General features: G+C 46.2%; 1 protein-coding gene and 4 long non-coding RNA genes across 6 annotated transcripts; 2 read left to right on the top strand and 3 right to left on the bottom strand.

The window, feature by feature from the left end:
• Window positions 1–28,344: 28,344 nt before the first annotated feature.
• On the bottom strand, window positions 28,345–31,986 carry LOC135906013 (uncharacterized). The gene is made up of 3 exons (XR_010565594.2): window positions 31,620–31,986; window positions 30,871–30,964; window positions 28,345–30,780 (listed from the first exon to the last, which is right to left on the bottom strand). It is a non-coding gene; the product is annotated as an uncharacterized lncRNA (long non-coding RNA).
• Window positions 31,987–49,597: 17,611 nt separating this feature from the next.
• On the top strand, window positions 49,598–52,970 carry LOC135905993 (uncharacterized). The gene is made up of 2 exons (XR_010565579.2): window positions 49,598–50,622; window positions 51,165–52,970. It is a non-coding gene; the product is annotated as an uncharacterized lncRNA (long non-coding RNA).
• Window positions 52,971–55,291: 2,321 nt separating this feature from the next.
• Gcat (Glycine C-acetyltransferase) lies at window positions 55,292–176,656 on the top strand. 2 transcript variants are annotated; one of them, XM_065437153.2, is made up of 12 exons: window positions 55,292–55,545; window positions 73,335–73,546; window positions 87,353–87,442; window positions 104,602–104,821; window positions 105,140–105,239; window positions 109,984–110,070; window positions 149,604–149,686; window positions 159,567–159,778; window positions 162,774–162,849; window positions 171,830–171,877; window positions 172,380–172,423; window positions 176,124–176,656. In XM_065437153.2, the coding sequence occupies exons 1-12, from the start codon at window positions 55,521–55,523 to the stop codon at window positions 176,175–176,177; spliced, it is 1,251 nt and encodes a 416-aa protein (XP_065293225.1). In that variant the 5' UTR covers window positions 55,292–55,520; the 3' UTR covers window positions 176,178–176,656. The 2 variants fall into 2 exon arrangements, with proteins under 2 accessions (XP_065293225.1, XP_065293224.1); XM_065437152.2 differs by lacking the exon at window positions 172,380–172,423 and having other exon boundaries at window positions 55,295–55,545; window positions 176,124–176,333.
• Window positions 154,809–158,047, bottom strand: LOC135905995 (uncharacterized). Its single transcript, XR_010565580.1, has 3 exons — window positions 157,762–158,047; window positions 157,064–157,126; window positions 154,809–155,034 (listed from the first exon to the last, which is right to left on the bottom strand). It is a non-coding gene; the product is annotated as an uncharacterized lncRNA (long non-coding RNA).
• Window positions 176,657–238,052: 61,396 nt separating the features above from the next.
• LOC135905997 (uncharacterized) lies at window positions 238,053–242,460 on the bottom strand. Its single transcript, XR_010565582.2, has 3 exons — window positions 241,938–242,460; window positions 240,629–240,793; window positions 238,053–238,184 (listed from the first exon to the last, which is right to left on the bottom strand). It is a non-coding gene; the product is annotated as an uncharacterized lncRNA (long non-coding RNA).
• Between the last annotated feature and the right edge of the window lie 12,711 nt (window positions 242,461–255,171).

Below are 255,171 nucleotides of genomic sequence, written 5' to 3'. Positions count from 1 at the left end.
CCGCAGACCGTCGAGGAGTTTCTTCGCGAAGCCACCAGCATCGAGAAGACACTGGAAATGCGGAACCGGCCATTCAACCGCCGCTCTAACTCGACAAACTACGCCGGAGTTCAGTCACTGGCCACCGACGACCTGCGCGAGACTATCCGAGTGATCGTGCGGGAGGAGCTGCACAAGCTGTTCCCGTCATCACAGCCTCAAGTGGCGTCGATTGCCAATGCCGTACGTGAGGAGGTCCAACAACAACTCGGAGTAGCCCCTGAATTGCCGCAACCTCAGCCGCAAGCGATGACATACGCCGCTGTAGCCCGCAGTCACGTCCTCCGCGTCCACGCCAGGGCCCGACGACACAGTTCCGTCGTCCACCACCACCCCCGCCTCCAGCACGCCAAGCCGTCCCCTCACGCGGCGTTCCAAGGAAGACTGACGTTTGGCGCGCCCCCGGCCACCGTCCGCTTTGCTATCACTGCGGAGAAGCCGGGCACATCTACCGCCGATGCCCATACCGGGATATATGACTCCGAGGGTTCGCCATCAACGCGCCGCGACCACAAATTGGCGAACGACCTCGCGATATCGCCGACTACCTCGCCGCCACTCAGTGGAACCCTCGACGACCATCCCGTTCGCCGTCACCAGGGCGCTACCTGTCACCGCAGCGCCGACCATACACCGGTCCAGCCCGGGGCCGCTCTGCGAGCCCATATCCGGGAAACTAAAAGCAGCAACCGATGTAGGTGCGGTTGCTGTTCGTCGAACTGACGAAGATCCTCCGCCGACGACGAAGACGACGAAGAGACCATCTCGACGACATAATAACGGCACGCCGCCGTCCCGATGAAGTCAGGAAGCCAAGTCTACACCGACGAAAGACGACTTGACGACGCACCGTTCCAGCTTTAGTTCAACACGACGCAGCCGTGATCCGACGCCAAGACGTAACTGCAACGCCAGACAAAGAACCACCGACCTCGAAGTGCTTCTCGATGGCCACGCAGTTACCGCCTTAGTGGACACAGGGGCCGATTACTCCGTAATGAGTGGACACATCGCCGCCCATTTGAAGAAAGTTAAAACTCCATGGGAAGGCCCTCAAATTCGAACCGCTGGAGGACACCTCATTACGCCGACTGGAGTCTGCACGGCAAGAATTACCGTTCATGACCAGACTTACCCTGCCACCTTCGTTATCCTCCAACAGTGCTCAAGAGACGTCATTCTCGGCATGGACTTCCTGAACCAACACGGCGCAATCATCGACCTGAAGTGGAAGTCAATAACGCTGTCGGAAGATCAAGCGATACCGCCGGAGAGCCCTCGTAATTACCACGCCTTGAGGGTGCTCGAAGATCAAGTGAGCATCCTGCCTCGCTCCAGCATTGTCATTTCGGTCGGCACCGAAACACCCGCTGACGTAGAAGGCGTCGTCGAAGGCGACCAACGTCTACTGCTCGACCGTGAAATTTGCGTCGCAAGAGGGATCGCTCGACTGCCCGGAGGAAACACGAAGGTGTTGCTGACAAACTTCAGCCAGGAGTTCAAGCACATCAACAAGGGCACGACGATCGCATACATCGAGGAAATTCAGGAAACCAGCGATGCGTTTGTCCTCTCGGATTCTGTCGCATCCAGCCCGACGACTGTAGTTCCCGAGCCAGACTTCGACATAAATCCAAGTCTCCCCATGATTAAGAAGCAACAGCTCAGAAGTCTGCTTCGACGATACAAAGACTGCTTTTCGACGTCATTGAGGATTCAACAAACCCCAGTCGCAATGCATCGCATAATAACCGAAGAGTGCGCTCGACCACTCCGCCAGAGCCCTTACAGAGTTTCGATGCGAGAACGCGAAGCTATAAGACACCAAGTCGACGAAATGCTGCGCGAAGACATCATGCAGCAGTCGAAAAGCCCGTGGGCCTCTCCAGTAGTTTTAGTTAAGAAAAAGGACGGAACCCTACGTTTCTGCGTCGATTATCGTCGATTGAACAAAATCACGAAGAAAGACGTATACCCCCTCCCACGGATAGACGGCGCATTGGATCGGCTCTGCAATGCTAAATACTTCTCATCGATGGACCTCAAGCCTGGCTACTGGCAAATAGAAGTCGACGAAAGGGATCGCGAAAAGACCGCCTTCATCACGCCAGACGGCCTCTACGAGTTCAAGGTTATGCCATTCGGACTGTGCTCGGCGCCTGCAACGTTCCAGCGCGTCATGGACACGGTATTAGCAGGATTGAAGTGGCAGACCTGTCTCGTTTACTTGGATGACGTCGTCGTCTTCGCCGGAAATTTCGACGATCACCTCAAGCGGCTTGCCACAGTACTAGAAGCCATCAAGTCGTCAGGGCTTACTCTGAAGCCGGAAAAATGCCGCTTCGCTTACGATGAGCTTCTGTTCCTAGGCCACGTAATCAGCAAATCTGGTGTCCGTCCAGACCCGCAAAAGACAGCTGCAATCGCACAGTTCCCGCAAACCATCAACAAGAAGGCAGTGCGTAGATTCCTTGGCATGTGTGCCTACTACAGGCGCTTTGTCAAGGACTTTTCACGCATCGCCGAGCTGTTGACACGTCTAACTAAATGTGACGTCGAGTTCAAGTGGGAAACGCCGCAGGCCGACGCATTCGAAGAACTCAAACGACGCATGCAGTCGCCGCCGGTACTTGCGCACTTCGACGAGTATACGCTGATACAGAAATCCATACTGACGCCAGTAGCCTAGGCCTCGGTGCCGTTGTAGTCCAGAGGAGAAACAGAGTCGAACAGGTGATAGCTTACGCTAGCCTGTCGCTGTCAAAAGCTGAAGGCAACTATTCTACGACCGAAAAGGAATGCCTCGCCATCGTTTGGGCTACAAATAAATTTAGCCCTTATCTTTATGGCAGGCCATTCAAAGTCATCAGTGACCATCACGCGTTGTGTTGGCTAGCGAATATAAAGGATCCTTCAGGACGACTAGCGCGGTGGAGCCTCAGACTACAAGAATACGACATCACTGTAACCTACAAGTCCGGACGAAAACACTCCGATGCCGATTGCCTATCACGCGCCCCCATTGACCCGCCGCCGCAAGACGACGAGAATGACGACGCCTTCCTTGGAATGATAAGCGCGGAAGACTTCGCTGCACAGCAACGGGCAGACGCGGAGCTAAAAGGCCTCGTCGAATATTTGGAAGGGCACACCCACGTTGACCCCAGGGCATTTAAGCGCGGATTATCTTCCTTCACGCTTTAAAACAATCTACTTGTGAAGAAGAACTTCTCACCAGTCCGCGCCAATTACCTTCTTGTTGTCCCGTCAGGACTTCGTCCAGAAGTATTGCACGCCCTACATGACGATCCGACCGCTGGACACCTCGGATTTTCCCGGACACTATCGAGGATACAAGAAAAGTATTATTGGCCGCACCTGACCGCCGACGTCGCCCGTTATGTCAGAACATGCCGAGACTGTCAGCGACGCAAGACACCGCCGACGAGGCCAGCCGGATTACTACAGCCAATCGAGCCTCCTTACCGACCATTCCAGCAGATCGGGATGGACTTGCTGGGACCCTTTCCGACGTCAACAACCGGAAATAAGTGGATCGTCGTGGCGATCCACTTATTCGATCCACGATCCACGATCCAGCGAAGCGGGCGACCTCACCCGCTTCGCTGAAACTAAAGCACTGCCGAAAGGTAGCGCAGCCGAAGTGGCGAAATTCTTTGTCCAAAACATCCTGCTGCGACATGGCGCCCCAGAAGTCCTCATCACCGACAGAGGAACGGCCTTTACAGCGGAGCTCACTCAAGCCATTCTGAACTACAGTCAGACAAGGCACAGGAGGACAACGGCCTACCACACGCAGACGAATGGTCTTACGGAGCGGCTGAATAAGACCCTCGCCGACATGCTAGCGATGTACGTCGACGTCGAACACAAGACCTGGGATGCCGTGCTGCCGTACGTAACATTCGCTTACAAACACGGCGGTGCAAGAAACAACACAGATCACGCCGTTCAAGTTGGTTTACGGCAGGAACCCGACGACGACGCTCGACGCCATGTTGCCGCACGTCACTGACGAAGAGAATCTTGTCGTCGCTACCTATCTCCAGCGCGTCGAAGAAGCCCGACAACTCGCCCGCCTACGGATCAAAAACCAGCAGCGTACCGACAGCCGACACTACAACCTCCGACGACGCTTCGTCGAGTACCAGCCCGGCGACCGTGTTTGGGTATGGACCCCGATACGCCGACGAGGATTGAGTGAGAAACTACTGCGCCGCTACTTCGGACCCTACAAGGTCATCCGACGTATTGGCGCACTGGACTATGACGTCGTGCCAGACGGCATTTCGCATTCACAGCGGCGCCGCGCACGACCTGAAGTGGTCCACGTGGTGCGTCTTAAACCGTTTTACGGACGCTAACGAACTTCCCTTATTTTGTTGTTTTCTTTGCTACGAGTGCTTATTTATTACTTTCGTTTGTTTGCAGCATCGGGTCGATGCTTTTTAAGAGGGGGGTAATGACACGTGTACTTATCTTTATCGGGCGACCACGTTTTGCCGCCTAACAAATGTTATCGCACAGCGCGGGAGGCGCCTGCATGTATCCGAAGTTTCTGGAAAGTTATCGATGCTTCTATCCGCTGTCTGTTGTCGCCGAACCTTGTGTTATCTGATTTCATCGCGTGCCGCGAATGGTGTAGAACTTTGTGGAAGACACGCGGGTCCCAACGATTAGTCTGGAATATTCGACGACTGCTGTATAAAAGCCGACGCGCTAGACCCGCTGATCAGATTTTCGACGATCGCCGACCGTGTTCGCCGCTATCATTGTGCTATAAGTGTAGCTTGTTTTGTGGGCACAGGTTCGCCCAATAAAAGTTAGTTTTGTCTTTCACAGTATTTCTACTGTGTTCTTAACGTCACCACCACGTGACAATAGTTACTCATATGGCAGGTTTCTTTTCCATTGCCGCCACCCATGAGATTAACTCAGCCTCTCTGAGTTTCCGCTTGACCTTCTTTGTTGCTGTGTTGCCCACCCTACAGGCTGCATACTTACTGGTAAGCTTCCTAGTTCTTTTCCTCCACTGTGAATCAATGTTTTTCCTGTACAGATACCTGAACACTCTCCCAGCCCATTTACTTTCTTCTATATTCCTCAGCCGTTCTTCATACTCAATTTTACTGCGAGCATTCCCTCACTTCAAAACGAGTCCAGCCCATATCACCCTGCACAACTTCATTTGTAGTCTTCCCGTGAGCGCCCAATGCGAGGCGGCCCACTGACCTTTGGTTCCCGTCGAGTCCTGATTGTACCCCTGATTTAAAGCAAACAACCGTATTTCCAAAAGTCCTGGAACCATTACACCTTTCCACATACCTCGGAGGACCTCGTACCTATTGTATCATCATAGCGCTCTGTGCTTCATTATGGCTGCATCTTCCCCTTTACTGTTATGTTTTTTTCCTGTGTTTCCATATATCCATTGCCTTCGTTTATCCTTATACCAAGGTATTTATATTCTGTTACCCCAGGTATTTCTTGGCCCTGTATCTCCACTGTCTGTTCAATGTTTTCATTGAATACCATAACACCTGATTTTCTAACATTAAATTTCAAGCCTAAATTTTTGTCTTCCTGTCCACAGATATTAGCCAGACGTTACAAATCACTTTGCTTGTTAGCTAGCAACACAATGTCTTCCGCATAAAATAAACCTGGGATTTGCTGCTCTATTACCGTACCCGCCTGTTTGTATGAGAGATTAAACCCGATATTACTTCCTTCTAGCGCCCTCTCCATCCTCACCATGTACATAATAAACAGCAGCGAGGATAAAGGGCACCCCTGCCTCAGTACCTTGTTGATATGAACTTTCTCCTCGCTCCTCATCCCTTCCCATTCAACGCAAATGGTATTTTATAGGTAAATCTCTCTCAAAAGCTGTATACAATGGTTACCTAAGCCTTCCCCTTCCAGGATATCCCACAATATGTTGCGGTCCACGTTGTCGTAGGCTCCTGTAATGTCTAAAAAGGCCACATACAACGGTCTGCTTTCTGCTTTTGATATTTCAATACACTGAGGAAGAACAAACAAGTTATCATCCAAACGCCTACCCATTCTGAAGGCATTCTGAACCTCTCCCAAAATGCCATTATTATCTGCCCATGCTTGAAGCTTTAATTTGATTGCCTGCATTACTAGCCTGTATATTACCGATGTAATGGTCAACGGTCTATACGAGTGAATTCTGTCTTTCTCCCCCTTACCTTTATAAATAAAATTCATTCTACTTTGTCGCCAACTGTCTGGTATTCGTCTATCTTTCAAAGTTTTTTTCACTGCTTTCACCAGAGCTTCCTTACTTTTTGGTCCTAGTTCATTAATCAGCCTAACGGGAACCTCGTCTAGCCCTCCCAATGGACCACAATAATCCACAGTACATCCGATGGACGTTTATTGCCGGTCGTTTGGGCATCCACCGGATATCCCCACAAATCCAGATGACATACGACGGATATCTGAGGCACCGTCCCGTGCAAAAAAAAAAAAAAGGCGTTCAATCGGACGTCCCGTTTATGCCCTTCTCGGACATTCGGACATCCGTCGGACCTTAAAAAATGGACGCTTTTTAAACTAAATATCCAAACAATGTCCGCTAGATAAAACAATCTGGACATGGGCATCCCGGGGACATTTGTGGGATTTTAAATGTGGACACTGATTACAGAAACGTCCACGAGATGTACAGAGGACATCCATGATAAATCCGGGACTTATCCATTGTTCGGTTTTGTTGGGGTGTCACCTTGCTGGTACTGCGGCTTTTTCAATGCTTTAGAAGCTGTACTATACCCAAGAGCCAATGTACCAGCTACAGGCACCATATGCTGCACTTCTTTTACTGTGAAAATTACATCCACAAATAATTAAGTGCCGCGAAAGGAACTGGGACCATCTTACTGGTGCAGGTTGCAAAGGTGAAAATGTACATGGACACAACATCCACGGCAGAAGCACATGTTGCAAACTGGCACATTCAACATATTTAATGTAAGTTCCATTGGTACACAGGCATCAGAAATGTATATGTGCAGCTTCCAAATGCACAGAATAAGCCAGAATATGCATTATGTATCAACTCCAATAGTCATTAAATTTGTTGATATTAAGCAGCATGAATGTGAAACCAAATGATGTAATAAGCCTTTTAATAAAGCTTGCTCAGCTCTTTAGGATGGCCTAACTGAGGCATAGACTTGCACATAAACGGCAGAAACATCGGATCTTTATTTAAAAAGCACACTGTAAGAACATGTCTGTGTGCTTGGCACAGCAAAACATATCCTGTGCCTGAACATGTTAAAGAAATGCCCATAAGGACCTACAAGAAATTGAAAATCGCAAGATGCCAGCAGGAGTATATGTTAATGACAAGATCAGTACAGGGGCACAGAAGAGAACTAAAGATGCTTCTTGAAGTGACCTTAACACAGAAAAATTCTAATTGTCAACTTAATGCGGCTATGTACATACACTTTATGAAGGAAAAAGACTAGAATAAACTGACTGCATTGGTACCTGAAATGTGATATAACAAATATAACTAAACAAACAGTACAAGAGAACAAAAAATATCTGGCACAATGACCTATGCACACATTTTCTATCAAAAGAGCACATAATGGCATCTTTGCAACAACAGCAATGCACATGATGCAAAAACAAACTGGCTGTCTCATTGGCTCAATGACTAGATGCTAAACTTGCATACAGACTGTGGTAGCACTTCTACCTTGTAAAACTGTAGACGTACCCATCAGAGACTTCACAGAAAAACTTTTCTGTAGAAAGAACAATGACACTTCACTGGAAGCAACTTACATATGCACGAAAGTGACTAGAATCCTCCCATAATATAAAATATATCTTAAAGGTATCTTGCACAAATGTTCTGTACTAAAACACATTAATGGCACTTCAATAAAGCGCATCCTTGCTTTTATAAGCAAGATGCTCGTAGTATAGGACACAGATGACCAAAACATTCAAAAAAATTTTAGTCTTGCTAAAAGTATTTCGCACAAAAGTCTATACATATGCGCAACGATACTCTCACAAGTATGGCTTCACAGTAGCAGCATTATAAAACTAATCTTCCATTACATAAACATTATATAAAGTAAAAAGCTCTGACAAGTTATTTTACACAGGCACAATATTGGTCTCACGAAGGGGTAGCTTTGCAGAGGCAGCAACATGCATAATAAAGGCAGAGGTTAGAAAAACCCTCAAGATCCAGTGATAAAAAGTGCTTTGGACAAAGGAAAAATAATAGCATCTTACAAAAGCATGTCTTTGCAATGGAGGCGATTCTCAGCCCATCAAGCACACAAAAAGGCAAGGGAGAAAGGCCTGTCCAGCATTTTCTGCGATGAGTGGCTGGCCTTTACTATTTCCAGTAAGGGCCAAGGGTTAGCCCACTGGTAGCATGAACACACCAGCATGTGTTTCCACAATGGCACACCACAGTGACGTTATCACACAATAAGCCACAATGTGTTCATTTCACAGATAGAGCACGGCAGAACACGGCACTAGCATAATGAAACAGGAGCAGCTTGTTTGCTGTATTTATGCACAGCATGCTTCACTGATGCCCGTATATGTCGGAGTCAGTCCAAGCCGCAATTGCAGGCTAAAAAAGGTAACATATTTATTTGGTCTTTTTATGGGTTCCTCTGAATTGCCACTAATAAGGCATGCGTCGCCGTCTTTTCATTCCTTGTGATCAAAAACAGGAAATGGCTGGGATTCCCACAGGCATGCAAAGATGACAGATTGTGGATACTTCACAGCAGGGCTACAGTAAGCATGGTATTTATGCAACAGTGAATGTGCCACTTACGACGGTGGCCTACAGATACAAGCAAAAGGATTCAGGATCCTCCTTGCGAGCATAGGTCTCAGGCAGATGAGCAAGACTGCAAAACAGTCGAATTTATTCCTGGCAAGCCAACCGCTTCTGTGCAGAGAAATCTGGGCAACGCTCCCACGGAATGCACTGCCTTAGCGTTTCACACATTGCACGTGGTTTTTGCCGCTTGTGCACTGCATTGTGCACAAATCATGCACTGGTGTGTTATGCTAACAATGGGTGGACATGTAGATGCACCTTACAGAACAAATAGAAATACTCTCAAATATTGAGGTAAAAAACATCTTGCGTCTAATGTAAGTATTTCACACGCAAGTTTTGTACAGTAGCAGAACAACAGCATTTCAGAAAACCATGGCTTTGCAATGGTAGCAATTTCACCAACACAGAAGACTGCCATGACATTTAAAAAAAAAGTTATCGCACACAAATGCTGTACAAAACCATATTGATGGAGCCTAGCAAGAACGTGACTTTGCAAGTGATTTGACAATGCAGACGACAGGCAAAATCCTTCCAACGCATGAAAAAAAATTCTGCTTTTGCGCTATGCGAAGTTAAAAATAAAAACTGAGTAGCTGCCTCTAGTCCACGAAACATGCCTTGGCGTTGCACAGCAGATTACCAAAGTTCCACCTGATGCACACGCTCACAACCAAGCAGCCTCCAATGCCTGTGCAGTCTCCAGGTCACAGCTGCAGTGCTTTACAATGGAATGGCCTCCACTTATTCTGCATGAAAGTAAAAGAGCAGAATGATAAAAAAATGTGAGGTTTGGGGAAACAAACCAGTACAAGCCTGCTTTGTGGATAATGATCAAGCCATTGCAAAATCAACATCCTGCTCATATGAGTGGCGACCTGAAAGGGCCAGCCATGCTGTAGACAGCTGGTTTTAGCTTTCAAAGGGCACTTTTGCAGTCAAACCAGATGCAAAAATGCAGTGGCACTCATAGGAAACGTGCATGCATACAGCATTATAGTGCATCGCACTGGTCTCCCACTCCGTTCTAATCTAGTGTACGTCTCTACATTCACTTTATTCAGGTACGTCTGTGCTATGAAGATTGTTACTTATGGGAGAGCTTCCTGTTTAAAGAACATTTTTTCGTAGGCGCCGCCATATTGTGAATGCAGTGGCACCGCCTATGAGCAGCGCCATACTGGCTTGGGTGAAAGCGGCAGGTTCTGGCGTTTGTTATTTTCGCGGTCGTGCGGTTTGTTTAGTATAACGTGCGTCTTCTACGCGGTAAACGGTTCTGTGAGACGTGCTGAAGTGGTTTAAGGCGTCATGGCCGGAATTTCTGCTGGCGTTGAGGTGGACGGAGCATGTAGCGCGATATGTGCGCGCAGGCATATTCGTGCCTACAATCAGCCTCGGAGATCACTTGTGTATTTCTGAATGTTCCACTCACTAATGTGACCTTATTGCAGTGTTATCCTCAATTTCTGAGCTGCGTTTTAGAATCCATGAAACATACGCGACGATCGTAACAGCGTGAGTGTGGGTACCGTTCTGCTACGATAGGAGCTGTGATGTTATACTTTGACAAGCGTTCAAACTGTTCGCTGCAGGTTACATTACGTGACTACTTGGTTCGATGGATGAGGTTTCCGCCCCTGAATAAAATAGTTTTGGTAAGTGATAGCAGCATACCTTACAGCCTGAATTACGCTTGTCCGGCAAAGGGACTGTTTACGAACTGCGCGAGCGTCCTAAGCAGTGGTAGGTGCTGGATTATATATATCTTTGCCCTATATACACCGCATGGTCCAAGCATACCGCATCAGCGGTTATATATTTATAAACGTTGTGTGGCATGACCATGCGAGGCCCTATTACAGCGTTAGCCCGTTTTCTCTTGCTTTTTCGAGGAGGATGATAACCGAATTTCTTTTTCGGTTGTGTTCATTCCGTTCTCTACGACGCACACACACGTATTACGGAAATTTGGTCCTCAAAAATAGGCATCGAAATCTTTTTATGCGATCTCCCATATATATTTTGGCTGTATGCAGGCAAAAAATGCAATGCCGAAGCGCACAGCTTACATATGTACCGTGTTGGTTCACCAACCGCAGTGATCGCTGTGTTGAGCAGCGCCATCGGCCTCATGCTGGAAGGCTACCGTAGACATATGGTAACTTGAAGCCTAATAGACTTGAAATGCGCGAGAACGATGCCGGTGCATCACAAATATTTGATTGCGCCTGCCGCTTAGATGTTTCGTGGTATCCTTAGGTTGGCCGTGCACGAGCATGCGCTCTTAATTGTGCTTTATGTTTTACTCCCTACGCCAAGCGATCAGATATTGAGCAGATTTGCCATTTCATGCTGCTAATACAGAGACACCAGTTTTCTTTGTTGAATTAAAACTGATAAAAGCAAAATAGTTCACAACACATACACACACCGCGACTGATAATGTGCGTACACCGCGGCTGATAAAACGCGTCACATTTTAGCGCCCCCAAAAGATATTTCCGCCTACTGTAGTTACCGATGCACCGAAAGGCTTCCGTTACGACCTTATATGAACGGACATGGCGTAAGTTTCCCGAAGTACCATCTAAAACATCTCAAAATCGTTCCGCAGCATGCGACAGCAATACTTTCAAGCAGCGCCGCGCCGGATCGCCCAAGCCAGAGAGGAGGAAAGTCTCTCCGCGCGCCCTATCCTCCTCGCCCGATGAAACGGTCTGAAGTGGTACCCATATTTATGGAGATCAAACCTGCATGCCAAACCTCTGTGGTGCGTCATCTAAGCTGCTGCATTCACGTACACTTCGGATGGCAGTTGGCAAGGGCACATTTCAGAAGTATGGTCAACAAAATCCCTCTCCCAATCCCTTTTTGATAAACCTGTTAGTGCTGTGAGTGTTTGTCCCACCCACACAGCAAGTTAGGCTTATGTGCTACGAGTATGACTGCAGCATGATCCTAGGTAATACGCAACTATTAGGTCTTTTTTCTTTTCATCCTTAATGCTAAAAATGCACAGGCTCGACTTTAATACACCATTTATCACTTCTAACCTAAAATCGCAGCTGATGCGTGCTGAACTAGAGCTGTCTTTTATGCCAGCTACATTCATGGAAGGCTCCTCTAAAAGCGCAGACTAAACTATGTACACATACATAAATAAAATACAGGCAACAGTGAATTTTTAATTCAGAAAACCAGTTAACTACTAGAAGTGTAGTCATACTGGCCTACATTTAGGCTGCTTTAAAATGTCAGTCTTGATCACAATGCAGAAGCTTGAGCTAAGTATATTAAACAGCGCCAACTAAGCCATGCAACTCAGTTGGAGAAACCCATGTCCATTTCTAGTGGAAAGCCACGGTGGCCACTATTATGATGTGAATTCATGCTGCTAAGTGGTAATTTAATTTACTATTTCATTTCTTAAATTTTTTTCTTAAAGTGCCCAAGAACAGCTATTATGCCTTAATATTGTTGCATTGCTGTTACACAAAGAACATAAAACCAAAAAACAAAACATCTCAAACAACAGCGGTACAAAGTGCAACAAAAAATTTAATTAATCAAATACACGAGCCAGATAATGAGCAAATAGTAGAGCTAATATATCAAGATCACGATGCAAGGTACTTTGTTGTGTTACAAGACATTGTTATAACGTTAGAGGTGCAAGAAGAATATAGAATGCTAGGATTACGCAATTTAGGGCGAGGCACACAGAACGTTACAGCTGACAGTAACTGCGGACAGGAGAAGTGTTTGTGAATTAGTTTATAGAATAATAAGTAATGACGGTATTTCCGCCTTATTTCTCGGGGTCTAATATTAAACGTGCGCAGCTAGTACACACTCATAGGCATAAGATACGCGGCGTCCAAGAAATGGATTGTACAGGACACAAATGAAACACAGTATAAAAAATAAATAGTTTGGCTGTGTCTGCATGAATGATACACTGCGATAAATTCGCAGCACATTAGTGCAAGTGTACTTCCGGTGATACAGTTGGATTAATATCATTTGATACATAATAAAATTACTGTGTTTATTACCTAGTAGCTGACAAAAATTTAATTGAGGCTTCACAAAGCACAGCCCGCACAAGGACACCATTGAAAGGAATGCACACTCAAAACAGTGTTGTGTATTTTCTGTCATGGAGCGTTTTGTGCACTGTTCTTAGTCATGCATGAATTACAAACTCACCCACGCTTCCACCATAGTAACTGAGGCATTCTTCTTTTGCCTCCAGCCTCCAAGATGCTGCTCATATTTGATCACCACTTTGGACTCTATTGTCTCTGGACGTACAAGTCACCAGTGAATGACACCACAGAGGCAGAATCCTCGCAAGGTATGTTTATGAACACTTCAACTAAATCTCTGATTTATTCATTAATTGGAGAAACTTTTGTTTCACCATTCTTTGCTTGCATGTTTGTCATGGCTTCACGATTTCTCTTTTCAGGAAGAAGGACAAAAGAGAGATTATTGGTTTGCAAGCTGCCTATGCCAAGCCATAAGAAGCTCAGCGGTCACCATAATGACAACAGGTCCTCTTAAACTACATGCCTCACCATGAAATGTTTGCAAGTTTACCAGATAGAGGGCTGTGAGCGCTATCAGGAAAGCAATATAGCGGGAATGCTAAAATTTGACATACAAGCTTGCTTGGTTTTAAGGGCATTTTGTGACAATCGGAGAAGTAACAAGTTGAGTCCCAACTTGTTTCTTTTCTCGTCATGTAGCAAGCTCCTACTTGGTAATGCACAAATTCTGTCATTTGCTATCTGAAAATCAGATTGACGGGCATTACCAACAAGTATCACATGCTCCATCATTGCGTTAATTTGTTACATGAAACTGCAAAGAATTTTAAAGCCTTCAGAACCGCTCAGTGCAATTTTGAGGAAATAATGCTTCATGTTCACTGAAACACTGGCAGTCACTCTGCACGTTATTATTCTAGTTTTTATTTAAAGTATGCTCAGGGCCCTATGCCATTAAAGAGGGGAGTGGTTACAAAGCAGTAGAGTAAAACAAACAAACAAGAGTAGTGAGTTTTGGTAATACAATGATTATCCTGATTATACAATGTTAGCTAATGTTTTGCAAAAAAAAAAAGGTTTGTTATCGGTGATGGCTACGATACTTGAGGGAAGGTGGTTCCATTCCTGAGATGTACAGGGGATGAAAGATTGAAAGAAAGACTTCGTATAGCAAGAATCAATCCCTGCATTACTGCGATGATCGATGCAGTTTGAAATGTACTTGAGGCCGCGATATGAAGTCGTCGTGAAGTGTGGTATGACGGAAAATTTTATGAAATAGCGAAACATGGCGACTAGCTAGGGGAATAAGTGCTGGTTAGCTTCATTAATGTTATACTCGCGGTACAGTTATAATTAGAAAGAATGAAACGAGCAGAGTTATTTTGCACTAGTTCAAGTGACGTAGTAAGACTAACGCGACTGGGATCCCATATTGCAGATGCATATTCAAGTTTTGAGCGTATTAGCGCCTTGTAAAGGTGTAGTTTTAGAGCAGACAGCGCTTTGGAAAAGTTGCACTGTAAGTTCCCGAGCAGGTGAATTGCATTGCTAATGACATGCTCTATATTGGCCCAACCTAAATTATTTGTAATGTGTACACCAATATATTTATAGGACATGATGAAATCTAAGGGATCATTGTTAAGATGGTAAGCGATAGGGTTAGAATTAGATCTGGATATTGAATTTTTCATTTGTGAAAATCAGTAACTAGGCTAGCCCTGCACCGTAAGGAATGGCTAGAACAGGCAACTTCACACAACTGGCCTACTCCACACTGCTCAAACATGGCGAACCAATAAAATAAATTTTTATTTCTCTTCAAACAGCAGATGACATACCTGAGGACAGTGTGTTCACAAAAAGTTTTTGAAATATACTCCAAGTTTGGCTCAACATTCAGCCGTGGATGAGCAGTGGATGAGCAAGGGAAGCCTTAGCGTGGGAACTTATCTTCGTCGCCGCCCAGACAAATATGTTTGATTTTTGAAACGTTGGCTACGTACAGGCTTAGGCTTCCCTTGCTCACCTCTTACTCAACTGACATGTTCATCTCCTTGTAACCTTTTTGCATTGTTTGAACACGCAAACCGAGATGTTTTTTCAACATGAAACCGTAAATTGCATTTTACAAGGATCCGTAAGCATTATTTTGGAATACTTTTATGTTTATTTATTGTCCTTGTTTACATACAATATTTTCAGATGTCCTTGTAAGCACTGTCGTCTCCATAACGTTCCTCGTCTTCCTACGAGTATTCAACTTGTGTCAAAGCCGTTACTGCTGCAACTGAACACTAAATGTGCAGTAGAAATATCAAGAACACGCAATATGTGATCTAAAATTTAGCATAACGTTTTTTTCCCCCCTAGACTTCGCGCCTATCACCAATATGTTATGACAGCAGTGCGACATTGCAGTTCGAGCTTGTCTTACTGACAGTACATGTTTGCTGAGCGCTTCTTATGTTGTTTTTTTATACTAGCTGAAATTGTCGAAGGCAGACAGCATACATATAATATGGAACTCGTCAAACAGCACTGTATGCAACACAAGTACTAGTGTAGGCGAGCACAAAATATCGTTGTCCTTGCTTTAGCGGCACGCCAAACGCGTTGAGAAAACTTCGCTCGATTTCAGCTTTCAATTCCGTTAAATAGATTACTATCTGTGTTTTTGTTAGTTGTAAACTCAGTAATTGACAGCATTAGTTCCACCTGACCTGTACGAAAATTGTAGTCATGTACTGCTTCATTCACGATTGACAATAAACAATGTAAGCTTACTTGTCTGACGTGTTTTTTTTTGCCAGTTCAGGCCTCTCGGTCTTCTGGCGATATAATAAAGGTATCGGTAGTCATTTTAAAGTATCGTACACACGAACACCGCTCCGAAAGCGGTGGCAAAACACCCAAAACCAGCGTGTGAAAACCACAACAATCCCCACCGGCCGCTACCGCAGCGGCCATATTAATATTGCTCACTACGTAATGATGATGATAATAGTGCCAGCACCACCTCTCGGTCGCATACTTTAGTTCGCAACGCCACCGCTACTTCTATTTCTGTTATACTGTGGATTTGTAGGAAACTCTATGCTGTGGAAGGTACAGTTTCCCATACAGTTTCTTATCACTATACCTAGAGGAAAATCTGGCGCTGCGATTGTTCAACCATCATGGGTATGATACATGGAATGATGGAAAGTACAGGCTTCGGATTGGCATTCTATTGGCTGGCGAACTAGTCTCCAAGTATTTTTTTGGCAGTTTTGGTTTCGCTCCAAGCGCAAATGCTGTAACCTGACAATGCAAAGCTCTCTGCCTTTGTTATGTAGCTCGAAGTGGAGATAGCGCGCTGGGCCAGCGACTGGAACGATGTTTGTGTCACGGTGTGGCATCGAAGCCCCGACGAGAAAGCGACGGTATCTTAAACGTTGAAAGAACATGATTTGACCGTTTGGGCCTTGGTTTGTTAAGTGTGTTAGGTTGGCGCTGTAGCGTTACGTGCTTCATGAAACTTCAGAATACGAAAAAGACGGCACTACTGATACAAGACATACAGTTGTACTTCTAGTGGCTTGACAATCAAATTTTGTTGAGGGCTTCATTATGCATTGCTCGTTTATGTGCTGATTGAAATGCGTGTTTTAGGACTTTGAGAACGCAAACTTGTGGTAGGAAAGGTTGCTGCTTTCTGGCTGTAGTCTAGTGTCGCAAAATGGGTAAGTGCGAAGGCACGCCATAACGCTTCGGAAGCGGTACGCCAATATAAAATATGATGAAGCATACTCGTAGGAGGCCACTAGCGTCCTAGCTAGCACTGCAGCAGATGGGCTTAAAAGTACTTGAAGACGTTCAGCAATCGTGACAGCTGACGCAACCTTTCGAAAGAGCGAGAGAGTTCGCAAATGCCTGTCGTCTGCGAGAAAAGTCTCGCGTTTGCAGCGAGCAGGCGTCGTAGCAGACGACACTTGTAGCATTCCGCTCACGGGCGCAACGCTTTGTCACAATACAACATTTTTATTTCCAGAAATACTTGATGAGTATTCTTATATAAGTACATGCACGGTTGTTTTACTCTTGAAAAAATGAATAAATAATTATTTTTTGGCGTTAAATTGGGAACAGAATCGCACAAGTATGCATACCCTGGTGTGTCCTGGTGACAAACCATAGTAAACCATGCTTCCGTCTCAAAGTCATACAAAGTTTATGTAGCGTATTGTACATTACATAACATACTGTAGAAATAGAATTAGATTTTACGCGATAATATTTGAGTATAGCTTTGTTTACTGCGCCAGAAGCAAACGCCACTAGTTTAAAGACCGAAGTCAATCCCAAGCCTGTACTTCCCATCATTCCCATGCAGGTTGAGGCAACGCTCATGAGAACCCCCGTAGACACTAGCGCCACATTTCCCTCTAGGGTATTTATTTAGAAACTCTATGGTCAATGGTTTGTGTAACGTAAAAAAATTCAGCATGTTCAGCGCCCCTAGCAGAAAAAGCACCAATTAAAGTATTTGACCAAATTACAGTAGCTCCACTTGCGCGCTTACGCTGAAACACGCCTCGATTGATTTTTCACCCTCTGTGGCCATTTGTTGAACTTGAGAGTGTGCGGGGCCGGTGCAATCCCAGCAAGCACTGCGGGATGCGCGCGCGCACTGCCGACTGCAGAACCATACAGAAAGAAATTCAACAAGAGGGGACACTCTTCAAAAACTGGCAACAGGAAACACGTCACGCCTAGTTTCAACAACATCCGTTAGTTGACACGAGCATCCGAAAAAAAGAATGTGAAAGGAACTTCCAGACAACGTTTCATTTTTTTCATTCCTTCCCTCTAAATGTGAAAAAGTTTTGTGTGTAAATGGACTTATGCTTTGCAACTTTTTGTTGCGTTGCCTAGCAACAAGCTAGCGGCACGCCAGACGCGCGTGTATACATCATGCGTCACACAAGCCGCAGGAGTGGCAGACGTGCGTTCGATGGGCTCCGTCGACAACGGCTGCTCGAGCACAAGTTGGATTCGACGGTCTTGGTTTCTAGCTGGAATCAACAGCACTCGATGAACGGACACCGAGGATATCAATTTTTCCAAGGTGGGCCCTCGTTTTCCCACGATATCGAGACTTTGAAGCGTTCTACGCGCTGCATGGCGAGCTAAGCCTAAGGCTCGACATAGCGACGAGAAGCCACCGGCGGCGGCGGCGGCGGAGGCCCAGCTCGAAGACTATGATGGAGACCGTAGAAGATACGGAGATCGATCCGGAAGAATTGAACGTGCCAGGGCAATGGTAGGTACATTAGAAAGAAGAAAGGAAAAGCGGCCCCCCTAGTGAACAACGAGGCACGCCATATGGAACGGCAGCGAGCCGCCGAGAAGCTCGCATGGAGGAAGATGGCGGCTAAGTCGGTTGAAAGGCAATTTGCCCGACTTCCGGACGGCGCCGAGAAAGTAGTCATGTGGCCGCACGGTGGTCTCGTACGTCTAATGAAATACGGAAGTGCGTATTTGGCAGACGTAATACTTAAAGGGAAGCTGAAAGGTTTTCCAGAAAAAATGAGTGGACATCTGTACATAATGGTTTTCAACCCTCCGAATTCGAATATCGTATCGAAATTGAGCGAAAGAAAGCGCAAATATATTTTATTTCGACGAAAAGTGCAGCAGCGGACACGCCCAGCTCGCGCGTCTCGTTCCCGCCTGTGATTGGTCGGGCGCCTCGTGACGTCAACTCTAGTAACCGACCCGTTGCCGCTACACATGAAGCGTGGTGCCAGGTAGTTTGGTGCTGTTTTTCTTAGACGGTAATGGAAAATGTAGAGAGTCTGCGCTTTTCTGAGGAGTTCGGCTTTACCCCCTACATGTACGAGCCGATTGCGAAGAGCCGGCCTCTCGAAGAAGCAAACGATGCTGGTGCGGCAGTGCTTTCGACGCGAACGATAGCAAAGTCTTGGGATCTCCTCGTGTTGGAAATGCTCTTTGGTGAGTATTTTTTTGCAAAGCGATCTAGTGATCTCGCCGATCTTTCGCCGATCTAGTGAGCTCGTTTCCGGTCAAACAACTGTAGTGTTGTGTTCCTGCATGCCTCCTCGTGGAACGTATGCGGGGATGCGATCATTGGCATTTGTGTGCTCTCCAAAGCTGTCGGCAATCTACAAAGACGGTTTAAACGCGTGAAAAGCTTCCCGGTTCATGCAGTACGTGTAGTGACCTTCATCTGTTGACTACCACGTTGACTACCACTCACGTTGATTACCACTCACGTTGACTACCACGCACGTTGACTTCCACTCTACATACACGCAGACGCGCCAACAAAGGAATGCAGGGTCGATCGAAGCAGATTACGATGGCACGCACGCAGAAACAAGCGCGGTCAGGCACGGTCGCGGATGCTGCGAAGGAACGAAACACTAGAGTTGACGTCACAACACCGCGGTTTCCGGTCTCCGCTCGCATCGTCAGCGTCAGCAGCAGCGCGCGGCATTCGACGGGGGGCGGAGCTACAGCGCAATTTCAAGCGACGATTACGTCGCTCCTAATTGAAAAACAACCCCCAAATTTTACCTACATGGTTTATAAGGTTCCCGCATCCGTATATGAGCGTCTTATTGAATTCGACAGACTCTTCAGCTTCCCTTTAAGGCGGCTGGCGTCACTCCAGACGCCGCCGGAGAGGACGTCATCTTGATGAATGTGAAGCAACATTCCATTCTCGTCGCCACCGTCAGCGCGGAAAGGAAGAGAAAATACGCGGACTTGAAGCTCCTCGTGTTCGAAGGGAAAAAAATTGAAATGACTACGTACGTCGCTATGCCGGAGGACTGCGGAAAAGGCGTCGTGTATGAAGTCCCTTTGTCCTTCTCCGACGCAGAGATCTTGAAAAGGCTGCAAATCTGCGGGAATCCCCCGGTCCTGGGAGTACGACGACTCGGAAGAACGTCGAGGACAGTTCTAATACTGTTCGAAGACAAAGAGGTGCCGTGGTGGGTGAGACTTCCGCCCGTGGCGCAACGCTGCGTAATCTACCTCAAGGAGTGCGAAGTTTGTAACGCCTGCGGGCGGCTCGGACACCGCGAGGACGTCTGCCCGGACCCCGCGAATGTGAAGTGTCGTGGCTGTGGCATGGAGCAACCACCACAAGACCATTTATGTGAACACAAGTGCCAACGGTGTGGGAAAGGACACCCGCTCGGTGACAGAAAATGTAGAGAACTCTACCGTGTTCCTTACGAGGTGAAGAAGAGGCAGTGGGAACGGAAGACCAACATGCTACAGCAGCGGCAACTTCAAAAGCAGCAGCAAGCCGGAGCGACTGCAGAGGTGAATCCCAGGGGTCGTTCCAAGGTCAGGCGCGGAAACGAGGACTTTCGTGCCAGAACCGACTCCTTTCCGAGGCTGGAGGAGACCACCGGAGGGCACCAGCAGCGTGGCCGTTCGCGGTCCCGCACCAGGGGCCGCTCCGGATCCAGACAAAGGGGGAGATCAAGCTCCAGGGACTCGGCGAACCCATGGACTAAGAAGCGGAAGCAGAGCAGGGACCGTAACAATGTAAGCTTTGGCAGTGGGGTTTCCCAGGCAACAGATAAGAAAGATGAGGAGATCGATAAATTACGGAAAGAGGTTGGGGAGCTTAAAGAGATCATTAATAAGCTCACTCAAGAGTTGCATAGACCAAAATCACAAGCGTGTACGGGGTCCCCCTCCAACCACAACACGCAACCAAAATTTGTATCGAAACCAACCCGCCCGGTCCCTATGGCTGCGACTCCCATGCAGCCTGCGGCACCGGAGGAGGAAAACATGATTATCGAATCGGCTAGACCACCCCCAATGAAACGCAAAGGGGAAGACGTTGATCCGTTGGTGGCACTAGAGAAAAGATTAGAAGCCAAAATCGAAGCTAAATTTGATTCTTTCATGGCCCAAATTATGGGAGCAATACAGCAGACTCGAAGCCAGATCCAAGCCCTTACGGGTGAAGTACAAAAGCAAAGGCAGAATTAGTAGCCATCGGAGAATGGCAACTAAAAGCAGAGGAACAACTCGACCACCTCCAACATGGCCGGAGGCGCACAAAGTGAGTCTTTAATCTGGCAGTGCAACTGTCGCGGCTTCCAACGCAAGCGAGCGTTAAAAAAAAAACAGTACTTGACGCTATTACATGAGAAACCGCTAGCTATAGCCCTGCAGGAGACGGGCAAAGCAGCACAACTCCCAGGATACCAAGCTTTTTCAAGTGACAGGGGTGAGAAATCTCGCGTCACTACGTTCATTAAGAGGAATATTGCGGCAATCGTGCACGAAATCAACTCGAGAGACATTGAGGCAGTGCTCCTGGTAATTATTACGGGACGAAAAGAGGAACCGAGCGTGTTCCTATTAAACTTGTACAGCACTCCACAGCAGAGAAAGGTGCGATTCAGGGCCCTCTTCCGCAAAGCTATTCAGGCAGCCGGGATTAATCCCTTACTAATAGTAGGTGACTTTAACGCAGCGCATCCGGAATGGGGTTACGCTAAACAAGATCCAAAGGTAGGCAGCTATGGGAGGACGCGCACGAGCTAGGACTCACCCTACACACGGACCCTAGCTGTCCGACCAGGGTGGGTAACAGCGTGTGCGCAGACACCTCCCCTGACCTGACCTTCTCAAAAAATATGACAGATCTGAATTGGAAAAACTTGGAGCGGAAGTGATCATTTCATTCTGGCCTCGATCCTTAAAAAAGGGGTGAAGACGCGTCGTGTGCGTCAACCGAGGATCACCGAATGGGGATTATTTAGGGAGAAACGAGAGAAAGCTGCCAGAGGGAAAATCACAAACATAGAGAAATGGACGGAGGTCATCGCGCGTCACGTTGAAGAGGCAACCAAGACGATTGAAGGGGACGATGCCCCGGAAATAATCGATAGCAAACTGCTTCACATGTGGGAGGCAAAACGCGGTATGGAGCGCAGACTAAAGAAGCAAAAATGGAACCGAAATCTTAGAAGACGGATTGCTAGACATAACAAAGAAATTGAAAATTATGCGACCAGAATTGGTGCAGCAGATGCGACGAGATGGAGAGGGGCATGAGCCTTTCCAAAACGTGGGGTCTGCTGAGACACCTATTAGATCCGACCAATTCGAAAACCCTATCGGGAATTAGATTATCAAAAGCCAGGCACGCGTATGAGGGTACAGACGCGGAATTTATGGACAAACTAATCACCATGTACATTGGCGATACGCATGGCACCCCCCTCCCGGAATACGACGGAGCTCCCAATGAGGAGCTCGACGCACCCATCACGGAGGCGGAGGTCAGGGCAGTAATACTGGGACTAAAAACCAAATCAGCCCCGGGCCCTGACGGGATAACAAACAAAATTCTAAGAAATCTGGACGATGCCTCCATCTGCGCTCTGACGGAGTACATGCAAGAAATTTGGACTAAGGGCCACCTGCCACGCCAGTGGAAGATGGCAAACGTGATCCTAATTCCAAAGCCGGGCAAACCCCCTAAACTAGAAAATCTAAGACCCATTTCCCTAACCTCATGCATGGGGAAATTGATGGAGCGCGTAGTCCAGACCAGACTGACGCACTTTATGGAGCAGAACGACCTGTGGCCGCACGAGATCATCGGCTTCCGACCGGGCTTGTGTACGCAGGAGGTGATGCTCCGACTAAAACATGACATAATTGACTCACGTTCTAGAGACGCCAAGGTAATCCTCGGCCTGGACTTGACAAAGGCTTTTGATAATGTTAAACACGAAGCGATACTCCGCGGTCTCCAAGAAATCGGGGTAGGCGCGCGAACATTCGACTATGTAAAGGACTTTCTGTCAGACAGAACTGCCTGCATGAAGTTCCAAGATATTGAATCCCCAACACTGAAATTAGGAAGCAGGGGCACGCCGCAGGGCTCGGTTCTTTCCCCGTTCCTCTTCAACGTGGCGATGAGGGGCCTCCCCGAAGCTCTGAGAAACATACAGGGGCTAAATTTCAGTATTTATGCGGATGACATCACCCTCTGGACCAATCAGGGGAGCGATGCGAGCATCGAGGAGCGCCTGCAGGCGGCGGCGGATACAGTCGTGCACTATGCTGCCGGTAGGGGTCTGTCGTGCTCACCGCAAAAATCGGGGTTATTCGTCTACACCCCAAAGTCGCTCCGGTGCAAGCGTAGCTAGGAATTTGACATTAAAATAGAGGGGAAACCAGTCCCAAAGGTTAACCAAATCAGAATCCTAGGACTTTTCATACAGGAAAACGGATATAATGATGGGACAATCAAAAATCTAGAGAGCTTTGCCACGCAAGCACTTGGCATATTTAGAAGGGTCGCGCTGAAAGGCCGAGGCCTGAAGGAAAGAAGCTTGCTTAAGCTAACCCAAGCATACGTAATAAGCCGCGTGTGCTATGCCACGCCTTTCTTAAACATCAGGTCAGAGGAGAGGAGGAAACTCGACTCGCTCATTCGACGGTGCATAAAGAGGGCCTTAGGCTTACCAATTACCACCTCCACAGAAAAGCTCCTCTCTATGGGAGTGCACAATACCTGGGATGAAATAGCGGAGGCTGTCAGAATTTCGCAGCTTGAAAGATTAAGCCGAACGACCACGGGCAGAGCTATCCTCGATATGGTAGGCCTGCAAACAGACAGGGGACTACGAGGCAAGACAAACATCGCGCTGGACTGCCGAGAAAATATAATCATTCCCCCCCTCCCTCGTAACATGCATCCCATATTCAACACGGAGAGGAGAGAAAAAAGAGCAGAAGCACTAATCAAACGCTTTGATTCAATGAACAGCAAGTCGGTTGCGTACGTGGACGCGGCAAGTGGCAAGTCGGGTGCGACGGTCGCCTCGGGGGTCGACGGCCGAGGTGCCCCCGTATCGGCCGCCACCATTAGAAGCCGCAACTCGGAAACGGCCGAAGAAGTTGCGATAGCGCTCGCTTGCGTGGGAACGGAAGCAAATTTCATAATTAGCGATAGCAAAACGGCCATCTGGAATTTTGGAAAGGGCAGGATCTCGCCGGAAGCGGCAAGGGTTCTGGCCAGTAGACGGCTGAACAGAAAAATCAGCCTAATTTGGACCCCTGCACACACGTCCGTTCCTGGCAGCCCTCTACTTCCGGGTGGCTGTGGAACCGCCCGACTGCCGGAACATGGACGAGCGTCTGCAAAATTATACGGAGATTGTCGAAAATTATCGGCTACGCAGGAGACTGGTGCCACCACCGGATAAAAGTCTAAACAATAGAGAGGCAGTCGCATGGCGGCGCCTGCAAGCTGGGAACTTCGTAAACCCGGTCTGGGCATACCATGTTATGCATGACAGAGAAACCGATAAGTGCAAACACTGTGGGGCGAGAGGGACCCTCGATCACATAATCTGGGAATGCGCTAGCTCACCAGGGGCTAAAGCAAACATAAATTGTAGAGGCCTGGGAAGCCCTGCTGCGGAGCGAGGACCCTACTCCACAGCAACACGCCATCCGCCTGGCGGAAGAAGCCGCGAAGAGTCAAGACCTCTTTGCTTGCTTATAATCGCGGAGGTTCCGGCCCCCGTCCCCAAGGCCTGTGTGCCGGGGACGGGGAGTAGGGGCCTCCTTATCCGGCGGTACAATAAAGTTGCTATCATCATCATCAAGCCGCAGGAGTGAGCGTGGACGGTCGTACGTGCGAAGCTCACGTGCTCGGCGACCCGTCTGTTTTGGATATAGCCCATTTTATTGGGCTCCCGGCCTTCTCTATGCTTCTCTTGCGTGTCGTCTGCATTTCCACTCGGCACCACTGCACTACTGGACTACGGCAAGGTGGGACATTGTGTTTCACAGTGTGCGGCTCATTTTAATCCCATTTAGGCTTAGTTCTAGTGGCGCAGTTAGCGAAAAACAGCACCGCCGTCCTGGCGCAGTTAATTTGAGTTAATGCCTCGTCCTGGGAGATGTTTGCGACGCTTTCTATGAGCCCCAACATTACTGTAACTTATTTCGGTAGTTTTTGGGCACGCTTGCCGCGCCCGGCTCGGCCGTGTGACGCATTTGCGCGTGTACATGCGTGTACTACGTCGTAGTGCCTCAGACATGTTTTCGCACATTCTGTGGCCCCTAACATTATTGTAACTAACGTCATTACATTTGGGGTAGTTTAGAAGCACGGTTGCCGCGCCCGGCTTATTAACGCAGTTAGCGAAAAGCAGCTCGGCTGTGTGCCGCAGTTTCGCGTGTACTGAATCTTACTGGTAGAAGTTCGCGACGCATTCTCTGACCAGAAAAAGTATTGTAATTTATTTGGTAACTTTTTGGCATATCTTGAGGCTTGCTCGCCGCGCCTGGGGTTGTGAAGCTGTTAGCAAAAAAGCAAGCCGGCCATAGTGAGTTACTTTTGCGTGTACTGAAATTTAGTGGGACAAGTTTGTGACGCATTTTATAGCCCTGCAACAACATATATCTTATTTCGGTACTCACGCTTCTCGAAAACGCGACGAGCGATTGCCGAGAGTGATAACACAGGAGTGTTGCATGCGCCGGCAGGACGCGTAAAAGGTAACCCGGAGGAGCTCAAGAACATGACATTTATGTATTCTGAGCAACTGAAAACAGGCTTTGCACCCACGAGTCTGACTTGAGTGCGATTAGAAGGCATTCTGCGAGCGTGTAACATGGTCTGGCTGAGCCTGTGTGTGTACTTGGCGTACCATCGTGTCGATTGACGCCGAGTTGTTTTGGAAACGCGGAGTCACCCGTTTATTTGTTCACTTAAAGTGCAGGAAATAATGCCCGCGAAAGGAGGGTTGCTTGAAAGTCTGATGTTCAGATTTTATGGCATTGTTTGGGAGGAGTCTTTGCTGCGAAATGTACTTAAAGTGAATTTATCTGTAATGCCGCTCATTCACCACTTACGCACGTTTCGCCTCTACACGCAATACTCCTGTCAGGTCAATATACCGAAATTATACATGCTTGTAATTTACTTTCAGCTGATGGAATCCAGTGGAGCATCGTACGGCAACGACTGCTGCTTACCTGGTGCCACAACTTTGGACAAATGCAGAAGCCCGGAACGAGCATTTATATAGAGCAAAATAAACATTTCATCATTTCAGAAGACGTCTTTCGTTTTCTTTATGAAATTGCAGCTGACAGATTCGGCGCAGTCTTGTTGGTTGACAGATTCGGCGCAGTCTTACTTTGGTTGTAAAGGTCAATCGCAATCATTTCTACTTAATAATGAAACGATTCCACGCCAAGGCCACGCGAGGTTCAGCAGAAGCGAAAAAAAAAAATGAATGCCGCGCCGAGCAGCGGAGCCGGCGCGGCGTGTACCAACTGGTGTTCAAAACGCGCGTGCCCAAAACCGAAACCGGAAGGAGTCAACAACATCCGCTTGGTGCGCTACAGTCAATTCGGCCGCTGGGCTCTATGGGAGTGTCCGCTCTTGTTTCAGAACCGTGAATGCTCTGGCCCGACAGCTGCGGTTGCAACGGAGTTGCAACGCAGCTATCGGGCCACTATCGGTTGCAACGGCAATGAGAAAGGAAGCGCTGCTAATTGCCGCAGTCGATGAGCTTTTTTCAAGTTCGTTTGACAGCGAAGACGACATGCTGATTGACCTCGTCCAAAAACAATGTCGTGAAGAGCGGCCGAAAGTGGACAGGTACGTTGAAAGGGTCGTCAGGATTAATTATAAGATCCATTGGTGTTTGCTTGCAACCAGGTATGTCGGAGCACGCAGTTTGAGAAGGTTCGAGCGCTTGCCGCAGATGCTCAGCAGCTGCAAACAACAAAATGTGCGCGCGCGCGTGTTCGCGCACGTCTTGCGCGCCAGGGGCAAAGTTGCGCTGCATGCAAGCACCCTGCAATGGGTGAAGTTTTGTCCTCGACATTGACCTAGTGTTCCTGTATACGCTCCCTGCGGGAGCTTATACAGGAACACTATTAGCGTCCTCGATCACTCGCACCGGTCCGCACCGGGGCGCCTTGGTGCGCACTTTCATCCTCGACCAACCGCACCGGTGCGCACCGACCATCCTCGATCACCGGAAGCGCACCCTGTTGGAGCGGTTTTCCGTTGCCCCGTCTCGCACCGAGAAAATCGGCGGTGCGCCGGGGTGCAATCCCAGCAATCAATGCGGGACGCGCGCGCACACTGCCAACTGCAGAACCGCGGACGCTCTGGCCGGATAGCTGCGGTTTTAGCGGTGCGGAGTCCCGATAGCTGCGGTTTTAGCGGTGATGACGGAGTTAGATGTCGGCAATGAGAAAGGAAGCGCTGCTAATTGCCGCAGTCGATGAGCTTTTTTCAAGTTCGTTTGACAGCGAAGACGACATGCTGATTGACCTCGTCCATAAACAATGTCGTGAAGAGCGGCCGAAAGTGAACAGGTACGTTGAAAGGGTCGTCAGGATTAATTGTAAGATCCATTGGTGTTTGCTTGCAACCAGGTATGTCGGAGCACGCAGTTTGACAAGGTTCGAGCGCTTGCCGCGGATGCTCAGCACCTGCAAACAATAAAATGTTCGCGCACGTCTTGCGCGCCAGGGGCACTGCATGCGAGCACATGCACGGGGTGCAGTTTTGTCCTCGATGTTGACCTAGGGTGCCTCGATGTGCGCCCGCTCTAAACGGAGCGCGGGCGTGCATCGAGGCACCCTAGTTGACCCTCCGCAGTGCGCCACCACCGCGGTGCAAGGCGCACCATTCTGGTTTCGGGGCAACCCCGGGGCAAGGTGATCGAGGACGCTATATGTTGACCTAGGGTGCCTCGATGCCTGCCCGCCGCGCCGCCGTTCAGGGTGGTGACAGCCCCGCGGCGCCGCCATATTGGTTTGAAGAAGCGCCTCGCGCGCCCGCCGAGCTATCGTTGCAGAGGGCAGGATTCTCACCAATCGCATCGGAAGCTGACAATTTCTGGCATGTGTGGAATTATGCTTTCGTGCTGAAATACAGAGCTCATATTCTGTTGTAAAAAAGCACAGTAGTCATGTTGGCAGAGCGCTGCGGTGTTACAAGGAGAGGCGATTGGCGAGTCGGAATGTTAAGTCGCAATATTATTTCGTTTGGACGGTGGAAAATTTTTTGACAAAACCGTTTGAGAAATTACACAACGCTTATCTGTTCACGTGTTGGTAGGCTCCCTCGAAACTTTGAAGCACATATGTTTCGTTTGCTGCGTTTAACAGCAGTTCACGGCCTTATATCACAGAGTTCCAGCCGTATTTTTATTTCACAGTGATCCTGTACACGATGAGTCTAGATTACACATGAGCTACAATTTTGAGCTTCCAATTAGGGTATTGGTGGCATAATAGCACTCTGCATAAGCATATCTCTAAAGCAAATGCGGAGGTTTAAATGTGTTTTTAATGACAGCGGTCGTTTCATGCACTCAGTGAGGTTTACAGAAAACAGGTAGCTTGCGAAAATGTATATAGACTTTGCAACATAAATTTTATTCAAGGTTAGCACCAGCGACTGTCTTGCTGCCATATCCGTCACATGAATCATCAGGCTGCATCAGCCAACGCAAATAGATGCGTAGCCTCAGCGTTACAAAGCGCTCAAGTAGTCTTTTGTTCAGAGTGGGGTGGTCACTGCAGTGCACCGAAAAAGGAGGTACACATTCTTCCAGGATGCGCCTCAAAGTTTTCATGGGGCTTTTCAATCGGCATATGTCACTTTCCTCAGAAAACTTTTTGAAGGCACTCTCCCAGCTTTCAACGAGGCTCAGTACTCCTCGACTAACGTAAGTAAGGTTCCTTCCACCACTCACATATTCCTTCATTTGTACAAGAGCATGTTCCTCTCCTACTTCTTCTGCAGTAAGCGCATTTGTGCACACAGCACAAGAAGTTACAGATGACAGCAGTGGCCTCACCAGAAACCCTGCTAGATGGGCCACAATGTTGCTTTCAATATGAGAAAGAGGCTCAAGATCTTCAAAATCAAAATCATTTACGTCAACTGGGACTTCTTGCTGTACGTGCCTAATTTCCGCAGAAAAAATGTCTACGAGGTACTCACTGTCATCAATGTCATAACTGGTGGATTTTGGCACTTTCAAGAACTGGCTCACGGAAAGAATCTTTATGGCATTTTTCACGTCATATGGACTCGGGACTGGTTTCAGCATTCTTATAACAGAGAATAAGTTCTCCAGGCAGTCCTGTGCAAACCGTCCTGCTAATACAAACTTGTATCCACATTCCTTCAGGAGAAAAATGTGCAGCTGCAAAATAACATTCGTCGACATAACAACACCTGCCTGGCATGGCTTCCATACCTTCTTCACACCAATGCTTAGGCTATTAATGACCTCAACAGTGAGGTTTAGCACTGAAATTGCTTCCCTGTATTTCTCTTCATTCATGAAGCTAAGAGCCACAACTGGGTGGCGAGCTGTCATCAGGGAGTACCACTTTGAGATCAGTTCAAGGAACCACGCAGTTGTCTCAGCTTCAGGTGGTAGTAGCCGCTGCTCGACATAATACCGAATAGCTGCAGGCGACTCTCTAAATAATTGTACAGCTATTCCTACTTTCATTTTTGTAAAGTGCCCAGTGGACACATGCACATGGGTTAAATTAGGTGCAACTTGTAGCTGATCGCTATCTAAGTTCAAAAGAGCCTCAACGTGTTCGACTGTTATTTCAGTTGTCGGTAAGTTGAACCGTGAAACTATCTCGCTACTCAGGTGCATCGGATCTTTCCGAACAAAATGTCCCCTCACGTTCTTCAGCACATGGGCAGGGTCTGGCATAAAATGTAGTGTCTCGTTGCTTATGAAGGGATGCGGCACACTGGACACTGTAACACCGTTGCGAGAGCTGTTTAAGTTCAGTGACCTCCACATCGCGCGGTTGGAGCTTCCCATGTCAGAAGTGACACACCGCACACGAAGGCCAATGTCTGTGCAGAGCTTGATAAGGTGGAATACGAAGTCCTTGAGCACATCTCCACTGACGTAAGCACCTGTGTAATGAAAAGCAATTACTTGTTTCCAACGGGTATTTGTGCCACCCACCATAAAGACAAGCGCATGCTTTGCTGGCTGGTCAGATGAAGGCAATGTTATCATTCCAAGCAGAGTATCGTTGCCACGGTCAAGTTCTATCCCACTCCGGATTTCCATCTCATCAAGAAATAGTATGCAATCTTTTTCAATATCTTTCATTGAAGATATTTTTGTTTGCATTGCAGACAATATTTCATGCAGCACGCCAGGCTTGAAAGACAGATGCTGCAATCTTCTACATAGTGTGCGCCGTGATGGCAGGGGGTAGCCTTGCTCTATGAGGAGGTCATAACCTGTACTTCCACAGGCGAACTTGAGTTGCAGTGCCTTTTTTACTGTGTCGGCACTCCACGTGCGACATGTTCTATCCTGCCTTTCTAGAGCTGTCTTCTGGTCTTCGTTCAGATAGTTCAAGTTGGCAGTCAACATTGTGACCTTTGTTTCCAGCTTGGCTGCTTGCCTCGTAGCAGTCCTCATCTTCTTTTTAGCGACAGACAGACTTTCCTTAAGCTGAGAGTTTTTCTTCTGCATGTCCCGGAGAGCTTTCCGCATTTCGCTTGTTGACAGTGAGTCAACATCCAGGATGTCACAGTGCTCCTCCTGTTTCTCTTCTTGCAGAGTTCACCTGTGTCTAGCTCCTGATTGTTGGGAGATGAAGGTCCGGGTGAGGCAATATCTGTCGACTGAAATGATTCGGTAGCTGAAGTTGCAGAATCAGCTAAACTTCTTCGCCTCACAGGAGGTTTCCTGCATTTCGGTTGCGCTGCATGGAGAAATAAAGGCATTCATATTCAATACGCATAACGCTTGTAATTGGAAGCAACACAGTGACTCACAATAAATCATTACTCACGGCTAAAATCAAAGAGAGTCGGAACTGCAGTAGACTTCAGCAGCCGCCGCCCGTCTTGTCTGGCATTTTCGTACTGGTCAGGCTCAAAGTGACGCTAGAAAATGTTAACACGGAAGCAATCTTAGAGACAAGCAGACCACACATGCAAGCACACAGAGTAAGCGGGACAGGCTCTTCATGCAGAGGCACTTATATTCACGAAAGTGTCATATTGACACCACCGAGCTGATCACTGCTAACATTTTGGTTATTTACTGGGATGCTGAAACAAATTCGCATCATCGAACTTTCGGCTTATTCACGTACCGCTATCAGGATCGCAGTGAAGGTGCACTGAGTCGCGACATGTTGCGCGCACTAAGTAGAGCGACATAAGCATGCGCACCTGCAGCTGCAGACAAACAAGACAGAACAGTAGAGGGAAAACTACCGAAGGCACCTAAGTCTCCCTACATAGGCTTTCCAAAAATATATGACTAAATAATGCAGCGTAATCAGCAATTTAATTACAATTAACTAACAGTAATTAATTGAAACCTCTAATGATCGCAGCGTAGTTATACTGGACATAAGCTATCCAACGATATAACACTTGCGGCTGTATACTAAACATAGGCTGCACAGCCACCGCAGACACCTTCTGTACACGTCACGTATGAAGAGGAAATGCTACGCGTTAAACGACGGCCGACCAACTTAGACAACTTCCCTATCAAACTCCGAGGCACAAGCAAGCTTCGATCACATACCTCGCATATCTTAGATGTGTCAGTCGCTTGCCACTTCTCCCGCTTCACTTGAGCCTCCCACTTCTTTCTTCTCTCAGGGTCTCGGGGAAACCGAAAAGTCCGCAGTCCTTTTTTCCATGAGCCGGTGCACAGCGGAACGCAGCAACCCGTCATTCTCTTATCTTGTTCACCCACCCACGGGTGAACGATAAGAATACTGTTACACTGCAAGAGCGTGTGCGAAAATGTTTTCAATGTCGGTTGCTCACGAGAGCACGAAAATGCCGCCTCACCAACTCGTCGACCGCACGGGAGACACGAGCAGCGGGCAGCAACGTCGAACCAATATGGCGGCGCGTCTGCCGAACGGCGGCGCGGAGCGGTACAAAGGCTGTCACCACCCTGGAACGGCGGCGCGGCGGGAAGGCATCGAGGCACCCTATGTTGACCTTCCGCAGTGCGCCACCACGGCGGTGCAAGGCGCACCATTCTGGTTTCGGGGCAACCTCGGGGCAAGGTGGTCGAGGACGCTAACATATACGAGAGTGTACTAGAATGGGGGAGTGGGTCCAGCGGAGGCCCCGACAAGCGGTGAGAGTGAAACAAAAACATTTAAATTTGCGGCGGCGCTGCAGTCGCCTTCTTCTGACGTTCCGGCCAATCCGGTGCCTCGACGGCACGGCGGAACCACGCCTACCGACGGTTGTTACGGCGGCGCCCAGCTGTCGTCTGCTCGACGCGCCGCCGTCTCCTGAACACGCCGTCGTGCTTGTGTTTATTTCATGATTTTCTCTCTAATTGATTTTTGTACCAGGTATGTAAAAAAAATGGCTGTGGCTTAGCTAAGGTTAAGCCCAGGATGCGAAGCATACTAGCCTTTATTTTAACGCGACAGCGTTAAGGAGCTCGTGTCGCAGAAAAGCCGGTGTCGTCGGCGTCGGCTCAGGCGTGCGGCGCTTGCTCAGGCGCACATTTCGTTGTCGCGCCGAACGCTGCGTTGCTCGACGCGCACCGCGTCCGATGCGGGGCGCGACGCCGCGAGCGACGGCGGGAGTTGGAGCGCCGGTTCTCCTCTGTCGTGACGTCACGGTGTCACGTGATTTCATGGTCACCGCCGCGCCTGAGGAGCTGGGTTGAGCCCTCGTAATATGCTTCGCATAAAAGAATACAATTACTGCTTTGCCATGAATTGAGGTTCCTCGCTTCCGTCAAACGATGCCGTCTGCACGATATCTAAGCGTGCAGACGGCCGTCGCATATGTGTTATGGTTTGTCTCGTAACTCGGCGACTTGGCACAGTGTTCGAAGAATGAGAGGATGAGCACACTTCCGCGAAAGAACTACTGTTGTGTAGCAGGTTGCATAACCGTATATTCTTCACCGCACCGACTCCATTCGTGAGCTGCACTTTGATGCAAAGTACATACTGAGGCATTATGTGAATATCATTGAAAGCCAGGAAGTATCTACACAGCGTGGAAAGCCTGCGCTTCGGTCTGTTGCGGTACCCACAATCCTTTGCCGTATTTTCAGGATTATCTCTAAGAGCAGCCTACACCCGAGCAGCCCACGCGAAAGAGAACGACCTCATATATGCAACAGATGAAGGCCGGTCAACAAAGAGAACGCTCCCGCTCTCAGTTGAACGGTCATTCAGATTGGAGGCATGTGTCAATGGAAACCTGCGTGAGCTCGAAGACATAGACAACCGATAACATGCTTCCTATATAAACAATGTGTTTTGCTTTATTCACCCAGGGGGTCTGGAAAACCAACTACATTTCAGGCGTATATGACGCACAAAAATTGGGAAGAAAAAGGCTATTCCGTAAATATTTTCAAAACCCACAATTAACCTACAAAAAAAATGTGCTGCACGTAAAGAATAATGTGACCCATATAGGCTCCCTAAATCTCAAATTGCTGCCGTTATTGGGCACCGGGGAAATTTTGTTAGCATTCAATATATCGCCTTGAGAAAGGAAGAAAACAAAGGTTTACCAATATTTATTTAACACCTAATTATGCGACACAGTTCATTAATTCCTGTAACTCATCTCATTACGGCACATGGTCCCCATTTCTTCGGAATATCAGCTATGAATTTCTTTTTCTCATGACACAGTGAAACACGCACATAAGGTGAGGAAAGCAAACTGCAAACGCGATCCATCTGACTGCGTGACTCCAACTAACCCAGGCACGGTGATCCTCGAACGCAACTCAAACGCTGCGCTCGACCGCGGCCGTGCTTTTTGTTTTGTTGGGCACGCTCTCCGACCGGCGCGCCGCCGCGAGCGGGGCGCGGCGGCGGAGGCCGCGTTTCCGCTCCGCCAGTGGCGCGTAGATTCAGTGGCTTTAGTTGGGCTCACTCTCTGAATCTAGTACACTCTACATATATACCGTCATTCCCATGACGGCACGGTGCCCCCTCAAGAAACTCCCATAGACGGTGGCGCCAGATTTGCCTCTAGGTGTTATAGTGAGAAACTTTATGGCGCCCAGCGTGAGCTTCGCCGGCGGCCTAAATGTGTGTAGTGGCCGGCTTCCACTGACTTCAATGGGCGAGGCTTTCTCCTACTTTCTCCCTCGCTGGCGCTCGCTGGCTTGCCAGCAGTGTAGCCGCTATATATAGCCAAATTGTGCTACAGAAAAATATTTTTCGCGTCGACTTTGGCAAGTTGGCTACGTGGCTATATTTGGGCTACTGAAAATTTGCGACTTGGGTTTGTTTGCGCTATTTAATCCACGCTCCAGAGGTGACTCTCATAGAGTAGAAACAAATCTTGAAGGCTATGTTTTTGCCGGCTGAGCCAGCAGCGCGGCTGTGCGCGTGTGCGCGAAATGCCCCCGTCCCCCTCATTGCATCGTTCTTTGAGCCGATGATTTTATCCTTGACGCACTTAAATTTACACCGCGCTTCACCGTGCTAACATTTACTCCAGCAATGTCGTCTCATCTTTGTCTTATCCTGACACGTCCCAATCACCGCGCATCAGGATGATCCCGGGAGAGTGTTTCACAGCTACACTGTACTAACATGGCTATTAGCGGCGAGAATTAGGAGTGGCGCCCTCTCGCGTGTGACGTCACGGCCAGGACGCCGCTTGCTCCGTCTCGCTCGGCGCCGCGTGCGCTCGTTCCCTTCGTGTATGCTTGGGGTATGGGTGGCTCGTGCCGCACTTATTGAAGGCTATGTCGGCTTCTTTCTGCTTCCATGCCTGAACCACAGCTCCTTCTCCTAAAGCACGTGAGTCAATAATATTTGGGGCATGGATATCGCAAGCTATGTAGCGTTGAACGGGGCTACTGGTTTTACAATGTATATATGCGCCGTGTCTGTCCATAAGTATTGCGTAAAAAGAATGTCCGCAAATTCAATACGCGAAGTTGTGTACGATGCTTGGCTAAACACTTAACATTCCCTTAGAATTTAGCTATGAGCGACATTACATTTTACATGAAAGAAAAATCTTGGTAATTGGCGTCAGCATGTTACCCGTGTTGAAAGACATTGCTCAGCGAAGCTGTCATCATGATTCTTATTACTCTGGTGAGTTGTTCTAGCCAAATATGCCCATTTATTAATACGTAAAAGAAAGAGTTAGGCGTCCATCTTTTATGAAAAAGTTTGCTGCTAGTTTCACCCCTCTCCGAAACAGGCCTCCAAAAAACGAATCGCTCTTGGCTGCTAACACGAAGGCGCGTCATGTAGAGTATTTACATAGTTAATTCACAAATATCATAGTAGCAATCACCTGAGAGAAAAGTTTCCTTGTTAAGATCGAGAGCCAATCAATTGCAAGCGATGAAATGTTTCATAGTGGCCCTCAGTAGCCTTTATCGACAGTATGGCACACCCATCACGCAACGGTAGCAACCGACTGTCGGTATGGCGAGGCACGCTTTGTTCGTGAAACCCATCAGTTCACTACAATTTCGAATTGAAACCATAAAGCATGTTTTTACAGCTTCAATTGGAATGGCTAAAATATTCTCGAGCTACTACAGCGCAGCTTAGATTGCCCAGATCTGCAAAATTCAAGCACTTTCTGTCTCACCATGTCTCGATCCAGCGTTGTTTAATTGTGCAAACGGAGAACTATTCGCTTCGTCGGTACATAAAAGAGAACCTCGCCCAACTGCAGGCAAAATAAAGTTTGCTCCAATCCAATCGCAAGCATTCATAAAGAAAACACCACAAGACTTACATATATATTCACTTGATTTTTGACCCTCCACAGGGGAATTATATCTTCAATATGTCCCATACTACTAATGATTGACGCTTCGACTTCTTTCGGACTGCAGTATGCGGTCCAACAGGCATATTTCACTAAAAAATTTAGGCCGAGCAGCCTGTCAGTTAGCCAAACGAATTCGTCATGTATATTCCTCAAATAACAAGCACCAGTAAATTTCTCAAGTGAGTTGAACGTGTAGCACAGAAAAGGGAATATATATTGGTACATTCCATGTTGTATTCTGTGAATAGACGTAAGCCTTCATTAGCTTTACTTCAAATTGCCGCCGCTTAAAATAAACACGTGAACAACCGCCTAGTTTTGAGAAGCAGTCAAAGAAGCAAGTTGTACTTGTAGAACCTAACTGCAGTATTAGTTAAGTCCCCGTGTTACCGCTGAGCGTTTCTGTGAAGAAACGCAAAAATTCGATATTACACCATGAACTACTCGTCGTGAGCAAACCCGTTTTAGCGGATTGTAACTGTTGTAGAAGTCATATATAGCCAGCGTCTGTGATATACATGATGCACGGCTGCAGGTATGGTATCATAACTGGATTCTTATTTTCTATATTTTTGCGGTTGTCGATTGAAAAACCCGCAATGGGCTAGTCTGCGCTCCTTTGGCTGGCACTGTAGCGTTGCCTTTGAGAGCTGCATTGTCGTCTAAGAAATAAGCTCTTTGAATAAATTTTCGCAAATGAGGACGTCGTAAAAATATATATGAGACGACCGCCATAAGTCTACAAGCAAAGATAACGAGGGCGCGCAAACGAAAACACGGCCGAAAGCGCCCGGACACCGCCCGAACTGTAGCAGACGACAGGCGCGAGTCCTTGCCCTGACGTAACGCGAGCGGCGCTGGCAGCGCCCCTGCACTTCGTTCTCGGGGCTAATGCTGATGAACGGAGAGCAATATGGTTGGGCGATCGTGGCGCCGAGATGAAAGAAGGGAAGCACGGGTAGATGACACGTTCCAGTGTGTCCAAGGCGAAGGCATCTGTTTGAAGTATCGCGCTGGGCACAGTTTTCGACCTAGTCCGTGTTTCTCTCTGTAAGCTTTTTACTGCCAGTTTCCTTTGTGTGCGAAATGAAATTTAACGCGACGGGCATTAAGGGCTCCTTGTCGCAGAAAATCTGGCATCGATGCCGTTGTCTGTGTGAGAAAAATAATCCCGTACCGTGTAGGCCCTTCGGCTGGCGCATATACTGAAGTAATTGATTTTCTCATAGTAAAACTCGTCAGAAAGTTCTTAAAGTACGGCTTATACTCAACCTACAGACATGGTAGCGTCGAATTATAATCTGAATATACAAGAAAACATGTTTCTTAAGCGGAACCTCGAACACTAACCCCTTTTCCAGCTGTCATTCGACGTCTTATAGGGGGGGGGGGGGGGGCGATGGTTTGGGCTAGTTAGTTTTCCATGAGACTGAGTGGTGTAGCGCGAAGCAGGACAGGGCACACAGGAAAAAACGAGGACAAGCGGTTACTGCCAAGCAGGAGCGGCGAGCCCCGCTCGGTTCCATGCAGCACCATCCGGATGGCACTCGCCTCCGCGGCGGCGCCTGCCGCGCGAGTGGAACGAAAAAAAAAAGAACCATAAAGCTCGCCTTCGTGCATATCGTTCGCATCCAGCGTTTGCAGGTAAACATTATGGTTGCATACGCTGCAGTTGCCGGGAAGCGTGAGAAGCAGTCAGGGATCTTTGAATGCTATCCCATTACACTCTTCAATGTGAAGATTGAAGAGCTCAGAAGCAATTTTCATGGTAGCTATTTTTTAATGCAATGGAAAGTTTACCGGTCAGAATGCGTAAGCAAGAAATGGTACCGCGGAAAACGCCGTGGAACATTTTTTATCAGAATTTTTTTATCTGCAGTGAGGATGTAGTCTTTCACTGGCAGCGTGCTGAAAGCGGTGGTAGGTGAGCGCGATAGGGATTATACGCCGGCATTAGTGGGAGGCAGACGACAAGTGCAGCCGTAATTGTGACAAAGTATTTTGTCTAGCAATTCGACGTTCCTGCGATTCATGTTTGCCGAAGTGCTAAGTACTTTTGCGGTAACAGCTACATCTTTTAATTTTTTGCTGCCCAACTGCTTTGGTATTTAAACAGTCAAAGCGAAACCAATCGTATTGAAAATGAAACGACGTTACGCGTGATACGCAACGTGTTTTTATTTTCGAGTGATACGCAGCGTGTTGCCGTAGCCCTGCGTGCGCTTTTGATTTCTTAAGCATAGAATAAAGCGCAAGTGTCTAATATTATAGCAACTGCAATTTTAAGCTATAGCTATGTTGTACTTAATAAGAGCCGACTTACTTACAGTAATCTCATAGACTACATCCAAAGTACCAAGATTTAATTGCCAGGGCTCGCTACTTACTGGCCTTAGAGATTTTCTTTGCCAATCTAAAATTATAATGCCTACTTCAATCCCGAACAGCGTGCCTGTTTCTATCACCATAAATCATGATCAGTTCATTTCCATCAACGTCTCACAACACTTTCTGGCCAGTTGTCCTCCAAGCGTCCTCCAAGTTTTTTTGTTCGCGCTTCCATGCAACATTCATTTCGATAAGGTCTCCCTCAGCAGCGATTCGCTGGAACTTGAGTCTCCGGGGCCAACAAAAAAGTGTTCTGTGTGCAAGCATCATATATATATATACACACACACATATACATATATATATGTATATATATATATATATATATATATATATATATATATATATATAGTTATATCATAAGAAGCCAACAAACACTGACACCAAGGACAACATAGGGGAAATTACTTGTGCTTAATAAATGAAATAAAGAAACATAAATTAATGGAAAGATTGGATGGAAAGAAGTGGATGAAAAAAACAACTTGCCGCAGGTGGGAACCGAACCCACAACCTTAGCATTTCGCGTGCGATGCTCTACCAATTGAGCTACCGCGGCGCTGTTTCCCCATCCACTTTCTTGGGTATTTATGTGTCCTAGTAGAACCCTGGGAGTGTTAGCCAGCGCCACCACTCACAGACCTTGGCGGCGGACGTGGAAAGTCCTTCTTGCAGCAGGCGTCACGAGAACGTGATCTTTTTGGGTGAAGGCAACTGGTCAATAAACCCACATATGGATGGATGGATGGATGGATGGCGGCTATACCCTTTGTAACGTGCGGCGGCTGGAGCCACCTAGCGTTTTGCTCCCCCTCCTATTTTATTATTATTCTTTTTTTTCCTATCTTTATATCCTCTTTTTTTCAACCTAGTTTTTACTCCCCTCCTCCCCCCAAGATAACTATCTAAAACAGTAGAGGAAACATTATGTCCCCGATTTATGTTATTATCTATCCCTTGACTTCCTCCACCAATCCTCTAGCCTCCCCTTCGTTACTGCCACTCTTTTCTCGTCTATTTGCCCTCGGTCCCTGGGAAAACCTAATGCCCCTTGCATATCTGCCACTGTTCCCTCTGCCATGGTCGGGCGAAGGGCTGTGCATCTCAGCACTATATGCTCAGTGGTCTCTATTTCGGCTCCGCAAGCTGTGCACCGAAGGTCCACGTCTTCAAATTTAGCCCTGTATGTTTTCGTTCTAAAAACCCCCGTCCTAGCCTCGAATAATAGTGAGCTGCCCCGCGAGTTATCAAATAAGAGCTCTCTCTTAATCTCCTGTTTTTGTGACCTATACATTGATAGCGATGGCTTTCCGAGCATTCTTTCTTCCCACATTTTTCTTTCCGTCTCCTTCACCTCCTTTCCCACACTAGAACCACTTTGGACCCCCTCCCTCGGCTGTAGGTATCTATTCCTCAGCTTCCTCGTTCTGAGTGTCCACTTTGTGTTCAAACTGTTCATGTACAGATATTTGTACACTTTTCCTGCCCACCTTTTTTCCGCCAGTGCTGGGAGTCTCCGTTCAATTTTTAGTTTACTTATTGCCTCTCTACCTTCAAATGACGTCCATCCCATGTCCCCCTGCACTCCCTCATTAGGGGTGTTCCCGTGTGCTCCTAAGGCCAACCTGCCTACACTTCTCTGTCTCGTTTCCATGCATGCCTGAACTTCCGATTTCATGCACAGTACTGAATTTCCGAATGTGAGGCCAGGTACCATAACCCCTTTCCATACGCCCCTAACCACCTCGTACCTATTATAGTTCCAAAGTGCCTTGTGTTTCATTACGGCCGAGTTCCTTTTCACTTTTTCAATCATAGTTTTTTCCTGTTCTTCCTAGTACTTTTTGCCCTGGTTTAGCCATATGCCCAAATACTTGTATTTTTCAACATGATCAATCTTAGTGCTTTGTATTTCCAATGGTTCCCCCCTTTCTTCATTGTATACTATTATCCCAGACTTCTCTCTACTGAGTGCAGTCCCAATTTTTCTCTCTCCTCTCCACATATGCTCATTAGTTCCTGTAGCCCTACTCGGGTGTCAGCAAGCAATACAATATCATCTGCATACATCAGTCCGGCTAGTACTTGAACTACCTTCTGCCCTTCCAGCATATAGCTTATGTCGGTTCCTATTGTGCTCTGTTCTAGTCTCTTTTCCATTTGGCTCATGTAGATCATAAAAAGCAGAGGTGACAATGGACAGCCCTGCCTGAGACCTCTTCTTATTTTAGCTGGCTTTGTAGTTTCCCCCTCCCATGTTATCTCTACCTCATTATCTGTATAAACTTGTTGTAGGAACTCAATCATCTTTCTCTCTATACCATATTCCCTCAACTGGCTCCATAACTTTTCTCGGTTTACATTATCATAAGCTCCTCTAATGTCTAAAAAGGCTATCCATAGCGGTTTCTGCCTGGCTGTTGCTATCTCTATGCACTGTGTTATAACAAATAAATTATCATATAACCTTCTGTTCCTTCTAAATCCATTCTGCAGTTCTCCCAAGATCTCTTCACTTTCTGCCTATTCCTCCATTCTCTCCTTCACCATCTGCATTGCTACTCTGTATATGACTGATGTGATAGTTATTGGCCTGTAGGATTTAATGTTGTCCTTGCTTCCCTTACCTTTGTAAACTAATATCATTCTGCTTGATTTCCAGTCCTGTGGAACATCTCCCCCTACTACTATTTGTTCAATAAGTTGTCGTAGTTTTAATTTACTTTTCTGGCCTAATATGCTTAACAATTTCATAGGTATGCCGTCAAGTCCTGTCGCTGTTCCCACGGGGACCTTGTGTTCAATTCTGTCCCATTCCTTACTTGTCATCCTTCTGTACTCCTCCTCTAATTCTGTCCTGATGTTGTCATTATTCTCCATTTCGCTACCCACTGGCTCTGCAAATGCTGCCTCTATTGTTACCCTAATATATTCCTGAGCTTCCTCTCCCTCTACCTTTGTTCCTGCTGGTGTGGTCAGTGAGTGCTGAACCACCTCTGTCTTCTTACTCTGTTGCCTAATGTGTTCCCAAAATTTCTTAGAGGCATTTCTGTCTTTTTTTCGTATCTCTAACATCCACTGTACCCCAACTTTTGCTATCTTGGCTTGAATTAATGTCATTGCTTCTCTTTTCATTGCAAGGTAATCCTCCCATTTTGTCTCCACCTCTTCTGGTGTGGCTCCCCTTTTCTTCGCTGCTCTGTGTTTTCTGCACGCATCTTAGCGTTGCTCTATGGCCTCCTTAACTTCTCGGTCCCACCAGCTTTTCGGTTTATATTTTCCCTGCTTACTTCCTAGTTTCCTAATCTGTCCCTTCTCTAGCTCTCGTTTAAAAATACCTATTAACTCGTCGTATGTCCATGCCCTTTGTGGTTGCTTGGATACCATGCTTTCAATGTTTTTCGCCACTTCTTGTAGCTGCCTCTCATTCAATTTGCTCATTCCTTTCCTTTCTTTAGTTTCTACCAGTGGTACTGTCCTTCCAAAACTGATTTTGATTCGTTTGTGATCACTCCCCAGGCTTTTTGTACCTTCCTCATCAATTTCCATACATCCCAACCGTTCATACAGCTTGTGGGACATTAGGCAGTAGTCGATTGTCGAGTGGGTGTTATTTCTTTCCCATGTTATTTTCCCATCGCATTTAATTTCAGTATTAACTATCACAAAATCATGAGCCTCACAAAAATCTACTAACATCTGCCCTGTTGCATCTGTCGCCCCGTCTAAGTATTCCAAATGTGCATTCATGTCCCCTAGGATGATTATCTCCCGTTTCATAGCTAACTACCTGATGTCCTTGGCCATACATTTGAAATGTTTTGCATTCTCCTCTTTCGACCCATTCCCCGTTTTCAGATACACAACTCCCAGGATTGTCTCAACATTCCCTACGGTGCCCTTGAGCCACATGTGCTCACTGCAGCTCTCCCTTACCTTTTCCCAGTCCTGTCCCTTCACTAGCGCCCCAAGGCCTCCTCCTCTGCATTCTTCCCTTTTTCTGTTGCACCCAACCCAGGTGTATCCCGCAATGAATGGTGGCTCTTCCTCATCTCTTAAATGGGTTTCGGCAACTCCATATACCTGAAAATTTTCCGTTTGTAACTGTTCTGCTATTTCGTCCCACTTAATGCGATTTCTTCCCCCCTGCATGTTGATGAACCCCACATTTACTGCCTTCTTCCTCTTCCTCCTCCATGCTCCTGTCCTGCCCCCCCCCTCCCCTGTCCTTCATCGCTTACGTTTTGGCTTGCAGGGTCGCCCTGCGCGCCTGCAAAAAAGCCTGAGCCCTACGACCCTCCCTCGTTCCTACCTGCCATCCCGCTGGTGTAGTGTAGTGAATGCCATCCGGGCCGAAAGGGGGGAAGTTTTCCCCCCCAATCATTCTGTTCACCTCCACCACATCACACTTCAGGGCTCGCCCCAACTCCCTAATCACTACATTTGCCGCCACTACCTCCTCTTCAATGAAAGGGCCCTGTCCCCTGACCTCTGGGACAGGGCAATGTGCACCACCTCAGAGGTCGCCCTTAATTTCGCCACTCCCTCTTGAATCTGCCTGCCCAGCATTCGCCCCCTATTCTGCAGGACGTCATTCACCCCAGCGTGCAAAATTACCAGGTTTCTTCCCTCTCTGTTTTCATACAGTTTGCTTTTGGCTCTCTCCGCCACAGCTTCGAAACGAGCCCCCGGCATGCATTCGACCTTCACTCGTCTGTCATACTGCACTGTTCTGAGGAGTGCTGTTTGCATTCGCGATACGTTGGAGCTTCCAACGACCCAGACCTTTCTGTCTTCAAGCAAATCCTGCCTCCCTCCTGTCTCTGTCGGCTGGGTCTTCCCTGCCTCCTGTCGTCTCATCCCTCTGCACCTGTCTCCCGCGGTCCCCACGTTAACGTGACCGCCCCCAATTCTGCTCCACTGGGTGATCCTCCTGCTTCCTTTTCCTTCAGTTCCTGCTGTCTCCCTCTCTGCTTCTCTCGCTCTCATCTCTTTCAATTGTTTTTCCAATTGCTGCCTTTTCTCTCGCTCCTCACTCCATTTCCGTTCTACAGCCTCCATTCTTGAGGCCCACTCCCTCTCGACCCTTTCCTCAAACTCTGCGCGTTTCGTTTTTTCTTTCTCGAGTTCTTCCTTTGTCCACGCCATTTCACTCTTTAGCTGCTTCTCCAAATTCTCGATCATCTCACACAGCCTGCACACGAAGCCGTTCCCTTCCGCCTCCGCCACGGTTTTGAATGTCGTTTCATCCAAATAACACCATCGTTCACACCTCTCACACTGGACGAGGTCCCCACCTTCCTCCTTGGCTTTTCTAGCCGGCCGTCCCATGAATTCTCTTGTCCTACTGTTATTTAACAGCGTAAAAACGAGGGAAAAAATTAACTATAATAAAGACCACTGGGAATCTCTAGAAAAATAAAGAGAGCTATAGTCGTATACAACCTTAGAAAAAAGGGGAGGCCCCACCCAGATGACCGAAGCGCGACAGCCGATTGCCTCCGCGACTAAAATAGTCCCGCTCGAGAAATCATGTTCCTGAAACGCGTAATTCTCGGTATAAATAAAGACTTTTGTATTTTGATGACTGGTTTAGTAGAGCTCTCATGGGCTACAGCACACGCCGGATAGCGGCAGAAAAATAACCCCGTGCCTTCTACAACGCTGCCCGTCGTCTGCTCTTTAGCTTCATTGCTAGTGACAAAAGTAGAAAGAGCAGCGCTGCATGGCTTTTGCGCTTGTTTACATGTACACGGCGTGTCTACTACTCGTTTTCTCAGCTTAAAATGAATCAGTTGCCATTGTAAAAGGACTTATATAAAACAATGCATTTATCGCAACCATTACAAACTTGGGGCGAGAATACGGTCGAGGCAGGAAGGTACAAAAATGCTTCATTCATCGTTTTAAATAAATACGCTAGGTTTTGAATAGCGTAGAAATTATATTTTTTGGTTTTGTGTTTTCACAATTTCACAGCACGCATTCTACAGCTTGCGCGTGCAGTGAGCACTGGCGGACAGCAATAAATCGACGGCGCTACACAACGCTCGAACACAGTCGCTAGACGCTCGGCTATCTCACTGCTGACAATGATCGTTCACGCTAAGTTGACAGCGACAAATCTTTGCATTGAAGGCTTCTTCCGCAAATATTTTCTGTTGAGACACTCGTACGTGTGTTTCATGCGCGTACACTTTTCTGATTTCTCCTGAGAATGGTTCTGCTCCATCACTTCACCCCGTCCGACGAAAAACGCAGCGACACAGTACACGAACACACACGCCCCTGACAGTAGGCACCAGTCTTTCGAAAACTTTTCTCATCGTAACGTCACTCGGGTGCGAAATAAAACAACATGGAACAAACACGCAGGATGTGTGTTCGTAGCGGTCGCCGCGGAATCCTGTTTTCAGGCAAAGCGTAGCGCTGCGCCAGCGATGCTCGCTGCAATGTTCCTTCGCCGGATCACGGCTCAGAATAAACGCACGTGGCACAAATGCGGCATTGTAAGCTCGCAGTAATATTTCCGGCATGATAGACAATGACAAACAGTTCTGGAATTCACTCTGACGAGGGGCTGAAGCACACAGCTGACGCGACCTCGCCTAGTTCGAAGCGCGGGCGGCCATCTTCTCCGTCGGCGGGCTCACCGGCCGTCCGGCTGATGACGTTAGTCCAGAGTGCGCGCCCATTGGTGGGTGCTCATGTGCCTCCGCCTCGGAGAAGTAAACGCTCCCTTTTTTCTAAAGTTAAAATAACAAAACCATTAACCAGGGGAAAAAAGAAAAAAAAGGAAAAAAAGGACAACACACACAAAAAAAAACACACACACACTATTAGCCCTAACTATTAAACCTTTAGTCCTAACTGTTATGTGTTGGCCACAACCTACTTTATCGCCCTACTTTGGCTAATTGTTCTCCTGGCTTCGCAGTGCTCCAATTCTCTGCAACCTACGTTACTATGCTGGCCCTATCTCCATTTAGATTTGCCGCCGCTGCAATTAGAAATAAAAATAGAAATAGAACTTAGCTGTCGGCACGGAGGAAGGAAACTAAAGAGAGGCCCTGACGTCACTCTTTGTGAAGCAAAAGTGAAGCCGGAAGTTGGCGTTGCTCATGGCGATGCTCCGCCTTTTGTGCCACCCTCCTCTCTTGTTTACATCTTTCGCGAAACCACGCCGCGCTGCGCGTGGTTTCGCGCGCGCTCGCGCAACATCCGGCAGAGCACGGTGCAGTAACACAGCGCAACAAGACACGGTGACTAACGCAAACCCGCCCGCACAGCGCCTTTGCCACGGCACGAAACCTACCAGAGCAACACGTGTGAGCGCTCAAAAAATCACAACAACGCCGCCATTGTGGCCCAAAAGGCGTATCCATACAGCAAAAAAAAATAAAAAAGCAGCAAAAAAATGAAAACCTACTACGTCATTTCCGCCACACTTTTCTCCTAGCGCGCGGAGGGCGTAGGGCCTCTTCCTCCGTGGCTGTCGGCAACCGTCCGTCTCGGCTCCTGAATATATGCTACCTGAATGCATCAATGTTGCCGGATTCGAGACCCTCGTTATTTAAGAACACTTGCTCAAAGAGCTCAAGCTCCTGGAGAAACATGCACCATATACATAGAGGAAATCCTCAAGCTGTGCAAAATCGTAAATCCGCAGATGACCGAGGAAGACCGAGTCGGACATCTCCTCAAAGGAATTGCAGATGATGTATACAATTTCCTCATAAGTCGGGAACACCTTGATTCCGTCTCAGATGTCGTGCGTCATTGCCGTACGTTTGAGACGTTGAAAACACGTCGCATTGTGCCAAAGTTTGGACGCCTGGCGAATGTGACAACCGTTGCCAGTGTCGATGAGAGCCCGTCCGCCGAGCTTTCGTCTACTATACGGCAGATCGTGCGTGAAGAACTGATGCGGCACCAGGAACTTGCGCGCGACGTCATACGACAACGACGCTTATTACCCGCAACACATGGCGCCTGCCGCACCCTGCGCTTCCTGGCGGTATGTGTCACAGACGTCACATTCCTGGCGCATTCCTGGCGCATTCCTGACACATTCCTGGCGGTATGTGTAACAGACGTCAACCACAGAGCTGCTCCATGGCCACGTGAGGACACATTTACGCCCGAACACCGACCTGCAGAACACCCTCGCCCCAGCAGGCTTGCACGCAGACTGACCGTTCCTCCTGTGCAGCAGGCTCAGCCGCTTCGCTCTGCTACACGACCCCCCACGGCTGAGCGCTTCGAAGGGCACTTCATCGATCGTCGTTTACCTGTGTGTTTTAGCTGTGGCGACTTGGGTCACATTGCCAGGTACTGCAATCGCCGCCAACCACCGAGGTTCGACCGATCGACGATGCCTAGGCGGTACCGCGCTCCTCTGGGCGAAACATACTCGCCCTCGCACACATATTTAGGAAGCTTGCCTCACCAGCACCCGGAGCCGCTGCGGAACCGTTCTCCAGCATCCAATCGCAGCTTGACACCACCACCCGCTCCTCGTGTCGCCCTCTCCGCGGCGTCGATACCCGTCGCCACCTCCGGAAAACTAGCCAGCGCGGCCGTTGGAGGTGAGGTCGCTGGACAATCTTCGATGTCGAGATACCGCCGACCATTTGTATGTTTAAGAATAAGGTGTTTGTATTAATTGACGGGGTTTCATCCATGGCCTTAGTGGACACGGGAGCAACGTACCGTTTCAGTGACGAGTCTTACGTTTAAAAGCCTCCTAGGACGAAAGGGGATGTTTCGCTGGGACCGTGCCGATACGTTTCGCGGAGTGAGTGGGGAGTTGTTGTATCCTGTGGGCGTGTGTAACGTAGACGTTACCTTGGGTGGTCAAATATTTAACGCGGAGTTCGCTGTTCTACCTCATTCTACGCATGACGTAATCCTGGGCCTTGATTGTTTGAAACTGTGTGGTGCCACCGTCGACTACAAAACGGGTGAAATCAGTGTAGGTACGAGCTTTTCTGCTGCGTTTATGGAAGGCCCACCGTATCGTGAAAGTGTGCTTTAATTGTGTATCCCGGGATACAGTTGTGCCTCCGTTATCCGCAACGTGTGTTTCAGTCGCCTGTTTCCCCACCACCGACGGAACGTTTGACGCTACCGTGGAGCTCGTTCATCTGAGTTGCATCAAGAGGAATGTACTGATACCGTATTGCACGCTGTCAGTTGTTCAGGGACGCACCAACTTATGGGTCGTAAACTGTTCGAGTGAACCTGCAATACTACCACAGGGTCTGAAACTTGCCGCCTACCATGAAGATCAAGTGCTATCGCTCGCCATACTGAAAGAGGCCCTTGATTCTGCGGATGAGCGCTATTTCGTTAATGTCTGCCCTGCGGCGCACTCCTCACTTCTGACTATGGTAAACAAGTCGCTCAGCACTAAGCAGCGTCACGAAGTGGCGAATATTCTGCTAAAACATGCCCGACTGTTTGACTTCTTCCAGCAAGATGGACCACCATTTTTTCCTCCTTCTCGTATACACCATCGCATAGATACGGGATCTGCCCAACCACTGCGACAGAAACCATACAGAGTCTCACCATCGGAACGCAAGGTGATCAATGACTAAGTCCACGAAATGCTAAATAAGAATGTAATCCAAGAATCCTGTAGTCCGTGGGCAGCGCCAGTGATTTTGGTTAGAAAGAAAGATATGGTACATGGCGATTTTGTGTTGACTACCGCCGCCTCAATACCACCACTAAAAAGGACGTATATCCTCTTCCGCGTATTGATGATGCTATCGACTGCCTCTCACCAGCGTCTTACTTTTCGTCTGTTGACTTGAGGTCGGGGTACTGGCAGATTATAATGCACGAGGCAGACAAGGAGAAAACGGCATTTGTAGCACCAGATGGACTCTTTGAATTTAATGCGATGCCGTTAGGGCTCTGTAATGCACTTGCAAGTTTCGAGCGCTTCATGGACAACATCCTGCGTGGTTTGAAGTGGGAAGTATGCATGTGCTATATCTAGATGATGTAGTGATTTTCGGGCGCACGTTCAGTGAGCACAACGCACGTCTCGATCTTGTGCTAGACTGTTTGGACAAAGCGGGTTTGGTGCTGAACTCGAAGAAGTGTCATTTTGGAGAGCGCCAAACACTCGTTCTGGGACACCTAGTGGATAAGGACGGTATACGACCTGATCCAGCGAAGATTGCTACGGTGGAAGCCTTCAATCAACCTCGCCATATAAAAGAGCTACGCAGTTTCCTAGGGCTTTGCTCGTACTTCCGCCGGTTTATTCGTGGATTTGCCAACATCGCGTATCCGCTGACATGCCTCCTCCAGAAGGACGTTCCCTTTGAATGGACTCCTCAATGTGAAGCTAGTTTTCGTGAGCTGAAGTCTCGTCTGACGTCTCATCCCATTCTCCGACACTTCGACTATGCGGCTCCCACAGAAGTTCATACGGACGCTAGCGGTATTGGCATCGGCGCTGTCCTTATTCAACGCGTCGACACCAAAGAACATGTCATCGCCTATGCGAGTCGTTCTTTAAGTAGGTCCGAGCGTAACTACACCGTTACAGAGCAAGAATGTCTTGCAGTTATTTTCGCAGTACGGCACTTCCGTTCGTACCTGTACGGGCGCCCCTTCACTGTGGTGACAGACCATCATTCTCTCTGCTGGCTGGTTAATCTCCGTGATCCGTCGGGCCGGCTTGCGCGTTGGACACTCCGTTTACAGGAATATATATATAACTTTACCGTTTCTTATAAAAGCGGCCGCCGACACGCCGACGCTGACTGCCTCTCGCGCATGCCGCTTCCAACGACGGACTGTGACGCGGACAACTTCGACTGCTATATCGCATCACTGGAGCCGGGATTTCCTGATATAAATACCTTCAAGGTCGAGCAACAAAAAGACAGAACTGTAGAACCACTGCTCATTACTGCAAGGCAATCAGCACCATCCACTCGTTTCTGTGTACGTGATGGGGTTCTTTACAAAAAGAACTATTCTACTACAGGCCCACGATATCTTCTGGTGGTCCCGGAGAGTCTCCGTGTCTTCGTCTTGCGCGCTATGCATGACGATCCAACATCTGGTCATTTGCCCAATGGGCATTGAAACTCCCTCGGACGTCCGGATAAGATCCCGACGTCCAAGTCCTACAGCAGTCGTCCTGGGGACATCCAGTGGATATCATTATCGGACTAACTTTAACATCCACTTCTTATCCTCCTGCGGACATCCTTAGGTCATTCGTGCTGGACATTTCGCCAATATCCTGAGCACGACTTTGTTCGGATTTGAGTGACGAACTGCTCCCTTGCTGAGCATTTCTACGCTTGCAAATACCAACGTAGAACCGACCTCGAGTTCATTCAAGCTATAGCCACAGCTAACTTTGTTGAATAGAGGCATCAACGTTTGTCGGCGAAATATCAACGAGTCTTCAAACATGCGGCATAAAATAAACCACATTCGATCTAATTCTACCCGCCCATGGGATTTCCTTCTTTTGGTGGAGAGCATACAGGTACCCACGGAGGCAGGTTAGTGGACTGGTTCTAATTATAACGAACAGCGTGATCGTAAAAGGTACGTGCATGCACATGTGACCGCCTCACTATTATTACTTGCAGAGCCACAGAATGATTTCTGTGCTTACAGTGCTCACGCGTTATCACGCATATCCTTTGTGAGCCATCACGCTCGCCAGGCATCGATGTGACCAGAGATCAACTGCGCCATTGTATAGTTGACGTCCATTCACGACGCTTTTCAAATAATAATAATTAACAGCAGCCACACATTTGGAAACTTCATAAATATTTCGATCTTCTCTAAAGATGCAGAAAACGCGCCGCAAGCATACCCAATACTACCAGCACAATCTTTTCTGAAGCTTCGCATACCCTGCATTTTTTTTCTTTTTTTTTTGCGGGAGGCTATTTCTTTTTATCGTGCGGGTTCTTTCCGGCAATATTTTTGGAAGTGTGCATCGGCAGAATTTCACTGGTGGCATTAACCCTTTCGTGTTTACATTGATGTTGTGACAGTTAACAACACAATAATTTCCAGTCATTCGAAGAGGCGCCGTCGGAAACAAGAGACGTTTCGCGCGCAGCGCGAGCTAAGCGCGGGCGCGACCTTGACGGGAAGCGGCGAATACGTACACCTGTGGGAGGTGAAATCATTCCGCCGGGAGAGAAGCGAGCACCATGCGAGCGCTGGCCTCTAGGATGAAACTTGGCCTGCGAAAAAGGCGCGAAGGCGAGCGTTTCGCGCGCTTATTGTGAGTGCGGAGGCGCCATTTTCAGTTGTCACTACGGCTGCGCAAGGTGGTCAAGACTGTTGTTTCTTTCTCCTGAGCTCCTGGCCGGGTTGGCCCCGCAGTAAAGGTAAGATGAAGCGTGCCTGGACTTTATACTGTACCATGTGTTGTCGGTGTGGTCTACAGGCCACATATGCGCAGTAGTTCGCGTGAGCGCCTTTCTTTTAGTCGCATATATGCAAGGAGGTGCTGCTGTACGCGATTGCTTGCGGTCAGATATGTTGCTGGGAGCTGCTACTCACTATTAATACGGTGTAGTGCGCGTAAAGTATGCAGAAAGCTCGCAAGAGATTTGCTGAAGAGAAAGCGGCACGGGAGACGAAAAAATCCCTTCAACTTCTCCATTCTGCGTGCACCGGGCAGGAGTGTTCTTCGACCGAGCAGCCGAGCGCCAATACCACTGAACCACTGCTACGGGCTACAATACTTGTGACTTTAAAATTCCTTTTCTGGTGTATTGGCTGGAGTAGTGCCTTCATAGACTGCAGTTGATCATTTGATATTGTAACATTATTTGTGCACAATTTTGTGCTTAAATTCATTGTTTTCACAGTTTTCTTCTCCATTGAATGACTGATTTACAATGCTGATATTTATGTCACTTTTCAGATTCTGAGTGACAAAAGGGTGTGAAATAGAAGGCATCAAGGCATCAGTGGGCATTTTGTCTTCACTGAGTACTTCAATGAGTGAAGGGCAGCCAGTCCACTGCAGTCTTTCTTTCTCGCAAGTCATGGCTGCATGCTTCTGAACGGCCTTTTTTGTGTGTATCGATCTTAATAGATTTGCTGCTGACATGTCTCCTTTCTTGTAGTCCTCTCACTATATTTCTATTATTTTGTAATCGATTCCATTGCAGTATTTTTGTCAGTCTCATGCGGCTACTTCCGTTGCAGTTTGTGTTACCACTAAAGAAAGCTGAACTAGCTGGTAAATGTTCACACTTTTGCATACAGCACAACATGCATAAATGCACAGTACCACTTGTGTGTACTTCCTGTTGTCCATTGTCATGTTACGTGGTATTGTAGGAACCATGCTAAAGTGTAAGCTTACTACTATCTCAATTCAAGTGATGGCTAAGTTCTAGTGTGTTGCAAGGTGAGGCTACGAAACAGTTTGATTACATTTTATTATGCCTCTTTTGTGTTACGATGTGGCCGTGAGTCGGAAAGGCTGCACTATATTGAGCAGTACTGCATGAGGACTCCAGTTTCAGTATATATCAACCGTTCCGTTCATTGCTATTTACTTCTTTTCCTCAGGAAGAGGTGGCAGGGCTACTAGCATGTAGCAAGTCAATGCTACACATATTTCACATTTAACCATTCTGTGTCACTTCCAGATTTATGTTTATTTGTTACAAACAATAATTTCCTTGATAGTTATTTCACTGTGAAGTATTTATCATTTATGCTGGTCTTTGCTGGCGGCAAAAAGTCTGCTCTCTTCTAGTCGTTTTACTTTTATGCGTAGCGTTGTATTTGTTTTCTTGCTGTTAGCCCAGAGTTTTTATCTAGTACATAGCGAGAATCACTGTTTCAGTTCTTATTTGCATTTTGTTTTACTGTGACTTACTTTTTCGAGAAGAAACAGTATTTTATTTGTAGTGCATTGCAAGTTTGTAACATTTCAGCTACTGTTTGCATAGTTTTGTTCGTATGCATGTGTAAACCAAGGAGGGATCATTTGCCGTTTCCAAGGTATTGCTAGAATATGAAAAAAAAAAGGCGCAGTCCAGATAATTTATGTCTCAGCTGTGTGATATTTTAGGTGTGAGGATTGCTAGTACCTTTATGTTCCTTGTATACTCATTACTGAATGTAGTGAAACGCGATAGCGTACTGATCGCCAACTTTTTTTTCGGGGATAGGAGCCTCACCTCAAGACTCATTCACGCTAATGAAACAGTGAATGCCTGCGCTCTGTTGCTGTCTCGTATACCATGTGGCATTCTGAGCTTTTTTCTCATGCTCTCTGATGTCAAGGTGAAGAATAATCGTACTATAGTGAAAGAAGTGTACCATGCTTTTGAAGTACCCCGAGTGCTACACCTGGCCCTGCCCACCTTGATGTTTCTAAAGATATACTACCGATAGTGGTGCTTAGTAAACACTCTTATATTATGTGATCACATCTCACTCTTGTAGCCCTTGGGGGCTGGAAATTTTAATGTACTGCTGTAAAAGCTGTCACCTGCAGACTTTGTCTTAGTTTGTGCTAATAAGTTGTTGGCTTTTATTATAATGCAGGACTGTCACATATTCTTTCTCTGAATGTTACAGGTTTGCAGTATATCAATTGTCTCGTGACCAGTTCTGTGTTTGAGTACTTGTAACACTTGCATCACTATACCGGCTCTCCATGTATTAAATCGAGTTTTTGTAATGGAAATAAATAAAAATTTCTGTGAAAGTGATTGTCCATTTTATGTAAACTTAGCTTGCTTTGGAATCTTTGTTCCATGGGTGCAAGTTGTATTTTCATTGGTGCATGTCAGTATACTGCATCATCTTTGCAGCACAGATTCTACACAAAGCCAATGTTTACGCTAACTGTGCTATTCAGCCCATTTAAATAAAAATGAACATCCTGCAGACATCCCTTAATGGTCCACAGTTCGTCGTACGGATGTCTGACGGACGTTTAGCAATAAAAACCTAAACAAATTCTTGCGTCCGAGGAACATCCGTATATCCGTTCTAGACATCCACGGGACACCCCTCGGACTGCCAATTAGTATGCGCCTGCTAGTCCTGTGGATGTCCGCCGTACGCCCTTAGGCGATCTGCGGACGTCCTATGGATGACCAAGATATCCAGAAGTGGTAGTCCAGTAGACGTCCAGAGGAGTTCGAATGCCCATTGGGTGGGTTCTGCGCGAACTCTCTACCGCCTTCAAGAAAGGTTCTACTGGCCTAAAATGCGCCAGACGACCGCCCAGCATGTGTCCAGCTGCAGCGAGTGTCAACGTTATAAGCGTCCGACGAGTGCTCCTCCTGGTCAACTGCATCCAGTGCCACCCCCCAGCACTCCCTTTGAGCAAGTTGGCATCGACCTCCTCGGTCCTTTCCCGCGTTCATCCGATGTGAATCGCTGGATTATCGTGTGTGCCGATCACTTGACACGCCACTGTGGGATAGCTGCAATACCATTGGCTGTTGCAACCGAAGCGCGTGTATTTTTCTGCTGCGTTTTGTCATTCTCCGACATGGACCTCCCAGAGTCATCATCAGCGATCGTGGGCGGCAGTTCACTGCAGACGTGGTCGAAGAGATGCTTCGCCTATGTACTTCAAGGTTTCGACATTCCACCCCGTATCATCCCCAAACAAATGGCCTTACGGAATGCACGAACAGAACTCTTACTAACATGCTGTCCGTGTATGTCGAGTCAGATCATAAGAACTGGAACAGCGTGCTACCTTTCATTAGGTACGCATTTAACACCTCAAAGAATGAAGTTACGGGCTACAGTCAATCCCTCCTTTCTTCTTTACGCTCGTCCGCCTCGTTATACCCTAGACACTATCTTCCCGTTTTCCAGCCACGATAACCTTTGTATATCAGAGACAGTCTGTCTTGCTGAAGAAGCCCGACGACTTGCTTCGTTACGCACTGCACTCTTGTTTCACAAGACCGCTCGAAGGCACGCTGCGACCGCCGACGCCGATACGTGATATATGACCCTGGTGATTTAGTGTTGCTCTGGAAACCAACCAGGAAACGTGGATTATGTGAAAAACTGCTGGCCCACTATCTTGGACCCTATGTTATTACGGAGCGTATCAGCGAATTAACCTACCGCATAGCACGTCTCACATCAAATGGCCAACGGTCAGCAAAGACTGAACTTTCGCATGTCGCCCGTTTATTTCTCGACAACCTGTTTGATGAGGATACCTGTTTGACTTGCCCGCGGCGGGCTTCGTGACGCTCTTAGGTGCATAGTGGGTTCACGCCTCAACAAACAGTATGCGGGGGCACCAAAAAGTGGTGAACGAAGAAGACGACGTGTGTTTGTATAGGTGTTCTGTGGTGTGGCTGGCTGGCTGAATCTCGACAGGCGCTCAGCTGATAAAGGCCATCGCTTCTAACTCTACCCGGCTTCAAAGTAACGCCACAGAACACCTACACAACAGTTTACACCCTTTGGCTTGCCCCTTCTGCCACACAAAAATAATCGTCATCTGCCTTGATGCGTTTCCTTTCTTTATCGCTCCAAGCCCGGAACTTTCCAGTGACGAACGGCACGCGCGTTATCAGAAGAGGCACTCCAAAAAGTGTGCTCTATGCTGATAACGCGCGTGCCGTTCGTTACTGGAAAGTTCCGGGCTCACAGCGATAAAGAAGGGAAACGCATGAAGGCAGATGACGATTATTTTTGTGTGGCAGAAGGGGCAAGCCAAAGGGTGTAAACTGTTCTTAGAGTGTATGTAACGCCTTTTGTGGGCGTAAAAAAAAGTATATATATATATATATATATATATATATATATATATATATATATATATATATATATAACTGCTGTAGATGTCAAGGGTCGACCGTCACGGCATCACGGTCATTTTTTTTACGACGGGTTGAACAAAAAGGGACTACCGTAGTCGAATGTGAAAATGTATATACAGATAAAACTGAACATAACAATGGCTATATTTGGCTACAAATTTGTTTTGCTCTTTTTTGTGTTTGGCTACATTTGGGCTACAGTTTCTCTAGCTTTGGGCTACGCCGCGTTGTCCGACCTGGCTACGCTGCTTGCCAGCGCGCAACAGGTTGCGGCTCGTGTGTGCTGCGCCGGTGCGTACCAACGTTACTAGATTACGGTGGTGCGTACCGTAGGTTGCCGTGTGGCTGAGGTCGTTGATACGTCTCGTGCGTTTGTCCGGCTCATCACCGCAGACAGTCTTCGTTGGTGCGTTTAGAAGTTCCCGCCGTTCAAGATAAGATAAGCAGACGGTGACATGCTGTCTGCGGCCACCAAACAAGGTGCGTTGTCGGAGGCCTTTGCTGCGCTGCGTGCGCGGAGTTGGCCTCCCCATATGCGCGTGCTAAATGTGCCGCGTTTAACCTGCTTGAGTGGCATCTGCATGACCAATATAATTTTACCTCTGCTGACTGCGCTTCCGCACGTCAGTCATCTCGCGATTATTTAACTTGCTTTGCCTTGTTTCATTTATGGGATTCATGAAAGGTAATCGACACTAATGCGCATCTATAGACTGTGTAAAATAGCTAATAGAGTCAGGACTGAATACCAAACTTCCTTTTACACCGACATTTGACGGCCGTGTGGCGTTTTGGTTTCAGCGTAGATGTACCACGTGGTACCACATACTGTGTGGTTGCACGTATGACGACCAAGAAACCTCCAAACGGAACTCCCATATTTGCCGCTACAGTTCATGCCGTTCAGACCATTGTGCTGCACTCAGAAGGGGCTGAATTAATAAAGGTTAAACTTGCCTTTAGTGAAAGTTGAAGGAAATCCCTTGTAAATTGAGCCACCCAACAGTATGGGCTCAGGTTGTACGTGTTACTGAGTGTCACACACAATTTTAGGGAGAGAGCGCTAATGTTCAGCAGGCACTTGGAGGGAGGTAGAAATCCTGCTGTTGCGGTGTGCAGTGAAGTGCTGATGGAAAGGGCGTTTATTCTTATCTGAGTGCATGCGCTGTGGGTATGCCACTTGCATCCTCAGGCACTCGTTCTGTACAGCTCAAAAACTGGATACGGAGCTTGAGCCTTGTTTCTTTCAGAAACTGCACTGCAGGACAGGTTCAGAGAGGACAACCCACACGAGCACTGAATAAACTGCAATGTTTACTCCTAGTGAAAAGCAACATATACGCACGGATCACTGAATGAAGGAATAAGCAGATGTCCCCTAGGGATGGGCTTGCTGCTTTTGTGCATCAGGTTGCTATTTGGGCCTGTTGGTGCGCCATTAGTACAGATTATGCAATGTGGTTACGGCCAAGGACAACATCTGTGTATCATTTGCTTCTTTCTGTTGGCTATAACATGCTACGTAATGCTTTTCTATTGGTGGATTTTTTTCTGGAGCCCAGTTAATTTATTCGGAGGGCTGAACAGAAGCCTCGCAGCTTCAGTCTTTTTCAAATTGTGCGATACTTTATGAATGCGGGACAGAAGCAATGCTCTGGTTAGCCAATTTGCACTGCCTCTTTGTTGTAGCAGTTCAAATTTTCTCGCACAGGCCTTACACCCTGTTTTAAAGCGCTGTTTCTTCGCTTAAGTACGCATTGCCCATTGGACCACAGATCTCCATTTAATGTTCGAAGGACGTCCTACAACGAATATTTTTACGTCCTTCGGATATCCCTAGAAGTCTCAATGATGTACTATGGATGTCTATAGGATCGTCCGGAAAGAAAAAAAGTTCATTGTATATCAAAATCGGATATTCGAATGTCCACAGGATGTTTGAAAATAAGCTTTTTCTATAAAAAATGTCGAGTGTATGTGCGAAATAGTATACCCTCAAGACATATAAAAGGCAGGATGTCCGCTGTATGTTTAGATGTAAACATTTCCAAAGCAAAATATTCAGTGGATGTCCAAAGGACTATAGTTTCAATTGCAGGATTTACACTGGACATTCAGAAACACATTTTCCCAAGCAGAATGCCCACTAGATTTTCTAAACAGTATGTGCTTAAGCAGTACGTCAGCAGGAATGTTCCTTTTGAATCCTTGGTGAAGCTTTGTGTAAGCTAAACCTGCAGTTTATGAATCTTGGCTAAACTACAGAGGCTGCACTAATGTGAGTTGTGGGGCAAAATTTATTATCCTGCGCAGAAAGAACTGAAAAGCAAGGCTTCTCATCAGCAGGCCCCCCCGTTGGAAATGTACCACATGACTTAGCAAAGGACCAGGTTTAGGGAACTGCACTGGGAAAATAACTTTTGCCAAATGTTACAAGGCAGTATAAAAGAAACAAGCTACATCTGGTTGCCTGTGTATTTTGGGAAAGCTGCCACTTCGTTTGGTAGTATAAACACCTACTGAGCCAGCCATGCAAAAGTACAATTAAAATTGTAGTACTCCTCAAATCACAACAAGTAGTTTGTTCAATTGTGCCCCGGACACGAACAAAGCTCAGTGTATAATCAACAAGACAAATCTTGTTGAAATATTTTACTGCGACAAAATATCTAAATGTTTGATCGGAGTAGACTAACAGTAGTGAAAAATAGTTTGCAAATATTGTTGCAAAAGCTATATAAAATGACTAAAAATTCTAGTTCAAGCTGTCATTCCATAAACCTGGTGGAAGACATAAAAAGGTACAGCTTAAACAATGCAAGTGACCTGCAATCACTGCTTCTTATTAAGTCGCTATGTCATTTTTTTACATAAAGCATGACATAAACATTTGCAAACAAAATTTGTAACAAGGACAAAACTAGACAGCATAGAACACTTCTCAGGCTGAGAAGAGAATACATGGCAATAGCAATTAAAGGTATACTAAAATAAATTAGACACCACATCACAATAGTGTTAGTACTCTGCAAAATACGATTGAAAATGTCCAACAACAACGATAAAATTGCGATGGAAGTAACCAAAAAAAAGCAGATGTGATCACTCAGACAAAATTTAAAAAATGCTTAAAGGCAATTACCACAAGCACACCAATCCACACATGAGTAAAATGTGTGTTGAAAAATTGCTGAGGGAACTACTGAACATCAATAACAGCAGAGCACAAAAGAGCAAGAATTAACTAGGCTGAATGACCCAAGAATGAAATCTATATGAAGAGAATGAATGTGCTTGTTGATCAGTGAGCTCGCAGGTGAAAGACGAAGCTAAGAGCTTCCAGAAATTAACCCATTATGAAGAACATGAAAGCGTTTCCCGAATAATGAGCACTGGTGGGACACATTGCTTCACTTAACACAGAAAAAGAGAAAAACACAAATTGGTATCTTAATTTGCCCACTGCAAAATGATAGAGCTTTCTAGTGCAAACAAAATCACCTGTTGTGACTAGAACAGCTACAGATCAGAAATTAACCTACCATATGGGAATAATGAAGCTGAAAGCTCACAGAAATAAATGTTATCAAGCACATGAAAGTGCTTACTGGATAATGAGCATTGACCTGACGAATCGCATAGCGCATATAAAAAAAGAGAGAAACAAATTTGTACCTCAATTTGTAGCTTGTAGCATAAACAAAATAATGACCCGTTATGGCTAAAACCATTACTGACTAGCGCTTGTCACAGGTGAAAAAAGCAAGCTAATATCTCCAAGAAATGAATCGGTATCAAAAAAGTGAACGTATTTTCTGGATAATGAGCGCTGACTAGACACATTGCTTAAGACATGAAAGATTAAGCATACAAATCAGTACCTCAATTTGTCTGCTACTAACCACTAGAACTTTGAAGGAGGAAAAAGAAACAGTTGTCTGTTGTGGCAAGAACCACTAATCACAAAAACTTATGACGTGCATGCACTACAAGAAATCTGCAGAGTGATAGCAATGAAGCTGAGCTTTTTCCATAGCAAAGAATTGAGAGAATAACTCACAAATAACAGTGATAAGTCAACTGTGTGAACAGCACATACACAGCAATGCGAGATCGTTAGGGTCAATCCATAGCAATGCATCATTCTTTTAAGAAAATTGAGTTTTTACTAGGTCTAAGGAAATGTAGGAAACCTTGTAATGTAACCCTGAAGTACAAGTCCAGTAAAACTTCATTTGGGCCTAGTTGGTACATAATTCTGAACTTAACATTACAGTGCAAACACCTAAGATGAACCACAAGAAGGAAGAGACGACCCACACTGTCGCCAGTGTGTGTCGTCTCCTCCTTTTTGTGGTTTGTCTTGGGTGTTTGCGCTGTAATGTTAAGTTCAGAAGTAGAAGTCCTTTGATTAATTAATTTTGATGCGAAGTTCTGCCTTGGCTATGTTAAATTCGGCTATTTTAAGAGGATCACCGTTTCATTTTAAACGCTTTAACCTAGCAACGAGATGCAACAGATGAAGTATGTCACATGAAATCCAGAGATTATCACGATTTTTCTTTTTTGTTTTCATAGGGACAAAGCATTGGATGCAGCTTGCCACAATCTTTTCAAAAGAAGCCACCAACAAGTCGACATCCTTGAATTTGCAGAGACATTTGAAATCATCAAAAGAATTGCATAAAAGATCAATAATAGAGGCATCGTCAGCATGTGAAAAATCAGAGAAAGTAGAATAAACAAAAGGATTGTTATGAACTGGAGCAGAAAAAGATGTGAGAACAGCCTTGTGGTCTGAAATACCATCTGTAACTTTTTGACATACGAAACCATTATCTAAAAGGTGGGGACTCACAAAAACTAAGTCTGAAGGTGCAGCACCTCTTGTGTTGGATTCAACAATTTGCTTTAAACAAAAATATAATGAAAAATTTAACAGCGCTTTGCTATCTCCACATCATAGCCGGTGAGCCATAAAAATGGCCATAACATACCGGGGGCGTTAAAATCACCAAGACAGATAAATCTTGAAGAAAACAAGATATGCTCGTGCATGAATGTCATTAAAGCGAGCAGCTGAGCTATGTTTGATGATGGTGGGTGGTAGATAACACCAAGTACTATAGAAATGCTTCCGAAAAAGATCTTACACCACAGTGATTCAGTATCAGGTGGGCTGGGGACTGTGGAAAATTTAAGGTCAGACCGTAAAAATAATGCAATGCCACCTCCTCTTCCATGACGTCGATCAGTTCTAACAATTGTAAAACCTGCAGGTGTTGTTTCGCAGTCGTAAATGTCATCATGCAACCACGTTCTGTTACACCAACAATATGTGGCGAATGGACGGATATCAGTGAAAGAAAATTTGGAAACTTGTTACTTAAGCTTCTGGCATTAACATTTAAGATGCGTAGGTGTTCTTGTGGTTGGTCACCGAGGCATCAGGGGGGTAGTAGTGGAGATGTTGGAAAGAGCTTTTGTTGGGAGAAAAAGAACCTTAGTGAGGGTGTTAGTATCATTGTCCCAATTGTGCTTAGTTTTCTCAATAAATGCGGGGTCAAAGCTTAGATGAACGATGGAGCCATTACCCCAAAAGGGCTTAGATGCTTCCCATATCTTTATTCTAATTGATCGTATGCCCACAGAAAAATCCTTGGAAATACGGAAGTCAGAACCTTTAAGTTTGTGATAGTCTTTAAGGACGTTTATGTTTTCCTAATAATCGAGCAGTTTCATAATAATGGGGCGTGGGCGATTGGCATGCCTTCGACCAATCCTGTGGCACCTTTCAATACTCAGGCAGTCTATTTGAAGTTTTTCTTTGAACCATGCGGAAATTTTAGACAGCAGAAGATTGTGGGTTTCATCAGCTGTAGCAGTGAAGCCATGCACCAGCAAGTTGTTGCCGAGCACGTGCTGGTGGTGTTGTTGGTTATACATGATTACAAGAAGGCATCAAATAAAACAATGGACGAAGGAAGGCGACACGGGACAACCACATTGGCAGTTGTTGGTGCGCCTACGTGGTTGTCCTGTGTCGCCTTCCCTCGTCCATTGTTTTATTTGTCGCCTTCATAGTAATCAAATTGTTACGGCGAGATAGATTTTCTAAATCATTATTACGCAAGGCAAGTTGGTTGATTTCCATTTGTAGCTGGTGAAGTTCGCTATTCATGTTACCACTGCTTGCTGTAGAATGAAGTGTGTGTAGGGAAGATTCCATTGTGGAGACCAGCGTTTCTAAGGCATCAAACCTTGAATTAAAAACCTTTCAGAAGTCCCTGATGTCTACGATTTCTTATGATATACGTTTCTGACCCTTAATTCTGCAAGCATTTGAGTCACTGAAGGCAAATAAACATCCTTGCCATCCATGGTGCCCGCTTCATCGGCAGTGCACAAGCTTCGCAGATGAGTATCAGGCGCTGCACAATCTTTACCCTTATTAGACTTAGTAGGCCCCGGATTCGGTTCCACATCACCGCTCAAGAAGAGACTGCTCACGCAGGAAATAAGGTGAGAGCACAAAGATACAAAACTAAATGCACATATGGAATTATCGGGGCGAGAAAAGAGCAGCAGAAAGCCATTATCTGAATGAATGCAGTTGGGCATTTTTGAGGTAACCTACCTGTGCATAAAGCAGAAAGTGCTTAGATTTTCTAGGTATACTTTGTGGCGCAAAATACATTTCTGGAAAAGGGACAGAAGAAAGGGAGACAGTGAAGCGCCAAACTACCAACTGTTTAATGACAGCCTGAACAAACGTATAGAAGAAAATACAACTTCCACTCATGCGCAGGGAGCCAAGGTGTGACAGAACAACGTGGTCATGATAACATGCATTGGATGAAGCACATTTCTGCGGAATATAATACGATAGATGTATCGCTGACACAATCAGACCCTTTCTTTTTAATATAAAACGCTTCCAACAACTCCCTTGCAGTTTGGTCCCTACTTTTGCCAAGAATCAATACTCGTTCAAAGCATGGCCTACAACGACAGGCTTTACAGTGCGTAGGAAGATGCGCGTTCTCACTCTTGCCGATGCTATTAGCGTGCTCCCTCAGTCTGTCATTAATACAACGTCCCGTTTGTCCTACGTATGACTTGCCGCAATCTACGGGTATTTCGTAGACCACCCCTTCAACGCAGTCCCTGAAATGTTTGGCGTGCTGCTTCTGGCAGCCCCGCGGCCCCTCGCGTGTGATCCGGGGGCACAACTGAGCTAACTTGTTGGGAGCCGAAAAGACAACCGGAATGCCATATCTGGTAGCAACCTTCTTGAGGTTATGGCTCACACGGTGCACATAGGGTGCTACTTCTGGCTTTACTCGCTCCCTTTCCTTCGAGTGCGTTTTCCCACTCGCAGCGGTAGTTTTCAGCTTCTGTAGGAGGGACTCGACCACGGCATTTAAGACAGACTGAGGGTAGCCTGCTTTTTGAAGTCTCTCAAGTTGATGGAAAAAACTCGCCTGCATTACATGCACACATGACTTGCACAGAGCTGATTCGAGGCAAAGTAAGGCGATTCCACGCTTCACAGTCTTAGAGTGCGCTGAGTCATATTGTAGCAATTCTTTTTTACCTCGAGGGAGGTACGCACAGCAAACGTGATCTCTCTTAAGTGTTAAGTTAAGGTCTAAAAACTGCAACGAACTGTCCTTCGGAAGCTTGTAGCAAAAGTAAGTCCTTTTGCGTTTGCTCTAAAAACATCTAAAAGCTGCTCAACCATTTCATGGCATGGCAAGGGGCATCTAATGTCAATAACAACTAAAAAATCGTTAATGTATCTAAAAACTTTAAGAACATTAGGATGAGATGAAGTAAAAACACATTGTAGTGTGTGGTCAAAGTAGGATAAAAAGATGTAACATAAAATGGGTGCTACACGTGAGCAATGCAGATGCCCTCTTTCTGCAAAAATATGCCATGTTCAAAGGTTACAAAGGTGCGGTTGAGATAAGCTTCCAAGAGGGAAACAAAATTCGAAGCCGACATCTCCATTTTAGACACAAAATTAGCTTCACCACTTTTGTCAATGCACTGTTTAACGGCTTTAAGTAGTTCAATATGCGGAACCGAGTAAAAAAGGTCATTTACATCAACGGAGAACACATAGCCTATTTCTTGGCTGTCACGGAAATATTCAAAAACTTCATCCGAGTTGCTAGTCAAGAAAGGGTCATTGAGTTGAGGAAGCCGCAGGGATTTTAACAAAAAACTGCTGACTTGATATTGCCACGTGTCCCGTTCACTAATAATCGTTCGAAACGGGACATCAACCTTATGGGTCTTGGCACTGAAGAAAGAGAATCTTTTTTACTCTTTCTGATCTGTTTAACTAATCTTTCACAGCCAATTTCTTCACAGAACGAAGTCATGGTTTTCTTCACTTTTGATAAGCTGACTTTTACAGGCTTAAAATTCTTTTTGATTGCCTCTAATCTAAGCAGGCTACCCTCAGTCTGTCTTAAATGCTGTGGTCGAGTCCCTCCTACAGAAGCTGAAAACTACCGCTGCGAGTGGGAAAACGCACTCGAAGGAAAGGGAGCGAGTAAAGCCAGAAGTAGTACCTTATGTGCACCGTGTGAGCCATTACCTCAAGAAGGTTGCTACCAGATATGACATTCCGGTTGTCTTTTCGGCTCCCAACAAGTTAGCTCAATTGTGCCCCCGGATCACACGCGAGGGGCTGCGGGGCTGCCAGAAGCAGCACGCCAAACATTTCAGGGACTGCGTTGAAGGGGTGGTCTACGAAATACCCCTAGATTGCGGCAAGTCATACGTAGGACAAACGGGACGTTGTATTAATGACAGACTGAGGGAGCACGCTAATAGCATCGGCAAGAGTGAGAACGCGCATCTTCCTGCACACTGTAAAGCCTGTCGTTGTAGGCCATGCTTTGAACGAGTATTGATTCTTGGCAGAAGTAGGGACCAAACTGCAAGGGAGTTGTTGGAAGTGTTTTATATTAAAAAGAAAGGGTCTGATTGTGTCAGCGATACATCTATCGTATTATATTCCGCAGAAATGTGCTTTATCCAAAGCATGTTATCATGACCACGTTGTTCTGTCACACCTTGGCTCCCTGCGCATGAGCGGAAGTTGTATTTTCTTCTATACGTTTGTTCAGGCTGTTATTAAACAGTTGGTAGGTTGGCGCTTCACTGTCTCCCTTTCTTCTGTCCCTTTTCCAGAAATGTATTTTGCGCCACATGGTATACCGAGGAAATCTAAGCACCAACTTGCCCAAGAAGAATTCCTTTTGGAAGCAGAAAGTGGTTCAGCATCCCACTAGCGCTGCTGTGAACTTGCCCGCTGAAGAAGGCAGCTGTGGATGACGTTTTTATATGTCCTGCTGGGGAAGTCAGCACACCAGACTAGCCCATGATTGGAGGAGCCTGGATGACTTCACCGCGGATGATGGCATGGAGACTATCAACAGTCGAGGCGATGAACAGGCCAGGGATATCTTCAGCGAAGTAGACAAGGCCGTCCATGTCCCCATTAGCATCATTAGCATTAATCACTTTCTGAAACGCAGTCGAAGAAGGGTTGCTGGTGCCATTGGTATCGAGGCGAGGAAATTTGGTCGAGCTGGGGACAGGATCGGCAAAGCAGGCCGAAAACTGCGTAAAAAGCAGATAGCAGTTCAGCATCCCGCTAGCGCTGCTGTGAAATCGCCCACTCTCAACACAAACTATAAGAAAGCGTAGGAAGGCTAGAAAAGAATGGATGACAGGAGCACTTTTGAAAAGAATTGAACAAATGAATAAAATGTTTTCTTGCTTTTTGGAAACAAGAAATCTTGATGAGTTAATTGAGTTTAAGAAGTTCCGGAACAAATTAAACTCATTTACAGAAGACAAAGTCTATTCTCTATTAATATGTTTTCATCTATTTTCCACAACTCTAAAATACTTTGGCAAGGTATCAACTCAATGATAGGAGCAAGAAAAAAAACCTCCCCTCTGAATTAAGGATCAGTGGAGTAACTTATCCTGGGGTCTTACTTGCGAATAAACTTAATGATCACTTTATAGCAGCAGGAGCATACCATGCATCTGTTAACACTCATTTAACCAATCTATAGACTGACTCATACTTATCCTCCTGTAGTGCCAATTCTATATTTTTGTCATCTACATCAACAGATGAAGTTGTTAGGATCATTAATGTCTTTAGGAACGTGCTCACCTGGACAGGATGAAATCGCTGTCTTCCTGATTAAATGTGTTGTTAATATTATTGCTGGCCCATTTACACATTTTATGCAAAAGAATGCTGGTCACTGGAGTTATTCCCAGGCAAACTAAAAGGGGCACATGCCACTGTTTTGTTCAAAGGAGGCAGCAAACACGACCTGAATAATTATAATCCAATTTTGGTACTGCCAATTTTCTCAAAAGTAGCTGAGCGCATACTTTTTAATCAGCTAAACAATTTCATACAAGTTAAAAATTTAATTTGTAAACTTCAGTATGGTTCTCATTCTGGTAAATTGACTCAAACAGCATTGTTAGATATACAAAACTTTGTAGTTAACCATTTTGAAGATAGACTGTTGTCTGTTGGAATTTTTCTATATTTTTGTAAAGCCTTTGACTCTGTGAAGCATTCAATAATACTGAACAAATTAGACATTTACAGTATTTGTGGAGTGGCAAATGCACTTGTGAAGAGTTATATAACTGAACGGCCACAGTATACACAGGTGCATACCGTAAAATCTAATTTTGGTATGATGAATGTTGGTGTTCCACAGGGTTCAATTCTGGGACCTCTTTTTTTACTATATATATTAATGACATTCTCAACATTCCAATAACTACTAACATTGTGCTGTATGATGATGATACAAATGTATTTTTTTCTGGTTCTAATCCTAAAGTACTGGAGCAGCAGTGTAGTGCCTGGCTGGAGAAGCTATTCATATGGCTGTCTGTCAATGAGCTTCAGTTGAACGCCAAAAAACGAAGTTTATGCTCTTTCATCCAAAAAACAAACCATTAAGTCATCATATCAAATTAGAATTCAATAACTCGCATATTGAACAAGTGCATAATTACTGGTTTCTGGGTATATGCTTCCACAGTGACATAGGGTGGACAGATCATGCAATTATATTATATTGAAAATGGCCAGGTCTATTTGTGTAATCTATCGTATCACGTATCTTTCACAATAAGTAAAGAAACAATGATATTTTGATCTCGTTCATTCCCATCTTGTATACTGTAACTTAGTGTGGGGTATGTGCAGTAAGACTGATTCCTTTAAATTATTTTCACTTCAAAAAAGAGCCCCACGAGCATTGTGTGCAGGCCCAGCACTCGAAGCAAATGTTTTCTAGACTTATCACGTTCGCAACGTTTTTCATTCGTATAACTTGAGTTTGGCAGTTTACATTTTCTATAAAATTAAGCAGGATTTTGATACTTTCAGTAATACTTATCTGTCGAGGGATATAACATGATTTACGTGTTGTCGCATTGTCCAAGACTAGATCTAGAACCAATTATGGAAAACAATGTTGACATCGCCAAATCGCAACTTTGTGTAATACGTACCAATTGATTGTGGAAATAGCTGTAGAAAGTACTAGTGTATCGACGTTTAAAAAAAAAGTAAAAATGCTTTTTTCTTCTGTGTAACTTTGAATGATCACAGAAACATATAAAATGGCATCAATTGGTTTGTCCTGTTTTTACTGATTTACTAATGATGTTTTTTGTTTTTGCCGCAGCATTTTCTGTTGTTTACTGCTAAATATTTTGTGCAGTTCTTTATCATTAGTGTTGTTGTACATTTTGTTGTCTTTTTTGTGGTATTAATTTAGTGAGCAGCATTCCTGAGAATTGCGTGCTTTGCCTGTTCGCCACCGGTGCCACGACTTGTAATCCGGGGCGAAGGCCTTGTCATGAGGCAGGATTTCCTCTAGCCTCTCCTCGGGGACATATGGTACAATATGGCCGAAATCAATCAATCTTGCGATCTCGAATGATTGCATGGGAATGGATAAAGTGTTTTCCTGAATATCCAATGAATAGATTTTCATGGTTTCTTGAATTATAAAAAGAAAAAAAATTTGAGGCTTAACCTTAGCGTATCCTTAGCGTTTGGAGGCATCTTGACTGCATACATGCCCGGCGCAAAGACGCTGGCGCGGTTGCGGGCACAGAGACTGACGCGACGGCGGGCGCGCGCCGCTTCATCCCTGGCGTGACGTCACATATCACGTGATGCAGCGATGGTGGCGCCGCCGGCGCGTCGCGCGCCACAGCGCGAACCGAAGCGTGGAGGCCTCCGCCGGGCGACGTCCGACGGCGCGATATGAGGCCCCATCTGCAGCCGGTGTGACGTCATCACGTGACGTCACATCATGTGATCTCACTTCAGGGTCAATGGTGGCCACCGCCAGGAGGCGACCGACGGCGCGATATGAGGCCCCATCTGCAGCCGGTGTGACGTCATCACGTGACGTCATGTCACGTGACCTACTTGAAGGTCACTTGAAGGTCAATGGTGGCCACCGCCGGGAGGCGACCGACGGCGCGATATGAGGCCCCATCTGCAGCTTGTGTGACGTCATCACGCGACGTCATGTCACGTGGCCTCATTTCAGGGTCCATGGTGGCCACCGCCGGGCGTCGCGCGAAGGCCCGAAACCTACGTTAATATGCTTCGCATAAAACAACTCTGATGCATCGATTGTTGGGAGCAGATTTTGTATTTAAGCCATTAACTTACTTTACAATAATTGCAATACTGCAATACAATAATACTGCAATAAAGAGTGATGTTGCCATTCTGTAAACTGCATCTCTTGCAGCATGTAAAAGACACAAAATCGATGTTGTATTCACTGCTCTGAATTATACCAATAATTTGCACATGAAACTCGTATAAGTTAAAACTAATACATTATGTTTGTACATTTTAGACAGCATAACAGATACAGTTTACATAATTGTGGTATCAAAGTGCTTTTGGTGTAAAATTAGTGTGAAACATTTGGCTACTACTTCTCTAAAAGTTTCCTTTTCTACTGTTTTTCTAATCATTTTGACGCCCTGAATAAAAACTCTTCTTCTAGCAGTCAGTAGAAGTCTTCCCTACTTTGGGAAAAATGGCCGTGTTATGTGGCTTTTGTTTACATTCTTTGATGAGAATACTATAAAGTGTAGAATATTATGTGATGCATAAAGATGAAGCTAAATAAATGTTCTTTTGTATACGTTTTCAAATGGCCAAATAGTACTACAGTCGCTGACTAATTTTTCAGACTCAGAAAATTCAGACATGTTCGATTATTCGGTCTGCTTCGCTGCACCGCCATTCTCCCCATTTACCATAATGTATAACAACTCCCGAAAATTTGTACACCTTGCAACCTCTCGCCTGATTTTACGGACACTCCTTGAGCCAACTCGATCGAAAGCACCATGCACCATCTCTGACCGGTGCATGGTTCAGCTTGCTAAACGCCATTTTTGTTTGGAACGGAGCCTGTTCGCTGCACCATGAAGTGGCGCTACTGCAAATCCTTGTTCATCATCGTTTCTGCCTGGTTTGTGGCTACAGCAGTTCCGGTCTCAGTAAGCCATGTCAGGACAATGCAACAGCTAATTTGTCTGTTTCTTCGTGCACAACGCTGCGAGTAGGCCACGTTTTTCGTTTGTGCGACTGGTATCGGCGTGACGGCGCGGTGATGTTTGCTTTGTGTGCTGTGTTGAGGTTGCGGTGATGCAACGTGGCGTACGGAAACATAGCGTCAAGTGTCTAATGGCACCGACAGTGCCCGCGCAGACTGCGCTGGGAAATGCCGGCAAGCGGGTGCTGGGAGCCCAGGATTTGTCGCCTTCCGATGTGCACCCTACTGATGCCGAAAGTGTTCTGCCGAGACCTGTGCAGTAGTTCCGGACACCGTCTCATTTGACAGTTTCACAGGTGGTCACGCTGTTGTACAGACATGCGCAGAACTCGATGACGGCGAGATCATTCGTCAGGTTTCTGCTGCACCGCCGGACAATGACTCCGAGTCGGAAGATGACGCACTATGCTATGCTATGCTGCACTATGCTATGCTATGATGCACGTGCTATGCTGCCGTCGCATGTGGAGCGTGCACAAGATGTGACTGTGCGTTCAGCCGCTTATAAGCCCCGTTTACATGAATGCGACAGTGGCACATCGCATTTCCAAGCGCATTTGGGAAAGGCGATGCGACGCAGTTTACATGTAGCGCCTTAACTCTCGCGAGAACGTAGCGCCACATGGTGTCGTATAAGGGAAGTGCAACCGACTTCCGGTGTAACTGGTTTCCGGTAGTGGGCCGAGTGCACGTTGGTGGTCGAGGGCCGAGAAATAGACAGTTTTAGTTTAGCGTATGCAACTTATAGCGTACGCTATATGCTATAATGTAGCGGACGCGAAGCAGTACACGTTTTTTGCAGCTTTAGCTGGCCAGCGAGATCTTCAGATCTTGGAGGCCATATGCCGTCGTTGCGGCTATTTTCCAACTCTTGCGATAGGTAGCGCTGACATCTCGAATGTTTCTTTCGTTAGACTTCGACTCGTTCGAAACGAGAATTGATCTCGAAAACACCATAAGGTTATCCATAATACCCTGTCGTCGAAGTGGCCTGAGACTAAGCGGAAGCCGTTTACACAATCATTTGCTGCGAACGAAGTGCATTTTACAAAAGCAACGCAAATTCAATTCGAAGCGGGCAGCCGGGACCGCCGCCATGTTGGTGGCTAATTCCTTCCCATCATTCCTAATGTGACGATCCTGCGTTTACATGCTCCGCGAGAGTCAACTCGCGTCCGTAAATCTACTCTCGCCTGGCGCATTAATGCGATGCGCCTTTCTAGCGCATTACTGCTGTTTACATGAGTGTGATGCGCTAGAAATGCGATGCGATGCGACACTGTCGCATTCATGTAAACGCGGCTATAGTGACCATACGACCCTCTTCAAGATTCAGGCTTATCTAATTACGCGTAAACGAAACAGCGTGCAATTCACGATTTCTTCAAGCCTACTGCCGAGCCTGAATAAGTGTGTGGAAATAAAAGATTTCTTTTTTTTTTCTTAATCTGTTTTTTCGGACACCTGTTTATTTGGACATTTCCGCAGTCCTCGTGAGGTCCGAATAAACGGTCGGCGACTGTAATGTGAAATTTAGTTCTTGAAACAAATTTTCCAAAAAGCTTGCCCGACCAGATATTGAGTCAGTGTTTTAAAAGCAATAATAGGCCAAGAAAAATACGGAACATACATAATGTTGTACAATCTATCAATGCAAAGCGCTGCATAAAAGCTGTTAGAGTTATGATGAGTCAAGCCAACGTTTATGGCCGATGTGCCATTCGACAAAGTTCTGCAATTTGGTCAAGCATGTTCTTACACTTGGTCAGGTCAGAGCTAATACCACCCACACCAGCTTATTTTTCTTATATATTCCTTATTTACTCACAATCCATGCTTTACTAATTTATTGAAATACTCAATATATATATATATATCGTAATCATCATCAGCCCCCGGTTATACCCACTGCAGGGCAAAGGCCTCTCCCATACTTCTCCAACTACCCCGGTCATGTACTAATTGTGGCCATGTCTTCCCTGCAAACTTCTTAATCTCATCCGCCCACCTAACCTGCCGCCCCCTGCTACGCTTCCCGTCCCTTGGAATCCAGTCCGTAACCCTTGATGAACATCGGTTATCTTCCCTCCTCATTGCATGTCCTGCCCATGCCCATTTCTTTTTCTTGATTTCAACCAAGGTGTCATACACATACATACATACATACACACACACATACATACATACATACATACATACATACATACATACATACATACATACATACATACATACATACATACATACATACATACATACATACACATTTTGTCAATCTCTTTTCTCCTCCTCAGATTTAATGGGATGTGCATTTTTGCTTTCTGTTTCCATTTTTAATTTACACTCTTAATCAAACATAGACTGACAAAACTCAGTCTCTTGGCCCGATTTCCTACTTTAATTTTTCTTTTTCAAGTCTGAAACAATTATCTTCATGTCCCTGCTTTGTGGGAAAACTGGGCACACTGGATTGGCACCCGCTGGGCACACTGGATTACCTATTTGTATGCACAGTACTTTTTTCCACTTTCCTTCTCCACACTTGGAAGAAGTGGGAACAGCAAAGAAGTTAGCCCTAAGCTAAATATACCTGTTAAGGTAGATTTGTGATTATAGTAGCCATCACTCTGCTATTGTGTCACTCTTGCTGGCATCTCGTAGTGATTGTATGAGAGTAACATACATGCATTTTCTTTTTCTGCAGATGAGATGGTGGGGAAGGGAGGGAAGATTATGAAACCTCTTAGTCAAATTGAATACATAGATTTTGAAATAAAACAATACCCTTAAGTGTTGAATAAGATGTGGAGTGTTTGTAGTTTTCTGAAGGAAAAAGAAAAAAAACAAACATGCAAATTGGGCACATTGTTGGAATCCAAATGACGCGAACCTTGTTGTACCACAAGCATGGTCTCGTCACCTGTTGGATCACCTTGTGCTGAAGACGAAGACGATGGAGGGAAGAATGGCACCCTTGTGTCACACACAACCATTCTTGAAGACTGGCCAAGAATGGGTGCTTGCCCAGTGCTTGTTTAGTCAGCAAGATGGCAGCAGCCATTGATATTCAAAGAAACCATTTACTGTCATGTCCAGGTTCACTAAGAGGTCTGTATGCTTTAGAGTCGCCTATGAGCTAACCACACTGTTCAACTAAAATGAGTATATGTACAAGTCTTGGACTGTGACGCATTGTTTCATTACACAGAACAAGTGCATTCACTAGCACTACTTTGTTCGTCATTTCATGCTACACGCACTCTATTTGGAGAGAAACTTGTACCAAACTCCAAAGGGGCAGACAAAGAAAGTTCATTTTAAAGAATGTTTAAAGGCTATAAGGCTCGCTTATAGTTAGTATATGTGAAATACGGTTTATAGGGAAGGCAAGTGCATTAAATTGATTGAATTGGATAGCACGTATGTGCAAATAAACCTAAAGGTAACCAGGATGTCTTTGGTCACAATGATGGTAATGGTACAAAAAGACAGCATGAGCTTGAAACATAAGTGGCATGGTTGGAAGGAAAGTCTGTCAATTGATAGTGTGAGGTTGGACATCATAGCTGATAGTACAAAACAAAAGGGGACTCGTAACATCTAGGGAAAGCAAGGGAAAAAAATGTACATAAATCAAGGTAGAAATCTTTGCCCAGCCAAAAGATGAGGCTTCTCTATGTCAGAAAAATGTATCAGTAGAAAGAAAAATAACACTAATACTCACAGAGTAAACATGCTGCAAAGACTACCTTGTACTTTGAACAGTTTGCAAGAATGTATGCATATTTTTACTTTAGGTAATAGTAGTTACTTGAAGCAGCCACTACCTGTGCAACTATTAGCTGTGTGCATGCTTTGGACATTGTTGGCCTGTTCGATTACATTGCTGTATTTATCAATGAGTGAAAATTCCAGCAAAGCCTATCTCACAACGAATGTCAGCATTAATGCAATCTCCGTTAAAGCACTGTACTCAGCACCAGCACCGTTTTGGAACTGCAGACACACAAAGCGGTTACCTCACTGCCAATCACAATTCCAAATGATACCACGACACAGTGCACCTTGTTGTAATCACTGCAGCCCAATTGAGTAGTATTCTTAGCATCCTGGCTGCAGTTTCACTGCAGTGGCTTCATCAAGCGGCCACAATCAATGCGGAGGTGTCTGTGGTGGATGGGGCGCTATTGCCTTAAGATATATAAGGATAATGTCCCTTGTGTGACTTCGGTGTATCTATTCTTGAGGTTGGCCAAGAATGGGCACATACCACATGTGCAGTGCTGAAGTTGTGTGTTTGGGCCCTGTGACCCACGTGGTGCACTGGACAGCAGCGAGTTGTCACCACGTACGCCCAGTTGTCAGCTCGGCAAAGCAGCAGCCAGCACATGCCACAAAGTGAGTTCCTAAAGAATGCTAATCGCATTAAAATTTGACAAGGAGCAAATATGTCATGAGCTACTAATTGAATAAACAGGAGAATGAGCATGTATATTGAGTGTTTCTTACGCCCAACAGCCATGATGTCTCCGCACTGTTCGTGTTTGATGTTTTTGACATCACTGGGCATCCCTTGAGAGTTGTCTCCTTTCGTGGTTGCAGTTGCAGCTAGGCATGCTGCTGGTATGGTGCGTGCCTCTAGCGGATGGGCAGCCACGCAGGCTCTCCTGCAGGAGCAGCTGGCGGGCATCCGCGAAGCCGGCACATACAAGACTGAGCGGGTGCTCACCTCCCGCCAGGCAGCATCTGTGCGTGTGGCAGGGTGGGACATGCCCGTGCTCAACTTGTGCGCCAACAACTACCTCGGACTCTCGGTGGGTGTCCTCCTCTTTAAAGGGATGGCCGTTATTCTAGGGGGCTTTGTGTGTCACAAAGACGGCCACACTGAGTCAGCAGTGCCTGAACCAAAACAATGACATCCCCCTTTTCGTGCAGCCACGTATGTGCTACCTATGTAAAGCAACTACTGTGAAAAGTACAAGGAAGTGCTCCTCCAGCCTTATGGGTCTTGCATGTAAAGAAGGCTTCCAGGTAATTATTTTCTGCAGATTTTGCCCGCTTTTTTACAGAGTCCAACTGCATATCTTTCAACAGTTTGAGTGCTGCTTTATTTTGTTTTTCCGGGTTAAAGTCGGTCACCTTGAAGTTCTTGTCTATCCGGAGAAACAAAAGTTAACCCGGAGAAACAAAAGAAAGCAGCACTCAAACTGTTAAAAGATGTGCAGTTGGACTCTGTAAAAAAGTGGGCAAAATCTGCAGAAAATAATTACCTGGAAGCCTTCTTTACGTGCAAGACCCATAAGGCCGGATATCCTTTGCGCGTAATCGTCTCAGAGAAGGCATCGTGGCAGCTCCAAGTAGGACAGTTCCTGCAAGCGAACCTGAAGCGACTGCCAACCAAAGATCCCTTCATGGTGAGGTGTTCTGATGACGTTATCTTAGAACTGCAAGGTGGTATAGGATCTGTGGCCACAGCTTTCTCACTAGATGTTCAAGACTTATACTATTCTGTGACGCGAGAATTCATTTTACGTGCTGTTCATGAAAAAGTTGATGAAATGGGTGAAGTGAAATTCCAGAACTTAGTATGCATGAACTGCGACAATTTTTTGACCCTGTTAAAAGTTTTATGTGGATTTGACTGCTATTAGTCACAATGGCTGTTATTACATTCAACGCACAGGAATCTGTATTGGTTTCAGGTATCTGTAATAGCCCCAGTATTATATGATATTTTTTTAGCGTACTTTGACAGCCACGTTAATGCGGAACTAAGTGGAAAATCAATGATTCGTGTATTTAGGTAGGTATGTCAAAGACTATCTAATAATCCGTAACAATTCATCAGTCCAGTGTCGTGACGAAGCTGTAGCAGATTGTTTAAAAATGTTCATAAAATTTTCCCAGGGTCTCAAGTTTACTTTTGAACTGCCCAATGACAACTGTATTCAGTTTCTAGATCTTAAAATTTTATTTTCCTCAGATGACCACGTATGCTGGAGATGCAATCCAAGATCAAAGAAAAGTGTTTTGCCTTTCGATAGTGCATACTCGAAATTGATAAAGAGGGGCATAGCCACCAAATGCATTCAGTCTGCTTTGTAAAAGTCATGTGTTCACCAAATTGAGCATAGTATGTCTAGCCAAGTAGACAGATTGAAACTTGCTGGATTTCCAGTGTCTGTCATTTCATCTGTCTGTGAAACATTGCTTAAAAATTAAAATGGGGAAGAAAGTGCCCAACTAAAGATCACAACAAAAGACCTGTACATGTATCTCCATACCTCCGTAAAGTTTCATTAATTTGAAAAAGGTGGCTAACCGACACAATGTCAATCTAGTTTTTTCAGCGCATTGCAAATTGTCAGCAGTTTGTAACCTTCAAAACAAGAGGCACCAGAAACGTACGCAATCTCACACTAATCACCAGGACAATTACATTGAATGAACTTCAGATGTTGTGTGTCGAATACCGTTAGATTGTGGACGCATTTATATCGGACAAACTGGCCAGTGCTTCAATGACCGGGCTAGACAGCACAACAATGATGTCAGAAAAGGATACGGTAGTCACTTGGCTGAGCACTGCAAAAAGTGCACATGCACACCCATGTTTGGTGACACAACCTTCCTGAGGAAAGGAAACACAAAAACAGAAAGAGAAATAGTTGAGGCATATTTTATAAGAAAAGCAGGTGACAAGTGTGTCAGCTTACGTACATCTAAGTTTGCAAGAAAAAGAAGTGACGTTTTTGTCGAGATATCTAAAGACTGGAACTGATTGACCATACAATCCTATGGATGATATGATTCATTTCAATCTTTGTGTGTATGATAATGAGTACATGATGTACGTGATGTGCAGAGCACGAATAGATGACCGTTTGTAAGAAACGCTAGTTGGAAGTAGCGCCAGTCCTGTCATATATGCTCCTTTGACTTTGTCTTTGTCTTTAGCACTTTTTTATGAAAACCGTCGAGTCATTGACATTAGTTTGATGCTTATATATATTACGCATTTCAAAGCGACACATTTTTAGGCCTCTTTACAGTCGCATTACAACTACCATTTGCAACTCATTTTATCCTTTCATACAAAAAGCAAAGACAATTTATTACCATATGTCATGGCACTCTTTGGCCATAGCTGGCCACGCACTTCACCACGCATCATCACTGCTGCGAAAGGGGGCACACCATCCTGTGGCCTACCAGGTTTGAAGCTTTGCAGGTGACCTCTGCAAAGTAATCTTTAAAAGCGCTATCTTCATTTGCTTGGCAAGAGAAAGTTGGTTAATACTGCAGAAAACGAAAATAAAAATTGTTAAAATTTTGCACCAGAAATTTGATACCAGTACATATGTGTCTGCACCATGTGTCTCCACCTGTCCGGTAGCATCCCACCTCCAGCTTTCTCACGGTGCCCCACCATAGCTCTGGTGTCCAGTGGCGTCGGCGCTGGACCAACGGTGTTGGTTACCACTGTGGCCGCTCCTCGTGAAACTGTGATAACTCAGCAGCAATTACCCACCCTCTCCACAATTCACTGCCTCTTAGGCGAAAATTGGTACTGCACAGCCTGCCATGGGCTTGGCAGCAGTTCAAGCATGAGCACAGACGCTTACCTTCGATACCTGTTCATTTTGCTCGTAAACGACCAGTGTTCATTATTTATAGGACACCCTCGCCATGCTGGCCTGTTAGGAATGCCACGCTCATGGTGCTATGTTGTGATTGCTAGAGATTGCATGCATGTTGTTGAACAGCTGTTGATGTTATCAGTTGATAGTGAAGAAAGCCCTTGTCCAAATACGCAAGGAAGTGAAACGTCTAGTACATAATGGAAGCACTCAATGAAATCCGGTCAAGTGAGACGTGACTACTACATGAAGTTAAATCTATCAAGTTAATGCGGAGTGACAAGGCATTTTACAGTATTAAAAAGCAATTGGCTAAGATAGAGGAAGATTGTTCATCAGCTCTCACAGTGCAAAAAGAATGAGATCAGATCTGCTTACTGGCTAAACAAAGTGCAAATCACATGGTGTCCATTAAATCTAGGCTAGATTAATGGACGAGGATGCAGCGGTGGCGTAGAGGTAGAACACCCGCCTCGCGTGCAAGAGGTCCATGGTTCGAATCCGGGTGCCGCGCAATTTTCGACCGGATTAAAAAACATAAAAATCCGTGTGTTGATAAAATTGCATAAACAAGCCTGGAGTGTGGCCTGATCCCGGTGACCAGAACCGGTAACGCACTCCCTCACCAGAGCAGGATTGGCCACCCTGGTGCAGTACTTGGCCACGACCTCCTATATGAACACAACAATCAAACCCCGGCCTTCAGTCCCCAGCGGCTGCGAAGCAACTGACCATGGCGGCGGTCAGACCTGTGACGCAGCAGAGGGTGCTAAGAATACCTGGCTCCGGACAGGCCGCCATTGGAATATGAACCTGGCCACGTTTAACGCTAGAACGTTATCTAGTGAGGAGAGTCTAGCAGTGCTATTAGAGGAATTAGAGGGCAGTAAATGGGATATAATAGGGCTCAGTGAAGTCAGGAGGCCAAAAGAAGCATATACAGTGCTAAAAAGCGGGCACGTCCTGTGCTACCGGGGCTTAGCGGAGAGACGAGAACTAGGAGTCGGATTCCTGATTAATAAGAATATAGCTGGTAACATACAGGAATTCTATAGCATTAACGAGAGGGTGGCAGATCTTGTTGTGAAACTCAATAAGAGGTACAAAATGAAGGTTGTACAGGTCTATGCCCCTACATCCATTCATGACGACCAGGAAGTCGAAAACTTCTATGAAGACGTGGAATTGGTGATGGGTAGAGTGAAAACAAAATACTCTATACTGATGGATGACTTCAATGCCAAGGTAAGCAAGAAGCAGGCTGGAGATAAGGCAGTGGGGAAATATGGCATAGGCACTAGGAATAGCAGGGGAGAGTTATTAGTAGAGTTTGCGGAACAGAATAATGTGTGGATAATGAGTACATTCTTCCGCAAGCGGGATAGCCGAAAGTGGACATGGAGGAGCCCGAATGGCGAGACTAGAAATGAAATAGACTTCATACTCTGCGCTAACCCTGGCATCATACAAGATGTGGACAGGCTCAGCAAGGTGCACTGCAGTGACCATAGGATGGTAAGAACTCGAATTAGCCTAGACCTGAGGAGGGAACGGAAGAAGCTGGTACATAAGAAGCCGATCAATGAGTTAGCAGTAAGAGGGAAAATGGAGGAATTCCTGATCAAGCTATAGAACAGGTATTCGGCTTTAGCTCAGGAAGAGAACCTTAGTGTTGAAGCAATGAACGACAATCTTGTGGGCATTAAGGAGTGTGCAAGAGAAGTCGGTGGTAACTCCGTTAAACGGGATACCAGTAAGCTATTGCAGGACACGAAAGATCTGATCAAGAAACGTCAATGTATGAAAGCCTCTAACCCTACAGCTAGAACAGAACTGGCAGAACTTTCAAAGTTAATCAACAAGTGTAAGACAGCTGACATAAGGAAGTGTAATATGGATAGAATTGAAAATGCTCTCAGGAACGGAGGAAGCCTAAAAGCAGTGAAGAACAAACTAGGAATTAGCAAGAATCAGACGTATGCGTCAAGAGATAAAGCCGGCGATATCATTACTAATATGGATGACATAGTTCAAGTGGCTGAGGAGCTCCATAGAGATTTATATAGTACCAGTGGCACCCACGACGATAATGGAAGAGAGAACAGTCTAGAGGAATTCAAAATCCCACAGGTAACGGCGGAAGAAGTAAAGAAAGCCTTGGGAGCTATGCAAAGGGGAAGGCAGCTGGGGAGGATCAGATAACAGCAGATTTGTTGAAGGATGATGGGCAGATTGTTCTAGAGAAACTGGCCACCCTGTATACGCAATGCCTCATGACTTTGAGCGTACCGGAATCTTGGAAAAACGCTAACATAATTCTAATCCACAAGAAAGGGGACGCCAAAGACTTGAAAAATTATAGACCGATCAGCTTACTGTCCATTGCCTACAAAGTATTTACTAAGGTAATTGCAAATAGAATCAGGAACACCATAGACTTCCGTCAACCAAAGGACCAGGCAGGATTCCGTAAAGGCTACTCAACAATAGACCATATTCACACTATCAATCACGTGATAGAAAAATGTGTGGAATATAACAAACCTTTATATATAGCTTTCATTGATTACGAGAAAGTGTTTGATTCAATCGAAACCTCAGCAGTCATGAAGGCACTGCGAAATCAGGGTGTAGACAAGCCGTATGTAAAAATACTGAAAGATATCTATAGCGGCTCCACAGCCACCGTAGTCCTCCATAAAGAAAGCGACAAAATGCCAATAAAGAAAGGCGTCAGGCAGGGAGATACAATCTCTCCAATGCTATTCACAGCGTGCTTACAGGAGGTATTCAGAGACCTGGATTGGGAAGAATTAAGGATAAGGGTTAATGGAGAATACCTTAGTAACTTGCGATTCGCTGATGATATTGCCTTGCTTAGTAACTCAGGGGACCAACTGCAATGCATGCTCACTGACCTGGAGAGCGAAAGGCGAAGGGTGGGTCTAAAAATTAATCTGCAGAAAACTAAAGTAATGTTTAACAGTCTCGGAAGAGAACAGCAGTTTTTGGTAGGTAGCGAGGCACTGGAACTGGTAAGGGAATACATCTACTTAGGGCAGGTAGTGACCGCAGATCCGGATCATGAGACTGAAATAATCAGAAGAATTAGAATGGGCTGGGTTGCGTTTGGCAGGCATTCTCAGATCATAACAGCAGGTTGCCATTATCTCTCAAGAGTAAAGTTTATAACAGCTGTGTCTTACCAGTACTCACGTACGGGGCAGAAACCTGGAGGCTTACGAAAAAGGTCCTACTTAAATTGAGGACGACACAACAAGCTATGGAAAGAAGAATGGTAGGTGTAACATTAAGGGATAAGAAAAGAGCAGATTGGCTGAGGGAACAAACGTGAGTTAATGATATCTTAGTTGAAATCAAGAAAAAGAAATGGGCATGGGCAGGACACGTAATGAGGAGGGAAGATAACCGATGGTCATGAAGAGTTACGGAATGGATTCCAAGGGAAGGGAAACGTAGCAGAGGGCGGCAGAAAGTTAGGTGGGCGGATGAGATTAAGAAGTTTGCAGGGACAACATGGCCACAATTAGTACATGACCGGGGTAGTTGGTGAAGTATGGGAGAGGCCTTTGCCCTGCAGTGGGCGTAACCAGGCTGATGATGATGATGAGATTAATCTGAGAACAGGGCACGAAGATCAAATTTGGTATTTTTTGCTGTAAAAGTTGCTGAAAATGAAACGGGTTGAATTGGAACCCTCAGTTATACAACATTGCAGCACGCAACTTGGCACTACCATGGATTTCAGGGATATTGAAAGCACTCATAGTTTAGGCCACTTTAACTCCAGAGGAAACAGACCTGTAATCATAAAATGTGCACCCTTTAAAGTATAAGATTGGGTCTTCCGTGTACCACACCGTTGAAGTGATTGGATTTTAGGATATCAGAAGTTTACTCTCCAAACTTACTTAAGGCTAGACGGCATCTCGATCAATTTACAAAGACCCAACAAAAGGCATGCAAACTTTGGCACGGTAAACTTTTCATTGGTGACCATTTGTGCATGTTTTACCAATACACTGAAACTGTGCTCTCTTGGTCTTTGTCACCTCTAGTTCAGATATTAACTGTCACTGCAACATTTCATCTTTTTAACCAACATCCGAAGCATTTTACTTTAACTTGATGCACTCAGCAACCTAATACACACAACTGAGACGAATGGAATAGTCCTAGCTGAAAAATTGGGGACGCTTAAGCTTTGCCTTCAAGAGTGGAATGCGATAGCGTTATTGCATTCCCTTCGGACTGCCTACTCAAACGCGCTACGCCAGCCAAACGTCGCGATCGGCAGAAATAGCCTGGCCCCGACGTGCCATGAAGGCGGATGCGGTCATGGAGCGAGTGGCGCGCCACGTGTCGGGGCAGCGCCGTACATTGCGAGGAGGGGGTCTTCTGTGTTTGCCGCAAGATGGCGCTGCGTGTGCGCAGAACGCAGAAGAAATTTAGCGAAAACGTACTTCGCTACTCGTGAAACTGCGAATTCTGTAACTTACATGGTCATAATTACCGATATACACCGCAGTATAACTTTCTACGGCACGTTTCTAAGGCAACACCGCATTCACTAGAGGCGATTTTGTTCCATTTTGAAGGAACGAACTCGTAGTATTTACGAGTCGTGTACAAACAGAAGGAAGAAAAGCCAGATTGGTGTGTTTATCTGGACGAACTCCTTACCGTAAAGCGTTTTTTAACCCACTTATGCTAGCCAGACACAAGCTAGCATTTTTAATGTGATGTTATGATGTTGTTTTTCACTGTATTGTGCTAAGTTGGCAATAAAGAAAAAAAAAACTCGTGGCTGAGTGGTAGCGTCTCTGTCTCACACTCCGGAGACCCTGGTTCGATTCCCACCAGCCCATCTTGCAAGATGTTTTTTATTTATGAAGTGCCTTCTGGGATTTATCGCTCACGGCCAACGCCGCTGACGCTGACGCCGACGACACCGGCTTTTCTGCGACACGAGCTCCTTAATGCTGTCGCGTTAATATGGTTAAACCCAACAATTAGTGACACTGAGATCCTTTTGTTTTTTCATGATATGGGTGTCTTTCACTGTGACTGAGCTAACATGCTTCATGCTCCATTTAATTGTCGGTTCCCTGCCCTCACGAAAGAAAAAGAGATATTACACTTTGTCATCACAGAAATTATGTATATTGAACTCGAGAAATATTCCACAAGGCTGCTTTCTGGCTTCTTGGAACTCTCCGTAGATGTTAACTGGCTTATTTTCTGAAACAAGAGGCAAGATTGCGCAAGCATTTCGCTTTCCTAACATTCGCATGTGCACTCATGATGAGGCGGTAGTGCGCTTTTATCAGTGGTTGTCGACACGGTGAGGCAGGAGTAGGAACAGAATGCCATCTACTCAGTGGCACAGGGCGCGAAGCGACCGTTCAGAAAGTGGGGTGCTTGCGCGATCTCGCCCAAGTCGCATGATTTAATACTTATGTGCTTACAATAACTAACAGAAAAGCAATCATCCCCAGCTTAACTTAATGCTTAAATGCCTGAATAACAAAAAGAAGACTGATCTATGCCTCTAAATGCTCTAACACTGGAAGTGCTTGTCAGAAATATTGCACTGTAGAAGAAACCTTTGAGTCACTTAACTTGCCTTTTTCTCGACAGCTCTTCCAAACATGCTACATACTAACCTGAAATGGTTATGGAAAGTTTTGAATCCTAATCAAGTGCAACCACTTGCCCGATCCGACAACCCTGACCAGCGCATTTCTGACTGAAACTTCTGAGGCACCTAATTGCTAATTGCTTGTTCACATGTTTTTTACTAACGAACCTGATGACGATCTGTCTAATTTTCCATCATATGACTATCACGCTATGCCTGACATCACCTTTAGTCCTACAGGCATCACAAATGTAATTTACTTCGTCAGGTTAGCATCTTCATCAGGCATTGATGGCATTGATGGTTCCTGGACAGAAGATATCAAAGATAGTTGGTGGGCGACCTCCGCGCGAACGAATTCCTGAATTTTTACGAAGAGAGCAGCATGGTTGTCGTCGACTCCAAGGCTTGACAGTGAGTCGGTGGGCAGGGTGGGACGTCGGGTGTGAAGCCGTTGCCTGCGCAACTCGTCATAACTCTGGCACAATTCTATCACTTCAGCGACAGTGTGAGGACTCTTCGATAATAACATTTGAAACGCGTCGTCCTGAATACCCTTCATAATATGTTTGATCTTCTCCTCCTCTGACACCGACACATTCACCCGTTTGCAGAGGTCGTCAATGTCCTCAATGTAGCTCGTGAAGTTCTCTCCGGCCTCTTGGGATCGTTAGCGCAAACGCTGTTCTGCACGAAGCTTTCTTACTGCAGGCCAACCGAAAACTTGGGTAAAGTTGGTCTTGAAGACCAACCACGAAGTTAGGTCGGCATCATGGTTTAGAAACCATAGTTTCGCAACGTCCATAAGATAGAATGCGACGTTTCTTAACTTGGTAACGTCGTCCCACTGGTTATGGGCACTCACTCGCTCATAAGACGAGATCCAATCGTCAACGTCTTTGTCATCTGTGCCGGAGAAGATAGGGGGATCTTGCAGACGCAAGCCACCGGCACAAACCAAGGTGGCCAGCGCCGTTGGAGGAGCTGGAGGAGTGCGTGTGTCGTCAGGCATGATGGGGGGTAGAGTGCGACTCCGAAGTTCCAGGGTGGTCGAAACCCCGCACCTCCACCACTTGCCATGAGATTTATTAGCAACGGGCACGAACGGGTAGCCGTCACAAGGGTTTGGTGAAAGACAGCAACCACGAGCTCAAGCCGGTAGCGATGGTGCTGTGGCGCAGGCAGGCTACTCTTCTTCATTACAAGAAATAAATATTACATCACACATTTCAACATACTTTCTTGTTTGTGGGCTATACGGGAAACAGTCTCAAACTTTGCTAATTGAGTGCTTGGTCACTTGAAAATTTATTGCTCTCCACATAGTGTTACCATGGTAAAAATCATGTACTTTAGTATGACGTTCTGGCGGGCTCGTTTGAAAGCAAGAAAGGCAAAAAAAAAAGAAAAACATAACAAACAGGGAATATCACATCAATAAAAAAAATGTTGAAATGATGTCATGAAAGCATGAAGGCTCAAAATACGGCTTAATGAAAACAACGATGGAAAGTGGGGGTGACGGCGACTATGGAAGTTACAAATGTGACTATGGAAAGAGTGAAGTCTGGTGAAAAAACTAATGCTCGGTGGCATTCACAGCACAAAACACCTACAACAAACAGAACCAAAAGACACCTTAAACCGCCAAAAGGAATTTTTTTTTAAGCGGTATACTCCAGAAAATTGACTTCTTCTGGAAGCAATGAGATATGCCATGCCGATACATTTCTCGCCATTTTTTAGTATGTAGAACGTTTCGACAATCTCCCTCTCAGTTTGATCCCTCGAATAGAACAGGAACCTTGTGCTATTCAAAATTGGTTTACAAGCGTTTCTTCTGCCTTCTTTTCCTCTGCATCTGTCATAGTGCAGGGCCAAAGTGCCGCCTGCCTTGTTTTTTATATGCCGTTGGTATTCCTGTGCTCTTTCATCGAAACACCTGCCCATTTGTAGGGAATCGAATACACTACCCCACAAACACGGTCTGTGTAGTGCGTTTCGTGCATGGTTGAATGCTGTGGCCTACTCTTTCTCTTGCTTGTCACCATGGAGCACACTCTACTGAGCTTGCATGGAGCTGAAAAAACGACCTTGATCCCTAGTGGCTTGCTACTTTTTTTATGTGTGAAACTCGATGAATAAAGGGGATGACCTGCAATTTTTCTTTCTTAATACCCTCTTTCTGGTGCTTTTTACCTTTAAGTTTTTGCAAAACACTTTCACAGGCACCTGTGATTAAACTCTGAGGGTAACCAGTCGAGAGAAGTGCCTAACTTGCTGATTGAAACTGGTTTCTAACTTGTGCTTGCATGATTTTTCCAGGGTGGACTTACAAGCTAGGGTTATGTTGGCTCTCTTAACTAGTTTGGAATGTGCACTTTCAAATGGCCATTGGGTCTTCTTTGTCCTTGTCCTGGGTTTGTAATACCAACAGATGTGTTTTGGGTCAAAATGAAGGGAGTTATTCCTGGCTAACTTGTGGATGAATGTGAGCCCCCCCCCACTGCCGAAGCTGATTGGAATATCTTTAAACTGGTGATCTACGGCATTATTAAGCTTATCTTGTGTGGACACGGGGAGTATGACTAAGTAGTCATCAACCTTACGAAAGATGCGCACGACATGATGCCCAGAAATTAATTGTTGAACTCGTTGATCGAACACCAACAAATATATATTGCAAAAGATAGGTGCAACTGAAAAACCTATACATATTCCAGCCTTCTGCACTCTAATTAGATATTCCAATCAGCTTTGGGGAAGGGGAGCTCACATCCACCCATTAGCGGGTGAATGTGACCTCGACCTTGCCTGTTACAGTAAAAGCTCGTTTCAGTTCAAATTAATGAAAGTTCGAACTAACAAAAGTGAAGGAAACACAATTTGGAAGCAGTAGGGCATGTCACAAATTTAATGCTTGAGAAAGTCCGTGATCGTAGTCTGCCTTTTTTCCTTGAAGGCGACAGCCAGCACTTTTTGCTCTAACGAGCAAATGTGGAGGAACATCTCCTGTTCGCCTTCTTCAAAACTGAAGAGACGGGCAGCATTCAATCCAGCCATGACCTCCGCAGTGGAGGGCCGCACTGGTGCTTCATCTTCCTCCTCCTCCTCGTCACTGGCAGCGACAGGTTCAGCACTTCTGACCTGAGAAATATCCTCATCTGTCAGCGCACCACACACCACTGCACTCTCGTCCACGTTGACACAGTCAGCAAAGGAGATGTCGTCCAAAATGTCCGCCATGGGAGCGGTGACACCATCTTCGAGTGCAGGTGGCTGGTTTCCTTCTTACAGAGCTTACGCGCCGCAGCCGCAGTGGCGATACCAGATTGCTATCGTAACCACAGTTACTTGCTCCCAAGCATGTACAAGCATGTGTAATGCACTTAGGATCGTCACCTGATAATTATTACACAAAATAATTCGCTCCAACTGATGGCGCTGGTAAAACGATTAAAAATTTTTAATGATAGCTTGGTCCATGGGCTGCAGCGCCGCTGTAGTGTTAAGTGGAAGGAAGGCTAGCTCAATAGCCTTCATCTCAACATTGACCTTATGAGCCGAACAGTTGTCAACGAGCAGGAGGACTTTCCGTCCATAACGCTCAAACTTTTTGTCCATCTCAGCTAGCCACTGTCCGAACAGTTCCCCTGTCATCCATGCCTTTCCATTCGCTGCGTAGTCCACTGGGAGGGACCGGATGTTCTTGAAGCAACGCAGACTTTTCGATTTGTTGATCACTAAAAGCGGCAGCTTTTCAGTTCCTGCCATGTTCGCAGCAACCAATACAGTTATTCTCTCCTTGCTTCTTTTCCCTCCAGTGCACTTGTCACCTTTATATGTGATTGTTTTGGCAGGCAGCAATTTGAAAAATTAAGCAGTTTCGTCCGCATTAAAGATGTCCTTTGGAGAATACTTCTCCATGTGGCCTTGCAACACCTCGGAGCACCAAGCTTCACACGTTTAAACGTTTACGGCCTTTGCTTCTCCTGACACAGCACGGAAAGCAAGGTGGTAATGCTCGCGGAAACGGTGCAGTGACCCATCTGAAGCAGCAAAGTCGTTGCAACCCAGCTACAGGGCGAAGTCCGCTGCCTTCGCCAGTATCACAGGGCCGCTCAGTGGAATATCCTGAGCGCGCATGTCTTTTATCCAAAGCAGTAGCGCTTTTTCGAGGTTGGGATACTTTGCGGGCCGCAACCACTTCCTTTCGTTGGCAACTTCTGCCGCCAAGGCATCTTCAGTAGCTCTCTTATTCTTTATGTAAGTAGATAGCGTGCTTTTCGGTATTGCATGCTTCTTTGCAATTTCTTGCTTAGACAAGAGTCCGGCATCCACTTCCCGCAGGATATCACTCTTCTCTTGCAGTGTTTTGGCGTGGTATTTGCTGCGGGCACATGCCATCTTCAAGTCGCAGCTCTGGGTCCGACTGTGCCACACCACCGATGTCCACCGAAACAAACATTAGCGGAGACTTAACACCATTGCAAAGAATCACGACGGCTGGTACCTCCTAAGCTGAAAACAGACGTGCACAACCGATGAAGACTGCCGAGATAAAGGCGCTGAACAACATTTGCAAAGCCTCCGAGATTCGCGATGGGCAGGAAGTCTTGGAGGTCTCGTAGAATGGAGAGGAGGCAGCCGCCGTGGCCTTCTGGCCGACCCTGCGCCGGTTAGATTTTCCCCCATTTTGCCTTCTATCACCGTTTTCTCCGTTCCAGAGGCGATGAAGCCTTATGTGTAGGCAGTAGGTGTGTTTCTCTGGCCATGTGCCTGGTGCCAAGCCGCCGGCACAGTGGCACGTAGTTCAAATTAACCATGGTGGAACCTTCTCGCGTTCGAATAAACAGGCTTTTCTATACATAGACTTATGTGAAGCTTGGCCGGACCAAATCGTACAGTTCGAAATATCCGTAAATTTGAATTATTTAAGTTCGAATTAACGAGCTTTCACTGTACTATCCTCATTCGTTGCTTTACTCTTGACTTGTTCCAGAGATGTGGAGACTAACCCTGGTCCCAAGATTGATTATGTTCTCTCCCTTGTCAATTAATGCTACGCTGAAACTATAGAAATGCTAAATAAAATTCAAAAAGTCATCACTGGAATTGAAACTGCGGTAACAGCCATTGAGGGCACATTGGGTGGTAAAGCTCAAATGGAAACCAACTGCGAAGGCAGGAGTGAATCAGTGAAACCTGACCAACTTTTGGCTTTGTTTCACACTTGGATGTCTTCAAATAATGAAGGAAAGCTGAGATGTTACTTATGTGTGATATGAATGATGTGCTTGATGCACCAACACCTGCAGAGTCACCCGGATGTGATCGAGGCTGGCAAGAAGGCCCTGGACACTCATGGTGCAGGGCTGAGCTCAGTGCGCTTCATCTGTGGAACACAGGTGAGTTGTGTTTGTGCATTTTCGGTGTAACTGCACCTTTCCTAGTGTGTGGTGCAGCAACATGTGACTAGACAGACAGGCGGATGGTGTTTGTGATAGTGTACTTTCATTGTGTCATGGGTTAAAGTCCCAGCCTCGTTAGCAGCATTCTAATGTACGGAGATTGCTCCAAAATCGGTGCACAGCCCTTCAATGTAAATCCTGTCAGGATTGTGGCATGATTTTGTGGCTGCTCCTCTTCCCTTTCCACCTGGGTGATCAGACTCAGCTCCTGGTTCAGCTGAGAAAAAATTCAGTGGGCCGCTTGAATTGAACCTTCATCGATGGAGAGTGGAGCCCTTGCTGTTTTCTTTGGTCACACAGGGGGCACAGGAGGCATGGGTGCCTGTGGCCAGGGCAACTACACAGAACGCTGGGCACCACTAGCATGTTGCTGCTGGGGAAAAGCTATACTGCACACTCTAGTGGTGACCAAAGGGCCTGGTTGCAAGAGTGCAAGGCAGTCTCTGTCAGCCCCTGACGAGTGTGGCTCCCAGCTTAGTAAGACTGTGCAGAAACCCTATGCACCACACTTTGGCTTATTGTTTCGATAGAGGCAACACAAATTACTCTAGCTGTAGTTGTTCTGATAGGGGCAACACAAATTACTCTAGCTGTAGGTGCAAGGCACAGGATGAGCTCAGGTCTGAGAAATCCCCAAATTTGGAGGATGAGAGAAGAGTGGGCACGGACCTTGCACTCTCCCACAACCTGAAGAGCAAGGGTACGATTCCCATGAACAAAAGCTCAATGAAAGCTGCCCATTGCACCTTCTGGATGGAGCTACAGCTGAATGCCAGCCCAAGTGTTGGAATAGAAGCAGAAGAATATAGGCAAACAACTGCTCATAGGCAGTGCAGAGTGTTTAAAACTATGCTTTCCTTGCCTCTGCCCTCTCCTTAGAGGGTGCTGGCTGCTGCTGTTTTGCGCATTTGATCACTTCTGAGTGATCAATACCAATACCACTGAGCAATAATTTAGACTCGACTGGGACGGCCAAGAAGTCGGAAGAATTGCGAGTTCTAAATACAGAATTTACAAGACTTCATTCCACAAGTGGCCAAAACAGAATATACCGTACTGTCAGATTGTCACTTTCGAGGATACCATCAATTTCGCCCAACTTGCACGAGACGCACTGGCGTCTACGAGTGACAGCAATCTTGTCACAGTGCGGAAGCACGGTTGCCCATTGATGCGTGCGGTTCTAGTCATGCGCATAGGTCGGCAAACACACTTGTGAGTCATGTCACTCAGGCTCAGACTGACCCGCGTGTCTGAGTGAGTCTGCCTCAGTATAATTTTGGTGATCGTGAGTGAGCCTTAAGCTAAAAATAAATTTTGTGAGAGCCAGAGTGAGTTCTGATTATTTTGCCGTACGGTCAATTCAGAAAAAAAAGCCATCGCTAAAATTATGGCGGTGGCAGCAACGTGAAAAGTTTGTCGAAGTGGCGTACCATACTTTGAACGCCTGTATTGAGAGAAAGAGAATAAAAAAGAAAACACTCAACACGGAACTGCGCCGCTTCTGCACTATTGCCAGCACAGTGCTTGCACCTATGCTGCACTTCCATATTCCCTTGCACACACTCACGTGCAAGCTTTGCGTGCGTGCCTGCTTGACACCCACTCCCTGCCCGGTGCTTATCGTTGCGCTCCCAAAACTGTGTCTACTCCTTGCACCTCCACAACATGATGGAAAGAGTTTGAAAGGGAAATGTGAGAAGCATCGCAGGCGTATGCAAAGCATGGGGTGCCTTGCTAACATAGCTTTCACTTTCGCCTTTACCTTTGCGAGGAGGGTAAGGCATTATCAGGTGTTACGGCACTGGCGTGAGAAGCAAGCGTGATCACATTGCGAATGCTTAGTGTGGCTGGTTCTGTTGTAGCCAGGAAGGAAGAGCGAGATGGCCAGACGAGGAGTCACATACACACACGTTTAATGGTCTCTCAGACGTATTCTATCTCAAGAAGAAAAGCACGCGCTGCCAGATCGCCAACCACGCGCAGTCACGGGGAACTGTGTCTCCCCGCTTTCACTAGATGGCAGCATATACAATATCTCCCCAACAGAGCAAGCGAAGTTCACTGCAGCAGGCGGCTTCACGCACTTCCCAGTTCTAGTATGCATGTGGGAAGTGTCTTGGCAACATGAACAGGCATCTGCTACAATTCGCTGATACAAACACTTTCTGCGTTGGTTTTAGCAGGGGAATAGCGAACTAGCTGGGTCCTGTTCCTGTATACAGCATCAGTGTCGGTGTTAACCCAGTAGGATCGAGGCTTATCGGCTGGGGCTTGCGCTGTCACTTTGCACTTGAGGTCTATCAACCAGACGTTGTCTCCGTAGAATAGCTCAGGAAGGTCGCGGACTCCATGACGTCTGTCAAAGTCTTTCCTTTGACATTTCCAGTACTGTTTCTCGAACTTCCAAAAGCTCTCTTGATCCGGCAATTGGGGTGTCAGCTTGGTGGAACTAAGATGAAGCTTGGTTCTTAGCCAAGGACCCATCAGTAGTTCCGCAGGGCTATACCCATTCTTCAAAGGAGTCGGCCTGTAAGCTAGAAGCATCAAGTAAGGGTCTTTCACCTTTGTCATGGAAGTCTTGATGATTTTTGCCGCAGCCTCAGCAAGTCCATTGCTCTGAGGATAGTGAGGGCTAGAGGTAATGTGCTTGAAGGCGTAGTCCTGAGCGAAGAGTGAAAACTCAGTCGACGAAAACTGTGTGCCGTTGTTGGAAACCACTTCCTCAGGAATCCCGTGGCGGGCAAAAAATGACTTGCAGTGGTTGACTACAGCTGCGGACGTAAGCTTCTCGAGCCAAGCCAGTTCAGGGTATCTTGAATAATAATCTGTTGTTATCAACCACCACTTGCTGTTACAGTGAAACAAGTCCATTGCAATGCGTTTCCAGGGTCTTTCTGGAAATTCGGAACTATTTAGTGGCATTTTTCTGTTACTTGTTGTTCTCTCTGCAGCTCGGTCCTGTTTCTTGGGCTCTCCATTTTCATAATGGCTTCAACTTTCCTTTTGTTGGGTCGTGTTGCATCTTGGTCTAGCCAGCGTCCAAGGAATGTGAGGCGCTGGACAATAAACAAGCATTTGGTTTCATTCAATGTCACTGCAGCCTTGACGAGTAGCTGCAGCACATTTCTGAGTGTCTCATTGTGCCCATGCTCATTCGAACTCCAGATAAGGATGTCGTCCATGTGACAGACAACCCTACTGACGCCTTCTAAAATGCATGACATCTGTTTCTGGAAGTGTTCAGGAGCAGGCGCAATTCCAAATGGTAACCGGTTGAAACAGAAGCGCCCAAAAGGTGAGATGAATGTGGTGAGCTTTTTAGAACCTTCACAACATGGAATTTGCCAAAATCCAGAGTTAGCATCCAGTTTAGAGTACATTTTAGCTCCGTGAAGAAGTCCGAGAGTGTACTCCACGGAAGGGATAGGATGCCATTCTCTCAGAACGTGGCGGTTCACTTCTGTGAAGTTCACGCAGATTCTCACGTCTCCGGAGGGCTTTGGGATGATTAACGTTGGTGCACACCACTCAGTTGGCTCGTCAACAGGTGATATGATGCCGAGATTCTGCATTCTTTGTAGTTCCAACTTTGTGCTTTCGTATAAAGGAATTGGGATGCGCCTCGGGGTGCTTAGCGCAAAAGGTTTCGTTCCTGCTTGCATTTGAATTTGGTGTTCCCTGTGCAGCTTGCCGAGTCCCTGGAATAATGCTGGAAATTCTTCTTTCGGATTCACTTTCTCAGCAATGGCGTTTACAAATGTCAACATCTGGAGTTCTTTGATCGCTGGCTTGCCTAGCAACGGAGTGCGGACCTCATCTAAGATGTAGACATCCTGAGTAGTCGTATGGTCGCGGTAGATGAGCTTGACTTGTGCCACTCCTATGGCTGGATGAAGCTTTCAATCTGGACCATGTAGCTGGCGAGGAGGAGCCGAGTGAAAAGGTCTGTCCTTGAGCGTCTGGAATATTTGCTTCGGGAGGACTGTTTCGTCGGCGCCAGTGTCGATGTAGAAATATACTGGCTGACCTTGAACCAAAACTGTTGCCTCCCACGTTCCAGCATCCAACGTCTTGATTACTCCGAGGAATCCTGCTTCTAAATTGACTTGTTGCATTTCAACACGATTGAGGCGCCGCAACATGCATACAGAGGTGTAATGGCCCCTTTTCCGGCAATTCCTGCAGACTTCTGAGCATTGTTGATTCTGAGCATTACCTGGCGTCCGGACACTGGACGTGAACTTGGACGAGCCTGACGAACGTGCGCGCCTGGCATCCGAGCCACGTGGAGGCAGCTCGTCTTTCCTGCGCCTTATCTGATGGCGGGGATGCTGTTGTGCCATTACCACCAGCCCAGAATCTGAATCTACAAGATGCAGAATTTATCCTGCGAATGCCCTTTGGACAAACCCGGGGCTGTGCCGAAAGGCACAGTGCCCTAAATTCTCCTTGACAAGTCAAGATGCTGAGCCATCAGGCAGCAGAGTCCTGAGGAGAAGCATCTGCAAGCAGCATGTCCAAACGTGCAACAAAGTGCTAGACAGCCCGGCGCCGTATTTCCTTTTCCCTGGAGGTCACCGCGCACGGCAACGTTGAAGCGGGTGGCCAGCGCAGTTGCTGGTTGGACCTCTCAGACGGCCGTCGAGTGCTAGCTTTGTATTGGGCCGTTTGAGTAACAATTGTTTCTCGGGGCTTTATAAGCCCCGCCGCCGCCGCCTGGAGAACCGGATCGACCGACCCAGCAGGAGCCGAGTGCCGCTCTCGAGCGGAGTGAGATGTGTCACGCGTTGGAGTCTCACCGGACGTCGCTGTGCTGGAACAGTCGCGTTTGCTGTGAGCTCTCGGCCCCCGAGCCGATCCGATCTTGTCCTGTATGATGACCTGTATATAGTGTATAAAGTCCCTTTCGTTATTCATATCGACGCCTTACTCGGAGTCTTCGCTACCAACGCTCTGTCACGAAACGGGTGACGAGCGCTACGGGACCACCTCAAAGTCGTAACAGCATGCTGGGCACAGAGTACGAGAGTGACACTCTTGACTGCATCAATGGCATGGTTTCTGCATGCTGCTTTTACTGGAGGATGAAGATTACTTGTTTGCCTCACGTGAATAGCTGCCGTTTCTGTCCTGTTTCAAAGTACCCCAAGTGGATTGGGGAGCGGACGCAACTTTGTTCACATGTGGCACTTCCTGGCAGAGCTCGACTTGTTGCTGACGGACGCTCTCGATCTCACGGACGGACTCAAGAGCCTTCTGAAGAGTGAGGTCTGCGTCGAGCTGTAGCCTGGTGGATAGCTGCTTATCTTTTATCCCAACTACAAGGCGGTGGCGCGTGAACTCTTCTTGAAGACTGCCGAACTCGCAGTCTTTCGAAAGTGTGTGAAGCGCAGTAATGAAATCTTTGGCCGACTCACCGTCTTGTTGCACTCTGGTGTTGAATCGGGCTCATTCAAAGATTACGTTGCGTCATGGGATAAAGTATTTGTCGAACTGCTCCAAGACGGCGTTGAATTTCTTAGAGTTCTCTTCAGAGAGCGCAATAGGGGTGTAGATTACCTCAGCTCGCTCGCCCATGATGTAGAGTAGCATGTCTACTTGATGCTTCTCAGGCTGAACACACAACCCTGAAGAGGTTCGGAAACGTTCAAATCTTTGTTTCCACTTCAGCCACTCGTTTGGTGTCAAAAAGTTGAAGACGTCCGGCAGTTGAATTACGAATGATGCCATGGCCTTTAACGTTAAGGGGTCAGTTGCTTGAGTACCGACATGTGCGTATAGAGAGCAGCTTACCGGCGTTTCGTTGCTGGCATCGTCCTTCGCACGAAGGAGGTCTAGGAGCCGATGTCCGCTGGTAGAACCTCTTCTGACACCATGTTGTAGCCAGGAAGGAAGTGCGAGATGGCCAGACGAGGAGTCACATACGCACACATTTAATGGTCTCTCAGATGTGTTCTATCTCAAGAAGAAGAGCATGTGCTGTCAGATCGTCGACCACGTGCAGTCACAGGGAACTATGTCTCCCCACTTTCACTAGATGACAGCATATACAACAGGTTCAGTTAGCATTCCTTTTCAGCATGTGCTTGACCTTCTGTGTTACGCGTGCATGCTGCTTAAATTGTGTGTTGGCACCGTTGGCTTGTGCGGATGTGGCGCTGGCATTCTGCACAATTAATGTTGATGTCACAGCCGTCTGCTGGCTGTGCTGTATGCATATCTAAGCTTATGAGCAATTTTTGTCTGGCATCTGTGAAACATATGGCATATGGCATCTGTGAAACAACTGGGGGGACCTTCGAAAAGTTCAGTTCCCAGCCGTGTATTCCAGTATGGTGAGGTGACACAAACTTTCAAGTGTGCTCATGTATCCTAGTTAGGTTAGGCGTCATGTTACTTAGGCTTTTTTTTATACTGAATTTCATGGTGCATACTGTTTCTCCTACGATGCAATCTTGGCGAGCATGCCTGCCAAAAAGTTAATTGAGCATGCCAAAAAGTTAATTGAGGGTACAGCTAGTATTTTAATGGTGTTACTTATGTTACTTCCTGGATCTATTCAGTTAAATTTTTCTTTCCATGACATAGTTTCAGCTGCACTTAAAGTGATTGCGCTGTGCATGCTCATTATATATGCTCACTTTTTGTAATGGATTTCTGGACATTGTGATGTATCGAAAATATGGTGCTTTGTTGTATGAACAATACTGCATCATTTTTCTTCGTGATTTGTCACTTGCCATCTCTGTGGATGTGCTCTTATCAGAATCAGACTAATAATGTCTTACTTCTTTATTTTCGTACACATTTACAATTTTTGACATGTTTGCAATATCATGTAGCTAAATTATAATGCATCATTTATGAAGAAAAACCGTATAATTCGATTATGACCATCGAGACTTTCCCTTGACATACATCTAAATCAGCACGCTCATACATTTAAGAAGGCAATTTTGTACCGTTTGCATGCACTCAGTACGAATGACAATAAAAGCAAACGGGAGCGTGATAAAAGCAAGTGGGAGCGCAAAGATGGAAACATCGAGCTAATGCACCGCAAGCCGCACACTCTAGATCTAGCGGCACCACTGCCTGTTAAGATGGCTGCCTTTATGTGTAAGCCTGTTGTGGCTGGGTAACATTATGCTTCATTAATTGGCATTCATGTAAAAACATCAATTGCTTTCTCCCATTTGCAAGGTAGTTCATTTCTGCCTCCTTCTGACATAACTTGTGCATACACTATGTCGACAAGTCGGTAGCGCTGGGCAGTGTGTCGTCATGAGGCTAGGTAAAGTGGACTATGCTGAACCAGTTTGCAAACTGTTATATTTTTTCATTGCGTAAGCATTAGAAGTGTCAAAGTGGAAAAAAGTGTATGTGCGTGAAGTGTGGGAAGCCAGACATGTGGTAGAAGTGTGTGTGTACATGCACGAAACTCACCATAGTTGACTCCACACCATCGTCAGTTGCACTTAGCTCTTCGAAGAGGCAGGATGTGTGTCAAGTGAGCTGAAGAGCACTTTGCAATGTGGTGAACGCAGTTTGTCACCTACCAAAGGCCTCAAAGAGGTGTGACATGATGCTGACGCATTTTTCTCACATTTACAGCTGAATCGCCGCTGCATTTTTTATTTGTAGAAACAGGAATTTAACCAGAAAGAAATCAGAGCGCGTCAAACCCAAACTGAACTGGTATTTCTTTTTCGGTTTGACACTCTGGTTTGTTTGTCGGTAAACACTGGTGAGTGGGAATGCATGTCATTATGAGCATAAACGAGTATGTGTGATTTTGAGGGGAAGAGTCTACAAGTGAGCGCGTGGCAGTGCATGTTTGTAAACATGAGTGTGAATTTGACTTTGAAGCAAGCTCTGATCTTGCTTTCTATCAGTGATCCTTTTAGTGAATTAGTAATTCACATGAGTTATAAGCCTGTGAGTTCAAATCAAATGAGTAAGCGTGCCCTTTCATGAGATTTAGTAGAGTCTGGTCCGATGATTCCATTAGTTTGATTATGTCCATAATTACATCGACCCAAAAGAGTCAGAGTGAATGTAAGTCCATGATTCTAAGTAGGCCTGCCTGAGTTTGCTTCTTGTGAGTCTGAGCACGAGTGAACCTGGCTTGGTGTGTCTAAGTCCGAGTCAGTTCCGCTTAGTAGAATATTGGTGAGTTTGAGTCCAAGTGGCCCAGCTGAGTAGAATATTGGTGAGTCTGGGTTTAAGTGAGTTCCATTAATTTTGCTGACCTATTGTCATGCAAATATAGCAAAAGTATCTTCAAAATTGATCATCCAGTAGTACGGTCTAAGTTTGTCGACGTGTTTCTGCATGCATGTACACCATTCGCCTAGACAGTGAGATAATAAACAACTCACGCAGACGGTGAGTTGTAGTGATTTTATGGCAATGCCTTTTATGTTATTCCTTTTCACGCTTTTGTGCTTTGTCAGCAGTCAGAGTGACGTTCCACTGGCGTCATCAGCAGGATCAGCCGACCATGAACGGTGGATGATAAGAGCAAAATGGAACTTGCATGACAAAATGCGCAAATTTCAAATGCAGCTTTTAACGAGTTACTGGATTGGCTTGTACTGTGTTTTGGGCACATTTGACAACTTCTAGATCGACTAGGCTTCAATTGTTCCAGTATAGAGGAAATGCTGGCAACATATCAACATGAAATCATCTATATTTATACTGGACTCAGTGGCCAAATTAGCATACGGTCATGCAGTTGGAGTCTGAGTTATCACACGACAGGCTGCAAGGTGTCAGAAATTAACCCGCCACGGTGGCTTAACAGCTGTGGTGTTGCACTGCTAAGCACGTGGTCGCGTGATCAAATACTGGCTGCGGCAGCTGCATTTCGACGGGGACGAAATCCAACAACGGCCATATCCTGTGCATGAGGGGCATGTTAAAGATCCCCTGGTGGTTGAAATTAATCTAGAGTCGCCTACTATGGCATGCCTCATAATCAGATCATGGTTTTGGCATGGGAAACTGCAGAATTCATTAATTCAAAGTGACAGAAATTTCGGTTGTCCTTGTGCATTGTTTGTGAAACCAGTGGTGGTTCTGCAGAGCTGTCGAAGTTATCCAAAGATGTCCAAGTTATCCAAGATGTTCAAGCATGCCCAAATTATCGGCCGGCGACTGTAGTGCGAACCAAGGCGGCTGGTGCAGCCGGTGATCTGTGCAACTGTAGGCATTAGTTCCATCACAAAGACATCTTCGTTTTCCTGCCATCCTCCTCATTCCTTTATTGTAATGCCGTCATCATTTTATTGTCGTCAGTTTTTTGTTTTTTTCATTTAAGAACACTTTACTGGCCTGTAGGAATGCATGGGGTAAGAGGGGACTACACTTACATAAATTCAAAACAAATGTTATTATAAGCAACAAAAATGGCATCAGTGTAACAAAAGCACTATTCGTACTATGCTCTAGCACACAATGTCAAGATAGTCAATACAAAAATTCAATTAAAATGAAAACTAAAAACAGGAACAAAAACACGTAGAAAGGTACATGTAACTATTACATGAAGATCATTGTATTACAGAGTAAGCACATAGACACAAGGGAAGACATAAATAATGAACCACCGTAATGCAAAGTGAGAGAAAACGAACATGCAGACAACAACAAACTCTGTCATCCACACTTGGCTCCAGGTTCACGGAGTTTGAAACGTGTGTGAACTCACGTGGGATTTCTTCAGAAAAATAAATAATCAATATAAGATATGCACAAAATTTATAAACTACGGATCAGTGAAAATGCTTGATATAGAAAGCTACAGGTAAAGTATAAAGGCTCAGAAAAATGAAGACACAGCAGGACTAGAGACGATAGTGTTCAATCAGTTGACTGCGAAAAGTGTCATGGTTAGATTGGGAAGTGACGTTATCCCGGAGAGTGTTCCATAGACAGATAGCACAAGGCAGAGGTGAAAAATTGAAAGCATGTGTAGTGCCGGAAATGCGGGTGCAGCTCAACTGATTGTGCAGTCTTTCTGACGTCTAACATGCTTCTTTCAGATTTGGTATGGATGCAGCAGCTGTGTGAATGAATCGACGAAAAAGTGATAAAATGGCAATGTCTTGATGCGTGCTTAATGGTTACAATGAAAGGTCAAGATTTATTTGGATTACACTTGAATGATAAGTATAAATGCTTGAAACGGAATGGAATCGTATTTTTGTCATGATGTCGCCGTCACTCCCCTATCATCATGCAGTTTTTAATCCATCATTTTTATTCTATTGTCAGTCTGGTGCCTCCTCGTTGTCATTCCTTTGTTACCATGCTTTCGTCAGTGTTCTCTCATCATTATTCAATCGTTGTCATCATTATGCCATCATTGCATTGTGGTCATGCAGTCATTGTCAATCCATTGCCATCATTCCACCATTGTCATGCCTCCATCATTATGCCGTCATCGTCATTTGCCTTCGTCATTTTTTCTTTTTCATGCGATAATGAATGTTCTGTTGTCATCAATCTGGCATCGTCAAATCATCATTGTCATACCTTTATCATTCTGCCAGTGTCACACAGTTTTTGTCAGTCCATAATCACCATGCCTTCGTCATTATGCCATTGTCCTTACGACATCATTGTCATACTGCGTGGGATCTCAAATATGCTCTTGGGACAATGCCTGCTAACCAAATCACAACACATAGAACATTCTGATAGGTGCGCAACAAATCGAGCATGTGTGACTCACCGCAACTGGATAGCGAGCGAATATGTTCGCCCACATGCTAGACAACAAGGCCTAGTCATTCACATGTATGATAATGCAAACGGTGGCACATTCGAATGATCATGTTCACCCATTCCAGTGTCTCGCTCTCAAGCCTTTCTCGGTTTCTCGGATGGTCCCACGAAGCATGGATCGGTGCACGTGTGGAAGGTTCAGGCCACTGGCCAAGACAGGGAGAGCCTACTCCCTGTTGCACCCGAGTAACGCCGCCGTTAGGTGGTGCTAGCAGTGCAACGCTCACACCATATCTCGTGACCACACCGACCACCGCTGCCACTTAGCTACAGGGAGAAGCCAGATTACAGGAAATGCGAGCCATGTCGGAAAACAATATCAGGGGAAGCGTGAAAGTCGAGCATCCCCACAACCGTTAGCTTCATTCCTTCCTTACCAAACTGTGTCATCGTTCCACTGTCATGCCTTTATCATTATGGGGTCGTCGTCATGCCGTCAACATCAGGCAGTCGTCGTCATTCGATCGTTATCGTGCTGTCATCATCATTCTATAATTGTCACACAGTCTTGGTAAGGCCATTATTGTCATGTCATCATGGTCACTCCTCTGTCATCATGTGTGAGATTTTCATTTTGAAGTATCACAAGTTTACATTGAGGGAGGCATATCCTGGTAAAAGCGCGTCTGTTCTGGTCGTGTGCTTTGCACTTGCAGATGGTTAAAGAAGGGCTGCATTCCTTGCAAACACCAATGAAAGCATTGTCTTAATCGATTCCTACAGCACATGGGATCCACATACAGTAAGCACTCATTAACTCGAACCAGTATCTTGAAACATTAGTTGTTGGAATTTTTTTTTTCCAGCCAGGTAACCCATGTGTTTCTCACCCCTTATCTTGAAATGTTCTTGCATTGGACTCTGCAATCATGAAATTAATTTGTTTCATTTAGAATGCTTTCATTTACAATGCTCTCAGGGATGCATCAGTGTGGTTCATCATCATCATCATCACCATCAGCCTGGTTACACCCACTGCAGGGCAAAGGCCTCTCGCATACTTCTCCAACTACCCCATTCATGTACTAATTGTGGCCATGTCCCTGCGAACTTCTTAATCTCATCTGCCCACCTAACTTTCTGCCGCCCCCTGCTACGCTTCTCTCTCTTGGAATCCAGTCCGTAATCTTTAATGACCATCGGTTATCTTCCCTCCTCGTTACATGTCCTGCCCATGCCCATTTCTTTTTCTTGATTTCAAGTAAGATGTCACTAACTCGCGTTTGTTCCCTCACTCAATCTGCTCTTTTCTTATCCCTTAACGTTACACGCATCATTCTTCTTTCCATAGCTCGTTGCATCATCCTCAATTTAAGTAGAACCCTTTTCGTAAGCCTCCAGGTTTCTGCCCCATATGTGAGCACTGGTAAGACACAGCTGTTATACACTTTTAACACGACAGCGTTAAGCAACTCGTGTCGCAGAAAAGCCGTGTCATTGGCGTCGGCGGTGTTGGCCGTGAACGAAAAATCGTGGAAGGCAATCCATAAATAAAAACAACTTGCAAGATCGGCTGGGTGGGAATCGAATCAGGGTCTCCGGAGTGTGAGACGGAGACGCTACCACTCAGCCATGACTTAGATGGTTCAAGTGGGACAAAAGCACCTCTAGTGAATGCGGTGTTGCCTTAGAAACATGCCGTAGAATGTCATACTGCGGTGTATGTCGGTAATTATGAGCATGTAAATTACAGAAGTCGCAGTTAAATGCGTAGCGAACTATGTTTCCGCTACATTTCTTCTGCGCGTGGCGCACACGCAGAGCCATCTTGCGGCAAACACAGAAAACCCCCTCCTCGCAATGTACGGCGCTGCCCCAACAGGTGGCGCACCACTCACCTGCTTCTCCCCTTCGTCTCGTTTGAGCGCATTGGGGCCGTGCGGACATCGGTGCGAGGATGCCCCAATACCCTTGCGTTTAATAAGTTTTCTCACTCTTTCTCCCCTTCCAACTTCCAGCGTGTGTCACTCGAACCCTCGTGTTTAGGCGACGGGGCTCCTCTTTCCGCTCACAGCGCGATTCCTATGTGCAGCGTCCGATGCGGGACACCTCTGACGTGATCGCTGCACCGTAGCGCGTCTGGTCGGAAAGCGTCCCCTGCGATGTATGCCGTGCTGCTGGCGAGGAGTCATGCGTCTGCATAGTGCTCCCAAGCGAGATAGAGGATGATCCCGTCGAGGTGCCAGCGCCATGATTGCGTCCGCCTTCATGGCGCGTCACGGCCCGGTTGACCGTGCCGATCACGACGTTTGGCTCGCGTAGATCGTTTTTCCCTCCAAGGCATCGAGTTCTTTGCTCGTTTCACTTTTATCTTTGTGTGACTCAAAAGCATGCCGAGCGAATGAGTGGGCGGTGCGAATGGGGTGCGATAACGCTATTGCGTTCCACTCTTGAAGACGAAGCTTAAGCGTCCTTCAAGTTTTTCTCTTGAGGTTTAATGGCAGCCTGCTGTTCATGATCTGAGAATGCCTGCCAAATGCACCCCAGCCAACTCTTATTCTTCTGATTATTTCAGTCTCATGATCCGGATCTGCGGTCACTACCTGCCCTAAGTAGATGTATTCCCTTACCACTTCCAGTGCCTTGCTACCTATCGTAAACTGCTGTTCTCTTCGAGACTGTTAAACATTACTTTAGTTTTCTGCAGATTAATTTTTAGACCCACCCTTCTGCTTTACCTCTCCAGGTCAGGGAGCAGGCATTGCAGTTGATCCCCTGAGTTACTAAGGTATTCTCCATTAGCTCTTATCCCCAATTCTTCCCAATCCAGGTCTCTGAATACCTCCTGTAAACAGGCTGTGAATAGCATTGGAGAGATCGTATCTCCCTGCCTGATGCCTTTCTTTATTGGGATTTTGTTGCTTTCTTTATGGAGAATTACGGTGGCTGTGGAGCCGTTATAGTTATCTTTCAGCATTTTTACACATAGCTCTTCTACACTCTGATTCCATAATGCCTCCATGACTGCTGAGGTTTCGACTGAATCAAACACTTTCTCGTAATCAATGAAAGCCATATATAAAGGTTGGTTATATTCCGCACATTTCTCTATCACCTGATTGATAGAGTGAATATGGTCTATTGTTGAGCAGCCTTTACGGAATCCTGCCTGGTCCTTTGGTTGACAGAAGTCTAAAGTGTTTCCAATTCTATTTGCGATTACCTTAGTAAATACTTTGTAGGCAACGGACAATAAGCTGATTGGTCTATAATTTTTTGAGTATTTGGCGTCCCCTTTCTTATGGATTAGGATTATGTTAGCGTTCTTCCAAGATTCCGGTATGCTCGAGGTCATGAAGCATTGCGTATACAGGGTGGCCAGTTTTTCTAGAACAACCTGCCCACCATCCTTTAACAAATCTGCTGTTACCTGATCCTCCCCAGCTGCCTTCCCCCTTTGCATATCTCCTAAGGCTTTCTTTACTTCTTCCGGCGTTACCTTTGGGATTTCGAATTCCTCAAGACTATTCTCTCTTCCATTAACGTCGTGGGTGCCACTGGTACTGTATAAATCTCTATAGAACTCCTCAGCCACTTGCATGACCTCATCCATATTAGTAATGATATTGACGGCTTTGTCTCTTAATGCATACATCTGATTCTTGCCTATTCCTAGTTTTTTCTTCACTACTTTTAGGCTTCCTCCATTCCTGAGAGCATGTTCAATTCTATCCATATTATACTTCCTTTTGTCAGCTGTCTTACGCTTGTTGAATAACTTGGAAAGTTCTGCTAGTTCTATTCTAGCTGTAAGGTTAGAGGCTTTTATACAAGATCAGATCTTTCGCCTCCTGCGATAGATTACTGGTATCCTGTCTAACGGAGTTACCACCGACTTCTATTGCACTCTCATTAATGATGCCCATAAGATTGTCGTTCATTGCTTCAACACTAAGGTCCTCTTCCTGAGTGGTTACAGCATATTAATTGTGACCTTGAGCAAGATGATTGCAACTTTTGAGCAGGCATGATCAGACCACATGCTGCGCCTAAATGAAACCGGCATGCGAGCCCACAGTGTTTCAGAGAGATGCAGCTTGATAAGGATGCTCACTTCAGGCTCACATTATAGTGATGTGCAAATAGCGCTTCACTCGGGGGCAGCTGCTAAAGGCTTGACAGTTGTAGTCTTCCGCAGTTCTGTTTCGGTTTTCGAAGTGAAAGTGTTTGGAATTCGTTGCCGTGCAGAAAGTAGCAGTGTCAGCTTTTGTATCTCTGTAACTAGTCATATTTGGATGACTTGCCTCAAATATTTCATTAGGATCAATTCTCTTGACTCTGTGACAAGCACAATGTCTTAGCCCAGGGCCAGTAGTGCTGTTACTCATAGACACCGTGTCCCGTGCCGATGTACGCAAAAGTGATCAGGAATAGTATTACTGGCACCATTTGGAAAGGCTCTATGCAGTATATGTACGACCAGCGGGCTTCGATTGTCGTGATTTCACTTCTCTCAAAGCTCTGCTTATCTCAAAAACATGTTCCCACTGTTTATAGGTTTGAGTTAATGAGAGTTACCGTATTTCCATTTTTTCTTTTTTTAAATTGAAAGGAAAATAAGAGAAAAGGATTTAGCCATATTGCAATACTGACAGCTACTGATTTTCACATATCATTAAAGAGAAGTTGTAAGAAATGTATCAGATTCGGAGAGTAAGCTAAAGAGAGTAAAGAAAACCTGCATACAGTCCTAGACACACTGGAACACACAGGGACAAAGGCGAGAACAAGTTTCACCACACACTATAATGAGTCCCGACACATACATGTAATAAGAAGTTATGAACAGGTATATGAAGCGGCAATGTCACCCAAGACGAGCAGGGCCACAGATGAGGAATCTGCTTATTTTCCTCGTCTTTGCTCTTGGTTCCAGCATTCTCTCTGTAATTTATTCCGAGTAACAGTCCTAGGGGGGCTTCACTGATGGATGTCTTCTCCATACACTTTATATCTCTGAAAAAGAAAAAAAAAGCAAGGTATGCCTCATATAGAATAACAGATGTACCATCGTTTTGATCTCACTAACACTGAACAATTCAACATCACATAGATTTTTTTTTTTTTAGCGTTTAGAACTTTGTGACTGGCTGAGCCCAATACAACATAATTGTGCAGGCACATTTTTTAGCCACTCTTCTTGAACATTTTGCTGTGTTATTGAAATTGATGTATAGTGCATGGAGCAGAAACATTCATTGCCATTGCAGCACAGTCACCAGCACAGACCTGATAGGGTGAAGCTTCTGCTATGTGTGATGGCTGTGGCGAGTGCAAGGACAGGGTTGCTGCTCGCTTTCATCAAGAGCAGTGGAGAGCAACGCTTTAAAAAGACTGAGAATGTTACAGGTGGCATTTTGTAAAGACTGTGCAGAACATGCAAATATTCGTATATTCTGTGCAGAATTGCGTATATTCTGCAGAATATGCAGATTATACCGGCCAAAACAGTAAATCAGTGTACACTGATAAAGTTGTGAATGAAACCGCTGCAGACACAGGATGGAGGGAAATTACAACACAGGACGGTTCATCTTTGTTCATCTTTACCGATGAACAACCGCCTTGTGCTGTCGTCTCCCTCCGTCTTGTCTATGTAGCGGTTTTATTCACAATGTCTCACCAACTGGCCTACAACTTTACCCTGCTAAGCTGATTAAGTGTTCTTTCAAAACCATATATTCATTAATTTTGCGGTAATAGGTTGGTTATTAAAAGATCAATTAAATATTAAAGTACCATTTTTTTTATTTCGTGCCGAAATCCTAGCACTGGTATGTCAGTGTCACATCATGCATTTTGTGTACTTAGACCATTGTGGCCCAGTAAAAGTTCGTGAACCTTTCCAAGTTCTGTCTGGCTCTTCTGGTATAACGCAATGCCAGTTCATCTTTACCGATGAAACGTTAACTAGGTCTGAGCAGATGCCACCAAAATTCATCACATCATGGCAACCCAGTGCAGAAACTTCAAGGCACTGTCGCTGCCCATCTTTACCTTCTGCATCTTTTCTAAAGGCTTGCCTAGCTTCTCCTCATGGCAAGAATGGCTTTTTTAGTGTTGTAGGAGGGTAGCTTACTGAAAGAGCTTAAAAATTCTTTATTTAGTGTCCCCTAAGACAGCTATTTTAGTGGCATCAGGCAAAGTACTTACTGTCATGGCACATCATTGTATGAGATTGAATGATGGCAAACAAGTGTACGATGTGAGATACATTGGGCATGGCAGTTGTTTCCAGTGTGTGTACTGTTGAGGTATGGTGGTCCACAACATGTCAAAGTGAGGACTGGCCAATGCAGGACATCCACAAGGACCTGGAACAGAAGATTTCACGCTTCCACGGCCGGGAGGATGCCATCTTGTATGCCAGCTGCTTTGATGCCAATGCAGGCATCTTCGAGGTTCTTTTGAGCCCAGAGGATGCGGTGCTGTCGGACGAGCTGAACCATGCCTCTATCATTGATGGAATCCGGCTTTGCAAGGCACAAAAGTACCGCTTCAAGCACCGAGACATGAATGGTACACACCAAATCGCAAAGTTAGCTCTCGGACTCTGCATCACATTTATTCCAGCGGCAGGCATTCCATCCCAAACTTTGCGCAGAACACATGCACATTGTCACTTCAACATATGCACATTGTCATTTTGTCTGCTTCTTGCCTGACGGTCTTCGCATTGAGCTTCATTGCCAAAGTCCGCTTTGTGTCTTTTAATGCGTCATTTTGTCTTGCTGACTCATAAATGCTTTGCTTACACTGATTTCCCCGGTGCGCAATACCTGGATGATTTTGTCTTGTGAGCATGCAACTTGTGAAAATGTGTCATCCGTGTTTCAGACCTGGAGGAGAAACTGCAGGACGCTGTTGGAAAGAGTCGCCAGAGGCTCATAGTCACCGATGGAGTCTTCAGCATGGATGGCAATGTGGCGCCTCTGAGGTGCGTGCTGCCCTGCATCTTTCTAAGGCATCTTTCAAGCTGAGATGGCAGCCTAATCAGGGGAGAGCTAATTTTTTGTGTGCTTGCCTGAATTTTCATCCAGGACTGCCAAGTTAGAAATGGAAGAAATGCACAACTTTTAAAGGGCTCTGCAACATGCCTTGAGTTGCCCACTTTCCTGCACATAACATGCAATTTGAAGGTGAACAGCCAAGACATTTTAAAAATGGCGTAATGGACTGGACAATGTCACCTTTTCTTTGCACGACCTTATTAGTTTAGGTGCACATAACTAAATGTCTGGTAATGGCAGATTAGCCCACTTTATTAAAGCTTATTAATGATTGTTTTGAAAAATTGCTTTACGGAGATTATCATAATTGCAGAATTGAAGCTTGTCAGTGCTCAAGCCATGACCGATTCTCTGCAAATACTCTCTAAACATAGGAACGCTTATAAAGGGGCACATTTCAAGGAAACTCGGTAAGTTAAATTAAGGTAAAGGCTTGAAGGCAGCACCAGTATTACTAAAGTGCACAGAGGCAATGCACCGGGTGATCTATCTTTATGGAAAGAGATATAAAAGAAAAAGGATTGTACAGATGCAAAGAAGCTTTCTTCACTATTCATCGCTTCAGTATGGCGAGCTCTTGATGGACATGTGGTTTGGAATTGGAGGGGAAAAGGTCCAGTTTTGTTGAAGAATAACCCAACAATAGATGGCATGTTTAAAATTGCCGAATTTGCTCTACCCATCCCACAATAAGCGTGCCATTCTGGGATGAGCCTTGAAACAGGTGCTAAGTGATTTTAATTCATTAGCGATCAAACTGCAATGGCTGCTTAGCATAACTTATGTCTGCTTTGCTGAAGGTTGAGTAGTAGAGAAAGCATCCCTTCATTGGTTTAATAATATATTTTTTAAATGTCTGTTTAAATAAAAAGAAAACTGGTATACACTGTGCCAGTGTCACAGTTGCATATGTGTTCCTCCTACAAGTATTACTCCTATCAATTTTAGGCCTGATAAAAAAAAAGAAATACTTAAAACGTTCTAGACTTGGTGCAAGTAGAGTACGCTGTAGCCAGTTGGCCTTTAAAACACAAAAGCATCATCATCACCAGCAGCAGCCCATTTTATGTCCACTGCAGGACCAAGGCCTCTCCTTGCGGTCTCAAATTACCCCTGTCCTGTGCCAACCGATTCCAACTAGCGCTCACGAGTTTCCTAATTTCATCGCCCCACCTAGCCTTCTGCCGTCTTTGACTGCACTTCCCTTCTCTTCGTACTGATTCTGTAACCCTAATGGTGCAACGGTTATCTAACCTGCGCATTACATCATGTGCCCAGCTCCATTTCTTTCTCTTAATATGAATTAGAATGTCGGCTATACTCGTTTGCTCTCTGATCCAAACCGCTCTCTTTCTGTCTCTTAACGGTATGCCTAGCAATCTTCATTCCATCACTCTTTGCGCAGTCCTTAACTTGTTCTCAAGCTTCTTTGTCAGTATCCAATTATCTGTCAAATATGTCAGCACCGGTAAAATGCACTGATTGTACACTTCCTTTTCAATGATAAAGGTAAGCTTCCAGTCAGGAGCTGACAATGTCTGCCGTATGCGATCCAACCCATTTTTTTTTAAATGAATTTCCTTCTCATGATCAGGTTTCCCTGTGATTAATTGACCTAGGTAAACATACTCCTTCGCAGACTCTAGAGGCTGACTGGCGACACTGAACTCTTGTTCCCTTACACGGCTATTCATGGTTACCTTTGTCTTCTGCATGTTAATCTTCAACCCCACTCTTGTACTCTCTCTGTTAAGGTCCTCAATCATTTGTTGTAACTCATCTGCAGTCTTGCTGAATAAAACAATGTGATTGGCTAACCGAAGGTTGCCGAAATATTCGCCGTCGATCCTTACTCCTAAGCCTTCCCAGTTTAATACCTTAAATACTTCTTCCAAGCATGCAGTGAATAGCATTGGATAGATTGTGTCCCCTTCCTGACCCCTTTCTTTATAGGCATCTTCCTGCTTTTCTTGTGTAGAATTAAGGTAGCTGTAGAGCCTCTGTTGATATTTTCCAAGGTATTTACTTAAGCGTTCTGTACTCCTTGATTATGTAATGCCTCTATGACTGCAGGTATCTACTGAATCAAATGCCTTTTCGTAATCTATGAAAGCCGTTTAGGGAGGCTTATTGTACTCTGGATTTCTCGATAACCTGAATAATGTACTGTAGTTGCACTGAGTAGTGGTTCCACGTACTAGCGAACAATAGGCAATCTTTGAATATAATTAAGTGTAATAACGATCTTTTTTAGCCAGAGAAGTAACAATGTACAAGTCTTTCTAATGCATCCTATTGGTTGGGCTTTATATTGATTATCAAGTGGTCCACATGACATGGCCATGCCAAAAGACTCTTGGAACCAAACACCTAAGAATTTTTGCTCAGGTGTTTGCTGAATACTCTTGGTTCTATACGTAAAATGCATTATGTGTCGATCACGTTTAATTGGAGGAGAAAAAATGATGTATTTGGTTTTAGGGGCATTTAATTGTAGACAATTATCATTTAGCCATTTGGATAGCTTTTGTAGATAATGATTAGTCATTTCATGAAGTTCACATTTCATCCATGAAGTAAAAGATATGGTAGTATCCTCAAACATTATTCTATCAAGGATGTTGTCAATCTGAGTTATGTCATTGATGTATAACAAACAGGGTAGGACCCGATAGTGATCCTTCAGGGACTCCATTTGTTACTTCTAACCGTGTAGAGGAATAATTGTTAACATTTGTAAATTGAAAGCGTTTCTCAAGATACTAGTTGGTTATTAATTTCAGTGACGAGACATGTATTCCATAACATTGCAATATTAGTAGTAGTATACTATGATGAACCGAATCAAACACTTTTCGTGAGTCTAGAAGCAGCCCTGATGTATAGTCCTTCTTTTCTGCACCTTGTATAGTTTTCTCCTTTCCATGAAGTAGCACTTGTTCAGTTGACTTATGTCTTTGAAATCCAAACTGCGAACTAGGTGTGATATTATATTTCTCTAAGAACTTTGTTATGCAATCATTAATTGCCAACTCAAAGACTTTTGATGAAACAGGTAATACTGATATTGGCTGCTAATTTGTGAGGGTGTTTCTTTTTTCTCTGGATTTGAATATTGGAACAACCCTTGCTATCGTCAGTTGGTCAGGGAAGATGCCAGTGTTGAACATTAAGTTAATAATATGAGCGAGAGCGTTCTTTAGTAACTTGGAAAGATACTTTACTGGTTCAGCCCTAAATTCGTCATAACCAGCGGAGACATAATTTTTTATTCTATCAAGTAACTTTTCAGTTTCTTGCAGGGAGGCATTATGCATAACAAAAGAATTTGGCATGGAACTGACGTGTCTTGTAGGTTGCTGATTGCCTATAGTTGCACTATCTGCCTTCCCTGATTGTATAAAATACTACTCATTGAAAGTAAATGAGAAGAAAGGAGGTTAACCGAGGGACTCGATTTTTATTAAATGCATCATAAGAAGCCAACAAACATTGACACCAAGGACAACATAGGGGAAAAAATTTGTACTTAATAAATCAATTTAATGGAAATGAAAGTGGATGAGAAAAAAACAACTTGCTGCAGGTGGGGAACGATCCCATGTCTTCGCATTATGCATGTAATGCTCTACTAATTGAGCTACAACGGCGCTGTTTCCCCGTCCGCTTTCTTGGGTATTTATGTGTCCTAGTAGAACCCTGGGAGTGTTAGTCATCGCCACCACTCACAAACCTTGGCGGTGGATGTGGGACATCCTTTCTGCCGCAGGTGTCACGAGTTTGTCATCTTTTTTGGGTGAAGGCAACTGGTTAATAAACCCACACATGCTACCTGATGGCATCAATGTAGCTGGATTCGAGACCCTCATTATGTAATAAATGAGAAGAAAGGGGCTCAACCGAGGGACCCAACTTTTATTAGTCCTATCATATGTTATTTATTCATTTATTTCATTTATTAAGCACAAATAATTTCCCGTATGTTGTCTTTGTCAATGTTTGTTGGCTTACGATATACCCACTGAAGGTGTTAGCCAAACGCTACCCTGCTGTCGCATTTCCAGTTATCTCAATCTATTGTATGCTGGTTGCACTTTTTATGCTTGTCAATCTGTTTACTGTTTCTCATATCTTTTTTGCATTAGTTTGATGGCAAAGAAATAAACTTTCATAGTAATTTTATTTTGTTTTCTTTAGGTCTGAACTCAGTTTATTTGGAGCCTTTTTGAGCTCCTTGAATAGATTTACATCGCACATAGTAAAAAGTGTGGTACAGCTTGTTTTTTTCTCTTATTCTTCTGTATAGTGCAGGCTTAATCCACGGTTTTCTTATTGCTTTCTTATTCTTTCAGTCACATTGTGAAGGAAATGCATCATCATAACTCATTTTTAACTTTCTGTAGAAGTTTTTGTAAGCACCATTAGGATCACTGCAGTCATCCACCAAAGAAAAACATTTTTCGAGCTATTTGTCGTTTATCACTCGATACTTACTTCAGAATGTAGTCTGCATGCAATGTAATAGCTCAAAACACGGGCAGATGATCGCTTGTGTCTCTAAATATCACTCCACCCATTAGTTCTGATACACTGATATTCATAACACATTCCGCGAGCCTTTTGAAATCTGGGTGCAAAATTTTTTTTTATTTGCCCATTTTGTCCATGCAGGGACATTTGTGACCTCGCCGACCGATACAATGCCATGGTGTTTGTGGACGAGTGCCATGCTACGGGTTTCTTTGGCAACACTGGCAGGTGATTTTTCTCTCTTTGTGCCTCACCTCGGTGGCATGTGCGGTGAACAGCTAGGCAGGGCAGGAAACAGCTGTCATTTTGTAGCCGCCGGCTTTAAGTTTTGGCGATATCAGCTTGACAGAACGCAGGTTGCTAGTATCTCCAGTGAGGTATTGCACTGAATGCCATGTGAGACAAAAGTTAATGCATCCTCGAAAGTGATCTATCAAAAATGTGTGCCTATGAATTCACTTTAAAGCGCTGTAGACTGTAAAGTACTAATTTTCACGAGCTAAGATGTCGCCTGTTTAGAAACCATACGTGGATATCTTTTCTGAGGTGTGAGTGCACTAATAAGAAAGATTCTGCAGATGTGCACATCTGCGGATCAAGTGAGGCGGGGCTTGCTGCTTGCTGTCAGCTGGCATGTCCTTCTCTGCCAGTGCTAGTGCAGAGGATGCATTCAATGACAGCACCACTGGTGGTGAAAAAAGTTTTGAAATGCACAGGAAATGTTCATGTACTCCATGGCTCTTTTCATTGATTGAGGAAATGTAAAAAAAAAAAAATTCATTTCACCATCTTTCAGAGGAATTGGTCATAACACAAAAGTGAAACATGTATTCTAAAAAAGCACTGGCAGCTTTGTTCCACATTCGCAATTACAAGTCCATGAACATGTGCAGTCTTTATGAATTACAGTGATAGCAAGCACACTATGCCAGTTTGGCTGCATGCTTAAAGGGCCACTCACCAGGCCACATAGCAGATTTCGGTTATATGCTGAGAGTTGTTACATGCTCTCTAGGGAGCATTCTGGCGCGATAATTTTTCAAATTGGTTCAATAATATCCAAGATAGAAATATTTCAGTGCTGCAAGGCCATGATTTCAGGAAGCGAGTGCCTCTGCAGAGAGAGACACTCTCTCCACTTGCTCTGTCTAGACTCTGCAAGCGAAACTCCTTCCCTGTGTTCTCCCATACCGGAGCTCGAGGATCGCGTGACTCATACATCACGGGCCCCGCCTACATTTTTTCGCCCTCGATTTTTTGCTCACTGGTGCACTTCCGCTGACGGTCTCGTGCATGAGCTGTCACATTTGTCTTGTTTCGCTGAGCACTCAATATTGCGCACTGTGCACGAAAACACCTCACTAGCGGTATGAGTCAGTGCTACGTGAATACTGAGGCAGACACAAGCGGATCACAGAGCATGATCGTGCGCAGGAACATTGTAGAAAATGACATAGTTTCGTTATCTGCGCGCACGACTGCACGACTTGGGAACAAGTTGCTAAAACTGAAGTACATGTCTCTTGCTGTGGTGCAAAGTAAAACAAAAACACACAGGCATTCGGTTTGAGTGTTTTATTACTTCTCTAAACTTTAATTCGTCTATTGAAGCACCAGATTACACAAATAACAGATGTTGTCTGGAACAATTATAGAAATCGTGTGCCCCTGTGAGCGACGTCACGACACAAGCACGTGTACGTAGGCGCACTTATGCGATATGCATCGACTCTCTCCGACTGGCAGCACAGCGCCCGCAAGGAGAAGGGCAAACAGTGTTCAGTTCAAAATTTCAGCACTTTCCACCGCACATAGTGATGTAAACTTAACAGACACAATCGTTAGCTGGCATTGTATGCATGGCGCTCTGTCAGCTCAAAATGTTTAAAAATTAATTAATTTTATTTACAGTATACTGCGGTCACAAAGGACCATGCAGGTGGAAAATTGTTTATACAATTGCCCAGTATTGTGGCACGAATGAAGCTGCGCGGCACACAAGCACACAAAGTGGATGATAGAAATCAAACATAACCAAAAGCATTAAAAGAAACTGGTTCAACCAGCCCAGATAAGATATTACAGCTCATTGGAGGGTGCGAAATAATACACTTCACAATCGAGTGCAATACATATAACATCAGGAAGATGCAAAAAAAAAAAAAAACTCGCCCCTGAAATACGTCAGTTGAACAAACGGAATGTTTTGCAAATTATGAACTAACACTGCATCAATAAAACATTTAGATTTCAGAGAAGTGACAAAATATTAAAGTACTAATAAATCAAGTAATGCACTTTCAAAAGCACTTGCAGAGTTTGATGAAAAAATTTTTTCAGGCAGTGAATTTCAATCAGTAGCAGTTTGCGAAAAAAATTAGTACTTGAAAACGTTTTTGCGCGTTTGATACGGAAGTACCACAAAAACCTGCGTATAATACGAGTTTTTTTTTTCCTATTTTTAGCGACCCTAATTTTCGCCTCGTATTATATGCGGATCGAAACAAAAATTTAAGTCAGAAATTTGGGCTAGAAGTTTTGATTTCGTTATTGCTGCATGGCTATGGCTTGACTTCGTTATTGCTGCGTGGCTATGGCTTGGCTTCCTTATTGTTGCATGGCTACGGTTTGGTTTCGTTATTGCTGTGTGACTACAGCATCGTTTCTTTATTATTTAGTGTGCACCTTGGCAGCACACGTGTAAACCACGCTTCGGGAAGTGCATCTTTTTTATTCCGCATTGAAGGACCAAGATGTCCGGACAACGAAAACAGTACTCAGCTGCTTTCAAGAGAAAGGTTATTTTAGCCGCACAGGACATCGGCAACAGCGCGGCCGGGCGGCAGTTTGGCGTCAACGAGGGAAGCATTCGTGGATGGCGTCGACAGAAGGAAGCCCTTCTCCTGTGCAGCGAAACGCAAAGAAGTTTTTGTGGCCTGAAGGGTGGAACATTCCTGGAAATCGAACTCGCCCTGACGGAGTTTGTACGCCCACAGCGAGCCGTGCATCTAGCTGTGAGTGTGGAGCTTATGCAGGCAAAAGCTAAGGAGCTTGCAAGAGAAAAAGGGCTACCGAGCTCTGCCTTCAAAGTGAGCAAGCACTGGATTTATCGCTACATGTGCCGTGCTAGTTTTTCCTTACGCCACTGAACTTCGATTTCGCAAAAGCTGCCCGAATTGTTCGAAGAGCTGCTTGTGGCTTTCCAGCGCCACAGTGCCACGTTATTTCGCTGCGCAAGTTCAAGAACTTCCAGCTAGGGCAAATCGGCAATGCTGACCAAATGCCGTTTTATCTGGACATGCCATTGCCCCTCACCATGCACAAAAGGGACTCTAAACAAGTTTATGTCCGGTCTACCGGCAACGACAAATGCAAGCTTCCGCTCTGTGTCGTCTTCAAGTTCAAGACTGCCTAAAGGCGAGGAGCTGCCAAAAATGTGGTCATGAGATGCCTTGAGAAAGACTGGGGCCGTATTCTGTAGCGGTTCGCTTTGGAACTGGTTCAGTCTGGCTGTTACGTCTGGATTACGTCACTCGGAGAAAGAGTGGAACGGGGCCGCGTGAGGGGAACCAATCAACGAGTGGCGGTCTGCCGGAAGAACACGTCATCATTTTTGTTTGTACTTGGGGGACGGTATAGCAATTGAAGGATGTTGCTGGTATGATAAAAAAACATTGGTTTTTATAGAACACTTGCAAGTATAATTTTCAGTAGTAAATGTGAGCTTGCGGCGCAGACAGCTACTGAGAGTTGTAATTTTATTTGTGTTGTTTTCTTATTTAGTCATTAGGTGGTGTGCCATGCGTTATGCAAACAACTTGCCTCGCTTTGTTTATGTTTTGGACTTGTTCGCGCGCCGAAACCGAAACGATGTCGACACAAAAGGCCAGGCGGCTGGGTCCTCATGTTTCAGCGAGGCAGCGCGAAATACTCGTTTCATTTGTCGAGGAGCACCCCTACCTAGCGAAGGCGTCTTGTGTGTTGGGCCAGCAGCTGACGGCGGCTTTCTGTTGCGCCGTGGATGGGAATCTAACCCATCCTTTTTCTTTGCCCACAACCGTAATGGCCTTGGCGAAGGCTGTAATGATCCTGCTGACCGAAGGCTGCGACAGTGCAATCGCTTCTTCATTCCCAACGCACCGTTGAAAGCTCCCGGTGGCAAAAAAACGCAGCGCGCACAGCACTTTCATCATAGTGTCGACACCACGAAATCTATGAGGTCCGAGGTGTTCTTCCAGCTCATCGCAAAGACGTCGCACTATGTCTTTGGAAAGCCTAAAATGCCTTCGAAACTCTTCTTCGGCCATGCCAAACGCATTGCGTTGTTGCCACTCGTCGCGTCATTGTCTTTCGGCGCTCGCCAGCAGCACAACCAAAGGAGCCGCTATTGCCGTCTCTGTCTCGTCTCGTCTAGGTGCCGGCTCGTCAGCTGGCGCGAGACTAGCCGGCAGCCACGGTTGCCCTAGCAACCCTCGACATCATGCTTGCCACCACGCGCGACCCTCGAGCGAACCATATCTCCGCGGTTCCTTTCGTAGCAGGGAACCGGTTCCTTTCGAGATGATTGACAACCTGTGTGACGTCAACAAAATTTGTCGTCCCGCCCACCAGCGATGACGACAACGAAGCGCTGACCAATAGCAACAGCCAGACCGAACCGGTTCCAAAGTGAACTGCTGCAGAATATGGCCCCTGGATGAATGAGAATCTCGTGCTCGACTGGATAAAGTCCATCTGGTGCAGGCGGTCCGACGGACTGTTGTTCCCATCCTTGCCCGTGCTGGATGCATTTCGTTGCCATTTGGCCGACTCAGTGAAGAGGCTGTTGCGTGAATCTGGCACTGAACTCGTCGTTATCCCGGGTGGAATGACGTCTCAGCTGCAGCCTTTAGATGTTAGCGTGAACAAGCCATTCAAGGACGCGGTAAAGCGGTGTTACGCAGATTGGATGCGCTCAGGTGAGCCTGCAGCGACGCCGACCGGGTGGCTGAAGCGGGCTCCGCCAGCTGCGCTACGCAAGTGGATTGTGGATGCATGGGCCAGCATAACAGAGGACCTTGTGCGTTGTGCATTCAAGAAGTGCGACATTTTGAACGTGCTCAATGGCACAAAGGATGAGTACCTCTGGGAAGATATTGGCGGCGAGGAGTTACGGAGTCGCCATCTATCGGAAGCGCCTCGCTGGCGTAGTATGAGGGATCACGCGGCGCGTTCCTCATAGGTTTTGCTGTCAGCGCTCACTGAAAACACCACGTGCGAGCCCTCCGGGACATTTCTGTAAGTTGTTTCGAAACGAGAGAATTTTCTTACTGTCTAAATAATAATCTTGGGGAAACTGAAAACGCACAATCGTTTACAGACGCTATCTCTTTACCGAATACGTAGAGTGAACGCCACTGCGTGCGGTCGCCGCGATGGAGTCTCCCGAACCGGCTTCTTGCGTGCAAGGTAGGCAAACGCTGAGAGCAAACTATGTGAAATATGTTCTTATAGTGTTTGTATAACTTAATGGAGCGTAATAGAACGAAGCCTCAATGCAGCGATCGCGCAGATTCGCAGCGACCGACTGCGCGTCTGCATGCTTGTCCACGCACTGTTTCACTTTCGCCGCGCGCGCGTTTTCGTACCGTGCCATGAGCTTTAGGCAGAATATGAGCATTTGACAGTAAACAAGCAACCATTGTTGCGTGGGCATTATGAGAGCTGTTCAAAAATAATTTCATTGTAAAGACTTCGACGCCTACGGGGACTGATATGCCGTCGCGACGATTCATTCTTTTTGTTTTCTTCTATATTCTTTGACCTTTCAGTATTATTTCTCGAGTTGCGTCGCACTGTATGTTTATCGGTGTTCTCAGCATGCAATTTCCCGCTGCTCCTTTTTTGTAATCCAGTGCATTAATTCATAACACAAACATGACCATATGCCATGCTTTTTTTTAAATGTGCTTCTTACTGCTGCCTTTCCACTCCACTTAACTTGATAGTATCTATAGCATCGACTAGTTCATAGACCAAACCGTAATGACATTAGTCGGGCAGCGGACTCGGGCGAGCGTCTCAGTGCGCGTTTTCCGAGCATCGCAGACCGGGCGCCGTAGCAGAAATCTTCCTCGTGTCTGTGCTTGCTGCATACCCGAGTTGTAGCCGATCACTGTTTGCCGGTTTTATGTTTCGCGAGCCAAGCTTCACGCTGCTTATTGTCCTGCGGCTACGTGTGAATAAGGCTGACACCGGCCTCCGTTACGTGCGTCCGGCCCTGCGGCACCGAGCAGTAGCCTACCATGTTGCGGTCCTTCAAAGGCAGCCACTACCTATTGTAGTGCTTTGAAGCGTTGTAAAGGAGACACTCAAAGCGAGAAAATTTCGCCACTAAATGAGGACCCAGCGTACGAGGGAATTTAAACTCGTTTTCAGCTCGCTTCGGCGCGCCCGAAGCAGCCGACGCGGCCGCTATGTCCACGTGATCCCTCCTAGCACGTCACGCCGACGGTGGCGCCAGCTTTTCCAGTGGTGGAGCTCGAGGCCAATGTCCAACAAAGAACTATCTGAAGAGAGGGCAGCTGAGGAAGACAGTGGTTGAAGTGCAGAGTGCAATATTAAATGTTTTCCTTGAGTTTTCCTAACTCGTATTATACGCTGATAAAGCATCTTTTTTTCCAATTCGCGTCCCAAAAATTTCACCTCCTACTATATGCGGGTTCGTATCATACGCGGGTTTTTACAATAGATTGTGAGCATGCTGATTTCTTGACGTGCACAACAAGAATGGCTGAATATATGTGTACGCATTCACATTGAGTTTGTTCTGATAAAGCAGGAATGAAAATTTAAGTCTCGCTATTTTCCTGTGCTGCTCTAAGGTTGGGATCTTATTTACCAGTATTATGGATGACGGCGAATCTGTTTTTATATTGTTAAGTATAGAACGTACTGCCCGCCTCTGGACCACCTCGAACCTATGCTTATCTTTTTGATAGTGGGGATCCCAAACTATGCTCATGTATTCAACTTTAGGCAAAGAAAAGGTTTTGTAGGCAAGAAGCTTTGTATCGGATGGCGTGTTCTTTAGTTTGTGTCTAAGTAAACCGAGTTTCCGAGTAGCTGCTGTACAAATGGTCTCAAGGTGAGAGGACCACTTAAGGTTTTTAGTGATTGTCGCTCCCAAATATTTGTATTCTGTGGCTTCTTTATGGTGTTATTAATTTTATACATAAATAAACATGGTTGTCTTTTATTGGTTACACGTAGCAGCACAGTTTTGTATGTGTTCGACATTGACCATGTTGTGCACAATTTGTGAATTTTTGCTAGGCTACAGTTTAATGAAATCTGGTCGTTCCGGCTCATCACCTTTTTTGAAAATCAGACAATTGTCAGCAAACAACCTAATTTGAAGATCAGGACACACAGCAGTGGTAATATCGTTCACATACATGAGAAAAGGATGCGGCCCAACATGCTTCCCTGAGGCACGCCAGACGTTACAGGCAAACACTCGAACGAGTACCCCTCGACATCCACAAACTGAGTTCGGTTGGACAAGTATTGTTTGATCTTATTTATAATAAAAGATTGTAGGCAGAATTTGTGAAGTTTGTTTAAAAGTGTGCTGTGGGATACACAAAAGCTTTGCTGAAATAAAAAAATACTAGATCAATCTGTCAAGTCGAGTTGAGGGTTGAAGCAATCTCATGAATAGTAGTAGTAAGCTGTGTGATTGTTGAAAGGTTTTTGCGAAATCTGTGCTGGTGATTACATAGCAGTTTATTACTTTCAAGGAATTCAGTTATGAAATGTATGAGGATGTACTAAAGTATGTTGCAGCAGGATGAATTTGGCTATATCGGGCAGAAGTTTTCTTTTTGTAAGCGGTCTCCTTTTATGTGAACTGCCACTACCCGCGCGACACGCCAATCATCTGGAATGATAGCCAGTTTTAAACAGGAGTGAAAAATCGCAGCGAGTATATATGACACAGGCTCGGCATTCCGGTGCAAAAAGGCATTGGGAATGTTATCTGGGTTGCCTGGAAATCTTTCCTTAAAGGGCCTTTCACCAGGCCCCATAGAAAATTTTGGTTATATGCTGGAAGCTGTGTCCTCTAGGCAGTGTTCTGCCGCAAGAATGTTTCAAATCAGCTCTTTAATAGCCGAGATAAAAATATTTCATTGCTGCGAAGCCATGATTTCAGCAGGTGGGCTCACTGCCATGCAAGACGCTCTCTCCACTCGCCCCTTCTAACCTACGCAAGTGAAATTCCTTCCCTGCGTTCTTCTATACTGGACCTTGAGGATTGTGTCACCGCATACGTCACAGGCACAGCCTTAATTTTTCTTTTTGCTCCTCACTTTTTTTTTCCCGGCGCTATGCACTTCCACAGATGGCGTCATGCGTGAGCTGTTGTCTCATTTGCACAGCGCACTGTGCACAAGGAAACATGACTAGTCGTATAATTCAGTGCCGTGGGAATACTGAGGCAGAACAAGCGGATCGCAGAGCATGATCACGTGCTGGGACATGGTAGAAAATGGCATAGTTTCGGTACGTGCACACGTGACCACATGACGGTGGGAACAAGCAGACGAAGCGGAAGTACATCTCTTTTTCTTTGTGCGAAGTAAGGCAACAAACACACCGACATTCTATTTGTGTATTTTATTATTTCTTTAAACTTCAATTCATCAATTCAAGCAACAGATCGCACAGATAAGAGATATTGTCTTGAATAATTCTCAACGTCACGTGTCACCACGAGCGATGTCACACTGCGGACGTGATTACGTAGGCGCAGGGGCACAATTACGTCTTCATCCGGCTTAGAGCGCGATGGCCGCGAGTGAAGAGGGAAACGGCGTTCGAATTGAAATTTCGTATTTTTCTGTGGCTCATAGCGATGTAATACTTTGCAGACACGATTGCTATCGTGCAATGTATGCTCTGCGCTTGTCAGCTCAAAATGGCGAGACCTGGTGAGGGGCCCTTTAAGGTTCAATAAGAGAGAGAAGACACCTTCAACAGATACAAAGTTATCAAATATTGAACGTCCAAATGACTGGATGTCACTTTCAGCTGAATGCGGAATGGAAGCATTCATTTAACACATCAGCTCTGCCCTTTGGCTCTGTTCAAGCATATCTGCGTTATTTATTAAAGTGAAAGCCTTTCTGGGCTCATGGTGAAGTCTGTGTCACCAGACCTGATCGCCAGAGTGTCCGCTGAAGCATCATCACGCCATATGAAGACAGATTAAAGAATGAAAAATGATTGATAGTGACAGTTAGTGAATGATAATGTTATAATAGAGATTGGTAGAGGTGAATAATGACTAGTAATGACTACTAATGACTTCAAAATGACCAATATGCCCAACGGTGGCTTGTAATGACCACAATTGATTACAAATAACTAAGGATGCTTACTAGTGAGCAGTAATTACTAATAATGATGAACTGATTTGTAATGACTATGAAATTGCCAATATATCTAATGACAACTTGTAAAGACTACAATTGATTATAAATGACTAAAATGCTTAATAATGACCAGTAATTACTAATAATGACTGAAATGACTTTTAATTACTAATGGCTGCAAAATGACCAATATGTCTAACGACAAATTGTAACAACTACAATTGATTAGAAATTATTAAGGACACTTAGTAATGACCAGTAATGACTAATAATGACTGATGTGACTTGTAATGACTACTGATGGCTGTGATATGACCAACATGTCTTACGACTGCTTGTGATGACCAAAATTGATTACAAATGACTAAGGATGCTTAGTAGTGAGCAGTAATGACTACTAATGACTATGAAATGACCAATATATTTAACAATGAATTGTAATGACTGCAATTGATTGCAAATGACTAAAAATGCTTACTAATGAGCCATAATGAGTAATAATGACTGAAATAACTTTAGTGACTACGAAATGACCAATATGTCTAACGACAACGTGTAACGACTACAATTGCTTACAAATGACTAAAAATGCTTAGTAATTAGTGGTAATGACTAATAATGACTAATGACTTCTAATGACTCACAATGAATCGTATATGCCTTGGGATTTGAGGCAAATCTTTTCTGAAGAAAGAGGCAAATGATAAGAGGAGGAAGTGTAGGCTTTCGTCGTTCACCTCTTAAGAGAGATCTTGAGAGACCCTGTAATTTTTTTGTCAATTTATTAGGTATTGAACTGAGAAAGTGTCAGAACTTCTGAGGATTTGTTTTAGTAAAACTAGGTGAAATAATCTCGAAATATTCATTTTTTGCACATGACAAGGCACGGGATAATTGTTCTCAGTGTTGACGCAACAATTCGTTATCGGTGACTTTTTTCTTTACTTGCTTAATCCTGCACTTCAAATGTTTAATGTTCTTATCAACCCAAGGTGTGCGGTAATTTGACTTAATATGCCTTGTAGGAACAAAATTGGAAATGCATCTTTGAACAGTGGAATAAGTTTAAAAAAACTTATTCCCCAAAGTAATAGCATCATGGTTTTGCAAGTTATCTACTAACTCCCACAGCTCGTCGAAAATTGCATTATCATTTGCCTGATTAAAGTTTTTGACAGTGTTGCTCTTATGCCGAGTCTTCACGCAGTTATTTAGGGTGCAAGAAAAAAGAACTAACGTGTGGTCGGATATACCATCCCCTACACGAACGACGTAATCAACACTTCTGCTGACAAATACGAGGTCCAATATTGTGCCACTCCCTTCAGATTGAAAGGTGGTTTCATGAACAACTGGAATAAAGTCACCTGCCAGCATTATTTCTTGTAATGTGCTGTCGAGCAGGTGAGATCTGGTGCTGGAAGCCCAATCAATTGATGGCAGAATAATATCTCCAGCCATAATTAGTGATCCACTAACGAGCGCCGACATGCAATCTGATAATGCCAGCAAGAGTTTAGGGGGCAAGGAGGGAGGCGTGTAGATAGCACACAATGTAAATGCATGTCCCCAGCAGTTTCTTTTCAAAAAATACATTCATGGTTTTCTATGTGGGGAAGTAGTGAAGCTGAAACGGTGTTTTTTTAAAATAACTGTGATGGCACCTCCCCGGGACATATGGTCACGACGGAATATATGGTGCGGTTCGTCAATTATTACTTTGTCTGGTACACCATCATGCAACCAAATTTTCGTTATTATTGTGATATGAAAATCGTGGGTAAGGAGGAGGCATTCGAGTACTTTTGTTTTGTTCACGATGCTACGGGCATTAAAATTAAGTACTCTGAGACATGTCAGTCTCACACATGCGTAGTCTCATGAATCGTTTGACTCTGTGCTGTGGCTGCGTTCCTCTGATTTGCTCCCTTCCTCTGTGCTACCCTGCGTAAATGGTTGTGGTGATATAACTGCCCGATCGTTTCTGGCTTCATCCCACACGTAAAATACACCATCAACTTTTAGCTTGTCGTAGATAAGAGTCACTATCTTACTGTTTGCCCTATCTTCTTTCCCAGACTGCCACAGAAGTTGTCACTTATGTTGTTTTGAAGAACTATAATCATTACTAATCGACAGATTAGTGCCTTTCAACTTTTTTGCATTCCGCAGCACAGCCTCTTTTTCTGAGAAGTCCTGGAAATACACAATAACTAGCCTATTTTCACAATGCCTTCCAAGATGGCGAATTCTCGCCACCGATTTGCAAGTCTTCCCTAATTTTCTGCCAAAAAAATGCGTAATCATTTTTTCTCTTAAAGTTTACTCATCTTCTTCACCTTGCTTCTGGTTGCCATAAGCTACGAGGTTAGATCTGCCACTACGGTCCTCAAAGTCAAATTTTTTCAGCCTGCTGGCCTAGCCTTTGCTCAAGCAAAACGATTCTGTTCTGAAGACTTTGAATTTGCGAAAATTTTTCATGAATGCCTGCCATCATTTTGTGAAGCTCATTCCAACGTTTGCTGAGGGCAGTCACGGTTGTTTCGGTAACTACTAGTCTATTCCTTATATCGGAAAGTTCTCCAAGTATGGCGGATTGACTGCTTTGAAGTTGCTCAAACATTTTCTCGACTTTAGGTCTGGGATTTTGCTCGACATTGCCGCATAGAATCAGTTTACAAGCACACAAGTAACTATATGCTATCAAAACAAACGTCTGTGTGCATGGCACAATCAATAACATACAGTTGTCACTTTGTATTGTAGAAATATTCAAACAAGCCTGGACAAAAAACAGCGACGATTTCGGTACCAGCATTGCTCCTGTTGCCTCACCATGGCCACTGCCAAACAACCATTGCAAGCTTTCTTTTTTAACCAGATCCTGTGACGTTGATGAGGGGAAGAGCAAGTGAGGGCCGATGATACTGCACAGAACGGTCTCTGCCGGAGGCAGGGGACAACGCTGATAGCCGGAGCCATCCACGCCCTTTCCCACATCGGGCACTGAACATGTGCCACTAGTCGATGATGCGTTGGCGGGGACTGTCGCCTCGCCGTGCCTACTCAAAATGCTATCATTCTATGCTAGTGTAGAATTGCACTGCAATAATGCTGGTGGCAACATCTTTCAACATTTTGTTTAAGCAAAGTGCACTGAACTTTTTTTTTTTATGATCTGAAGGCACAAATGCGTGACGAGCGACATATTCATCCCAAAGGCATTTTAACATGAAAGAGTTTTATGCGGGCTCTACTGAAAATTTGTACCACGTACGTACATCCCACAATCACCAGGCAACTAACATGGTATAGCATAGAATGCATAGATCTGCTGAGGGGCCCTTTAAACAGCCCTCTACCAGGTTACATAGTTGGTGTATCAGCTGCAACAGTAAGTCCGTCTGTGGCAAAACAACTGTGTCGCTACCGCATGGCCTATTTCTAGCAAGCAAAAAAGCGAAGAACACCAAACACCCACACAACCACAGACGTAGGAGCACCAGCATGAAGGAAATCAAAACGCGGTGCAGACTCGTCGTGCATCTTCGTGCCTGGTCATGCTTTGTATTGTTTTCATAGTAGCACCAGAAAACGTGCGCCGGCTGTTGTTCCACCCACCCGCCAAGGTGTTCTGCCGACATGATGTGCAGATGGCAGCACCAGCTGGTGGTACTCCTCGACCGTGCACTTTCGGCTCACAAAATGGCAAAGTACTGTTATCTCATGCGGATACCAGGCAACTAACATGGTGATTGTGGGACATACGTACGTGGTACAAATTTTCAGTAGAGCCCGCATAAAACTCTTTCGTGTTAAAATGCCTTTGTGATGAATATGTCGCTCGTCACGCATTTGTGCCTTCAGATCGTCAAAAAAAAAGTTCAGTGCATTTTGCTTAAACAAAATATTCAAAGTTGTTGCCACCAGCATCACTGCTCGTGTCTACCATTATTGCAGTGCAATTCTACACTAGCATAGAATGTTGTTGTTATTACATATTAAGGCGAAAGCCTTAAGTGGCTCATTGCAATGGCTCATACCCGTAAGAAGGCAGTGTCTGGTCGAGTGGTTAAAAGAAAGTTGACGAGTGGCACAAAAAATATAATCGGAAATGGCTCATAGCAAAAAAAAAAAGAACTGGAATGGCTGATACCTCTGTGAGCTAGCAAAGATGCAATGGCTGAATATGAAAGAAGAAACAAAAACAAAAAGAATGACAGAAGGAATGAAACAAGGAACGCAAGAAGAAATGAAATAAAGACTGAAAGAACAAAGAAAGAAAGTGCAAAATAACTTTTAGATCATGCATTAGGTGCTTGCATGTGTTGTTGAAGAAAACTGCCTACAACGCAATACGTTTACTTCACACTAGCTCGTTATGTTTTGCAAGGAGTATGACCCCTCCGATCGGGTAACTTAATGCATTATCACGTGTGCAGCAGGCTTTCGCCTTCACATGTTACAGGAGTGTAAACATGCTGCCAACTTTTTTTTATTTGGCTCATACATCCCATCATGAGTGTAGTGAATTGGCTACATAAATGCACACCTGCGTAACTGCTGCTGTATACAGCAACATCTTGATATAACAAACCTGATGGGAAAGGTGAAAAATCATTCATAAGTTTGAAATATTGTTATATCGAAAACAGACAAGTTGGTGTTAGAAACTAGATTCAACAAAAGGAATGTCCTTCATTTCTAGTAGGCATATCTACAAATGCATTTACTTTGATGGTGGACAAATGCGAAAACTCTACACCTGCAAGGAAATCACTCCCATCTGGTGTGCTCACAGTGACCTCGGATCTGCTATCACTATGCGAGTGTACGCCTGGCTGTATGTCCACACACACACAGTACAGACAGCCACCGAAATCAAGGTTAAGTACACCACAGTCCTGAGCACGTTGCATCTGCGCTGGGATGAAACGTGATGCTGCAGTAGAGCATTTTAACAAAACCCACATTGTGGTGGCAATTTCGGTTTTGGCGATCCTTTGAGGTTGCCGTATTCATGAACAATGTAATCCTGTGGTCTTCACAGTGCTGATGTCTGTTTCCACTAGAGTGTAGTTTCTCCCGTTTTTATTTTGATGACCCACCGTTACTGCGGGCGATGATGGCCGAGTTTGTGCCAACTTGCAGTCGGACCCAGCCAGGAAGATCGGCTGCTGCTGCTACAGATGGTGGTGGTATTACTGGTGCACATATTTTTTCACGCCTTCATAATTTTCTAATGTGAGGGATATTTTTCATTACAAATTCATTGTTTTAGGTGTGACAGTCAAAGCCATTTATAATGAATTCAATAGTTCCACAAAAAGTGGTCGTTCTAATAGTATTTTGGAAACTGGCCCTTCAAAATGCTCAAAAATTAATGTCACTGAAACTGGCGTCGGCAGTTATGACTCGTCACCACTTTGGCATGGAAATTGCATTTTCTGTATCTTCATTTCTGTTTCTGGCACTTCCTCACATCTAGTTGCAAGTTTATGTTAAAAACTTCATATAATGAACAAAATACAGTAGAACTTCATTGATACGTTCCCGTTACATACATTTTCCCGCCGCCAACGTTCGCAATTGAGAACACAAAAATGACTTAATAGAGTTAGGCTCATTTTTTAGTGGTTCATACATTCCCAGAAAACAGGATTTCTTGGCACCAAAGTTCAGTACATCGCCACACTGTGATCGTATGATATGTTTTCTGGCCTCTAGATCCCATGTAAACAATAAAAGGCACAATGTGCGTGATCGAGAACAGTATATAGCTGCCCACTGCAGCAGCTTCATTGCAATGCTCGCCTGCTGGTCTCGCGTGAAAACGCCAGTGCGCACTCAGTTTCTTATCTTGGTACCACCAAATCTTCTCCGGGGTCATCACACGTGGCATTCACAGCTATCACTGCCAATCGTATTGCGATAAGCATCGTCACCTATCTGTTTCGCAGTGTGTGGTGCTGTCGGAAGCATAGCGCACGCTTGTAATAGGTGATAATCGAAACGAGCTGCCGTTTCCTGCTGCAGACCGCGATCGTATACATTTTCTGGCCGCTAGATCCCATGCGAACAAGAAAAGGCGCGAGGCGCGCACGATGTAGAATATTATATAGCTGCCTGTCTCACATGAAAGCGATGGCGTGCACAGTTTCTTATTCTGGTACTAGCAAATCTCTGCCCGGGTTGGCGCTCGCCGCATTCACAGCGATCGCCACTAAACCTATTATGTTAAGCGTATTCACCTACCCATCGTACAGCGCGTGGTGCGTAGTGCTATTGGTAGTGTACTGCATGCTTTTAGTAAGTGATAATCCAAACATGCTGCCGTTACCTATTGCAGACTGCGTGACGTGGGCATCACGCTTTTGCTTCGGTGGCATGTGGCATCGCTCATCATCTCGATTTCGTTTCTGTTTCCCATCACCCCCTTAAAACACCATGCAAGAGAAAAACAACAAAACGAGTCTTGGGCCGCCGGAGCACCAGAGCACCACCAGCTTGACGCGCATCTGCTTGTCGGGCTGCAACGATCTGCGCGGCGATTTGCATTGCTTAGATGTCAACAATACTTACATCTGTCGAAATTTTTTGGCTACTTCGGAACATTGTTTTTTCGTTTAGTAGGTCTTTTGTCATGTTTTTTACCAAAATGCACGAACGAGGTTCTACTGTATTCGGCATGCAGCTCTTTCAAAATGGCACCTAGCTGGTTCTGACCACCAGCCATTTCGAAACTGTGATACACATCTGCCATCATTGTTTATTCCAGAGGTTAATTGTGATATATTTTACTATCAGCGGGACACGACTTGATTCTGCATGCAATAATGAAGCATTCTAGATAGTGCAAGAAGTAACTATTGCGTCATGCAGGCATTTTGCAAAAGTCTTGCTGTTATGGCTGCAGCGTCAGTCACACATGCACCAAGAGCCTCGAAGTTACGTTTCGTATGTCGCTGCAGCCGAAAAAAGTACAAAATCCGAAAGATAAAAAGGTAGGCCATCGCTAACCATTATTAGCAAGGATGTAAGTGATGCATTGATGAACCGTGACCTCCGAATGACGACAAGGTAAAACTGCCGACTCTTTCCTACTTTACGTGGAAGCAGTGCATCGTGTCGTCTTCACACCGACCTTAACTTCATGAATATTGACAGCAGCTATATGGCAAAACGGTGAGCGGTCGTTAATCCAAATCGTCCAAGTAAGTGTAATGCATGCGGTGCTGCGAGGAGACCTACGCAGTGGGTGCTGTGGCCTCCTTTTTTTAAAAATTTTTGATACTGCTCTGATGGAACTACCACTGAGTGGAGCTTTGCATGCTGTGCAGTCTGGGGACTTTGAGGGTGTTCCCTCTGGTGATGATGGTTACCATGGCGTAGTGGATTAAGTTTTTGCTATGTCCTCTCTCCAGTTAAAGGCTTTGAGGGCAGCCACCATGATTCGTACTAGAGGACGGAAATGGCAATACAGTGGCTAGTGAAGCGGAAAATGAGAGGCACTCCAGCTATGAGTGGGCGTCTGCTGGCCACAGATCTGGGGCCACACCTTCTCCACAAGGTTGACAGCTAATTCCCAGGCGCTTGCCTAGCACAGTAGGTCTTCAGTGATACAAGGGCAAACAGCACACACGACAACACATTCTTCTGACATTTATTTCAAGCTAGACGTCCCATTGGGACACAGGTTTGTAGTGGCCCAGATGTTTGCCTGGGTCATACAGCAAAGACACAGCAACAGCGGGAAATGGCAACGGAAAGCAGCAATTCATTTTGCTGGTCACTCCTTCGTCATCGCTGGCATTCTTCTCCTCCAGCGCCTGCAAGACTGTGCCGATTTCGTTTTTTCTGCCAAGGTGACCTTTTCTCAGTCCAATCAGCATGAGGCTCTGTGGTAATGTGGGGGCAGATGTTTGTGACTGTTCAAAAACCACCCGACTCCCCACACAAGAAGAGAGGAGGAATGCATCTGCTCTCCACTTCCACAGCATGTGCAGGAGCTTGGGACAATATTGCCACATGCAGTAGTGGGGACAGTGCAAAAGAAGAGGCAGGAAGGACAAGAAGGAAGAAGTGCGCGGGCTACCCCCACCCACGCGATAGCCTGGTCCGGCCGCCGTTGTTTTTCAGAAGCCACTTGTCCTCATTAAACGTAGCTAGTCCTTTTTAGAGACACATGACAAACTGGTGGAAGTGCGGGGTATTTTTTTCACCCATGCCACAGACTCTTTCTGGGAGCGGAACCACCAGCCCAGTGCCAATAGAGACTCCCGTCCATCAGGCCAGCCGCAGGATCAGGAGACTGTCTCCAGAAGACTACACAGCTATTCCAACCACCTCAACTGGCGTGGATAGCGCGATGATGACATGGTACACTCTTCAGAACTCATGGGTGCCAAAGTTGTTCCATTGCGACGTGTTCGAAGACGTTGGAGATTGGGCATGTTGGACTGAGCATGTGACCGAGTACAATGAATGGGACGGCGCCACTAAACTTAGAAATGTATATTTTTGCCTGCAGGACGGCATGCATACATGGTTCCTAAAGTGGGAGGAGCAACTGACGTCATGGCCTGAGTTCCGCCATCAGCTACTAGATACCTACACCAGTGCTGATCGCCACGAACGAGTAAAATGAGCGATCCAGGTCTGCGTCGAGCTTCTCAACCAAAGTGTCACCGCGTTCGTTGAATACATGACGCGCCTCTTCAGATCAGCAGACCCTAGAATGACCGCGAACAAGAAGTTGCATCACCTGATGCGAGTAGTCAAGGAACAGCTCTTTGCTGGTCTTGTGTGGAGCCCTCCGAAGACTGTCGCCAAATTTTTATCTGAGGCTGTAAGTATGGAGAATATGCTTCAGCAGCAATAGAACTTCTACGAGCGGCAAGTGAACGCAACATCCACTTCCGATATTTTCACAGCGACCGGAAGCAACAATGACAACCTCTGAGAACTCATTCGCACCATTATGCGGGAAGAAATACAGAAGATTTACGGCACGTCACAAGCTGTGGTGAGCTCCATTGCAAACGTCGTAAAAGATGAAGTACACAAAGCGCTTCAGTCCAGCTTTCCTCTTGCTAACACCGCACCTGCTTCGACTGAACAATGCCATGCCACCTATGCAAAAGCCCTGAGACTCCCTGCTTCGTCACCCCCACTGTTTGTTCACGCCGCTCATCTGGTTGAACTTTCACCAGCCCAACTGGTACAATACATTGCAGAACGATGCACGCCTCCAGCGCTTCCGCCTGCCGCTCCTCCTGCTGTGCTTCAGCCGGAGCAGCCAGTGCATTATGCCGACGATCGACGCATGACCCCACGGAAGTTGGATGTTTGGTGCACACCGGAGTGCTGTCCTCTGTGCTTCCACTGCGGTGAGGCAGGTCATTAGTACCGCCAGTGCCCATACCGACGTCTCGGATTGTGAGGCTTTTCTGCCTACTTGCCGCCACTCTGACCTGGCCAACGACCCAGAATATTGAACATTATCTGGCTCAACAGTGACAAATGACAACCGGATGACAGTCACGCTTGCCATTGCCTAGGCGATTTTCACCCCCACCCCAGCGATATTCAAGTGCACGATCGCCAAGTGTCCGCCGGGAAAACTATCTACAGCAACCTTTAGGGGCGAGGCCACTGGCAGTTGACCTCAAATCAATGCAAACAAGGACGGACAACGATCTGATGTCAACTGCAGCTGAACGGAATGACCGGCTTTTGCTCGACATACCGGTGGTGATCAACAGTTATGTGGTTAGTGCTTTAGTGCGGACCTTTCTATCGTAAGCGGGAAGATGGCGATGTTTCTGAAGAAAGTAATTACTCCTTGGCATGGCTCCCAGATTCGCGCGGCTGGTGGTCAAGTCATTACTCCACTGGGAACCTGCACGACTAGAATTTGGATCCAAGGATCAAAATTCGTGGCCAGCTGCCTTGTCCTACGCGAATGCTTCCGTGACGTCATTCTCGGGGTTGACTTTCTGCAAGAATGTGGCGTTGTTATTTACCTTGTTGTTATTGGGAGGTGTAGTTATCTTCTCAGTCTACCGAGTGTCAATGTCCTTCGTGTTTCCGCCGAAAGCGTTGCGCTTCCTCCACAAGCCAGTGTCCTCATGGAAGGTATGTGCAGTGGAATGCGTGAAAGTGAAGCGAAGCCTGCGAAATGTGCTAGAAGCAATCCGATCAGGTGATCTCACGCTTAAACCAGAAAAGTGCCACTTTGGGTACAAAGAGCTCAAGTTTCTCAACACATCATAAGCGCCAGAGGAAACCGACTCGATCCTGACAAGCTTGCCACAGTAACAGCTTTTCCTCCTCCAGCTGACAAGAAGGCCGTGAGGTGTTTCCTAGGCTTGTGTGCCTATTATCACTGTTTCATTGAAAACGTCTTGCAGATAGCAGAACCCCTGACTTGCATTACAAGGGATGACACGCCATTCGCCTGCATGAATGAGCAGCAGGGGCCTTTGCTGAACTACGACAAGGCATGCAGTCAGCACCCATCCTGCCACATTTTGAAGACGACGCTGACACTGAGGTACATACTGATACCAGTCACATCGGTCTTGGTGCAGTACTCGTCCAACATTAAGACGGCATTGAAGGAGTAATAGCTTATGCTGGCCACTCGCTGTCCCATGCTGAGGTGAACTACTCTACCACAGAAAAAAAGTGTCTCGCAGTTGTGTGGGCGATCACGAAGTTTCGCTCTTATCTCTACGGCCGTCCTTTCAAAGTGGTGACAGACCACCATGCCCTGTGTTGGTTGGCAAACATACACGATCCTTCACGACGATTGGCAAAGTGGAGCTTGCGGCTACAGGAATTTGACGTCACTATCACTTACAAGTTTGGCTGCAAGCACAAAGACACTGACGCACTGTAGCGTACACCCGCTGAATATGTCAGTTGAGAGTCGGAGGACAATGACGGCTTCCTGGGCCCCATCACTGCATTGGACTTGATAAAACGGCAGCGTGATGATGCTGGAAGTCGACCTATCATCGTCCACTTAGAGGGCCGGCCATCAACTATTCCACACCATCTATGTTGCATATTGATGTCCTTCTGTCTTTGAGACAACGTGCTTTACAAGAAAAATGCCCGTTCAAATGACCGAGCCTACCTCCTGGTGGTTCTAAAAGACTTGTGGGATGACAGTCTTTTCACTTGCCATGATGAGCCCACATCTGGCCACTTAGGCTCCTCACGAATGCTTGCTAGAATACGCAAGATGTATTACTGGCCCAGGCTTTCAGCAAGCTTCAAACAGTACGTTAAAGGCTGCCACAAATGTCAGCGACGAAACTCACCGCCCATGAAGCCTGCCAGGTTATTGCAACCCATCGAACCACCTCATAAGCCATTCGAACAAGTCGGCTTGGGCATTCTTGGGCCTTTTCCTCGGTCAACCGACGGCAAGAAGTGGGTGATTGTTGTGATTGACTATTTAACCCTCTATGCCGAAACTGAGGCGCTCCCACGAGCCACGACTTCTGAAGTAGCGCAGTTGTTCATGTGTCACATTGTATTGCGTCATGGTGCCCTGTCCAATGTAATTGCAGACCGAGGCACGGCGTTCATAGCACAGCTCATGGATGAAATTTTTCAGTTGAACAACGCTAGGCATCGAAAGATTACTGCTTACCATTCGCTGTCCAATGAACTTACGGAGCGCTTAAACAAGACCATCACGGAGATGATCTCTGTGTACATCGACTTCCAGCACAAAATATGGGATCATACATATCTTGCTTTATGTGACCTTCGAGTATAATACTGCCGCACAAGAATTGATGCGCTTTATGCCATTTCGTCTCCTTTACGGCCGTGAAGTTCAGATGATGCTAGACACTATGCTGCCTTGTCAAGACGCCTAACTATTGAAACTGAAGACTTTGCTAGGCGCGCTGAGGAAATTTGCCAGCTTGTGCAGCTGCACATTGGTCAGCAGCAGCATGCAGATGCACAGCGTTATAACATCCACCGCAGACACGTATGCTACAACACTGAGGACCACATGTGGATGTGGACTCCTGTTCGCCGCTGTGGCCTTAGTGAAAAGTTGCTCAACCGGTACTTTGACCCATACAAAGTACTGCGCCACATTAGTTACATGAACTACAAAGTAATTTTGGACAGTGTGGCTCAAACACGGCGTAAACAACAACCTAACTCTGACATCGTTCATGTCGTACGCATGAAATCATATTGTGAATAAAAAACCGCTACAGACACAGGAAGGAGGGAGAGGGCAACACAGGGTGGTACTAGCAATTGAATTTTTATTGAGAAACGGCATGCCATTTATAGAATATAGCATGTGTAACCTGACAACCAGTAGTAACCAGGATGAAGTCAAAGTCAAATAAATTTTTTTTAATAGAATCTTCTCAGAAGATTAAAAACGTCTGCATACATGTGGAAGTGAAAAAGCTGAAAGTGAGCAACACAAAATGAAATGAATAACACATAAACGTGAGCAACACAAAAGAAATAAATAACACATGAAAGAGATGACAGAGACAGACAGAGAGAGGGCACGGCGAGACCTTCGTGAGCACAACGATGAATCTGTTGCTCCTTTTTGTACAGGTCATGCTGTGGACTGCGTCCATACCAGTTCGCAATTCATCGGATATCACGACAACGATCGCCGACGCTCAAGACCACGTGCTCACCTACGGAAGACGGGCTTTCACGACGAGGCCAGACCAGCCAGACATGACATCAGCGCCGCCACTGGGATATATGAGCCACGCCGACGAGGACTACATCAGAGGGCACAGCGGGACCTTCGTGAGCACAACTATGAATCTGTTGCTCCTTTTTGTACAGGGCACGCTGTGGACTGCGTCCATACCAGTTCGCAATTCATCGGATATCATCACAACGATCGCCGATGCTCAAGACCATGTGCTCACCTACGGAAGATGGGCTTTCACGACGAGGCCAGACCAGCCAGACATGACATCAGCGCCGCCACTGGGATATATAAGCCACGCCGACGGGGACCACATCAGAGGGCACGGCGGGACCTTCATGAGCACAATGATGAATCCGTTGCTCCTTTTTGTACAGGTTGGTGTGCAACGCTCATCTATATGTCTTCGTAGCGATAATAGGTTCATTATTGTCCTGCCGTGCCCGGCTGTATGTTTGTCACTGATTGATGGAGCGTGGAATGTACTTTTGCTATTGCTGGCTGGGGATGTAGAAGTGAATCCCGGACCTTCTGGTATTGAGCTAATGTTAAAAAACATGCAAGAAACCTTGCAGGCCTCGATAACCAGCGTTTCTGTTTCACAAACATCTCTTGAAAAAACAATGAACGATAGGTTCGATAAACTAAACGATGTACTCACTGTTATTGCAAAACACACAGAACTGGCTCAGTTACGGTCAGAGGTCAGCTCTTTGAAAGAAACTATAAACAATAAACAGAAGAATTTAAATGACTTGGAAGACTAAAGTCGACGAAGGAACCTTATAATTTTTGGCCTTGAAGAACCAACAAATGAGAGTGCTGGTGACTTGAGAAAGCGGGTTCTTGATGACATATTTTGTGCAAAACTAGGAGTCACCACCAACACAGTCGAACAGATACACAGAACAGGTAGAATCAGCGATAAACTTAGGCCTGTGTTGCTTAATTTCTTTGACTACAATGAAATAGTGTCTGTATTGAAGAATTGCTTTAAGCTCAAGAAAACAGGTATATCGATCTGTCACGATTACTGTAAGGCTACGCTGACTAAGCGTTCTCATCTTTGGCGGCATGGTGAGCAATTTAAAGATGAGGCGTGAAAAATTTCACTGGACTATGACCGGCTACGTGTAGACGACAAGATATACGAATGGGACGAAGTAAGCTCACAGGTTGTCGTGCTTCATAAATCCCGATCTACACGGACATCTAACTGACCCAAAACGAAAGAACTCCGGATGGTCTTGCTTAATGCAAGAAGACTTGCCAATAAGTCTAATCAGCTTGAAGACCTTCTTTTTCTTCACAGCCCTCATATACTTGCCGTAACTGAAACGTGGCTTACACCTAATATTAATGATTACGAAATTATTCCGCCTTCCCACAAAATAATAAGACGCGATTGCGAAGGACAAGGAGGGGGCGTGGCCATAATAACAAAAAATGAAGTACAATGTGTCCAGCTTGAGGGCATTCGAAACCATGAAAGTGTCTGGTGTAAAATCAATTACAAAAATATTTCTACCTTGTTTGGTGTGGTTTACCGGCCACCAAAAAGCAATGTGTCATACCTGGAAGCACTGGCCGCTTACCTAGAGTGCATGCTCAAACCAAATCACAAGCTCGTGCTCACTGGCGATTTCAACTTGCCTGGCATAGACTGGAATGTACTCGCTATCTCGGGGCCCGATGATGCTGACAATGCACGCTTAGTTCTCGATTCTTCATTTTTTCATGACTTGAAACAAATAGTCACTATTCCGACTCGCACCACTGCAACTGTGCAATCAATTCTTGACCTTATTTTTCTGAAAAATTTTCCTGAATATTACTCAGTTATTACTTCCGATGGTATCTCGGACCACAAGATTGTTCAAGTTACTCTAAAAATCAGTAGCACAAGAACGCCTCCCTCGGTAGCAACTTTTCATGACTTTTCTGCTGCAGATGATGAATCTGTCCTAGATGCAATGCATCTTTCACTTTTTGATTTTGAGCATGGTGGCGATGTTTCTCATCTTTGGAACGAGTTCAAGAAAGTATTGTCATCATGCATTGACAGGTTTGTTCCACTGCGTAGAAAGATTAAAAGCGTCGGAATCCATGGATTAGTCGGGATATAATCCATCTAAAGCGACGTATTAAATGAAAAAAGAAAGGTAAAACTACGTCAGCATTAACCGCCCTTCAAGAACAGCTGGTTACTAAATTGAAGCTTGCACGTAGTAAATATCATGGCCAAACTCTTACAGCCTTCTTGAAGGAATCTCCTGAGAAATTCTGGCGCTACTTGTCAGGTTCCCAACCGTGTGTGAATTATGTAAAGATTAACGGTAACATGTGCACAAACCTTACTTTTGTTGTAAATGAATTTAACACTACTTTTCACCAAGCGTTTACAAGACCAAATGTTCAGTATTTACGAACGAAATTCTCTGACCCACCGCCCGTTGGACACTCAATGCCTGACTGAGTTCTTGGTCGCGAAGGAATACTTTCTCTTCTTTTAAATATAAAAATGAAAAAAAGTCAAGTGGCGCTGACGGCATACCGAATGCCTTCCTTGTATGGTACTCAGAGATTGTGTCCCATTACCTTTATGTTCTGTTTAACGCATCACTCAACCAATGCTCCTTACTTGCAGATTGGCTCACGTTAAGATTAGTTCCCATATTTAAATCGGGAAACAGGCTAGAAGCGCGTGACTACAGACCAATTTCTCTGAAAAGCACATGCTGTAAATTGCTGGAACATGTAATAGCTCACCATATATCTCAGCACCTTGAATAAAAAAATTCTTTGTTGAGTATCAGCATGGTTTCCGGAGGACTGTCTCAACAACTACAAAATTAATTTCGGTTATACATGATTTTGCTTCAGCTCTAGATAATTGTAGGCAGATGGATGCGGTTTTTCTTGACATTTCAAAAGGTTTTGATCGTGTGCCACACACTTTACTCATTGACAGATTAAGGGATGCTGGGCTTCCTGAGAGATTTTGTGGTTGCAGGCTTATCTGAGTAATCGCTCACAGTTTCTGGAGTGTGCGGGTGTTAGGTCTACTGATCTGCCGGTATTGTCTGGGGTTCCACAAAGTTCAGTGCTTGGTCCTCTGTTGTTTTTAATTTGTATAAACGGCATTGCTTCTAGCATCGATAATTCTTGTACAATAAAATTGTTCGCTGATGACTGCATGATGTATAGTGTTGTCAATAGCTCCTCTTGCCAAACACTACTGCACAATAGCCTCTGTACACTCGTGGACTGGTGCGAACGAAACGGTATGCAAATAAATTTTGATAAAACAGTTGCCATGACAATAACCACAAAGAAAAAGCCACTGTCTCATACGTACCACATCGCTAATAAAGCTATTTAATCAGTAACGTCTGTCAAATATCTAGGACTAACTATCACAAGCAACTTAAAATGGGACAACCATTTGAAGAACGTTTGTACAGCAGCGTTCAATAAACTCTGCTTTTTGCGCAGGAAACTAAAAGACTTGCCGTCAAGTGTTAAACTCGAGGCATACCGCACTTTGGTTCGACCAGTCCTTGAGTACGCTTCTGCAGTATGGGACCCATACTACGTTAAAGATATTGCACAAGTAGAACGAATTCAGCGCCTCGCTGCGCGATTTATTGTATCTGACAATCGGTCTTCTTCATCTGTTACTGACATGTTGCAGTGACTGAATCTGGAACCCCTTGATGTATGCCGAAAGATTGCGAGACTAAAAATGCTTTATTTGACATATCAAAACAAAATCGGTCTCCCGCGCGAAACTTATCTTTCCCGCTCACAACACAGGTCTTCCAGAATTAATCACTCGAATGTTATCCGCCCGTACTTTGCGAGGCCGAAAATGTTTCAGAAGTCTTTTTTTCCGCTCACAATTGAAGAGCGGAATTTTCTACGAGCGTCCGTTGTTGATTGTGCAAATGTAGATTCCTTTGTGAAATTTTTGTCATTGCACTTGATGTAACCCTCTCCTGCTAGGGCAGCATTGCTACCTGCAGTATTTTGAAATAGATAAATAAATAAATAAATAAATAAATAAATAACTCAAGATCAGAAGCCTGAAAGGTGACAAAACTGCTCATTTGTGGAAATGATGGCACAAAAAACCATACATAGAAGAATGAGACAAAGGACTCACATGGCAAGAACTGTCCAGTTCTTCTCGCTAGACAGAAACTGAAGGGGAGCTAACGCATTTGTCCGGTCGCGAATGTAAGATAGCCACTGCCTGTATAGTCTGCCGATCTAGTGATCTAGTGATCTAGTGACGATAGTGACTGCCGATCCGGATCATGAGACAGAAATAATCAGAAGAATAAGAATGGGCTGGGGTGCGTTTGGCAGGCATTCTCAGATCATGAACAGCAGGTTGCCATTATCCCTCAAGAGAAAAGTGTATAATAGCTGTGTCTTACCAGTACTCACCTACGGGGCAGAAACCTGGAGGCTTACGAAAAGGGTTCTACTCAAATTAAGGACGACGCAACGAGCTATGGAAAGAAGAATGATAGGTGTAACGTTAAGGGATAAGAAAAGAGCAGATTGGGTGAGGGAACAAACGCGAGTTAATGACATCTTAGTTGAAATCAAGAAAAAGAAATGGGCATGGGCAGGACATGTAATGAGGAGGGAAGATAACCGATGTTCATTAAGGGTTACGGACTGGATTCCAAGGGAAGGGAAGCGTAGCAGGGGACGGCAGAAAGTTAGGTGGGCGGATGAGATTAAGAAGTTTGCAGGGACGGCATGGCCACAATTAATACATGACCGGGGTTGTTGGAGAAATATGGGAGAGGCCTTTGCCCTGCAGTGGGCGTAACCAGGCTGATGATGATGATGATGATGTATAGTCTCTCTTTCAAGCTGTCCCTTCCTTCTTCCTGTAATGTGTGTGTGGCTGAATTGACGAATGCACTTACAACTACGACAGGGAACTAACTGACAGATTTGAAGCTCCAGCCTCATCTACGGAATGTGCATGCTCTCAGAAAGGATCATTAAGGCATCTACCGGTCTGTTCGATATAAAAACGCCCACAACTGAGAGGGATCTTATATATGACACCTGTTGTGCATGCGACACACTTGTTATTTTCTAGATGCTTTTTACCACACATGCCTTGTTCCGAACTGCCTTTCTCACCATTTTGCACAGTTTGGAAAGTTTGCAAGGAGCAGAGAATGCAATGTCAATTTTCTTGATGTTACGCGAAATCTTATGCAGGTAACAAACAATTGCATACTTTTTCTCAGAAGCCATTTCTTGGGAGAGAGCCCTGTTTTCTGTCTTCCGGAGCTTCTTGCCAAAGGATTCATCAGCCGCTCTTCACAGTGTACTCAGGAAAACCTGTCATTGCCAATCGCTCCACTAGAGAGGCAAAACTAGCGTGCAACTTATGAACGCATGATTTTAAAAGCGCTGATCTCAGGCAGGCAGGCAGGCAGGCAGGCAGGCAGGCAGGCAGAAGCTAAACTACTTTTTATCACCTTAGAATGGGAAGAGTTAAAAGATAACTAGGCTTTTTTTTTTACCTAGGTTGGACGGCCCAACACACATGTTGACCTTCACTAAAAAACAGCTTCAAGTCTAAAAACTGAATTGAATGATTTTGTGAAGCTCCATGGTGAATTTGTGGTAGCTCCATGGTGAAGCAGAGTGAAACACCTTCAACTTCTTGAAGGTGCTCGATCAGCGGCAGCAGCTCAGGGTCAGCGCACTGGTGCTCAGCCATCTTTATGGCGTCAATAACGCCGACAAATGGCAAGTTATGGTCAGGGTCCGATGACGTCGTAGGGAGTGGTGCACGTGACAGACAGTCAACATCGCTGTGCTTCCTCCCAGATCGGTAGACAACTGTTATGTCGTACTCTTGTAAGCGCAAGCTCCAACGGGCTTGTCTGCCTGAAGGATCCTTGAGGTTGGCAAGCCAGCACAGGGCGTGGTGATTGCTGACAGCCTGAAAGGTTCTTCCGTACAAGTAGGGTCGGAATTTACCAATTGCTCACACAACTGCTAGGCATTCTTTTTCAGTGGTTGAGTAGTTCTCAGCCTTGGTGAGACTGCGGCTTGCATAAGCAATGGGGCTTTCTGCACCAGCCTGCCATTGCACAAGAATTGCACCGAGACCTGTATTGCTGGTGTCAGTATGGATTTCAGTGTCAGCGTCTTCGTCGAAATGAGCAAGTATCGGGGCCGCTTGCAAACGCTGGCGCAATTCATTGAACGACTGCTGCTGCTCGTCCGCCCAAATGAAAGGCACATCGTCGCGTGTAAGCCGTGTCAGAGGCTCAGCTATTCTCGAGAATTCGTCAACAAAGCGCCTATAATATGCGCACAAACCAAGGAAGCGTTGGACAGCTTTCTTGTCTGTGGGTGGCGGAAACTCGGCGACGGCAGCTAGCTTGTTGGGGTCTGGTCGGACGCCTTTAGGACCAACAACATGGCCAAGAAATTTGAGCTCTTGGAACCCGAAGTAGCATTTTTCAGGCTTGATCGTGAGGCCGGCAATACTGATCGCAGCAAGAACACTCTCGAGTCATGCGAGATTTTCATCAAACGTGCTTGAGAACACGACGACATCGTCCAAGTATACGAGTCAGGTTTGCCATTTGAGTTCAGCAAGCACGGTATCCATCATCCGCTGAAAGGTGGCAGGTGCAGAACAGAGACTGAAGAGGATAACGTTGAACTCATAAAGCCCGTCAGGTGTCACAGACGCCGTTTTTTTCATGATCCTGTTCATCAAATTCGATTTGCCAATACCCTGATTTAAGGTCCAACGAAGAAAAAAAACTTGGAATGTTGTAGACGATCCAATGCGTCGTCGATGCGGGGCAGTGGATGAACATTGCGCTTGGTGACACTGTTCAACTTTCTGTAATCTACACAGAACCGTAGTGTATTATCTTTCTTTCTGACTAACACTACAGGGGAGGCCCACGGGCTTGTGGACGGTTGGATCACGGCGTCTTAGAGCATCTCTTTCGCCTGGTGCTTGATTGCTTCCCTTTCCACTGGAGACACTCTGTAAGGATGCTGGCGAACAGGATGTGCAGACTCGTCCGTAATAATGCAGTGCTTTGTGATGGACATGCGCCGTACTTTGGACGACATTGAAAAACAGTCTGCAAATTCATTCACGAGACTCGGTATTTTATTTATTTTATTTATTCATACTGCAGGCCAACATACTGGCTCATGCAGGAGGGGTAATACAGTTGACAAAGTAATAACAATGCAACAAACATAATAAAAAATGTATATATAAACAGTGCATGAAAATGATGCATCCCATAGCCACATTACAAAGATCACAATGCTACCCTTAGCACAGTAACTAGAACAAAATAATCGCACATTTGAATTTATATGTGGATCAAAACGCTGGGCCAAACAACAATCGGACACTAAACATAACTAAATACTGGAAATTTCACATATGAAAACAAGAAAAATAGTGAAAAAATTTGTGTTTATGGTTGTGTTATTTTATGTGAAAAATAGTTCTCCAGCACATTTGTGAAGTTCCCCGATTGAAGTACTTCAACAGGGAGAGAATTCCATTCGTTTAGGGTACGCGGATAAAAACTATTCATGTGAGATTTTGTTTTAGTAAATAATGGCGTAAGGGAAAAGTTGTGTCTATGTCTTGTTTTTCGTGCATTAAGAGGCGTTATATATTGAGGTATTTGAAGCCCGATTTTTCCATTTATGATGTTATGTAAAAACTGGAGACGACTAACTTTGCGTCTGTGTTCTAGTGAAGTGATTTTATTCCTAAGCATTGGTAAGGACGGGGAATCCTCTCTTTTATATTTTCCAAAGATAAATGTAACGGCCTTCCTTTGTACACGTTCCAAATTCATGATGTCCTTTTTGGTATGAGGATCCCATACAACCGCTGCGTATTGAAGTTTCGATCGCACGAATGTGTTATATGCTAAAATTCTTGTGTTTACCGGTGCCTTTTTAAGTTTCCTTTTCAAGAACCATAATTTCCGCAAAGCTGCAGAACATGTAAGGGAAATATGGTCTGACCAGGAGAATCTGTTAGTGAATGTGACGCCTAAGTATTTGTATTGTTCAACTTCAGTTATTTTTGTGTCGTTTAGAACATAGGAAAATATACTAGTGTTTGAACCGCACCGATGGCACCGGCTGTTGGAATCTCAGCGCTGCCACCAGCTGTTGGAACCTCAGTGCTGACACCCGTTATTGCAATCAGACCGTTGGCGCCCGTTGTTGCAAATGGGTCGCAAGCCCCAAGGGTAGCGTTGGCCTGGCGGCCTGGGGCACACTGGAAGCATCCGAAGGTCCCGGCAAAGCATGAGTCGACTGCTAACAGAACAACTTGTTTATTCTAGCATCGCAAAGAGCGGGCGGTCAGGTCGACCGAAGTGGAGAGACGGGAGAGCACGTTACTCAACAGAAGAAATCGGAGCCTCTCTCCTGGCGTCCGGGGGCAGCTGCTCTTATACTCTTGGCGTCGCGGGCAAGAAGGAAGGTCACGGGACTCCACTCCCCTGCGGTCTATATACTTCCGGTACAGGACCCCACCTCTTTCCACAAAGCGAGCATTTTTCTTGGCGATACCTTCCTTGACAATGCAGCGTATGTTTTCTAGGCTGCCATCCTTCTTTTGCTCGGCTATCAAAGCCGACCGGCTGACTTTTAGCAACCTATTAAGTCCGTCTGACGTAGGCGCGATGAGCAAATCTGCAGATAGCTCTTCTAACTTTCCCGCATCGGGAATTTCCTGTCCAGTATCTGGTGCCTTTAACGCTACAGGCTCAATTTTATTCAGTTCGGGCGTGCTCTGAATATCAGCTTGCTGCGCCTCTGACCCTTTCTCATTGTTCGACAACGTCGGCCCCACAACTACCGCCTTTGCAGCGAGCTCCCGAACCTTCGATCTGGTCAAGGCCTGAACGCTAGCCTCACCAAACAAAAGCCCCTTCTCGCGCAGGAGGTGATCGGACCTGTTCGAAAATAGGTACGAGTACTCGGCGGGCAGCATAGATGACACTGCCGCCTCCGTCTCAAGTGCTCCGAAAGGACCTTCAATAAGCACTTTTGCTACGGGCAGACACACGCTATGAGCTTCCACGGCTTGCTTAATCCATGCGCACTCGCCCGTGAACATATCGGGTTCTACGTAAGAGGGGTGAACTACATCCATCGTAGCTGCGGAATCGCGAAGCACTCGGCACTCCTTCCCGTTCACGAGGAGGTCTCGCATGTAAGGCTCGAGAAGCTTCATGTTCTCGTCAGTGCTGCATAATGACAAAAACACGACTTTTGTTTTTGTTTCCGGACACTGCGCCGAAAAGTGACCCGGCTTCTGGCACGTATAACACACGCGCGCTTGCCTCGCCTCGAACCGCTTTCTGCGTTCGGCTTCGGCTGCCGCTGTCTCCTTACGTTCGGTCGGACTGCATTCACTCGCGTCCGCACTACGTGTGTCCCCCTTTGCTCTCATGGGCGTGAACTTCGGCCTCTCAAACTTGGAGCCAAATTCACCCTTTTGACCATCCTTAGCTCCGCGAGCCCGACGCGTCACAAACTCTTCGGCTAGCTCAGCGGCTCTAGCCACCGTACTAACGTCTGGCCTATCCAAGACCCAGTAGCGCACGTTCTCAGGTAACCGACTATAAAACTGTGCTAGCCCGAAACACTGCAGAACTTTCTCGTGGTCACCAAACGCTTTCTCTTCTTTGAGCCACTCCTGCATGTTTGACATAAGCCTGTAGGCAAACTCTGTATATGACTCACTTTTGCCTTTCTCATTTTCTCGAAACTTCCGACGGAACGCCTCCGCGGACAGCCTGTACTTTTTTAGCAGACTCGATTTCACTTGGTCGAAATCCTCTGCCTCCTCTCTATTCAAGCGAGCGACTACGTCGGCCGCCTCGCCGGGTAACAAAGTGAGCAAGCGCTGTGGCCACGTTTCCCGAGAGAACCCCTGCTTCTCGCACGTTCGCTCAAAGTTAACCAGGAACAAACCAATGTCCTCTCCAAGCTTAAACGGCCGCATCAGGTCAGTCATTTTGAACAATACTCGTTCTCCTGCACCGTGTGCCTGATTTCCATTACGAGCGCGTTCCATCTCTACCTCGAGACGCTTCATTTCCAAAGCGTGTTGACGGTCACGCTCTTCTTTTTTCTCTTGTTGCTCTCGCTCTTTTTCTTTCTCTTGTTGCTCTCGTTCTATCTGTTCTTTACGTTCACGCTCCTCTTTCTCTTGTTGCTCTCGTTCTATCTGTTGTTTACGTTCACGCTCATCTTTCTCTTTCTGTTCTCTAAGTTCGCGTTCCTGTCTTTTTGCCGTCTCCCTCTCCTCAATGGTCTCAAGGCATTCCGACAGCTCGTCATCCTCAGCTCCTAACTCAAGAATAGCCCTTAGCAGTTCTGGTTTTCTGAGTTTGTCTGAGACATCCAGAGCCAACTCTCTTGCAAGCTCCAACAATTTCGGTTTGCACGACTTCAAATCCATGGCTGCTCTGAATGCTGCTTTCTCTACTGCCTACTATTGTCTTGCCGCAAACTAACCCGGCAGCAATGACAACCACAATTACCAGCTCTGTTTCTAACACTAACAAAAGCCTGGCAAAACTCAGAAGAAGAAAGTCCCGCACTCACCAAACCTCACAGCAGCCAAGAATTCAGCGCAGTCGTTCCGCTGCAGGCAACCAGTCATCACACAGGGCTCGTTGCACTGCTCCCGGATGGTCGTTGTGCTGCTCAGCATACAGTCAACCGCATATCTTCGCTGCTGGCCTCCGTTGTCGCGATCTCACCGCTGGCAACCAGCTGTTTGAACCGCACCGATGGCACCGGCTGTTGGAATCTCAGCGCTGCCACCAGCTGTTGGAACCTCAGTGCTGACACCCGTTATTGCAATCGGACCGTTGGCGCCCGTTGTTGCAAATGGGTCGCAAGCCCCAAGGGTAGCGTTGGCCTGGCGGCCTGGGGCACACTGGAAGCATCCGAAGGTCCCGGCAAAGCATGAGTCGACTGCTAACAGAACAACTTGTTTATTCTAGCATCGCAAAGAGCGGGCGGTCAGGTCGACCGAAGTGGAGAGACGGGAGAGCACGTTACTCAACAGAAGAAATCGGAGCCTCTCTCCTGGCCTCCGGGGGCAGCTGCTCTTATACTCTTGGCGTCGCGGGCAAGAAGGAAGGTCACGACATGACACCACGTGACAGCGAGGCACGGACGGACTGAGACATGTAGAGACGAGTGTAGTGACGCATCAGCCGGGCCGGTGCCGGTCAGACCTCCTCGCTTCACACTTGGGGAGCTCCTCTCCCCGGCTGCCGCGCTTTGACAAGCATGGGCACACACACACACACGCACACACGAAGACACGTGGCACTGAAACATGCCGGGACGCGCTCGGCGGGGATGCGTCGCGGCCGCTCCGAACGGGCCAAAATGTCCGCCGCTTTGAACGAAGCCCCGGCGTCCATTGAATCCGCGCCGGCATACCGCGCGTCGTAGGCAAAACGTAACACTAGGTTCGTTTTTTCTTGTTACTCGCAGCGAGGCTGTTTTATGTACGCTTAATTCCATGCCCCAAAGTTTGCACCAATTGGAAATTGCCATAACCTATTTCTGCAAGCATGTGTGATCATTTCATGAAGCGATTTTTTTAAATATGACGCAGTCATCCGCAAATAGATTGACATGCACATCGGGGATTGCGTCTATTGTATCATTAATATAGATTAAAAATAAAAGCGGTCCTAATACGCTGCCTTGCGGTACGCCTGAAGTTACCTGACGGACACTTGAGGAACATTTATTAATTTCTATGAACTGCTGCCTGTGTCGGAGATAGGCTTGGATCCATGATATAATATTTAATGGAAGACCAATGCACTCGAGCTTGTAGAATAATTTTCCATGGGGTACCTTATCGAACGCTTTGCTAAAATCTAAAAAGAGCATGTCAACTTGTCCGGGCGAGTCAAGTACTTCAGAGATTTCATGAACGACTGACACAAGCTGAGTTGAAGTCGATAATCCCTTTCTGAACCCATGCTGTAGTGCGGATAGGACATTGTGATCTGTCAAAAACTGACGAATAAAGCCTGCAACAATGTGCTCCAATAATTTGCTGCATGTGCTTGTAATAGAAACAGGACGATAATTTGACACTGTGAGATGGTCGCCCTTTTTATGAATTGGGACAACTCTTGCCTTACGCCAATCTGATGGTATCTCTGCTAAGTGTAAGGATAATTTGAAAAAATCTGTTAAGAATACACATATCTGTTCCGCATACCTTCGTAAAAACGCATTCGGAAGCTTGTCAGGGCCTGCAGATTTCCTAACGTTGATATTAAGGAGCATTTCCAAGACACCTTCTCGGGAAATCGTTATATCATGCAAGACAGATCTATTTGTATTGGACCGTTCGAAATCATCTAGGTCCGAGAATACACTGCTGAAGTAATCATTAAAATGCTCAGCAATTATGTGGGCGTCTTCAATAATTTTACCATTATTGTTTATTTTATATTCTGCCTCTTTTGACTGACTTAAATAGTGCCAAAGCTTTTGTGGAGAATTTGAAATGAAATCAGCAAGACTATGACTGAAGAATCTTTCTCGCGCAGCTTCCACTTTTCCCAGTAATTCATTTTTTAATTGTGTGACTTGCGAACTCCTTGTTTTTTATGTTTTCGTTTCATTCTTTTCAGCTTCTGCCTAGTTTGAATGATATCTCTGTTCATCCAAGGGTTTGATGGATGTTTCTTGACCGCCTTCAATGGAATAAATCTTTCAATACAATAAGTAACAGTCTCCCTGAACCTTTGCCATGAAAGCTCGACATCATCCTGGACAATGTTAAGGTGCAGGTCCAAGTAATCAATAATTGATTCATCATGTGCTTTAGCATAATCCCTAATCTGTGTGTCTTTTCGGGGTAGTCTGACATTATTCACGGTCATCGGTGACAAAAAAGAAATCAGTTTATGGTCGGAAATGCCAGATTCTATTTCGACGGTTCCTTCACCAAAGACTTCGCTGAGGAATGAGAGGTCAAGAATATTCCCTCCCCGAGTACATACACTGACAACCTGCTGAAGACTGAAAGTTAGCATGATATCAATGAGTAAGTCAGAGGAAAGACTGTGTCCATAACTCCAATTTTGCCATTCTATTTGTGGGAGATTAAAATCACCAGTAATTATTAAGTTTTTTTCTCTATATTTCAAAAGGTGATCATATAACTGTTGCATAAAGTGATCATCAGCATTTGGTGTCCGATACACGGAACATAATATGATTGGCACACCCCAAACAGAGACACTCAAAAACAAACTTTCATGATTATCTGCCTGATTTAATTCCCTTACAACAACACTATCCTTTGCAATAACTGCGACGCCACCACCTCGGTAGGACCTATCTTTTCTAAACAGCTGGTGGTTTGGCGAAACGAGTTCATCATCATGTACCCCGTCGTGGAACCAAGTTTCTGATATAACACACACATGAGGATCGTATACTAGTAAAATATCTTGCAGTTTCTCTATTTTGTTGACTATACTTTGGGCATGTAATGAAAGCAGCCGAAACTGCTTCGACTGTGACTGCTAGTAGGTGTGGTTTGGTCGCAATTCTGCGCTCTCTTTTTTCTTTGCAATGAGTTTCCGTGTGTGCTGTACGTCATCCCAAAAGAACAAGTCGTCATCAACGCGAATCTTATCATGAATAAGCCTAACTTTTCTTCCGTTGTCTTTTTCTTCCTTCACACTGCTCCAGAGCAGACGGCACTTGCGCAGCGTGTCTGCACAATAATCATTTTGCAACGATATGCCTGTTCCCTTCAATTCGCGTGCGTTTTTCAAGAGTGCTTGTTTTTCAGAATAATCCTGTAAGAACGCAATGACTGGTCTTCGATTGGGTGCGTTCCCAAGTCTGTGAATTCGCGCCACAGATGTGCAGTTTATTCCTAACTTATCTTGAAAGACATCCCGGACAACCTTATTCCACAGTACCGCTTCTGTTTCATTCGGATCCTCAGAAATTCCAAAAAACTACCGAATTCGAACGGCGGCTGCGGTTTCCAAATCAATAAGTTTTTCTTGTTGCGTTTTAAGTATTTCCCGTACTGCAGTCACAGTCACATTTACTTCTTCGTTCTCATGGTTTTTTTGCTTTTAATTCAATCATAAGCCTTCCAAGTTGTTTAAACGCTTTTCAAAACCATGTATCGCTTTCTCCGTTGACTTAAGGCGTTCTTTCAAAGAAGCAATGTCTTCTCTAATTGCCTGTTGGCCACTTATTAATGACTGGAACATTTCCTCGACGGTTGGACCCGGGTTCTCTTCTATATCGCCACATACTAAGAGCTTGCAAGAATTCAAACACTCATATGCAATACTCATACACATAAGTGGGCATGGCAGTACAATCAGAAATCTATCATCACTGCGTATTGTATTACTGTAACTAACCTGTACAAGAAGAACGAGACGCATAGTCAGCGATGTGCGCCTTGCGCTTTCGCCGTGCCCACTGGCAAGTCCATCGTTTGGTGCTGCCTTTATAGGAGTTGAATCCGCTGACGTCAGGAACCCGTGACTTGTAATCACTGCATCGTCCGTGTATGAAGGAGCGCATGCAGCTTCACCGTCGATGTCGCATGTTGTCTCTGTTGTACACGGCTTGACTGAAGGTGCAGTAAGGGAGCTGGCGGATGACAGGAACAAAGCCTGTACAAGGAGAACGAGACGCATAGTCAGCGATGTGCGCCTTGCGCTTTCGCCGTGCCCACTCGCGTCAATAGACGGTCTTTCTGATGGTCTGGCAGAGCAGCGTTAACGTGAATCTGTTCTTTTAGGCTGGGTAACTCTGATTGCTGAGACGATGCGATTTCCAATGTGGCAATGTCAGTAACATCAATGATTTCGCGAAGAAATGCGATTGCCGTTCCTCGCAGTATCCCGATACTCGTTGCTAAAGTTTGTTAGCAAAACGACTGAACATTTGTTTTGCACATGAAGAAGCCCTCTGGCTATGCAAATGTGGCGCTCAAGAAGCAGGGGGATGTTGGCCTCAGCGATTCCTTCGGTGTCGTCTTCCATGTCGCATCGGACAAGGGTATGCACGCTGCTTTCGGGTGACAATGTGACGTGATCGTCAGCTACGCGAAGCGCGATGTCACTGGCATTGTCATTACTGTTCGCTATGGCTTGCGTAGCAGCGAAGCTAACTCTGGACTCTTGCAGGTCGATATGGCACCGTTCGCCTGAAGGAAATCCATGCCGAGTATGAGGTCCTTTGAGCATTCATGAAGAATGACGAAGTCGCCGATGTACGTGAAGCCCTGAATGTTGGCTCATGCTGTGCACTGGCCCATTGGAGTTATGACGTGCCCTCCTGCAGTATGAATCTGAGTTCCAGTCCATTGCGTCGAAACTTTGTTCATTGTGCCCGCGAGATTCTGGTTCATAACAGACGTGTCCACACCCGTGTCGATTAGCACCGTGACTTCGTGGTCATCTATGGTAACTGGTACGTCGCAAGATACTGACACCGAACTACACTGCCTTCTCTGCGTCTCAATTACGTCATTTCACGGTTGTCGTAGTGGAGGATCTTCAGCATTCCCAATGTCAGTGACCTCACCTCCGCAGGTCGCTGTACTCAGTTTTCTGGGAGGCAGGGCTGGCGGAGCGATGCCTTGTTGCGCTCGGCGTGAAGACGGGGCTGGAAGACCTGTATCAGGCAGGTGACGGTGACCGGGGGTCAAGGAATCGTGGGCCAAACGAGCTCCTGGTGTCCGCGAGGTGCTTCAATCTCGAGGGGGCGTTCACCGTTGCGCGGGCATGGCGCATTCAGTGAAAATCCACAGAGCCCAGCTCGGCGGTAAGGACAAGCCCTGTAGAGGTGGTCGGCTTCACCGCAACGAAAACACAAGGGTCTCCGGTCTGCAGTGCGTCACATGTCGCTTTTGCGGGGTAGTCATGTTTCAGCCATGAATGGTGTGCAGCGAGTCCTGAAGTCGGCAGTTGCTTGTTCAACGGCGTGCACACCATGAAAGTCTGGAACATCGTGCGCATTGTGAAAAGTCGGAAACAACGAACTTCGCGGAGCTTCCGCATACGACATGCGAGGCTGTGGATGCCATACCTTGGGCTGTGGTGCCTCGCTTCGCTCCGGGACTTGTACTGCCTGCCTGATTTCTTCCTGGACGACCTCAGCCAGAGCGAGTCGTGGTACCGATACCGGAGCCACCTGAAGCTTTTGGAGCTCTTCTCGGACAACAAGCCTAATGAGCTCCCGCAAGGCGTCGGTATTTTCCTAGGGTATAGCGATAGGGTCCACACGTCATAGTTGTACTGCCTTGTTATTTGCTGTAGTGCCTTTTCCATTGATATGGCTTCTGTGAGAAACTCTGCGACGGTCTTTGGTTGGTTGCGTATTAGACTACCGGATAACTCTTGCTTGACACCACGCACCAAGTTCCTGACCTTCTTTTCTTCTGGCATGGAACCATCAACCAGTTAGCAGTCGAGATAAGCAAGAGACGTTTAGAGTATTGGTGGAAAAAAGCAGGGGAGAGATTGATACGACTGGATCCATTATAGGCATAGGCAGATACAGAAGTTTTGAGGAAGAGAAATAGATTAAGGAGATGTATAAAGAAACGCTAAAATGAAAAGCATGTGTAGCATACCTGATGAACTGAAGCAGGCTAGGTAACTATCTGTCACTTCCTCTTTTTAAAGGGGTGCCAATAAATCACCATCATCGTGGGTATGTGCCAATAGGTATGTGCCTCTCTTCAATGAAACTCTTTGACGCCAACGTGGATAACTAGGTATGCGTGACTGGGAATGCGCTGCTCTACAATGATGAAAAAAGATCTCTTAAATTTCTCAGATGCTGAGTGGAATTGAGCCCACATCACGAGGGTTCCTCAAGGACGGCAGTCTGGCACATTATCAGGCTGTGCCACAAATGCACTGGGTATGTGCCGCTCTTCAATGAACCTTTCACGAAGTTGGGCCATTGTGTATGTGCCACTTAGTGTGTGCCTAACAAGGGAACAGTTCTCAGCGTTTGCAGGTACCAATTCGACACGCTTCACGTTTTGGAGGTCATGTGGGGACTTCTTGGCAGTGTCATCAGACGGCATCGCGAGTCCAGAAGTGTGAGAGAGGAGCCTGGTTGCCGCCTGATGCGTTTCTCAGCATTTGCGTGCAGCTGCATGGCATGCATTTCAGATGCCACCTCAGGCCTGTCGGTGGCAGCACTAGATGAGTTTCGTTGCAGTAGACGCTTCATACATAACTCATTTCAGCAGTGGCAATACGCTGTGTCGATATATTATATCAATACTTATACATTGCTGTCGGCAGTCATCTAGAGGTGGACCCTGCTGATATTTTTTTAGTGCTAGGCAACCATGTCTGAAGTCAGGAAAGTTATAAATAAAGGAAGCTTACTGACAGAGAACACAGAAACCAAGCAGGTAGTATGTTCCTGCTTGCTAGTATAATTTTTCTTTGAGCTTATTGCACACCGTCTGACAGGCAAGCTTTCCTTTACCATGATATGGACCACATTTACTGTAGGGGCACCGAGGAGTACTTTGGTATCTCTGGCCGTGTGGACATCATCAACTCCACCCTGGGCAAGGCACTAGGAGGTGCTGCAGGTAAGAAGCTTCTGCTCTTTCTTACTTGCTGTGGGTATCGCACACGTGCTGACCTATCAGGGCTCTGTATTTCTTGGTGGCATGACATGCCAGGCAGAACGTTTCAGAGCATGGCATGGCAGCAAGCGAAGAGTGAAGGGGATACATTTCAGCAAGGTGTCCCATTGCAACCACTGGTACATATCAAAATGAGGATTAGGCTGCTGAAACTTAGAAATGAAGCTTCTCATGGCGAAAAGCACAAGCAACGCTGGATGTTTCTGCCTGTGCCTTATAGTTTTGCAGTCTCTTCTGCCTTCACAATTTCTTTCACAATTTTCTTTTTCATACATTAGTATGCAGCTGTAATATTGGTACTGTACTAAGGACTCAGATGTCCCAATTCTGTGTGAATCACAGTATGGTACTAGTTTCTCTTTTATGAAGGTACTGACTTTGCTGCCCATTCAGATTGCAGTCGCGGTATGGTAATAGTTTCTCTTCTACAAAAACACTGACTGTGCTGCCCATTTGGCTCAGATGGCAAAGACTTATGCCGAGCTGATGAGGCCACCAGTTCACATTAAACACCCTAGAGCACTTTGTTTCTGAGCCATTGGTGCTGATTTCGCCAAACCTCTGGCAGAACCCTCCTCGTTATGACTGTCGACGTCAGTGTGATCAGCTTTGAAGCGATGTAGCAACACACCTCACTACCAAAATTCTTCGCTTCAATGTAGCCAACTTCAATTTTCTATTGCTGGCATCTTCACTTCTGTGTAGTTCAATGCTCTTAGCTCAATGCACACTATGGTCCAATTCTCTTCACTTTTTTGTCCACATGCAGCTCCTTTTGATGCCGGATTTTTCTAGCTGACTTCTTCAATTTTCCATTGCCGAATTCTTTGTCTCTTGCCCTATTTGTCTATCTGGGCGCCTACACAGTGGCATGTACCCATTCCAGAGGATTGGCCAAGAATGTTAACATGCCTTGTGTACCATACGTGTGGTCCAAGTTGTCTATTTTGTATACATACCCAGTGGCAGGTGCCCATTCTGCAGGATTGGCCAAGAATGTTAACATCTCTTGTGTCACATACCTGTGATCCAAGTTGTCTATTTTGTATAAATACCCATTGGCACCTATCCAGTGGCATATATCCATTCTGGAAGATTGACCACGCATGTTAACATGCCTTGTGTCACATACATGTGGTCCAAGTTGTCTATCTTGTATGCATACCTAGTTTCACCTACCCAGTGACATGTATCCAATTTCGAGGATTGGCCAAGAATGTTAACATGCCTTTGCGTCACATACCTGTGGTCCAAGTCCTCTATTTTGTATACATACCGAGTGGCATGTACCCATTCTTGAGGATTGGCCAAGAATGTTAACATGCCTTGTGTCACATACCTGTGCTCCAAGTTGTCTATTTTGTATACATACTCAGCGGCACCTACTCAGTAGCATCTGCCCATTCTGGAGGATTGACCAAGAATGTTAACATGCCTTGTGCCACATAGCTGTGGTCCATGTTGTCTATTTTGTATGCATACTGTGGGGTTCTCCTCCGGTACTCTTGGGACAAAGGAACGACAACACTAGTGCAAACAATCACAAGGGCATTTATTGCACCTTTCTTAGATCAATGCCTGCTAGCCGAGTTGCTATCCACAAAACATGCCGATGGGCGCGCGACAAATCTAGAAGTCCGACTCATCGCGACCGGAAGCGAGCGAATATGTTCGCCCCATGCTGGATCCCAACGCCTGGTCGTTCGCCTGTATAGTCACGCGAATCGTGGCGCGTTCGAAGGCGGCCACGCGAGACGGTCTCGCCGAAGTATCTGTCGGCGCGCGGCACGGCACGTCCTGCTTGCTTCCCGAACCCAGAGAGAGCAAGCGCCTTCCTTTCGGCGCCCAGGTAACCTCGCCTGTCGGCGGCGTTAGCAGCGCAACACTCGCGCCATCTCTCGCACTGCGCTTCAACCACATCGACCGCCGCGGGCGTCACGCAGGCCACGCGGCGAAGCGGGAGTACAGGAGACGTGCTATGCGGGAAAAACATCAGGGGATGCGCGAGAGTCGCGCATCCCCACTTCTTATTCCGGCGAAACATGTGACACGGTCTAACGTCAACCTGTGCTTCGCGAACAAGATAGTACATGCAACAGTGGTCGCGCCGAAGAAATGTCTACACGCTGTCCATAACATGCGAGCCGACTGTCCTTGGGTACACCGCTGGCGTCCACCGCTCACAGCAGCAGCTTTGTAGACTTGACGGCACGATTCCAGGCCAGGTCTCCGGAGACGACGCAGTAGTCGGTACGAGCAAGCGTCGCTCGCGCCGACGCGCCCTGCTGGCAGAGCCGCCGTAGCTGTCGGTGACCGCCGGCTCTTTTGTTCGCCGCTAAGGGTTGTGAGCTGGATACAGGAGGCCGCCGAAGTCGCTCCGCCGAACTGGCCACAGCATCACCATCGCCCGGGGTGGCTCGATCGTAGTCCGGGGCAGCAGCGCAGGCGATGTGCAGGTGACAGCAAGCCAGGGGTGACTCCAATCACGCTGCGTAAACTCAACACACTCGGCGAACACTATAGTGCAAGGGAGAGAAATTCTGCATGCGCATCGTCCACGTGGTACGATGTTCAACTCGGCTAGCAAAAGCTCGGGCAGCTACTCAGATGCTAAGTTCACGTGAACGAAGCTCGCTTCCTTGAGTCGAACGAGTAATTTCAATTCGCGCGAGCCTAACTAGAATGAGGGAAGCAACTTGCAACACCTCAACGCCACGGTCCACCTGCTGGTTGTGTCCCTCCACGTGCGACAGGCAGCTTCGTAAAGCCTTAGGCCTAAAGCGTCGCTACCCTGACAACAACCGGCATCCAAAAAACAACACCCAGAATGGGCGCAAAGCAGGCAGTCGCGAAGAGACGTCAGCTCTGTTAGGTGGTCCTACTCCGCTCGGTGCACACAGCATCCGAGTTGACGGCGCCCACCGTCCCAGACGGTGTCGGAGCGTCCGGTGCCAGGCCGCAATACCAGTCAGACCGTAGTGGCACCCGTGGCCCGCGGCCACCCGGCTCCCAGAGCCGCGACTTCATCAGAGTCAAAGAGATAGAAGAAGCTATTTAAATAAGAAATTCGGACCACCCACGAGGCTTCCGTACTTACTCGCTTCAGGCCTGCCAATATGCTCCGCGGGCGCTATGCCTCGCTCTCCCAGGATGCGGACCACGTGGCTCTCGTACCGACGAATGTCATTAAAAAAAACACTTGACATGTTCAAACACACTACAGCCACCGTCACCTCACTCAAGAAAGCACGCCGCCGACGCTAGCGATCAAAATTCACGCTAGGCCGACGCTTCGGTTCAAACAAAGGTCTCGAACGAAGCAAAACTGTTAAATCTATCCGTCCGATGCCCCAAGAGCTCCACGTTGGGCAACCAGATGTGGGGTTCTTCTCCAGTACTCTTGGGACAAAGGAACGACAACACAGTAGTGCAAACAATCACAAGGGCATTTATTGCACCTTTCTTAGATCAATGCCTGCTAGCCGAGTTGCTATCCACAAAACATGCCGATGGGCGCGCGACAAATCTAGAAGTCCGACTCATCGCGACCGGAAGCGAGCGAATATGTTCGCCCCATGCTGGATCCCAACGCCTGGTCGTTCGCGTGTATAGTCACGCGAATCGTGGCGCGTTCGAAGGCGGCCACGCGAGACGGTCTCGCCGAAGCATCGGTCGGCGTGCGGCACGGCACGTCCGTCCCGCTTGCTTCCCGAACCCAAAGAGAGCAAGCGCCTTCCGTTCGGCGCCCAGGTAACCTCGCCTGTCGGCGGCGTTAGCATCGCAACACTCGCGCCATCTCTCGCACTGCGCTTCAACCACATCGACCGCCGCGGGCGTCACGCGGCGAAGCGGGAGTACAGGAGACGTGCTATGCGGGAAAAACATCAGGGGATGCGCGAGAGTCGCGCATCCCCACAATACCCAGTGGCAGGTACCCATTCTGCAGGATTGGCAAAGAATCTTAACAGGCCTTGTGTCACGTACCTGTGGTCCAAGTTGTCTATTTTGTATGCATACCTACCCACGAAACACGCAAGCAGCTATTTGATGTCTAAAAGATGTCTTTAATGGCTAATTCAAAAGCCTAGTAGCTGTCTTGATCAAGACATTTTGTAGCCATGGACGTCTAGAAGTACTTCAGTTAGCCCTGCTAACGTTATGCTAAAAGTTGGCTAATGGACAGCTTGACAAGAACAACTGAAGACTTTTATTAGACATTCCCTCAAATTTTTGCGGCAGCTCTTACAGTAACACGACGTTTGCCCACAGTTACAATTTATTTTAAACGAGGCATGGACATCAGAAAAAAAAAGTTTATATTGTCGGATAGAGTGATGCAGAGGTATTTTTTCCAGATGTGAAACATGGGAATAGTGTAGTACAGCCTCATTGGTCAATTTGTGCTTTTTAATTAGACCAATCAATTGAATGCCACCTGTCAGAATTATTTTGCAAATCAAACAAGATCTGTATTGTATGCTGATATACTTCTAATGTTCACTCATTGACCTAAACAAGAACATCTCTGCGTGAAACACACCATTATTGACAAAACTTCGCCCTGCTGGGTCTCCACCAAATTGAAATAGTTTCTAGCAAAGAAAAATTTTGTCAGTGATGCTGCAGTTCAGGCAAAAATTATATCCTGGTTTCAGCTACAGGGGGCACAATAGCCTTACACCAGTATACGAAACAGAACACTGTGCTGCAATGAGTTAAGAAATAAAGGATAGTACACATCTGGAAAAACACTCTGCGAACCACTCTAACTAGCAATATAAATATATTTTTTCTGATGTCCATGCTTCATTTAAAAGTAAATTGTAACTTACTTTCCGGGTGCCTCTTGTAAGGTAACGCCAAATGCTTGCACAGCATCACGCAGAAATAATGGCCAGTTCTTCGGCATACCATCCATTAGTGAATTCCTTGTATGTTGCTTGTTACAAGATACTGAAAGATAAATCATAATATGCTGTTATTTTTTTTTCATAAATTGTATGATGAGCTTTTCATGCATAAAAGGTGATTGCAAGCTAAAATGCAGCAAGGCATCAACTTCACACCATGTCACATACTCATACTTTATTACCTAATAGATTAGAAAAGATGCAGAAAGTGTAATTAAGAAGAGTGAAAAATAGCAGCAAAGGTGATCATCGATAAATCTTGAAGATGATTGCCGCCGCTGCCAGAGTAGGCCAGCCTTCGTAGGAGAGCACTGGCTGACCACAAAAGCTTGCTGTCACAGGCCACGCGTGACGGTTCTTGTAGACATAGGAAAGCAATACCTGCACAGAACAGGAAAAAAAGGGCAAGGGAGGAAATGGGAATGTTGAAATTGGAACTTCAATTAGCAATATGTGCTACGTAAGAAGTTTGGCTCACATTAAAAATAAATTTAAGCATTCCTTTCTCTTAAATTACGGATATCTTAAGGTATGTATGCGATGATGTTTAAAATGACTAGTATATTTCCTATCACGAGAAGCCAACAAACACTGACACCAAGGACAACATAGGGGAAATTACTTGTGCTTAATAAATTAAGTAAACGATAAATTAATGGAAATTAAAGTGGATGAAAAAACACCTTGCCGCAGGTGGGAACTGAACCCACAACCTTCGCATTTCGCGTGCTATGCTCTACCAATTGAGCTACAGCGGCGTCGTTTTCCCATCCACTTTCTTGGTTATTTATGTGTCCTAGTAGAACACTGGGAGTGTTAGCCAGCGCCCCAACTCAGAGGCCTTGTTCCTGGCATATAGTCATTAAGTTGCATAGCAGAGTCAAAGTCAGCCTTTAAATTATTGTATGGTGTTTTGTGGCTAAAAAGCCACTTATCAACCTGTCAAACAAGTCTGAAAGCTTCCTGCAAAATATAATCAGTTTAAAACAGTAATTCACTCTGCAGGTAAATGATGTACTAACTTAATTAAGTTAAATAGCGTCTTATATTGTTGAACTAAAAGCAAGTTTGGCATTTTGGGCTGCCTAGCTGTTGCCTTTCTTTCAAACTTAAACATGACACAGTACAGAGTAAGCAGGTAGCATGCAAAGGAGGACTGGTGATAAAGTAGTGTTCCAAAGTAACACTCCTAGCTGGATCAATCACTTTTGTTGATATATTTTCAAGTGACCCTAATTGGCTTCGGGCAATACCTCACACAAATGATGCAACACCTTGGATGATGCTTCATACAAAGTTGAAAGTATCTCATGATGTGATCAAACGATAACATTGCCCGCTGACTTGGAAGTGTTGACATGCTGTTTGCGTGAGAAAGTGCGAAGTGATTCGTATAGGTGGCAAATTATCAGTGTATCTATACTCTCAGGTAATTCTGAGCATCTATGCTGACTTGCAACTGAGAAGCTACTGCACACAAAAAGGTGTATTCAAGTAATGGTCCATGCAGAATAATTGCCCACCTAGTGAAGAGGCAAATGTGGCAGGCTAATGGGCCAGGGCAAATAGATTGATAAATTCTGATAACACATCCAATGATATTATTGAAATAGGTGATAAAAAACAGCACAGGTAAAATTGCAGTCATGACAAAATTTTAAAAGCACCTCTGCAAACTGCTGTAACCCTCAGCATCATGCCTGTTCTACACGCACATATGTTGCAGCGCAATCTATATCTCAGACGCAGGCGCATCCACAGATCACTTTGTGATCTCCTCACAAAGGAGATCACAAAAAAAAAAGTCTGGCACAAGCTACTGAATGCGATTCATTTTGCAAGCACCAGCCAAGTGCTCATGGTGGTAGAACGAAATTGAAGTTTGTCCTTGTATGGAAGCCTTGGCCCATGTTTTATCAATTCTAGCGGCAAAGCACACCTTTTACAGCACACATAAATCTTAAATAAGACTGCTTGCTGATGCTGTACAGTAAGTTCCTGTAAAGAAACTAAATCACACAGAAATCATTTAGAATACCAAACTAATCAAATACTGGCTTGAATACATTTGTGCATTAGGGAAGCAAGGTGTAATGTACACTGTTGTAGAAAATTTTTACTCATGTATGGAATACTTCTATGACACAGCAGAGTTAATTTGTGAGTTCTTACATAGCAATGACTACCTACAGGTAAATTTTGTAAGGCTTAGGGAAACTAATTATTAGAACTGCGTATGTACACTGGCACTGAGAAATTGGTTATAATAGTGGCAGCTTATAATGGACCAGAGCTAAAAAATGGCCGTTGGTGAGACACCAGCTAGCTATTTTACCACGAAGCGCTCCCTGGCCTTAACCCACATATAAAGCACTGGGAGGACCAGAGAGGGTACAGTACATTGGCTTACACTGATCATGATGAGGTCCCGTCATCCAGCTAGCGCCAAGGTACAAGAAGGATGTCCAGCCGTCTATAGAGTGAAAGGGACAAAATAAGATAGCATCAAGTCAGTTGAAAGGCAGATTTGCAATTACACATAAGGTGACCCACTCACAGTCATTCATTAATAAATGCCAAGCTGTCGTGATTTCACTCCCAGATGAAGCACCTACTAGGTTAAAGGTTTTGCTGCTTATTTAGAACAAAACAAGTGAAATTTGTACATCAGCAGACGATTTACTTTGGAATTGTATAGATGAAGTAAACATTGCAGTTATATTTTTTTGTTTTGCTATAAAGTGGGATAGCTACAAACTGCATAGTCACTGACACACGCGCGCACACGTAAGTACAAAAGGACACAAAATAAGGCGAGTTCAGTCTGGTTCAGCATTACAGCCAGCGCGTCATCTTCGAATGCACTCCTTTCGGTTGGCTCGTGCTACGTTAACCACAGGCAAACAAGCAGGGCAAAGTTCTGACTGTTGTTGCGGAAGTCGTGGAGCGCGGTAGTGCTGAACGGCTGAACACAAGCAGAACCCTCGTATAAAAGTAATGACGAAAACTCGCAGGGCAGAAGAGCCCATATATCAAGAATTGCCGCGGGTAACACCTAAATATATTCACATTGTTGACGAAAAACGAAGCGCAATGTATTTCACTTACCGGAAAAAGTGTTATCCGAACGTGCGACGTACAAAGACGCACCGAGACACGAAGGCGGCGAACGCAGATCCCGCCATTGTGGTAGTAAGCCGTCGGCGAAAACACGCAATACAGCCGATGTCACGAAGCACTGATGCAAAACACACGGCAAACAGCATCAGCACAGCTAAATGACTCCAGTTAATATCCAGTATAAATGTACAGAACGGCTTGAACAACTGGCATAACGAACCCACGACCGAGACATTGCTGGCGGGAATGGCCGTTTTTTTCAAACTTCCGGCCTCCCAGTGTTTCCAGCACAGAATGAGATGTCCGACAAATTTGGATTGTGCCGCCGAAGTGGTCGCAGCGAAGTGGCTCTGTGAAACCGTTGTGCAACACCGGCATTTCGCTCCTGCTGCTGCGCGAGCATAGAATGGTTTCCAGGCGTCGTGTGCGTGCCCTGTATGGAAAACAATAACACGCCCTTGATTGTTGAAGTTCTGGTGTGAAATTATTTAATATTAAAGCCAATTAACTTATGTTGCTTCGAACGAGTTCGATTTGTCTGAGGCGTCTTTTATTCGCTAACGTCGACGGCCGACGGTAACCGCACATTTAACACGTCGTTTGGCATTTTATGCACTTTTAGACAAAAAGATCTAGAAAAGTTCTTGAGTTAGACATTCTGAATGCGTTTACCAAAACAGACTCTAGTGACACCCGTAGTGGGTTTTGCCGCAGATAGAATATATGCTAGCATATTCCAAGTGCTGAGGTTATGTTTAGAAGAAATTCTATTTTCAGTCTTATCATAGACCAAGACGTCTATAGCCGTTTGTAGCCATTTCAAGAAGTTTTTAAGAGGTTTTGTGTTTCGTGGGTAGTTGCACCTACCCAGTGATGTGTATCCATTCTGAAGGATTGGCCTAGAATGTTAACATGCCTTGTGTCTCATACCTGTGCTCCAAGTTGTCTATTTTGTATACATACTCAGTGGCACCTACCCAGTAGCATCTGCCCATTCTGGAGGATTGACCAAGAACGTTAACATGCCTTGTGTCACATGCCTGTGGTCCAAGTTGTCTATTTTGTATACATACCCAGTGGCATGTACCCAATCTGGAGGATTGGCCAAGAATCTTAACAGGCCTCGTGTCACATACCTGTGGTCCAAGTTGTCTATTTTGTATACATACCTAGTCGCACCTACCCAGTGACCCAATTTGTCCATTTACAAATTGTGTGTTCGGGCACACCCAGTGGCCCCAGTTGTGTGAAAGAGGTTAGAAACGGACATCTTTCTGAAAAATATGTGAAGTTCCTAAAGAATGCTAATTGCATTAAAAGCTGAAATCGGTGCTTGGTGTGAATGCATGTGCGCTGATATATCTTCATGTTTCCTCACTCTTTGACATGAAAGGCAAGCCACATCTTACGATGGCCTGTTCTGTACTTGGTATTGCAGATGTGGTGACTTGTGCACTTGAATGTATGCAGCCATGTGAGTTGTTCGTAGTGTTCCGGGATCATATGAAACTGTGCAGACTTCTTTTCTGCAATAGAAATGATGACATGATGACCATATGCTGATGTTCTTGTACAACTCGATGGGCATCGGGACCTGGCTTTCTGTCACTTGATTGTCCCATTGTTGCAAAACTGTGAAATTGTCACGTGGTTGGGACAGCCGGCTAAAAAAGGCATAGCAACTTGCATTTTTGGTGGCGCCACATTTTGCCAAAAGGCCTCATGGCCTTGTGAGAGCCAAAATGTCGTGTAATCCCAGCCCTGCTCCAATGGTGGGCATTTCTTGTCACCAGGGGGCTACACCACATGTCGCCGGGAACTGGTGGACCTTCTGCGGCAGCGCTCACGGCCCTACCTCTTCTCCAACTCCCTGCCCCCACCCGTGGTGGCATGTGCCTCAAAGGTGTTGGACATCCTGCTGGCCAGTCCTGAGCTGGCACAGAAGGTAGCCGGACTGACACAGCGCTTCCGTTCACGCATGACTGCTGCTGGCTTCCAAATCTCTGTGAGCATCTTTCTTTCTTGCCCCAAGCAAACGCACACACTTGTAAAGCTGAAAGGGGGCTTATGTGGTATGGTGTACCTTATGTTCCAGTGGCTAAGGTGTTACTGGAACAAACAAGACAGAGAGCAAATACACTGGTGTCTTTCCTGTGAGGCTTCTTTGTTAAAACGTTTTTGCTCGCCTGCAATCATCATTATTACTTCATCAATTAAAGCACTATCTAAAAGTCTCTAGTTTTTTCATAGCTTTTGAGAACATTTTGTGATGGCCTGCAAAGGAGCAGAGTGAAAAAGTGGTTCCTAAACAAAGGCGTCTAATTGTGGATTTAATAACATAAAACAAAATCTAAGATTTATTAAACCCGATGTTTTGGGACTCGTTTGAATCCTTCCTTAAGGTCTGGCCACATCCATCTGTTAGGCTTTTATTTTATTGGAAGTTTTTTATTCTTGATGTAATAAGCCATACTTTGCCCTACCTATCTCTACATACAGAAATGTAGAATATCTCTACATACAGAAATGCACATAGACAGTTATCAAATGTGACACTTGCAATAGTGGCAACAAACTTGTTGAAGCACAAGGACTAGCTCAAGCTTCATGGTGTTCGTCCAGTTCGACCAGCTGTTCGAATTATGTGGTGAGTCGAATGAAACAAGAAAAAAAAAAAGAAAACGCCAGGACATGTTAGCGTAACAGTAATTGCTTTTAATGCTAGCTTCGCCGCAATACAGTCTTGTTATCATCATCATCAACATAATTTATTGACCCTTAAAGGCCCCTGTTGGGGTATTACATAAGGGGGGAGCATACATAAGAAAAAGAAAGGTACAAAGAGTCATGACTGAAGTAAAAAACAATAACAGTAACATTCATAAGGGGTAAAGAAGGTGTAATCAAATGAATGTCAAACACAAAAGGTAATAACCAATGCACTAAAAAATGTGTGATGTAGTAAAAATAAGTCAAATCCATTAAGCATGAATACTCAGAAAGTTCGTTAGTATGTTTCGAAACTTGGTAGGGTTACGTTCGATTACTACGCGGTCCGGTAAACTATTCCATTCTGCAATAGCTACCAGCAAGAAAGAACCGTTAAAGGATTTAGTAGAGCCGTGAAGACGTTGAATACTGAGGTTGTTTGAGAGACGGCGTGATGTACGGTTGGGTGGCAAAAGAAGTGTGTCTCGTAAATGCGGTAAATTGTAATAGAGCTTTTGAAAGAGGCATAACTGTGAGATTTTTCGACGATGTGCTAATGATTGGATGTGGAGGGACGATTTGATGTTTCGAACACTTAGCCGATAGTCGTACTGGGATGTAATAAACCGGGCTGTGCGATTTTGAACGGCTTCCAGTAGCTCAACAAGGTACGCTTGATGGAGATTCCATATTGCCAACGCGAATTCCAGTTTAGTACGGATAAGTGTTTCATATGCTAGTTGACGGACCACAGGGGGTGATGATGATAGTGACCGTCTTATGAATCCAAGGGTTCGATTTGTGGCAGTAACCAGACTTTGGATATGTTCTGACCATGTAAGCTTGCTAGTGAAGGTGATACCAAGGTACCTGTATGATTGAACCAGCTCAATGGGAAGGGAATGCAAAGAGTAAGAGTATGACATGACAGAGTGTTTCCGCGATATGCGCATGAACTTACATTTTTTTATGTTTAGCTGCATGAGCCACTCTGGGCACCATTTTTCAATTGTAGTGAGGTCACGCTGTAAAAGCAACTGATCATTGTATGAGTTTATACGGCGATTCAGCACGCAGTCATTGGCAAAGAGCCGGATGGATGACGAAATACCAGAGGGAATATCATTAATGAAAATTAAAAACAAAAGGGGTCCAAGGACTAAACCTTGCGGTACTCCAGATAATACTTCGGTGACTGTAGAGGGACGGTGTCCAATCACTGTAAACTGTGATCGGCCAATTAGGAAGCACCGGATCCAGGACATGATTAAAGGATGGAGACACAAGCTGTTCACTTTGATCATTAGTCGTTCCTGAGGTACACGGTCAAAGGCTTTCGAAAAGTCTAGATAAATTACGTCTGTTTGGAAGAGAGAATCAAGGTTTAAATGGAGGTCAGTAGTGAATTCAAAGAGTTGAGTTTCACATGAGTGACCTGGTCGGACACCATGCTGGTTACAGAAAAGGAAACGGTTAGCTTCAAGATGAGAGGCAACATGAGAATAGATTATGTGTTTTTTTTTCGTCTTACCGCCTTCCTTTTCGCTAGCTTTTCCAAAACGCGAATAGTTTTTCTCCACTTCTTGGTGCACGGCACGTGCGCACACTACACGTACTAGGACCTGTTAACAGTCTCATGTACAAGATCTGTGTGACGGGTAAAATGAGGGCTGAAATCACCACAGCAACATCAGGAACAGCTCTTAATGGCTGCCAGTATGTTTGCATTATGACCGGAGATAATGCGTGTGTGCCTGTATAATTAATGAACGCGTATTATGTACCATGACAGGGGCCCCTTTCCATTCTTTGTATGCTTCACTGCAATAAATTTTATGTTCTTCACCTCACAACACAACCTCATTGCGGCGAAGCAGACCAGAAAAGTTCGCATTATCTGGTGAAAGTTAATTTTGAGATCGAAGTAACAGAACTCTGCGTCCATAAAAAATGTGCAGATGCTGGTCATAGTCGTTTACAGGAATCAAATTTACCGAAAAGTCGTCTTAATCAGAATGAGGTTAACGAAAGTTTACTGTATAAGGAAAATGAGTAATGAAAGTGCACCTGGTTGGCAGTGGCTGTGGGGAAACCATAGAAGTTTTCCCTCTTGCTGCTGTCGTCGTGTTTTTGCCTCTTAGCACAATAATGTATTCTTGACATGAAAGAGGAGGAGGTTTCATGCCAGTTTGTTATCGATTAACAGCTCCCATGATCACTGATTCCATCACAGTCACTGCCTGCTTTAACCAGGACAGCACCAGCTTTTGTGTTTCTTTTGTTCTTGTTAGGGTGACGACCACCCCATCTGCCCTGTGATGCTTGGAGATGCACGTGTGGCTGCTGATTTTGCTGATGGCATGCTGGGTGAGTGTGGATGGAAAATCGCATCATGCGTGCATGATGCGATTTTGATTATGCCTCAGAAGAGGTGTATGCGATGATGTCCAAATAAAAAAAAAAAGAGTTTGCATTTTCTTTTTGTCTGCTTTGTGGCAATGCAAGTAGTGGTCTGCTTACATTGAGTGATAATCGCACCTAATTTTACAATTTCCTCAACCCCTTGAAATCACTGCAGAAGTAGGTGTAAACTGTCTGATTTGTGAATGTACATTTTTACACTGATTCTTGCATATATATATTTTTTAATGGTAAGTGAAGGCTTAAGCAAAAAGTCATTTACTTGACAAGCTTAAAACTGGACAAAATTTAGTCTCAACAGGACTGAAGAGCTAAGTGGTCAACATTGTACCAAAACATGTGATCATGGGTGGTTTCATTGCCTGCTTGAACATTGTTCCTTCCCTTCTTGGGCATGTATCTCCTGTAAAAGTACAGAAAGTGGCTGTGTCAATAAGGCCTTGTACATTTACCAGGAAAATGACCTAAAAGCTAAGCAAGACAGCTGCTTTATTTGACATACACTGAGCATCCAGTAGGTAAGTTCCAGTTAATTTTAAATGAGGTACATAAATAAGCAAAGAAGTGTTTATATTAAATAGAGTAATGCATAAGCTAGTTTTTCGAATGTTGAACAATTGGGATGAAATGTTGGGCCTAGTATCACTTTAATAAATGACATGGCAGTCAACGACTTATGCATACAACACTTCAGTACATGTTAAGTTGGCACACTTTAAAGAATTACTCAAACACATGGAACTACAGTTCTGAGTTCAAAACAGCCAGGTGCACCTAGGCATCTATTACTGTCCTACTTGCCTTGAGAGCTGTCACAGTTGCCATTACGGACATGTTCGTCGTTCCAATGTCCGTAGGCCCCCTCTTAAAGTTACTAGGACGTTGTTTTGTGTCTGTCACCGTTGGAACTGCACTGTTATCAACTGAGGCGAGACAGTGGGCCGCAGCTGTGAACTGACTAGTGGCTTGCGAGCCACCCTGACAGCGAACTCAGTAGGCTGGTAGCACATCGGTCTAACTAACTAATGCATAAACGTAAGGCTAAGGAAACACCTGGCCAGCTTGAGGGAAAGACCCTAAATGCATTTGGCAATGCACTGTGCACAATGTTCATTTAGCCTGTGTAAGGCATTGTTTGACCAAACCAGTATTTTGTATGTTAATCCTAATCCAACAAAGAGAGAAATTGTAGAAGCTTGGCACATACCTAAACTGCAAGGAGTATGTGTTAGCCATCCGTCTATCGCTTTGAATAACAGTGAAATTAACTTTCTCAATGATAGAAGATGGTGTGTCGATTATGCTGCATTTCTGAATGTCATTATAATGTGGAACGGATGCTGTTGCCCATGCGCGGTGATCGTGAGATGGTTCTCGAGTGTGTATATGTGCTGTTTTAAAAATGAAGTTCAGTTGCCAGTCTGCGTTGGTCTTTGTGTCCCTTTCTTGTGGTCGTCATTTAGTGTGCACAAAACTTTCCATAATGAAGCTAAACCAAGTAGCCCACCTTTCAGTCTTATTGCTGAGCTAATCTGCTGCCAGTGGCTGAAAGCGGGATACTACCACTACCTGAACCAGAGCATCACTGACAAAATGTTGCCTTGCTAGAAACCACTTCAGTTTTTGGAAAATTTGAAAGGTGGTGCTGGTTGTTCAGACAGGAGCTGCGAAAATTGGTTTTAGCACAGCACCTACGGAGCAGTTTCCTTTGCATGGTGCTAAATGGGAGAAGGCTGCATTCTCACTTTGAATGGGAATTTTGTAACATCACCGAAATTTGTGTGCAGCTGATGTAGGCAGATATTCTGCGACAGTAGTGCGGCTTCATAGTGATGCCTTCAGACTAACGCCATGTTCCTGTATTTCGCAAGAGCATTTGACACAGTTACTCATATGCACTTGCTTCTAAAACCGTCTTAATTAAACTTATGCCTTGACATAATAAAGTAGATAGCAGCATTCTTGACTAACCGTTCTCAATTTGTCTTCGTTAATTACTGTTATTCTAACAGACTGCCCATAACATCAGGTGTCTGACAGGGGTCTGTCCTAGGACCGATTATTTCTTTAATTTGTATTAACGATCTACCAATCTATTGTGTAACACTCACATGCTTGCAGATGATTGTGTTATCTACCACAAAGTTACGAATACATTTGACCACACATCCATCCAGAATGACCTTAACAAAAGCGTGGCAGTTTGGGTGAGTTGGTATGTCATGACTGTTTTAGGCTTGTAGCGCAGCTCAGAAAGAGCAAAAAAAGGAAGGAGGTAGGGGTAATGAAAGGGAACGGAAAACAGAGTGAGCGCTAACTTCCAACTGATGGTTTATTTTGTGACACAAGACTACTTATACACTCGGCAAACCATGTGACATCAAAAGATTACAAAGAACCAAGCAACAAAACCAATAGTAACCAAGTGGCAACATATTCAGACAGCCTGTGGCTGCAGTTGGAGATATGCCAATTCATTGCTTGATAATGATAATGAGGGTGAGCTTACACATGCATGGGCCAGACCAATGATGGCCTTTGCTTCGATGATTTCTCTTGTGAGCTGATTACGACTATGACCTAGAATGACGCATTCCTCTAAGACAGGTTCGCAACCACACGTTTTGCAGTACTGCGCAAGAAACCCCCCAGCTGTAATACAATTCCTGGCATTGTAAACATGTTCGCGCAGCCTGTCATTCAGACATCGGCCAGTTTGACCAACATAACGTTTTCCACACGTGAGTGGAAAACAATAAACAACACAATGTGCGCAATTAACGAACTTATTTTTGTGGTTCTTATCACAGGAAAGAGGAGCTACCTTATTTGGATTAGTGAGCTTGCAAATCCTCATGAGCTTGTTAGGGGCAGAAAACACTACACGAACATTCGCTCACTGGGCGATTTTCTTAAGATTATGTGAGATGGTGTGAATATAAGGGATGATGCTTGTCCTACCCCGAGTAGTTGCAGGATTATCTGCGTGCTGGTTGTCTTTTCTAGAAGAACGAATTCTAAGAGAGTGTCGACAACTGTTTCAGTATTTTGCAAAGAAAATACCTTGACCTTTTCACGGCTCACCTAAGCAATATGCAAACAGCAATCAAGTTCACCGTTGAAGTGGAATCTGAAGGCCAACTGCCGTTCTCGGACACCCTTGTGCAGCGAGAAAGGCCAAACCTGTTAATCAAGTTGTTTAGGAAGCACACTCACACTGGTCGCTACCTAAACTTGCTGCTCGAATACAAACTGATGTTTGAAAAGTGGCGGTCCGAGCACGTGCACATGCAACTTGAAGCGGATGACCGGTGCAATGACATATGTACAAAAAGGGCGTGATTTATGGTGGGTGATTAAGGGAGCCATAAAAAAAAATAAACGGAAGAGTGAGAGGGTGGCAACCTGTCAATGGAAAGAAAGTTTCACCAAGCCAGATTCTCCTTTCAACAATGAAATGCTGATATTGAATGAACATGAAGAGTGAATAAATCTAGTAACATGATTCTGTACTGACTAGAGTGCATTAATGGTAAAAGTTTGATGTGGATTTTACATAGGAGATACATACTCAAGTAACAGGTCTGGACACGGTCTTCCACATGCAATTCACAGCCATCACCAGCCCATCTGCATTTGCCAAAGCTATTGCTGCCCATATTTCAAAATGAACACTTGTTTCTAATATTTATATTATTATCCACCCCTTATGTAATACCCCGGCAATGGTGTTTTGAAGGAAATAAAGTGAAGCGAAGTGAGTGGACCAGATGCAGTGACTCATCAGACAGCCAGACAATGGTGCAGGCATTTCACAGCAGGGCCAATGAAATGTGCGCAATTAAGACCATGCTTGCTAAGGCAGAGCTAATGGAAAGTGTGCAGAAAACAATAAAATACATTTGATGCTTCAGAATTTGGGAAGTTCTTTCCGTGTTTCTGAATATAAGCCTCTCCCTACTGCACGAGATCATCACATTTATGGGTGGGTAACATTTTGTCAGTGATGCTGGCTAATAGAGATGACATCCTGGTTTCAGCCGGTCGCAGCAGATGAACATGACACTGGCATACAAAACTTGCTGTTCTGACTGGTGCAGTGTGAAGCGGGACAAGGGACACAGGAAAAAAACGACAACAATCTCTTACTGCCAAATTAAATTTTATTTTGTGATACACAGTAGAAATTCTTAAAAGGGTATAGTTCACAGCTGGAAGAATAGTCTATGCATCATTTTGTGATCTAGCTACAATAGAAATACTGCCTTTCTGTTCTGATGTTCATACTTCATTTAAAGTTTGTTGCTACTTGCTTTCTGGATGCCCCAGTATGTTGATCATTTTGAAGATTGAGACCACAGCAATAGCAAGAAATGTTGTGCTTTTTCTATACCTTCATGATTGGCAAGGAAGTGCAGCTTGCTCCGGGACAGTCAAGCAAGTTGATAATGCCGCACGCCTGTGTACAGAAAGGTATTCAGGTGCTGTTTCCTGTGTACTTCACTGCTTCAAGGATAGAGCACATGTTCCTATAAACCCTGACAGAATGGCCAAAAGTGTCAGTGAGTTGAATACACTCTCACCAAACAGATCAGGAAAGGTGGCAGTGAGCCCCACTGTCTTTGAGAAATGCATGGCCTGGAGCACAAGCGTGCAACCACATATGCCCACGGGACTCGCATTAATTCATATATAGTTGAACACCTCTACAATGAAGTGATCCGTACAATGAATAATTGCAGAGGCCCCAAGCACTTCATTATAGATGTGTTCATTATAAAGTCGTGTAGTATCCACACGACTGCAATACATACAGCCTTGAAGGTTGAGCAATTTTGTAATGAGAGCATATCTGCACTTTACACGTACATATTTGAAGTTAAATAGAAGTTTGCCACAAGCTGTAGTTTTCTCTTGAAAGAACTGACAGCATTTTTGGTTCGTTTTTACTGCTTTATTATATACACTTGACCCAGTAATTATGCTCTAAAGCCTCAATTCTCAGAGTAAAACAAATAATTATTTGTGTTACCTGTTAATCGCGGCCAGTTCAAAATGCATGCCAAGCGCAGCATAGCTTCAGGCATGAAGAAGGAAGCTCATTACGTCATCGAAACATATTGTGGCGGTCTTCCAAACACCACTACCGTTGTATGCACACACTTTGGCTTTGCTGCCGAAAGCTGAGTCCACTCAGCGCTCGACAGGACAAGATGGGAGAGCGAGTCTCCCTGCATTTTCAAGAGAAGCACACAACTAAACGAGCCAATTTAGCAGCTTTTGGCAACACAGTCATTGCATGGCCTTCATCCATTGCAGTGGGATGACTGGGTTGTTTGTGATACACTGTAGTCCACTTATAATGGTACCACATATTACAATATATCGGTCATAACGATGAGTCGACTTCAGAGTATCAATTTGTGCATTAGGGCTATGAGAAAGAAACCCTTATACAGGGTGTCCCACATAATTTGAGCCAAGAATTTAAAAATGAAAGGCGCATCGGAAGCGAATTGAACTGAACGCATACTATTCGCAATAGCCTATAGTAACTCAGACAATTTTTTGTTTTCCCTCATAGATCACTAATTAAGTTCAATTACCCAACATTTTAATTATTGGCTGAGGACACCAAGTATGATGTACAGATTTGTAGAGCACCTTCAGAAACCACCGAGCATGTTGTTTTCTTTACGATACATCTCACGTAGTCCTTTTTGCCGGGTTGCAAAGAAAGCCTGCGAAATATGAAAAAAAAAGGCCACGTGATGGAGCATTTGCGTAGTGGCATTGTGCTTTTTCAAACGTGAAGGTTCATTGAACAAGGTCGGCTGCACCGTGACTGGCGATGAGGAAGCAGCAGGGCGTTCTTTATCTTATCGGCAGCACTCGGCCAGCAGCACGCATTTTCGCCGTCATCCAATGGGAGCCAACCTTGTTCACCGAATGCATGCTTGAGAGCAGCACGATACCACTGTGCAAGCGCTCCATCGCGTGGCTTTTTTCATATACAGTCGCCGACCGATTTTCCGGACTCCAAAAATTCGGACATGCCCGATTATTCGGTCAGCTTCGCGGCACCGCCATTCTCCCCATAGACCATAATGTATAACAACTGCCGAAAGTTCGGACGCCCAGCAACCCCTCGTCTGATTTTTCGGACACTTCTTGAGCCAACTCGATCGAGGGCATCATGTACTGACTCTGACCGCGGCGCATAGTTCGACTTGCTGAACGCCATTTTTGTTTTGAACGGAGCCTCCTTGCTGCCCCACGAAGTGGCGCTACTGGAAATCCCCGCTCATCATCATCGTTTCTGCCTGGTACGATAGAGTGGTCGTACAGTAGTTCCGGTTTCAGCTTAGTAAGCCATGTCAGGACAATTCAGCAGCCGATATCTTTCTTTCGCGCACGACGCTGCGAGCAGCGCGTTTTTCGTTTGAGCGACTGGTGTCGGCACGGTGGTGTTTGCGTTGTGTGCTCTGTCGAGGTTTCGGTGATCCAACGCAGCATACGTAAACATCGCGTCAAGTGTCTAATGGCGCCGACAGTGCCCGCGCAGACTGCGCTGGGGAATGCCGGCAAGCGGGTGCCGGGAGGCCTAAGATTTGTCGCCTTCCGATGTGCTCCCTACTGACGCGGAGAATATTCTGCCGAGACCTGCGCAGTGGTTGCATTGCGATTCCGGACACCGTCTCATTTGACAGTTTCACAAGTGCTGACACTGCTGTACTGACATGCGCAGAACTCGACGACGGCGAGATCATTCGTCAGGTTTGTGCTGCTCCGCCGGATGATGACCCCCGAGTCAGAAGATGATGCACCATGTGCTACGCTGCCGTCGCATGCGGAGCGTGCACAAGCAGTGACTGTGCTTTCAGCCGCCTATAGTGACCGTACGACCCTCTCCGAGATTCAGGCTTATCTGATAGCGCATAAACGGAACAGCGTGCAACGGCGCACTCACGATTTCTTCAAGTCTACTGCCGAGCCCAAATAAGTGCGTGGAAATGAAGGATTTCATTTTTTTTTTCTTAATCTGCGTTTTTGGACACCTGTTTATTCCGACATTTCCGCAGTCCCCGTGAAGTCCGAATAAACGGTCGGCGACTGTATTGTGAGCTTTCTTTGCAGCCCGGAAAAAAAGAAGTATGTGAGACACGTATCGTAAAGGAAACAACTTGATCTGTGGTGTCTGAAGGTGGCTCTACAAATTTGCGTATTATACTTGGGTACTCAGCCAATAATCTAAAGTCGGGCAATTAAACTTAATTGGTGAGTTATGTGGAAAACGAAAAATTGTCTGAGTTACTATAGGCTATTGCGAATAGTATGTATTCAGTTCAATTCGCTTCCAACGCGCCTTACATTTTTAAATTCTTGGCTCAAGTTATGCGGGACACCTTGTATAACTGTATAACGATATGTTATTCACTGCGTATTGGATATAACGATCGAAATTCTGCCTTTTGGGCAGCGTTTGCAATGCAGAATAGTCGTGAAATTTGCATTGCTAAGTTCCCCTTAACCGAGACGGGGCGAAAGGTTAGCCTACATGAGTTTGTATCTGCTGCCATTACTGTGTTGCGCATCCCGCCAGTGCACTGTTCGCAAAAGCCACAGAGAGCATCGCAAGTTGGTGCAGCGTCCCACAAGATGGCAGCAGCTGCTTCGCATCCGCGTCACCAGTAAGCGTCCAGAGAAAAAAAAAAAAACGCAAAGCAAACCGTACCTGCGCTCCCTTTCTACAATCTACTGCAGTGAGCGTGGAAATGCACTGCGGAAGCAGTGGTTGGTGTGCCAACAAAGCGCAAAGCTGTGTCGCTTGGAGTGAAGCTGCAGATTTCACAAGACTCAAAGTACGAGCTCGCACAGTCGACGATATCGATGATTCTGAAAACTGCGAGGCCACCAAGATCGTGAAGGCTAGAAGCAGTGATCATGCCGATCAACGGACTTTGTGCGCCAGGGCGAAACCCCCCACGTGTGAAACCAACACGGTGGCAGCCGCTGACATTAGCGAACTCTTGGAGCACATTGCTACTGGCGATAAAATAGGCGGTGCTTCGATGGAGGCGTTTCTGAGTGCAGATAGTGCTGCCGTGTTCTGCGAAGAATCTCCGACGGGGCGATTGTTGTCGCGACACAGACAGCAGCGTGGTGCGACGGAGGCAACGAGAGCAGCAGCGATGATGAGATTCACAGTGGCCTGCTTTTTACAATGCAAAGTGCACTGTCGACGATAGAGTCACTTACCGATTTCATGCACACTAAATTATAGCCGCCGTGGTTGTAAATTACAGCCGCTGGACGCAATGCACACCGTGGTTGTGAACCTGAAACTTCCGCGAAAGCAAGTGCAGATTTCTAGTTAAGCGCGCCTAACGTTTGACGCGCTGCTTACAGGTATAAATTAACGTGTCATTTTTCACAGCCTACATTCTACAACGGCAATTTTTATCGTAAGTAGCAGATTTGGCGTCAGAGCTATGAAGGTATGTGCGGCAGCTCTTCTTTTTTCTTCTTTACGGCAGTCCAGATATAGCGATGATCAGTTAACCCAATCGGATTTTTTCTTCTTGTTATTGTTTTAAGTGGACTGCACTGCACCGCATGACCATCACCTCCGCTTTAGGTGAAATGATAAAAGGGGCTGTGCTTGACCCGCATTTTGAATGGATATTTTAAAAGGTGCTGTACTAATTAATTGTGGTGCTCCCATGCCTTTGTACTGCAATTGTGAAGTTGACAACTACCTAAAATAGAAAAAAGCAGGTAACAAAATTTTTTTGTCAGTACTGTCCTAAAGTAAAATCCTGCTATGCCACTGATTGTATGTACTCATCTGCACTGTGACACAAATAGTTAATCCAGCTGTTTAACGCAGATAGTAACAGTAGTGCTGACTGCATTGTTTTCGCAGAGCAAGGCGTGTATGTGATTGGCTTCAGTTATCCAGTGGTACCAAAAGGTGCGTAACCCTTCTGTTATTACTGCTGGTTTGTTGCTTGTGTAGGCAGTGCTTCATGATGCTGTAAGAGCTCCTTAATTAAGATTGTGTGGGATCAGAAAATGTGTCTAATTATATCTGAGTGTCTAATTGTTGCAAGAAAACAGTTAAAAAGTTATCTTTATTGAGGAAACAGGTTTCCTACTTGTGCCACTAATGAAGAGGCAACTGTCGGGACAATTAGCATAGAACTCCCAAGACAATTAGAGCCTCGTGAGTATATTGATGCTCTTCACAACACGACAGCAGCAGAATTGAGACATCTGCATCTCATCCAAAAGTCACTTTCCACAAAGAAAAATATCCTTGTCTACAATTGACTTCCAGTAGAATCTCATTGATACGATCACGCCTCACAGGAATTTTGGGGCGATACAAGTTTTCCAGAAATCCCGGCCCAAATTGATTAGCTTACAACCTACTAAATTTCATATATTGCAAACCGCTTTTTGCATTGTGGCAGATGACGCAAACAACCGAGCCGCTGTGTGGTCCCCTGTGGAACTGGTAAGAAGGCCCCAACTTGGTCAAACTGGCTTGGCAAAGCATGAGGCACCGGCTGCTGCTAGCATGAAACACTGACTGTTGTCAGGCTGGCAGAGCAGTTGCACTGATGTGCCGATCGCATTGCTGTTGTCAGGGCGACCTGCGTCCCTCCACCTTGACTCCACCCCACGCGTCCCTCGCCCCTCTAAAAAAAGAAAAGAGCTTTTCTATTGTGAATCTGGGCGTACATGGACACGCATGCTCTCCCCCCCCCCCCCCCCCCCCCACATCTCTTCACGAGCTGTCTTTATGGTGGCATTGGCAGCATGGCCAGTGTTCTGGTGTGGCGCTGTGCCTATGTGGTTGGTTTGCACGTAAGCAAACTTGTTGCTTCAGCTGCTTCGACATGTGTGCGGATATTACGGCTAGTTGGACTCGGCAAAGATGTATTTTCGGAAATAGCAAGCCCTTTCCTGCAAAGAGAAGCTCAAGGTTCTCAGAAAGGTGGATGAAGACTTGAAAAGGAAGCACTGAGACATCGCGAAGGCGCTAGGCCTCGCTGCATCATTGCTGAGCACGATTGTCAGGCAACGTGACGAGGTACGTATTCTAGTACAGTCACTTTCAGCGTGGCTGTTCTGAAGTGAAAGATGCATAGATGACAAACTTATTGCCTGGTTGAGCAAAAGCTGATTGGCTGGCCGAGCACATTGTCATGAAAAAGAAATAGTATCACCGAAAGTGATCATTCGAGAATATGCCCCTAGATGTGCTATGGGCACGGAAGAGGCAGCGACAACAGCAACTGTTTTTATGTGTTATAAAAAACAAAAAAAAACAATGTCTTCTGGCAGACTTGCAAAAATGAAAACGCAAGAAACCACCAGACATTTTTTTCTGCCCCAAATAAAGAATTTTCAGGTGTGCTTGCATTTTGTTACTGTAATCTCCCAATTTACGTTTTTATGTGAGATGAATACTTTCCTCCATTTTGAGAGAGTAGTACGCATCATCGAGATTCTACTGCAGTATGATTGCAGAACACATGCACAGTAGTTTGTCATGCTGAAACTATATTACCCTTTATTTAATGCTGATTTGATGCAGTTGTTCTTGCTCATATAGCACTCTGGAAGAACCTATCACTTGCAGTTTTGCTATTTAGTGCAGTTCAATCTTTTTTCTTATTATTGTGTGAATTTATTTCTATGTCTGTATATTTTTTTAACATCATTGTATCAATAAGGTGCCCCTCTAGCCTTGGCTATATGTTTAAGCACCCATGCATGTGTATGTATATTATTATTATTATTATATCTGTTTTGTTGCATATAGTCTTGACTGCTCTTTGTAGAAACGAAAGGGCTGAGAAGAAAAAAGGAGCTTTAAAAAAATTAGCCATGTATCTGCATGTCAAAGAATAGGAGTGTTGTGGCGCTTTGGCAGTACGCGGCATAAACATCAGTGGCGGCCTCATAGCAATACTACATCATTTGCCGACAGAACATTACAAGTTTGTGTTCCTGAATGTACAACTGGAATTTTAAAACAAGTTTGCTGCAAGTGCTTTACATAGGCATTTATTAAGTTGCACGCAATTTTGTTCGGTAAACTGGGCAGACAGTCTGTGTCTGCTGTCTACAGCATCTGCACACCACGTTCAGTGCGACACGCATGTGTTGTTCTTCAGCAGCAATGCTAGAATGATACACATAAGCTGCCTCTTGAAGTTTCAGAAGCCAGCTAGAGAAGAGCTTACAAAATCAATTGTTTGAAATAATGTACTCATACTTTTCGAATTGTAATTACAAATTGCAGTTACGTTGATTTGTAACTGATTCAAACAAATTGTTTGAATCAGTGTGGCAATATTGATGCCAAGCTTCCATTATAGCTCGTTGTCAGCCATTGCACCATCATTTACTAGCTTCTCACCTGTGGCAAGCCGTAGTGCCCAGGCCGCTAGGGCTAACCAATGCTGCTTAGTTGGGTGCAATTCGGTGTGACGGCAACTCTGTTGAAGATTTCCATGTTTGCAGCAATGCACGTGTGGATCATGTCTGAAAGAACCAAGCAGCACACAATGCAACGTTTTTCGTTTTCGTTGTCATTACACATGGATTCAAAGAGTAAATGGCAGTGCCGCAGTGAAGTCCAAATAATCGCACAGGTCTGAAAACTCCAGCACCTCAAAAATCGGTCCATGACTGTGTTTTACATTCTTGCTATCGGAATATACCTCTTGAGCTACGTGCAGGGAAAATTTGCAATAGACAATTTTTTAAAATTTTATTTGGCTGTATTTGAGGGTCACGTAATATGCAGGCATCATGCAGCAGTTGGATTATGAAGAAGAGAGGTACACTCACTGGTGCAGCTTTGTGGGTGAAAATGCTGCACTGCACTGCATAAGCCAGTTTGCTTGGGCCAGCATTTTCTTCTGAAACTGTGAGAGGCAGCTTATCTGTGATATACTCCTGCAGAAGAAATTAAACATAGTTGCATTAATCATGATGCTGCACACAACCCAGTTGAGGACATGTTTACTGAATAAAAGAGTTTGCAACTTTACAACACCTATGCAAAGCAGATGCAAAACGTTTATCTAGTTTCAAAATTTCAGTCATGCATTGAGGAATGTAAACCTGTCATGCTGCATCTGCAAGTGTGGCCATCAGCAGCACATAACCAAAGCTACGCTACTGTGGCATTGCTTTGAGGCCTCCACTGAACTCTGTGCCATGTACTGTCGTTGCACTCTCAGATAAAGGTGCCATTTGCCGAGAAGCATATAGACACATGTTCAATGTTTTAGTCCAAACTTTGGATAAATAAATAAATTTTGCACAATCGCACAAGCTTACAGTGAAGGAAGAAGGTATGAACAGCAGCAAAGAAAGGGCAGGCAAGCAGTATTTTCAACTTAGCTTACTGTAATAACTACATTCAACAAAGCTTGAGATCGGGCAAGTTGATGTACCATGTTACTGTCCTGGTGTGCGCTGTAGTTCGTAGTACATACAACATCCTGTACTATATGCAATTGATAGGAGATGTTTGTACATGTGCAGCACAGTTAGTATCAGAAGCTTTTTCTAGCTTACAGCACTCCTCCTAACTCCTATCCTGTCCAGTTTAAAGTCTGCCGACACATTTGTTGACCTCGCCTTTTATACTTGCATGTTAGCTGGCTAGTTGCAGGCGATGCATCTTTTAAACAGGTTGGCACTCTTCTTGATGCTGCCTTTACATCCTTGTAATTTCTCAAAACATGCTTTAATCTCAGGAAGACTTCGACTGTGTCATTCACAAAATCATTCACACTACTGTTGTGACCTGAAATTTGTAAGGTTGAGTCGTCTTATGGTTTTCTTCTTTAAAAGCAGGGAACTCGCTTAAAAAATGGGGAGGTTGGCTACTTCTCAGGGCAGCCCATTTCTCGAGACTTCAGGATGATGGTATGCTACTACAAGCATGGGCAACATGGAACTGTTTTATCTTAATTTCCACTTTATTGAATGCTTCTCAAGCTGCTGTTGTCATTTATACAAATAAGTGCAGCATCAGCTTTATTTGTATGACTGGCTGCTGCATAGATTCCTGGAATCGAGTGAAATGTTCACGAAGCATATATATTCTGTTATGTGTACATAATGAAAGCAAGTACATAAGGAAAGCAAGTACAAGTGCACGTGTCGATGTTATTTCTTTATATACGCAGGCAAGGCACGCATTCGAGTGCAGATCTCAGCGGCACATTCCATGGAGGACATAGACCATACTGTGGATGCTTTCATCACAGTGGGCAAGAAGTTTGGAGTGGTTTCGTAGCGTGAAAACCTTCACCACAGTGCAGAGCCTGTCACAAGAAACATTGACTCACATGAATGTTCTTCAGTAGTTTACATGTAATATTGTTTGCCAAAGGCTATGTGTGTGGTTCAGTGGCTGAGATTACTGAAAATGGCCTTCCAACTTAAAAGGACTGACAACCATTTGGAACCTGCCTTCACATGGTGCCAATGCAAAGATCATACCTGTGATCATGCTTTGCAATGATAAGAAAAGTTGCATCATTTATTTCTCTTCAAAAGGGGCCCTACAACGTTATTTTGATTGCCAAGTGTTGCACCACAATGACAATGTTTACCTTGTATGGTCTAAGAGTGGATGCAAAAGGAATTACACAAATTGACTCTGGTAAACGAGAATTAGCTTACAAAATCAAAATAAAAGCAGACGAAAGAAATGGCACTTTCGTCCAAAGGAGAAGCATTGAAACCAATAGCAACGCATCTTGGAATGTGGGTGTAAAGCCCCTTGATCTTGGAAAGGAGCAACACTCTCCATCTCGCTTGAGCTTCCTTCCTCAGTTTCACTTCGCTGGCTGGCACGCTGCGCCTGCTTGCTGTGCCTGCGACTGCCAGGCACGTGGTTTTGGTTGTGTATGGAGACTAGAACTACCGTCCAGCGATGCGGATATGTCGTTAAGGTGTTGGCAGATTGTCTGGAACAGTAAATTTACAAGGACTAACAAAAGCGCTTTAAGAGATTAAGTACGGTAGTTCAGCTTGCCCCTTGCCTTTCCTTGCCTTTCCGAACCCGCTTGCCTTTCCCATGCAGGTGTTCGCGCTTGCTTACATTAACTTCGGCCATCACGGAGACGATGTTGATATGCCAATCCCAAGGAAACGGAAAGGTAATGGATACTTCCCACACAGCAACCTGCACCTTACCCTACCAGATGGTGCTGACCCTACAACACTGGGTCCTCACTTAACCGTAGGCGGCCACATCGCCCGAAACATCAGTCAGCCCTTCAGCTACCAAAGAGCTGCGACCAACTGCGGCACTTTGTGGGCTTGGCAGCTGTACCACAGTGCAGAGCAGTAACCCGCCTGCCTTTGCCATGCAGGTGTTCGCGCTTGCTATCTCGCAAGTGCTCTTGCCTACATTAACTTCGGCCATCACGGAGATGACGTCGATATGCCAGTCCCAAGGAAATAGAAAGGTAATGGATGCTTCCCACACAGCAACAACCTGCACCTTACCCGACCAGATGGTGCTGACCTTACAACACTGGGTCCTCACTTAACCGTAGGCGGCCACATCGCCCGAAACATCAGTCAGCCCTTCAGCTACCAAAGAGCTGCGACCAACTGCGGCACTTTGTGGGCTTGGCAGCTGTACCACAGTGCAGAGCAGTAACCCGCCTGCCTTTGCCATGCAGGTGTTCGCGCTTGCTATCTCGCAAGTGCTCTTGCCTACATTAACTTCGGCCATCACGGAGACGACGTCGATATGCCAGTCCGAAGGAAATAGAAAGGTAATGGATGCTTCCCACACAGCAACAACCTGCACCTTACCCGACCAGATGGTGCTGACCTTACAACACTGGGTCCTCCCCCGCAGGGGCGTCTGTGTCAGCAGATGTTTGGTGTGCTGCGACACCACGTACCCGAGCACATGGCGGTTGGACCCTCCAGCGTGTAGCCGCACGCGGCTTAGACGTGTCCGGGGAGAGGGGATCCTGGGGGTTGAGTCGATGCCGGGTGTTCAGACTGTTAGGGCTCCCCGGCAGAGGCAACACACCTCTTTGGCCTCTGCTTCACTTAGACGGCACCTCCAGAGGCTGACCCACCTGGGGGAAATAGGCAGTCACCTTTTCCTGTCCTCCCCTCCAATCTTCGTTTTTCTCTCTCGCCTTTTTCATCTTTCTTGTCTTCACTTCTCCTCACTTCCTAGTTTCCCGGCGGCAAGGGTTAACCTTGTGTGGCTAGCCAGCCTTGGTTATGCTGTATTTGGTTATAGCAGCGATGTACGGCTGGCGTTGGCAGGCTTTCTCTAGCAGGAACTTCTGTCACGTCCCCCTGTTGGGCTTCATGGTGGGTGGTTGGCATCGCGGCCAAAAACCTAACATTACTTATGGAAAATGATTTTCCTAAATTACCTGATTGCCCTCAGAAACGAGGGCGCACCGAAGATGTTTTTCAGTTTTTCGGACGACAAGTGCAGAACTTTCGTCGATTCCACGTAATTCATTCAGAAAAACCAAACTAGTGCGATCCATTTCACCATTCCTTGTTTCCAAGTCTTTGACTGAAGTTTTTGGTACAGGATATAATGTGTCGAGAATGTCAAGCGGTGATCTCCTTTTGGAGCTCCAAGATCAGAAGCAGTATGAGAAACTACCGAAACTTGTGTCATTTGGGGAGACCCAAGTAACAGTAACCCCGCACCGTACTATGAACACCACCCGCGGCGTTGTCTCGGACGATGACTTGCTAGAGCTCACTGAAGCTGAACTCTTGGAGGGCTTCCGTGAACAGAATGTCATAAATGTTAAACGAATTAAGATGAGGCGAGATAATAAAGAGATCAAGACGAAACACTTGATACTCATTTCGGTGCAAGTGTCCTTCCCGAGTCCATCGCGGCCGGTTATATCAAAATTCGTGTTAGGCCATACGTGCCCAATCCCCCCTAGATGCTTTAAGTGCCAGAGGTTCGGTCACAGTTCACAGAACTGTCGAGGCCGGCTGACGTGTGCCAAGTGCAGTAACAATGAACATTCCTCTGAAATTATGCAATGGAATGTGAGAGGTCTCATCCACAATCTTGACGACGTAACCGAACTTCTACGCAAACTTAATTCGAAAGTACTGTGTGTTCAGGAAACGCACTTAAAAGCGACACAGACGAATTTTCTCCGGTCACATAATATTTTTCGTAAAGATCGTGACGAGGTCAACACCTTATCCGGCGGTGTGGCCATAGTTGTCAATAAGACTGTTGCTTGCCAACACTTGCCGCTTCGTACGTCTCTCGAGGCAGTTGCGGTTCGCGCAATTCTTTTTAATAAGTTTGTAGCCGTCTGCTCCATCCACATACCTCCAAACTATATTTTAAGCAAAATAGAATTCTACGAACTTATTAATGAACTTCCTGAGCCATTTCTTATTGTTGGGGCCATTAATGCTCATAACAGTCTCTGGGGAGATTCCAGGACTGATTCGAGGGGACGACTGATCGAATCCTTTCTTGTTACGTCCGGTGTATGCCTATTAATAGGAAGAAACCCACCTACTATAATGCGGATAATTCATACTCCTCGATAGATTTAGCGCTCGGATCTTCCATACTTTTTTCTTACTTAGAATGGAATGTTATAGAAAATTCGTTTGGGAGTGACCACTTTCCTATAACTTTAAACTTACTAACACGATCCGACACCCGTCCACAGGTTCCTCGCTGGAAACTTGACTCCGCGGATTGGAAGTCTTTTAAGGAATGTACTTATCACAAGATTTTATACGTGCTTTTAGCATAGATAATGCTGTAGCATATTTTACCGCTTTTATTATTGACGCAGCTGAAAAGTTCATTCCACCAACAAATGGTCACTCATCTAAGAAAGTATTCCTTGGTGGAATGAAGAGTGCGGGGAAAATCCTACGGCGGAAAATTACATTGCATTTAAACATATCAAGTCGCAAGGACGGCGCACGAGACGGCAGGCTAGAAGAGCAAGCTGGGAGAGGTTTCTCTCGGGCATCAATTCCTATACCCAGGAGGCTAAAGTATGGGATGGTCTGAGAAGGCTAAAAGGGCAGCAGATCAACCCATTACCTTTGATTGATGAGCGAAGAAATACCTTGGAAAACCAGGCCGATGCCCTTGGATTACATTTTGCGCGTGTATCAAGTTCCATAAACTATTCACAAACATTCCTTAAAAATAAGCAAATAGCGGAACTTATGTCAATAAACTGTAAATGCAGACTAAATCTACCACACAACTGTCCTTCCAATATGGCCGAGCTTAGAGCTGCGTTGACCTCGTGTATGAGCTCTGCACCTGGAGTTCACAGAATCAACTGTTTGGGCTGCTGGATACCTCCTATCCTCATGGAAAGAAGCTATCGTAGTACCGGTCTTGAAATTAGGCAAGGACCCATCCGACGTTTCAAGTTTCCGTCCAGTACGTAGCACTCGCAAGTTGCTCATGCAAACTCTTCGAGAAAATTATAAATCGTCGTCTTTTACATTTCTTTGAATCGAATAAAATGCTCGACCCTTATCAATGCGGCTTCAGAGAGGGTAGGTCGACTGCTCACCAGCTCGTGTGCATTGAGGCAGGCATTCGCGACGCCTTTATCCATAAGCAGTTTTTTCTTTGTTTTCTTAGACATGGAAAAGGCATATGACACGACTTGGAGATATGGGATTTTGCAAGACCTCTCAGAAATGGGTATTCGAGGGAATATGCTGAATGTAATTGAAAGTTACTTATCAAGCCGTACATTTCGCGTCAGGGTGGGCAACGCTCTATCCAGGCCATTTACTCAAGAAACTGGTGTGCTGTACTGTACAAGGGGTATTAAGCTGTACCCTTTTAATAATCAAAATGAATTCCTTGCGCTTATCTATACCGCAGAACATGTTTTATTCGGTATACGTAGATGACGTACAATTAGGCTTCAAGTCATGCAACCTTTCTATTTGTGAGCGACATGCCCAGCTTGCCTTGAACAAAGTTTGTAAACGGGCAGAAGAAAACGGCTTTAAACTGAATCCTGTTAAAAGCTCATGTGTCCTTTTCACACGAAAAAGAGGATTATTTGCAGAGCCCAGTGTAGAACAACATGGACAGCACATACCAGTTGTCAAACAACACAAATTTTTAGGAATCATATTGGATTCAAAACTGACCTTCATCCCACGCTTAAAGCACCTAAAACAGAAATGTATAAAAACATTGAACCTTCTTAAACTTTTATCACATACAACATGGGGCAGCGACAGGAAGTGTCTGATAAACCTGTACAAAAGTCTTATATGCACACGGTTAGATTATGGGGCCATAGTATATCAATCTGCCAGCCCAAATTCTTTGAAGATGCTTGACCCTGTTCACCACTTGGGTATCCGCTTGGCGACCGGTGCCTTCAGGACAAGTCCTGTGGAACGTCTCTACGCTGAAGCTAATGAGTGGTCGCTTCATCTTCAGAGGTCATACTCCAGTTTCATGTACTTTCTAAAAGTGAACGCAAACCGCGACCACCCCTCTTATGTAAGCATAAGCGACGTGGCATCTGCATGCAATGCTCTTTAATAATCGACCTGCAGCTACAGAACCATTCTCTCAACGCATTAGAAAGCTTGCTGAGAGTATGCAAGCCCCAATTCTACAGCAAAACCTGATGGCTCCAGCTAAGCCATTGCCGCCATGACGGTGGAAGCCCATAGAGTCCGATATATCATTCGTAGAGGTGACGAAACACGCCCCAGAGGCACATATTCGAATGCATTTCTTGGAACTCCGAGCGCTAAATCTATCGAGGAGTATGAATTATGCGCATCATAGTAGGTGGGTTTTTTCCTATTAAATAGGCATACACCGGACGTAACAAGAAAGAATTCGATCAATCGTCCCCTCGAATCAGTCCTGGAATCTCCCCAGAGACTGTTATGAGCATTAATGGCCCCAACAATAAGAAATGGCTCAGGAAGTTCATTAATAAGTTCGTAGAATTCTATTTTGCTTAAAATATAGTTTGGAGGTATGTGGATGGAGCAGACGGCTACAAACTTATTAAAAAGAATTGCGCGAACCGCAACTGCCTCGAGAGACGTACGAAGCGGCAAGTGTTGGCAAGCAACAGTCTTATTGACAACTATGGCCACACCGCCGGATAAGGTGTTGACCTCGCCACGATCTTTACGAAAAATATTATGTGACCGGAGAAAATTCGTCTGTGTCGCTTTTAAGTGCGTTTCCTGAACACACAGTACTTTCGAATTAAGTTTGCGTAGAAGTTCGGTTACGTCGTCAAGATTGTGGATGAGACCTCTCACATTCCATTGCATAATTTATGTATCCATTTTGGAAGTAAATAGGTGCGGTGTGTACGGAAACGGAAGTTATGCCTTAGATTACAGAGCTCTTTCGAGGCCCTGTAATCGGGGTTTTGCCCTTTCTGGAGCGTTCGAGGGAGCCTCGCCGCTTCTTAGGCGTTTGGTGCGCCTTGAGGACAGGTGTAGTGTCCATTGCCTCTAGTGAGGCACCGGACACGTGCTCTTGCGAGCGAGAAGTCGCCTGAGAGAGCCCTGCCTTGGAGGACAAGACCCCTGCGCCCACCAGCCCGGAGATCGATGGGGCTCCCTGGGGGATTTGGCTGCGCCGGCTGTTGCCAGCGCTGGAAGGGGCCGGAGAGGTTGGGGCAGCCTCGGCTGCGCCCATCTTCGGGGTAGAAGGTCCCTTCTGCTCGGTTGGCGGAGCAGCGCTAGCTGCAACCACCGTGGGGGCAGATGGCGTCACTGTCGACTCACGGCTTGTGGGTCGGACAGCCGCCGGAGGCCGTTCTGAGGTTGCCCCCTGACGCGCCACTTCAGCAAAGCTGCTCTTCGACAGGTATGACACCCGCCTACGTGCCTCCTTGAAAGATATGTTTTCTTCGACTTTGATTGTCACAATTTCTTTTTCTCTTTTCCAAGACGGGCAGGACAACGAGTATGGGGCAGGCTCGCCAGACCCAGATCACAGTTTACGCAATGTAGAGTGTTCTGGCACGTTTCAGAGGAATGTTCATTGTTACTGCACTTGGCACACGTCAGCCGGCCTCGACAGTTCTGTGAACTGTGACCGAACCTCTGGCACTTAAAGCATCTAGGGGGGATTGGGCACGTATGGCCTAACACGAATTTTGATATAACCGGCCGCGATGGACTCGGGAAGGACACTTGCACCGAAATGAGTATCAAGTGTTTCGTCTTGATCTCTTTATTATCTCGCCTCATCTTAATTCGTTTAACATTTATGACATTCTGTTCACGGAAGCCCTCCAAGAGTTCAGCTTCAGTGAGCTCTAGCAAGTCATCGTCCGAGACAACGCCGCGGGTGGTGTTCATAGTACGGTGCGGGGTTACTGTTACTTGGGTCTCCCCAAATGACACAAGTTTCGGTAGTTTCTCATACTGCTTCTGATCTTGGAGCTCCAAAAGGAGATCACCGCTTGACATTCTCGACACCTTATATCGTGTACGAAAAACTTCAGTCAAAGACTTGGAAACAAGGAATGGTGAAATGGATCGCACTAGTTTGGTTTTTCTGAATGAATTACGTGGAATCGACGAAAGTTCTGCACTTGTCGTCCGAAAAACTGAAAAACATCTTCGGTGCGCCCTCGTTTCTGAGGGCGATCAGGTAGTTTAGGAAAATCATTTTCCATAAGTAATGTTGGGTTTTTGGCCGCGATGCCAACCACCCACCATGAAGCCCAACAGGGGGACGTGACAGAAGTTCCTGCTAGAGAAAGCCTGCCAACGCCAGCCGTACATCGCTGCTATAACCAAATACAGCATAACCAAGGCTGGCTAGCCACACAAGGTTAACCCTTGCCGCCGGGAAACTAGGAAGTGAGGAGAAGCGAAGACTAGAAAGATGAAAAAGGCGAGAGAGAAAAACGAAGATTGGAGGGGAGGACAGGAAAAGGCGACTGCCGATTTCCCCCAGGTGGGTCAGCCTCTGGAGGTGCCGTCTACGTGAAGCAGAGGCCAAAGAGGTGTGTTGCCTCCGCAGTGGGGCCGTAACGGTCTGAACACCCGGCATCGACTCAACCCCCAGGATACCCCGGACACGGCTAAGCCGCGCTCGGATACACGCGGGAGGGTCCAACGCCCATGGGCTCGTGTACGTGGTGTCGCAACACACGAAACGTCTGCTGACGCAGACGCCCCTGCGGGGGAGGACCCAGTGTTGTAAAGTCAGCACCATCTGGTCGGGTAAGGTGCAGGTTGTTGCTGTGTGGGAAGCATCCATTGCCCTTCTATTTCCTTCGGACTGGCATATCGACGTCGTCTCCGTGATGGCCGAAGTTAATGTAGGCAAGAGCACTTGCGAGATAGCAAGCGCGAACACCTGCATGGCCAAGGCAAGCGGGCTACTGCTCTGCACTGTGGTACAGCTGCCAAGCCCACAAAGTGCCGCAGTTGGTCGCAGCTCTTGTAGCTGAAGGGCTGACTGATGTTTCGGGCGATGCGGCCGCCCATGGTGAAGTGAGGACCCAGTGTTGTAAGGTCAGCACCATCTGGTCGGGTAAGGTGCAGGTTGCTGTGTGCGAAGTATCCATTACCTTTCCGTTTCCTTGAAATTGGCATATCAACTTCGTCTCCGTGATGGCCGAAGTTAATGTAAGCAAGAGCACTTGCGAGATAGCAAGCGCGAACACCTGCATGGGAAAGGCAAGCGGGTTACTGCTCTGCACTGCGGTACAGCTGCCAAGCCCACAATGTGCCGCAGTTGGTCGCAGCTCTTTTATAGCTGAAAAGCTGACTAATGTTTCGGGCAATGCGGCCGCCCATGGTGAAGTGAGGACCCAGTGTTGTAAGGTACGCACCATGTGGTCGGGTAAGTACGTGCAGGTTGTTGCTGTGTGGGAAGCATCCATTACGTTTCCGTTTCCTTGGGAATCGCATATCAAGATCGTCTCGTTCATGTAGGCAAGATAGAAAGCGCGAATACCTGCATGGCAAAGGCAAGCGGGTTACTGCTCTGCACTGTGGTACAGCTACCAAGCCCACAAAGTGCCGCAGTTGGCTGCAGCTCTTTTGTAGATGAAGGGCTGACTGATGTTTCGGGCGATGCGGCCGCCCATGGTCAAGTGAGGACCCAGTGTTCTGAGGTCAGCACCATCTGGTTGGATAAGTGCAGGTTGTTGCTGTGTGCGAAGCATCCATTACCTTTCCGTTTCCTTGGGACTGGCATATCGACGTCGTCTCCGTGATGGCCGAAGTTAATGTAGGCAAGGGCACTTGCGAAATTGCAAACAAATAGCAAGCTCAAACACCTTTATGGCAAAGGCAAGCGGGTTACTGCTCTGCACTGTGGTACAGCTGCCAAGACCACAAAGTGCCGCAGTTCGTCGCAGCTCTTTTGTAGCTGAAAAGCTGACTGATGTTTCGGGCAATGCGGCCGCCCATGGTGAAGTGAGGACTCAGTGTTGTAAGGTAAGCACAATCTGGTCGGGTAACGTACAGGTTGTTGATGCGTGGGAAGCATTCATTACGTTTCCTTGGGAATGGCATATCAACATTGTCTCCGTGATGGCCGAAGTTAATATAGGCAAGAGCACTTGCGAGATAGCAAGCGCGAACACCTGCATGGCAAACGCAAGCGGGTTAGTGCTCTGCACTGTGGTACAGCTGCCAAGCCCACAAAGTGCCGCAGTTGGTCGCAGCTCTTTTGGAGATGAAGGGCTGACTGATGTTTCAGGCGATGCGGCCGCCCATGGTCAAGTGAGGACCCAGTGTTGTAAGGTAAGCACCATCTGGTCGGGTAAGTACGTGCAGGTTGTTGCTGTGTGGGAAGCATCCATTACGTTTCCGTTTCCTTGGGAATGGCATATCAACATCGTCTCCGTGATGGCCGAAGTTAATGTAGGTAACAGCACTTGCGAGATAGAAACCGCGAACACCTGCATGGCAAAGGAAAGCGGGTTACTGCACTCTGCCGCTGCCTTGAGTACCGGTACACAGTACTCTACGCACGTCGACGTTGCAGAATGTCGCAGGCACTGCCAAGGATCGCACACTTGCGAAAAAATATCTTGATCCACGTGTCGTAGAGATGCATGGCTGTCATGCGGCGATGCGTTCGCCGCGATGACATCCGGGCAGCCTATGGTGGTCCACCCGAGAAGGCCGTAGAACTGCACAAGGTGAACTAACCAATTAGTGCTCCGCATGCTTCCAATGCTGTCGTGCCCAGTGACTGCGAAAGGAGTGTGAAGGGTTTTTGTAATCCAGTTGCACTCTGTCACCACCTGGAGTACCGGCGCACAGTACTCTACGCACTTCGACGTAGCAGAATATCGCAAGCACTGCCAAGGATCGGACGCTGGCAAGTAAATCTCTTGATCCACGTGTCGGAGAAATGCATGGCTATCATGCGGCGATGCGTTGACCGCGATGACATCTGGGCAGCTTATGGGGGTCCATCCGAGAAGGCCGTAGAACTGCACAAGCTAAATGAACGGAATAGTGTTCCGCATGCTTCCGATGCTGTCGGGCCCAGTGACTGCGAAGCAAGTATGAAACCTATTTGTAGCCCACTTGCACTCTGTCGCCACCTGGAGTATTGGCGTAAAGTGCTCTGCTCACGTCAACGCAGCAGAATGTCGCAAGCATTTAGAAGGATCGGACGCCGGCGGGCAAATATCTTGATCCACGTGTCGGAGAGACGCATATTTCTCATGCGCAGATGCGTTAACCGCGATGACATCCTGACAGCCTATGGTTGTCCATTCGAGAAGGCAGTAGAACTGCACAAGGTAAACGAACGGATCAGTGTTCCGCATGCTTCCGATGCTGCGGTGTCCAGTGACTGCGAAAGAAGCATGAAGCGTATTTGTAACCCAGTTGCACTCTATCACCACCTGGACTACCGGCGCACAGTAGTAAAGGCACGTCGACGTACCAGAATGTCGCAAGCACTTCCAAGGATCGGACGCTGGCGAGCAAATATCTTGATCCACGTGTCGGAGAGATGCATGGCTGTCATGCGCAGATGCGTTGACCGCGATGACATCTGGGCAGCTTATGGTGGTCCATCCGAGAAGGCCGTAGAACCGCACAAGCTAAATGAACGGAATAGCGTTCCGCATGCTTCCGATGCTGTCGGGCCCAGTGACTGCGAAGCAAGTATGACACCTATTTGTAGCCCACTTGCACTCTGTCGCCACCTGGAGTATTGGCGTAAAGTACTCTGCGCACGTCGACGTAGCAGAATGTCACTATAGTCGGATACAACTTTAGAAAAAAGGGGAGGCCCCGCCCAGATGACCGAAGCGGCGAAGTCACCGGCCATCCGGCGCATGACGTCGGTCCAGAGTGCGCGCCTATTGGTGGATGCTCGTGTGCATCCGCCTCAGAGGAGTAAACGCCCCCTTTTTTCTAAAGTTGTATCCGACTATAGCACTGTCAAGGGTCGGACGCCGGCGAACAGATATCTTGATCCACGTGTCCGACCGCTTTCATGCGCAGATGCGTTGACCGCGACGGCATCCTGGCACCCTGTGGTGGTCCATCCGAGAAGCCCGTAGAACTGCACGAGGTAAATGAACGGATTAGTGTTCCGCATGCTTCCGATGATGTGCCCAGTGGATGGAAACCGTGTATGAAGCCTGCTTGTAATCCCATTGCACTCTGTCGCCGCCTGGAGTACCGGCACACAGTACTCTAGGCACGTCGACGTAACAGAATGTCGCAAATACTGCCAAGGATCGGACGCTGGCGAGCAAATATCTTGATCCACGTGTCGGAGAAATGCATGGCTGTCATGCGCAGATGCGTTGACCGCGATGACATCCGGGTAGCTTATGGTTTTCCATCCGAGAAGGTCGTGGAACTGCACAAGTTAAATAAACGGATTAGTGTTCCGCATGCTTCTGGTGCTGTCCTGCTTAGCGACTCCGAAGCGAGTATGAAGCCTTCTTGTAGTCCAGGTGCACTCTGTCGCCACCTGGAGTACTGGCGCTCTGCGCACGTCGACGTAGCAGAATGTCGCAAGCACTGGCAAGGATCGGACCCTGGCGAACAAATATCTTTATCCACGTGTCGGACGGCTTTCATGCGCAGATGCGTTGACCGCGATGGCATCCTGGCAGCCTGTGGTGGTCCATCCGGGAATCGCGTAGAACTGGACAAGTTAAATTAATGGATTAGTTTTCCGCATACTTTCGATTCTGCCATGCCACAGCTGACGCAAGGCTGTTGGCGCGTGATTGACAAGCGGCCGTGTCACTGGCCATGTGCACAGCACTCCAGTATTCTCAATTCGACACCCTCGATCGCACTAACATCCTTTGCTCGTTGCCGCAGGCACCCGCCTTACACCCTCTCCCCTTTAGAATAGCCCAACCTATTTAAACTGTGGCGAGGAAAGCATGTGGCGCCTTGAACAAGAGAAGTCCATTTCTCGAATCGTTGGCTACTGCATTCACCTTGTCGTTTTGCTCATCGTCTGTGAAGCCATTGTCGTTCTTGCAGTTGTGCACAAGATTTCATAAACATGGGGATAATTATGATACGGAAAGAGTAGCTGAGCCGTAACGTATCCAGATGCATGGGCAGGAGGGTGGCAGTCATCCGTCTATCTCTTTAACTCGGGTTGAATGCGCACACTTGAGCAACATGTAACACGTGTTAGGTGTCTGATTTCTTTTGTTAGTTTAGTTAGCGTTCTTTCCCTATTTTTTAGGTTTTGGTGTCTGTTGCTATGCTTATATATTTGCTTGTAGAGTGACTTTCTTTTTGCTAATAAGCTTACCGAAGGCAGCGTTCATTTTTTGCACCAGACAGAGAGTGAGCGTGCTTCAAAGGATGTTGGATTTTGTTGCCATAAGCAGCAAAAAGGCATAATCATCAGGCTACATGCTTGAGGTATGCTTTAAAGGATGGATGATGTTATCATGCTGATAACACTGTGCACAATATTTAGAATGATCATGTAATTTTTGACATGTCTTCTTGCCACCACGGGAGCTTACAGATGCATAACACGGTACCGAGACCATAGACCTTGGCCAGCTATCCCCACCTATGGTTTTGACCTCCTACCACTAACAGAACTGGCCACAGCTAAATGGGGCTTTATAAACCACACCCACACGACAGTCAGTAAAACGTTGTTCTTATTGTGCTTCACTGGACAAGTATCTGTTGTTTCTTGCCTTTCACCTGCTCCTTCTTCCTCTGCTCGGCAGCGCATATCTTACCTAGCTTATTGGGAGCAGTGAAAGCAACATTAACATCATATATACTTGCAGCTTTTTAAAGCCTGTGCGATACTGAATGAATGTACGGAATAGCCACTACTCTTTTTTTTTGCTATTACTGCTTTCTGTAATACGTCCGTCGCCCTCGAAAACGACTTCTTTAGGCGTTCAGCCACAGTGGCCACTGCTACGCTAGGATAACCTTCTAATAGGCACCAGACTTCTGCATTAAAACTGGCGCTCATTTTGTGCATGCAAGATCTGGTGAGAGAAGACTTTAGGCACGACATGGCAATTCCGTTTTTTACTAATTTGGAATGTTTGGATTGAAAATTCGAAGATCTTGGGGAGTACTGCCAACAATCGTGATTTTGTTCGAAGACCAAGGAAATGTCTATAGAAACTGCATTGCGCGTCGCTGAGAAAATTCCTTGGTAAAGTTTAATCCTCCTCCATAAAGTTGAAATTGCTCACATACTGAGGTAGCAGCGGAATCGAATTCTTCCCTATTGCAGAAAATTAGGTAAACGCGGTGTGTTTTTTTTTTATCTTGCAACAAGTTCATTAATGAACGATAAGAAACGGGGTTCACCGAGGGGCCCTACTCTGTAATAATCCATGTCATAAGAAGCCAAAAACAGGCATCAAGGGAAATGACTTCAGTTTCAGTTTATTGATGCCTTTTGAAATTTCGTATAGAAAAAGTAACTCTAGGAGGTCCGATAGTCAAAGACTTCGGAGGGACCTCCTACAATAAATACAAAGAACAACTACACCTATTGCGGTTAACAGCAATAGCAATCCTATGAAACAAAATGTATTTTAAAAAGTCAAATAATGGTGTTAACAATAAAGTATAAAGAACAAAGGACAGATTCTGGGAGTATTATTCCACATGCAGAAGCATTAAAGAAACAAAACAATCACCTTCCTAAGAAGTGGTGAAGTTTTCTCATAAATAAATTAATGGAAGGAGATGATTTAATGGAGGGTGGTCGTGAATTCCATAGTGTCACGTGGAGTGACGTATGAAGAACACAGTAGCAATACTGTGAATGAAAGACGAAAGTAGCTTTTATTGGGTGAACCTGTGCCCACAAAAACAGGCTACATTTGAAGAACGGCGACAACGGAGAGCACAGTCGGTGATCGTCAAAATTTGATCAGCGGGTCAAGCGCGTCGGCTTTTACAGATCAGTCGTCGAATGTTCAGGAGTCGCCGGTGGGTCCCACATGCCTTCCTCCAAGTTCTACACCATTTGCGTCGCGCATACATGCAGATTACACAAGGTTCGGCGACAACAGACAGCGCATAGAAGCATCGCTAACATTCTAGAAACTTCCGATACATGTAGACGCGTCCTGCGCTGAGCGATAACATTTCTTAGACGTTAAAAGTGCCACTCGTAAAAGATATACGAGTTCACTTGTCAAATCCCCCCTATCAGAAGGCATCGTCCCGATGCTACAAGCATAACAGGAGAGTGAAACACAAAAGGTCACAAAAGCCCAAGTTGACACAATCCAAAAAAAGTCCAAAGTTCAGCTATGCGACGTCCCCAAAGTTCATAGGCGCTGGTGGAAAGGCTTAAGTCGCACACCATGAACTACATCAGGTCGTGAGCGGCGCCGCTGTGATAGCGAAATGCCGTCTGGCACGACCTCATAGTCGAGTGCGCCAATGCGTCGGATGATCTTGCATGGGCCGAAATAGCGGCGTGAAACCTTCTCGCTCAGTCCTCGTCAGAGTATAGAGGTCCACACCCAAACACCGTCGCCGGGCTCGTGCTCGACGTAGCGTCGTCGAAAGTTGTAGTGTCGGCTGTCGGTCCTCTGTTGGTTCTTGATCCGCAGGCGGGCGTGCTGTCGGGCTTGTTCGGCGCGCTGGAGATAGGTGCCGACGTCAAGATTCTCTTCGTCGCAGACGTGTGGCAGCATGGCGTCTAGAGTAGTCGTCGGATTCCTACCGTAAACCAGCTTGAACAGCGTGATCTGTGTTTGTTTCTTGCACCGCCGTGTTGTAAGCAAACGTCACGTACGGCAGGACCACATCCCCCGTCTTGTGCTCGACGTCGACGTACATTGCTAGCATGTCGGCAAGGGTTTTGTTCAGGCGCTCCGTGAGACCATTCGTCTGCAGGTGGTAGGCAGTTGTCCTCCTGTGGCTTGTCTGGCTGCATTGCAGAATGCCTTGGGCGAGCACTGCTGTAAAGGCCGTTCCTCTGTCGGTGACGAGGACTTCTGGGGCACCATGTCGCAGCAGGATTTCTCGACGAAAAATTTCGCCACTTCGGCTGCGCTTCCTTTCGGTAGAGCTTTAGTTTCAGCGAAGATAATCCGTCGCCACGATGGTCCACTTATTTCCATATGGTTACGTCGGAAACGGTCCCAACGAATCCATCCCGATTCGCTGAAATGGTCGGCAAGAAGGTTTGATCGGCTGTAGTAATCCTGCTGGCCTTGTCGGTGGTGCCTTTAGTCGCTGACAGTCTCGACATGTCTTGACGTAACGGGCGATGTTTGCGGTCAGACGCGGCCAGTAATGCCTTTCCTGTATCCTCGACAGCGTCCGGGAGAATCCGAGGTGCCCAGTGGTTGGATCGTCATGTAGGGCGTGCAGTACTTCTGGACGCAGCGCTAACGGAACAAAAAGAAGGTAGTTGGCGCGGACTGTTGTGAAGGTCTTCTTCACGAGCAGCTTGTACTGTAGCGTGAACGAAGACAACCCGCGCTTAAATGCCCTAGGGACAACGTCGGTGTTCCCCTCCAAATACTCGACGAGGCCTTTTAGCTCCAGGTCTGCTCGTTGCTGTTTAGTGAAATCTTCCGCGCTCATTCCACGGAAGGCGTCGTCGTTTTCGTCGTCTTGCGGTGAAGGATCGATGGGAGCGCGTGATAGGGAGTCGGCGTCAGAAGTATTTTCGACCGGACTTGTAGATTACCGTGACGTCATATTCTTGCATTCTGCGGCTCCACCACGCCAGCCGTCCTGAAGGGCCCTTTACGTTAGCTAGCCAGCACAACGCGTGATGGTCGTTGACCACTTTGAATGACCTGCGGTATAGGTAAGGGCAGAATTTTGCTGTAGCCCAAATGATGGCGAGGCATTGCTTTTCAGTCGTAGAATAATTGCCTTCCGCTTTTGAGAGCGACTGGCTAGCATATCACCCGTTCAACTCCGTCTTTCCTCCGGGCTAGGACGGCACCGAGGCCTTGGCTACTGGCGCCAGTGTGGATTTCGGTATCGGCGTCCTCGTCGAAGTGTGCGAATACCGCGGCGACTGCATGCGTCGTTTGAGTTTTTGAAATGCGTGTGCCTGCGGCGTTTACCACTTGAACTCGACATCACATTTCGTTAGATGTGTTAGCGGCTCCGCGATGCATGAAAAGTCCTTGACAAAGCGTTTATAGTAGGCCCACATGCCAAGGAATCTACGTACTGCCTTCTTGTCGATGGGCTGCGGGAACTTTGCGATGGCAGCTGTCTTCTGTGGGTCGGGGCGGACTCCAGATTTGCTGATGACGTGGCCTCGAAACAAGCTCATCGTAAGCAAAGCGGCACTTTTTCAGCTTCAGAGTAAGCCCTGATGGCTTGATGGCCTCTAGTACTGTGGCAAGCCGCCAAAGGTGATCGTCGAAATTTCCGGCGAAGACGACGACGTCATCCAAGTAAACAAGACAAGTCTGCCACTTCAATCCCGCTGAAACCGTGTCCATCACGCGCTGGAACGTTGCAGGCGCCGAGCAGAGTCCAAATGGCATAACCTTGAACTCATAGAGGCCGTCTGGCGTGATAAAGGCGGTCTTTCCGCGATCCCTGTCATCGACTTCTATTTGCCAGTAGCCAGACTTGAGCCCCATCGTCGAGAAGTATTTAGCGTTGCAGAGACGATCCTATGCGTCGTCTATCCGCGGGAGGGGGTATAAGTCCTTCTTCGTGATCTTGTTCAGTCGACGATAATCGACGCAGAAGCGTAGGGTAACTTCCTTTTTCTTCACTACGACAGCCGGAGACGCCCACGGGCTTTTCGACGGCTGGATGATGTCGTCGCGCAGCATTTCGTCGACTTGTTGTCTTATAGCTTCGCGTTCTCGCGTCGAAACTCGGTAGGGGCTCTGGCGGAGTGGTCGAGCGCACTCGTCGGTTATTATGCGATGCTTTGCGACTGGTGTTTGTCAAATTCTTGATTACGTCGAAAAGCAGTCTTTGTATTGTCGAAGCTGACTTCTGAGCTGTTCCTGCTTAAGCATGGGGAGACTTGAATTTAGGTCGAAGTCTGGCTCGGGAACTACGGTCGTCGGGGTAGATGCGGCAGAATCTGAGAGGACAAACGCATTGCTGGTCTCCAGAATTTCCTCGATGTACGCGATTGTCGTGCCCTTGTTGATGTGCTTGAACTCCTGGCTGAAGTTTGTCAGCAACACTTTCGTGTTTCCTCCGCGCAGTCGAGCGATCCCTCATGCGTCGCAATTTTCACGGTTGAGCAGTAGACGTTGGTCGCCTTCGATGACGCCTTCTACGTCAGCGGGTGTTTCGGTGCTGAACGAAATAACAATGCTGGAGCGAGGCGGGATGCTTACTTGATCTTCGAGCACACTCAAGGCGTGGTGACTACGAGGGCTCTCCGATGGTATAGCTTGATCTTCCGACAGCGTTATTGAATTCGACTTCAGGTCGATAATTGCGCCGTGTTGGTTCAGGAAGTCCATGCCGAGAATGACGTCTCGTAAACACTGTTGGAGGATAACGAAGGTGGCAGGCTAAGTCCGGTCATGAATGGTAATTCTTGCCGTGCAGATTCCAGTCGGCGTGATGAGATGTCCTCCAGCGGTCCGAATTGACGGGCCTTCCCATGCAGTCTTAACTTTCTTCAACTAGGCGGCGACGGGTCCACTCATGACGGAGTAATGGGCTCCTGTGTCTACTAAGGCGCTGACTGCGTGACCATCGAGAAGCACGTCGAGGTCGGTGGTTCTTTGTCTTGCGTTACAGTTAGGCCTTGGCGTCTTATCACGGCTGCGTCGCGTTGACCTGTGGCTGGTACGTGGCGTCATCAGGTGGTCTTTCGTCTGCGTATTCTTTGCTTCCAGACTTCTTCGGGACGGCGGCGCGTCCTTATGTCGTCAAGGTAGTCTCTTCGTAGTCTTCGTAGGCGGCGGAGGATCTTCGTCAGCTCGACAAACAGCAACCGCACCTCCATCGGTTGCTTCCTTTAGTTTTCCGGATATGGGCTCACGGACCGGCCCCGGGCTGGGCCAGTGTATGTATGGCGTTGCGGCGACAGGTAACGGCCTGGTGACGGCGAACGGGACGGTCGTCGAGGGCTCCACTGAGTAGCGGCGAGGTAGTTGGCGATGTGACGAGGGCGTTCACCTTCCCTCGGGCGCGCTGCGTTGACGGCATAGCCTCGCAATTCCAGGTCGCGGTATGTGCATCGGCGGTACAAATGGCCCGCTTTTCCGCAGTGGTAGCAGAGCGGGTGGTGGTCGGGGGCGCACCAAATATCCGTTTTCCTCGCGTAGGTGCTCTGGGCGACGGTTGGTCGTGCTGGCGGCGGCGGACGATGGAATTGTGGCGTTACAGGGCCCTGGCGAGGTTGCGGAGGGTGACCTTGACGGCGTGCGACGGCCGCGTAGGTCATCGCTTCTGGCTGGGGCTGCGGTAATTGAGGTTGCACTTCAGGGACTTCAAGCGATCGCTGAACCTCATTTTTCACGAGGTCAGCGATCGAGGCTGCTTCAGGCTGCAACGAAGGCAAGACGTTGCGCAGTTCTTCGCGCACAATGGCCCTGATGGTCTCTTGGAGACCACTGGAACCCAGTGCTTGGATGGCGCACTGAGGCATGAGCACTTGGCGGTTATATTGCCTAGTGCGCATTTCTAAAGTTTTCTCAATCATCATTGCCTCTGCGAAGAACTCGGCTACGGTCTTCGTTAGGTTTCGGATCAGTTCGGCAAAATGTTCTTGCTTTACGCCTCGCATCAAGAAACGCACTTTTTTCTTTTCAGACATTTCCGAGTCAGCGTGCCTGAAAAGACGGGTCATCTCTTCCGTGAAGATGGCGATGGTCTCATTGGGTAGTTGTCCTCGGATTTTCAGCAGAACTGCAGCCCTTTCATTACAGACGACGATCGTGAACGTCCTCAGGTAGTTACTGCTGAACAAGTCCCATGTTGTAAGGGTGGACTCCCGGTTCTCGAACCAAGTCCTCGCGGCATCTTCCAAAGAGAAGTACACGTCATAGCTTCTCCTCAGAGGTCCAGTTGTTGAAGGTTTCGAGTCAGGTTTCCGGATCCTCCGACGTAGCTCCACGGAAGGTAGGGGGCGCTTTGGGCTCTTGAAATACGATGGGTGACACTGGGGCTGTCATTGTGGTTGCCTTGGCCACAATCTTCTTGGTCTCCTCTGGTAGAAGACCTGAGAAGACCAAGAAAGTCCGTGCGCCAGGGGCAGCTGTTGAAGACGGTGGCTTGCTCGATGGTCCGGGACCACGTTGGTGTTCTCTTTGCGGTCCGGGCTTGGATCACGGCTTGTCGGGGGCGTCCGGTACATGAATTAAAAGCACCTCCACCAGATGACACGTGGAGTGACCGTATGAAGAACACAGTAGCAATACTGTGAAAGACGAAACTAACTTTTATTGGGTGAACCTGTGCCCACAAAAACAGGCTACACTTAAAGAACGGCGACAACGGCCAGCACAGTCGGTGATCGTCAAAATCTGATCAGCGGGTCAAGCGCATCGGCTTTTACAGATCAGTCGTAGAATGTTCCAGATTAACCGGTGGGTCCCGCGTGCCTTCCACAATGTTCTACACCATTCGCGTCGCGCATACATGCAATCAGATTACACAAGGTTCGGCGACAACTGACAGCGGATAGAAGCATCGATAACGTTCTAGAAACTTGCGATACATGTAGATGCGTCCTGCGTTGAGCGATAGCATTTCTTAGACGTTAAAAGCGCTCACCCGTAAAAGATGTTTAAACGAGTTCACGTGTCAATATTGATGTTGCCAAAGAGTTCGCAGTAAATTTGCAGTAGTTAGTCCTTGGTTTCAGTAGCAGGAAGTTATTATGGTGTGAAAATCGAGTGCTAGAGAAATGTGAGGTTTCGTATATTGTTATCAACGAAATTGGTAATTATCCTAGGCAAAATTTATTCGTCAGCACACCAAGAGAACATTTATTTAAATCTGCTACCGACGAAATATTATATGTGCGGAGTAATGGCAAAGCACTAAATGAAAAATGGCTGTAAGTGATTATTCTCAAAGCTTTGTTTTGTGTGTGCTGCAAGGGTGCCAAGTGTGTTACGTTGGTATTGCCCCAAGAAGAAAGGCAGTAAGAGATGTGGCTGTAATAAAAGCGTAGTAGAGTGAAATTATTACACGTACAGCAAAATAGGGGCGGACTTTGATTAGTGTTCTGATACAATATGCCGTTTTACGGGTTAATAAAATGTGTGAGTTGTAAATTTTAAATGATTTTCGAGTTCAACTCCAAGAAATGTTGCATGGTCAACAGCCTGAAGCGAAGTCAGACCAATGTTAATGCATGGCTTCTCCTGTGCACTTTTCTGTGGGGATGAAAAAATTGCAAATTTCGATTTAGTAACATTAATATTGAGCATATTATCTCTGCACCAACTCACAATTTTAGCCGCGTCAGCATTAAGGTAAGATATTAGCGATTCCAAACACGTGTTAGAAGAATAAATTGTTGTGTCATCGGCATATAAAATACAACTAGAATGTGTAATCTATTCTGGAGGGTCATTGATGTACACAATAAATAAAATTGGTCCTAATATTGAGCCTTGTGGAACCCCTATGTTAGTTTGGTACGAGGATGAGTGAAGGAACATAGAGACGACACGTTTTCGATCATGTAAATAACTGCTAGTTATGGAACATGCTGGACGACATACGCCAACAGCGTTTAGTTTAGCAATAGGTATGCCATGATTTAATGAATCGAAAGCTTTAGGAAAATCAATAAACGAGGTACCTGCCAACTTACCTGTGTCAATGGCTGCGTTAAGATGATCAGTTAATGAGCGCTCCTTCAGTTGAGTAACCAGGTCGAAAACCAAATTCATTAGATGACAAAATACTGAACTTTGTGAAATAGCTAGGTAAACACACTACAAATAATTTCTCAATTACCTTGCTGAAAAATGATAAAATAGATATAGGGCGGTAGTTTATTACGACTTTTCGCTACCCTTTTTGAAAACAGGAATAACTTTGGCGATCTTTAAGCAACTAGGAAAGACGCGAGTTTTGAAGATTAGATTTATTATGTGTGAGAGTGTGTCACTGATAAGATTAGCTATAAGCTTTGCTTGAGAAGAGGTAAAGTTATCTAAACCAGCTCCCGTGTTTTTCAAGGTCAGAATGGTCATGCGCACTTCTGGGGAAACTGGACAGAGGAAAAAACTGTGTGGCCGACGATGATAAGCCTTGTTGATGTGATCGGAGAGACGTGGCTGGTCGGGGCAAAATGAATCGACAAAGGCGTTAGCAATGGCTAAAGCATTAGTAAGGGTTTTTTCACCAACTTGAATAGCAGTTATGGCGGGGTTTGCCGATGTTCTATTTAAGAACTCATTGATAATTTTCCATTGTTTTTTAGAATCGTTGCCAGCACGGTCAATTTCCTTTTCGTAATACTATTTTGACGTAGTAGATCAGCGGAAACCCGCAAGGTGGAGAGAAGTAATGAGTAATACTCTTTTTTAGCTTTTTAAGTAGCCTACTCAAAAATATTCGAGTAGCAGTTCTAACAAGTCAGCAGGGTCAAATTAAATGGCTTTTTTATTGCTTTTCGAAAAAGATGATTTTTCCTGCGCACGCATTTGAGAAGATTGTCAGTCATCCACGGACAACGACGAAAAGCGAACCCTTTCTTACTCACGGTTACTGTCGTTGATTCGGAAGTAGCTTTAGAAATTAGATTACAAAACAATTCGAAGGTGATTTTTGGATCACTTTGCGACGTAACCGGGTTCCAATTAACATAGGCGATTTTCCTAATAAATAAAGTTTTGTTGATATTTTTTTTCTTTCAACATGCATAACTAAAATATTCATATTGCAATTTATACGCACCAAAATTGGATAATGATCAGTTACTAAAACTTCAATGACACCAGATCCAGGAGTAATCGTGTGGTTCGACAATGCGTGGTCAGTTAGTGTATCCGGACCATTAATATTCAGCCGAGTAGGTACAGTTACAAGTGATTCGAGGAGATGTCCGTTCGAGGTATTTATAAGCAGTGTATGATGAACATCTAAAAACATTATGGGGTTTTACGTGCCAAAACCACTTTCTGATTATGAGGCAACGCCGTAGGCACGCCGTAATTTCGAACACCTGGGGTTCTTTAACGTGCACCTAAATCTAAGTACACGGGTGTTTTCGCATTTCGCCCCCATCGAAATGCGGTCGCCGTGGCCGGGATTCGATCTCGCGACCTCGTGCTCAGCAGCCCAACACCATATCCACCGAGCAGCCACGGCGGGTTGAACAACTAAAAGGTTAATATTAATGTCACCCATACTCCGATAGCGATAGCGTGTGCAAGACATGGTTTAGTTCCAAACAAAAATCAATAATGGGTGACGAAGGCGATCGATAAATAAAACCAACCACTACATTTTTTGGCGTCAATATCCAGGAATGATGCATTCAGCTCCATCCACAGTGATTCGCAATTTACTAGATTAATTATTAAGTCTTGACGCCTGGAATATTCTAACTCTGATGAAATGAAAACTCCTGCGCCGCCATAATTGCTGTCACTCCGGTGACAGTATTTCTGGTGTATAAGATGAAAAAGAGTACAAGTTGTTATCGGCGTCGCTTAGCCAGGTTTCACTTACACATATGATCGAGAAGTGGTGTTGACACGATGATAGCAAATTATAAATGTCATCAAAAGGTTTCCGTAAGCTTCGTGCATTAAAATGTACGAGGGATCGGCAAGGAGGTTTAATATAAGAATCTTGTTCGGGCGGTGTAAAGTATGAAGCTATAAAGGGTCTGTTGAGGACGGATTGACATTATGCACATGATTCAGGTTGAGAGATAACAGAGAGGTCTGCTTCACAGTTAATGCCGTGAACTCGGCTGTCTTCGGACCTGCGTGCGTAGATACTTAGTCAGGAAGCGCCATCCCTTTTCTTTCTTGAGCGCCTGAGCGAAATCGCTAGGAGTTGCCGAAAAGTTCTGAAATGTGGCCAAAAACATCGCCAACTGTAGCAAAAGCTTTAATTTGTAGCCAAAAGGTAGCCACGTTGCGACAAACCAACAACGGCCAATTTTTGACGCGAAAATAATGAAGAAAATAGCGAAAAAGACCTGTTTTGTTCGAAAAGAACAAACGTGTTTCTGCAGAAATTAGGCATTTGTAATGGCTCAAAAGCTGCCCCTATTCTTAGCGATATTTACCTGAGGAAGGTTGACAGGTGCTTAGAGAAAGCCTTAGGTGATTGCGTTATCAAGATATTTTGTTATGTTGATGATTACCTGATTTTTCTGCAATAGGAAAGAATTCAATTCTGCTTCTACCTCAGTAAGTGAGCAGTTTCAACTTTATGAATGAGGATTAAAGTTTACCAAGGAATTTCCTCAGCGATACGTAATTCAGTTTCTAGACATTTCCTCGGTCTTCGAACAAAATAACGTTTGTTGGGAGTACTCCTCAAGATCTTCGAAGCCGTTGCTAAACTTTCAATCCAAGCATTGCAAAGTAGTGAAGAACGGAATTGCCATGTCGTGCCTTAAGTCTTTTCTCACCAGATCCTGCATGCACAAAATGAGCGCCAGTTTTAATGCACAGGTCTGGCGCCTATTCATCATCATCATCATCATCATCAGCCTGGTCACGCCCACTGCAGGGCAAAGGCCTCTCCCATATTTCTCCAACCACCCCGGTCATGTACTAATTGTGGCCATGCCGTCCCTGCAAACTTCTTAACCGCCCACCTAACTTTCTGCCGCCCCCTGCTACGCTTCCCTTCCCTTAGAATCCAGTCCGTAACCCTTAATGACCATCGGTTATCTTCCCTCCTCATTACATGTCCTGCCCATGCCCATTTCTTTTTCTTGATTTCAACTAAGATGTCATTAACTCGCGTTTGTTCCCTCACCCAATCTGCTCTTTTCTTATCCCTTAACGTTACACCTATCATTCTTCTTTCCATAGCTCGTTGCGTCGTCCTCAATTTGAGTAGAACCCTTTTCGTAAGCCTCCAGGTTTCTGCCGCGTAGGTGAGTACTGGTAAGACACAGCTATTATACACTTTTCTCTTGAGGGATAATGGCAACCTGCTGTTCATGATCTGAGAATGCCTGCCAAACGCACCCCAGCCCATTCTTATTCTTCTGATTATTTCCGTCTCATGATCCGGATCCGCAGTCACTACCTGCCCTAAGTAGATGTATTCCCTTACGACTTCCAGTGCCTCGCTGCCTATTGTAAATTGCTGTCCTCTTCCGAGACTGTTAAACATTACTTTAGTTTTCTGCAGATTAATTTTTAGACCCACTCTTCTGCTTTGCCTCTCGAGGTCAGTGAGCATGCATTGCAGTTGGTCCCCTGAGTTACTAAGCAAGGCAATATCATCAGCGAATCGCAAGTTACTAAGGTATTCTCCATTAACTTTTATCCCCATTTCTTCCCAATCCAGGTCTCTGAATACCTCCTGTAAACACGCTGTGAATAGCATTGGAGAGATCGTATCTCCCTGCCTGACGCCTTTCTTTATTGGGATTTTGTTGCTTTCTTTATGGAGGACTACGGTGGCTGTGGAGCCGCTATAGATATCTTTCAGTATTTTTACATACAGCTCGTCTACACCCTGATTCCGTAATGCCTGCATGACTGCTGAGGTTTCGACAGAATCAAATGCTTTCTCGTAATCAATGAAAGCTATATATAAGGGTAGGTTATATTCCGCACATTTCTCTATAACCTGATTGATAGTGTGAATATGGTCTATTGTTGAGTAGCCTTTACGGAATCCTGCCTGGTCCTTTGGTTGACAGAAGTCTAAGGTGTTCCTGATTCTATTTGCGATTACCTTAGTAAATAGTTTGTAGGCAACAGACAGCAAGCTTATCGGTCTATAATTTTTCAAGTCTTTGGCGTCTTCTTTCTTATAAATTAGGATTATGTTAGCGTTTTTCCAAGATTCCGGTACGCTCGACGTTATGAGGCATTGCGTATACAGGGTGGCCAGTTTCTGTAGAACAATCTGCCCACCATCCTTCAACAAATCTGCTGTTACCTGATCCTCCCCAGCTGCCTTCCCCCTTTGCATATCTCCCAATGCTTTCTTTACTTCTTCCGGCGTTACCTGTCGGATTTGGAATTCGTCTTGTCGGATTTGGAATTATCGTCGTGGGTGCCACTGGTACTGTATAAATCTCTATAGAACTCCTCAGCCACATGAACTATCTCATCCATATTAGTAATGATATTGCCGGCTTTGTCTCTTAACGCATACATCTGATTCTTGCCAATTCCCAGTTTCTTCTTCACTGTTTTTAGGCTTCCTCCGTTCCTGAGAGCATGTTCAATTCTATTCATAATATACTTCCTTATGTCAGCTGTCTTACGCTTGTTGATTAACTTCGAAAGTTCTGCCAGTTCTGTTCTAGCTGTAGGGTTAGAGGCTTTCATACATTGGCGTTTCTTGATCAGATCTTTCGTCTCCTGCGATAGTTTACTAGTATCCTGCCTAACGGAGTTACCACCGATTTCCATTGCACACTCCTTAATGATGTCCATAAGATTGTTGTTCATTGCTTCAACACTACGGTCCTCTTCTTGAGTTAAAGCCGAATACCTGTTCTGTAGCTTGATCTGGAATTCCTCTATTTACCCTGGCGCCTATTAGAAGAAGGTTATCCTAGCGCAGCAGTGGCCACTGTGGCTGAACGCCTAAAGAAGTCGTTTTCGAGGGCGATGCGCGTATTACAGAAAGCAGTAGTAACAAAAAAAGAGTAGTGGCTATTCCGTACATTCATTCAGTATCGCACAGGCTTAAAAAAGCTGCAAGTAGATATGATGTTAATGTTGCTTTCACTGCTCCCAATAAGCTAGGTAAGATATGCGCTGCCGAGCAGAGGAAAAAGGAGCAGGTGAAAGGCAAAAAAAGAACAGATATTTGTCCAGTGAAGCGCAATAAGAACAATAGTTTTACTGACTGTCGTGTGGGTGTGGTTTATAAAGTTCCATTTAGCTGTGGCCAGTTCTACGTAGGGCAAACGGTGCGTTGTATCAGAGGCTAACGGACATAAAAGTTCGTTAACCGGTGGATCGCCTTCTAATATTTCCCTACATTGCCAAGATTGTAAGTGCACGCCAGAGTTAGATGAATGCGCGATATTCTACAGGCACAAGAACGAAGATACGCGTCTTACGGTAGAGGCGTGGCATATCTATAATGGTGGAAGTGCGTGTGTGAGTCAGCCTTCGATTACTTTACATAAGGAAGAGATTAAGTGCCTTAACAGCTATCTCACACGTAGACCGGTACATCTACCCGACTGACACTCGTGGTGATACCATTCCAGAGCTTGCGCAGATAAGTTTTGTGTCTTCTTTTTTTTTTTGCCTCAGTGCTCCCTTCAGTTGATAGTCGGCGTTCGTGTTGTCCACTTCTCATATCTTGCGTCCTGTCTGCACGCCTCACCTTTTTTGCATAATGAATCCTCACTAACTAGCTCAGCTTTCTGTCGTTCGAAAAAGACCTGTAGTTTCCTGCTTCACTGATAGCAAAGAAAAGTAACAGAAATAAAACAGATGTTATCACATATTATCGCGCCATAATTTACCATAATGACCAGCTGACGTTTGACAATCTTCGCCTCCCACTTTCGTGCCTTCTCGTAGCTGAGGCGGTGTCGCCAGTTTCAGTACAATAACCTCGCTGCCCGCCGTCCTTGCACCACTATGACTTCACTTCAAATGTTCCTGTGGGAACAGCGTGATGTGCACCCACTTCTCTCCCTCGTACGCAGTCACATAGTCACACAGATATTGACGCGTATAATATGTTATGGCTATCATGACGTGTTTTCTGTTGTTTCACTTGTTTCTGGCGCCAAGAACAGTGGTGTTGGAGATTCTCTACAGATGTAACCGTCGCTGAGGATGATATCGGGATTACACGTATTGTTTCCGTCATATTAAAGGCGCAAACGCATTTTCTTTAAAATTTGTTAATTCCTGTTACTCGAAAGGAACTGCTTGGGCCTCTTCAATTATCCATCCATATGACACCCCATGACTGCCCGAAATGTTCATTTCCGCCAACTCGTGCTGCAGGCCCACTGACCATATGGCTGCTATGATATATTTTCAGCTCCTGAATTTGCTTCTGGAGCTTGCACAGCACAAAATCATGGCCTTCAAGATCTGGTGTTTGGGACTGTTGCTTCGAGGGGTTCATCAGGGGGGGGAGGGGAGTATTGTGATTCGGAAACTACCCATATTAATTGCCACCGTCAAAAGTAGCCAGAAAGTAGCGAAGTTGCCAAGCCCGATTTTCGGTCGCCAGGAGCCCCTAAGGGAAGCCAATATGGCGAGAAATTGCCAGACCTGGCAACCCTGCAAGTACACGCGCGTGCGTCTAAACGCCGTACAAAAATCCCTCACGCGACCCGATCCTAGGGACAGGGTCGTTTAGAGGAAGGCGCGATGGTTCCGCCAAGTGATGCCCCCTGCGGCGCGTTGAATCTGCGAGCCACGCCGACCGCTGGTCATATGTAAAGCCCCTCCATACACGTTTTCGCCGACCAGCAAAAGCGGCGTTATCGCGTGGATGGAAGGACGTATGATATCTGCGCAGTGGGTTCAGTATTTGTTGGCGAAAGTCGGGCAGTAGTAGTGCTGTGGCATGTCCGCTTTTGGTCACGGTGAACTCTGGTGGTGTAAGAGCCGTATTTCTCAAGAATTTAGTGGCGCTGACGATCAAAGTATTCAAGTGGCGTAGCGCCCCGGCAACGCAATTTGCGAACCGGCGCTGTGCAGCAGGGTCGCCGGTTTCGCATTTTTCGGCAGCGTCATTTTTCAGTGACGGGCGTCGTAGGCGGAGGTATTGTACGTGTTCTTTGCCACGACTTACGTTACGTAAGTAATATAATGCGTTTGCTCACAACTGCTCATGCGTCCTTGAAATGGGCAGCGCATGTTTTCAATCGTGTTCAGCGCTATTGTGCGCTATCCGTGACTTAATGTGATTTACTTCTATCGTGGGCTTTGCAACAATTATGGCGTAGTGCTGTGAATATAACGGAGCTTTGGTGACATCACATGGTCTACCAGAATTCCACGAACTAAAATGCAGACAAGATGTTTCATATTATTGGTACTAAGGGCGCGACGAGCACCATGAGGTGGAGCTTATAATACTGTGCCCTGCGATCTTCAGCTGCATCTCTGCCAGTTTTTCGCGCTCTTAGATTTAAGAATGGGGCGCAGGGTTCTGTGCAAATTTGGGACGAATGAATATTCATATGCGTCTGCAATAACTTCACCGCAACACATTTTTGTAATGCGATGGAGCAAACAGTGTATTGCAGTGACGAGATGTATAGCGGCCCTAGTTCCAGCTTTGATGTCCCCGCTACTCTGAACGTACTGCTCCGCCCGCTTTACTATAATCTCAGGTGTTCTCGAACTCTCTATTTGCCGGTATTTTTGTTTTCTCATGTTCAATGGTCCCACCGCAATACATATGTGTAGTGAGGTGGAGCTCATTAATGTTGTTAAATGCTTCGACAGTGTCCGACCTCAGTTTTAGAATGACATGGCCAATACAACAACCCAGACCTGTACTTTATCAATTTTATTAGAACTGTGAAACTAATTTTATAGCACAGAAAACAATGTAAACACCTCAAGACTTTACTAGCCAATAATGCTGGAAAGCACAAGTCTAGTGGCCAAGGGTGTGGTAAAGTGCTTTAAACACTGAACTGACACGACCTAAGTGCTTAAAAATTTCTAGTATATTGATCAGACTTACTGCGATATTGGTTGCTTTACAATGAAAATAATAGTATTGGATAAGAGGATGCAAGCGACTTGTGTGCTGCTTGGTTATGCAAACCACATGGGTGCCAGAAATAGCCAAACAGGGTTGTTGTTTACGCATGCTGCTTGCATCCACTGATCTAAAGCTCTCTAACGTGAGCGGTATAAAGAGGGCTGTAAAAATAGGACTTTGAACTTCACAACTCCAATTTTGTTCCTTCTATACCCATACAATCTAAACACTACGCTGTCGTGACAGCATCTGCCTAGCTCATAGCCACATTTTGTGACAAAAGCAATGATCGCTCAGTTAGAGCTGCCTGTCGTAATATTACTCCAAGAATTCTTTAAACAGTTCATTTTTTAAGCACTAAGCATGTGATACCCAACTAAAAAATTAACCAAGCAATAAGCTACTAGAAGTAGCTAAAAAATCGGCAGTCTTCTGAAATCAGCTTTATTAGCAGCTCCTAAAATTGGCTATTATCAAATGAGGGTAGGGAAAGAACGGCTTGAATAAACATATGTCTGATCAGAAAGTTCTGGTGGTGTGCTGCAGGCTAAGGAAGTGAAAGAAAGCCGTTTTGGCATTGGCCTACCTTTGTCCCAAAACCAGGCACCTCAACCCAGGCGACTTCACTTGGCTTTGGCATCTTGAAATTTGCTTTCCCAAGCACAGAATTATCTGTAGAGGTGAGCTGAATGCCCGTCACCCACATTGGCGATACAAAGACGTACGGCCAAGAGCATGCCACCTTGACGAAGCAGACACCACAGTCCTCAAATTAACAAATAACACCATCTGTCCCAACTGCCACATCCTCTATTAAAACCATAATGGCAGTACACTTACCTAACATGGGCCACTGGGGCCTTCATCAAGAGTGTCAGTGTGACTCTGCCCCAAGAGGCAGCGACCCTTACCCGATATGATGCATCATATCAAGTGGATATGCTTATCCACTTGATTTAGAGGTGAAAATGTGCCACATTCACAAAATCAGGGTTTCAGGTTGCGACCATATCCGTGATGCACTTGAGTCTGCAGAATGTGAAGGTATTGAAGTATCGCTAGCAACACGAATCCTTTACACTCTGCAAAGAACGACATGCGAACAAGAGCTTGTTGGGGCAACATCCACCCTTGACAAGCACCGGCTGAAACTTTGGTGTGAGCAAGCCAAGCTGCATACTGCATACTTAAATTGTGGCTGCACGCAACACGCCCTGATCAATGTTCTGCACAAGACTGAGCAGGCAAGATGTCATACTAAGAAACTTGCCAGAGACTAGTGGATAGACCCCTGCACGTCATATGAATGTATAGGTCTCCGTAAAATGTGACACATTCCCGGCTATAACAGCATGAAAGAAGTACCGTAATACTATTCAAAACATGCTGCTCGATCTTCAAGGCACATCTGAGAAATTTGAAGAGCAAGCTGCAGATGCTTTCCCCAACCACCTCACAGTGACTGACCGTCACCAGAGTTGTACGCTATTGCAATCCCAGTGCTGACGCCCGTTATTGCAAATGAGTCGCAAGCCCCAAGGGTAGCATTGGCCTGGCGGCCTGGGGGCACAACTGGAAGCATCCGAAGGTCCCGGCAAAGCATGAGTCGACTGCTAACAAAAACAACTTGTTTATTCTAGCATCGCAAAAGAGCGGCCGGTCAGGTCGACCGAAGTGGAGAGGCGGGAGAGCACGTTGCTCGACAGAAGAATTCGGAGCCTCTCTCCTGGCGTCCGGGGGCAGCTGCTTTTATACTCTCGGAGTTGAGGGCAAGAGGGAACGTCACGGGACGAGGCCACGTGACAGCGGGGCACGGACAAGCTGAGAGACATGTTGAGACGAGTGTAGTGACGCATCAGCCGGGCCGGCGCCGGTCAGACCTCCTCGCTTCACACTTGGGGAGCTCCTCTCCCCGGCTGCCGCGCTTTGACAAGCGTGGACACACACACACACACGCACACACGAAGACACGTGGCACTGAAACATGCCTGGACGCGCTTGGCGGGGATGCGTTGCGGCAGCTCCGAACGGGCCAAAATGTCCGCCGCTTTGAACGAAGCCCCGGCGTCCGTTGCATCCGCGCCGGCTATACCGCGCGTCGTAGGCGAAACGTAACAGACCGCCCCGCCGGGGGAAGGAGATCCCGATGGTCAGGGGACTGCATCCGCTGTCCGGAGGGATGTCGCTTGATGATGCTCATAACCGAAGTCGGTCGTCCCTCGGCGTTTCTTGAGCGCAGCGCACCGAGAAGGCCTCGTTCTCACGTTCAGGTTCACACAGGACACTGCAAAGTGACTTCGGGAGAGTTACCATTTTTGTTCTCGTTCCCAGCAAGCGTTAGAACTGCGCCGAAACTCAGCCGCTCACTAACCCTCACTAAGCCATGCCAGGCTCTTTCCCCTTTTATACTACTGCCTAGTTCCTTACAGTAGTCTAACAGCACCCAGAACGCGTCCACAAATTGGAAAGTTGCACTAGAAAGCACATCATGACATTGAAACACTAAACAAGAGCAATATGTTAAAAATCCTGCCTCAGGAAGAAAAACATCAGTAACAAACAATTTTGAGGCTGATTCCCACGTTAGGGGCTTCGACTTAAGCCATCGGCGTTACCGTTGAGACTCCCCTTTTTGTAACGCACCTCAAAGGAATATTGTTGCAAAGCGAGGCTCCAGCGCAGGAGGCGGCCATTTTTGGGAGAGATGGTCTGCAGCCATTGGAGAGGGCAGTGATCCGTCTCAATGATAAACGTCGAGCCGGCTAGGTAGCATGACAATTTCTGAACGGCCCACACGACACACGCACACTCTATCTCGGGGGCGCTGTACGCCTGCTCACGACTGTTACGACTAGCATACAGGACGGGGTGTTCTACTTCTCCATCTTCCCGTTGGCACAGTACAACGCCCATGCCTCGCTCACTAGCATCGCACTGAACAACAAACCCTTTTGTGTATTCTGGCGGTCGTAGCACAGGCTGGCTTGTTAGGGCGCTCTTTAGGGCGCTAAAAGCTTTTTCCTTTGTCTCGTCCCAGACGACTGCTTGGGGCTCTGTTTTTCTTAGAGCATCCGTCAGGGGAGCCGCGATATTAGAGTACCTGGGGATGTACCTGTGATAGTAGCCGGCGACACCTAAGAACGACCGAATATCGGTCTTCGTGCGCGGTTGCGGGAAGTTTCGCACAGCGGCCACCTTTATTTCAGAGGGGCAGCGACGACCCCGTCCAATCACGTGACCGAGGTAGACAACCTCGGCTTGTGCTAACTGGCACTTGGGAGCCTTGACTGTCAAGCCCGCTTTGTGTAGGCGGGTTAGCACTGCCCGCAAGTGCGCCATATGCTCAGACCAGGATGCGGAGAATATCGCTACGTCGTCTAGATACGGTAAAGCGAATTCTTGCTTTCCCCGCAACACTTTATCCATGAGGCTTGAAAAGCAGTATGGCGCGTTCTTCAAACCAAAACTCAAAACTTTAGGACGAAATTTCTTCATTGGTGAAATGAACGCCGCATACCTACTAGCCTCTTCTGTAAGTGGAACCTGCCAATAACACCCTGACAAGATCTAGGGTGGAAATAAACTGAGCTCTACTAACTTTCTCAATGCGCTCCTCGATGTTAGGGATCGGATAAATTTGATCCTTAGTGATAGAATTAAGCCTGCGGTAGTCGACGCAAGGACGAGGTTCCTTGCCCGGTATCTCAACTAAAATCAAAGGGGAGGTATAATCACTCACCCGCCTCAATAACACCGAGCTGTAGCATTTTCTTTACCTCAGCCTCCATAATATCGTACTGGCTCTGGGGAGGTAAGTTCTATATCATGAGTAAGGACAGAAGTCCTACCAGGCCTCTCAGAGAACTGACCTTGGAACTCTTGTAAGAGCTGGTGTAGTTCGGTTTTCTGCTCAGGCGACAGCGGTGCTTTACTGATTAAGTCACTAATGACATGATCGGTGTCTTCCCTGTTCGTCACTGAACCTAGTCCCGGAAGCTCGACCGGAAGCTCTTCGGGAACGTTTACCATCGTACACACCACTGCTTCCCGTTGCTTATAGGGTTTGAGCAGATTACAGTGGTAAACTTGCTGTGCTTTCCGTTTTCCTGGCAGACTCACCACGTAGTTAACGTCCGACAGTTTTTGAACAATTCGTGCTGGGCCCTCCCACTGCACGTCGAGTTTGTTTTTTAGCGATGTGCGCAGTATCATGACCTCATCGCCCACCTCAAAACGACGGGCCCTGGCTGTCCGATCATAATAAACCTTGGCCCTCTGCTGGGCCTTTGCCATTGCTTCACCTGACAACTCCTGTGCCCTTCTTAAGCGTTCGAGGAGCTTAAGCACGTACTCCACCACGACTGGGTCCTCGCCCCTGCCTTCCCACGATTCTCGAAGCATGCGAAGCGGAGACCGCAGCGAGCGACCGTACACCAGCTCAGCTGGCGAAAACCCCGTAGCCGCATGCGGCGCGGTCCTTAATGCAAACATCACCCCAGGCAGACACAGCTCCCAGTCAGTTTGATGTTCAAAACACAATGCTCTCACACGCGCTTCATGACGGAGTGGAGCTTCTCAACGGAATTCGACTGTGGGTGGTACTTTGAGCTGTGTAACAGCTTTACCCCGCACCTTTCGAGAAAAGTTGTCGTCAAAGCGCTGGTAAACACTGTGCCCTGATCTGATTGGATTTCCGCAGGAAAACCAACTCGCGCCAGTAGTGCAGTAGTGGACAGTAGTGCATTGACTATCTCAACTGAGCTGAGCTCTTTAAGCGGCACTGCTTCAGGGAACTTTGTCGCTGGGCAGATCACAGTCAAAATGTGTCTGTACCACGTGGCTGTTACCGGCAGAGGTCCCACTGTATCAATAACGAGCCGTCTAAAAGGCTCCGTAATGATAGGTACCAACTTCAACGGCCCCCTCGATTTGTCCCCTGGTTTGCACACCCGCTGACAGGTGTCACATGTCCTCACAAAGTGGTCTGCGTCCCGAAAACACCCTGGCCAATAGTACTCTTGCAAGAGACGGTCCTTAGTTTTCTTAACTCCTAGGTGTCCGGACCACGAACCCCCATGCGACAAGCGCAACAGATCCTGACGGTAGCACTGAGGCACGATCAGCTGATCGAACTCCACTCCCCTGCGGTCTAGATACTTCCGGTACAGGATCCCACCTGTTTCCACAAAGCGAGCATTTTTCTTGGCGATACCTTCCTTGACAATGCAGCGTATGTTTTCTAGGCTGCCATCCTTCTTTTGCTCGGCTATCAAAGCCGCCCGGCTGACTTTTAGCAACCTATTAAGTCCGTCTGACGTAGGCGCGATGAGCAAATCTGCAGATAGCTCTTCTAACTTTCCCGCATCGGGTATTTCCTCTCCAGTATCTGGTGCCTTCAATGCTACAGGCTCAATTTTATTCAGTTTGGACGTGCTCTGAATATCAGCTTGCTGCGCCTCTGACCCTTTCTCATTGTTCGACAACGTCGGCCCCGCAACTACCGCCTTTGCAGCGAGCTCCCGAACCTTCGATCTGGTTAAGGCCTGAACTCTAGCCTCACCAAACAAAAGCCCCTTCTCGCGCGGGAGGTGATCGGACCTGTTCGAAAATAGGTACGGGTATTGGGGGGGGGGGGAGGGAGCAGAATAGATGACACTGCGGCCTCCGTCTCAAGCGCTCCGAAAGGTCCTTCAATAAGCACTTTTGCTGCGGGCAGAGACACGCTATGAGCTTCCACGGCTTGCTTGATCCATGCGCACTCGCCCGTGAACATATCGGGTTCTACGTAAGAGGGGTGAACTACATCTATCGTAGCTGCGGAATCGCGAAGCACTCGGCACTCCTTCCCGTTCACGAGGAGGTCTCGCATGTAAGGCTCGAGAAGCTTCATGTTCTCGTCAGTGCTGCATAATGACAAAAACACGACTTTTGTTTTTGTTTCCGGACACTGCGCCGAAATGTGACCCGGCTTTTGGCACGTATAACACACGCGCACTTGTATCGTCTCGAACCGCTTTCTGCGTTAGGCTTCGGCTGCCGCCGTCTCCTTACGTTCGGTCGGACTGCTTTCACTCGCATCCGCACTACGTGTGTCCCCCTTTGCTCTCATGGGCGTGAACTTTGGCGTCTCAAACTTGGAGCCAAATTCATCCCTTTGACCGTCCTTAGCTCCGCGAGCCCGACGCGTCACAAACTCTTCGGCTAGCTCAGCGGCTCTAGCCACCGTACTAACGTCTGGCCTATCCAAGACCCAGTACCGCACGTTCTCAGGTAAGCGACTATAAAACTGTTCCAGCCCGAAACACTGCAGAACTTTCTCGTGGTCACCAAACGCTTTCTCTTCTTTGAGCCACTCCTGCATGTTTGACATAAGCCTGTAGGCAAACTCTGTATATGATTCACTTTTGCCTTTCTCATTTTCTCGAAACTTCCGACGGAACGCCTCCGCCGACAGTCTGTACTTTTTTAGCAGACTCGATTTCACTTGGTCGAAATCCTCTGCCTCCTCTCTATTCAAGCGAGCAACTACGTCGGCCGCCTCGCCGGGTAACAGAGTGAGCAAGCGCTGTGGCCACGTTTCCCAAGAGAACCCCTGCTTCTCGCACGTTCGCTCAAAGTTAACCAGGAACAAACCAATGTCCTCTCCAAGCTTAAACGGCCGCATTAGGTCAGTCATTTTGAACAATACTCGTTCTCCTGCACCGTGTGCCTGACTTCCATTACGAGCGCGTTCCATCTCCACCTCGAGACGCTTCATTTCCAAAGCGTGTTGACGGTCGCGCTGTTCTTTTTCTTTCTGTTCTTTTCGTTCATGCTCATCTTTCTCTTTCTGTTCTTTAAGTTCGGGCTCCTGTCTTTTTGCCGTCTCCCTCTCCTCAATTGTCTCAAGGCATTCCAACAGCTCGTCATCCTCAGCTTCTAACTCAAGAATAGCCCTTAGCAGTTCTGGTTTTCTGAGTTTGTCTGAGACATCCAGACCCAACTCTCTTGCAAGCTCCAGCGATTTCGGTTTGCGCAACGACTTCAAATCCATGGCTGCTCTGAATGCTGCTTTCTCTACTGCCTACTATTGTCTTGCCGCAAACTAACCCGGCAGCAACGACAACCACAATTACCAGCTCTGTTTCTGACACAAACAAAAGCCTGGCAAAACTCAGAAGAAGAAAGTCCCGCACTCACCAAACCTCGCAGCCAAGAATTCAGTGCAGTCGTTCCGCCGCAGGCAACCAGTCATCACACAGGGCTCGTTGCACTGCTCCCGGATGGTCGTTGTGCTGCTCCGCATACAGTCAACCGCATATCTTCGCTGCTGGCCTCCGTTGTCGCGATCCCACCGCTGACAACCAGCTATTGCAATCCCAGTGCTGACGCCCGTTATTGCAAATGAGCCGCAAGCCCCAAGGGTAGCGTTGGCCTGGCGGCCTGGGGCACAACTGGAAGCATCCGAAGGTCCCAGCAAAGCATGAGTCGACTGCTAACAGAACAACTTGTTTATTCTAGCATCGCAAAAGAGCGGCCGGTCAGGTCGACCGAAGTGGAGAGACGGGAGAGCACGTTGCTCGACAGAAAAATTCGGAGCCTCTCTCCTGGCGTCCGGGGGCAGCTGCTTTTATACTCTCGGAGTTGAGGGCAAGAGGGAACGTCACGGGACGAGGCCACGTGACAGGGGGCACGGACAAGCTGAGAGACATGTTGAGACGAGTGTAGTGACGCATCAGCCGGGCCGGCGCCGGTTAGACATCCTCGCTTCACACTTGGGGAGTTCCTCTCCCCGGCTGCCGCGCTTTGACAAGCGTGGGCACACACACGCACACGCACACACGAAGATACGTGGCACTGAAACATGCCTGGACGCGCTTGGCGGGGATGCGTTGCGGCAGCTCCGAACGGGCCAAAATGTCCGCCGCTTTGAACGAAGCCCCGGCGTCCGTTGCATCCGCGCCGGCTATACCGCGCGTCGTAGGCGAAACGTAACAACGCACATTAATGACCACTTGCCGAAGGAGGAATGGAAAGCCTCCTTATGATGGCAAAACCTGTTGTTGCTCTCGAGCATGTCAACACTTCAAACGCACGTGGCAAAGATGGGAGTCATTTTGCAGATGTTGAGGAATCTCGCGAAACGAGGAAGCAAGCACTATTGCTTGTAATCAATGAAATCTGGAATATTGGAATTCCCCACAGAGTGGAAACACTTGGTCATGATGCCACTACCGAAACCAGGCAAGAAACCGGACACCATAGCCAACCTTTGATCAGTCTCACATTGACAGTGTGCAAATTGACTGGAGGAATGTGCGTCGCGAGGCTGAACCACCAACTGGGAAAGACGAGGTTATTTCCACCTCTGCCAGATTGGTTTCTGGCCTAAGGTTGACATGTGTGACAATAGCCTCTTTCTGCATCAAAGCATCACCAATACCAGCCGCTTCAGCGGAAAAATATTGGGATTCTTAGTGACAGTCGAACAAAGAAGGACGTTGAGCACAGTCTGCAACGATGATGCACTGGTGGCCTTTCGTGAAGCCTGCCCAGGAATTACGGTTGCCAGTGTTGGCAAAACCTGTTATACAACCAAATGCTTGAAATATGAAGTTACAGTAAACAGCTAAAGACTTTTACCAACTGCACAGAAAGAAATGCAGTTAAAACCCGGACTAGCACACTTAGTTGCAGGAGTGATTCGCTGATGAGGTAAGAAGGTGACCTACAATTGTTGATAAGGTATACCGAATGCAGGTATGTGCAGTATGTATATATACTGCTAGGCCGAAACATGTGAATTTTCTCCAAAGCAATATCAAAAGCTTTTTTTTTCAAGATGCCACCCATGTGCTTTAGGCAAGTGTGGACAGGGTTATATAAAGCTGCCTAGGCAAAGTGATACAACTAGATACAGTTTTTCAGCGTAATAATTTTACTGGGCTAAATTCTTGCTCCTTGAACTCATTCGAGATCATTAACTGTAGCACCAAAGTAGGGGACCATTACCAAAACAAAGGCATATAGTGTGTCCACCTGAATTCTTGTGCCTGTGTTAGACTTCTCTTCTACAGCAATAGCTGCTATGGGCTAACTCCCCTGGTTGTTATGATGTCTACTGGTGTTGTCACTGGAATTCCCAAATTTCTCGCTAGAATATTGCAAATAAAGTTTTTATTATGCTGCGAGTATTCAAACATGCAATCAAAAGATTGACAGTACGCAATTCTACATTTCAGCCACTCTGCTGAAGGTACAGTCATGGTGAATACTGATCCTGGAGAGCGCGATCCAGCCAACAAGTGCCACGATTGGCTGACACCTACTCAATGTCGCGTACTGTATATAGAGCTGGCGTTCATGCATTCAAGTTCACCTTCTCGCTTGTGAAGGCAGTCCTATGTTCAATTTTCTTCTTAAATGTAATGACAGTGATTGGGTTCATCTGCTTCATTAATCTTCTATTGCTTGGCTTCTCAGATTTTCTGGATGGGGCTGTTTGTGTCTTGTTTTCCTCAAGCACAGCGCGAGACCTAGCAATGGGTAGCCCAATAATAGATTTGAGAAAACCAAAACGAATTCAGCAATAAGAAGCTAAAGGGGTGTTTTGGTCGAGACCAGTGGCCAAGTCCGGATGCGAAAGAGGAGGAAGTCAAGTCTTTCCACTTCAACACTGGCAGGTACAACTCCCACAATTAAATACTACTCATGCTTATTTTACTTCTTTAAATGAGATTACTGGCTTGCATTGGCAAGTGTTCACTTCAACAAACACCGCATGAAGCAAGCTTCCTGCGCATATTTCGCCAGCTACTGCATCATTGTTTCGCATTACGAGAGAAACTGTAATTTTCTTTATGCCACAACTTGCACAATTTTGTGTTTTGCAGTAGGATGTTAGCAGTGCTATTATGGCACTTAAATAGTCGTGAAAAAATGAAAAAGAAAGCAGTGGCTTGTCGTGCGTAAACTATGCATACACCTGGTGCTCTTATGGTCATTTGTTCCCGAAGAAAAGCTTATACACAATTATTGTGCAAGGTCAGATCCCAACAATCCCAGAGGTATCCTTGGACAGCAAGGTATATTTATTTGGCGACACTTTCTGCGGCCCTGCTATTGGGCTTTCTCTCCTGTTCAGCTGTGCAGGTCCATCAAGAAGCGACGAGATAGATTGACAATTATAATCATTGAAAGACTTAGCTAACCTGCTTTGGGTTTTTTCTTGGTTTCAGACTCTGCACATTGCATTTTAAGGCGCATTTTCGGTGTTTTCTGCTCTTGTTTTTTATGGGTAGGGCGTGTTAACATTTTTTGCACCATGTCAAGTATGTGGTGCCATAGTGTTCTTGGATGGAGTCTTGCCTTTTCATTCTGTACAATATGATGTCGGTTTTTTGTGTCCAAGGCCATTTTACATTTGAGTGTGATTGTAGCATTTTGCTATGTTTTGCCTCTGTCACCCAAGCTTGAAAGATTGCTACCCACTGCTGGGGGTATGTGACATATTTGTTCAATAAAAGGAAGTCTGTCACTTATCCTGTGCACTGGTTGTCTGTACACACAATGCTGTACACTAGGGGTCAAGTTTTTTTTAATTACAATTTGTTGACTCTATTTGTTCTTTTGTTGCATCTCAGATTAGGAATGGCTATCATAGTTGGCATCATTTACCCATATTGCACACAATGTGGATGATATGTACTTTCAATATATGGCCACCATAAATATTGCTACGGAACAGTATTTGCGATCACGAAGAGACGAGCAAAGTGAAGATGACGACGACGATCAGAGGCTAGCGCGGGCTGTTGCCTCTTGGTCAAGTGCGGCGTATTTTCTTGTAAATATACTTGTATATAGCTTTTCGTCTGCGTCAATTCCTACGTAACATATCTGGTGGAGGTGGACGTTACCTGTACCTCGTCATGCAGCTTCGCAGTGGACGGTACGGCGAGCCTTCCTTCATGGCTCCCGGCGACGACAACTCGACTCCGCCGGCTCCGACACCTGGTGCCACTTCGACGATCTACATCACTCTCCCCGCTCCCTGTGATCCTGGCGTATCCTCGGGCAAAGATGGGAAAGACGTCGATGACTGGATCAGCCTGTATGAACACGTCAGCCGCAATAACCGGTGGGACCCTACTATTATGCTTGCCAACGTAGTCTTTTACCTCGGTGGCACACCTAGAGTTTGGTATCGCACGCACGAAGATGAGCTCACCAGTTGGGATTCACTTAAGACAGCTTCGGGACTTGTTCGGCAACCCCTACGGTCACCAACTTGCCGCGCAGAAGGCGCTTTCTGGCCGTGTGCAGACGTCAACAGAGCCCTATGTCACGTACATTCAGGACGTCTTGGCTCTGTGCCGCAAAGTTGACACCCACATGACTGAGTCAGACAAGTATTCCCACATACTCAAAGGCATTGCCGATGACGCCTTCAACTTGCTCGTGTGCAACAACGTGGCGTCGGTGGATGCAGTTATAAAAGAGTGCCGCCGCCTGGAACTCGCTAAAAGTAGTTTGCCCGGCTGCCCAACACCCCAGCGACATCTTCCTGTGCGGACGCCCCTCGTCTCAACAACAATGGCGATGTTACCAGGATCGTCCGGCGTGAGATCGAGGCCATGAGCCATCCTAAAAAGGATGGCTCATGGCGCTTTTGCGTGGATTATCGGTACCTGAACAGGGTTACCAAAAAGAACGTGTATCCCCTACTTCGGACTAATGACGCCCTTGAATGCCTCCACGGTGCTCCCTATTTCTCCTCTATTGACCTCTCCGGCTACTGGCAGATTGCCGTGGACGATCTCGACCGCGAGAAGATTGCTTTTTTAACAGCCGACGGTCTTTATCAATTCAAAGTGATGCCGTTCGGTCTATGTAACGCCCTTGCCACTTTTGAACGAATGATGGACTCCCTTCTTCACGGTTTCCAATGGCCCACGTGCCTGTGCTACTTGTACGACGTTATAGTACTCTTCCCCAACGTTCGCTACGCACCTCGAGCGCCTCTCAGTAGTCCTGGACGTTTTTCGTCGAGGCGGTCTGCAACACAATGCATCAAAGTGCCAATTCGGTCGTCACCAGATTACCGTCCTTGGACATCTCGTTGACGCGAACGGAGTGTAACCAGACCCAGGAAATATCCATGCTGTTGCGCACTTCCCTGTTCCGAAGTGTGTCAAGGATGTGCGCAGCTTCATCGGCCTTTGTTCGTACTTCCGCCGTTTCGTGAAAAATTTCGCCGTCATAGCACGACCACTAACCGAGCTTTTGAAAAAAGACGCCCTTTTCCAGTGGGGCGATAACGAGGCCTCTGCATTCTCTCATCTAATCGACCTTCTCACAACGCCTCCCGTTCTGGCCCATTTCGATCCTTCTGCGCCTACCGAAGTCCGTACTGATGCCAGTGGTCACGGAATTGGCGCAGTACTGGCACAACGCCAGCGCTGCCACGACCGTGTTATCGCTTACGCCAGCCGGCTCCTCTCACCCGCGGAGTGCAACTATTCCATCACTGAGCGTGAGTGTCTCGCCCTAGTTTGTGCAGTTGCGAAATTCCGCCCATACTTATAATGCCTACCCTTTTCCGTTGTCTGAGACCACCACACGCTTTGCTGGTTATGCTCACTGAAAGATCCTACCTGAAGACTTGGTCGCTGTGCTTTACGCCTCCAAGAATATTCGTTCTCTGTCACCTACAAATCTGGCCGACTACACAAGGACGCTGACTGCCTGTTTCGCTACCCGGTAGACGAGCCTGACGACGCAGACAGTAGTAGCGCGAACGGCATTTTCTCTGTGTCTGCCTACGCTAACATCGCCGATGAGCAGTACCGAGACCTATCGCTGCGAGCACAAATCGAGCGTCTGCGCTGTACACCTGCCGACGCATCGGTTCGCCGATAAGTCATCCAGGGTGGCATTCTGTATTGAAGGAACTTCCTTCCTGACGGCTCTGATCTTCTTGTCGTGCCAAAACATCTACGACAGTCTGTGCTCTTTAAGATGCATGACGCACCCACTGCAGGACATCTTGGGTAACCCGCACGTACGACCGCGTCCACCGCCGCATCTATTGGCCTGGTCTCGCTCGCTCCGTCCGACGCTATGTTGCTACCTGTGATCCCTGCCAGCGTCGGAAAACACCTCAGGTGCCACCTGCCCGTCATCTCCAGCCGATCGCCGTCCCTGTGGAAGCGTTCTTTCGTGTTGGATTAGACCTCCTCGGTCCCTTTCCCACGCCATCCTCTGGGAACAAATGGGTAGCCGTCGCAACTGATTACGTCATCCGATACGCTATGACGAGGGCTCTCCCTACCAGTTGCGCCACTGACGTCGCGGACTTTCTCTTGCGTGACATTATCTTGCTTCATGGCGCCCTGCGACAGCTGATTTCTGACCGTGGTCGAAACTTCCTCTCGAAAGTTATCGCCAACATTGTGCGTTCCTGCTCCATTCAACACAAGCTGACTACCTCATACCATCCTCCACGCACGTACCTAGGATTTTTTTTCGGGAGGGGGGGGGGGGGTGCAAGCCAAGGTAGCTTTCCTATGCGAATGAGGGGGGTTACCTTTAATAGTACAAATGTGAATAACGCCCACCATTCGCCATAAATAAGCGTAAACCCACAAAAGAGAAATGAACTAAGGTGTATGTTACAGGTACGCTAGTGAAAAGACGGGGAATGCGGGAGATGGAAATTCAAGACGATGAGCAAAACGTGAACAAGGTGAATGCAGGAGCCAACGTTTCGACAAGTGGACTTGTCTTCTTCAAGGCGACGTATGCTTTCCTCGCCACAGTATATATAGGTGGGGTGAAGTTGAGAGTATGACGGAAGCCCGTCTGGTCGGGATGATGCATACTTAAATGTAAGAGGTCTGGACACCAACCAAAAATGGTTTAAAAGAGTTATTTACGTTTCGGCTCCCCCACGGGAGCCTTGTTCACAATGAAAGAAGCGGCAGAACTGGCGCCCGTTTTTATGTGCGTCTCAAAACATGATTAAGGCACCTGGCATACATGGGCGGCAGATTGCCTTCGTTGCGATTAAGAGTGTGCGCCGTGGTTTGGATGATTAGGGATTCAAGATAAAGACGCGAAGATGTGATGTGGCTGCGCAGTGTTCGGCAAAGGCATTCGATGTAACGTGTCGTTTCTGGACGTCATTCATGTGTTGCTTAAGTCTTGTTTTGATGTTGCCGGATTCACCGACGTAGACATACCGACAATCCGCACATGGAATGACATACACCACGCCTGGGAACTTGTCCTTTTCCAAAGGGTCTTTCACATGCACGAGCTCGCGTCTAAGTTTCCGGGAGGGCACGTGCGCAGCCTGCACGTGATATGACCGCAGGACGCGCGTAAGAGTCTCGATTATGCCGGGGACGTACGGAATCGAAGCCCGTCTTTTGGAGGGTCCAGGCTGGGTGGGTACTGTGCGAGCCAGCTGGCGCCCTACTGAGTCAATGACGTACTCAGGGTATCCACAAGCCATTAATTCCCTCCGCACAAGTGCATTGTCCGCCATGTGGTCTTCCGCTGTTGTGCACACGTTTTTTGCCCGACGAAGAAGAGAGCCGACAACAGACCTCTTTTGCGAAGCAGGGTGCACCGATCTGTAGTTTAGGTAGCGGCCCGTGTGAGTGTGCTTCCTAAACACCTTGAATAAGAGGTTTGGCCCATCTCGCTGCACAAGGGTGTCCAGGAACGGCAGTTGCCCTTCAGATTCCACTTCAACGGTGAACTTGATTGCTGCTTGTATATTGTTTAGGTGAGCCGTGAAAGGGTCAAGGTTTTTCCTTTGCACAATACTGAAACAGCCGTCGACATACCTGAGGAAGACTTTAGGTGCCGGTGTAAACGAGGACAACGCTTGAGCTTCTATAGCCTCCATTGTTAAGTTAGCTACTGTGACCGAAATCGACGCACCCATTGCTGCTCTGTGTACTTGCCGATAAAATTTCTTCTGGAACGTGAAATACTTGTTTGATAGGCAAAATTTTAGTAGCCTACCTAGGTCATGCACATCGATGGGGGATATGTCAGGCAACGTCGGGTCTTCGTCAAGGGCGGCGACGCAAACTTCCACGGCCATGTCTATTGGTACGCTTGTAAACAGTGAGACCACGTCAAAAGAAACTAAGACTTCGTCGGGGTGGACGCTTGTCCCTCTAACCTTTTCAATGAAGTCGTACGTGTTGCGTATGTGCGTGGCACGTTTTCCAACTAGTGGCGAAATGATTCTGTGAAGAAAATTTGACAGATTTTGGAGCGGCGAACGTGTGAAGTCCATAATGGGGCGCAGGGGAACATCGGGCTTGTGCACTTTCGGTAGGCCCACCATCTTTCAACAAATTTGATGTTACCTGATCCTCCCCAGCTGCCTTCTCCCTTTGCATAGCTCCCAAGGCTTTCTTTACGTCTTCCGGTGTTACTTGTGGGATGTCAAATTTCTCTAGATTATTCCCTGTTCCGTTATCGTCGTGGGTGCCACTGGTACTGGATAAATCTTTATAGAACTCCTCAGCCACTTGAACTATCTCATCCATATTAGTAATGATATTTCCGGCTTTGTCGCTTGACGCGTACATCTGATTCTTGCCTATTCCTCGTTTCTTCTTCACTGCTTTTATGGTTCCTCCGGTCCTGACAGCTGGTTCAATTCTATCCATATTATACTTCCTTAGGTCAGCTGTCTTACGCTTGTTGATTAACTTGGAAAGTTCTGCCAGTTCTCTTCTAGCGGTAGGGTTAGAGGCTTTCATACATTGGCGTTTCGTAATCAGATCTCTCGTTTCCTGCGATAGCTTACTGGTGTCCTGTCTAACGATGTTACCACCGGCTTCTATTGCACACTCCTTAATGATACCCATAAGATTGTCGTTCATTGCTCCAACACTAATGTCCTCTTCCTGAGTTAAAGCCAAAGTATTTAAATACGCTCTTTAAGAGTTTACTGTTAAGACCTGTGTTCACTTCATTTCAGTTGCAATTTGTGAAGTAGGTAGCAAGAGTGTGTAGCTTTAGTGCATCTGCTGTTGACAGAGCTAAGCTGACATGAAGGTGAAAGGGCATCCCTACATACATCAACCCAACGTAAAGATATAGCTTGATAAATACATGTGGAGCTTGAAAGGTGAAATAAAGGTCAGCAGGATTATCTGGTAATGTGGCACGCGCAATACAGCTGGGGTACAACATACAGCTTACTTTGCAATTACTCATTTGCTTCTTGCTTTCTTTCTGCGGCATAAGTCTACATGCCATAGTGTTATTTATCTTCATAACATCATAAAGAAATTGCAATTCATTGCTCCACCAAAGGCACCATCATCCAGCTAAACCTTTCTTGATATAAAGCTTCTCATCCTGGTCCCTACATATGATAGCTTTGAGAATGTCTTTCCGCACAAACTTGTCACATGAATGGTAGAAAGAAGGTCAAGAACGCAACATAAGTCTTTAAAAACTGATTTGTCTAGTGCAGTATCATTTTACGGTCCTGGCTTTCTTGATGCCAGTTTGGGACTTAAGAAGCTGCAGCTTAGCATGCAAGGTGTCGAGGAGGAGGAGGAATGAACATTTATTTTGAGAAACAGCGAGAAAGTGTTCTTTCTTCGCCCTAGGTGGCCGGCTCTCTTAGTCCAGAAAGCCTTTGGCTAATGCCGCAGCCCCGGCCCGGTCCAGCAGACTTCGCTGATCTTCCAGGCTCTGTGCCTTTAACATTGCCTCCCAGGTTTCTTCGATCGCTTGTAGCGGTTCTGATGCATCATCTTGATTGTTGTCCTCGCAACACCATGTGTTGGTGTGCCCACACCGCGAGGTACCAGACACCATGTGTTGGTGTCTGGTACCTCACAATACCGGCATAGGTATCAGAATTAGGTGGAGTGCATCCGGTGCATGATAATTCCATGGACATACGTATTCGTTTGTAGTCTGCGAAGGGCAGTGGCTTCTTCCTTGCTTAATTTCGGATGTGGTACAGGATCTTCTCCTTTTTCCAGTCGGTAATGTTGCAATATTGCGGCGTAGTTGATGGGAACGTCCTCCACCCTCGTCGCTTTCCGGAGACCGTGCGGCAGAAAATCCCGGCTGGTATGCTCTCGGGCGACAGCATGTGCTGCTTCGTTTCCTGCCAGGTGTTCGTGGCCTGGGGTCCAAGCGACGTAGGTTTCGGGTAGTTCTTGACACCTAGTTATTTCTTTTAGAATCTTCACTGCTGCGGCAGAAATTCGGCCTTTTCGTAGGTTTCTACATGAAGTTTGCGAGTCGCTCAAGATGATTGCTCTGTCTTTACATGTGGCGATGCCGAGGATAATGGCCACTTCCTCCGCCGTTTCTGGATTTCTGGCCGGTATGGTGGCAGCGACTAGCTCATTCCGTTGGTTGTTGGTCACGGTAATTGCGCATGCTCTTCTACCTGGGTATTTTGCCGCATCTGTATATCTCGTGTTGGGGTTCTTTGAGTATTTCTTGCTCAGCGCTCTAACTCTTGCTTGTCTTCTGTCTTTGTGGTATGCTGCATGCATGTTGCGAGGTATTTGAGCGACTGAGAGAGTAACGAAGTGGCGGTAATCGGGCTTTCGCGTCTGAGTCTGCTATGAAGTTTTCGCTGTATGCGAGTTTGCGAAGTACTGCTCTGCCTGTTTGAGTCAGCTTAAGGCGTTCCAGCTGGCTGGCTCTGTGCGCTTCACTCATTTCTTCCCAAGTGTTATGGAGGCCAAGTTTGAGGAGTGTCGTGGTTGAGGTCGTACTGCGAAGTCCTAGTGCGCTCTTCATTGCTTTTCTGGTGATGATGTTGAGTTTTTCAATTTTAGCTTTCTTGAGGAGTAGATACGGGGTTCCATATGTGATCCGGCTTATAAGGAGTGCCTGGATTAATTGGACCGTTTCTTGGTCTTTAAGTCCTGTTCTTTGGGTGGTTATACGCCGAATGAGACGGGTTACTTGTGTTAGGGTCTTCTGAAGCTTCGGAAGTGTAGCTGCGCCAGAACCATCTTTATGTATTATGAGGCCAAGGACGCAGAGGGACCCAACTTGAGGGATGTCGACTCCATTGAGTCTGACTTTGGGATCTGGGGCGACGTAGGCTGGTGGTCTTCCCCGGGTCCTTGCCTTGAGGATAAGTAGCTCTGATTTTTCGGGGGCGCACTAGAGACGGCATCTTGAGAAGTACTTTTCTATGTGATCGATTGCCTCTTGGAGGGTAGTTTGCTGTTGGTCGGTTGTGGGCGCTTTTGTCCATAACGTTATGTCGTCGGCGTATATTGCATATCCCAAACCCTCGATGCCATCGAGTTGGTGCTGGAGCCTAATCATGGCGAGATTGAACAGCAAGGGTGAAATGACCGACCCTTGTGGAGTTCCTTTGTTGGGCATTTCGAACCTGCCCAGGCAGCACACCAGCATTGGTCCAAGCATGGCCCAATGCTGGCAGAAATTGGTACCAATGTTGGACCAATGTTGGCATATTGGCAAAGTGCAACCCAATCCAATGCTGGCCCAACGTTAAAGCCAAGATTGGACCAATGTTATGCCAATGCAGCAGCCATTGTGCTGCCAGCGTAGGACCAGCGTTAAAGCCAAGATTGGACCAATGTTATGCCAATGCAGCAGCCATCGTAGGATTAGCGTTAAAGCCAAGATTGGGCCAATGTTATGCCAATGCAGCAGCCATCGTGCTGCCAGCGTAGGACCAGCGTTAAAGCCAAGATTGGACCAATGTTATGCCGATGCAGCAGCCATCGTAGGACCAGCGTTAAAGTCAAGATTGGGCCAATGTTATGCCAATGCAGCAGCCATCGTGCTGCCCGCGTAGGACCAGTGTTGAGCCATATCGTTGCCATTATTAATGCCAGCTTTGAGCCAATGCCCTTTGCATGACGAATATTCTAGATATGCTGGCTTTAGAGCACGCACATATTCTTACAGCAAACATTTTGCTAGCGGCATTTTTTGTAGCAATTGTCCCCTTACTGTCTTCCTCAATAGTAGCTAGGAAAGCTCGACAAAAAGATGTCAAGAAGCAGAAGTCATATATGATTGCAAATAATAATAAAAGAATACTGAAATTGACGTTTATGACAGTTTATTTGCGAATCAATTTTCACAAACAGGCATTTTCCGTGGACCTAGATGGGTGACGCTCGGTTATCTTCAAACAGTTTATTTACAGGCACTGCCCTCAGGATAGGAATTGGGCAAGGTGCCGAGGACGGTGGGCTGGCCAGGGGTTTCAGGGCAGGGAGCTGACGTCGGTAGGCAGGTTTGTCAGTGCTTGGATGACAGCGGGCTTATCAGGCCCCCGAGGAGCACGATAACGCGGTGGTTTCGTTGATATTGCCACCATATCCGATAGCGACTTCACCATTACTTGGAGGAAATGTTTGCACTGTAAAATGAAAAGAAACATTGTCAGAGATGTTGGTATGACAAATGTATGTGGGAGAGTTTTCATTTGAAAAATCGCCATACTGCAACAATATTATAAGTCTGAGCAGAGAGTTCGAAGGGGTGAATCAAGAAACGTTCTTGCAAGAGATTTGTCAAGTAACACTTCTTAATATTTCGACATATATGGCATACCTTGTACAAGGTGTGACGTAATATTTAGAACAGACATAAAATGCGCAGGATCTGTCCGCTTTGTTTACAGCTCACACCTAGTCAGCGTAGCACTTTAAAATTAAAAATTGCAGCAAAACCTGCTGCAGCACAAAAAGCCTAGTTTCAGACTGTGTAGACACAATGCGGCCTTCGTGCGAAATTTTTAATGTGGAAACCGAGAAGTTCCGTCAAGAAACACTAGTAAAAGAAGCATTTATTATACGAAAAGAAAGAAATACTGTCAGCTGGAAATGATGCTTGACCTATACCACTGAGAAGAAGCGTGGTTCCTCGGTATCACTAGCAGGAGGAGGAGGAGGAGAAACATTTATTTTAAAAAATAAAAGAAAGGACAAGCAGATGTCTTTCTGCTTGTGCGGGAGGCGCCCTTAGTCCAGGGCTCCTGCGGCTCTTGCTGTCTCCCGGGCCCGCCGCACCAGTTGCTGCTGGTTACGAGGGTCCGAACTAGTCAGCACGGCCTCCCACTGCTCGGGTGTGGGGTTGGGTATTTGCGGGGCCGCCTTCACGTTGGGGCACGCCCATGTGGTGTGATATAGGGAGGCGTAATCATTACAAAAAGGACATTTGTATGAATATAGTGTAGGGTGGATTGCGTGTAGTCTGCTTAAATGTGGGTATGTATTGGTTTGTAGTTGTCTCCATGTTACGGCGTCTTCACGTGAGAGGGTCTTGTGTGGAGGTGGGTATTGTCGTCTGTTCAATCTGTGGTGTTGTAGTATGGCGTTGTATTGTAAAGGTAAGGGCTCCATGGATGCGTCCGTATCCCTCTCTTGTGGCGCCCGGGTGGCATGAGCTCGGGCTACAGCGTGCGCACGCTGATTTCCACGGAGGGACTCGTGTCCTGGAGTCCACACTATTTCAACGTCCGGGAATGCGGAGGCCTGTTTGAGGAGTCGGTGGGCGATTGAAGATATTCGACCTCTCGCGTAGCTACGTCAAGCTGCCTGGGAGTCGGTAATAATTGTGATGTACTCTTTGGTCAGACTAGAGGTGATGGCCAAGGCGATGGCTGTCTCCTCCGCTACGAGGGCGCTGGCAGTGCGGACAGTCATCGAGACCACCTCTTGTAGGTTATAGTCGACAACGCTGGCCGTCATGGCTGCTTTTTGGGGGTACTGCGCGGCATCTGTGTATAGTGTGGTGGGGAGACTGCCATATCTTGTCTGTAGAGCTTTTGCACGAGCTTGGCGACGATCGGCATGATGTTCCGGGTGCATGCTTCTGGGGATAGGGGCTACCTTGATGTGCTCTCGCAAGTTGCGGGCCAGATGGATTGCTTTTTCGTGGCCTTTGCTGTGTGTGGGGTAGCCTAGGCGCGCTAGGACTGTTCTTCCTGCTGGTGTGAGGGCTAGTCGTTCTCGTTGGCTTGTGAGGTGGGCGTCTATAATTTCTCTTGTAGTATTATGCACTCCTAGGGCTTCAAGCTTGAGTGTCGCTGTTCCTGGGGGTAGGCCGAGCGCTTGCTTGTAGGCTTTCCGAAGAAGTACGTCTAATTGATCTATCTCCTTGGGAGTGAGGGGCAAGTACGGGGCAGCGTAGGCAATGCGGCTGATTATCAGGGCCTGGACGAGCTGTATTATGTCGTCTTCTTTCAGTCCGTATTGTTTGGTGGTGATACGACTGACCATTCGCATGATCTGGAAGGTGGTCTGCTTGAGACGTTGATGGTGTATGCGCCTCTGCCGTCCTGTTGTATGTGGAGTCCGAGAATGCGGACGCGGTTTACTGTGGGTATTTCTTTGTCGTCGAAGGTGAGTGTGATGTTTGGTAGTTCATTGAGTTTTCTTCGGGATTTCTGTCGAACGACTAATAGTTCTGACTTCTCGGGGGAGCACCGGAGACCACTTGATTTTGCATATTGCTGGACGACGTCGGTCGCTTGTTGAAGGGCGTCTTGTTTCTCTCCTTCGGAACCAGCGGTGGTCCAGATAGTGATGTCATCGGCGTATATTGCATGCCTGATTCCTGGTATTGCGTTGAGTTTGTCAGGTAATTTCATCATAGCAATATTGAAAAGGGTGGGTGATAGGACAGCACCTTGTGGGGTTCCTGTGTTGCGGGTAGGTAACGTCGGGGTTCTGAGAGAGCCAATGCCTATTGTGGCCGTGCGGTTGCTTAGAAAGGCGCGTATATAATTGTAAGTATTACGACCACAGTTCGTGAGGCTTAGGTTTGTAAGGATGGTATGGTGAGCCACATTGTCGAAAGCGCCTTTGAGATCGAGTGCTAAAATCGCTCCGGTGTTGTGCGGTGAGACGTGTTCAAGGACTTGTTCCTTCAGCTGAAGAAGTATGTCGTGGGTAGAAAGGTGGGGCCGGAATCCGAACATTGTTTCGGGAAAGAGGTCGCTGGATTCTAGGTAAGGTTGAAGCCGATTGAGAATGACATGTTCCAGAAGCTTGCCTAGGCATGAAGTCAGTGAAATTGGTCTCATATTTTCTAAGCTGGAGAGTTTGCCTGGCTTCGGGATGAGTATGATGTCCGCGTGCTTCCAGTCTGCTGGTAGTGTACCCGCTTCCCAGTGATGATTAAAGAGGTCAGTAAGAGATTGAATGGTGCCATCATCCAAATTGCGCAGGAGCTTGTTATTTATTTTATCCTTGCCTGGGGTGGTGTTTCGTGTGAGTGCATGGAGTGCTTGTTGCACCTCAGTGATAGTGATCGGCTTGTCGACGTCGTAATTGTCGCTCCCGCTGTAGGTTGGAGGTAGTCCTTGTGTGGGTTCGAAATCGCCTATGTACCGCGCCCGCAACTCCTCCAGGATTTCGTCATCCAGGGTGTCTACCAACCGGGAAAACCGGGAATTCTCAGGGAATTTGAACAGTCTGGAAAAACTCAGGGAAAACTCAGGGAATTTGTGCTTCTATCAGGGAAAATTAGCTGTAACTTTATTGAAAGGGAACGAAAGTCGTGTTAATGCTGGCTCCAGTAACAGAGGAATCGCAACGAATCGTCATTGACGCCGTGTCATCGGCACGATGTATTGCCAGAGTAGTTAACGACCGATTTTCTAGACGCCCGATTTTTCGGACATGCCCGATAATTTGCACGGTTTTGCGGCACCACCACGTACTCCATATAGTCAATGTATATTGCCCCGACTGCAGGTCTGAAATGGCATTAATCAAAGCCGCCACCGCCGCTATTTTGATTATCTCGCCGCCTCGAACCGGCACTCTCGCAGGCAAATCCGCAAATCCGTAACCACCACCGCGGCAACGTCAGGCCTAGCTGCTTCTATGTTCGCTATTAAGCTTCTTGCCGTGCGGTGCCATGTTTTTCATAGAAAGGATTCGCCGCTATCAATAATGGCACCGACTCCGCCTTTGTAATCCTAGCGATTGGCTTTGAAGCTCGCAGAGCACAGCGCGTTGCGTAATGCCAGTCTGCAAAGTTAGCTTCGCCTCGGTACACTAGTGTTGGGCGGTGAAGCATAACAAGCGTGGGAAGGGGGCAATTGTCGCGGGACACAGTATACATTACTTAATTACACATGCGTGCACGTCGTCTTCTGTCACAGTACAAGCCCTGATATGCCTAAAAAGCGTACTGGCAGGCCTTCAGAGCTTTTTGAGACGTGCCTGTGGTAATTTTAGCCCTTAAAGGCAGTTAAAGGCATGCATTAATTTTTTTCAGACTGCCCGTTTTTTTCATTTTTTTTTGCGGCCCCTCGGAAGTCCAAGAAATCAAATGTTGACTGTACAACTGACCAAGAGGATGCTTCAGATGATCCATGTGGTGAAAGCGTGGTAGAAGGTGGATGAGAACAGAAAGGACCGACGCACTGAGGAATTAACGGGAAAGGAAGGGTGCCGCCACCTTTTTGAAGGAGCTTGAGCTAAAAAAACTAAGTGATGGCTGATGCTGAGACACAGGTGTCCCTCATCCAAACCAAAATAAATTGTTTACGCAGTGAAACCCAACACTGAGATGTTGTGTACGGGCTGAGAGTATGTCAGGACAGTTGAGGTTGACTTCCCAGCTGCTGAAAGAGAACCTTAGTTGTGACATAGTTCAGGACCTCATACAGATGAGCTTGCTATCAGTTGATAGAAATAGCTGATATTAAAAAAATATTTACTTATGTATGCATCTCCTTTTCATTCGTATTTGAAAATGTTCGACTCAATTTGGAATGGGCTTTACCATTTCTTTCGCTGTGCATTTTACTAACACCTTCCTTCTGTTTTATTTTTAAATAAAATATATATTACTCCTTACTATTCAAACTGGATTAAGTCATTTTTTTGTTTCAGCATGCTTACTAGAGAGTGACAGCATCAGGCAACGTGGTGTCAGCCTGTCTGGACATAAAACAAAGATCTGACTCATTCAGGGAATTTCGCAAAGGTGCTCAGGGAAAACCTGGAAAACTCGGGGAATTTGGAAATGTCAACTTGGTGGACACCCTGTCATCTGAACCCGGATGGTTGTGGAGGATACGTTGGATTGTTTGCTGGCTAATTGCCTTGCTTTGTGTGGGGTCAAGAAGATGGCGTAGCAGCGACCATGTTTTGGCCGTGCTAAGATTACCCTGCAACTTGTTGCATAGTTGTCGCCAGTTGTGACGGGTGAGCTCCCCAGCATAAAATTCCGCGGTTGCCGTGAGTTTCGCTATACGTAGTTTCAATTTACGATTATGTTTTTGGCGCTTCCATCTCCTAACAAGGCCTCGACGTGCTTCCCAGAGGTGAAGAAGGTGTGGGTCTACGGCCGGTATGTCTGTGGTCAGTGTGATCTGTTTTGAATGTCTGGCTACGTCTTGATGGAGCTCTCGTACCCACTGCTCGAGATCCGTAATACCCGTTGAGGAGTCATCCGCTCGCTCTTTGCGAAAAGCTGTCCAATCTGTGAGTGTTGTCTTTTTTATCGGGTGGCGTGCATGCGTAACGTTCAATGTGGTGGCAAGTATGCAGTGGTCACTGCCCAGAGTTTCCTCCGTGTTGTGCCAGGCTGCTTGCTGTATCCCTTTAGTGAGGGTGAGGTCAGGGCATGTATCTCGGGAGACGCTGTTTCCTAGACGTGTGGGGTATGCGGGGTCTGTGAGGATGGTGAGACGATGCTGCTGTATCGTGCACTGGAGTGCAGTGCCTTTTGATGTGGCTGTCGTGTAGCCCCATGCCTGGTGAGCAGCGTTGAAGTCGCCTACAATCAGCAGACTAACATTTTTGGCTATGCCAATCGCTTTAGTGATCAAGTAGTCGAACTTGGCCTGCTTCTGCTTGGGTGGGCTGTATATATTCAGTATGAAAAGGCTCTTTCGGCGTCGTTGGAGCGGCAGGATCTCAATTAGGTTATGGTCGACGTCACTGCCGTCTATTGTGTGTTGTGTGGTTGTGAGCGTTTTAGCTGTAAGTGTGGCCACGCGGCTTTCAGGCGTGGTGGTATGTGTGTTGTAGCCAGATTGAGTTGGGTGTGTGCCTGTTTCCTGTAGTGCGATTACGCTTGGTGTCGTTTTAGCGTTACAGATGTACTGTCTTAGTGACCCTTGCTTGCGTTTGTAGCTGCGACAATTCCATTGCCAGATTATGAGTGGGTTTTCGTTCCTGTGGTTGGTTTTGCTATTCGTCCTGGCTGACGGGTGGATCGGCAGGGTGTCCCTGCTCTGCTTCCTGTTGTACTAGTGTTCTGACTTTCTTGCGTCGCTGATCTTTTGCGAGCCGCGTTTCTTCAATAACACTTGCCAGTTGCTGGATGCTTTGTTGCATTGCTAGAAGCTGCCGTTGCAGTACATCAACTTTCTCCTCGACTTGTGCGATTTCTGTCGGTTTTGCTGATTCCGCGAGAATCATAGGTTCAGAATGCTCCGAAGATGATGGCATTGAGGGTGCGGTTATTGGTGTGGAATGCTGAGTGTCAGTACGAGTCGCGTATAGTTCTGCAATCTGCGTGCGAAGTTTGTTGTTTTCTTCATGAAGGCGTTTGTTTTCTTCTCTGATTGCCTTTAGTTCAGCTAGAATTTGCAGTTGAACATCAGTATTGTGTATGGATGAAGAATTATGTGGTGCTGTGTGCAGACGTGATGAGAGGGTGTTGTCTTGGTGGACTGTGTGAGAGGGGAAAAGCCGTGCTGACCAGCTCACCGCTTGTGATCCCGGTACAGCAGGTCCGCTGAGGTTCCGGGTCCCTCCTTGTTGGTTCCGCGAGCAGGAGCGAGACCTGGAGCGGGAACGCCTCCGTTGCTGGTCTGTACGTGACCGAGACTTCGACCGTGAGTAGTCCCGGCGGCTGGTCCTTTGGGATGCTGAAGATGCCTTCTTCAGTCGATCAGGGCACTCCTTGGAAGCCGTAGGATGAGGCCCCTGGCATAAGGCGCACCGGGGGTGACAGGGGTGGTCCTGAGTGGGGTTCCGTGTACCACACTGGGGGCATAGGTTTGCTTCTGGAGTTGGGCATACATCAGTCCGGTGGCCGACTTGGTGGCAGATGCGGCAGAAATGCGTGGTTGTTCGGTATGGTTTGCATCGTACTTCACCGCTGTAGTATCGCACGTAGAAGGGTACAGCCTTGCCAGTGAATGTGATCACTGCCGCAGCGGTTTGTCCGAGCATGCGGGCATGTAAGATTTCTCGGCCAGGTGCATAGAGCCCGTTAAGGAGGACTTCTGTGGGAGTTCCTGCGGGAATGCCGTGAATGACCCCTTTGACGGAGCTGTCGGGTGCCGCCACGTATGCCGTGACTGCAAATTCTCGACCGCCCAGGTGAATTGTAGTGATGTGACGGATGCTCATAGCTAGCTCTTCGTTTGGTGTGCTAGCAATAGCGATGTTTTGTACTGGGTCAATTCTTACAGTAAGGGTCCGTACGTGCTCAGTAGTGGGGTGCTGACATGCCAGCTTGATGCCTTCAGCGACCTGTGGCGTGGTCCAGGTGGCAAGGTTGAGTCCCTCTCGGGGACGGATGATTACCTTGAGGTCGTTTCGAGGCAGCGGTGGGAGTCGGGGTTGTCGGTGAAACGATGGGTGTCGGGGTTGGAGGGGTGGATTGGTGGGAGTCGATGTTTTCTTCCGTCCGTACTTAACAGTGAGCCAGTCTCCACCGGCAGGTTCATCAGGAAGTGGGATTTGCGCGTGCTCGAGATGCATCTCGGTGCCATCACTGGTGGCCATTGGTGCACCGAACTGGGTCAAGGTCTTCGGCTAGACCGTACCCGTCGTTAGGCTTAGCTGGGCGGGCGCCTCTTGCAATGTTCAGAGTCCGGTAATTCGTGGAGCAAGCGACTCACAGTATAGCCTTGGGTGTCCACGTGTTCCGCTCGACGTAAGGAGTCGATTAAGGCTGGTTGTGGCGGCGCTGACGTCAATTATCCAGGGTTTAGCAATGTAAAGGCGGAACCCATGTGCGGTGGAATTTTCACGTGGTTCTACTCCAGGCACTATTCAAAGGCTGCAAATAAAAAGAGCTATTTAATTACAGGCACTCTACATTAGCCAGGCCTGTTTCAGTAATATATATACCGCATGATATTGCTTGGGTGATATTGCTTCTGATAAAACTTATAACACGCGCAAAACAAATGCACTCACCATTGTATGATCCATGCTTCTTTGTATCCGAGTTCATCCCACATCGAAGACGGTGCCCACGAGCGCCGACTTTTTTTCTAATTGTTGTTTCGCCTATATTAATTCTAACTCACAAAAATTCGTGGCCACATTGCTGCGTATTTCAAAATGTAGGCTTCTCAGTAGGAATAACGACCGCACGCGAGCATTTTTCACGAGAGGAGTGCGCTGGCAAGAACGGACGGCTAGTGTTCCTGTATATGCTCCCGCAGGGAGCAGAGTTGCGCATACCTTTTCCGGCGCCGCTCGCACCGCTATTGGCCGAGCGCGAAAAATGACGTCAAATGATCCGCGTCGCTGCGAAGCCAACTTTACGGGTGCATCGCCGACTAATGCGAACTCGTCGTTTCCGTCAGTGCCATCGCCATTGCAATCAGCGGACCGTCGATCGTGCGTTGAGAGGAGCAGCTGCAGGTTTCAGGTACGGTATTCGACGATGTTAAGTCAAGGACCTTGGTGAAGTGATACGAAACACATCGTACTGGCATTTTTATTCCAGTATGACGGGGTGCAGCGCACCACACTGCACAAACCGCACGGAATTCACCCATAGGAGTAAATGTTTCAGACAAGCAAACTAGCTGGAGGCACACTGATACTATAGTGAGAGTATTGTTGCTAACAAGTCTGGGCTTCTTGACTTTAAATGCACCCTTCAGAGTTTAAAATTGAAATGAATAATATGTACCTCTCTCGTCAACCGCAATTTCTGAAGAGCTAGGACATCTTTGTAGAAAGCACACAAGGGAACAAGGACAAAACGGCTGCTAAGTTGGCATATGCATATTTAGCTCTTTATCTGTGATAATTGTAATTATTCCTTCTTCGTGTGAAGTTTTGAGAACAGTAAAATTGATTCTAGTCAGTATATTGTCTTGAAGTGCATAGCCTTATTTATTTTGTTAACTAATTGCTGCCAATAGAAGCTAAGCCGCAATTGTAGGTGTGCTAGCTTGTGAGCATCATGTATCAGCCAGTGTAACAAAAACTTGTCGTTCAATTAAACACGCTAGAAATCTACGTTGTGCTTTGGTGAATGCTGTTTCCTGTGGGCGGGAATGGAGTGAATGCACTGTTCAATGACGTAAAATTTCCTTGCCTCTGATGCGATAGGTCACAAAGCTTTGTAACCTGGCTTTTTGGCCAAAGCCTGCTTCAGTGATTTCATTGATTTGATACAGCGTCTTCAACTACTGGCTTTTCTCCGAGTGGTAAGAGATCAAGAAAAATGTGTTGTCAGATTACAGTCTGCACTGTGTGAATAATTAGTCTGCAAGTTTGCCATCTTGATGTGATTAGTGCAATAAAAATAACCTGTTGTTACTCCTAATAGCTTGTTGCCTTTCCAGTTTGAATTCTGCCCCCAAGGTTCCAAGAACCAGCACACTTGGCCTGCTGCCAGCAGCCGTTGATATATTTCCTTGTATGAAATAAATTTGATCTAGAAGCTCTTGCATCTTGAATCTTTTTCTACTTGCAGATTTGCTGCTACTATATAGCTGATTAGTCTGCGGTATGAATGAATCGTAAAAGTAAGCTTTGCTTAAAATGTGCGCATGTGAACATTTGAAATGCGCTTAAATCTGTGTCTGCACCGCATGTATCGAAAACGTGCAGCTGTTGTGAACAATAGTTAGTGATAAATGACGCTCTGTTAACGGCCACTGACATAACTGCAGGCAAGATAGCTGTCTTCGCGACGGTCATTATTCGGCTGGTTTCGGCAGCCAAAATGCGCTAAGTGTCCACCTTACGTGTGTGAAGTTTTAAACACTCTTTAAAACATTTCTTGCTTTCTGAGAATGATAAGACAACTTCATATGCATGCTGAAATTTATTGCACCGCCTTTTGTGGCAACGTACTGCGCGTTTGCGAGCGAACTTTGGAGCTGTTCGAGCCACGAGAGTATTTTACTTTGGGGAATCGAAGGCGGTCCTACCCCCTATTTGTACGTTCATGTGTGTGTTTGTATATGCGTGTTTACATAGGTACATACAAAGTTTCGGTTGGTTGGAAGCCCACCCCCTCCGACTGCACGAATGACTCGTTCGAGCGTAGCCTGTATTAAGAAGTGCCCTTTGCTAAGCGCCTGCGAAAAATTGGCGCTTGTAGCTCGCGACCACTAGAGAAAAAATTTATCCGACGATTACGATACTCCCTAATGCGAAATTTGAGCGCAGCTCTATACGTGTTTCCATTTCGCGATATTTTGAAGCAAAGAATTTGAGAGAGACATGTAGCAGAATCGGTAATGGTCGAAAATCTGATCTGCGGATCAAGCGAGCCGGCGTTTATACATGACTCGTCAAAGGTTCCAGTGTGATCGCTGGTGCCGCATGGCTTCCAGAAAGTACTATACAATTCGCATAGCGCATACAATCAGATTAAGAAACAATCTCACACAATAACAACCAAAACAAGCGCGAACGAGACCGACCCAACAGAACCAAACAGGCGCGGGCGAGAGCTTTGGCGCGAGCAGACGATAGTACGAAACGAGCGGATCGGCTGAGACCAGACACGAGTGCGCATCGAGCCGTAAAAGCCCAACCACACGCGGTGAATCGTGCGCGCCTGGCTGCGCGTCACGCGTCTGCGAGGCCGTACGCGCCTGTCCTACGCGTCTAGAGAGGGCAGACGCGCAGGAAACGCGCGCGTCAAGGAGGTCTTGATCTTGGGCGTCATTTTGAGCGTATTTTGAGCGTACGCGACGGAAGTGGCAGCTTGTGCACCGACGTCACGTGGGCAGCATGTACACTTCCGGCGGTTCGGAAAGGTTGTTGAAGTTTCAGAATCGTGCGGAGACGCCGGGAGTCGCCGCTGGTTTCGTGTCGATAGATCACAGAGGCTATGGAGGCGATCAACAACGAAGCGCTGATCGCCTGCGTTGAGGCTCGACCTGCGCTTTGGTAGCAGGCGAAACACAAGCGCCACTAGAACAAGCACTTGACGAGGTGGTCGTGGATCGTCATGCCCAACGCTGCCGAACAGGTGAGTGCTCGGAATTTTATACGGGCGTCATAGCGGAGCAGTTTCAATCGCGATCGAGCCCGATCGGGGTCGGATTTGATGATCACGATTGCCTGTACCGCGCAATATGCGTAGAACCGATCGTGATCGAGAAATTTGATCGCGCTCGATCGCCATCGAAAGCCTAGCTGTGTGGCACTGGTATAAGCTGCCTCTCTCATCAGCAGACTCGCAGATGTCGAAAACGCGTTTCATCTGTGCAGATGACGTTATCACAGCGCTGCAGAAGTGATGGAAGTCTCTGGGGAATAAATTTCGGTGCCTGGGAAGACGTTGTCAGAAAGGAAAGAGCCGCGCCGTGCCAGCTGTCGACGTTCACGTCATCTGACTGTTTTTCGACCAGATGATGTTTCTGCGCTACACAATAGAGTGTAGACCGTAAGTGATCTTGAAATTTCCATCTTAGCCGGCGTGTCAAAAATGAAACACGGGATTTTAGTGCTTTCCCTTTACCACGTTGACCGGCGATGCCGTATGTTTGTATTATAGCTGGCTATGCACCGCACTTATGGGAATCGACTCAAAATAGTGCTTACACAAGCAAGTCGACGCACAGTATCCATTATATTCAGCTTTGTCTAATCGGCGATAAAATATTTGTGCTGCATCGCCGCTCCGATTATCGCATATTTCGTTAAATGTGATCCGGTAAGGGGACATACAAGCAGTACAAGAATAGCTTTGTATATTTATTTATTTAGGTACCCACAAAGCCAGTTTGGCTTTGCAGTGGGGAGCAGTGAAAGCAGAAAAACAGGTACAAAATAACAAGTAAAATAGCACTTAAAAACCTAACAATAAAGCATAAGACAGAAGTACAGAGAATATCAGATACAAATTAGCAGGATGAATAGAAAGAAAAGGATGAAAAAGGATGAAAAAGAAAGGGCTTGCATGATGCACACACAAAAAGAAAACACAAAACATGCAAGTAGTTTTTTTTATTCTGCGCACTGATCCTAGAAGGCAGCGTGCAAGTCAATGGCCAGTATTTAACTGAGTATTGAATGTTGCTATATTCACGTGTACCTTGGGCACTTCAATGCACAGTTTTAATTTTGCATTTTGTTGCTTGCCAGCAGTGTGCAAATCGGTGCATCATCACAGACCCTCAAATATTACCTAGCTTGCTTAGGGATTCATTCAGTGTCATCATGCTGTAGGAATAAATGTGCCATAGTACTGACAACATTGTCAGCTGTGTAATTGATAATTCTTTTTGTGTCTGCTCAGCAGTGTCCTTGCTTATTATCAGCCTGTAGTTATTCTGCAGATCTCAGGTGCTGTGGTTATTGGTTTAAGCGAAGCTTTCACGATGTTTGTGGAGAACACTGTTCCTGCTTAGCAAAATTTTCGAGGAAGGACTAGATGATCCAGTTTAACACATTTGCACTGTGCAAAAAATGATTATTGAAATTTTACATGTCAAAACCACGATCTAGTTACATTATTTTAATTGGTATTTGCATTACGTCCCGTACTGGTCACTCGTGCAACACAGTAGGCAGTAGTCAGCTGGGATGACAATGGTTCAATGTCTACATTAATATCAGTATGAGGCGAGCTATTTGGCAAGACAGTAGGAGCAGCGGTAGGAAAGTCCAGAGAAGAGGCAAAAAAAGCTTGGCTGTAAGAAACCTTCTGGAAGGGTTTGCTCGCTAAGGTCAGCTTTGCTGGGCCAAAACACCCTTTACAAGGCAGATGGCAAGAAGACAAACATTATTAGACGTAACTTCCTAAATACAAACAACAAATGCACTGACTACTACGTACACAGCTTCACACTGTTTAGACGTACATTCAGTTAAGAAAAACAGTTTAGAATGAGATAAAGTTTACAAACAAGTGAAAGGAAAACAAAGTTACAAGCCAAGAACGTTTCAAGTAGAAAAACTAGAACAGGAGAGAGCCTTATGCTAAAGCAAGACCTAACAGTACTACTACTCTATGTTTAGAAAGTGCAAGCATAGGTCTTTCAACATGAAATTTATTAAGTGGTTTACTGAGTAAATGTAGTGGAATGCTTCCTGCTAATTATTTCAAAACTGAAACATTCCAAATATCATGCACTGTTTTGAGTAGAAGTAATCACTAGGCTTTAGGCATGCAGATCTCGTAAGAACTGCTTAAATGCATCACAAGCAAAAACAGAAAAAAATACAAAAGCTACACTTACGCGCATGCAGAAACTGTTCATTCTGGTTGTGTAGGCAAGCCACTTTTGTCCCTACAAAACTGATTCAGAGCTTCAGTGTACTCTAATAAAATCACACACTAAAACAAATGTGGACGGATTTAAGCCTTCATATATTTTTGCATCCAAACTGGCACATTATTTACACATTGACAGTATGTGCAAACCTTATTACGCTCACATGCAGGATGTCCGCCAACCTTCCACCAGTGCCCCCATCGAGTGAGGAGGGAAGTGCTGCAGACATCTTAACAAAAAATGTGCCAGTTTTCCGATCTGGCAACACTTGAAGCGCCATCACCGTGAAGTGAAGAGTCACAAGCGCCAGCATCGACTCTGTCTTCGGCGTCGCATGAGTCTGTGGAGTCTCAGGACATTTTGGAATCTCTTGAATCACTGATGTTTCAAGAAGTTCTGGTTCCTGAGGATTCTGAGGCACACCACAGCAGTCCGCAGTCAGGAGCATCGCTGGCTTCAGCAGGCAGTCGTAGGCTGGATATGTTAGGAAGCATTGCTTCTGAAGCAAAGTCAAGGGGGAGGAAAAAGAAAAAGAAAGATTAGAGTCAGTTAATATTGGAGGAATTACGCAATGTTTCAAGTGCAATCAAAAGATGCAAACCACAGGACGACCTTGAACTTTTGCCGTCTCTCTGCTCAAACACATTAGAGAAATCAGTGAGGATACGTATCTCGACTTGAAAATTAAATTGATGCAAGTAGGAGAGTAATTCAAAGATGAATGTTTTTTAATGTATACTTTTTGTATACTAAAGCCAAGAGGCAATGAAACAAAAGGAAATCATTGATGAATTTAATTGCTTTATATCGAAATGGAAAAATAAGGAGGAAAATGAAAGTATATAAAAAAGTAGCTTCCCACTAATGGGAGACGAACCCACAACCTTTGAATTATGCTTGCATTGCTTTACCAGTAGAGCTGCAGCAATGGCTATCCCTCTGCAAATTTTCTTTGGGCCTGTATGTGCATGTACTAGATCTCACCCTGGTAGTGTTAGCCAGTGCTACTCGTGCAAGAACACTCCAAGAGCCTAATCTGGTACACATAAACATTCTATGAAATTGATGGTGGAATAGCCTCCAGCTCAATTGGTTTTAGCTTCCACCAGTGGCAAGTTATATTTTCTCCACTTTCATTTCCCTTCTCCTTGTGATGTTGACATTACAAATAAGATGACAGTTATTTTCCTTTATGCTTTATATACGTTTCCTTGTCTGTTGTTGTCATGTCAAAGCCCCTCAGCTCTTCTTTTTTGTTCATTTTACATTGTGTTGTATCCATATGTTTGTGCGGTATTCAAGAATTTCACAAAGTTGATATCTGTGGGCCTGGTTGGCTGGCCATTGCTGCTGTAGAGATGTGTGAACATGTTTTAGCAACACACCTACGATAAAAAAGCACTGACTTGCAACTAAAGGTTTGTTGTTGCAAGACAGACGTTTATCGCTTTCATCTGTGTTTACTCATTCAGCCTGTCTTGCAGCAATGAACCTTTTTGAGTTCACCACCTGTGCATGTAGAGTTTGTGCTTGCATGTAGAGATGCCTGTACATGCCTGTAAATAAAAAGAAATGTAATGAACCTTCAAGCAGACCCCATTGAAAATTTCGATTATATGCTGCAAGTTGTAAAGCCTGTCGGGGCGTTCTAGCAGCGCAAGCATTTTTCAAATTGTTTTATTATTATTAGAAGAGGTAGCAGAAAGGGAAAAGTCTTGCCACCATATAGCCAGGAGGCGAGGTTCACTGCCAACATAGACAACCTCTACCTCTCCCACAACTATATCATCCACAAGCCACATTCCTTGCATTTTTTTTTCTTTGTGTTCTGTGGCTCAGTTTCAGAGTTGGTTTTGCATGTTCTGCATTGGATGTTTGGCCAAAGTCTTTGTACGTAATCAGTGACATTGAAGGCAGCGTGTAAATGACACTTATACGTATGACCCTGCTTCTCTGGCAGGAAGCAGGGCTACCTGACGGGAGCCGTGAACAACATGTGAGCTTTAAAAAATTGCTTAAGCTGCAAAAAATGTAAGAGGTTTATGAGGCTATCATGCTGTTCTGCAGTTGTTTAGTACTTTGCAGGCACGATTGCCACTATATGACTTACACACCACTGCAGAGTCTAGCCGCCTCCATCCCCACACAGTAAGTCAAGGCAACATCTTTTATGTCTTACCGGGATGCCAAGTAGCTTGAATGCAAGTTGAAAAAAAAAAATTAGTACGCATGTCTTGATTGTTTGAATACTAATTATGATGACATGATTTTTCTTGACAATGATCTACATGGCTGTAGGGGCCCTTTTCGGGTGACATACGATCAAAATTCATTTGTGTAGGTTAGCTACCACCTTTGTTTGATACTACATGTGCAAGCATACCTCAGTGCATGTTTTACAGGTTACGCAAGGTCAAAAGCACTGAGGTAGCTTTTGTGCGATGCCAGTCGATGGCAGTTTTTTTTAGAGTTAGCCGTAACTGTTACACTGGTGATGCAGTAAGTGGAAACTTTCAGTCTCTGTGATCATGCGATCATTTTTTTCTTGTATTTCTTTTCACGCCCATTGTCAGTACCATCGTTACTATTCCTCGTTTTGTATCAGCATTTCGTGTCCCATTTATTTATTTGTTTATGAGTTAATAAATGGTTAGTTGTGTATAATTCTGTATTCTGTGGAAAGAGAGAAATAAAGATGATTATTAATATGTTATTATTATTATGTATTAGTATTTTTTATGCACGCTCATTGTCAGTCGTTTCCTTCTTTCTTTTGTTTTGCTTCAATGTTTTGTGACTCCTTCCTGATTTGGCTTCCAAAAGGCGGTGGGCAGTAATATGTAAATAAAATAAAATAAATGATACATTAAATGACAAAGAAACAGTGTTCTGTATTTCTCCAATCGCACATTATTACTCTAGGGGCAACTGTCCTTTACCAACCTCAATGCTACAGCAAGTCATTCTCCAGGCTCCAGGGGTTTCTCGAATGTGGTGCTGCCGTGTGAGGTCCTCTGCTAAAAAGCTCAATAGCTTGTCCAAGAGCTGCGGCGCCTTGCGAAAGAACTTGTAGAAAAATCCGTGGTCATCCTGACGTATCCGTTGCATCTGTAAAAAATGGTGCATTATTGCCTGGCAGCAAGACCATGCCCTGCCCACATACACGCGCAGGTATCAGGAGCTGTACACTTTTCACTGACACACACGTATAGCCACTAGCCATCATTAATTTTACCCCCTGCTTTGTTTATGTGCTTGAATACAAACAGTGGTTCGGCAAAACAGGAGAGCCAGTCAACGGTATATTAAAATGGTGCGGCCACTGCCAAGAAACTTCGAAATTAGTCGCACAGAATTTTAACCTGCCCCCCAGGTCACAATTTAATTACATAACACTTCATATTCTACAGTCATACTTCTGAGAGACAGAAAATATAGGAAATCGCATCTCGTCCACAAGCTTCATATAAGACAACCAACACGTGTAAAAAGGTGTTCTTTAATCTATGTGCTATCTAATGGCACAAATATAACTAGCAGTCCTAAGCTTTTTGTAGGGGTGTGCTAATACCGAAAAGTAGATTTAGAATCGAATGAAATGAAGAAGAAATAATCTGGATATCAAATAAAATATCGAATAGCAGAAAATGTGTTACAAAACTTTATCCTTACAAATTTTGTGCAAGAAAAGAGGGTGCTACACAACCTCTGTGTAAACAGTATGGTCTACTGTTAATAATGAAGGGAGCTCCAAATTAGTATTACAGATTGTCTGTTAAATAGAATCAAGCGCTTCTTCCCCTGTGAAGCTGAACAGTTAATGACCGTATGTCGTAAGGCATACACGGGTTAGACAGACGGCGGTTGAATCGTCGTGAGGTGTCGTCACCACGTATCCAATATGCTATCTGTATGCTTCCGGCGGCTAATCAGCCCGATCTTCGCCTATGTTTTCGCGCTTTCCGAACTACACCCTGCTCTTGTCGTTCCCCCTGTTCGCGTACGTCACGTTATCGTTTCGATCGGTGCTGTCAACCTGGACGAACCTTGCACCGACGACGCGATGCTGTTCTGCGAATTGGGCGTTCGCGCGCTGCGAGTACGATCCCCGCATAACTACTTTAACCCTTTCACTTATGCGCGCACTTAAAAACGCTGATAATTGCTGTCCTAACGAAGATAAGTCCCCATGTCCAAACACTGGCTCCTAGTTCTACCACTGTAGATCATCGAAAGGAAAGAAGTTACTCACAGCCGTAAAGTCCTTCTTCTTTACGCAGTTGAAAGACTGGGCGGACCCACCAACGTCGCCGCAGAGGCCGCAGACGCTTTCTGCGCTCCCGCCGCCTTTGCAAGAGCAGCAGCAGCAAAAGCTTCTTTCTCATGTGGTGTACATTGCGGGGAGAGAACGCTGATGCCGGCGAAGCAAGCGGCTAAGCAAGAGCTCGGCAGCAACGTCGGGCGTGGTCGCGCGCAGATGTCAGCTGCAGTTGTGAGCAAGCAGACGCTATCGCGCGTGATGTTGATAATTGACGTAGCTTTTCTTGACATAAGGATGTATATATAGGAACAGCGTGATTTATCAACTTAAAAACAATGTACTAGCTCTAACATTGATAAGTTAAATAAAAATGGCTAGCCATAATGAAATTAAAGATAAACTTTTCTCAAAGCCAAAGACGACCGTTTCCGCCATCGCTGGGCCGCTGGTCTGTCAGCCCTGTGCTACGCGCAGCGAAGCGCGCACGTGTGCGCGTATCGTGTGGCTGGACGCCCTTCCCTTCATCACCCGCGTACGCGCACGCAGACGCGTACGCTTACGTGTACGCGTAGCGAGACGCGTATCCCGGGCTGCGTGTGGTTGGGCCTAAGGGTCCGCATGATACCAGCATCGCGCGCGCACGTCACTGAAGGGGCCGCTCTCATTGGTCTCCGCTATTCGCGGCTCGCGTCCTTCGTCTCCCACTCCAGCGAAGGGGGGCGGAGCTGGTTACGAGGCCGACAACGCCGACGACGACGCGAAACCCAGGAACGGACGCCAAAGAGCTGCGCTCTAAAAGGCGGAACACCGCGCGGCATTTGGATCCTGTACGCGCGAGGAGTGGCTTCGCTGCAGAGCTGGATCACTACGGCGGACCTATGCGCAACTCTGCTCCCTGCGGGAGCATATACAGGAACACTACGGACGGCAAGCGCTCAGGCGGTGTTGCACCCAGTCGGCGTGCTAGCGACGCATAGAAGGACGCATAGAAGAGTGAAAGGAAAGGGTGAACGAAGAATACGGCGTAAACGCCACTTTCCCCCGCTGGACCTAGCCCGATCAGGTTTTGGGGTGGCAGCGATGGAGGGCGACAAGGAGGACAATAGTGACCCCGCCGCTTTCCCCCATGCTTCCGAGAGCACCCAATTCGACACAACAGCTTATGGCTGTCTGAACGCTTGACTGATAGCATTGACCAGGCTCACCTGGGTGCGTGGGAGAGAGGCAAGGGGGGGGGGGGGGCTGAAGGACGGAAAGCTAGGCCGAAAAAAAATCCGGAATGCGCCGTGCCTACTAAAGGCAAAGACAAGAGGTTGTTGACACGCAAATGCCAAAACGTGCATTTAATTTTTTTTTCTGTCAGGGGCATTCATACAAGGAGCTTACTACACATGCACGAACAAACAAATATATTAGAATAGGAGCATGATGTCGCCGCAACATGCCATGCATGCTAAACAAACAAACAATAGTTTCACTAATGCATATGCGCTCCATCTCGATGCAATATAAAACGGTTCCATCAGCTCTGAGGCACTGTAATTCTCGATTCTCCTCAGAATCCTGACCCACTAAAGCCGCGGAGCGTATATGCAAAAAATACAATGCGCAGGCAAATTCGCAATACCGTTGCTTCTTATGGAAAGCTCAAGTTCTTATTCACGATCAATAAAGCAGCGGCTAAATTTATGCGACTTCCCCTGCTTGCTACGTGGTACACTGGCTTTTCTCTTTAGGGGACACATTTCGGTAAAGGAGAAGTGCAATAATGGCGGTGTACCATTCATGGAGTTGACATGGGAGAACATATTTTTGGTTCCTGCGTAGTGTGCCTGTGATCAGTGCGTTTGTTTTCAAAACACGTTGTTCAATCTCAGCAAGTGGTAGAGCACTAAAAGCCGGCAAGGCGAAAATTAGCCTATTACGGGCCAATGTCCTCCAAAGAAAGCCAACTAGTAACCCATTTTGGCAAATCCATACGAAAGTCGGTCCAATAATTCCCGCCTTGTTGAACAGCAGTGCCAATATTGTTTACTGACTGTGTAAAGTGGGCCAACATTGGATCACTATCAGAATGGCACAGCCAACATTGTTTACTTACTGTGTAAAGTGGGCCAACATTGGATCTTTATCAGAATGGCACAGCCAATATTGTTTACTGACTGTGTAAAGTGGGCCAACATTGGATCTCTATCAGAATGGCACAGCCAATATTGTTTACTGACTGTGTAATGTGGGCCAACGTTGGATCTCTATCAGAATGGCACAGCCAATATTGTTTACTTACTGTGTAAAGTGGGCCAACATTGGATCTCTATCAGAATAGCACAGCCAATATTGTTTACTGACGGTGTAAAGTGGGCCAACATTGGATCTCTATCAGAATGGCACAGCCAATATTGTTTACTGACTGTGTAATGTGGGCCAACGTTGGATCTCTATCAAAATGGCACAGCCAATATTGGCGCCACGCTGTTAACCTTAGGCCAACATTGGGCCAGGAACCAGAATGGCACTGCCAATATTGGCGCCACGCTGTTAATCTTAGGCCGTCATTGGGCCAAGAAGTGCCAATATGTTTCCAATGTTGGCCCAACCTGACGTGCCACCTGGGTGTGACTTCGGATGTTGCCGATACCCACCGTAGCCGTGTGATCTTTGAGAAAGTCCTGTACGTATTGGTAGGCCAGGATTCCGCAGTTTGTGTCTTCGAGATCTTGGAGGATTGCTTTGTGCTTCACATTATCGAAGGCTCCTTTTACGTCTGTTGTTAAAATAGAGAACGTTTTGTGGCATTCTAGGTAGTCCAAGAGGTCTTGAGCTGTAGTGGTATATCTTGTGCTGAGAGGAGCTGTCGCAAGCCAAACATTGTGTCAGGCATGAGTCCTGAGTCTTCGAGGTATGTGGTGAGCCGGTCGTGAACCATGTGTTCGAGAAGCTTTCCAGCGCAGGAAGTAAGGGAGATGGGCCGTAGGTTGCTGATTTGTAGTGGCTTGTTGTGTTTTGGGATCATGATGACTTCTGCATATGCTTCCATTCTGCCAGGAGCTCACCTTTTTCCCAGCAGTTATTAATGTAGTCGAGGAGTCCAATTAGGGCTTGTCTGGGAGGTTTCGTAGGATCTTGTTCGTCACCTGGTCATTTTCTGGCGATGTGTTACGGGTCAATTTGGCAAGGGCGGCATGGAATTCAGGAAGCGTGAAAGGGCTGCCGAGGGTGAGGTTTGGTTCGCCTTTGTACGGTCGGGAATCGGTAACCTTGGGGGCATTGTCTCCGACAAGCTTAGGTTTGATTTCTTCCAGAATGTGTTTCTCAGTTCCTGGATGGGAGTTAATGATTTTCTTGAGGTCATGCCTTTGTTGGGTCTTGGTTTTTGTGGTAGCTAGAAGGGCTCGCAGCGCATGCCAGGTCTTCTTCGTGCTGGGTGTGCCTTGAAGTTGGTCGCACAGCTTATGCCAGTTCTGACTGCTCAGTTGATCTCCGTAGTCTTCTGCTTGCTTTGTTATGTGAGCGATCCGTTTCGGCAGTTTGCGGTTAAGCTTCATCTTGTTCCACCGCTTCAGTAGTCCTCTTCTGGCATCCCAAAGATGTAGGAGGCGAGAGCCTACTGCCGGCGTGTCCATTGTGAGTCGGATGACTTTCGTGTGCTTCCCCGCCATCTTGACCGCTTCGGTGAGCCACTCTTCAATATTTTCAATGTTTTCTTCTGTGTCATGTTCTCGGAAGGCCTTCCAGTCCGTTAGCCTTGCCGTTCTGGTTCTGCTCGGCCTCTTATGGTGCAGGATTTCAAGCTGAAGGATATGGTGGTCTCTGCCGAGATCTTATTTCAGTCGGGTCCATTCCGCGTTGGTTATTCCTATTGTAAAGATGAAGTCGGGATTTGTATCCCTGGACACACTGTTGCCTATTCTAGTCGTTAGTTTGGGATCATTCCAGAGGGTGAGGTGATTTTGTGGCGCCGAATCGTGCACTCGCGCTCCTTTTTTGGTCGTGTGCTGGTAACCCTATGCGGTGTGGGGGGCATTAAAATCCCCCATTATTACGAGTTTATGGCCTTTAGACAGTCTTCTGGCTTGCATAATGAAGTTTACAAAGTCGGATAACGGATCACTGGGTGGACTATATAATCATAGTACGTATAGTCCTTGGTGTGTCTTCTTCTCAGGTAACGCTTCCACTAGGGTGTGTTCCACGGTTGTTCCCTGGATTGCGTGATCTTGCGTCGTGAGATTTTTCTTCGTCAGGATGGCTGTTCTATGAGATACGGTGTGTGTATCATATCCCTGTATGCGCAGATTGGTGTGATAAGTTTCTTGGATAGCGAAGATATCTGGTTGTTCCAGTTTGGTAAGTTCTTTGAGGTTTGTTCTTTTGATTCGGATAGATCGACAGTTCCATTGCCACAGCTTCATTGGTAGTTGTGGTAATCTCTTATTGGTATTACTCGCCATCTTGTTCGATATCGTTGTTTTTTCCCCGGGCCATGGATTCCAGTCTGGCTGCATTGTGGAGATCTTTACGTGCTTTCTTACGAGCCGTATCGGTGTTGTTGAGTAGCTTTCCTACTGTGGCTTTCGTTACGTGGTTCTGCTTGGAATAGGACATGAAGTTGCTGAGGTCTTGGAGGGTTGCATGGATAGGGGGCAGCTGAGCGGTGATGTGCTGCTGGAGCGGTTGTGTTATCTCCTTTGCAAAAGTGGTCATGGCCTCCTGTATCTGCTTCTGCACCTCCATTGTTACAATTTCCTTTATTCTTTCTTCCGTAAGGGGCGGTAGGATGTTTGGCGCATTCCTTGAGGTTTGGCTTTATTGGCGCTGTTTTGTTCTTTGCATCTTTGTATGAGCTTGTCAATGAGGGTTTGCTGATTTTGGAGTTGTGCTCGCAGATCTCGTTCGGTTTCCGTGGGTTCTTGTGCTCGTTTGTTTCCTCCTGCAGCGTCTGCATACGTGACTCGCTTTTGTGAGTTGCGTGTACGGGATCCAGACCATGATCTTGACCGGGCTCCATCGTTTGCTTGACCGCCTGTTGATTTGGAGTCACTTCTGGATCTGCGTGGACTGTGTAGTGAGGTACTGCTTGATACGGATAGTGCCGGGAAGCCTGAGTCTGAATTTGAGTTCCATCTGCGTTGCTTCTCTTGGACCTTGTTTTCCCATTGCAGTCTCATCTTGTACGGGGGTGGGTTTGGTTTCAGTTTAGGACGGCACTCCTGTCCTGCTGTCTCATGGGGTTGTTGACAGATTTTACAACTGTGTTGGCAGTCATGGTTTCCCGGTTGATTTTCCATCGCGCATATGTAGCAGAAGTTGATAAGGGGTTTCGGGCAGATATCTTGCTGGTGCCGTAGTTCTCCGCAGGTTCTGCAGTATTGCAGAACCTGGAGTATAGCAGAAGCGCAGGTTCTGCAGTATTTTCTGTATGGTTTGCAGCGGTACTCACAGCATTTACATATGATGTTACATGGGACGTGCGGTCCGTCGAAGTAGATGAGTGCTGTTCACGATCTTCCTAGCATGCGTGCTGCAAGGACCGTGTATCTTGCGGATACTCGTAGTACTCGTAGCCCTTGTAGTAGTCGTTCTTCGCTCGTGCCTGGCGGGATGTTGTAAATTACGCCTTTGGTGATGCCCTCTGGTGTCCTGACATATGCTTTAACTTCGTAAATGGACCCTCCAAGCGGGATGCTCGTGATCTTGAGGAGCATGTCGTACGCTATGTCTTTCTTTGAAGTACTTGCGATTATTATATTCTCGACATGTTGCACTTGAATCCTGATGTTGCCATAAAAGTATTTTTGGGACAACTTGCTGGCTCGGCCGATGGCATGTGTCACTGCCACCAATGTCCATTTGGAGAGTTGTAATCCCGCCTTAGGTCCGTAGATGATCTTCGTGTCGTCCACTGGCAAAGGCGGAAATCTAGGTTTTCTATAATGTGGCATGTTTCCCGCAATAGGTATTGTTGCTCTGGCTTGCTGCGTTCGTACTTGGTGTGCTTTCTCGGCTGTGGGTTTTATATGCACTCGAGTCTTCTTGCCTCTCCTCTCCCATGTGTGCCATTTTTGCTGGATGTTTATTGCCTTTCCGCTGCTCTCGTCATACGTCCACTCCGCTTCCAGTTGTTGCTGCTCTTGTATCGTCTCCACCTGCATGTCAATACTGTTGTTTTCCTGGTTCAGTTCTCGTGCAGTTCTTGCTGCGTCGGATGCGTCATTCATTGGTACTCAACGGCAGCACCGAGTCGCTCTCGAAGAGAGCGGGCGGCGGCTCACGAGACACGGGACACGCCCGCGGGTCACGGGTCACGCGCGTTCAGCTCCGCTAGCGTGGCGTGAAACCTTCAAACGGCAAAAAATGGCGGTAATTCCACGTTGCGCTCATAAACTTGATATCCTCCGGTACCACTTCCGTGCCGATTCCATCGATGCCACAGTTTTTGATGAATAAAAGCAGGTGTCTAGAAAATTGCCGAAAAATGCAGGAGACCATGCGGAGGTGCGTCGACACTGCTTAGCCCCCTGGTGGGCAGTCCATGCAAGGTGTCAAATTATATATGTTTCAGAGGAGCTAGACATAAAAATCCATTTTATTATCTCCCACATAAAGGTCCAAAAGGCTCTACATGGAAACTATTAGATAAACTTGCGTAAATCCAACGCAATATGGGAATTGATATTGTGTGAAGTATTTTACAGGTACTTGGCTATGCCAAAGTCAAGTGTTGCTATCGGTCGTTCCAAAATGAACACTCGTGTGAAACTTGCTTTTGAATCTCAAACGAAGGCGACCAACAATGGGTGGGTGTGGTGCTGCTGAGACACCCGGATCTTTTCACGTGAGCCATCTGGTTCCAACGCAGGTAGCGTGAGAGTTGCATGACAAAGCTGGAATGACGACAATGCAACGAACACGATGGCAACACAAACACAACCACACATCTAGTGGCACAAGCTAATATACAACTTGGGATACTGGGTTGGCATAAAAACATGTAAGAGTAACAACTCGCATTATTGAAATATTTCAGTACAAACTATAACAAAAAATTTAGTGCTTTGTTGCACCTATAAAACTACATCAAGAATTAAATACTAACATAAACAAATACACAATAAAAAGTCTATTACAGCAAAGCAATATTGTATTACTTATGTGACTTTATTTGATTAATGAGGCCACGAAAAAACAGAAATTCCAGGTGATAACAATTTGCCAAAGCTCAAGCAAATGTCTCGTTTAGTCCACTTTCTTTTTGGTGGAGTTCAATTTGCTGGTCATCGATGCTTGTACATATTGACATAGCTCCTGCCAGTCATCGCAAAAGCTGATTTTATTATGATTATGGCATGCAGTTTCTGAGCTCCAAGCCCTGCTGCTCTTTTTTTAGCATAGCTTCCTTCAGTTTCAGCAATAATATTAAGGTAATATGTGCTCAGTCAATGTGCAGACATTTCTGTACTCTTGCAGGTCATCCTATCTTTTTACTTATCCCATTTCTGCCCGGAATGATGCAGTTGATTTGATTTCCAAGGTTGCTTTTGCATTGCTTGTAATTTAGCTCGGAATGCAGCATTCTCCACTTTTTTTCTGTCCTTCCTGGATTAAGGAACAAGCGAGAATACTGCTTCAGGTGGCACTGTGGTTAGTTTATTTTGCCCTCCAATGTAATAGCAGTTGCTACGAACTTAGCAAGAACCTGGCCCAGATGCCAGCAGTCCTTTCTTCACCTTCGTCACGGATGTCTGACAATGCAAATTTGCAGATCATGCACTTTAACTTGCTCACCAGCTTCAATGCATGTTGCTATGCAACCTTGCAGCAGTTTGTCCAGCTAACATATTCCACTGCCAACAAAACTTGTGTGTCTGAATCATCATCACTCTTTTCTCTGTTGTTAGGTTGGATGAAGTTCTGCAAGAAAAGAATCTGCCTGATCATCACATGAATTCCTGAGTATACATTAACCAAATAATTAACTGAATTGGTTAAGCAATGTAGGTAGTTGGGTGAGTTGGTTCAGCCTTACAGGCTTTTAAAAGTATATAACATACAACGACAAAAGAAAGGACAAGAATCAGCAGTAGCGCATGTGCTACGTGTGTGTTGTCCTTTCATTTTGTCATTGTATTAAAGGTGCATTTACACGTCTGAAATGGTTTAAGCATGTTGCATCTTAGTTTGAACAGGTATGGCGGACTTGATTTTGTGTAGTTTTTAATTTTCCTGCATGAGGTTTACATCTGAGAGAGAAAGAAAGGACCAAGGAAGGCCGGGTAGGTTAACCAGACGTACATCCAGTTGGCTACCCGGGGTAAGGGTGTGATGGGTTAAAAGAAAGAAAGAAGGCAAGTCGAGACAGTTCACTCGCACGAAAGACATGGTGTCTATAAGTGTCTTTTCATATTCGTTAGTTTTAGAAAGTCATTAGAGCATGTATGTATAGCTTTCTTCGTTGATATGGCCAGAGTCCTTCCATGTTTTTTGGTAAAAATGGAAGGACTCTGATATGGCCAAGCACCCAGAATCCTAGCCTCTGTGGAAGGTCAACTATCGAGTTGGGTGGTTACACTCTAAAGGGGCCGACATTGGACATCAAAATGGGTCCACTGACAAGGGAGGTGCTGAGTGGTCTTTTCGCAGTTACAGTGGTCACATTTATTAACGAAGTACAGTGAATTTGTAAAGGCACTTGATCAAGTATGGCTCTAAATACCAGGGGTTACAAAGGCCCAGATGTCATAAACAGTTCTAATAGAGCTTCCTCTCACCACGAAAGGGAGATGGTGATGTTGCAGGAGGTTCAAACATATGAAAGTGGGGGCTAGTGAGTAAGAACGGTTCTTGAAAATGTAGCCCAAGAGCTCACCACTTTTAAGCAAACGAGATGGTACTCAAGCAATACGGTGGAATGTTGAATATGGTGCTCTGAGCACTTTAGTATATATATATATATATATATATATATATATATATATATATATATATATAGCTATGCAGGCTGAGATTAGGTCTCTCTGCTGATTTCAATTGTAACGATTCAATTGTCAACAATCGTGAGTAGGTTTTACACACAGTAGATTCAAGAACAGGCTACCTCGACTACGGCTACGTCACCAATTTAACCAGTTCAGAGCTAAACTTACACACATTTCAAAATACTAAAGGTCTCATTAACAACCATGCGCTCAAGAGGGATTTCTTTATTATTATTTTCCAGCATGCCATGCATGTATCCCCCTGTTGTGTTGACTAGGACAGGGACCCCTAAATTATATTTGTAGAGGCTTTGTAACAGTGAGGGCTGTCCTTGGGAATTCAGTAGCCACACAATACATGATTTGTGGTGCAACTAAAAATAGATCTGAGCTGTGCTCAACAAAGGCAATGAGAAAATTACTCTTGTGGTAGTGCATTTCGCACGCATGTATGTGAAAGTCAGTGTGCTTTTTTTCATGTTTTCTCGTTTACTTTCTTTAGTCCCTTGCCATCTAACATGGAGCATCAAGTTTTCGAAGCCTGGGGATAGGGCTTCTCTAGATGCAAATAAATATTCTCTCGAAAGAGAGGACTAGGAGCTAGATGTTGAAGATTTCACAGCCACTGACAGTCCACCGTACATTCTAAAAAAAGTTTACACCCTTTGGGGCTTGTCTTGTCCCACAGCATTAATTGTCATCTGCCTTACTTGCATTTCCTCTCTTGAAAACTCGGCGCTCGCTACTTTCCTGTCGAGAGTGCTGTGTCAAGCTGATTACGCTCAAGGCATTCGTGACTAGGAAGTAGCGGCATTAAAGAAAGGAAATGCGGGCAAGACAAATGACGATTATTGTTCGGGGACAAAATACAACCCAAAGGGTGTAAACATTTTTAGTGCGTAGTCATAGCTCACATAAATCCACACGTGGGCAAGGTCTTGTATGCATCTCATAATGGTCGACAAATTTGCTTTAATTAGCTTCACCGCAGTATAGACATTTTATGAGCTCAGTTGTACAAAATGCAGTGCAGAGAAGCATATGTCCTAATACACACACACACACACATGCATTCATACATGCATACACACACACACACACACACACACACACACAAACACACACACACACACATATACATATATATATATATATATATATATATATATATATATATATATATATATATATATATATATATATATATATATATATATATATATATTGTCACGGCTCACTTGAGACAAGAGCGGAGAGCGTTATTTTAATCTTGACAATTAGAACAAGCGTTCAGTGTTCGCTTCTTCTTCTCTAGCACGCTCGCTTGCACCCACGAGGTCGTCGTCCTCGTCGTCAGCGTGGTTGGGCACAGATGGCGTCGCGGCATTTGCCCCCCTTCAGAAGGAGCATCGTCCCGATGCTTGGCGGGTAGCACCCGGTGTCCAGCCCACCAGCAAGTGTCCATGTCATTCAGCCAAATAAGGTTTCATGCGCACCACGTGCACAGTCTCAGGCAGGTCCTGACGGCGCCGCGAGCAGGATTGGCTGTCAGGAATGACTTCATAGTTGACGTCGCTAAGGCGTCGTAGAACCTTGTACGGTCCGAAGTATCGGCGCAGAAGTTTCTCCGCGAGGCCTCGGCGGCGCACTGGAGCCCAAACCCAGACTCTTTGGCCGGGCTGGTAGACGACGCATCGATGGCGTTGATTGTAACGTCGCGCATCACGGTCTTGCTGGCTAGTTATGCGAACGCGTGCGAGCTGTCTTGCTTCTTCGGCGCGCTCTGTGAAATCTGCGGCGTCATTCTCGGAATCGCTGGAATCATGAGGAAGCATAGCATCTAGCATTGTAGTGACTTCTCGACCGTGGAGGAGTCTGAATGGCGTCATTCTTGTTGTTTCTTGCCGAGCCGTATTGTAAGCAAACGTTACGTAGGGTAAAATTTGGTCCCAGTTCTTGTGTTCCACATCGACATACATGCACAACATGTCTGCAAGAGTCTTGTTGAGGCGCTCCGTAAGTCCATTGCTTTGCGGGTGATAAGCTGTCGTCCTTCTGTGTGCTGTGCCACTGAGCGTGAGTACAGTTCGCAAAAGTTCAGCCGTGAATGTGGTTCCCCTGTCGGTTACGATGACCGCTGGAGCACCGTGCCTAAGGACGACGTTTTCGATGAAGAACTGCGCGGCTTCGGCTGCTGTGCTGCTCGGAAGTGCTTTGGTTTCTGCATAACGCGTAAGGTAATCTGTCGCAACTATGATCCACTTATTTCCTGCAGTTGATATTGGGAATGGGCCCAAAAGGTCCATCCCAATTTGTGCAAACGGTGTTTCCGGCACTTGAACGGGATGTAATAGTCCGGCAGGTTTCGTAGGTGGCACTTTTCGTCGCTGACAGTCAAGGCACGTTCGAACGTAGTGCTTCACGTGTGTTGCGAGCCGTGGCCAGTAGTATTTCTCTTTGATCCGTGCTAATGTTCTTGTGTAGCCCAGGTGGCCCGACGTAGCTTCATCGTGACAGGCCTGCAAGATTTCACTGCGGAGAGTTTTAGGGATGACCAGTAGATATCTCTTCCCTGTTGAAGAGAAGTTCCTCTTAAAAAGAACACTGTTGCGCATGCAGAATGATGACAAGTTCCTTGAGAACAATCTGGGCTTGTTTGTGGTGCGGCCTTCTAAGAAATCAATTAGTGAAGCGAGCTCGTGGTCATCTTGCTGTTGTTGAGAGATGGTAGCTGCACTAACAACTCCTAAAAAGCCTGCGGATTCGTCATCATCTCGGCCTGACGACTCGATCGGTGATCTGGAAAGGCAGTCGGCGTCTAAGTGCTGTCTTCCCGATTTATAGACCACTGTCATGTCGTACTCTTGCAGCCGTAGGCTCCAGCGTGCCAAACGTGCAGATGGATCTTTCATGTTGGTCAACCAACAGAGAGAATGATGGTCACTTATGACTTGAAATGGGCGGCCATATATATACGGGCGGAACTTGGTAATGGCCCATACTACAGCCAAGCATTCCTTCTCTGTGGTGGAGTAGTTCGACTCGGCACGTGACAGTGTTCTACTCGCGTAAGCGATGACTCGCTCAGCGCCGTCTTGCCGCTGAACAAGGACGGCACCTAGACCCACATTGCTGGCGTCGGTGTGTATCATTGTCGGCGCATCCACGTCAAAGTGGGCAAGAACAGGCGGAGTTTGTAGAAGGTGCCGCAACTCGTTAAATGCCGCCTCCTGTTCCTCGCCCCACATAAACGGGACATCTTCTCTGGTTAGGCAGGTGAGCGGTGAAGCGATGCGTGCAAAGCCCGCAATAAATCGCCGGTAATATGAGCATAGGCCCAGGAAGCGTCTGACTGCTTTCTTGTCCGTAGGCCTTGAAAACTTTGCTACGGCTGTGATTTTCTCAGGATCAGGTCTGACGCCTGTGTGACTTACAATGTGGCCCAAAAACTGTAGTTCTTGATAGCCAAAGTGGCACTTTTCAGGTTTTAAGGTAAGCCCAGCGGACCGTATGGCTTGAAGAACTGACCGTAGCCGACTGAGATGTTCATCAAATGTGGCAGAATAAACAATCACATCGTCTAGGTACACTAAGCAAGTCTTCCACTTAAGGCCTGAGAGAACAGTATCCATTAGTCTTTGGAACGTGGCTGGGGCGGAGCACAAACCAAAAGGAAGAACTTTGAATTCATAGAGCCCATCAGGCGTCACAAACGCAGTCTTTTCGCGATCCCGCTCATCGACCTCTATTTGCCAGTACCCACTTTTTAAGTCCATCGATGAGAAGTAACGTGCATGCCGTAGCCTGTCGAGGGAATCGTCGATGCGTGGTAAGGGATACACATCTTTTTTCGTGACCCGATTGAGCTAGCGATAGTCGATACAAAACCTCAGGCTGCCATCCTTCTTCTTAACGAGTACCACGGGCGATGCCCAAGGGCTTTTCGACGGCTGGATAACATCATCGTCCAGCATTTTCTTGACTTGCTGCTGGATTGCTTCACGCTCTTTCTCAGCCACGCGATACGGATGCTGTCGGATGGGTATTGCTGTTTCCTCCGTAATGATGCGGTGTTTCGTCAGTGGTGTTTGACGCACTCGGGACGTTGTAGAGAAGCAGTCTTTAAAATGGTCAATCAGTTCTCTGAGCCCTTGTTTCTGTTGCGGCGCTAAACCTGGGTCAACGTCGACGACGGGTATAGATGGCATCGTATCGGTGGTTGATTCCTGTTGTACAGCAAAGCAGTGTTG

This window comes from Dermacentor albipictus, chromosome 1 (genome assembly GCF_038994185.2).
Source record: "Dermacentor albipictus isolate Rhodes 1998 colony chromosome 1, USDA_Dalb.pri_finalv2, whole genome shotgun sequence".
NCBI classification, from domain to species: Eukaryota; Metazoa; Arthropoda; class Arachnida; order Ixodida; family Ixodidae; genus Dermacentor; species Dermacentor albipictus.
The sequence above is the reverse complement of the archived record's forward strand: the minus strand, read 5'-3'. Positions and strand labels throughout refer to the sequence as shown.

Excerpts from the sequence above, each read along its gene's own strand:
- Gcat (XM_065437152.2), top strand. The coding sequence starts at position 55,521 with ATGCTGTCTGCGGCCACCAAACAAG. Across the intron at positions 73,547-87,352 it reads ACAACTACCTCGGACTCTCG|AGTCACCCGGATGTGATCGA; the intron begins GTGGGTGTCCTC and ends CAACACCTGCAG. Across the intron at positions 171,878-176,123 it reads TTATCCAGTGGTACCAAAAG|GCAAGGCACGCATTCGAGTG; the intron begins GTGCGTAACCCT and ends TTATATACGCAG.